At 35.5% G+C, this 288358-nt stretch overlaps 1 long non-coding RNA gene across 1 annotated transcript; it reads right to left on the reverse strand.

The window, feature by feature from the left end:
* Positions 1-88968: 88968 nt before the first annotated feature.
* Positions 88969-198107, reverse strand: LOC308356518. Its single transcript, XR_013968110.1, has 3 exons — positions 195918-198107; positions 141751-141796; positions 88969-89317 (listed from the first exon to the last, which is right to left on the reverse strand). It is a non-coding gene; the product is annotated as an uncharacterized lncRNA (long non-coding RNA).
* Positions 198108-288358: the final 90251 nt, after the last annotated feature.

Raw genomic sequence — 288358 nt, forward strand, 5'->3', positions numbered from 1 at the left:
GAGTCAGCTCTGCCCTCACCACACCAATAAACCAAAACGAGGCACAACAAGTAGGGGAGACAGGGGGTGGGGATTATGAGGAAGAGGCATTCCCAAAAGTATTAAATCCTAAAACCCAGGGAGTAAGTAATGTAACGATAAACAAATGTAGCAGAATGTAGAATGCAGGTCTCTAGTAAGTTAACGTGTACTTTTTTTTTTAATGCAGCATATCTGCCAAAAGTAAAAATAAATAAATAAATAAATAAATAAATAAATAAAGCATTTTATAAAATTTTTATGAAATGAAATGAAAAGTATATGTAAAAAGTTTAAAAACCTACACATGGGTGATCCGGGTGGATCAGTCGGTTGAGCGTCCTACACTTCATTTCAGCTCAGATCATGATCTTGGGGTCCTGGGATTGAGCCCCATATAAGGCTCCACACTCAGAGGGGAGTCTGCTTGGATTCTCTCTCTCCCTCTCCCTCTATCCCTCCCTCTGCTTGTTTCTCTCTCTCTCTCTAAAATAAATAAGTCTTTTTTAAAAACTACAAAAACAATGGAATACTGTGCAGCCATGAAAAGAAATGAAATCTTGCCATTTGCAATGATGCGGATGGAACTAGAGGGTATCATGCTAAGAAAAATAAGTCAATCAGAGAAAGACAATTATCATATGATCTCTCTGATATGAGGAACTTAAGAGGCAGGCCGGGGGATCATGGGGAGTAGGGAGGGAAAAAGTGAAACATGGTGGAATCAGGAGGGAGACATACTATAAGAGACTCTTAATTTCACGAAACAAACTGAGGGTTGTTGGGGGTTGGGGGAGGAGGTATAGGGTGGGTGGGTTATGGACATCGGGGAGGGTATGTGGTATGGTGAATGCTGTGAATTGTGAATTGTGTAAGACTGGTGAATCACAGACCTGTACCCCTTGGGCAAATAATACATTATATGTTAATTTTTAAAAAACTACAAAAAAACCTTATACACAATTTAATGATATTGATTTAAAAAATATGTTGATATTTTTAAATATCATATCCCTTAGCTGAACCAAAACTGGAATTCAGATTCTGCTAAGCAGCAGATTTGAATTTCTAATTGGCTTAAAATTCCCAGAAAATTATGACCAAAAGACTGAATATCTTCTAACACAGTAGATCAGAGTACATTTACAGAGATTGAAAACTATTCTTCTGACAAATTCTGGGTGTGGGAGAAAGACTAGAGTATGGGTACTATATTTTCTTTTTACATCCAAACTGTAGTATGTATGGATTTCTGTGACTTCTAATTCAGCAATAACTTCTAATTCGGCAATAACCACATAAAATGCAATGATTCATATTTGTACAAAAATATAAAATTGTAAGAAAAATACTTAAAACATATTTATGGGCCATATAAGAAAACTTGAATACATGGAGAGACATCGTGTTCTTATATGGTAAGGTCAAATACTAGATACTGGTCATTTAAATTATCTGCACATGGCTGAGATGGAAGTATCAGTATATTATGGGGTATTATTTTGATACTCCATATAAATTATATTTGTTAGTACAATAGACCCCCACTCATCTGCAGTTCCAGTTACCCACTATCCAGAAGCAATGGTCTGGCCCCACAGTGTCAGAAGGACAATAGTAACCTGTTATGTCACGATGCCCACATCATTCTCCTCACTTCAGCTCACCACTTAGACACATTATCATCTCACATTACTGCAAAAAGTTTAAGTATAATACAATAAGATATTTTAAGAGAGAGAGAGACCACATTCATGTAACTTTTAGTATAACATATTGATATAATTGTTCTATTTGATTATTAGTTATTGTTGTTCATCTCTTACAGTGCCTAATTTATAAATTGAACTTTATCACAGATATGTATGTGTAGGAAAAAAATATGGCAAACATAGGGTTTGGTACTATCTGTGGTTTCAGATGTCCACTGGGGGGTAGGTCTTGGAATGTATCCCCCTACAGACAAGAGCACTATGTATCTCATCAAGAAAATTGCAGTGACCTTAGTCAACAAGATCGCCCTATGTCTTTTCGTTTCCTATTTGTTGTAGTCCCTTTCTTGTTTCTAATTTTTTTTTGATCTTTACTCTTTACATAAAATTAAAGATACTTTGCTTAAAAATTGATTTAGTTCATGGAGCCCATGGGTGGCTCAGTTGGTTAAGCATCTGACTCTCGATTTCAACTAAGGTCATGATCTCAGGGTTGTGAAATCGAACCCCATTTTGGGCTCCATGCTGGGCGTGGAGCCTGCTAAGATTCTTTCTGTCCCTCTCCCTCTTCCTCTCCTTCTAACTCTCTCTCTACCAAAAGAAAAAAAAAATGATTTAGTCATGATTCATGTGTTGGTTTTACATTTCTTTAACCCAATTAAATTTATGTTACTTCTGTCTCTAAGTTTCTTCTCTTTGATTTATTGTCATCTACTTAGGTTCTTGAGATAAAGATTTGATTCATTTACATTTATTTTTTATATAGTAGAGGCTAGAGCCTATGAATTTGCTTCTGAGAGCAGCTTTGGTACTATACCTGTGCTGAAATGTGGTGCTGTGATGTTAGATTTCTAAATAGTATATGATTGTGGTTTTATTTTCCAATTTGTCCCAACAGCTATTTAGGCAAATTCTTTGTTTATTTAATGTTGCTTTGTTTCAATGTTTGTTTTTTAAAAAATATTTTGGGGGATATTTTCGTGAAAAAATTATTTTTAGTACCATTAGATTGTGACCATATGTGATTTCTGTAATTTCTATTATTTATCACTTAGTTGCTCTTGACTAATACTGATCTATTTTACTAAATAAACCAGAGATGCTTGAAAAAATATGTGTGGTGTCTCTTTGTAGGGTGTAAGTATTTATAGATATCAAGTATTAACTTTTTTTTTTTATTTCCTTGATTTTAGTTAACTTAAATGATTCTTCTCTAGTGATTTGGTGGTTACAGATCATATTTATAGTTTATATGTGTTTATTTCTCCCCTTATAATATCTCCACACATTCTTTTTACCTTATACTTGAGTCATTATCAAAGCCAAGAGTGAAGCTCCTCCCGGTTAAGATGAAAATCTTGGTACATTTTTCCTTTATAATCCTCCCACTCCTCCCTCCCCCTTCCATGTCCACATTCCTTTTCTAATTTCTGTCAACATAATCCATAATTTAATACCAACTGATGATGCTGCTTACTTTTTTAAAAAACATTCTTTATTTTGCCAATCGTTTTCACATTTGCATTCAGTTTTGTAAGCATATTTCCACTGATTATGTAAATTTACCTTTATGTTCATTCACAGTTGTGTTTCTGTTCCTGCATGATGACTGGCACGTCATCCGTCCTCAGGAATTCTGGTGCAGGAACCAATGCTGTAGAATGAAAGAGAGGATAACAACCTGACCAAGTGAACTTCTATAAGCTTTTATAAGTGCAAGTTTGCCACAAACACATTATCACCAGGATTATAATAAATCCATAAAGCAGATTTTACCTTGGTAGTCCCATCTCTGCCACAGTCGCAAACACACACACACACACAAATCCATTCTAATGGGAATAAACACTTTACTATTTCCCATGCGCTAATACTCTTGGAATGTGTGACACCTACACTGACTTCATTGTTATCAGCCTTTTTAATGGATTCACCTGTAAATAACTGTAAACATTGGTCTCAAACTCAGCTGCACATTGTAATCTCGTGGGAAGGTTCTTAAACGCTTCTAATGACCTAGCTACTCACCAGACCAATTAAGTTCAGATCACTCTGGTTGAGACCCAGGCTTCAGTACTTTCTAAAGCTCCTCAGGTGACTATAGAGCCCAGCCAGGAATAAGAACACAGGGGAGTCAGTGTAAGTCTGAATCCTCAGTCTAGCTGTGCCTGTAGATATGATGCAAAGTAAGAGCTTTGGGGGTCTTTAAAAAGAGATCCTGGGAAACAGAGCTTTCTTTAGGACCATGATAACCACATCAAAATGGAAAGCACTTCTATCACTGCAGTAACTGTTCCCTCATTTTTAACATGCTGATGAATGAAGCATCGAGCTCTGTTTTGGGGTGAGCATAGAGACAACAGGGCTCAGAGTCTGATGAACAGCTCAGCTAAAACCCACATGGAACAACAGAGTGTTACCCAGTTCTTTAAAACGAAGAACTGTTTCTTGAATTTGGTCAGGGATCTCTTCCACAAGAAAATTTGAAGTTACGTCCTGATATGGAGGTCTTAACAGTTTTTTTCTTTACTTTCAGACAGACTGCCACATAGACGTTTCCTTATTTTATGGAGACTCAGACATTTGAACTCAGAATATGGACAGGATTATCTAGTTTTGAAGACTATCTGAGTGGAATCAAGAAAACATTCTCTCTGGAAATGCTCTTTGAACATTGTTACCATAATAATTAAAATGCTTGACTTGAGGTAAGATACAGATTTAAAAAAAAAAGAAGAAAAACAAAAAACTCATTTACAAACTTTTGGTGGCATTTTGTCATACCCTTCTTTCTAAACACACTGTTAGGTAATAAATTAACAAACCATTCAAACTGTAGTTATTATTGCTATAATGAAAGGAGTCAACCAATTTTTTTATACATAATAACAATATTCATTCAATTGCTATTTTTTAATTTAAAACTTGTTTGAGGACGTCATTCAATTTATTTTTAACTTTCCTCTTCCAGATTTTTTGAGGTATAATTGAGAAATAAAATTTTATATATTTAAAGTGTACAATGTGATGATTTGATATACATACATATTATGAAATGATAACCACAGTCAGGTTAACACATCCATTACCTCACATATTTAATGTTCTGTGTATATGTGTGTGTGATGAGAACACTTAAGATCTACACTCTTAGTGAAGTTCGAGTGTATGAGCCAGTATTATTAACTGTGGTCACAATGCTGTACCTTAAAATCAATCAATTTAATAGTTAACGGGCTTCCCAGGAAAGAGATAATATCTACAGACAACAATGGGCTACGTTAGCATCACAGAGCTAAAACTTCTCATTATTTTTGGTCTCTTCCCTGCTAGGGAGTATCCATTTATTTATTGTGTGGTTGTTTTTAAATATGCTGTTAAAAATATGCCAATGCACTTGTCAGGCAGAGAACCTTAATTATATTTTAAAGATAGCTTTCTTTGTAATAGAATTTGGATTTCTGAAGATACAGAGCTTGACTGAAAAAATATTAATCATATAGAAAAATAATCCAGAAGTTAGTATGACTTAAGTTTCTTCTATAGTGATTTTCGCCTGGTCCTGTGATTCTGAAAGAGCACCTGGACCAGCAGCAACCAGGGCACTTGAGAATTTTAGAAATGTAAACTCTCAGGCTCCACCTAGCCCTACTGAGTCAGAAACTCTGAGGTTGGGGCCAGTGATCTCCTTCTCTGTGATTCTGTTACACTGTGAAATTTGAAGATCTTTGACATGATAAAAATGCCCCCAACAACAACAACAAAAAAAGCCCCCAACAGGTACTAAAACATACATAAAACAACAAAACCTCTGACCCTTCCACTGGCTTATTTTATTTTGTTTAGAAAATGACTTACCTGCATTAAAAGATAATATTTGCCCAGGAAGTTCATTTTTCCTTTCAGTGGAATTAATCAGGGTACCTATCGTTCTATGATGCTTTTCTGTTACATGTCAAAGATTCATGACTGGTTTTCAACATCTTTTAAAGTACACTTAAGTGATCATTAATTCCTCACATTTGCTTTCAAAAATTCTTTCAAGCAGCAGTGTTAGATTTCACGTGTGCTTTACTTACCTCATTGAGATAATGTTACCATAATGATCTCACTTATATGTTGCATAATTAGATCTAATATCTCTCTAATGAGATACACCATGTTATTTGGAACCAGCTGCTCTATCATGGATAGCAAAGGACACTCTACACGAAATTTTCCAAGATATTCAAGAATAATGTTAAGTGGTCATTTCACACAAATTATTTTTCCTCCTTTCTTTAAGAATCTATTTGTTTCTAGATGGATATTAACATTCACATTTCCTCAAGGACTAAAGGGGTCCGCTGACTTTGGCGTTAGACATAGTACATAACAACGATTTGCTGTGAGAATAAAAACTCTCTGTTATCAAGAAACAAACAGTTACCTGAAAATCTAGACCAGAGTGCTCTAACTTTTTTTTTACATTTGTACATTTACAGTATGTGTTAAATTCTTAAGATATTATAGTTTAAGAAAGAACATTCTTCATATGAAGAATATACTTATTAGGAAAGAGCTGCATGCAGGTTTAAGAATATGGTAGCCATTTTTTTTTCAGTAACTACTTATGTATGTTTAATAAATATGAGATGGAAATAAGTACATATATATCTTTGGGGCTTGCCTCACAGGTTACTCAGTCATATGAAAAAACCTATGTGCATATTTAATACAGACCAATGAATACACAATAGACATAGGTAGACACACAAAGTGGATGGCATGGAGCCTACCCACTAGTTTATATTCAATGGTATTCTCATCTTTCCGCTGAATGTAAATACATGACTATTTATCTAAATTGTATTTGCTTGTTAATGAAACCAGAACAGGCAGCATTTTATGAAAGTGTGGTGAATTAATGGCTAAGATTACTTCGCCTCCCTACTGCCTTCTGAGTCTCTACAGAAGAGGAAATTAAGGGAGACAAACTGAACTGTGATGCTCTGGGACTCCCTTGATTCTGCCTGTCACCGTTATAAGCCAGCTCAAGGCCTCGGGGGAGTCTGCCTGCTCAAGCCTTCCTCAGCCAGCCAGACGGTGACGGCCCACTGCTTTTATTCATTACCCTGAATGTAATGCACTAAATTTAACAAGTAACACACTCAGCGGGAATTTATTGGCCTTTTGCAGCATGATTGCAAGGTAGGATATGGATATGGATTCCAATTACTGTTGACACCCAGAAAAGAAGAACAAAGCCTATATATAATTATTAATCAAAGTTGATATTTTAAGGAAATGAAAATAAATAAATAAATAAATAACTCTATTTTATTTGAAGCGAATATTCCCAAGTCGAAAGAACTCTCCCTGGTTACACAATGCTAGCATTCCAATTAAATACAATCGCAATAATAAAATGGCAGCATAGTGGCAAAATGATCCTATAAAGCACCAATTGTCATATCAAAATAGCTGTGTGGAGCAGATGTACAGTAGAGAAAAGGCTAACAAAATCCAAACATGGACTTGCAATATGCGAATGAATGGTCAAATAGTGATCTTTAAGGATTTAGTGTTTTTAGTTAGAAAAAATCATCCATTTAATAGTGTTATTCCAGATGATAGGTATAAGTAGCTCTGTGTGAATAAGGTAGGAAGAGTGACTGTCGAAAAATATGGGGTCACACTTTCATATCTATAGCACTGGCGTTACCTGATCATGAAAATTAAGTATTGTTGGCATACACAGATATTTATGAGGAGACTCGAAGTCCTTGGGTCGCAATAAGAACATGAAGAAAGGAGCTAGAATTTTCACTCACTTTGGGCAAGGGTATGTTACAGTTATGGCTTGTTTTATTTATAAAGGGCAAAAGAACACAATACACGTAAAGGCATCAGAAAGAAAGAACAGGATTTTATTTTACCAGACTGTATGTGAATGAATAATATTAAAAATATAAGGCACATGAAAACAAAGGGAACATCACTTTCTCCATGATTAACCCAAATGGCCAACTTATTATTGAAATAAGAGGCAACATGCATCACTGGTAAAGGGTTGAACTCTCACGTTACAAAGAATCATATCCTGGCTTTAATAATTACTGGTACTCTGACCTTGAGCCACTAATTTAATCTCTCTTAGCCTGTTCCCTCAAGTGTAAAATAGAGATGATTATAGTAGCTACCTGTGTTGTTATATTGACAATACTGCATTATATACTTCAAAGTTGCTAAGAAACCAGATTAAATGTTCTCACCACAAAAAATAAATGATCATTACGGAACGTGACGGTGGTGGTAACTAATGTTATTGTGGTAATCATACTGCCATATACAAATGCATCAAATCAACATGTTATATGTTGTAAACTTACACAATGTTGTATGTCAATTATATCGCAAAAATATTTCTGATAAATTAATATGGTTCTGAGCACAAAGTAAAAACTCAATAACTCTTAGCAAATTTCATGTTACTTAATATTATTTAAATCTACTCGATATTAAAAATCATTAAACCAGGAAACAAATAGCATCATACTCTTTTACACCCACATAAGCTTCAGTATAAATCCGAACTCAAATACTTTTCAGCGGAAAGAAAGTGTATTTTATTTCTTTGATTAGTTTGGACCCCAGAGTCGTAATTTTATAGAAAAGTCTTATCATATAACTGTGTGGAGTTAAACCATGTGCATTTCTAGTATTCAGAATGCTAAGGTGTAATATAGGTCTAATGACACCTGCCTTTGAGGGTATACGGTAAATTTGGAGAAAACATGTGCATATGTCCATGAAACTCAGCACACAGCCTGACACCACCCAAAAATGGAGGTATTTTTTATTTAGGATCTATAGATGGACACTTGTATTTAGTTGTCATTGCAATTCCACTTAGAATTCATTATCATCCCCATTTCTTAGGAAATGTAATGAAGGATGAAATGTAAATTATCTGTTCAAGACCACAGAATTAATAGCAAGAGCTTCAACTCACTTTAGGTCAAAGAGAGCATAAGTAAGTGTTCTTTCTGCTACAGTCACCTCCTTTTGTAGGTAAGAAGATAAATGTGGATCTCTGACAGAATATGTTTGTGTGTGTGTTTGTGTGTATGAAACAGGCATGCACTCCTGATAACTGGTATACAGTTTGGGTTTTTAAAGAGAGTAGGTAGATAAAAATCGTGAGGCCATGGTTTTCTCTGACTTTCCTAACAATGTTATGGAGCTTACCTATTAAGGGTCCTACATAATTGGTATCCTGAAGTAAAATTATCTACAGAAGTATAAAAAAGTACTTCTATCCCAATGTGCCCTACTGACTGGGGATCAGTCTTCAAAAAGCCCATAATCCAAAGGAAGCAGTTAAGTGACATGATTTCCATCATAATAATAAAATGATTACTTAGACTGAAAAATTTAACTAAAACTGCCAAAGAACATTTTCTCTCCATATATACATACATATACCTTAATATTTTTACTATTGAATTCGATCACCTCTTTAGAACAATTTTTATTTCACAATAAATTGGATCCACATGTAAAAGCTATTCATAGAATGTACAGATAGTAACCTAGTCCTCTGAATCAAAGAAACATGATTAACATTGATTTTAAAAATTAAGGAAAAAGAAATTAAGTCAAATAATACTTTAAGTAAATCATGTGTAAATGCTGACATTGAATGAAATTCATCACTGATGAATGGATAAATAAGTTGTGATACACACACACACACACACACACACACACACACACACACACTGGAATATTACTCAGCCCTAAAAAATGAAAGTTTGCTATTTGCAAAGTAATAGGAGGAGTTCTTTATGGGGTATTATGCTAAGCGAAATCAGTCAGAGAAAGACAAATATATACTATTTCACTGATATGTGGAATTTAAGAAAAAGAAACAATCAATCATAGGGGAGAAAAAAGAGAGGTAAACCAAGGAACAGATTCTTAATTATGGAGAACAAACTGATGGTTACCAGCCGGAAGAGGGGTGGGGGGGATGGGTGAAATAGGTGATGGGGATTAAGGAGGGCACTTGTTTTGATGAGCACAAAGTGATATATGGAAGTGATGAATCACTATATTGTACATGTGAAACAAATATTACACTGTGTGGCAACTAACAGGAATTTAAATAAAAACTAAAAAAAAAGAACAAAAGATAAAAAAAAATATCATCCATTCACTCATGTTTTCAACAGTGGTATACTAACTGGCTCCTTTTTGCAAGGTCTATGCTAGTACTGAGGACATGGGACTCAATCAGCTAGACAAGCCACCGCCCATACAGGAGTGAAGAAAGATACAAAACAATCATATAATTGCAATTCTAATGAGGATGTTGACTACAGTGGGAGCCTATATAAGGATTTCAGTCTGCTCTTGGAGAGGGGTCAGAAAGATCTCATTAGGAAATAACTTCACCTGTGCGAACTTGATCCTCACACCAACCCAATGAGACCAGCACTGCTATCATCACCCCATTCACATAATTAAAAAAAAAAATGAGGGGAAAAAAGGCATTAAATATCCTAACAAACCAGACAGTTGGTAAGGGGTAGATCCAAGATCCAGACCTAGGCCATCTGGTTTTAGACTCTGCTTTTCACCCCTGTGCTATGGACGTTCATGTGCCTTTGTGAGGGGTAACAAACACTCCAGAGAGAAAGGTGTAAGACAAGAACCTGAGGTGGGCCAGAACCAGTGCTCTACGTAAGAGCTGCGCTGTTCAACAGAAATATGAGCCACATAGGTAATTTTAAATTTTCTAGTAGCCATGTTACAAAAAGTAAAAAGAAACAGGTGGTTACAACACTCGGGAAAGGTGATTTGGCATTTTCTCATGAAACTAAACATGCAGATACCATATGAAGCAGCAGTTGTACTCAAGCATTTATTCCCGATAAATGAAAATGTATATCCACATGAAAATCTGTACCAGAATGTTTATGGCAGTTGAATTCATAATTGCAAAAACTATAAGCAACCCAGGTGTCCTTCAGTGGGTGAGTAAACAGAGTGTGCTACATCCAGCTCATGGAATGCTCTTTGGTAATAAAAAGGAAGGGACTACTGATGCAGGCAGTGACTTGGGTCAATCTCGAGGGGATTGTGCTACGCAAACAAAGCCAATTCCCAAAGAATACACCCTGTGTGATTCCATCCACATCACCTTTTGGCATGACAAAATTATATAAACAGAGAACAGACTGGTGGTTGCTAAAAGCTGGGGCTGGGGGAGGGATGGAGCACAGATACGCTGTGGACGTGGTTATAAAAATGCAACACAAGCGATCTTTGTGGTGAAGGAACGGCTCTGAATCTTGACATGGTGGTACCTACATATGTGATAAAATTAAATAGAACAAAGCACATGTAGACCCACACGCGTGTACGATTGAAACTAGGGAAAGCGGAGTAGGATTTATCATTGTCAATATCCTGGTAGTCACACTGTGAGGATGGAGATTACCACTGGGCAAAACCTCAGGGAAAGGGAACCTGGGGTTTCTCTCCATTACGTCTTACAGTCACATGGGAATCTAGAATTACTTCAAAATAAAAAATGTTAATTAAAAGAAAGAGATTAAGTTTATTCTGTTCTACTTAACCAGTACATCTGAAATACTTCCATTTCAACATATTAAACAATATAATATTTCACTTTATTTCATACTGTCCAGTGAGACCAGCCACATTTCAAGCTCCTTAGTCAGTGACTAGCGGCTACCACACGGGTAGCACCAGTGGTGTGAATACAAAGATAAGATAAGAAGTGAAGACAGAGGTTTAAGAGGTAGGCATGGGTCAAGCTCTACAAATGGCAGAGTCATTGCAGTGGCCTATGGAACCTGGTAACGTAGCAACCTCCTGCCTTCTTTCTTCTTCATTCTCCTCAGGGACACCGGAGTCCTTGTTCTTCTTAGAAAATGACAAGCATGCTCCAACCTCAGAAACCTTGCTCTTGCTGTTTTCTCTGCCTAGAATCCTCATTTCAGAATATCTCTCTGACTTATTCCCACACCAAGAGTTGTCTCTGCTCAGACGTCTCTCAGAAGGTGTTTTCTGACCAACTTACATAAAAGAGCCAATTCCACTATTCCTCAACACTCTCTATCCACACATTATACTACTTTAATTTTCTTGATAGTACTTACACTCCTGGACCTTCCATATATTTACCTGTTTATTGTCAGTTTCCCACAGAGCCTGGAACAGTGCCTGGTGCACAGAATACATCCAGTGAGTATTTGCTGAATGAATTGTTTGATGAACAAATTAATTATGTTTAACTCCTTCACTAGTCTCAAATGAACTGCCTGCCTCAAATAAAATCTACATTTTCCTGGAATTCAAAAACTGACATAATAAATATCAGAAATTGAGTTAAGTCTCCTGGATTTTTATTTATTTTGTTTATTATTTTTATTTTTTAGTCTCCTGAATTCTTAAAATATAATGCACAGAAATAATTTCTTTATATTCCAATAAAACCAACTATATATATATATATATTTAATTTTATTTATTTATTATATATTTTAGAGAGAGAAAGGGGGAGGGAGAAACCACAGTGGGGGGAGGGACAAAAAAAGAGACAGAGAATCTCAAGCAAATTCCACACTGAGCTTGGAGCCCAATGTTATGCTCAGTCTCATGATCCCGAGATCATGACCTGAGCGGAAATCAAGAGTTGGATGCTTAATCAACTGAGCCACCCAGGCACCCCAATCAACAAGATATTTTTAATATAGAAATTTAAGATTTTGGCTAAAAGTGTTTTTTTTAACACTGCCTATTATTTTTAGAGAACTTGTTTTTGATATAAGACCATTTAATTTATATTTTTTTCTACAGTCATGATAAATTTCTGTACATCTTGTTGTAAAATTCACTTTTCACCAAGTAAATACATTTAGAAATTCTGAAAAATGGTATTCGTTATTCCTAAAGGTGTTATCAAAGTCCTCCTAGTACATTGGTCCTTTCTTGACATATCGCCTTCTGATGGAAGAATTCTCCAATAACGCCAATCAGAATTTCTTTCTCTCCTGCACTTCTGTCATTGCATCTAATATCTACCTTAACCCAATGACAATTCCATTCTACTTATATCAAAAATATTAATGAAAATATTCTCACTCCAGGAAGGCAGAAACTGTCTTTTTCTGTTATTAATATAATGATTTACACGTCTCAGTTGGACTGAGATAAATATTTGATGAATTGAATGAATTCTGTTTTGTTTTAATAATGTATGCTTATATCTAGTCTAGGAGACTTGATAGGCAAGTGTTGCATAAGATAACCTCTCAAGCACAAATTCATATCATCCAGTATTTTTCCCAGAAAAGAACTAATATTTATTAAGCTCCTAAGATACATTTAAGATTTTACATATGATCTCATTTAGTCCCCATAATATATGGACTATTATTAACTCCATCTATGAAGAAATGAAAGCTCAGAAAAAAGTATGTAGATTTTCAAGTGAGGAAATTAACCCTCACGTTTGCTAATTCACTAGAAAGACCCACAGAACTAACTGAAACCTACTATACTTACAGTTGCTGCAGGGAAATGATGCCAAACATCAGCCAAAGAAAGAGACATAGTGCAGAGTCTGGGAGGGATCCAAATATGAAACCTTCATTGTTCTCAGGACCTGTTTCTCTGCTGTATTGGTCTGTGACAATATGCATGTAGTAGTGCCAACAGGGAAGCTTACATGAGCTTCAGCATCCAGAGTATGTATGGGGGCTTTATTACATAAGCAGGATTGGTTGATTTACCAGGTTTTCCAGAGGGTCCACCATGAAAAACATAGACTCCTATCACTTGGGAAATTTCCGAGGGTTTAGAGGTACCTCCCAGGCACTAAGTACAACAAGGGCCAGACCTCTCTTGGGTGAGGCCAAATTCCTCACTATGCAGTATCACTTACTATTTTATTGGATAAAATTCTCCAGTTCCTTAATCTGACATGAAATATAGTTCTAGAAGCTCAGCATATCTTAGTTGCATTTTTGTAGGTTAAGCCCTGATTTATCAATATTCTCTTCTGAGGCTCAGAAACTTTGGGTAACTTTGGTGACAAAATAAATAACCGTATCACTTATTCTAGAGGCTATCTCTACTTTGAAGCATTACTACTGTAAAGTATGAAATAATACTTTAGATTTGGGGTTATAGACAGAATCCTGACATTCAACAGCCAATAGACCTTGAAAAGGGGCAAAGGCAGCAGGAAGAATAGAATAGGAAGAAGTGGGTCATAGACTCCCACATTTCATTTTGTAGATTTATGTAACTTCCTGGAAAAACCTTTCCAACTCCTGATATGATATTAAAATAGATCCAGGGAACCTTAGAAATTGAAGAGAACTCATTGAGATAACATAGTTATTGAAGCCTAAGTAAGATATTCTCAAACAGTTTTATGATAGCATATGGGTCTAATATTAGTGATACATTATTGGATCACTGGAGTATTTTATACATGATACCATAGCTTTGAATTAAAAGCACCCACACAAATGGAAAGCTAACTATAACTTATTTATCCTCAATAAATATATGTGGAAAGATATATCTTCTTCATATCTGACAAGGGATATGAGATTAGAGTTCTGTCATAATGAGATAACTGTAAATTAAAAGTCCCTAACTTTCCATTTTTTTAAAATAAGAGGAGTAAAAAAGGCAACTGGAAAACATTCCTGAAAGCCCATAAACAATCACATTCTTTTATTTCCATTGCTAAGAATACACATGCACTTATGTTTTTAAAAAACAGTTGAGGGGTGCCTGGGTGGCTCAGTCAGTTAGGGATCTGCCTTTGGCTCATGTCATGATCCCAGCATCCTGGGGGCAAACCCCACTCTGGGCTTTCCTGCTCAGCAAGGACTCTGCTTCTCCCTTTCCCTCTGCCCCTCCCCCAACTCATGTGCTCTCACTCTCTCTCAAATAAATGAATAAAATCTTTATAAAAAAATAAAAGTTGATGGGGCGTCTGGGTGGCTCAGTGGATTAAGCCGCTGCCTTCGGCTCAGGTCACGATCTCAGGGTCCTGGGATTGAGCCCCGCATCTGCCTCAGCATCCCTGCTGAGCAGAGAGCCTGCTTCCCCCTCTCTCTCTGCCTGACTCTCTGCCTACTTGTGATCTCTCTCTCTGTCAAGTAAATAAAATCTTTAAAATAAAATAAAATAAAATAAAATAAAAGTTGAGATTTCATACCAGGTCTTCATATTTTTATCTCAATAGTGCAAGGATGTACCATCTTCTTGGAGTAGGCTGAAATACTTCACATGCTCCACCAGAAGATAATTCTGATGCTTGGAATTGCCCCTGAAATTTAGTCCACATTAGTTGTCTCTGAAGTTCTTATAGAGCTAAGAGTCACCACAACAGTCTGGTTCTAATACAATCCTACTCATTCTTTTCTAAGAATGACTGAGGATTTTTTAGATTAGAGAAGTTCTACATATATGCTTTGTAGTTGTTTAAGGATACTTCTACTAGAATTTATCCTAGAATTTCTCCATAATTTAATCCAATTTCAGATATATAAGCGGAATAATCCATAGTTTGATAATCATTAGTGTAATGGTGCTCAAACTGGCTCAGTTGGTAGAATAACTGAAAATTAAGGTACTCTATTCAAAATATCACAAAATAATGTTGTATTAGGGCACCTGCATGGTTCAGCCCATTAAGTGTCTACCTTCAGCTCAGGTCACGAATTCAGAGTCGTGAGACTGAGCCGCACATCAGGCTCCTGATGTACAGTGTGGAGTACAGTGAGTTCACTGAGTATAGTGTGGAGTCTGCTTCTCCTTCCTTCTGCCTCTCCCCCACTTGTGCACACTCTCTGTCAAATAAATAAATAAAACCTTAAAAAAGTAACGGCATATTAAATTATGACATGAGTTTGTAATAGTTTATTCCTAGATGATGCAACCATAATGTATACTTGTAAAATCACAAATATCCTCCCACTTAGCCACAAGAAAGACAAACTTTCTATGTGTTTCCTGATAGAATGAACACAATATCATTTATGAATAAATCTTGCTACACAAAAACAAAAACAAACAAACAAAAATAACTTGAAGGAAAGATTTCAGTCTAGCTCTCAGTTTGCAGGAATTACCAGTAGAGAAGAACATGGTCAGTGACACTACAGGGAGGCAATCAGCAAAACCCAGAATGAGAAAGACATTGAAGGACAACTGATTCCATTTTACAACAAATACATTGCAAAGAACTAAAAGAAGAGGAAACTTAGAGATTGAGAGGGACTTTAGAAAGATATCAACCAGGGACACCTGGGTGGCTCAGTTGGTTAAGCATCTGACTTTTGATTTTGGCTCAGGTCATGATCTCAAGGTGGTGAGATTGAGACCCACATTGGACTCCATGCTCAGCAGGAAGGCTGCTTGAGATTTCTTCCTCTCCCTCTACTCTTCCCCCTCCCCCCACTCACATGTGTTCTGCCTCTTTCTTTCTCTCTAAAAAACCAAAATCTTAAAAAAGAAAGGAATGTGTTAACCAAATGCTGTGTGTGACCTGTTTTTGAATCCTCATTCAAACAAATTAAGTGTAAAAAAAAAAAAAGAGACAATCAGGAAAATGTATGGACTTATGGAATATTTGGTGATATTAGGGAACTACTATAAATGTTTGTGGGTATAATAGTGTCATCATAGTTTAAAAAATAGTGCTCTATTTTAGAGATATATACTGAACTATTTATCAATGCATGCATATTATATCATACATGGGCTTGTTTCTAAGTAATCCAGAAAGTTAGGAATGAGTGAATGGTAGGTACAGATGAAACCAGTTTGGTCATAAATTAAAGTTGAATAGTTGGGAATATATCTGAAGGAAATGAAATTACTATCTTAAAGATATATCTATACAAGTATGCTCATTACAACATCATTACAATAGCCAAGAAATGGAAATAACCTAAGTATCTGTTGACTAATGAAAATGTGATATATATATATATATATATATATATATATATATATATATATATTCAGCCATAAAAAAGAGGGAAATCCTTTCATTTGGAACAACATGGATGAACCTTGACTTCATTATGTTAAGTGAAATAAATCAAACAGAGAAAGATAAATACTATATGATCTTACAGATGGAGTCTAAAACAACCGAACTCACAAAAATAGATTGTAGGTGAGTGGCTGCTAGGGGCTGAGTAGTGGAGATAAATGAATGATGGTTGTCAAAGAGTACAAAATACCAGTTATAAAATGAATAAGTCTTGAGGATTTAACATACAGCATGGAGACTGTAATTAACGGTATTGTATCATATACACAAAAGTTGCTAAAAGAGTAGATCTTAACTCTTCCGGCCAGCAAAAAAAAAAAAAAAAAAAAGAAAAAAGAAAAAAAAAGTAACTACATAACTATCTAAGATGATGGATGTGTGTTGACTAACCTTATTGTGGCAATCATTTTGCAATATATTACATAATGTTATATGTCAAATATATATCAATATAGATGGAGGAAGAAGATATCAATTCTCCCCCTTCCCCTCCAAAAAAAAAGTTGAATAGTTAAACCTCTATGTATAATGGGCATGTAGAAGTTCATTATGCTACTCTAATTTGTGTATATTTAGAATTTGCCATAACAGAAATTTTTTTAAAAGAAAGCTGATTATCTATGTTTCCATTAATACTTGTATAATTGAGAAACCAAAAGAAAATACAGCAAAAAAATGGAAGCACTCATCAGAACAGAAAATTCAGCTCATTTAGTAATATTTGGGGGTTGGGAGGAATTCTGAACAGGGTTTGGTATGAGGTATTTCATTGTTAAAATGAATTTTCTCGAACAGAGAGCACTGAAGAAGCAGCACAGGAAAACCACAACAAAACCAGTATATTTGAATTATGTGCTAATAGAAGCAAAGAGAAAAAGATGAAGATTAGCTAGAAGGTTGAAAGGAATACTCTCCTTACCTTATTTCACAGACCAAACTCGAAATCATGCCTTTTACAGAAGTATTAAAAACTTTATAGGTTGAAGAGAATGAGTAGAGACTAGAGGGTAAATAATTCAAAAATCACTTTTATAGTATTCAAAACAGCATATATTAGTCTTTTCTCTGAAATTTTGAGTGTTTAGATCTAGGCTGTGTGTTAATCACTTTAAGGGTCCATATATATTTTTTCACCAACGCTTTCAGATTGATGTCTGTTTTGGCATCTGGTTATCCAACCCATTTGTCAATATTTTGCCTGTTATTTCACTTGTTTTCTCCAACTGGGACTGAACTCGGTTGTTCATGGTCAAATAATATAAGACATCCACGTTCCTAAGTCAATCTGAGTGTTTGCATCAAAACTTGAGTGAAACCTTTACCCTTTTGTTGGCGCATCCCTGGTCTTGAACTAATTGGAGTGTATTTGTCTGGATTATCGTCAAATTGAATCCACTACTCAATCGATAGTTGAACTATGCTCCTAAGATGCATTCTGTTTAAAATGGGAGGAAAATAACACAGCTTGACCCTTGTGAAGTGTTATGAAGAGCTGGAGTCAAGTGGAGACTTCTTTTATTCTGGTTGGAGTATTTTGTTGCTATCTTAACCTTATGCTGGGCAGACTCATGAATAGCTACATAAAAATTCCTTTATCTTTGTTGTTTCAATGTCAAGAGGTCTTATGAACACAAAGGCATTAAAACTGGATTGCGTCTGTAGCTGAACATTTAATTTTAATGCTTAAACTAACCTAAACTAAGAAAACAATAGCTGTCATTTACTGAGTAGGTATTTCAATCAAACATCAGGCAAAGGGCTTTATATACAATGTTAAATTGATAGACTTTTTCATCATTTATTGATTGGCATTCCAAGAGATCGGCCACCCGGTTGCTCCCATCAAACTCACCACTCTTTGCTCCAGACTTTGCAATGGCAGTGAGCAGAATTATTGCAGCTTTTATTTTTTTTTATTTTTTTAAAAGATTTTATTTATTTATTTGACAGACAGAGATCACAAGTAAGCAGAGAGGCAGGCAGAGAGAGAGGGGCAAGCAGGCTCCCTGCTGAGCAGAGAGCCAGATGCGGGGCTGGATCCCAGGACCCTGAGACCATGACTGGAGCCGAAGGCAAAGGCTTAACCCACTGAGCCTCCCAGGCACACCATTATTACAGCTTTTTAAATATGCATTCTGCTGTGGGCTGGAGCCAGCTCATACTGATTCAGGTGACTGTTCTGTACATCTTTCCCCAACTCCACATTAAGTGACATCATATGGTAGTTTAAATGGCCATGGAGGAGCATCTGCACTACAGAAATTAGAAAATGTCATTATTTTCCCCCAGCGGTCCAGTTGTTAGACATTTACTAATACGCCACTGTATGTATCCTTCTTTCATAAATGGAAATGTCATTGGGAGGATCTAAAAGAGCCCAGTTACTGTTACGGCAGTAACAGTTAAAGTTAGGACTAACTTTGAACAAATAAGGGGAGAAGGGAAGGAAACAAGCATCGACAGAGTTCCACAACCAGGCATTCCCCAATTCGTTTGATTTCTTGAAAGGACCACATAAGATACCCATGATCCCTTGTGTATTCTTTCAGTAACTTGGTGCGGGGAAGAACTGGGGGAACACTCTCCACATTGGGGTCAGCTAACTACAGCCTGTGGACTAAATGTAGCAGACTTCCTGTTTTCGTGAGTTTTACTGGAGCGCAGACACAGCCACTTGTTTCTGTGTTGTCTATGGCTGCCTTCACACCTTAACAGAAGTGCCGAGTAGTTACCACATGGCCTGTAAGGCCTGCAAAGCCAAAAATATTTACTATCTGGCCCTTATAGAAGAAGTCTTCCAAGATGACTGGGGTTGTGATATGTTTGGCAAATGGAAGATATCTTAGTTGCAATTTAATTCTTGCAAGGATGAGGTAGAAAAAAGCTGTTTCCTGGTTTTCCTTGTTTAATCTTCATCTAATGAAGGCAGTCCCAGGAATGTAAGATATGTCCCTAAATTTTATTGTATCTGCTCATTCAATTTCATCATGTAGGGGAAAGTTTCATTTATGATGTCAGGAACACTCATTATTGTTCTCACAATGATTGGGATACCCAGACCCTCTACCTGGATCTCTTTATTCAATGATTTATTCGTTTATTCATTCAACAACTATTTATTAAAGTTACTAGGATCCAGCCTACTAGATTCTAGGCGCTAGAGGTATACTCATGAATAATCAAATTTCCTGTCCCTATGGAGCTTCTATTTTAGTGGGAAAGGCATATAATGGTTTGCATGCTGTCTAATATCATAACAAGATGTGATAATCATTATGAAGAAAATTTAAATCAGAAAAGTTGCTGGGGAATCAATGAGATGCTTTTTAAAATGTTTGGGGGGAGGAAAGCATCTCTCAGGAGGTGACATTTGAACAGGGAGACCAGAATAAAGTGAAGGGGTGAGCTGTGCATTTCTGGCAGAGGGAACAACAGAGGCTAAGGCTCTCTAGTGGGTGTGCGCTCGGCTGTGAGAAAAAGAAAGAGAGAATGAGAAGAGGGGTTGGTGATGTCAGAAAGGTAGGCAGGGGCAAGGCCATATAGGACTTTGTAAGCACAGTGAAAGTTTTGTATTATATTTGATTATATGGAAAACCATTGGGAAGCTGTGAGGAGGGTGCTGACCTCAGGTGATTTGCCTTGTAGGTTACCATCCTCTCTATCGTGCACAGTAGAGACTACAGTGGGCAACAAGAGGGAAGTAGAGCAGTTACAAGGCTATTGCAATAATGCAGGCAAGAGATGACCTACGTGTGTAGGGTCTAGGGGTTCCTGGGAACCATGAGGAGGTAGTTAAAATGATTTTGGATTGAAAATGCTTGTAGACTTCTTAAGTCTTCTTTATAACTGAGTGCTAATTTAGTTCTCACTATGCAAAATAGAAGGTAGGGGAGAATTCACGCATTTATTCAACAAACACATTGATCATTAATAAGAGAATGATAGGTGATATGCACTTGAGATCAGAGGTCAAAAGAAGTTCAGTTGAGTGGACATTCATTGGCAACAACTGGGCTCCTCATCTGTCAACTCTCTCATTTAGTTCGTACAACTGAATCCCTCTGACTCTGACCCCGACACCCCCCCCACACTGGATTCACAGGATACTCTGGGCCCATGGCTGCTTGGACTCAGGATATTTGAGGCTCCTGCAGTTCAAGATACTCTTTTCATCTAGAGCTTGAGAATGGAAGAAATGGGTTTAAACAGAATGTAGTTTATGTGGTGCACACACACATGTACACAGACATACACACACATGTCCCAGTTCCAACGGACAACAGTTGAATCTTCTAAGTCTTGCCTTTTATAAATTTTGCTCATCTCTACTGACACATTTATGTCATTCATCAGACAATTAAGCTATGGAATTTCTTTAATTAACGTTTTAATTATGGTGGCCTCCGCTGTCCCTTGTTCCTTTCTTCCCCTTTCACTGTTAAGGTTTTAGGTGAAATGCACCAAAAGTTTAGAACATATTTTCTTGAAGGTCTTTGCTATTGTTTGACATACAGAGGCGTACGTTCTCATATTAACCCTAGAGCCCTCCATGTTGCAATGGGTACTGCGAATTCAGTATCTGTTGTGAAACACGCTTCTTTCTTTGTCCTGAAAGAAGGGCAGATCTTTGCTGGTTTCCCAAAGCAGCAAGACTCAAGCCCTGAGTGAACATTTGGGCATTTTAGTAGAGTGGTGGCATTTCTCTCTGTAACCTAGACCTGCCTGTGACTCCAAAGGAACCTTGCGGTGTCAGCTAAAATTTAGGGTTTACAAAAAGGAGGAGGGGCGTGAATCAATTGGCAGACAGTTCTGGAAGCCGCGAATTAGTGTACCAAGCTAATATTCCTGAGAATATGGGTTTTGAAATCTAAAAACTGTGGAATCCAAATTGCAACGCAAGGCACTTTGATGGGACTGAAAAATTATTTAAAAAGCAAGGAAATGGTAATGGCTATGGGAAGTTTTATATAATTGAGGCTATATGTAAGTGCATAAGTATATATGTCATATTGTTGATGTATTTTTAATTCTGAAAATGCCCTAAGTGTACAACCTTGGCCATATTTTCTTTAGTATTATCATGAAGAAAAATAAAATGGAGACATGGTAATCCTCCCCCAGGTGTCAGTGAGCTGCTCTGGACTTTCTCCACCTCACAAGCCAGGCTTCGGAGAGGGCCTCAGGAGCCCGGGAAGGGTTAAAGTTTTGTCTGTGACACTGAAATTGAGGCCAGCTGTAGGTCATATTCACGTCCCAGTCACAGGAAAATGAACCTGTGAGACAGAACCTAATTATCTGCTAAACCAAAAGCCAGTCTCAGTTCAATAACTTACGACAGAGCTAGCAGCCAGATATAGTGTTACCATGGCAACGCTGGAAAAAGCTCCACTGCGGTTGAGAATAAGGAGGAAAAGAAGGAGACTGTAACCCTAAATGTGCTGTAGCCGTTTGATCTCAGACAAGTGGTCTGTCTGGAAAACCAGGTTATTCTATACATGTCTACCATTGTCTATTCGCTTTAATATCTGCTACAATTACTGAAAAGGAAAACGCAATCACAGTGTCCTCTGGGCTTAAAAATAACCCATCAGCAAATGGCTAACTGGGAATTAATTTTAAAGAGAAATACATAAGCTTCTTCTTTCTATTCCTCTGTGCCATCCCTAAGTATAGAGAAAGCAGGACACAAAGGGTGGGGATTCTTGAATACCTCATCATTGTAATGAATGAGTTCTGTGTCCACAAAATGCACTGTCATCCTATTTTCTTCTTCCCAAATGCTGAGATAGTTTTGAGAGAAAACTTTGGGGAATTAAGCAATAATAGTTGCTTTTTGAAGGGGTGGGAGTAGAATTGGAGAGTACGGGAGAACTAATTTTTCCTTGTGAACTCCACCTAAACTTCCAAGTGAAATGATTTCCTGGAATATCGAGTTAGAAAGAATCAAACATTAGAGGGAGATAAGCCCTGGCAGGTTGGTCATTTTTCTTCTTGCCAGTTCATCTTTGCAGTTTCTGGAACAGCACTGGATTTCGGAATTTAAGAGATGATACAGCTTCCACACATTAAAAACTTCAGAAGCCCAGTTATCATGAATACTGTGCAAACACCATCTCACTAAAAATATTTGCAGAAGAAGAAGCAATAGCTTATCATACAGTCATACCTGGAGGAGAAATTCAGAAGTGCCTTCCTTCCTTCACTCCTTTCAATCTTTCCCAATGGAGACAAATCATGTTAAATCTTGTCAGTTACAATTATTGGATTTCACCATATTTGACAATTTTGATATGCCATTAATGATGTAATAAGACACATCTAGCACATTATCACTTGGGCTTGCTATCCAGTTGTAATGCCAACTTTGAATCACATAGATACGTATGTATAAATATACAGATACAACAGTGTTTCTTCATGTATAACTCATAAACATATTGGGTTTGGAATATGGACAGGAAGGAATATGGAGATGAATAATATCCTCTTCATATGCATGAATAACTTTGCAGTAATGCAAATGAGAAAACACAAAATGGAAAGTAGGTTTCTTCTAGCAGAAATACGACTAAGAACGTAGCCTGAAATTTGCCAATATATTAGAGTCACTTATAATGTCAGTGAATTTTCTTTGAGATGGCACTTCTTTTAAAAACTTTACCCTACTCTATTCCGTTTTCACTATATAATTACATAAGTCCACAATTTCAAATTTCTTAAAACTACCATGATGTGTGAAAAGGAACTTTAGGATTTAAAGAAGATAAAAAGGTGGTAGTGGTTGAGTGGTGGGGGTGGGGGGACAGAAAATCAACATCAAAGGGCAAAACGAATTTTCTGATTAATTTCCAGGTAGAAGTAACCTAACCTCTGCTCCTGACCCTAACTTAATTCCTTTTCAAGTAAATGGAAACCAGAAAGTGTACCCCTTTCTAAGACAGATGTTTCTGAGATCTGATTATTAAAAGGGTCTTATTAGTTGCAAAGATGCCAAGAATACAGTCCAATACACTGTTTGGATCCTATTACTCCTAATATAAATAAGTTTTTCTTTTAATCTTTCCACTTAGATGAATTAATTACTTAGGAAAGAAAATGAAGCAATTTTATCAGAAAAGCATCTGAAAGAGCTATTGATTTAAATGCTTTTACATTTTAGCCTTATCACACATGATTAGCTTGCAGATATGAGCTTAATAATGATGCAAAGCACCAGATTTCACTGGATTCTCTGTTCCACTTGAATTCCCAGAAAAGATACTGGAAGCACTAACAAAGAAATAATACTGTTTTTCTCACAATGTTCTTTTGGACAGTCTTTTTAAACTATTCCATTGCACATTTTCCTTAAAAGCATCAATCTTTTTTATATCTTTGTGAATAAGTGTGCTTGTGTTTTTATTTCTAAGTGTAATCCTAAAATCTATCCATAAGTAAGAATTGTGTGAAGCAGACACTCCATTCAGTATAAAGGCATTGATATGTTCACTTAACATTAACCAAATACAATAAAATAAATTGTAGCTGAAAGTAAGTTTACAAATTAAAACTGAGTTTATAGATTAAAATAATCTGCTTACCATATGGAAAATACTCTGCGTTTGTTGATTGAGTGAATAAAATAAATAAACTAGACTATCTGCTAAGGACTAAAATAGAAGGAGAAAAAGCAAAGTCTTTAAAGAAACTAAAAACAAAAAAAAAACAAAAAAAAAAACAACAGACTAACTCATATGCTACCCTTGGATAAAGAACTGTGAATGAAAGAGAGTCCAATTCTTAGATGTTCTAAATTCATTCGCTAGGAAGGAAAAAGAAAAGACAACCCAGAAATACAGTTATCAGTATTGGTTCTACCATTTTCAAATGGACTAGGACATTCTGGAATACGTAAGAATTGAGTATATAATAAAGGTGACATTTCACATCTCTGATTTCTACTTTCTCCCCAATTAAGGCTACCTACTGTTTTCTAGTCCTCACTAACTTCTTCCAATATGTCTCTTTGGGTGCTGGTCTTTCACCCTTGCAAAATTCATGAAATCCTTCCCTCCGCAGTAAAACCATATAATGCTGCTCTGAAAAAGTCCAGCCTGAGGATTAAACCTCTCCACATCGGTCTAGCTGGTGTTTTGGATCCTCTGAAATTCCACAACATCCTCCTGCTCTTGTCAGGAATCTCCTTGATGCCCCTGGCAAAAAAGGAAGATTCTCCAGATTTCGTCCATGCTTTGCTGAAGGACTCTCTTAGAAGATGGTGATGGCTAGAGGTTTAGAGGGGAACGGTGCAGGTTCAGACTCCCTCTAGGTTCTCCCCTGATGTCATTCCTACCAGCATGTACCAGCTGCCTCCCTAGAATTCCAAGTGGGCCGTGACCATAACCCCTCTGGTCTTTATGTCTTTAGATTGATCAAGCGGGAATCTGTTACCCACTTCCTTCCTATAGAATCTCCAACACCAGGAGCCAAATACGTGATGTTCTTCATCTACACCCATTTCTGTCCCTTTCTCTTGGACTCTAGGCTGGCTCCTCACTGCCCACAGCCTAGAACGTTTCATGTGGTCCTGTGTGATGGGAAACTACCTCTAGCTCATATCCTGAACCCTTTTCTCCTTTATCGTTAGCTTTTAAAAGTTCTATGATCCAGGTTCTAGCATCAGAATGATATTTCTGGCCATGTCTTTTAGGAATTAAAAATGAAGCCATTTCCCTTTCAAGAACTTAGTTCTTCCAAAAGCAGAGCAATTTGTTTTGCACTTATTGTATTTGCTGAGAAAGTTTTTTGAAAACATAATCTATTAGGCACTTTAGATCTTCTGTTGACTGTGTCTCTTCTTTTTTAAGATTTTATTTATTTATTTGACTGACAGAGATCACAAGTAGGCAGAGAGACAGACAGAGAGAGAGAGGGGGAAGCAGGCTCCATGCTGAGCAGAGAGCCTGATGCTGGGCTCGATCCCAGGACCCTGAGATCATGACCTGAGCCAAAGGCAGAGGCTTAACTCACTGAGCCACCCAGGTGCCCTTGACTGTGTTTCTTGATTGTGTCAGATGCCCTCCCTACAAAGCAATAAATGTCACTGATTAAATGGATAGAGAATATAAAGCAAAAAGCATGATTTAGGGAAGAAATCTCCCTGGTTGAAGTTTTCTAGATACCATTCCCACATACAATTAATAATGGATCCATCAATTCTATCTTCTACATATTCCTCTGATCCCTCCTTGTCTCTCCATTTCCACTGCCACCATTTTTGTTCGGACATTATCATCTATCCCCATTAATATCCTAAGGGAATCATCATATATAAATATATGTGTGCATTTATCATCAGAATACTATTTATATTAGAGAAAAAAGGATGGAAGGAAACCCAATTTATACTTTCAAATGGATTAGTTAAATAAATTATACTGAAGTAATAACATAATTAGCACATGCTAAAATGACAATATGTGGGAAAGTGTTCATTTGGTATTTAATAACTAAAAAGCAAATTAGAAATGATTATGAAAATATTGAGTGCATATGTGTATGTGAGAGAGAGACAAAGAGAGGGAAAGTATGAGTATATACTACATGATAATAGGATTTATCTTCTGAGTGATGAGATTAATATGTTTTTTGCTTTTTTATTTGTCTAGAATTTCAAATTTTATAATATGAACTCTTGTTATCACTGTGCAGGTAGAATTTAATTTATTTTGTAAACAAAGTAGCTGCCTTTAGAGTAATATGAAAATATTTTTATTGGCTTAAGATGGATTGAGATTACTAGGCTTAATAAATTTGAACTAGCAGGTTTAACTCCATTCACAAACAGTAATACTATTTTTCCAGTTGCACATAGAAGAATTCATTATTTTCAGGAAATGAATCACTTGAGGAGGACAGGAATTTGAAATAAGATATATTTTCATAAAATAATGTTATAAAGAAATTTCTACCTCTTTCCAATCAAAATATATTATTTAGGCTGAAGACTGAGCTATTATGATTTTATTTCATTAATTACTGAAAGCTGCAAGATTGCTTATGTTCACTATGACAGAGATTGCTAGTCTTCCTGCAATATCGGTTCTCCTCATTTTCCTCTAGTTTTCAGCTGGGTGAATGACTGCCCAGAATAAAGTCTACCTTTCCATGCAAGCAGTCCCCAAAAGCTTTAGTACCTGGTACCTAAGTTCTAAGGGTATAGTGGAATATGTGTATTTAAAAAAATCCAGAAATTATCTTTAAAAGGAAGTATAGTGTCCTTTTTCTCTTCTTTTTCCTACTGACTGAAAGTAAACAACTTGGTGGAGGTCCCGTGGTCATCCTGGGACTACCTGGGAAATGGAAGTCACTTAAAAAGAGCACCAAAATAGAAGAAGCATAGGTTCTTGACTTCAAAGTGCTCAACTAGGTTTCCAGGAGAATGACTCTTGAAGATAGGTAATCGCCTCCAAATTTTCCATGATTTGTTTTACATCTACCTCTGGATGTCACAATCACACTGTAAATCCAACATGTCTGATATCAAAGCTCTATTAACTGAAATGGGAACCAAGGAGGGGTCTGATGCTGGTTCACAAAAGGATTACCATGATTCTCATTCTTCTAGTGTCAAAAGGTAGAGAAATTTAGTGTCATCTTCGACTCCTTTCTTCCTTGCCACAATCTGTATCCCCATGCAATCTACTCAGTCATTAAATCCCTATATAGTCAAAAGATTTCTCACATTTACCTCCTCCCACTAACCATGGGTAGTGGTTCTTCATTTTGTCTCCATAGAGAATCTTATAAATACTATTCAATCATTTCCTCCAGACAAACATATATCCACTTGAAAGATCTCAGGCAATCTCATAAGAACATAAAACCTCAAAAGGCCAGGGATATGTGGACCCCAGGTTAGGAACCTCTGGTTTAGATATTTTTGTTTTGTTTCTTCTTGTGTCTAATTATCCCCAACATCTTCTCATTTCAACATTCTCTATCCAACTATGTCTCAGTTGGAGTGTTGGTCAATCATCTAGGACGTTTTACAGGATGCATCTGCGTAGACTCTATTCCAAACTTAATGAATTGGAATTTATAGGATAGCAAAAGCGGTGTATCTTCATAAGTAGTTCTGATATGTCCTTTGGGCTGAGATCTTAAGTTACACTGACCTCAGATTAATCTTGTGTCTTTCATCCTTGCTTCTCTCCCCCAAATTGTTAAAGGGTTCCCTGTGCCTACCACAATTACCAGAAGACCCCCTGTGAGCACTGTGGGGCCTCCTTCAGCTGATCCTAGCCAACCTTTTAATAGTCATTTTGTAAAAATAAACCCAACCTTAAAAAAAAAAAAAACAGAACTGAATGTCAAAGATAGCCTATCATTTCTGTTCCCGCTCATTTGTACATACTGCATATTCCTCCCGAAATCTGGCCCCTCTGTCACTTCTTCTAGAAACCCTTCCTCTCTGTCACAGAGCAGCTAAATAGAGCCTCTTCTAGGGATTTTTTTTTCTTGATTCTTAATAACTAAAGTAAATATTTCTCCCAAACATTTCAAATCCCAAAGCATTGTGTTTTCGTATTCTTTCAGGATCTATCACATTATGACTTGATATTTTTTTTCTTTAGTTTTTCTTATTTTATCATAAGAACATAACATCCTGTGAAGAAAGAATTCAAACTTCATTTTGTTGTTTCCCACACACCCGGGAGAGATTCTTATTCTGTAGAGATAATGAAAGAAAGGATGGATGAGTGGAAAGATGGATAAAAGATTGAAGGGTTAGAAGTCTCCTGTTCATAATAATCTATGACTCTACTTGTCTGTGGGGCATTGCCAAATAATGAATTTAGCAATCAAAGAGTATTCTTGCTTAGAAGTAAGGTTTGGGGGGGGGGGCTCGGTGGCTCAGTGGGTTAAAGCCTCTGCCTTCAGCTCAGGTCATGATCCCAGGGTCCGGGGATCGAGCCCCACATCAGGCTCTCTGCTCGGCAGGGAGCCTGCTTCCTCCTCTCTCTCTGCCTGCCTCTCTGCCTACTTGTGAGCTCTGTCTATCAAATAAATAAATAAAATCTTTAAAAAAAATAAGAAGTAAAATTTGGGACGAAGTCAAAGATTAATGATGAAGATGATAAGGAGAAATCACTACCAGGCATTCTGGTAATCTCTCTGTACCGGACAAGACCCAGAGAGGCGATGTCCAGATTTTCCATTAATAATTGTGTTTGTAAGATCTAAGGTTTCACTGAGTTTAGATCACTCTTGTGGAGGGAGCAAGCAAAAGCATAAGGAAGCATAAGTTTCTTTCCCTATATGGTTTTAAAGACACTGTAATGTTCTTCTAAAGGTGGGAGATTTCACACAGTCGGTTAATTTTTTTAAATCATTAAATTCCAAGCTCCTAAAATATCTAAAAATAACTTCTTTTCATACTAGTCGAGTGTGGAGTTATCTCTGTGTCACCTGGATTGAATGCTCAAAATCACTGAGGCAGGGTTTAATGCTTTATCCACCTAATACAGTTAAAAGCATGTTATTCCTTATTGACTCTAAAATATGTAAACCTAGTGTTTATGTGCAATAATATAAAAGTACAAATACTAGGCTTTGAAATCTGCTTGACTGAAGTTCAAAATCACTCCATAAGTGACATTATATATTATGAAATAATCAAAGGTTAATCTGTACATGCATGTACACAGCCTGTATTTTTAAATCACGGAACATTCTATAAAAATTTTGCAAAACTAAATAGTGTCTACTGTTACTGCTGATACTGCCATTTTTTTAAACTACCAGTATATCATGGTTAAAATAAACTCTGGCTTATTGGTGATTTTTTTTTCTTATATAAAATTTTAAAAAGCAACTTTTCCATTCTGAGATTGAAAAAGGAAATAAGACTCTGCCTTTATAGCTAAAAGGAGCAATAGTATGACTGAAATAATCCTCTGGTGATCATGAAACTCCCAAATAAGTCTACAGAAGACATAAGAAAAGGCTTGGAGTAGGAACCCAAGATTTGTGCAATGAAATTGATTTCCATTCAAATCAGGTCTTTTACTCTTCTTGAAAATGTCAAGGTGTCAGCCTTGGCCATTACAAGACTGTGATTTATAGTTGAGACAAAGCGATAGTACCAGCTGACTGTCTGGAGCCCCACTGCAGAGTCTGGAAAGGCTGCTGATGACAGCCTTTGCTTTTCTTAACCAATCAGCAAGCCTTAACGAAAACCCAGGTCTTTCCCCCTACATCTTGATAAGAAAATGCTACAACACAATCTGGAAAATTTACTTGGTGGGAAATAAACAAGCGTCGTAGGAGGAAGTAGGTATCGTACTTCCAGAGAATAAATAACCAACATTATTTATGGTAATCTATATTTCAGACATTTAGAAACACATATTCATAACAGGAGCATAAACAGATGTTCCCAATATGACAACTTATTTTAATATACTGGAAACCACAGCATAATTTTGTAATTTGATTAATTAAGAAGAATTGTATGTGTTAAAATCAATTTCCAAACTCTCTAAATTATATTTATAGCATAGCTCATCTGCATCACAAAAAAATCCCAAAATGTTTTGCATTAGAAACATTATTCATAGCAAATTAATCTTTTTCTCGTTGAGAAATATCCCTAAATAGCACTTCTTGATAGTAAAATGTTTAAAACTGTCCAGGTCATACCATGATAAACAACCAAGCTGAGATGAACAAGCATTTAACATCCTAATCATATAAAACCATATAATGGCTACAATTGTATACCGATATAATGATATATATAATTATATATACATATATAATACATATATATAATCATGTAGTAGACACAGTTATATACAGATATAATTATATGTCTCTATATAAATACAACCAAATAAGTTGTCCTATCTGTATATAATTACAGCCATTATATAATTTTATATGATTAGGATGTCAGCAACATAAAACTCCCTAATATCAGTATTGGAAGTGGAAGGGATATAAAATTCTCTCTAACAGAACAGCCTAAACATACGGTGGCCAAGGATAAACACTGGACTACAGAATATAATCACTATGGCTTCTTTACCAAACACCCCTTTCTAAGGATCCTACACAGTTTTTAAAATGTCAAATTCACAAATGAGTCCAAATACTGACTTTCCTGATGTATGCCATGTATTAAATGATCATGGAAAATGTTAATAAAATGTAATTAATCTCCAGGATACTCAAGGTCGCAATGTGTTGGTGCAGAGGTTGTATAGTTACAATGCTGTACAGAGCACATTTGGACTAAATAAGCTAATACTACTTGTATGTTCATAGGCTCCACTAAATTTACCAAGACCAATAGACATTAAAGAAGCCTATATCATGTCACTGTGCTAAGCAATTTAGAAATCTGTAGTGGTTGTTGGGAGCCCTGCTATAATTTGCCTGTCAGAACTTCCTTCAACTTCTGCCCTAGACATTAACCTTGCTATGTTAGTCTTGCTCTGCCTCCCTACACAGCCTGTCCAATCTGAGTAACTCTCATCTAGACAGAGAAGTGACTCCAAGACAGAACCAATCAGAGACTTTCTGAGAAATAAAACTAATGTTGGGGTAGAGAGAACATTTCATTTTTTCTTTCTGGAAGCCCCGGTTCTAGGAAGGATGTGTGATGCGGTAGCCATCTTTGCCACCGCAGAGAGAAAACGTGAGAACAAAGTCAACTGCCTGAGAGTGAGGTTAACACATTGGAGAAAGAAAGAGAGAGAAAGAGAGAGAGAGATGGAGTGCGAGAGGGAGTGGAAGAGAGGACCTGGATAGAAGAGGAGTAGAGGAAGAGCAAGAGAAGGCTCTGGAGGGAGAGGTCGGGGTCCAGAGGGCAGAGAGATGATAACGATATACATACAGTTTCTTAATTTGAGCTCTGTTTTTCTTTTTTTTTTTTTGTTTTTGTTTTTGTTTTTTACATTCAGCTTTATTTATTTTTTTTTAATTTTTAATTTTTTATAAACATATAATGTATTTGTAGCCCCAGGGTTACAGGTCTGTGAATCGCCAGGTTTACACACTTCACAGTTGAGCTCCGTTTTGAGACTTAGCTACCGAAAGAGTCTGATTAATGCTGTGATTTATGCTAAAGCTAGTCTTCTACCCTTTGACTCAAAAAGTCCCTTGTGGAATGGAATAGTACCCAACAGCCTAATCACATACTAATTTTTTTTTTTACCCAAAATTCACTTTAAAAGCATTTTCCTTCACATCTTTATTTGATAAATCAGTTGTTAATGAAGAAAGTGAAAAGAAGAGAGATTCAGTTCCATAAGATACTAGTGGTTGGACCAGTGCTAGAATTCTTGTCTTCTAGCTTCTACTCCACTCTTCAAATTCAATGGTGGCATTTATGATGCAGATATCAAAAACTCCAAGTTTATTTTGCATATTTTGTTAACTCCTAGAGAACAGCCCAATTAGAATGCTTTGACCCTTTGACTAAGTGATGTAATTGTCACTTCAAGAAACTTCATGATCGGGGTGCCTGAGTGGCTCAGTGGGTTAAAGCCTCTGCCTTCGGCTCAGGTCATGATCCCAGGGTCCTAGGATTGAGCCCCACATCGAGCCCCACATCGGGCTCTCTGCTCCGCGGGGAGCCTGCTTCCCCCCCCCCCCCCCGCCTGCCTCTCTGCCTACTTGTGATCTCTGAACTTCTTTTTTTTTTTTTAAAGAAATTAAATGATGGCATTTTTTAGAGGGATTGAAATCATATGTAAATATTGCATTTTACTACAATTATTCTGGAAATACCATTTTTATAAACCATGATTATTAACATTTTCGTAGTCTATGGTTTTAGGTCACCAGACCTTTGCCTAATATAGGAAATCATAAGACCAAAAAGTAGACACTGCAAAATTCTAACAAGAATCCATATCTTGCCCAAAGCAACTCAAAGTAGATAGGTAGGTTATTTTATCTACACCTAGAAAATAGGACAAACCACATAGAAGACTCATCCATAAAATATAAAAAAGAATAAACTGCCAAATTACAAGATTCATGAAATGCTAAGTCACACAAAAGGACAAAAAGTGTTAGATAAGTGAGAGCTATCTTTTGTAGACCATAAGCTATTTGACAGCAGAATTTCTCTTTGTCTTTCCTCTAGTGGGCACTCAGGAAACATCTGATAAAGACATTGATAGCACACAATTTTTGAGTGTTCCTGGATCTGAAATAATTTTCCAATGGTGTATGCTTCTCACCCTTGGGAAGGGTGTACACCCAATAGATTTTGGTGATAAAAACAATAGTCTGTTTAGCTAAAGCAAATACTGAGACCCAACCAGGAAGAAACAAACTAATATTCTTTGAGTGTTTTCTTGGTGCTAGAAACTAGGCTAAGAAGTCTACTTGGATTATTTCATTGATCAATCATTAAGTCTACTTAAAGCGTTGATATTAAAACATCATTAAAAATTTTCAAAAAATTTAAAAAGTCATTAAAACTTAAATGGAAATCAGTTTGGCTGTTTGGTAAATTATGACACAGGCTATATCTCAATGCATCAAGGGCAACAATTACTTTTTACCATTAATATCTAAAATCTATAACTAATATTCATACATCTGACATTTCATATTATTTTTTTAATTGAAGATTTTGTTTATTTACTTAACAGAGATCACAGATAGGCAGAGAGGCAGGCAGACAGAGAGAGGGGGAAGCAGGCTCCCTGCTGAGCAGAGAGCCTGATGCGGGGCTGGATCCCAGGACCCTGAGACCATGACCCGAGCCAAAGACAGAGGCTTAACCCACTGAGCCACCCAGGTGCCCTGATATTTCACTTTAAAGCCAATCACATTTTACTAAATAATTAAGTCTTAATTGGCCATAGTAGTCCCATGTGTTGATGCAACCTTAATACACTGAGTTGTTTTTTTTTTAAGCTAGATATACATTTACAAATAAATGGATACATTAATCAACAACTTATTTTGAGTTCACAAATTATATTTATGAACTGGCAAATTCCACCTGGTTTTCATTCTCAAGCAGGATCTTTCCACAACAGTAACAAAGATGCATTGCTCGTGAGTTGAAGTTTCTGTCCTCTTTACAACTTACAATCCCCGAGACAAAGAATGACAATCTTCTTCCAGAACCTGTATTAATTCTAAAGGAAGACGTTAGGAAAGAGGCTGCTAGAAATTTCACCCCTGAGTGGGCCATACTGGCCTTTAAATGGATTTTATAAGCAGTTCTTTGACTCAACATTAGGAGTAATAAATTATAAATTCTTACAGATGTGGGTACTCCTTATAGGTGCATGCCTTATAGATAAATAAAGGGTAAAGAGCATTCTCTAGAGTCAGTAACAGATATGGTAGGGATCATTTTTTTATCTTTCAAATTTGGCATCATACAGAGCTATTATTTATCAGCAATTTGCTCTTTCAGGATTACTTTATTACATTTATTTATAATATTATAAATCATAGAAGTGGATGGGAGGAAATGAGCTAGAAAGAACATGTAAGTTGTGTTATCGTTCTCCCAAAGTAGCCAACGCACTCCCTGTTGTGATACGTCTAATTGTCGAAAACACATTATCTCTTTGTTTCATGTATATACGTAAGTGATTTTAGACAGTGCACTAGGTAGCCCTCACTAGAGCACACCCTATGGAAAGAAAACACATTCTCTTTAAACATAAGATACAATTCCTTTGAGATCCATTAATCAATTTTCCTTTCTAATTGAAAAAGTCACCACAGAAATTAGAATACGAATTTCATTATTTTAGAAAGAACCTTAAAAGTTGACATGTCTTTGAACAATTGTATCAGAAATCCTTTTTTAAGTACATTTTCATTTTCTGGCATGGCTTGAATTGAATTCTAAACTTTCTGCTGCTTGTCCTCTAAGCCCCTCTGGTGAATTTAAATAGGCTTCCCTATATATTTAGTACATTCAAGAATTCTTTGTCGCAGTGCCTACTCTGCTTTATTATTAGAAGGCTGTCTCGGAAGTCCAGCAGCCAGTTTGTTTTCTGCCATTAATAAAGAGTCTACTTTTTTTCCTCACTTCTTTGAAGAAGTTGAAAAGACTCCATGTTGGGTGGGGGGAGGGGGCAGGAAGAGAGACAGAAGTGAAGTGAACCAACTGTGGTGTAATCCCCCAACAAAAAATATTGTCTAATGTAGAAACCTCCCCAAGGTTTACAAATGCACAGGCTGGGCTTCTAGTGTGATATATAAGGAGTGATAACCTAGCCACGGCCTGGTTTCCCTCTCCCCACTAAGAATACGAAGTCTACTATGAGAAAGATGTTCCACTTTTTAAACCCTACAGAACCAAATCCTTCCACTGGCTAGTGTCTCGCCACCACCCAAATCTCTTACTGAAGATGTCTGGAAACTGTAAAGATAATCACAATGCAAATCTATAATTTCTCACAATTCCCTTGTATGTCTAGGAAAATAAATAGAAGGGTTTCAAGAAAGACCTACCAATTTGGATGTACAAAAGATTGAGGTTGACTCATGGCCTAGGGAAAGCTAATTCAAAGGCAAGGAAAGATGATTCCACAGAATAGTCCCTTGGTGCTCACAAATCGTCAGACACCTACCAACAGAGAGGGAGAAATTTCTTAGGAAAAAAGGAATGGTTAAATCCACCTACACAGAAGACACCAAAATGCCTTACAAGGCTAGGATGAAACCTGGAAGTTATTCTTATGTGGTTGACCTAACAGAGAGACAGTCCATGATTATTAATACACTTGTTTAGGAATTAACTTTTAAGGTAACAAACTTAAAATCACATTACTTACATGAACAATGAAAGATTTAGTTCACATATGAGAATTTTTCACTTCTAATTTCCCTGTACAACATGCATGAAATTAGCTGATTATATAAAACTATTTAAATCTTAAATTCACTTAATATCATTACTTTTCAAGTTCCTCTTACTTTTAAACCTTCACAAGTAAAACATTATGTACGAGTTAATATTGTTGGCTAGTAATGCACTTCATGTGATAAAACTACATTGAACACAGAGAGATTTGGGGAAAAAAGGAATGAAAGTTGAAGCTTGAAGCTAGCTCATTGAAAAAATGCTGTGGTTGATTTTATGAAGATGTCTCAATTTTTATACTGATTTTACCGATGTTTTTTAAAAACTGAAGATACATATACATATATATGCATATATAATATATGTGTATATATGCTTCTGTGTATTTGGCCACTGATCATCGGAAAACTAAGTATGCAGATGACAGATAATAATAACATCTAAATTTCTGCGTACTAAATGTGCATTTGCAGAGCTACACTAAAAAGTCTTATTTTTGAAATGTTTACAAATGCCCAGGATTTTTAAAAACTTCTCTGTATGAGAAACTTTGTTTTCCTTTTTCAAATACAGTCACTAAGAGATCAGTGGGATTTGAGTACCGAGTTAAAGGTCTAGTAAGAAATTAAACAAAAGAATCCAAGTAATCAAAACGATGCCTGCATTTGCTCCTACCGAAATGTAGGCTGCACTGTGTGTGTAAATGGCAAGAAAATTTGGGCGTTAGCTAACCCTTTATGTACTGTTTTCTCCAAACTCATCCAAACATGACAGCTTGTAAAACCATTTACATATTTATCAGGTGAGTTCGACCAAGCCTAGGCAAGTCCATTTGAAGAAGAAGGTAAGGTAGTATACACCTTTTCTCATTTCATTAGTAATTAACTTATACTATAATTCCCCTGTGATACTTACACCTCTTCTAGGTATTATTAATATAGCCTAATGCTTAAGAATATCTGTATATAGCTCTCCTTCAGCTTCACTGGAACACTAAAGTGTTGCGGACTTTTACGCTAAGAAAATATTGATCCCATGAACCCTGAAATGAAAAATAATCATATTTAGATATGGCAAAATTCCAGAAGTGGCTTCCTTGATGGGTCCTAAAAGATTTAAAAGACAAACAAACAAACAAACACACAAAAACACTATTTTGGAAAATTGATGTGTTCCTTACAGAGATTAAAAGTTAAATGCACGAGTATCACAATAGTCACAGAGCAGTACAAAAGAGAGAGAATCAACTAATACTTCATTGGTCTTTGATCGATTTTAGCTGATAAGTTTAAAGTGAGTGATGATTGTAAAAAAAAGGAACTTGAAGTTCGTAGTACATTAACAAGCAATGTGAAAAAAGGAGAAAGAACCAAGCAGGCGTTAGTGTGTTTATGTAAAACAGTGATTTGCTATTTCCAAATTAAAATGTGAAAATAAGCTGGTGTCAGAGAGGAGGTGATTCCTCATTTCCACCGCATTGAGCAAGCTCACATCGGCAGCAGACAGCTCTTAATATATGCGTCTGGCTCAGGCTGGTCTCCCAACCAGGAAGCCATCGAATTGTTAATATCACTGCTTTTTTTGTATGCAACACACATCATTTTCTCGCTCTTTGTCGTAGACCTCTCCTTTTATTTTAAGCTTAGTATGATCTGATTTTCCAAATCATATTTTATAGCTCCAAGTAATATTATTCTGTGACAGCTTGGATAGAAATGGAGAAAAAAGTGGCACCGACCTATCCATATACAGCATAAAGTAGTTTATATAAACAAAGTCACCCACTTAAATCTCTACCACCTTTAAGGAGTAAGAGAAAAGCTTTATCAATGATAGTCTCAGAAAAGATAGTTTACATGCAGGAAGGTTACACAGGGAGGGTTCAAAGAATGCACGATGATTAGTAAAAAATAAACATCACTGCATTCTAAATTCAGCTTTGGTACCTTTCCTCTACGAAAAAGAAGTTAACATATAGTCTAATTCATAGATATAATAACACAAAAAATACTGCATTTGGAATAGATTATATCTGATATCAGTATAACCAATAAACAACCACCCCTTATAATATTTTAGATCTAAATTTATGAAACATCATTTACATATTATTTATGATTATGATAAATCAGGTGTCTGTAGACATATACCTGTGTGTGATATTGTTTTATATACGAGGTAGTTTCTGATCTGTTGGATAAACATTGCTATTAAATATAATCAAGTTTCTTGCACTTGTAGATACACACACATATAGGGTTCTTTGTATTGAGAAACTTGGGCTTTTAGAAGTGTTTAAAGATAATGAAAATGTGGTTCAAAGAAGTAAAAGATAAACACTATCAAAAGTCTTTACTGTTTATATTACCTCCTTTCAGCTGGAGTTTTAAGACGAATGTTTATACACACACATACATGCACTTAAAATTTCAGAGATTCTCTGTAAATAAAATAGGTGATATAAGGAATCTGAATAGGCACAATGTGGATACATGCTTAAACATATTTTACGTGGCTTGTATAGAGGAAGAACATGTTTACAATATGGCAGTATCAAATTTTTTAGGAAATATAACTCATGGGTGATTTGTAGCCTATGATAGTTCAAACATGAGTAATTGTAACAAATCCAGTGAAAAGGTGAACAAAGACTCCATACAGTGTTCTAAAGTACATTCATAAATTTATTTTAACAATGCAGAAGGTACATATAATTTATAGCACCCATATAAAGCATTAGAGTTAAAAGAATGAAATCATTTTGGTTCTTCTGTTATGGGCAGTCTCTCATCTCCATTGTGTATCTTGGTATCTGCAATATTATTGTAAAATTTGTAAATAGATTTAATATATTGATTCTACTTGCAAGAAATCAATATCTGATGTGGCAGTGTCTAACAATGTTCAAATATGACACGTTACTTCTAGTTGGAATAGTTTATAAAACTAAAATTCTCATCAAACTCAAACTATGCAGCTCAGGTTCCGTTGACAGATGAACCAGAGCAGTCTGACTTCAGAGGTGGTGTTTACTGATTTATCTCCCATAGGTCCATGATACATACGAAGTAAAATATAAAGGCTAAAAGGCACCATATTTTTGCTAATTATTGATAACTCTTACGACAAGAGAATGTCTTGTTATAATAGGACATACAAAGTATTTTGTCTGGTTAAAAGACTAAGGGAAACTCTGGCAATAAATACCAAGTATAAAATAACATTCTTCTTAAATCAGTAGTAAAATCTAATAGGGTCAGTAAAGAAGATTGTAAATGATTTATTTCTAGGCCTCGAGCATGATTATAGCTACACATTACATATTCTGAGCCACAGTTACATAGAGACATATAGGACTTATTTAAGAAGCTAATGTATATATTTCTATGCAAATGACCAAAGTTATAAATATAAGCCACTCTCTTCAGTATTAACTGAAGAGGTATATTCTCTTAGACTAATCACCTTAAAATACACCCAAAGAAGCGTTTTAAAAACACCTGTCTTTTAACTTTGCTTCTTACACAGTTATCTTACACTGCTTTTATAGGGTTGTTTTAATATCATACAAATGCTATTCAGTGCAACTCAGTAATCACTTTTGAGTACAGTTTCTGAAAATAGTATTTTTGGGGGTGGGTCATGATGAAAACATTGCTGATTTATAAAGAAGAGCATTGTTCTTTTCTCCTAGGCAGAATCTATGTATGTTCTTTTGTTCTGGTGGTAACTGCAGACAATCAATAAGATCCAAAGCTGCTGGTTCCCCTCCGCCTAGGTCCCAAGAGCCTGACTTGTGATGTTCCTAAAATACCTCACAAGTTAGGGTCTCAGGGACTAGGAAAAGTCTGGTTTGATGCGGTAGAATTCTTCTTCCAGTAATAAGGCTAGCTTAGAAATCACAGTTGGGTTCAGTTAAACTTTTTCCTCTAAATACTAATTAAAACACATATGTAGAAATAGATATGATATATAAAAGTTAGGATTAGCTGAATATTCACGACAACCACTTATAGACTAATTCCAGACCTTAAAATAATGAAGAATATGAGAAACAATGCAGACAATGAACAGTTAAGAGTCATTCCATCAGCTCCAAAGAAAGAGACTAAAAATGGGTTAAAATCGGTTTCCAGCAGATTTGTACAGCAACACCATAGCCTCTATTACATTAAAGAAGGATTATATGCCAGTTAATGGGACCCTAATTGAAATTTTGCTTCCCATTACACTTCTATACAGTACAACTGTTAAGGTGGGCCAAGGACACATAACACTTTAAATCTGATTTCAATATATACTGCTGCAGTTAAGAATAAAACAAAAACTTTTTTGCATGTCATAATTTAATACCTCCGAAGCTTGATTTTTCTCCCTGAATCTCCAAACTATTCAGACAGCAAATATTTCCATGCATACTCTGTAGCTACTTGAGCAATGCCACTCAATAAACATGTAACTTAAAATGCTGGCAAAATGAGAAGAAAAAAAAAAGATTCTATTTCTTAAATAATTGCATTATAAAGCTCAATACTTTTGAAAATACACAATCCCAATCCTGTATATTCACTGAATTTCCTCCGCTCTTTTAGCCTTGTTTGTGGTTCAAGAACAGAATTGGTACTTTAGGAATGATCCAAGGTTTAGTAGCACAGAACGCAGGGTATAACAATCGGACCAGCCATAACATAACAGTCCTGGCCACAGAAGTAGATTCTGGTTCTTCTGAAGTGGTTGATCTTAAAAGGGAAAAGAGGAGGAAAAAAAAATGGAAAGAATTAGAATGTTTTCCTGCAGAACAGGTGAATCATCCATTTCCAAGTAAGCTGCAAGGAAAGCTAGGCTGAACAAAATATTTGCTAACTGGCCCCCCTCCTCCACCCTAGTACCACACCCCTTTCCAACCACCACCCCCCACCCCCTGTCCAGATCTTTACTTTGCCTTGTAAGACTTTAAATATTCTGCTCCATGATGTAATGCATCATTATATAAGATCTCTTTCTGTTTATCATTTGATTTTCCATACTGAATCCGTTATGGCTTAAAATAGTAAATAGTTAAAAAAAATAAAATAAAAAAGCAGCACTCACAAAAAGCAAAAAATAAAACAGTCCTTAGATATAAGTCCATGCTTTTCCTTAAAACTGAATATGGCTTTACAATTTTTGACCATAGCATTCAACCAATTATTAGAATGAAAAATCTCACCCCTCCATAAATATGACATTAACATAATTATACCACCCCCATCACGGAGACCCATCCTCCTTAGGGAATACATCTGATGCTCCAAAGATGGAAATCAGTCAGATTTTAGTTGCTCTCCAACGTACCTTTGCTTCTCACTGACTGACTGGCTTTTACCCTCCACGCACTCACACGCCACCCCCTCCCCTCGGCTAGACACGGATGCCCGAGCGAGCACGCGCGCGCACAGGCATACAGACACCCAGCGAGTGGCGAGGCAAAGCATCTGATGCTGACTCAGAGCGCTTCTGTGTGCAGGGGGTGGCCGCGGCTGGTATTTTCACTGCGTTCATCATTAACATTAACTCACAGTCTAGCATCCACCCTCTCCCAGACCTGCGGGACTGCAGCATTTGCATGACGCTGTCACTCTAGCCTTTGCAGGTCAGATGATGGGGGTGGGAGGGGGGGTGGAAGAAAAGGAAAGGAAAGAAAGAAAAGGACTGGAAAGAAAAAGCCTCAAGACTCTTGTAAGAAATGCATTCGTTTCTTCCAGGGTCTCCTGATTTTTCTACCTTTCTACTTCCTCTGTGGCTAGGTCTCAGTTGTTTGACATCTTTCCGGAAGAAAATGTCTTGTGTTTCAATGAGCCAGTAGCCAGTTGGCCCTCCCCTCCCCTCACACTCAGATCCCCACCCCTTTCTCCCCCTAATCAATAAGACGGATCTCCAAATGCAGCTGTGGAAACAGGCTCTGACACAGTCTCACCCTGGATCCACTACCTCAGAGAGCAGGCAGCCAGGCTCACATGTGTGAGAGAGAGAGAGAGGGAGACAAAATGCCAACAATTCTTTAACAGTCCCAGACTTCATTCTACGCCTTCTTTTTTTTGCCCGCCCCCCCCCCAGCTGAAGAAAGAGCAAAAGCAGTGTTTCCACTTCTATATGGAGATCCAAATATCCCAAGGGACACACGAGTGAGACCGATCTGTATAGATCAATCATCTTTATTTAATAATAAGCAAAACTACAATTTTAATAAAAATAATTGCTTAATATTTTTATTAGCTGTGCTCTCAGTTCACAGGAATTATAAGATCTGCCAGGATCTGAATCATCAATATGATTTAAACTGTGTTGAAATCCTAATTTGCTGGAAGGAAATCAACCAACAGGATACTAATATAGTTTTTATTTTTATTTTTTGATTTAAGAACTTATAAAAATAATAGCAAATAGCCGCATGTTGGTGAACATGTAAAAGCTTTTGAGATTAAGACAGGCTTGCAGGCGATAACTATTAAAGATTGAATATATGCTCACATGAAATATGGATCTGTGTACATATATGGAACAATCTACTATATGCATTGTTCCAAAAGGAGCTAAAATGTTTGGCTGAACACATCGTGTTTGTACTACAGTATTTCACGACAGAAAAGACAGTATATAGGTAGTTAGGCACTTCCTTTGTTCTTCAATTGTTCTTTTTAATGACAGAATGTGGTAAGCTGCCTACCTTTCCTTTCTACATGAGCAGTATTTCTGAGCTGCTTGCCAGCCAGACCTAGCCATCGGTGACTCTGCAGCATGCAAGAAACACATACAAAGGAAAGAAAAGTACGGCAATTCTCAAGCCCACTGTAATGCTGCCTGGTGCTGTAGAAATTTCAGTTTCCTCACACAGACAGATCCCAGCATGCACTGCAGCACCGCAGCACCAACTAAGGTAGCAGTTTGGCCACAGATGAGTGGCAACAAACGTGAAGGACAACCATTTGCAGAGGTTCCAAAGAAAACATCACACAACCCATAAAGAGAGAGACGCATCTGCAGGAGGAGAGGTATCTCTCAAATCAGCTCCTACGGGCTCCTGATTTAAAAGAAAAAAGCAAAGAAGAAAAGGAAACCTTAAGCACGAAAACAAACCCCAAATCCCCACAAATGAAAGAAGTGAGCACCCAAAGAAAACATGGAGTTAAGTTACACACTCTCTCACGTGAGAGAACGGCAGGAAAGAAAAGCTTAAGAGAGGGAGAAAGAAGAGGAAATGGGAAGAGGGAGGGGGGGGAGGAGAGAGGGGGAGAAAGAAATTTACAGGAAGTAAAAGAGCACAGAACCCCTGGGCCATGAAGCAACAAATAACACGAAATTAGACTTCAGAAACTCGAGATTCAGGAATCGTGTCCAAGCTTAGAACTTAATGAAAAACTACAACAGAAATTAACACATATCCAGCATAGCTTAAGATACTTATTTTCGGGTAACAGATGCCCGCTGACTTCTTCCTCCCTGTTCTACGCGTAGAAAACTGGTCATCTCTTAAAGTCCCTTTGCTCTTTGCTCAAACCCATCTTTTTTTGTTTTTTTCTTAAGCTCTCTAGCATCTGTCTCCTTTATGCTATTTCTTTTCTAGACAGTCCCCACAATACTCTGGATAAATTAATGTCATGACCTTGCTATGGCTATCAGACATAAAATGTCGACTATTTTAATAATTGAACATGCGCTTACAGCAAACTGCCTATTGATATCTTAGCTCTGTGCACTATCTGCACGAGCACCTCTCTCTTGGCTCTACGAATCAGAAACAACAGATGCAAATACAACTTTTCCCACCCCGGCCGAATCCATGACATCTCTTTTTCTTACATTCAGAGACAGACACACACACCACTCAACTTTACAGGAGGCATAAAAATATTAACGAAGGAGGTTAAAAAATCAGGGGGGAATAAATGTTGGGAGACAAATAATGATTATAACTGAGTGGCCATGCATTTAAAATATTTATATCCAAACAGGAGTTAGCCAGTTTTGAGTGTCCAGGCTTCTGTCAAGACCACCATTAGGACCAATGGGAATGCAGACTTGATTAAATCAATATTTATTTGAAAGAAGATGTTGTAATCAATCAGTTCAATTGCCGCTGTCATAGATATGGGTTTAAGGTCTCCTCTGATTCTAATTTCTAATCATCAATACGAAGATATCCCTGAGTGAGGCTTTGACTATGGCTGAAGTGTTTATAAAGTAAAAATTTCACCCTGCTTTTTATTTCATTTAAGCAATGTTAATGTAAGTATGGTCTCGCTAGAGCAATTATTTTTATATGTTATTTTCTATGTTTTCCTTCTTAAAACTATAACCAAGATAGATCTAACTGTATATCTAATGACATATTAAGCTAGAGGAAGCAATGACTATTCTGCAATACTTTAATACAACCTGTCCTCCACCTTACTGCTAAGGCAGTGAGGGATCTTTTATTTCTTATAAAGGTCACAGTGTAATTATGGGAATCGTATTTAAAAACACTGGTAGGGTCTGGGGTAAGAGAGACAGAGGACAAGAAAAAGATTTACAGTTCAAACTTGGATTCAAAATTCATGGCTATGCAGAATATATATATATATATATATATATACACATATATATTTATTTATTTATTTTACTAGCTGCATAGTATTTTCTTTGTTATACTTAACCCACACTCTCTAAGAAGGTACATGTAGGTATTAAAGGTAAGTAAAAGTAAAAATTGATTTCCTAGGTTGCCTTAGCCATATTTCAGTGTATAATAGCACACATGGTTGGTGGTTACCACTTTGGACAATGCAGCTATAGAACATTTCTACCCTTGCAGAAAGTTTTATTGGACAGTGCTGACTTAAACTGTCCTTGTGAAAAGTTTGTAGCATAACTGATCATTGGGTCCTGATGCTTTCATTCCAGTCTATTCTGGAAGAATCAATTTATATTGATTTATTTGAACATCAAAAAGAAGACAATTTCTTCTAACTGAAGAGCATCAAGTGCTTTAGTTTACTAATAGTTTTGACATATGCAAGATTACTTAAAGGGAGGGGTTATAAAGAAAATAACTTTAAGGTAGTTGGTAACAAAACCATCAGAAGACACACGCAAAATAAAACACTCCTGCTAAAGTCTCTGGATAAATCTGACAAATGCTTATTCGTCTAACTTTTCCAGAAACGAGAGCCATGTTCTTTCTCGTGTTCAACAACATAGATTGCATCTTTCGTTTTCAATATTTCAAAATATTTTCATTTTCAATAAAGAAGGGATGTAATAGGGGCGCCTGGGTGGCTCACTCAGTTAAGCATCTGACTTGGGCTCAGGTCATGATCTCAGGGTCCTGAGATAGAGCTCAGGAGGGAGTCTGCTTGTCCCTCTCCCTCTCCCTCTGTCCCTCTTCTAACACATGCTTTGTCTCTCTCTTTTTTTTTTTTTTAGATTTTTATTTATTTATTTATTTATTTATTTGAAAGACAGAAATCACAAATAGGCAGAGAGGCAGGCAGAGAGAGAGAGGAGGAAGCAGGCTCTCCGCTGAGCAGAAAGCCCGATATGGGGCTCGATCCCAGGACCCTGGGATCATGACCTGAGCCGAAGGCAGAGGCTTTAACCACTGAGCCACCCAGGTGCTCCTCTGTCTCTCTTTTATTTTTATTTTTTTTTAAAGACTTTATTTATTTATTTGTCAGAGAGAGAGCGAGCGAGCACAGGCAGACAGAGTGGCAGAGGGAGAAGCAGGCTCCCTGCGGAGCAAGGAGCCCGATGTGGGACTCGATCCCAGGATGCTGGGATCATGACCTGAGCCGAAGGCAGCCGCTTAACCAACTGAGCTACCCAGGCGTCCCATCTGTCTCTCTTTTAAATAAATGAATAAAATCTTAAAAGAAAAAAAGAAGGGATATAATAGTAGTGAGTAGCAAAAATCCAGGGGAAAAAAACAGTTTTTAAAAAACTTACCCATGTAAGGAAAGAGCAGCAGTTAAGAGCAGCAACAGCTATGGTTAGACTTTTTTTTTTTTTTTTAAGATTTTATTTGTTTATTTGATGGACAGAGATCACAAGTAGGCAGAGAGGCATGCAGAGAAAGAGGGGAAGGTAAGCAGACTTCCTGCTGAGCAGAAAGCCCAATGCAGGACTCGATCCCAGGACCCTGGGACGATGACCTGAGCCGAAGGCAGAGGCTTAACCCACTGAGCCACCCAGGTGCCCCGTATGGTTAAACATTTTTTAAAGAGAAAATAGTAATTAAAGGGTAAGAGAGCTAAGAATCAGGTGCCAACAAACAAGGTTGATTTGGTTGGGAACTTTCTATTGAATAAGACATTGGCAAAAAAACAAAACAGCTGTGTGTGTATATGTGTGTGTGTGTGTGTGTGTGTGTGTGTACCTTGTTAAGGTAATTTTAAGTTACCAATGAGATTCTGGAACCAATTATATATATATATTTTTAAAGATTTTATTTGTTTATTTGACAGATCACAAGTAGGCAGAGAGGCAGGCAGAGAGAGAAGGGAGGAAGCAGGCTCCCTGCTGAGCAGAGAGCCCGATGCTGGGCTCGATCCCAGGACGCTGGGATCCTGACCTGAGCCGAAGGCAGCCGCTTTAACCCACTGAGCCACCCAGGTGCCCCTGGAACCAATTATCTTAAACAAAATAAAAATAATGTATAATACAGATTTGAGTTACTATTCAAGAAATTTTATGGTGAAGGAGACAGTTTTTAACCAGGGAAAAACCTGACCTACATTTTCCTCTCAAAGTTTAGTATTTGGACTAGAGGGTGATTCAGTGTTTAACTCAGACACTTTTTGACTGGGATGCAAAAGGTTTATTTGTCAACCTGGATTTTTTTTTTTTTTAATCTCTCTCTTGATCAGTACAGAGCATCACAACTGAGATGGAAAAATAATCACATAGGTTTCTCTTCCTTTCAGGGATTATCCTTTAGACCCTGGTACATGAAATCTAATGTTCATTCCTCTCTCAAGGAAATGCATATGATAGTAACTCTCAATGGGACTCTCTCTCCCTCTCTTTTTCTTGCCCTCTTCCCCTCCCTGCCTCTGCTTTCCCCAAGTGTGCAACCCCTTGTCAATCCAGCCTGTCATCAATATCCACCAAGGGACCCCATTCAACGCCACACCAGTGAGATGAGACATGAGGAGAGCTTGTCTGAGGCAGGGTAATTAGAGCAAGAACATGAACTTGAGGGAGGTCTTGAGGGGAAAGTGATAGTAACAGCCACACATTGGAAAAAACTGGTCTTGAGGATGCTGGTGGAATATTCCAGGAAATCAAGAAAAAAAGAAAAGAAAAAAAAAAGAAAAAAAAAGAAAAAGGCAGGGTATGATAATGAGAGGCAATTTAGAGACCATGAAAAATTATGCCATATCAAATTATATGTAAATCTGGAAGAGTATTTTCTGATAGTTAGCAGGATTATGCACACCAATAATAAAAGGACATTTCTGCTTGTTGATGTGCAGGTGAATGAGAAAAGAATTATTCTTGACTTTTTAAGACGGGACGTAAATAGAAAGGATTTAAATGATATCAACTGACTTCAGAATTATTGTCATGTTTAGAGCTTGAATATTATGGCAAAGGGGCAATAATAATGTCTATTTTAGCTACTATGATTCTAGAAAAATACCATCTTTTTTACGTTCTGTATACAACACTTTTAAACAAAGTTGGAAGTGGGAAAGAAGCTAATCTATTAGTCAGAAAACTGGATCTAGTGCCAATTCAGTAAATAATAGTTTATGGGGTTGGAAAAGTCACTTAACTCTCAGAACTTTGGTTCCTGTCCCTTTAAAATTGGGAGGGATGACTAGGTTGATCATTAAGGCCTAATTCAGCTCTCAAGAATTGTGCAATGGAAGAGGAGTAAAATTAGAAACACGTGTTGGTCATTACTACTTACTAGTTAGATATTTGTACACATGATTGTCTCATTTGGTCATCATAGTACTGTTAGTAACATCTATCTCCAGAAAGATCAATGATAACCTTTCCCATGTCCCAGTGATATCTCATGTAATAACTAAATCTCAAAAATTTCATTTCATATTATTTTCAGACTATGCTAATATTAAAATCTCTATTAGATATTTTATGTGGTTTACCCTATTTACATTTAAATTTTCACTAACTTGAAATAATATATAAAATATTTTCATTTTAGAACTAAGGACATAACAACTTTTAAGATTTAGAGAAATGTATATATACTGTTATGGTACATGCACTAAGGGGAGGAAGTCATTGTTTCCTTAGATAACTCACTTGTGAAAATTAGCCTATATGGATAAAAAAAAATTTAGAATTAATTGGTTGAATAGACCTATTTCAGCTTTAATAACGCATTCAAAATGTCAAGCTAAAATATGTCAGGTTATAAAACCTCCTTAAGTAGCTCTTTGAAATTTTAAATGAAAAAAATCAGAAAATCAGGTGAATCATAGGTTTGAAAATTTCTGTCAACTACCAAAAACTTTTAAAACATCTTTTTTGCCTTTTAAAAATACTCATTTTGAATGCTGCTTAATTTGGGTGGAATAAAGTTATTAATGGATAGTTATTATCCTGATTGCTCATAATCATTCTTATTCTAGATTTTTTAGTTTCCTTCAATATGAAAAAATATGCTAATTTCATAGGGGTTTTTCCCTCATAAAGAGAAAAGTATTTTATATTTTTATATATTAATATTTTTATATTTTATCCACTGATCATGATAGGTAAGAAGGGAGCACAAATGATTAAGTTATCTTAAATAAAAGTATTCTCTCTATAATACTTATATTTCCTTCTTGATTTTTTCCTATTAAAAATGCTTAGCTTTGAAACCTAATATCATTCAATCTTATGTGTTCAAGGCTGAATTTTCACTTTGTTATCTCTATGCTCAGTGATAGAAACTGTTTCCTGATTAATACATTTTTAGAAGTATAAACACTGGGAGACAGATGTAACTCTTCAAAACATATTTTTTTCATTAGAAAAGAATGCATGTAACGTAACAGTATACACATATTTTTCTAAATCTTAAAAAATTGCTACCTCCGTTAGTTCTAAAATGAAAATATTTTATATATTATCTCAAGACATATTCTGCCACTATACTGTACTCTCAAACATTATTACATAGGTTTTCCATCCGATTTCATAGGATGAAGAAGATTCCATTACATGGGAGTACAGGGGAATGCTTCTAAGCATATAAATCTCATTTAAATATATCTGAACACTAAAGGTTCAAGTGTATCCTGCACTCTCATGCTTTGTTCCCATCCTTTCCAATCAATTGTATTGATTTGTTAAGGGTTAGAGGGTATAATTTCATTGATCAAGGAAACAGCCTGACACAGCAAACCTTCTGAGAAGTCAAGGCAGATCAATCCCACCTTTGCTTCCTTTAGGATACATTTATGGTTATTCATTCTGCATCCCCTAAATTCCATAATACATATCTTAGTTTAAGAAAGGAAATGGATAAAGAATCACCCATTTTCTCAGAAAAAAAAAAAAATGATACATTTCTGGATCTTCCCTACCCTGAAATGCTTTTGAACTTGTTGGATATTCTATCACCCGATCAAGAGATTGGCCTCCTTTTCTAGTTCACTCAAGAATCCTGCCCCTTTTCAGGATTTTACAAAGCCTTGGGGGAGGGGGAACTTAAAAAAATGTTGAATCTGTTTACAAAATGAGTGTCTGTTTGAGAAAATAAAAATGAAAACACATCATTGTAGCCTTCTTTTCCAGGGCCACCTACCCATTCATTTGTTTAATGCCTTGGTGGAAAGGGCCAAGCTGCTCCCCATCCACAGGTCCTGACAGCTTCATCACTTCAAGAAACTCAAGGACCCCAATTACCTTGGAAAATAATTCTTAAAAAACCTTCATACAGTGTCATATTGGTATATTAATTCTCTCATGAGGGTATTTTGTAAGGCCCTGTACTCGAAACCTCTAGGAGTTACTAGTATTTTGATTTTCATTGTCTTGAAAAGTTACATGCTGTTTAACACCCTTCTTACCCTGTAAATTTTACTTTGGTAACAAAGTAAGTATTCATAAAAATTCAAAAGCCTCATAACTCAAATGGCCCAGGGGCCCATCAGGGTTTTTTTTTTTTTCTTATATTATTATTTTTTTAATTTTTTAATTTTTTTACAGTCATGCTTGATTATATTTCTTTATTTAGCAATTTAATTAATTTATTTTCTCTTACATGCCACAAGCCATAACTCATTTGAGAAGGTTCAAGTTTATGTTCAGACACTCTGCCATTATAAAGCTTTGAATTTAGGAGAAACATATTTCCATTCCTGTGCCTGACAAAGACATGTTTTAAAGTACACATTAAACAAAAGAGAACAGCTTTTCCATTACTAAATGCAGTGCTCAGTAAGACAGAAAACTTACTGGTTCTCTTAAATGCTAAACCTTTAAAACATTTGCTGGATGACAGCATTATAGAAAAAAAATAGTTTCTTTAGCAAAGAATTAAAGCTGAATATGCAACATTTCTTAGGAGCATTGAATAAGTCTATTTGTCCAGCTTACTTTGCAAAGACTGCGTAGAAAACAGCACCATAAACACTTTCAGTCCCCACACAAGGGCTAAACAAAGAGTCCTCTTTCTAGCCATCTAATCGGGTAATTTATTTTTTCAACCATCACATAAATCGAAACACAGCTGTAACCAATGACTTGCAGATCCAGTTCCCAGCCAGCTGGAATCAGTTCTGCTGAAACAGCAAGATTTTTACATTGTTCACTTCTGTACATCTGGAGAAATCATTGAGGTTCAAAGGTGACCAGAAAAGCTCTTTAAATAAATTCAACCGACAGTGAAGATTTGCCTAAGGATCTATAAACTCCGCATTCACTTTTGCAAAATGTTCATTTCATGAAATTAATTCTTATAAAGGCTATTTGCAACCTCCTCTGTGTAGACTTTATGAGTTGCTAATTGAATTAAGCACTTAAATGCCTGTTTCTTTCAAACAACTTGCTTAGGGTTCTTCCCAACTTTTCATAGGAGTTGTAGCTATATAAAGATGGTTACATTAAAACATTATGTTACAAGCAGAAAGGGACGATAAGGACCTCTAACAAAAGCAGATACGAGAAATGTACCCACTCATATCTCAAGTTTAATCTTGTTGAACTAATATAATCCTCTATTTAGATAAAATAAAGGAGAAACACTATCCGAAAGAAGGCAGAGCTGGAACACCTCCATCAAGCCAGGCAGGCAAATCCCTAAGGAGCCAGAGTCCTGGAGAGACAAACTCTGATTGGGAATGTTCCACATGCAGTATTACAGGGAGGTGATTCTGGCACTAGAAAAGAATCTTCCCCACCCCCAATAAGAAACGAAAAGCAAGAGCAACAGCCCTTTTTGCTCTACCCTAGAAGCATATACGTGCATACAGAGCAGAAGTTAAGAATCCACCCCCCCCACCACCACAACAAAAACTGACACAGTTTTCTTGATGTAGAAAGCTTTCCACAAAAGTTGGATCAACTTAGAGCAAACAAACCCAGAAGAAGCAATGTAGCTTGGCATTTAAATTACACACCATATATCAATTGAAAGACATCATTTTCTTTACTAAAGCCATCACAGAGATATTCATCTTGGGGAGAATGAATGTATATGTCTGGCAAACTTCTCAATACAGTTTGTATTGTGTCAAAAAAACCATTCACAGACTAATCACATATGTTTTATTTTTTCCTCCTTTGGTTAAGTCAATACCCAAGTAAACAAATTATCTTCAATAGTTAGCCATCTTATTCAAATATGCGGCTATTTCAATCAGGACTTCCTTATGAATTATACCTCTTGTTTAAAAAAAAAAAGTGAAAAAACAAGCAGTCATAAAGTATACTTTTGGTGTTTACTGAATGACAGGTGGTGACCACAGACCGGGGAGCAATTCCCCACTAGATATTAAATTCAAATGCAAGTGTACAGGTTCGTTCACTTGGTAAACAAACATGTGGCTGATTTTTATGTCAGTCGCTGGGTACAAAGGCTATAGAAAAATACTCTGGAGCAGAGAGAAATCTGATTTAATAAATAATAAAATGTTCAGTGTCATGAGGATGAAGTTTAAGAATTTCAGGATCCTAGAAAATTGAATCTAACCAAAAGGCAGGAGGTCTGCCCTCTTGTCCGCTACTGGTCTCGACAGGCTGGGGGGTCTAGAGGAAGGCAGCCCAATGGATCCCCGTGAAAGATGAATCTAATGTCCTTTCCAGCTCCATGTCCACATTCTTTGAAATCCCAATATATGTCTGCTTCTCCTGTTGTTCTTCTTGAAAGGTAAAATCCCAGATTCTCTTTTTTAATGTCATCACTTTGGGAATGAACACCATTTTAAAAAACAACAGATAATCTGTCTTTTTTTAAGAAATGAACCAACTAACCCAGAGATAACCAGAATCCACCATACCCTGTTCTTGATGAGTCGAGGGAAAGTTAACTTTATGGGAAAAATTCTCGAACGGACGTGGCTTAATTTTATGAATATGTCATTAAATGTTAAGCAACCAGTTAAACCTCTCATTGTCTTAAAACAGGACTAAAATTGGGCAGCTCCCATACTCTGCTCTCTACTGCAGTATTAAAGGTGCTTTATGAAGAAAGTCACAGGACTGGAGTTCCTGTGCTATTTATAAAACTTTTAGTTCTTTGGATTCACATGTGTCTCGGAATCCTGTGATCCCTGATGTCTAAATGTTCATTCAAATGTGCGATATTTCTAAAACATTTGTAACATATGACATACATACCACATATCTACACATTTATACTAGTAAACATTATGTTTATAAAAATATCCACAAATCTTCATAATCCATCATAGAAAATCACCGGTACCAACAGCATGAAAAATTGTTATGTTCCACAGACACTTGTTCAAAACAAGACAAAGAAAATAGACTTTCCACAATAATTTCAGCTGGGAGGAAAACAGGAGGGTAGGTTCTTATTAGAAAGTAATTTGACTTCAGTATTTCCTAACCGATAATATGTTGTAATATCCCCAGCTTAGAAGTCAATTTAATAAATAATGAATTGCTCAGTCATGAGGATTACCTTTAAGAATTTCAGAGGAATCGAAATATGCTTAAAAAAGGATTTCAAATACATATTTAATATGGGATCCATGTAACATAGGCTAGGAAAACCTCATAGAAAAATGCCCTGTCTGTGTCACTATGAGTCGTTAAAATCTAAAAATGTTGTCAGTCCTCACTTGTCTTCAAGAAACTAAGAATAGGTTTCTCATTAAATTTTGAGCTGGTAGACTAAAGGTCTAAAATAGGCAAAAGTTCGGGGCGCCTGGGTGGCTCAGTGGGTTAAGCCTCTGCCTTCGGCCCAGGTCATGATCTCAGGGTCCTGGGATCCAGCCCCGCATCGGGCTCTCTGCTCAGCGGGGAGCCTGCCTCCCCCTCTCTCTCTGCCTGCCTCTCTGCCTACTTGTCATCTCTTTCTCTCAAATAAATAAATAAAATTTAAAAAAATAAATTAATTAAAAAAAAGAAAAGAAATCCAAGTCTGTAGGTTGCATTTCTAAAATAAATAATAATAATAAAATAGGCAAAAGTTCTATGTTCATTTCTGAACTTTGCTCTTATCGTGCTAAGAGATTATTTTGTCCATTAATATTAGCCTGACTCTTTTTAAGTCCTGGTAAGACATGGTATTTCATCAATATTCCAAATCCTTTGTTAAGCATGTTACATATAATCTTGTGTGATAATAATAGTTTCAATTTCTTTGGGCTAGCTCTTCAGAGAGAACATAAATTTTAAAAGTATGTATTTAAATATAATTACCATTAAACTAGCTTAAAGAATTATAGTTGTTATTTAACAAAGGCCTTTAAATCCTAATAATTGATTTTTTTAACCATCAAGGTAATATTTATTTATATGCTTAGATGTATACTTCATTAGTAATGGTACTCAACTATCACTCTCTATGGGAAAATGGTAGAATTTTACGTATTTAAAGTGGTTTGAAACGTGGCAAGGTAGAAAGTACTAAAAATCCATATTCAGGGAGGGGTGAGAATCCCGTTTTGTTACATAAAGATGGGCATGAGGAGAATGCAGGGAGGTGGGACTGGAGAGGCACCATGTGGTGAAACAAAGAATTCATAAGACAAGATGGTTCTTTGCATGTATTCTAGAACCTTCTTGAATTAAACAATACTTCCAAGTTAGGATTATCCATGAAATAATTTGTCTCTTTTCTATTTGAAGAAAAATGTGTAACATTTAAACAATTTCTTCTCTATGTCTGATAAAAGAGAACCAGATCTTACATTGACTTGCAAAATCCTGCAGATTTATCTTTAAAATTTTAGCTCACCACTGCATATAATCAGGAATAAAGATTTTCCAAAGTCTGCTCTGACCTTGGAATTTTAAATTTTGATGGATTTTCTCTGTCAAACTCTGGCAGGTCCAGTCACCTCTCTACCCAGGGTTGGATCTTGGTAATACTCATTCCATTGGAAATAACACAAGAAAGTAATCAGGAATTAAAGATCATAAGATTATGATCAAACACTTTGATACTTTGACTGAATTATCAAATATACTGAGTCCTTATCACAAAGCTGGGTATCATGAACCATTTTAGAATGTTTTTACACAAGGGTTTAGCCAAAATCTAGAGGCCAGGAAGGAAGAGACCATTAATTCCTATATAAATTCTTTGGGAAAGAAAAAGACTATAGGTATATATAATGTATACATATAAACATACTTTTTAAAATAAAAAAATATATATATATACATGTATGTGTATGCTTATGTATATGTATAATTATATATATATAATTTTGTAGTTTAATCCCTTCACTCAGAGATTTAGTTCCTGTAAAAATGGCTTGTAGATTTGTGGAGATACGAAGAAGTAAAAAATCTACAGGGGGAGTTTTTGTCTTTGGAGGATTGATTGATCTATCAATGGGTGGTTACAGAACAGGCTGCTAAAAAAAAATATTTTTATTTGTTTATTTATTTATTTAGAGAGCATGCGCAAGTTGTAGGGGAGGAATAGAGGGAGAGGAAGAAAGAGAATCTCATACTAACTCCATGCTCGGCTCAGAGCCTGATTCATGCTCAGTCTCAGGACCCCAAGATCATGACCTGAGCCAAAATTAAGTGTTGAACACTTAACTGACTGAGCCACCCAGGTGCCCCTAAAAAAACTCTTTCAATTAGGTTAAAACTAGGAACTCTTTGAAAATCTGCTGATATTCATGATAGGGTCAGATTTCTTTTTTTTTTTCCTCTTTCTTTTTTTTTTCTTTTTTCTTTTTTTTTCTTCTTTTTTTTTTTTTCTTTTTCTCTTACTACCCTTATTACACCCTTATTTTAAGGAATAAAAATTTCTTCCTTTCCAGAGAAAGAATTGTAAAACATTAGGTTTGAAATCTTGAGTTTATTTTCTTTCAACAGGATCTGTAAGTCTTGCAAATACACCGTGCTAATAAATGCATTTACCTTGTCATTTCTTTAAGTAGTAAACGTTTTCCAAAATATCATAGGCCCTGGCATAAGCAAGCCAGGGATAGAGCTCAGGATTTACATAAAGGCTATGTCCATGAGCAAGCCTAGACAAAAAGAACACTATGCCTATAAGCCTTATATCTGTGCCATAAATGAAAATGAGTTAGGGGGAAAAGTGATTTGGGGTCAAGTATCTCAATATTTTTTGTCTTTGTTAGAACCAATCTCATATAAATGAAAAGTTGATATGTAAAAAATTGGAAAAATCACATTCAGTTGGACCCTTCGAATAGTACACACCTGTCAAGAGGAGTTACATGCGGTTCTTTCTAAGCTTTCACTCACTCCTGAATTTAATTTGACACATATTTTGTGAGTGTCCACTATCCATGAGTGACTAAGTTGCTAACAGCATTAATAAAATAAGGGGAGAAAGGGCACCTGTCTGCAAACACGTTAATATGTAGGGGAAGTGTCAGACACAAACAAAATGATAAGGCGTGGACATGTGAATCATGCTATTTTATACAAAGTGATATGAAAACAAAGGGGAGAGAGACAATAAGTACTGAGAGCTGCCGAGAAGGCGCCAATCAGGAAACTCCACTTGAGTGGAATCTTGAAGGAGAAGGACTGCCAGAAGAGGCAAAGTTAGAGAAGAAACAAACAAACAAACAAACAAAATGATATCTAGTCTGTGGGCAGAGAAAGAGGAAAGGCTCAAAGGTGGGGATTCACGCAGTGTTTGGGAAATGGCCAGGCAAGGGTGACAGAATATTGGCTTCTGCAAGGAATGTTACTAGGAAAAATGGCGAAGTAGGTGGACGGGATCACAGTTAGAGTGCGTCTTTAATGTTATGCTGAGGATTATTCAGACAAAAATAAACAACTAAAATCATCTTGAGGAGGTATTTTGTTTTTGTTTTTTTTTTTTCAATTAGTACAATGACTCCACAACAAGAATACCAATAATTCCCATGGATTCCAACACCGAATCCCTAGCTAGCCCTGTGCTGATATACGTCATGCCATTTTATCATACCAGTGACTCCATGAAATAAGTGGTATTCCTTATTGGCAATCTATTGACTGAGCTTCAAAGAAAGTTAAGCAGTGTGCTCAATGTCATATCACCAGTAAATGGCTAGAATTTGATCCTGGCCTATGTGATTCTGAAGTCTGTCATACCACCTCTCAAAATGAAATTGGTCTATCTGAGAAAACACTTTTGAATCTGGGTCTCACTACCCAAGAACATGGGCAGTCTATCATGCTAGGAAGATCCTACAAAGAACTTCTAAGATGGTACACAGGTTCCAGGAATCCCTTTGAATATTCTGAACATTTTGGAAGTGACAAGGATTCAAACATAGGTCCATCCAGTCCCAAAGCTCGTGTTCTTTCCTTCATAGCATGCTTCTCTTTGTCTAATTGATAATTAAGCAGCTGTATAAAATTTCATCTTGGGAATGTACCATAATTTGCTTAACTGCTTCCCGACTGTTGAAAATCTCTAGGGGTTCCAATTTGGGTGTATTGTAAATAGTGCTGAAATCAATGCTTTTCTCTACATCTTGTGTTCTCTATCCAAATCTCCTCCTTTGTGTAATATTGCAGAAGTGGGAAGGTTATGATTTAAAACAGCCGAGGAACTTTGGTATAACTGAGTAACAGGTGGCCTAGAGAGGTTTTCCATTTTTATTTGAAAGTTACAATATCTCAAACAGAACCACAACATCTAATATGATTTCTTTAAAGTCTTTGCTTCTAAGTTTCATTCATGCATTCAATTTTTTATTGGTTCATTACTCAATCACTTTGTTGTTCATCTATTTCTAATCTGACCACACATTATATGACTGAAAGATGGGGTAAAGATAAGAACTTTTCTTTATCTGGTAGACTTTGAGAGTAGCCACTGAATATTTCAATGTTCAAAGAACATACCAACAAAATATTCTATTTTCCCTCATGTGGCAAAATCTCAAGTGACACAATAAAAGAACATTGAGCAATACACCATTATGTCTATTCCAAAGAATAAGATCGGTCAGTAGAACATCAAAGTTTGTACCAAATTTCCCACGAGGATTTTATCAAAACAAGAAATCTACCAGAATTTGGAAGGTTTTAATGGCATTCTATTTCATTCACATTTCAAATATTTTTAACCTTTTGAAAATAAGCACTTGAAGTCACAGAGAAGTAAGCACAAGTGTATCATAAGACAAATGTTTTTTGAGAGGTCTTAATTAATTTTGAAAGCACGCAGCACTTCTCATTTGAGAATTAAATATATAAAAGGAAAGCAGATAAAAAATGCGCTAAAACTTAGAAACTCTGAGTTCTAATTTTGTCTCTGCCATGTTCATTGTGCAATGACAGACAAGCTAGTTAGCACTGCAAAGTTCTGGTTTCACTATCTGAAAAAGCATTAAGCTACCACAGTGGATTGGAATGTCAGTTTTGCAACTCTCAGCCCAATGAAAACAAAAAGTGCCGTATAAATGCAAAATAACATTTCCATGTAACAGATTGATACAGGGTTATTTTAGCTGCTGCATTAAAATCAAGTTTTGCTAAATGAAGAAAGGAAGGAAAAAAAAACCCAATTCATCTGTTTCTTAAACCAGGCTTTACCCACCTGGATGTTAAGAGTTACTGGGTTTTAAAAATGTGAAGCAGAGCAAAGAGTCAAGGAAAAAGCCTGAACTTTTCCCTTTGATTGAGGTACCTCTGGTGTAGTAAGGTAAAAAGAAACAACTAGTGGAATTTTCAGGATCCGAGGGCACTATTATCCTGAGATGAAAAATCAAATAAAATTCCCAAACTATAACAATGCCATCCCAGTTCACATATCCCTTCCCCAAAACTTTTACATTTACAAACCAAAGAAAGATATGAAAGATATTCTAGACTCCTTTAAAAAAGATGACCTTATGATAATTTTTAAAAGAACAACTTGCGGGGGCACCTGGGTGGCTCAATCGGTTAAGCATTTGCCTTCGGCTCAGGGCATGATCCCAAGGTCCTGCTCCTTGAGCTCCCTGCTCAGGGGGCTCCCTGCTCAGCAGGGAGTCTGCTTCTTCCTCTCCCTGTGCCCCTCTCCCCTACTCATGTTCTCTCACACTCGCTCTGCTCTCTCAAAAAAATAAATAAAAAATCTTTTGTTTTTAAATTTTATATATATTTTTTTCTCTTTTTAAAATTTTATATTTTAAAGATTTTATTTATTGGGGCGCCTGGGTGGCTCAGTGGTTTAGGCCTCTGCCTTCGGCTCAGGTCATGATCCCAGGGTCCTGGGATCGAGCCCTGCATCGGGCTCTCTGCTCAGCGGGAGCCTGCTTCCCCCTCTCTCTGTCTGCCTCTCTGCCTAGCTCTGATTTCTCTCTGTCAAATAAATTAAAAAAAAAAAAATTAAAGATTTTATTTATTTATTTGACAGAAAGAGAGAGAGAGAGAGCGAGAGCGCGCACAAGCAGGGGAGCTGCAGAAGGAAAGGGAGAAGCAGGCTCTCTGCTGAGCAGGGAGCCTGTTGTGGGACTCAATCCCAGGATCCTGGGCTCATGACCTGAGCCCAAGGCAGACACTTAACCGACTGGCCATCAAGGTGCCCAATAAAAAATTGTTAAAAAATAAATAAATAAAATGACAACTTGCACACAGATCCTAAAAAACACATCTACTGCTTGTGGGAAGGAAGAAGTGGTGAGTGAACAAATCAGGGACACTAATATATATGGGTCCTTTCACTGGTTTCTTCTACGCACCCTGCTCTTTTTCTCTAGGGTACGAGGGGATCTGTTGGGTAGATTCTCAAATAACCCCAACCAGCTTTAAAAGACACTGACTTGTGACTGTGATAATTTATCCAAACCTCAGACATCCAACTTTAAAATTATAAAGTGAGTCGTACATGCCCATGGAGCTTGGATAATTTGTATAGTTTCCTCTCGCCTTTATTCATTATTAGAAAAAAAAATCAATAAATAATGTGGGGGAATAGAAGGCATATTTTCACTCTGATACTCCTCATCTCCTGTTTGGGTAGGAAAGGTTTTTACCAATAGTCTAGACGACATCTCCACACAGATCCGCGATGACTAAAAGAACATCTATGTTTCTATATATCACATTGTTTAGAAGTGGAAGTATTTCACTAAAGGTTACTTCTTAAAGAGAAGGAAAACATGTCGGGTAGGGCATGAATTGGAAGCATACAGTACGACAACAAAAGACAGCAGCAGTAAAACAAAGTAGAGCTTGTTTAATAAAAAATGCTTATTCACTCATTCAATTCTTATAGTCAAAACTCTTTTCACAAAGAGGATATGTTGAACAAATTACAGAAGTAGAATTTCGAAACAAAGAGGCAAAATTTGACTTCCCCAGCTTTCAGCACAGCTACCTAAACTATGTCTCAATTTCTTTAGGTGCCAGGGATTTCAGAATTTTGTGTACCTCACACACGCCTGGAATTTTCTGTTCCTTGCTTCAGAACGGTTTGCCCCATCTTGAAAAACACTGAGTTAAGAATTTAAAGAAACCCTGTCAATTTTCCTTGAGATTAAGTACAAAATGTGTTAGATACTATTTTTGAAAAACAGGAAGACAGGAAAGAAAAAAATCACAGAACAGCCTGTTCTTGAAGAGAAATAACAATGGTACATAATAATAATAATAATAATAATAATAATAGATGAAATTACTAAGGACTTTGAAATTTAACAACACGTGAGGTTCAAACATGTTTCTCTCACATCCTCACTCTCCCGTTTCACCGGCTTCTATCCTTTCCCACTTGGGATTTATCAGACAACCTCCCCATCACCCGCTACTCATCCACTGAGCAGATGCGTCGACACAATGTGAAAACCATGCCTTCTGGTGCACATTTGATCACTAATGCAAACACAGGACAACAGAAATCCTACTACACTTGACCAGGTGAGTATCCTCCCATTTCTACCTATATTCAGGATGCTTTTTGCTGTCTTTCATGCAATTTCCATCAGCTTTTAACCAACTACGAAATGGTTCATTCACCAGGCCTAGTGAATTTTGTGATTGCCTCTTTTTCCTTTGAGGCTGTTATGATGACTTCAGAAAACATTCTATTAATTTTACTTAATTGTCTCCATTTGAAGTTTAGATGTAGTTTAGCATGTTTTGTTAACAAATGTCGATCCTATTCATTGACCTTGACCTTGTTTTCAAACAAGAATATACTGCGCACTTCTCCCTCTTTCTAGATGCAAAAATTATTTCATGAATTCTTATTTTACATTCCTACATGTGACTGGAGCAAAGAAAATCTTTTAAGTCTTCCCCAAAGTGCAACAGTAACACAGCTCTAAGGGAAGATAACTTGAATAAGAAAGAGTATCCAGGGAATTAAATGTCATAAATGTAATAACAACTTGAAGCTTTAGGTCACTCTAACCACGTTGCTGGTAATGAAAGAAAAATTTTATACCCTGAGGCCTGGTAATCAGAGAACATTGCTTAGTCCTAGGTTAAGAGTCTATGCCAAGGGGATCATTACCTATTAGCCTTACCTGATACTAAAAATAATTTATTTTTAGAAAAATTATTAAGAAAGCACATACTGCTTTTAAAGTTTTCATTGAAGGATGGATCTAACTCATGTATGATTTAAGTAAAATGTACAAACATATTACATGTAAGAGAATACAACAAGGCTTGTATCACAAGGTCTCTCTCCTTTGGGCAAAATAATATATGGAAAAGAAAATGCTAGCAACAATGAAAGAGGTAATATATGCATCAAGAGGAAGTCCAGCTGCCCGTATTTCAAAAAAGAATAACCTTCGCTATGTTGGAACAACCTGTGAATTCGAACAAGGGTCTAAGGGTCTAAGACCTGATATAGACCACCTAACCACCTGATATAGACTCGTTGACCAGACTACTGTCAAGTCCATCACTATTTTTCCTGTGTGAGCCTGGACTGACTTTTGCTTCTACCACCTAATTGGCAGCTCAGAGGAGGTGGGATAATGTTTAACTGGAAGAAATCATGTAGGCAGCACTGGACAAGGCTTAAAAACTTCAGAGAACTATTTAACTGCTTGAATATCAGCATTCTAAGCAGGCCTATGAAACTGAATTTAACATAAAGAAAAATATAATTCAAGATAAAGATATCAGAAAAGAAGACTTCATGAAATAGATTCACTAATAAAATATGCCAAAAATAAGCCCTTCTATGAAAGCTTGGTTATCTGGTGTTTGGGGTTTGTATACCGCTGATGTGCTGTGAATTTTGGCTGCCCTAAGAACTATGAATACTCCTGAAAAAAAGGGGGGGCCACATTTAAGCCATCCTTTGGGTAAGCATCTTTTTTCTTCAGAATATGTGTAAATATACAATAAATATAAAGAACAGAACCATTATAATTACTTGAACATAAACCTTTTTTGAAGAATGACACATAAGGCTATTCATAGCAATTAATATGTGTATTTAAGTAAGTAGAACTAATCGGAAGGAGCGTGTATTTTTTTTTTTTTTCTCAAAGATGAGTAGTACAGACAAAGTAAGGCAAGAGTAAATCTTTCAGTAGCCAAAGGAACAAGTGGGTAACACAATCTTCATCTTGAATATCCATCATTCCCCTGCAAATAGATAATGGGGATCAAAATGCCTATTCAAAAACCTCACAATAAAATAATTTTTCCTCCCCCAAAACTATGACTAAAAACATCCTGACCGGAAACTTTTCACAAATGAGTATCCTAATTATGGAATTCAAAATCAGGACTGTATTTTCCAATACAAAGCGTTTCTTACAAGGCTCTTTTCCGTGGGGCCTCCTCTAACGCCTGTTTATAGGACATAGCTCAGTTCATCAGGAAAGACCCTCCATTTTGCATTCACTAGGTTTCAGTTTAGCTTATTAGACAGATTCAAGGAGGAAAATGTGCCTGTAATCAGACCTTCACCCCTAGATCCACCAGAAGGAGAATCTACACAGGCAACAGTTTTTGAGGCATTAAAAGTAGCAGCCTCAGGATGGTAAACACAGACTATGAACATTCACACTACATATTGTAAAGCGTTAATTGAAGAATGTTTATTTGGCACAGGAGCCTTTCCTTTTTTTTGTACATTCCATAAGATGCTGGTGTCATGTTTACATGGCTATGCCACCTTCCAGCACCGCATTCTTCAAAACAGTTGCTAAATGCTTATAATTACCTTTCTTTCAATACCAGATTCATACCCTTAACTTGATCTATGAGTTGGAACCCTCCATGCAGACAACATATTATCAAGTAGATTAGATGTCTTTTATGATGTTGAAAGACAGGAGTCATATAGAAACTGGTTCCACTGTGGAAGGTTGCCACGGGGCACACGAGTGAGTCAACGGTTCAGAGGAAGTAAGTAGGGTACCTTTGACATTTTCTCATGTGGGATACTCACTTTTTCTTAGTTTTCAAGAAATACAAAGCTTGAAGTCATTCTTTCCTCTGACTGAACAAGATAATTAACAGAGAGATTGATCTTAGCCAAATATGGAATCAAAAGATGTATATAAACACAGAGGGGAGGCTTTCTTTATGGGAAAAATATTAGTGAGCATGTTGAAGATATAATAATTACTCACTATAAAGCAGACCTTCTGGTATAGATGCGTGATGTGGTGGTGTTAATAGGCAGTGAGAAAATAAAAACACCAAAAATGTTAAAGTTTGATGAGGTGGTCTCAGAGTAAACCCTAAGGACTCTCAAAGACCAGGCAAACATGAAAAATGCAGGAGTCTTAATTTCAGTAATTCAAAGTAAGCCTTTATTAAATTTGATTTAAACTTAGTATACATTAAACTAATGTATGAAAGTCACTAGGTTAAAAAAAAAAAGCCCTTGTAATTGACTGCTTTACCATAGGGATCTACAATTTTCCATTTCTTAAATATCAAAGGTAGTTCTTACAAAGAAATCTGTTACTAAGGGAAGGAGGAGGGCACGGTGGGCCCACTTGAGGCTGGTCCACTTAAGGTTGTAAAAATCTGAATTCTCTCCTTAAAGCTTTTTTTTAACAAAAAGAAAAATCACAAGGGGCTCCTGGGTGGCTTATGTCAGTGGAACCTCCTACTCTTGATTTCGGCTCATGTCATGATCTCAGAATCCTGGGATCCAGCTTGATACTGGGCTCTGTGCTCAGCCCAGAGTTTGCTTGGGATTCTCTCTCTCCCTCTGCCCCTCTCCCTGCTTGTGATCTCTCCAGCTCTCTAAAATAAATAAATAGGGGCGCCTGGGTGGCTCAGTGGGTTAAGCCTCTGCCTTCAGCCCAGGTCATGATCTCAGGGTCCTGGGATCGAGCCCCGCATCAGGCTCTCTGCTCAGCGGGAAGCCTGCTTCCCCCTCTCTCTCTGCCTGCCTCTCTGCCTACTTGTAATCTCTATCAAATAAATAAATAAAATCTTTAAAAAAAATAAAAATAATAAATAAATAAATCTTAAAAGAAAAGAAAGAAAAACAATAAGCCTGCATTTTGGGACATATGATATTATAGTGCTATAAAGTTGTAGACTTAAAAGGATCTAACAGGAGCAAAAGCTCAGAATCATCACAAAAATCCTAAACACTTGTTCATCTGTATCTTTTTAAGAATTTCCAAATAAAAAATTTACTGATAAGGATGAAAAAATAACTGTGTGGGATCCATACTCAAATTAAGGGCAACTCCTTCTATTTGAGGGAAGTTACCAATATTTTTGAGATACACATCTCATGAATTTAGGTTACAAAATATTTAGCCAGAAACATCAGAGTCTGACCATGCAGAATGCAGTCCACTACTCGATGTAACTTTTTCCTGACCAATTATATTTAATGTATTATGCACCTTTTGTCAATAGGCATAGCTTTAAGATAAAGTAGTTACTACTTAAAATTTTATATTTACTTTTTAATTTTCAATTTTGAGCATACACAATAACTGTTTTGAACTTGAAATTATGGTGTTTAGAACATTCAAAGTATGGTTATCATTCTACTTACTCTCCAACTTACCTCTTCTCACTACACTATTTTTCAAAAAGGCATTATGTTACACACACATAGACACACACACACATGAGGAATTTGAGGGCAGACTATCAAGCGAAGAGGGGAAAACGAGATTGTAGGAAGGACAAAGGACAAAGGACTAAGGACAAAGTCCTACCTAGAGTGTCATATATGAGACATTAGACTAACAGGTCACACTGGTTTCAACTCCAAAATGTTATTCAGAATTTTACAGATATATTCTCTCCTGATTCTTGATGCCTCTCAACTAACCAACAGGAAGTAGATAAATCCTCATTGGAGGACTTGAACTATAACTTATTATAATTTCTTTAGATAATTAGTAAAGGTAAGACACTGAAGAACTGATTTATTCTATTTGACGATGATAAGAAGCACATATGCCAAGAGTTTGAAATATATACACAAAAATTCAGAATGATGTAGCTGGAGTGTTAGGAAAATACCAGGCAGGTAAACCCTTAGGACATAGTTTGCCTACTTGGCAGAAAGGCATGAAGAAATACAGCTATTTTAGGAAAAGTTTATTTTTAGCTTTTAGTTCCATAAAAAGAACCTATCATATTAACTATTTTTCATATGAAAGAAGAACTGGAAAGTATTACCTTAAAAATCAGAGTCAACTAGAATTAGTATAAAATTCGCTTTCCATAGCCAATAGCATGACAAGCAGTGATAAATGTCATTTATTTTAGAATACTTTATAATGTTTACATAAAAGCAAGACTGAAATATGTCCAGGATTTTTTCAAAGGCAGACACACACTTCCATTCTCCCATGTCTATAATTTAGAAAAGAGAGGAATTTTTTTTTTGAAAAGAGAGCAATTAATCAAAAGCAGATTATAATCTCAAGTTAATATATGGTCATAATGAAAATTAAATGTTAAATTAGGTTTCCCCCAAGAATATGAACCTAGACTATAAAGATTTTTCTTAAAAAAAAATTCAAGCATGATGTCTCTCTGGTAAAAAAGTGATGAAATATATTTTATGACAGGTGTTAATACATAAGGACAAGGTAAAAAAAAAGTATGATTTACATTGAAGTCATACTAAATACAGATAATTACTAGACCTCACTAAAGTTATCTTGCTTTATTACAGTAGAAATTTTAGTTGTGTGCAACTCATTTTTTAATTTTAGAATCTTGCTAAAGTTTTATGAGTTTATTAAGAAAAAATAGATGGTATTGATAGAAAGCAAAGGAATTGGGAGTAGGTCACCTAGATGCATATGAAGTTCCAGGGTCTCTTGAGGGATATCTGGAAGCCATCTACACAGCAGTAAAAACTAGTGAAGTAGCACAACGAATGCGCTGTGCTGATTTACTTCTTCTGGTTATCAAGGATGTAACAAGTTTCCTGATATTCTTGCTTTGCATGTAGCAATCAGAGTGTTTCTCAACACTGGTAAAAGCAGGGATTTTTGACTACGGGAAGTCATTCACAGGACTCAACCACAGGTGAAATGGTCCTAAGACAGTTCAACAATCCCCTCCTCCATTCCTTCACTGGGAAAATAAGTGCATCATTTGAGGGTGGTCAGATGGGGATTTAACCAAAGATTTATAAAGAGGAAAAAAAAATATCTAGCAAATTCTGTGTGGGCTACTGTGTTTATCCCTGTAGACCTTTTCACTTCTGTCACCAGAAACTTTTGGGTCCACCTTTCCCTCTTCTCACAATTGGGATTGTGACTTTTGTAATTATTAATTACGAGGGAGCAGGTTACCAATATGGACAATTCCAGAAAAGCGTCTCTCTTCTTTCCACCCTATTAATTTTTGCACAAGGCAGTTTGAGGTGGATAACCACTGAGCAAAGTCACCAGCGGGGGAGGTGCTCTTGGAATGTGTAGAATGTGCATTCTTTTGATGCTTGGGAGAGGTGGCTGCTCTCTTCTTGGCTTCTACCCATTTTCACTGGTTTGGCACTTCAGTAGGAAACAGGTATTACTTTCAAACACTCAGTGGGTTCCCTAACTCTTAATCACTGACAACTGATAGTCTCAGGGTTCTGGAATCAGGCTTTAAAGCAGAACTACAGGTTATCCACATACGGTTTGGGTCTTCTCAATTTTTGTTGCATTTATTCTATTTCAAAATTAAAGAATGAAGTTGAGAGAGTTATCAGGTCTTGGTTGGTCTTCTCTGCGATGAGCACTGGAAACAGATTAATAAGGCAAGACCCCTTTCAAGGAACTGATATGTTCACGGCTTGTCCTTCATGAGCTTTTCATTTTGAGGGGCTTGGTGATAAATAAATATTGCATATAGACTCAGGCTATAATTGGCATTTTCCTGTAGTTTTCATCTATTCAGTAAAATATTTTAATTGCCATTATAAAATACCTTTCCCATGGCTACTTCCTCTTTTCAGAAGAAGAATTTAAAAACTCTGAAAACTGAAGTAAATCTTTTTATCCAGTCAACTGGTTTTTCTTTAAGAGAGTTTTAAAAACAGCAGATGAACTTCTGATCAACTCATGCACACAGCTGTTTTCTAGAACAGTCTCGCGAGTCCCTGACTCACCCTAAGCCATCTTCATGCCATATTGCACTCCTACCCTCGTTCTTCCACTCATCCATTCTTGTTAATGTGCTTAGGATAATTCTCTTGAGAATTATCTTAGGTTTCCAACTTGTGTAGATGACAACGACGGCAATTTGGCCTAAGCAAGCCATCTGAAAATGTCACAGATAAGGCTCTATGCAGACTGCTGTTTGATACTCAGATTAATTTATAATATGAGCAATAATGAAAACTAGTTGGTCTAGCAATACTATTGCAACACTTAAAATTTCATTAGTTTGCATAAGCCTTTGCCTACCTTTGTCTGAATCAGAGTGGTTGTATACTACACATTCAGAAGTAAAAGACTATTTAAAGAATATTAAATATTACGGGGCACCTGGGTGACTCAGTGGGTTAAAGCCTCAGCCTTAGGCTCAGGTCATGATCCCAGGGTCCTGGGATCTAGCCCTGCCTGGGGCTCTCTGCTCAGCAGGGAGCCTGCTTCTCCCCCTCCCCTCTCTCTGCCTGCCTCTCTGCCTACTTGTGATCTCTGTCTGTCAAATAAATAAATACAATCTTTAAAAAAAAAAAGAAAGAAAATTAAAAATTAAAATAGTGCCAATGAATATGCACAATTTTTATTTATAAAAATATAAATATTTATTATTTCTTTGGAAATCTTTATTTCTTTGGAAATAAAAATATAAATATTTGTTATTTCTTTGGAAATCCCATGACACAAGAATACATTGTTCTGTCAAGGCCCTTATCACAGTATATTATAATTACTGTTTATCGTCTATTTTTCTGACTAGGCAGGGAGCTTCAGGAGGTCTTAACCTATTTATCTTTGGATCTCCAGCTCTGACTTAATGTCTGGCATGTAGAGGAAGCTCAGCACAGATCCGCTGAATGAAAGAATAAGTGAGGAAAGAGAATGCACTGGATTTCCCTACTCTGCCCATTTACGGTGCCTGACCTCCTCTAGTTCTTAGTCTGCAGGAGTCTCAGCTTCCTCATCTGTGATATGGGTGAAATAAGGGGATGTAAAGAGTTGCCCAAGATACCCTGTGTATGTAAGCTCTAAAGAATTACACAGGGCTTGGTTAACTTTTTTTTTTTTTCTTCAAGATTTTATTTATTTATGTGAGAGAGAAATGAGCGTGAGATTGTGCACGAGTGGAGGAGGGGCAGAGGGAGAAGCAGGCTTCCCGCTGAGCAGAGAATCAGATGTGGGGCTCAATCCCAGGACCCTGGGCTGGGAGCCAAAAGCAGACCCTTAACCAACTGAGCCACCCAGGCACCCAAGGGCTTGCTTAACTTTAGCATATTTTAGTTCCATCGGAGCTGATCAACTTACTGTATATGAAACTCTGGGCCAGTGGAGAGTCTAGTAGGACATAATGCCACGTGAATGAACAACTGTTGGGCAAATTACATGACACTGAGTAGCACACTGGAGGTCTCTACCACAGTCTTGGGAGTCTGGGAAGGATTCTTGGAGAATGTGGCATTTAAGACTATGTATGACAGGTAAATATTTCAGACAATGGAGGAGAAGGTGCAGAGACCTGGAAGGAAGAGAGAGTATGATGTCACATGCATAACTAATCCTCAGACACCAATGTTTAAAACGGACTGTAACAACCTCAATAAAGGAAGACATTTAAAAAAAATAATTTGATGGATCCTGAAATCCAACACAGTTGATAGAAATAAGAGAGAGGATTTTGATGTTTTGACAAGTTGAGAACCTTAGGTATCTCTCTAGAAATTTTGTGCAAGGAGGACTTCTTAAACTCCTCATGTCCTAGTGTTCTTCCAAAGATCATGTGACAATGCTTTCATACTCTTTTACGGCCCATCTGTTTCTAAATTATACAGAAAAACATCTAAGTTAAATTATATTTTTTTCTTCCATCACATAGGAAGTTTTCTCTTTGGAACTACATTTCCAAAAGTCTCTTAACTCACATAACCTTATTTATCACTTCGGTGATTTAGCAAATGTTTCTGTCAAAAAAAAAAAAAAAATCAGAATCCCATCTCCATGAGGGAAAAAAAAAAATCTTGTTAATAATGTTCCTGAATAATTGCATATGACTAAATTAGTTTTAAAAATCTGAAAGCATTTCATCATTGAGTGGTTTCACTTCTCATTAATTACTGATATTATTTGGCTTCCTTAAGGTAAAAAGAAAACTCTTCACAGAAATATTTATATTGACAGAATTAGCAATTTAATGAATGTTTGTCACATTATATTGCTACTTATGATTAATTATCACGTATCAGATGTCATATTAACATTTATATTTTGTATGTTTCATGCCAATATAATAGTGTGAAGTCTATTTCACACTAACAAGTAAAGATTAACCCGTGTATTAAGGTCAGTCATCTTAAAACTGACTAAAGAAGCAGTGAAAAGAACACGAGCAAATCAGAAAATCTAGGTTTGATTCTTTATGTAGCCATAAACTAGTTCTGTGGCTTCCAGTGGGTCACTTAACTTCTATTTTATTTAATAATTGTTTTCTTTATCCTTCTCATTTATGTTTTAAACAATGTGGAGACAACATTTAAGAGGTCTTTGCATAGAGACTAGTTATAAAATAGATACTTAAAGTTTATTTAAAAAGTATGGCTAAATCCTAGAAATTCCAGTTAAAACAAAACAACACAGAAAGACTTCTAACACATTATCAGCATCTATTTCAGTACATGAATGCTAGACTCACAGCCATATCCTTGAGTACTATTTTAAGTACAAATGTAAATGATACATTTTACTGAATCATTGTTTACATTATAACTAATTCTCAGATATCAGTGTTTGAAATGGAAGGTAGCAACATCAATAAAGGAAGACATTTAAAAAATAATTTGATGAATCCAGAGAGCCAACATAGTCAGTAAAAATAAGATAGAAGGAATTATGATGTTATGACAAGATGAGAACCTTAGATATCTCTCTAGAAATTTTGACTATAAATATGTTTAAAAGAACAATTTTATGGGCTGAGGGAAAGAAATATGCTACAGAATGATTCCCATAGTATTCACCCCATACGTGAAATAATTCACTTTGCTCAGTTTGACCTACCTAAAATTACACATACAACTCTCCCTGAAAAGAGCATATAGTAGAAAAATCTGGTGCCTTCATCATTGCTGAAAGATGGAGGACAAACGTGGCTTCAAATTATATATTTATTATATGAGTTCTTAATTTTTCCATATCCAAATTTCCTAATGATAAGAAACAGCCTATTTTAATCAAATTGCCTTCCATGATGCTCTTAAGTGCAAGAGACACCCATATGGGCCTGGACATAATGATGCCATGAGATGACAACCGAAGTTTTAGGCCACTGTTGTCAGGGCAGTCTTCTAAAAATAAGTAGCCATTTAAATGCTACCATATCTTGTTTTGCAAATCTATCCTCACACAGAAAATCATCGTTTTTGGTGCAAAAGTTAGTCATAAAATTCTCCATTAGTGGTTGGTAATGGACCATAATATTACATGTTTGTAAAAAGTGCATTTGGAAAATGAAATGCTGGAAGTAATGGCCATATAAGGAATATTAATATTTATATGAGATAACTTCGTAGGAAGAGATTTCCTTTTTACTGTCAACTGCCCTCACAGACTATTTTCCATTTTCTGGAGGAGAAAGCTTTGAAATTCTATCATTTGTCAAGCTGTATTAGTCGTCTGCTTTGTTGTGTCCTAGCTGCTTTAATAGAAAAATGGGAGTGATTATAATTGTTAGCTTTACGATGGATGTGATAAAATAAATCAGAAAGGAGTCTTGGAATGTTAAATATATTACAGGCAAACAATATTAACCTGTGTCTAAATCAAACTGACTGCTTACAGCAGATTTCCACCCTTCATTATTAACACACAAACCCTAAAGGGATGAATTTCAGGCAAGTTCTCAAGAGAAGATCTGGCACGTGTAACCGCACCTTCAACTTCAACATGAGGTTATTTACTTTCCCAATTGGTGCCAGTCACGCGAGAGATGTGTGCCATCTCCACCACGGTCAAAAACGACAAAGATGCTTCCACTGAAAATGAAGTGAACTAAAAATCACCTAATTATACACAAAGAAATTCATCCCAAACCATTTTCGCTCTTGTTTTAAAAGCAGTTTGTCTACGTAAAGAAAAATGTGATCATACTTTTGATGACCAGCTCGGATCGGATGCATGTTGCTTTCAGGCTTCACCAAGTCATGAATAATAATAATAACAATAATAACAATAATAACAATACTAATGACTAGGAGTAGCATCGATTGAGCACTCACTCACAAGCCCCATTCTACTATCTCGGTTACTTCATTTGCCCCTTTCCACAACCTTGCGGTTGGCATCGCTTTACAACATAAAGAATCTGAGAGGCACAGAGAAGTTAAAGAACCTGTTTAGGGCCATACATCTCACGAGTGTCTCCAGCTCTGACAAACGGATACTGGAGCACACTCTGTCTCTGTTTGTTGATCCCCCTCTCCCTGAGCAGGGAAATGAAAGACTCATTGAAGGTTATTGCTCAGTTCAAGTGCTAATTACCAAACGCTGCTTTGCATTCTTAAACCACAGTCTGAAGCGGCCAGCTGTTTATTTTCAGGAACTGAAGAGGCCTTGAACATGAAGACTCAATGGGTGTAGAGCCCATGGCTGTTCTTGGAACTTTGCTAGAACTTACACAGAAGAATATGAGGTTTCTCCCACTCGTGTGGAATAAGTATAGAATATGGTCTTAAGGCACACCCAACCCAGCAGTGAGAAGCAAAATTATGCAATGTAAACTCTAAGATCGGAGAAAGGAAATCTTAATTCTTAACCTTAGTTTCCTCATCTATAAGATAATGGACGCTCATAACTTCCTTACTTGCCCTTCGGTTATTACAGAGTAGAAACAACGTTAACAAGCATGAAAGTTGGACACAGACAGCCATGAACAACACAAAACAGTCATTATTATGAAGTAAATTTGAAACTATCAGTTATTAGACAAACGAAAGGACCAGTGGGTTTGATATCAAGGGTAGAAGAGCCACATGTCCGGGAACTTGGCCAGGAAAAAATAAAACTGTTTCAGCTTCAATTCTCTCTGGGCCTGCCTCTCAGAGGAGGCATCATTACAACTCCAAAGCAAGTTACATGACTGCATTGTGGAACCAGAAAGTTCCTGACTCTTACAAGGATCAAAACTTTGATCAGGACGATCAAAAACTTTCAAGAAAGATTTTCAGTACGTGAATCTATAGAAAAAGATGAAGTTTGAATGAGAGTAAGTAGAAAAGAGCACAAAAGCACTAACCTAGAATTCAGAACTCTGCCCAGAAGTAGTTTCACGGCTTACAGTTATTCCAGAAATATCCATCCTGTAGGTCTACCCTGAGCCATTCACTGTGGATAAGAACTAAACCGATCAGACAGACATCGCTTTTCAACTTGGAAATTCACAGGCCACTGGGGAGGCACATACTATACAATTAATTGTAAAAATTATGTCATTAAGGGATTTGACTTCAGTTTTCTTAGTTTTTAAATGAGGATGTTGGAGCAAATGGTTGTCAGAGCCCCCTTCACTCTTACTACCTATGACTAATTGTTTTAAAAAGTGACAAACTAAACAGAAAATGAGAAATGCCAATGAAGACATGAGAGTAGAAATGCAAAAGGGTGTGCAACTTAAACGTTGTCAATGACATATCCATGTGAACAGAAGGGATAAGCAGATCTTGAAGAATAAATGCAATTTTGCCACACATATAAGTAATTTAAGTGCTTTTAGGCAGAAGGAACAAAATAAGCAAAGACTTCTGAGTTCATCTTTACCACATCACAATAGCTGCCACATATTGCCTTCTATGTGACAAGCAATTTATAACGTAATTTAAATCATGCTATTTTTTTTAAATCCTATAGGAGCCTTACTACCCTAGCTTTAGATAAAGCTAGTGAAGCTTAAAGCGACAGCCCCCACAACTACAAAACGAGATTGTACATTTCTCTCTGCTTATGTATCTTACTGCCTTCTATTCTACAACATGGTTCATGAGCAACTTTTGGGCATGGAGCCCCAGTGTGGGTGGATACAGAGTAGTGGTGTCTGGGTATGACCTGGAAAGACATGTGGCCAGGACATTGGTGGGGTAGTGGGACACGGTTTACGCTGGTTCAGTGAAAACACACGGTTAAGTTCCTTAACGTCCTGTAGAGAAATACAAACTTTATTTAGTGTATGCAAGGCAATAATGTTTTACAAAATATGCACTAGTCTTTGAGTAGGGACTTTGAGTAGAGAAGGAAAGGAGCTTTGGGAGATGAAAGAAAGCCAGAGACTTCAGTGAGGGTCAATGTGAAATACTGTGAAACTGAGTAAAAGATCACACTCGGATAGTGGGACAGTTTTTAAAAGAATCCAATTACCTTAAAATATCCCATAGTCTACTTTAAAATATCCACAGAAACCATATAATGCCTCTATTAGTTTCAAATGTGTCATTAAACAGCCAGAAAATGATTACAATATTGGACACTACGCTATTTACTCATGTGTTTATTAATTCAAAGAAATTTACTGAGTTACCACTATGGGCTAACAATGAATCAAACTCTGAAATAGAAAAATTGTAGAATCATATAAGCACACAACATTATTATATGGCTAAGAACTATGTTCAGGAATAGAAAGATTAAGCAATTTGTCAGGGTCAAAAAACAGGTTGGGCAGAGAGCAGGGAATGAATGCAATTCTTAGCAGCCAAAGCCCAGTCTCTTAATAGATTTTATTAATAAATTCTAGGAAGTTGTTTCTCAGTTTGGTGGAAATGGGGAAAGGAAACAAACATTTTCTGAAAGCCCCCAAAAAGCAGTTCAGCGAGATACTCTAAGTTCTCATTTACTTTTCACAAAAACACCATTCTGTGGCCATATGATCCCATAAGACAGAGAAAATCTTAAGTCTCTGAAAAGACTGATTTAATGAAGGTATCAGGGTCCCAGCCTTGACTCCTAAGTGACTATGTGACTTTGAAAACAATCTCCTGATCTTTACGTGCTCATGTCCTTCTGTATAAAATAAAGGAAATGGGGCCAAGTTGACAGAACAAATTGCCTCATTAAACGAAAAGATTCATTGTGTGTGAACACGTGGACAAGCATATGTGTGCCTGGTGTGACTTGATGGGTGACACTGAAAGTCTCCAGGTCTGTGATTCTCAGCCCAAAGCTGCAAGAATAGGAAGGAACTGGGCACTGATGAGCGTGGGGAGAAGACCCAGCTGGGAAGCTTGGCTCCGGCAGGGGTCTGAGCAAAACTGGAAACTGTGGGGGCAGTTGGGATGCTCGGGAAGGAACAGGTCCGGCCGTGAGAAATGGTGACATGACACATGTGAACACAGTGAGGGAGTTGCTATCACCGATTGCTAGGCGCCATGTAAAATTTTCACCGAGTCTAAGGCAAACACAGACCCAGTGTAGGTTTTGCATGTGAGATTTACCTAGTGATAACAACTGTGCTAGAAAAGCTAACAAAGACGAAAGGAACTGACATGACAGATCATGTACAAAGCAAGGGATGATTTTCATTAACTCAGAAGTGAAACTGCTAGAACCAGGGTATTCATCTTTTGGGGAAACTTTCCCTCTAGAACTCTCCAAAACCCTCAAACTTTTGTCATTATTAATGCGAAGAATGCTTAGAACATCAGAGAATGTGGTAATGTGGCTTTGATATTTTAGCACATTTTTTTAGTCCACTGAGTTTTATGCTGATCTTATCAACTGGCTTCTACTTATTAACTGCCATTTGCTAAACTGCTTTGTTTAATCACGTGAGGTGATACAACCTCATACTTATCTTACTTGACCCTAACATTTAGGGGAAAAAATTTTTTTTCCAACTTTCTATTATTCCAATAGAAGTTGTTATATTAATTTTGCATGCTTTTCCCTGGTATTTCGTATCATAAATCTTACTCTGGTTTCTTTATTAGTTTGTACTACTCCCTTATTTAATAAGAGTGCAGTACACATGAAGACATGGGATAAGACACTTTATTATAGAAAATGCCACCACAAAAGAGTTGCCAAATAAAAATAGAACGTTTTCTCAGATAAACAACGAAAACAATTAACTATCAGATGCAGAGATATTTAAAAAAATTATTCCTTGGGGCGCCTGGGTGGCTCAGTGGGTTAGGCCTCTGCCTTCGGCTCAGGTCATGATCTCTGGGTCCTGGGATTGAGCCCCGCATCGGGCTCTCCGCTCGGCGGGGAGCCTGCTTCCCTCTCTTTCTCTGCCTGCCTCTCCGCCTACTTGTGACCTCTCTCTGCCAAATAAATAAAATCCTTTAAAAAAAAATATTCCTTGTGAACTTAAAATTTAAATTTAATTGAGCACCGCAAAGTTTTGTTTGTTCTCTATCTCTAAAACCCATGCTTTATAATGAAGCTAAGCAAAGAAGGTCTACTTTCCCTAATCCCAAGAACCATACACCAAATCTGTGAAGATCTACTCTGAAGGCTACAGTACTTTCAAAGCCAGCAGCAAAATAATCAGTATTTGAAAATGGGCAAGTTCACTATCTCAGCTCCCGAAATGTCTGACACCACCATAAAAGGAATAATAAATAGGTGCTTAGGGCCAAGCAGATAAAGATGCTGTTTCCTGGAGGGTGTTCAGGTTCTCATCCAGGACCCAGGCATGTGGTGTGGCCTTTCCATAGATTTGCGGGACAGGGTCAGAGCCCTGGTTAATGGGTATGAGGCCCCAGATGCACTGTGCCATTGAACTTTAAATGCCTATGCTGCTTCCTCTCTGGAAGTTACCCTGCTTTAAGAAACTATCTAATACCCTGACAAAGAACTGTATCCCGCCTGCAGAAAAGAGGGAAAGAGAATCAAGTTCAAAACGTCACCAACTTTTGAACTCAATTCAGATACCTCCTATCTAGAAGATTTTTTAAAAAATATTTTACTTATTTATTTGATAGAGAGAGAGATCACAAGCAGGCAGAGAGGCAGGCAGAGAGGGGAAGGCAGGCTTCCTGCTGAGCAGAGAGCCCGACACAGGGCTCGATCCAGGACCCTGGGACCATGACCTGAGCCGAAGGCAGAGGTTTAACCCACTGAGCCACCCAGGTGCCCCTAGAAGATGGTTTTTGAGAACCATATTCCCAGGTTGCCGGCTTCCTGAATAAAGTAACTTCTCCCTCCCCACCAAAAAATTAAAAAATAAAAAATAAACTCCTTCTATTACTTAGAATGAAAATAAATTACAATAAAACTACTGAATATGCTTTCACCAGACTGGAGTGGCAGACTGAATTTAGTTTCTACAGATTAAAAAATAAAAATAACTTAAGCATGAGACAGAGACCCACCCAATTTTCTGGGAGAAACAAATGTAATGTCATCAATCTAATCCCTCAGGCACGGTGCCTATGCACTCACTCAGACTGAAATGATTAGCTTTATAAGAAAGGAATGTGTTAGGAAGAAATTATAGGACTGACCTAGCCTCCAGTGGCATCACCTGACCAAGATGATGACCAAGATAGGCCAACAATGAGTATTTTAATTACACTGTAGCTAATACCTTCCAGTTTCACACGAGCTAAAGTCTGCATTTCTCTAACTGCTCTCATCGATTTAATTAATTCAATAATTCATTTATCTAGTAAATATAATGTTCTTGCTTTTGGCATTTGGCTAGATATTAAAAAAGTGATTTATGTGCAGTAGTGGAGACAGATATTATGCAGAGAATTAAGCAATAAAAATATAAGCAGGATCTACCTACACAAAAGGGAGAAGGGCAGAGAGAGGAGGGAGGGAGAGAGACAGTCACAGCAAGAGAGACAGAGGTACTAAAGAGAAATGCAACAAGAAGGGATGGTTACCCCCATTTTACAGATGGGAAAACCAATAAGAGTCTTAAGCATTCTCATTTCATTTATATATACACAGTAGTGATACATTGCTTATGTTTACAAACCATGAAAAGAACTAATTTCAGACATATGTAGAGGGACTATAATGCCAGAAGGAAAAGGTGAGACTTCCTGTCTACCATGATCTGACAAGGAGAATATTTGAAATGTGACATATTCAGAATAAATGCAGGCAGCAAAGCCACAATGATCAGGAATCTAGGGAGAGGTCTCAGAGAAAATAACACCTTCCAGTGTTTCTTCTGCCCATGTAAATTCCACAGCTCTGGACATATAGACGTTTAATAAGTGAACAGTACACTGCACCATTTCATATAGCAATCATGGTCATAATAATCATGTTCTTTCAACTCCTATTATCTGCTAGGTATCATGCTGGCTAAATGTTATATGCATATAATCTTTTCATCTTCACAAAAATTTTGCAATACTGGTATCATAATTTTTACCTTAAAGATGGAGATCAGAGAGCCCTGGTGAAAAGGTCAGTTTTTGTAGTAGTCGTTGACTCAAGACTTGCTATAAATTCAGGTGTGTCTCACTCCAGGGCTGGAGTTCAACTCCTTTATTACTGGGGAGGGGGAACAGTCCATCTGTGTTACAAGTTTAATGCACAGTGAAAGACCAAGGTATTTTGGGCACAGGTGACCTTTCTGATAATGGATGCCTATAGGAATGGGTGCCCATACAGATGGAAAATCTGAATAACATTGAGAACTTTTTCAAACTACACCCACCTCCTATCCCATATTCCCCACCATCCTCCCCCAACACCCCCCACCCCACTCTGTAGGTCCCTGAGTGATTAGCTTGAGAACCACTGTTCTAAGAGGTCTTAAAACTAAAGGTAGGGAATAATAAGCAAGTGTCAAGCTAATATTTTTAGAGGAGGGTGAAGGAAAAACGAGGTCTTCTCTGAGTCTCTAGATTATGTAAGGAATGATAGATCCTTTCCAAATATTAATCAGTTAATCTCAAGTAGTCTGCATTGTTTATTATACTTCCATTTTTGAAATACTTTAAAAACAGAAGTAATCTTTTACGTAATAGAGAGATGCTGCTCAGTGTTTCTCTTAATCATTAAATAAACATTTTACCACACGGAGCTGATAAATTCCCATTAGAAGTAAATATATTAGCTGTTTTTATGGCAACCTTACAGTATTCAATGTTTTAAAAAATTAAACAGAAAAGAACCCACTGAACTTTTGTCATGTGAATCTCTAAACTAAAGAAACACGGGTCCAGGAAATTTCTGGAAGAAACAAAAAGGACTGGTCAGTTCAACAAGTGGGGCTGAAGTTTCATTCTAGACGGAGAGGAGCAAGACTTACTCTCCAACTTTGAAATGTGGGTACCTACAGCTTGCAGATTGCCAAGCCCCTGTCATGGAAGGCATTATAACAAAGTAGCTGAAATCAGTGCCTTTGGTATAAGACGCATGTAAGTCCTAGGATTTACTATTTAATGTGGTTGTAGAAAATAACAGAAACCTCTGATGCATTCTCTCACTTTAAAATAAGGACTAAGACTATGACTGTAGAGTCCATCCTACCTGATGTGTGTGGACCAGTGGTTGATGCATTAAACAAAAATACTGGTCAGAAAGGGAAACACATTAAAACATATTAAAACATAAATACCTTAATTTTTCTTAAAACATATAAAAGTTTGATTTTCTAATTTTCCCCATATTTTCATGTCCTTTTATTGGATATGGGACTGGTGACAGTCTTTTTGTGTTTCCTAAGTTGTACCATAATGCATCACTTTAATGGACCTGGTCATTCATAAGCAAGAACATTTGCAAATGCACTGATATAATAAACTGAGAGATGGTTTAATCTATATTTTTATGATTTTTCCTAAAATTTACAGCAGAATGTTCACAGTTAATATGGCAGTGATTTTAGCCATCTAATTTTATTGAATCCCTCCAAGAAATTACGCTATTCTCTCTCTTTTCTCAAATATATTCCCCAGGTTTAACCAATTAATTAAATTATACATATAATCTTAATTAAAATGCATATAATTACATATTAAGCAATGTTTATTTAAAATTGTACATATTTCATTACACATGTGAACTATATGATTTGAAATACATATGTGGAGGGATGGACAGAAAGATTTACAATGTTTGTAAGAAAAGGTTTCAATTCTATGAGATTACTACTTAATTAACTTCTGCATTAATTAAAAAATAAAGCATTTTTAATGCTTAAAAAGCATTAAGCAGGAACCCAATGAAGTTATTCTTAACTTTTTCAGGAAATGATGGCTTACTATGATACGCTGAGAAGAGCTGGGACTTCTTCCTCAGAAAAACAAGCACAACCAGATACCTTTAGAGTATACACATTTTTTTCAAAGGGCCCAGAGACTCAACAGGTTCATCCTATGCCTCCTATGGATCCATGATCCTAAATTAAGAACACATTTTTGTTTCTGTTTTGACACTGCGACAAGGAATGTTGTTTACTTTCCAATTAGGTTTGTGTTGGTTGAATGCTCCAGAAAGAGTTGCAGGTCTCTGTAGTTTCTAATGTTTTGGCTTCCTTCTGTATAAATTTTTAAGATCCCTTCAAATTAAATCTATACTCAAATAGGAGCAAAATAAGCAAACAAATAAGAAACAATAAAATAAAAATGAATTCCAAATCAATTTGAGTTTCCCAAGCCATTCTTCCCTTAAAACTTAATTTGGCTACAGAGGAAGTACTCTTAACCATTTACCACTTCCTAGATTATCTGACATTTTCCACAGATGCTCCAGCATGCTAAATGCAAGTGTGTTACTTTCCAGAACTACACTGTCCCATACACTAGCTACTAGCACATGTAGTTATTTACATCTTAATTAACTAAAATTAACTAACCTTAAAATTCTTCAGGGGTACCTGGGTGACTCAGTGGGTTAAGCCTCTGCCTTCGGCTCGGGTCATGATCTCAGGGTGCTGGGATCAAGGCCCACATCAGGCTCTCTGCTCAGCAGGGAGCCTGCTTCCGCCCCTCCCCCACCACCGCCTGCCTCTCTGCCTCCTTGTGATCTCTCTCTCTCTCTGTCAAATAAATAAAATTTAAAAAAAAAAATTTCTTCAGTCACACTAGCCACATTTCATATGCTCAATGGCCGCATATGGCTAGTGGTTACTGTTTTGGTCTTTGTAAAGAACATTTCCATCACCTCAGAAAGTTCTAGAACACTCAAATATTTCTACTTCCATCAAGTGATTTGTATGCTTGCAGGAAGTCCATTATGTTTGTTCCCAAATCAGTTTATGCCATTAGGTTAATATGAAATTGTACAATTTAGTTAAATATTACATAAAGCAATTTAAATATGAGTATAAAAAGAAGAGAGGTGTCTTAAGCCTTAACATTTTGGAAAGACTTTATAAAATTCAGTCACTTTAAAAAATGCTGAGAGTTGGACATAAGACAACTTTAAAAGATTAGAAACAATCATAAAAAAAGTAGGATTCTGCTCTCAGATTTCTTTGTAATAGATTTGCACTCTAAGACATTTGTGAAACAACTGAAATTAAAAATCAAGGTGATGCATTGGGGGATTTAAAAAAAAAGAAAAAATACTAAGATCTAATCAGCAATCCAAACTCAAAAATAGTTCTTGGATTACATGACAGTACTGGCAAATATATAATCAAGTTTTAAAATTTAAACAAAATGTGTTTGTATCATATGTAAATTTTTAAGATCCAGTTCTTTAAAAAATCTGTGTAGTATCAACTGCTGATCCCAACTGTATTAAATAGGAAGGTTACTACTTCATACAGCAACATTGCAAACATGAGTCTTTTTCATTACTCTAAACTCAGTGTTTTCATAATTGGTCATGTCATTTCTATTTGCCACATTTAAGTTCATTGGATTAAATTATATTGAAAAATTTATGGACAGGAACCTGATCTAATTCCAGATATATGCATAACTGCTCTTTTAATTATCACATAATAAAATATAATTAACAACAATACTAGTTACTTTATTCTTGAGCTCTACCCAGTGGCCCAAGTCTAAGACATTATATAGAGATGAGGACCCTTGAACTTTTATTGCATTCATTCTATTTAACCTTTTGATTTTCTCTGACTTCAAAATGTTATCTATCCATCTATTTATAGCATCAATTACTTGAGAAATAAGAAGTATGAGGATTTGATTGTTTCACACGTTGAGATTCAGATACAAATGGAAACCTAAAACTACATAGTACTACCGGACTACTACAGTAGTACTGTAGTAGACTACTACTTTTCTTTTCTTTTTTTAAGATTTGAGAGAGAGAGAGAATGGACAAGCAGGGGAAGGGGCAGACCCCAATGCAGGGGCTGGATCCCATGACCCCTGAGATCATGACCTCACCCAAAATCAAGAGTCAGATGCTTAACCAACTAAGCCATGGGGGCCCCCCGCTGCTACTACACTTCTTTCGTTAAAATAATGTCAAACAAACATTGCAATTGGTAGTTATTGCTTGATCAGTACATATTTTTCATTAGTCAACTAAATTCAAGGAAATATTTAGACTGTCATGGATCATATGTGTCTATCTGACTAATAACATCAACATAGAAGTGTGTAAGAATCTATCTTTTTTATACACCTTAGAATTACTTAAAAGTATCATACTACCAATTATCCAGGTCAACTGTAAGAAAAGATGCTGTTAGGTTCATTAAAAGAGCAGATTTCTTGTAATTTGCTTTGATATGTGATGCCTTCATATCAAAGATGGAAAACTGATTGCCCTTGGGAGCCAAATTTAGGTTGACTGATGAAGTCATTTTAAAATATCTTGAAAGTGAGTACGCCTTCTTTGGTCTACCACAGTCCCTATTACTTCCTCTTGTCTTCCGTCTGGCTCACTATGCTGCTTAGACCCTGACACTATTTAAGTTCATGGCCCCTGGTAACAGTATTTTACATAATTATATCTTGCATATCTTATGGGGGATAAAGGCAGTTGACCTCTGAAGTTGGACTTACTTATGGTTACTATTTCATATTAACTTTTATTCTTCCAGGCTACATAATGCTAACAGGTTAACCAATTCACAGGTCTTTCCTTTGTACTTGAGAGACACCCCTAACAGCTAGGCTATAGTCCTCTCCCATTGAGAAAGGTTCTGAAGGAGGGGAAATGCCATAGTGAATCTAGACCATAGATAAATTTTTCTCTAGGCCTAGAAAAATAAGACTGCACTTCTACTTGAAAAGAAAAAATAAAATGAATACGGAGTTCATTTTAAATGATACTAATTATATATCTATCATATTTGAGTCTGCAGATAAGTTACTGTGTTTTTTGTACTCTTTCAAAAATAAAACCTTATTATCCTATTTCAATTTATTAAAATTTGTTTTATGATGCTACCTAAAAATCTATGGATAGCAAACATAATATATATCTTCTTGCATAGATCATTGATCTGGATAGAAATCTAGGCCATATCCATTACTGGTAGACTGGCTTTGACAAACATCTTTAAGCATTCTGGGCCTCATTTTGGTCATCTGGAAAATGGGCTATTGATTTCTAAGGTTCTTACCATGTATAAATCTAGATTTTATGTTTAATTTCAATCAAGTACTATGTAAGTTCCTACTAGGTAAAAGTACATATGAATTACACGACTTACAAAGTAACTTCACTATGTACTACTAAACATATAATAAGTAAAGGGATACATAAGGCTGAATATGACTGGGGTCAAGTAAGTATTCCAGCTGTTCAAAGGGCAGAGAAACAGAATTAGGATTTAAGAGGGATCAGATACAGGAGAGAAACGTGGGTAGTTTATTTAACTCACACATGCCATATAGAGCAGAGAGAAGTTAAAAATGAAGGTATACACAACACAATGACAATTTAAAAATCAAGAACTACCATCGAACTTGCCCAAAGTTAAAAGTGATATGCCTAATTTCTCTTAAATTCTAAATTTCTAAACTTTAAAAGCTTGAAGAAGTCCATCTAAATTAAGAATTGCCCCACTGTATCACATAATGTTTTTGCTTCATTTTTTTGTTCATTCACCAAAGATTTCATCCTATATGCAGGCCCTAGGGTAGGGAATTTGTGAATTTTGAAAAGACAGATACTTCTGTGCATAAGGGGCTTAAACTTGTAAATAATCCAGAGTAGCTAGTTTCATAAGTCACCCTCAGATGGTATATCACAGGCTCAGTTAGACCCCATAGACAGTGTTAAAAAACAAACAAACAAACCAACAAACAAAAACCTCGTTAGCCCATAATGATATATTCTGAATCTCAGATAACACAGGAATTTACTGCCAAAGCACAATTTTTTCTAAGGTGTGCATAGGTTCTCACCATTGCTTGTAAATGATCTGAAGTTCTACTCAAGTTAAGAAAAAGGCACATACACTGCAGGAGGTACAAAAGTAAGTCACTGACCCCTTGGGCACTTGGAGTTACTACTAATGGAAGTTAGAGAAAACTCTGCGGGAATGAAAGTTACAATGACTATGAGGATTCAAAATTGATAAGGTCCTTAGACAAAGAGTAAAGAGTATAGGCTTTGGGGATGAAGTGATATACATAAATCCCAAAGACCATGATATTAACAAGTAGCAGGTTTGTTTGGAAGGAGTAGTGGACGGTGGCAATAAGCAAGCAAGTAAGAGACAAATGCTCTTTTGGTGTGTCTGAACCTTCACCTAATGGTCTTTCATAGGCATTCCCTATAGGTCTTTTAGGGAGCTCCCATGAATACAGTCAAGATCAGTGACCTCCATAATTATCCCTATATTTTGTGGAAGAGAAGGTAGGCGTAGGTATGAAATAATGTTCAGGGTGGCAGAATACTGTATCACATCATTTGGGGAATCTTGGGGAATCACCTATGCTCGTGAGTCAGCATTTGATAACAGGGAATAAGAGAAACAAAATGATTATTTACAGAAAGTGACTCATTTATTCTAATAGCATAGTCCATGTATTGCTGGACTGTTTCCAAGAAGGCTCAGTCCAACTGCCAAATAACTTATCTGATTTCCTCATAGTTCATTGAACTAATATGAATAAGAACCAATATGAGAACATTAACATGAACCAGTATGATGAACTAAATTAGACTTCCCTAATATGATCCAATCAATTGCTTTGCAGTTGGTTTTCCTTTCCCTTTCTCTCTCCCTCCCTGCTTCTGTGCTTCTAACTCCTTCCTGCCTCATTCCACAAAGCATTTAAAGGAAATCAGCTACTATGAACATAAAGATATATATGCAAGTCTCAAAACATCAAGAGAAATATTGGTAAAGCATAATTCACTGATACTTGTTTCCTGAATTTTCATACTTCTTTTGTTACCAAATGTGGGAGCCTTGCTATAGAGTAAAAATTGACACTTAAATTCTTACAGGAATTATGCAATCTTCACAGTGGCTCCCTTACTGAATGCTAACTCTCTAAATGTACATTATTTCCCCAAGGTTTGTTTCTAGATATTGATACCAGCAGTGGTCCTGAATCTTGGTTTCTTTAAGATTATCCTATCAATTTGTGTATTTGTCACCTGCCATTTTTTTTCATAAAATATAGTAAGTTAAATAACTCCCATGCAGTATTCTCACCCTCCAGAGGAGTTTTTATTTTCTGCATTGATGCTAATTATATCCTTGCCTTTCAGAATTATTATGACTTTGCATGACTAACGCTTTTGATCATAGCTACATCTTTGTGATTTTTCAGCTATTTTTCTACAATACCAGCTCCCTTTAGATAGGGTAGATAAGAGACCATGATTTTATGTGTTTGTGATAGCATTTTCTTAAGCTTATCCTTAAACTGCACCCCACAGTTGATTTCTGTGATATACTTAACTCTATTGTACTACATGGAAACAGGTATTTTTTGAAAATAGTATCCTATTTGGCCCATCAGTGACACTGACTTGGTCTCCAAATCTGTACACAAGAGTATTAGAATACACACACACACACACACACACACACACACACACAGGAAAGGGACTGCAGGCTCTCAAAAGCTGAACAACTGAAAAAGATGTAATTACTTATCACTCAGTTGTTAGTTTCTTCCACATGTATGTAGAACTGTTGCCATTATAATTGTTTCTCTTTTCTTTTTTTTTAATAATTATTATTATTTTTTAAGATTTTATCCATTTATTTGATAGACAGAGATCACAAATAGGCAGAGAGGCAGGCAGAGAGAGAGGAGGAAGCCGGCTTCTTGCTGAGCAGAGAGCCCAATGCGGGGCTTGATCCCAGGACCCTGGGATCATGACCTGAGCCAAAGGCAGAGGCTTTAACCCACTGAGCCACCTAGGTGCCCCTGTTTCTCTTTTCTAAGAGTACTTTCCTTCTGAACTCTTCATTTTCTCTGTCTCTTACTCTCTTGTCTACGTCTCCTGCCTGATCTTCATTATCTCTTGATCAGTCCTTGAAAAGATCTTTCTTTCTTAGAGACTACTAGTCTTTAACCTCTGCTTATGAATCAAATAATTTTGCTTGAAATCATTGGTATTCAGCTTTCTAAGCCTCCCGTGTTCTTTCTATGGGTGATACAAAAGTTCCTTCTTCACCATTGCCGGTAAATTATAGATTCTGAGATATTCTGGGTGCCAGAGTGTTCTATAGGAAACTTATCACCACACTGGCAGGATCTTATGGTTCTTAACATATTTATATCTAAAAATCTTTTCTAATGTATTCAATGTTTCATACTCAATAGTTTAAAGTTCCAATGTCTATAACTAATTCTGTGATGGAAAGATGTTCTATATAAACTAGCCACTGAAACTGATGGCAAGTTAACATTCTACAAAGAGACGTTGTTTGCTTTGTATAGACAGAAAATTGTAGGGGCCTTCCCTTCAAACAAAAATGTGATCCAATCCTCAATTATACTTCATATATTTATTACTAATTTCTTGATATGTTTCTGGTTGAGTTGTTTCTAGTACACATGTGACTGTACAAAAATAAAGGGCAGAAGAAAAGGGAGGTACACAAAATACCAAAAGTTGATTTATAAAGGTGATGTTGAAAGAAAAACCATTCATCTGGAATTCAAAAGAAATACATATAATCTAAATTGAGGGTTATAAACTATAATGAACTTATTAATAAAAATGAGTTTGCCTTATTCTTTTTATTCTAGAGAAAAAGCAATCCTAAGTTTTAAACTGTTTGTCTAGGATGAATGGACACACTCAACACAGTAAAAACAAAACAAAACAGGTGATGCAGAGCAGTGTGGGAATTAAATTTAGGCAAATTTTAGGACCAACAAACAATACTCAAATTTTTGACTACTGTTGTAATTCATTCAAATAGTCAATAGAAACTCATCACAGGGTGAGATCTTATATTCCATTCATTCATCCAATAAATCTTATGTGTAAAGCACTTTAGGGGATACAATGAAAGATAAGGCATGGACTTTGCCCTCAAGGGGCTTACAGTCTAGTATATACCGGAAAAAAAATAAACAAGCACATAGATAACCATAACATAAGGGAGAAAGTGATGTGTCATAAGAAAGACTCAGATAATGTACTATGAAGTCATAGAAGACTTTTTTTTTAAATTCCATTGTCTAAGTAGCCAATAAAAATTTTAAAAAGACCAATGATCAGTTTGTAAAATTGAGAGCCAAATTTTGTGAATCTGTGACTGAAAAATTCAAATATCAATGTGGTTTAAGTCACTACTCACCCATTCTTAAAAATATTTTCTCATGGAGTAACAACCTATTAGAAGTACCAACTTGCCAGTATTTATAAGTACATGTAAATGGAATAATCTAGTATTTACGGATAAAAGGCTCATTTTAATGTAAGAAAGGCTCAAACTGATTATCCAAAATACTCATGACACATTACCTTCTTGCACAGAAATTGGCTCAATCAGATAAAAGTGGTGAAGTATTCCTCGATGGCTCAAGTGTGCTCCAAGGAAAGCTAGAAGGTTGTACAGTTAACTCCCAGGGTGTAACTCTAAACCATACAACCTACTACCTCAACCCGGATGCACACAGCTTCCAATGTTGCTTCAAACTCCTTATCATATCTTCAGTCAGCTCCTCCAAATATGGCGGCCATACACCTAAGGGCTTGGCAAGGATGTAGATATAATATTCTAACATTTCACCAATAGACTTAATATGTGTCTACTAGGATTATCCTAACCTCTTGGGTTTCCAGCACAGGTCATACAAAATGTCCTCTGACATCTCTCCTGACATATAGTTCTACTAGCAATTAATAATATTAAAAGCCAATAGCATTCAACTTCATTTAAGAGAAATCAGCTCAATAGTAATACATAAATCCATTTACAGCTTTTAATTTTCTTATTGAAGTTGATGAGGTGTACTAACCACTACAATGTGAACTTAAGTTTCTGAATCGGTTCTATTCAGCTCTTGTTTCAAACTTTGCTATAAAAAATTCAAGTTTCTTAAGTAATTTACTATACTTGGATTCCAACTTTGAAAGGCTATGCTATAAACCCTTCCTAGAGGTCAACAATTGGAGGTTGCCTCTAAAGACCAATGATGGTTAATGTACACTTGAGAAACAAAGGAAAATATAAATACTTAAAAAGAAATCGACTAAAGTTTAACAGGAGTTTGGCTGAGATATTATTTAACAGCATTTGGCTATAGCTTTTTGTTAGATTACCACACTGACACAGACCCATAGAAGCGAGCTTGCGCAGTCCATTTCACCACAAGATCGGATCTACGGGTTTATGCCAATGGGCAACATCTCACTTGGGCTCTCTATTAATGCAGGATTTGTTGTAAATATCTGACAAAATCAGATGAAAATATTAATATTGATCCTTCACCATAAATAATTTTAATGCTAAAATAATCTTAGTGTGCATATTCCCAGTTAAAGGCCTTCATGAATATTCTGCACTAAATACAGGTTTATATACATGAGAATTTAAAGAATCGTATACTGAAATATTTTTCACAGATTACTTTTGTTTTAATGGGGAATATTTTGGATTTGGACTATTCTAATTAATAATGAGTTTCAAAAGAAAAAAAGGATCTATACATGCATGTATGAATTATGTAATTGTGAAGCATGAATGTAGTATTACCAGCCTATAATTAAGACCAAATTAACTATTAAGCTAATTGTGTAAGAGTCAGACTGTGCTTGTTTTAACTCTTTTATAAAACCTCAGTTAGTGGTTTTAAGGAATGGGTAACATTGTAACTTTCTCATAAAACAAGTAAGATCTTGTTGACTAGGCAGAGAACACAGGAAGTCACTAAAAAGTCTTAAATATATACATATGTGTCTATAGTTGGAATAATACTGAAATTAACAATATTTGGATAAATATTATCAGAAAACTAAAATTAATGACATTAACAACATTATTAATATTAACAGTGTTACTACTACTACTATAATTTATACTTCAGATCTACTGTATGGAAGAAGATCTAGCTTGCCTCTTAAACACAATAAATTTATTTTTTAAAAAAGATATTCTTAAAACATAACACATAGCTACTCACAACTCTTACCTGGTCAACGGGTTGGGGCAAAAATAAATTGTTATTTAAAAAAAAATTAAACCACCACACAATAAGCAAACACACAAAGAATAAACATAAAGCCAGCCACATACACGTTTTTTTCAGATTTTTAAGCTCAACAGAAACAAAACTGTAAGTTGTACAATCATTAATCGTTTCACTCATATCCACTATATTTAGCATTTCTAAACTATATCTTCATTGTGAAAAATAATAATACTACATAAAAATTACTTTGTGTTTTTGCATGTTTTGAAATAAAATAAAATGTGTTTTATAGACATTATATAGATAATGTGGTCTATGTAAGTTTTTACCATTATTTATTTTCTAATTATTCCCATACTTGCTAAAAACTATAGTAAAAAATCAACAGTCATAATTGCATTCAATTATAGTAAAAATATCTTAACATGTATTCACAAACTCAGATGTGAAATAAAAAGCAACATTTGTTTTGGTTTTATCATAACTATAAGAATGTATATTTTGGTTTCATTTTCTTACTAGGTCATATTTTTTAAAAAGCACAACTTTATTGCCTCCCTCCAGATTTCACTACCTTTTATATGGTATGACAAGTGAAAAAATATATTTTTTTCTTTTTCTAAATTCCTTTCTAGTCAACCGTTACATGAATGGATATATAGATATATGAATGGATATACAGATACATAATTCCAAGGGACTCAGACTGCACATTGATCATAAACTCAGACAAAAATTTGTCACAAAGGTAGGTAATAGTACAAATTCTCAAGCCATCAATGAAAATCCCAACAGCTAGATCCATAAAGACTATGAAACGAATTCTTAGAACTAAACACAGTCAACACTGTTTTTTTTTTCTTTAAAAATATTAAACAGCAATTGCTCTTTTGTTTTTTGTTTTTACCTGAGATGATTTTCTCCTATGATCACCTTCTTCACTTCTCATATCCATTTTAAGTTTTTCCCTAAAACAACCACAAAAGGAGAAATATCAGACAATTGCTTGTCTAGGAGGATCATCTGGCTGGATGGTGGGAATGAAGGTAGATGATCGAGAAGAAAACACAATATCAAAATGGGCAAAACCTTTTAAAGTATTTTTTTAAAGGCTTGGAAGACTCCTAGAGCCCCACCCAAGGCTACTCATATGACATATAATGTGGTTTCATAGTTTGCTTTTACGCGTTCCTTTTGGTTGGTGTTGTTTTCACAGTCACAGTTTTGAAAGTGAAAGGAGGCATAGCTGTTAAAGAAGCGACTAGGTTTTGCACAATGAACTAGTGAAAGCTGAAAAGAGATTTGGATTTGGCATGGAGCTTAATAAGATAATTAAGAGTGAAGAGATTAATGACTCCTAAAAATAACATTTAAAATAATGTTTTTCAACTAAAGGATCTTGAAACATGAAAACAGGTTTATAAATGTTAATTAAGCCTGTGAAAGTTGACGTTCCATTAGCTGAGGTAGCATAAAGGAACAAGAGCTATTTCTTAAATAATTAGTGAACAATAACCGATAAACTTAATAAAACGTTTTATTTGAATGTTATCATATATAGGGCAATTGTAATTTCCCATAATTCTTCACAGAGCAACAAAAAAAGGAGGTAGAAATCATCAGTTCTATAATATTTTCTTTCTGTTTCCCCTACATACTTCCAATATGATAAAATATGATTTTAAAAGCACAACAGTTTGCTCAAAGTTTATTCTTTTCATGGAGAATAGTATATAGCATCAATTCTTAATATGCAAATTATAGTCTTCATTTATACATGCTGGATTTTTAAGAAGCACTTTCTCTTTTTAACAATTTTTAAATATGTTTAGAAAGAGTTTTAATCAAAATTAAAATAGGTGGAATACATCTGCTAATCCTTTCCCATTGAACCAGGCAAAACTGATTTTGTTATAAAATGCTTAATTTGCTTAGCAATTTACTCCTACAAATAGACAAAATAATTAAAATGCAATGCATTTATCTGCTGAGCCAATCATTGCTTTAAACTTAAAACAAGCTTGTATGTACTTTTTCCACTGAATTACTTAATGGATATTTCCAATGCTCTCTGCAACTGCCCTAAGACAAATGCTTCTTTTAAAATATATTTTAAAAGAGAGTATTATTGTGGAACAAGCTTCTTTTCTACTTAGCAACTGAGAACATGATCTTTTCATCCTTACTTCGGTTATACTGAAATCCTGGTAAATAATTCAAATACAACTTCCCCCAAACTAATTTTATTTCTCCCCAGTTTACTGTATCTCCTAATATGACCCTTTTTTAGAAGTTCAAAAAGTTTCTTCTTTCACATTTCAAATTATGAGTCACAGCAAATAAAAGATTTAGTTTCTTTAAACAACTAGGATTAAATGTTCACTTTTCTTAGATAGCAAAAACTAATACTGTACACGAAAAGCACAGATAACATATTAATGTCTCTCCAGAATTCGACGTATAACCAAAATAAAACATGTACCGTCTTTTCCATAGACATTTTTCTATTTTTACGTAAGTTTCTATTCTAGTCAGGATTAGAGCAAGAGAGCAAAAGGAAGAAGTTAATAAGAGTAAAGTGGGTGATGAGCTGAATAAGAGTACATTGAAAGTTCAAGGATCCCCTTTTATCTAAGAGTAGGCTTAAAAAGAAACAACAAAAAAAGTTATACCTGATATGAAAGGTGCGATTTCACCAAGTGCAATACATTGCTAATTATGCCATAGTTTTGAAATAATAAAAATAAGGAAGACTCATTTGGTTATGTTGCCTTACAAAGCTGCTTTACAAAGCCCGATGTCTCTGTAGGTATACAAGCCAATGTTTGCTTTTTTTTGGTTTGTTTTGGTTTGGATTTTTGTTTGTTTGTTTTTGTTTTTGTTTTTGAGCAGGAGCGTCTCATTTTTTTTCAGCACTCTTGCATGGAGTAGGACAAACTCAGATTTTTTTTTTCTCTTCGGGGCTCCTGTTATTTCTTGGAAAAAAGGATCAGGGTGCTTGTCTTCTTTTTCTTCCTTCTCGGTATTCCAGGCACAAAGCACTGCGCAGAAGCTGCACCAATCCTTGCTGTCCCTGGCAGCGGAATGGTAGAAGGTGGGAGAGACCAGGAATCCTTCCAGGCTGAGCTGACTTTAGAAATGAGGATTGCACACGTTTGTCTCCTGAACCAAAAGGGTGAGAAGGCAGGGTGCCAGTTTGCTACACGGCTGCAATGATCTCATGCTCAGTGCTGCGGCCGTCCTGTTTGCCCTGTTCAATGCCTGTTCATTATAAACCAAAAAAAAAAAAAAAAAAAGTACTTGGATTCTTCAGCAAGCAGAAAGGGTATTAACATTAAAAAAAAAAAATCAGCAGTAAGAAAAGCCAAAAAACAAAAAGCACATACAATTTTAGGATTCACTTGTTATGCCTCAATATTCTGTTTATATTTTTCTTTTTTTTTTTTTTTTCCTATTTAGAGATAAGCAGCAGAATTTATCAGGCGTGAAAGGGACAGCCTCCTGGTGGCCTGCCAAAAACCCAGAATAAAGGCGAAGTTGTGCTTCAAAGCTCAGTCGCTTGCTGAGTCTGGCTAAAGTCAAGTATTAAGATCCACCATTTTCTGAGCCATGCTAGAAAAGAAGAAAAAAGTCAGGACGGTTGCTGCTTTCCAAGTCTCCGTTGGCACCATCACAAAATCTCAGTCGTAAGGTCACATGATTCTCTGCCAAATGTAGAGTGCATTCCCATCAACCATTCTGCTGATACTGCGAAGGCAGCTATTGTCTCGTTTAGACCCAAAGTTCAGCCCACTCTTCATTGAATTAGCTGAAAAACGCATCACCTTTGGGGGCTGGGAGTCATGGAAACGTCTACCTGGCAAGCTGCCCACTTTTTCTGCCCATCAACCAGAGATGGAATTGTGCTGCCTAATGCAATGATGACTTGGAATGTGAAGACTCGTCCAAAGTGAATCTGATTCTTGCAACGCCTGTTTCAGTTTGCACAGAAAACTCTGGCTTCTTTTATTTAAGGTGTGGGGGGGGGATCTTTCCTACTAACTGTAGCAAATAGAGGTCTGAACATGCCTACTCTGCAACTTGATTTCACAACACACCCAAATGGTTCTCAAATGAAAAGACCGAAGCCCTGCAAGTTTTCTGAGTTAAACGCATCCCTTCCTCTGTCTCCTTTTTCCTAACTAGTAAATGCAACAAGCTCAGGACATTTGTTGTAGTCTCTCACATTAAGGTTTAAAATCTGTGAGATTCTTCTCGCTTTCTCTTACTTTCTGATTTTATCTGGCACTGATTTTGTACTCCCTGGCCACAAAATCCACTCGCAACAGTAGGGATGCATTATAGCCACCCCCTTCAAAGTGGTCCCCGGAGAGAGGCAGTCGTCTCCTCGACCACACAAAATCTTGCAACTGGGTTCTGTGGTAATCCTCATCAGTACCTAGCACGGCTGCTGTGTAAGTTTGCTGAGAGTGACTCATGTAAGAAGTGTTCTTTCTGTTCCTTCGCTAGCTACAGTTTGTCTGTTTGGCATGAGAGATGCCTTGGAATGATGTAGGGCATGTTATCAACACCTCTTAGGCAATAAAATGAAACGGTCCCCCCACCCCAGTGAATTTCCATTCCAGCAGGCGACGAAAGTGTCGGTGGACGAACATTTCCAGACTTTCTAACCAAAGTATAGTGAATTCGATCTTTCACCATTACTTTAAGCAGACTCTAAAGCCAAGTGGGAAAGCAAGTATTATGATTAGTATTTAAACCAAACATACTCAGGGGTACTAAGAAGAATCATGTTCTATTACCTGCATTTAAAAACGGTTCAAGGACGGGAGATCTTTATCTCAAGTATCGTTACTTGCAAAAAATTTAAAATTATGTTCAGGACTTTACAAAATGATGGACTAACATTACCCCTCCTCCATGTATGGATGCCCACACATTGCACATCACAAGACAAAGATTTTAAAAGATCATCAAACCATGATTAGCTTAAAAACTCATCATCCCCCACTCCCCAACACACACATATAAAGATTCCGGGATCTAGGAAACAGACTGTAAAAACAGTCTGTGGTCTTTTTTGTGTCATGTTCTTTGGGTCACTTCCTTTAGAAGTGACAGGAGCGAATGTGCACGGGAGCACACACATACACACACGGGAACCATTCTGGTGTCCTCCCCATTTGTAATTCAAAATTCAAACAACACTACACCATAAAGCAAAAACTGACACACATGCTGATATTAAAATTGCTTTATTCTAGATTGCGGAATTCTGGGCAAATTTTGCTAAAGCCCTAATAAGCACATGCTTAGGGTGCCCGGTGGGAATCAAGCACAGGCGGCACACACATGTGTCCATGCTTCAGCACAGCAAGAATAAAGGAGATAAGCTCTCATAGAATGAAAAATTTAAATTTTCAGTTCTCATTCCCTTATTCAGCAGATATTTATTAAGAACTCATATGTGGGTTGGCCTTGTGACAGGCACAGGGGAACAGCAATGAATCACGTGAACATGCCCCCATGCAGAAGTCCTTCAATGAGAATTTTCTAGTGAAAAAAGCTTACTTCTAAATGTAAGTGTTGCCATAAAACACTAAAGGAGCATTTATTGGTGATAAAGTAGTCAAGAAACAAACTAGTAGAAATTGGAAAGTAGAAATGAAATGAATATTGAAAAGTACATTGAAGATAGACATGGGTTCTTTGTCTCAAATTTTCTTCTTTTTTTTAACTTTTTTTTTTTTTTTTTTAGATTTTGTTTATTTATTTGACAGAGAGAGAGAGAGTTCACAAGTAGGCAGAAAGGCAGACCGAGAGAGAGGGGGAAACAGGCTCCCTGCTGAGCAGAGAGCCCAATGCGGGGCTCGATCCCAGGACCCTGAGACCATGACCTGAGCCGAAAGCAGAGGCTCTGACCCACTGAGCCACCCAGGCGCCCCTCATATTTTCTTCTTAATGGAAAATTTATTAGTTACTTTTTCTTAATTCTGTTTAAGTTTCCTATAGAAACCAGGGAAAAATTGTATGCTTTCCTGCCAATAAAGAATAAAGAAAAAAAAAAGAAAAGAAAAAAAGAAAGGAAATGGGAGGATTCACTTCCAGGAAAATGTAGTAGACAGTTTTTCCTAATCTTCCTGCTAGGTGCAACTAAAAACTCTGGACATCGTACATAAAACAAACATCAGGAGATTCTGAACAATGGAGAGAAGAGGACAGAACAGCCAGGGACCTCAGAACCCAAGGAGCAACACTGCAGTGAGTTCCCTGGATTTTATTTTTACATCATCTATCCAAAAACTTGGAGTGGAAGAAACCAGCAACCCAGAGACACCAATTGGTGCAGACCAGAGAAGCCTCAGGAAAAGCCTGTTCTTTGCAGCCAAAGGACCAGGAAAGGAGCATCCTAGAAAGACAGAAAGCACTGGGGCAATACTACTTTGCTCTAGTCAGATACCACACAAACAGCCACCCCCATACCTGCAAAGGCCCATTGAGAAGTCTCCTACAGACACTTGGTAGCCTAGAACAAAGCATCCCAGCTTCCTCTCCCCAACCCTAGAATGGTGTAAGGAAGTCTGAGTAGGAAATTGGGACTTTAGTCCCTGTCAAGGGATAATAAGTTCCCTACCCTAGCCCAATGTAATGGCAGTGGGGCCTACATAGGGATCCTGGACTTCAACCTGAACCCAACAATACTGAGGTGACTTTCTCCTTCCTTACCATGGCTGCATTAGACAGAGGAAGCCTAGTGGAGGTCCATGACATTAGAAACTGTCCAACCCTACAATTTCCCAACCTGTAAGGTGACAGCAGAGGCCATGATGGGGTCAGTAACAAACCACTGATATCTCTCCTAGCTAGGAAAGTATCAGTGGAGGCCTCCTGGGGAATAGAAACTCTCACCCCCACCCAACAGGAAAAGAGAGCCTTCCCACTCAGGTGTCAGTGCTATACCTGGCAATGACAAGGTGTGCCCCCTTTCTCTGCTGGAGTAGTGTCAGAGGAAGCTAGCTAAAATAGAAGGTTTAAATAATATCCAGAGTCTCATAATACACAAAATGTCCAGGTTTCAACTGAAAATCATTTGTCATAAAAAGAAGCAGAAACACCTCAAATTGAATATAAAGAGACATCAATACTTGTGAACACCAAGATAAGAAAAATATTAGAATTATCTCACAAAGATTTTAAAGCAGCTATCATGAAAATGCTTTGATGAGAAATTATGAACATTGTTGAAACAAACAAAAAACCTTACCAAAGAAATAAAAGCTCTCTAGAATAAGCAGATAGAATTTTTAGAACTGATAAGTATGATAACTATGATAAATAAAATAATGAAAGAGACAAAGGAAAGAGCCAGTTAACAAGGAGAGAGAACAATAAAAATGATCCAGTCTGAACCACACAGTATTTTTTTCATACTTAAAAAAAAAAAAAAAAGTAAGCAGAGACTCAGGCAACTGTGGAACTATAATAATAGATAAAATATTTGTGCCATTGGAGTCCCAGAAAGAGAAAGGAGAGAGGGCAAGTCATAAAACATGCTAAAAAAAATAATGGCCCCAAACTCCCCAAATTTAGTAAAAGGCATGCAGATTTAAGAGGCTGAGCAAACCACAAGCAAGGGGGAAAAAAGGCATTCATAACCAAAACATATCTTGGTCAAACTTCTGAAAACTAAAGACAAAGAAAAAATCTTGAAAGCAGCAAGAGAAAAATATAATCTTTTTTTAGAGGAAAACAATTTTCGTAAGTAAATTTCTCATCAGAAACAGGGAGGCCAGAAGTAAGGAGTACAACATTTTTAATGGGTGAGAGAAAAGAACTGTCAATCCAGAATCCTATGTCCATGGAAAATATCCTTTAGGAATGAAGTGGAAATCAAGACATTATCAGATGAAGGATGAGTATTAGAACTCTTCAATAGTAGACCCACCTTGAAAGAATAGTTAAGGAAGTTGTCTAAACAGAAAGGAGATGATAAAAGAAGAATCTTGGACCTTTAGAAAAGAATAAAGAATTAGGTAAAAAAATATGAGTAAAAATAATAGACTTTCCTTCTCTGAGGTTTTCTAAATTATGTTTGATGGCAGATACAAAAATTTAACAACGTCTGATGTGGTTCTAAGTGTATGTAGAGGAAACACTTAAGCCCATTATAAATGGGTATGGATAAAGGTAAAAAAGAGGAGGTAAAGTTTCTGTACTTCACTTGAACAAGTAAAATGAAGACACCAGCACACTGTGATGTTATGTATATAAAATCTAATACATAAAGCAACCTCTAAAAAACTACACAAAGAAATACACTTAAAAATACTAGGAAGACAAAATTCTAAAAATTCTAAAAAGTATTTAAATAACACACAGGAAGGCAGGTGATATGAAAAACAAAGAGGAAAAAAACATAAACTCAACTGGCAGGCTTAAGCCATAACATATCAATAATTAAATTGAGGGACACCTGGATGGCTCAGTTGGTTAAGCCTCTGACTCTTGATTCAGCTCAGGTCATGATCTCAGGGTCATGAGATTGGGCCCACATGGGGCTCTTAGCTGGGCGTGGAGCCAGTTTAAGTTTCTTTCTCTCTCTGCCCCCACCTCCACTCTCTCTCTCTCTCTCTCTCTTAAAAAAAAAATAATAATTGAATGTAAATTGTCTGGATACACAAATTAAATAACAGCGATATGCTTAGTGCATTTAAAAAAAAATGTGGCTTAATTATCTACTGTCCAAAAGGAATATAATTCAAATACAATGATATACACAGATTTAAAGTAAAAGCATGGAAACAACACATGTTTTTACATATATGTACACATACATACATATATGAATATGTTATATATACTTATATACATATATATGTATTACATGTAATTCATACACATTATATCTATGTCTTATGCAAACATTGATCAAATAAAACAGGAATAAAAACATTAGTATCAAATAAAAGAACATCAAAGCAAAAAATTTACCAGAGACAGAAATACACATCATTAAATGATAAGAAGGAATATCCAAGAAGGAAACATAACCAACGCTGAATGTGTATACACAAAAGAGCTACAAAACATGTGGAATAAAAACTGGTAAAATAGAAAAAAAAAATAGACAAATCCATGGTTATAGTTGTAAACTTCAACATACCTAGAACAACTGATAGAAAATTAGCAAGCATATAGAACTTAATATCATCAACAAACAGGATCTAATTGATATTTTTAGACCATACACCCCACAATAAAAGAACATACATTCTTTTCCAGTGCCCACAAATATATTCCAAGATAAGCCATATCCTGGTCCATAAAGCAATTAACAAATCTGAAATCCTAGAGTGTGTTTTCTGACCAAAATGGAATCAAACCAGAAACCAATAATAGAAATATAAAGGGAAAATCTCTAAACACTTGGAAGCTAATTAACACACTTCTAAATAGCCATAAATCAAAGAGGAAATCAAAGAAAAATGCACTGGAGAGAATTAAAATGAAAATAGAACATAGCAAAATTTGTGGGACACAGCTATAGCAGTACTCAGAGGGAAATTGATAGTACTAATTGAATACATCAGAAAACAGAAAAGTCTCAAAGCTATAATCCATACTCCAATCTCAAGAATCAAGAAAAAGAAGTGTAAAATCAACCTGAGGCAAAATAATAACAATAACAAAATAATAATAATAATAGCACAAATAAATGAAATTGAAAAACAGAAAAACAGTAGAGAAAATCAATGAAGCCATGAGTTTGTTCTTTGAAAAGAAAGTAAACTTCTTGCCAAGCTTCCAGCATGACTGACAAATAAAAAAGAAAAGACACAAATTGCCAATCAGGAATGAAACAGGCATATCACTACAGACATCTAAAGACAATAATGGAAAACTACAAGCCCTAAACACAGAACTTAGAGAACTTAGATGGAGTGGACCAATTCTTCAATAATACAAATTACCCCAACTCACCAAATATGAATTAGATTATTTGCATAACCATGTATCTATTAAGGAAATTGAATTTGTAATTTAAAAACTCTCTCAAAAAGAAAACTCCAAGCCTAGATGGTTTTGTTGGATAATTCTAACAAATATTTAAAGAAGACTCAGCACACACATATTCTACACAATTTATTATTTTTTTTTAGAAAATACTCGAGGGGACAATTTCCAATTTATTTATGAGATGAATATTATCCTGATACTGAACACAAACAGCAGAAAAAGAGAAACACATAGACCAATATCCCTCACAAACACTGACTTAAAATCTTTAATATTGTACCCCATAAATAGCATTCAGCAATATATAAAAAGAATTATATACCATGACCAGTTGAATGCTATTCCATGGATGCAAGTCTGGTTCAATATTCTGAAAATCAATCAATATAATCCACCATAAATAGGCTAAAGAAGAATTATCATATGATGATATTGATAGATGAAGAAAAATTCAGCACCCATTCATGATTGAATTCTCTGACAATTAGGAATAGAGGGAAACGTCTCAATTTGACAAAGATCTTCTATTTTGAAAAAATAAAATGCTATAGTGAGCATTCTACTTAATGGTAAAAAACTAATGCTGTCCCCATAAGATCAGCAATAAGTCAAGGACGTTCACTTTTACCATCTATTCAATTTAATGCTTTGAGTTTTAGTCTAGCTGGTGCAATAAGGTGAAAAGAAAAAGGAAATAAAACATAGAAACATAAATACAACATTAATTTAAAATAATTCAAAATTTAAACACTTAGGTATAGGTCTAAAAAATGTATAGAGCTTGTATGCTGAAAACTATAAAATGCTGATGAAAGAAACCTAAGAGATTTGGAAAGACATACCATGTTCATGGATTGCAAGTCTCAACATAGTAAAGATGTCAATTCTTCTCAAATGGATATAAAGGAAAATTTTTGGTAGAAATACATAAAATGATTCTAAACTTTATATTGAAATGCAAAGGAAGGAACTAGAATAGCTAAAACAATTTCAGAAAAAATATATTGGCAGGAATTGTCATATTTCAAGATGTATTATGTAATAGTACATTATTTAATATACTAATAATAGGTTTAATATTATATATCTATATAATAGTGTGTTATTAGTAATAAATATAACAATAGATCACCATTTGATTGTAATCAAGACTTAGGTATTTCAGTGAAATAAGCATGTCGATCAATGAAACAGAACAGGGAAGCTAGAAATAGACCCAAACAAATATGACCACCTGATTTTTGACAAAGATGCAAAACCAATTCAATGGAGGAAAGGTAGTCTTTTCAATAAATGGTACTGGAGTGATTGATCATCCACAGGCACAAAAAGAAATTTGACTTATATCTATACAAAATTTATACATCCTAAACAAAAATGGACTCAGAGTGGATTACAGACTTACATGTAAACATAAAAGTATAAAACTTTGAGGTAATAACCTCAAAGAGAATCTTTGGGATCTAGGGCTAGGTCAAATGTTCGTACAATTGACACAAAAATCACAACCCATAAAAACTAATAAATTGTCTTCGTCAAAATTAAAAACTTTTGCTCCATAAAAAAGTCCATTAAAAGGGTGAAAAGACAAGTTGCAGATTGGAAGAAAATATTTTCAAACCACATACCTGACAAAGGACAAATATCTAAACAATATAAAGAACTCTCACAACTCAACAATAAAAAAAAATCAAATAATCCAAATGGAAAATGGGCAAGCAATAAGAAGAGATATTTCATCCAAGAGGATATACAGATGGCAAGTAAACACATTAAAAGATGTTGGACATCATTAGCCATTAGAAAAATGTAGATTAAAACCATGTGATAGCACTACACCCCTATTAGAAGAGCTAAAATGAAACAAAGCAAAATAGTGACAACCCCAAACATTGGTGAGGGTATTGGATCACTCATGTTATTGATGATGAGAATGTAATATGGTACAGCAACTCTGGAAAACAATCTGTCATTCTCTTTTAAAAACTAAGCATACGCTGGGATGCCTGGGTGGTTCAGTTGGTTAAGTGTCTGACTCCTGATTTTGGGTCAGGTCATGGTCTCAGGGTGGTTAGACTGAGCCCCTTGTCAGGCTCCATACTGGATGTGGAGCCCACTTAAGATTCTTGCCCTCTCTCACCTTCTCCTCCTCCCCCTACTCTCTCCCCCAAACCTCCTCCCACCCCCCAGAAAAAAAAAAAAAAAAAAAAAAAAAACAACTAAACATGTGCTTACCATACGACCCAGCAATTTGGCTCTTGGGCATGTATCCCAAAGAAATGAAAATTTATATTCATGTAAAAACCTGTACATGAATATTTACAGCAACTCTTTTCTTAATAGCTCTAAACTGGAAACAGCCCAGATGTCCTTCAACTGATGAGTAGTCACAAACAAACTATGGTACATCCATAGGATGTGATACTACTCAGCAAAAAAGAAGAACCAAGTGTTGATACGCTCAGCAACCTGGATGATTTCAAGAGAATTATGCTGAGTGACCCCAGATTATGCTGTAACCCCAAAGGTTACATTCTATATAATTAATTTCCAAATTCTTGAAATAATAAAATTATAGAAATGAAAAACAGGTTAGTGTTTAAGGTTGTTAGGGCAGGGGTGGGAGAAGGACAGAAGGGGCGTGACATTAGAAGGGCAGCATGAGGAATCCTCATGGTGATGGAAATATCTTGGATGTTGAGTGTATTCATGTCAGTATCTAAGTTGTGATACTCTACTATAGTTTTCAAGATATTACCACTGGAGAAGACCCAGTAAATAATACATGGTATCTCTCTGTTTAATGTCTCACAACATAAGATGTGAGTTATCTCAAAATAACAAAATAGGGGCGCCTGGGTGGCTCAGTGGGTTAAAGCCTCTGCCTTCGGCTCAGGTCATGATCCCAGGGTCCTGGGATCGAGCCCCGCATCAGGCTCTCCGCTCCATGGAGAACCTGCTTTCTCCTCTCTCTCTGCCTGCCTCTCTGCCTACTTGTGATCTCTGTCTGTCAAATAAATAAATAAATAATCTTAAAAAAAATGCTTAAAAAAAAGACAACCAAAATAAACAGTTTAACTTTTTTTTTCTTTAAAAAGAACAAATACACCAAGGCATCTACTTTTACTGACTGTGAACACTGTTCTTGTGTGATTGTCAAGAAAACACTCCTGGAAAAATCTGAATGTACCAGCTGATTATTGGTTTATTTAAACTAGAAATCCCAGAGTGTCAGTCAATGCACACTGATTTGATCAGCTAGGAAAGATTAGCTTGGGGAAACGTTCTAAATCAGGGGTCAGCAGGCTTTTCTGTAGAGGGCTAGATAAGAAATGTTTTAGGTGCTGTATGTCATAAGCTCTTTATTGCAACTGCTTGACTCTGCTATTAGAGCATGAAAAGAGTCACCAACAATGCATGAAATGAAGGAATATGGTAGCGTTCCAGTATACTTTATTTCTGGACAACAAAATTGTAATTCATCAATTTTTACATACAAGTAAGTTTGCTTGCTTTTCCAAACATATATAAATACATAAAAATCATTCTTAGCAAGTAGACTACAAAAACAGGTCCTGGATTTATCCCAGGGGTTACAGTTTGCTGACCTCCCAGCCAAATTACTTTTTTGGACTCATCTATTGTCTCATTTTTCTTTACTTGAATGTCTTCTACATTTCAGAAGCTGCTAACTGCTCCCATTTAGGAATTCCCCCATCAAGTTCTTTCCATCTATGTTTTCCTTGCTCACCATATCAAGGGATATAAACACAAGTTTTATTGTTAAAATGTGGAGCATGGGACAAAGTAGGAAATTGAATAAACATCACCTTTTGTTTAAATTTCTTCATAATTTTAGTGAGAAATAATGCTGCCTTTTACTGTGCCTCTTTAGTGATACATGCTCTGAGAAACTTTAAAAGAGGAAATTGCATGAGCAAACTACTTGAAAGATTGGAACTTATTTGAACCAGAAGTTGGAAAGTTGGAAAAAAAAAAAAAAGGACAGAAACAGGGTGGGTGCTGTAGCATGGATAGCAAGTTGTTCAGAGAAAATCCTAAGAGTTCTCATCACAAGCACAAACCCCCACCCCCTTCTCTTTCTTTTCTTTTTATTGCACCTCTATGAGAAGATAAATATTAGCGGAACCAATTGTGGTAACCATTTTATAATATATGTAAATCAAACTATCATGCTAGATGCCTTTGACTTAAAGAGCTGAGGTATGCCAATTGTTCCTCAATAAGAGCGGGAGGAAAAGAAACTGGTATGCTGTAGTTGCAGGTGTCACTTGCACAGTTGTGGTTGGGTAGTGGGGTGGTAAGGAGAGATGGCATTAAAAAGCAGAAAAGGAAAGGAGCTCATGACAATAAAAAAACAGACTGAAATTGTTAAATTATTTAAACAAGGAAGCCATTAAACTGAGGTGGCTTAATGTCTTAGTAGCCTTCATAAGCAATTTCAAACCTAAGCATGTAATGCTTCAAGTTACCCAAGAATGACCAATCACAAGCCAACAACTAGGCTTTTCCAAATACAGCAACTACTTAAGCAATAGCCAATCAAATAATTTCTTGCTTTATTTCCGTGTCTTCTCTATAAAAGTCTTTCCTCTAGTTCCTATTGGTGAAGCGCTTTTTAGAGTTTCAAACCACTTTTGGTTTGGTCCTTCCTGATTTGAAACAATTTTTGCCCAAGTAAATGATTAAAATTTTTTCATATGCCTCAGTTTATGTTTTTACAAAATAAAGCTTAAGCCTGAGGAAAATAAAACCACATCAAGCACAAAGTGAAATTTAAAAGCAAAGCCTAGGTGGGAGTAAGGATAATATACAATAACTTGTATATTCTTGTAATCAAAATACTTCATTGAGGCTGTGTGGGTGAAGGGGTAGGCTTCTAATAGAATTATTATTTTCATAAAAAATAAGATTTTTTTCCACAAATTATTCTTAGAAACACTATGGAATGTAGTCATTAAATCATATAAATGAATAACATTTTGGAGTCCTTAGATAATATTGCCTAGAATAAAGAACAAAGCCTTTTTTGGAATTAAATAACTTCAAATAATTACTAAAGCAATTTAAATTGATTATTATTTTTACCCTCACAGTAACTAAAAACCAAGGCACATTAAGAACTCAGGACCATTCATTATCTTTTTTTATCAAATGGGAGCTGATGAAAACATTTCAATTGGAATGAGAGGTTTTAAATAAATATAATTCCTTAAAGTACTGACCATAAAGTAAGATGAGGTTTTACCATACTGATATATAGAGTTAATATGTATACTTAAAAATCATGTTAAAACCCTTTAATGGGAGTGCCTGGGTGGCTCAGTGGGTTAAAGCCTCTGCCTTCGGCTCGGGTCATGGTCTCGGGGTCCTGGGATCGAGCCCCGCATCGGGCTCTCTTCTCAGCAGGAAGCCTGCTTCTCCCCTCTCTCTCTCTTTCTCTGCTCTCCTCTCTGCCTACTTGTGATCTCTGTCTGTCAAATAAATAAATAAAATCTTAAAAAAAAAAACCCTTTAATAGATAGATATGAATAGAGAAGTATTAGTATTTACTGAGCAGTCTCAAATTATAAGTCTGGTGCTAAGCAATTTATGTGGTTCAGTTGATAACTCTAAGATTAGCTTCTCTAATCCAACATTTATGAGCATGAAGAAGATAATACATGTCTAGTTATCTTTGCTGGTACAATGCTACCCATCACGCGTTGGGGAGAAGAATGCAGTTTTTAAGTGTGTAGCAACACTGGTATTTTAAGTGGCTTAGGGTTTTAACCATTACTTTTGGAGTAACTATGGAATTATATATTTCAATTTTTATTTTTCCAAAATAGAGAATTTGAGTAACATGCAATTTTCCTATTGCATACTACCTAAGTAATTTTAAATGTCTTTTTTGCTGCTTTTGGATATCTGGGCCTCTTCGGACCTAGAAATTTGGCCCACGAGTAATTAACAGATTCTTTTAGGCTTTGGCTAATTTATAATTTAGGGTGCCAAGATTGTCTCCCAAAGGGAGGGCCCAAGATAAATTAATACAAGATTTAAAAAAAAAATCAAATTCAAAAAGTACGTTATAAATGCTCTACTTTCTTGGATCTTTAATAGGTTCTAGTAATATATTAAGAGATTGAAAAGGTGAATAACACAAGTTTAAATTAGTAAATTTGGGAAGTTAAAATGTTACAGACTGGGGTGCCTGGGTGGCTCAGTTCGTTAAACATCTGCCTTCAGCTCAGGTCATGATCCCAGGGTCCTGAGATCCAGTCCAGCATTGGGCTCTCTGCTCCACAGGTAGTCTGCTTCTATCCCATGTTTATGCTCTCTCTCTCTCTCTCTTACATGCTCTCTCAAATAAATAAATACAACCTTAAAAAAAAAGTTACAGCCTGGTAAAACTGTTGGTTATGTTATTAATCTTTGTTTAAGAAGAGCATTTATCTTAGGGGTGCCTGAGTCACTCAGTTAAACTTCTGACTCTTGATTTCGGTTCAGGTCATGATCTTGTGGTCCTGAGATGCAGTCCTGCATCAGGCTCTACACTCATCTCGAGTCTGCTTAGGATTCTCTCTCTCCCTCTCCCTTTCTCTCTCACTCTCCCACTAGAGCTTGCTCTCTCTCTCTCTCACCCCCCCACCAAAATATATATATATATATATATTTTTTTTTTTTTTTAAAGAAGAAGAGCATTTATCTTAAGTATGTATGATACTTTACTTCTGGACTTACATATAAGTGCGGCTCACATACGAAGCAGTCTTGTAAGTCTAGCATCTTTCTTGAACACTTAATAGCTATGCCTTATATATCAACTAATTTTAGCTTTCATGGGAAGGAAGAGCTATAAGAACTTCTGCTTAGCAAAATGTGAGCTTTTATTAGAGCTAAGCAACAAAGTCATAAAGCCAAGGCATTCGTTTCTACTTAATGGGGGGCACATGAGGGTTTCCTTGACTTCATATTAAATATTCATATAACTTCACCAACTGCATCACCAGAAGTAAGGGGTAAAGCTTTTGGAAACAAGCAGAGTGTAAGCCAATGGTGTCCAGTTAAGACCAAGTCCCAGATCTAAGGCGATACTGACAGTATAGTAGGGAAGGGCATGACTTCATTATTCCCTTTTGGCCACTGGATTATTTGACAGGACTGCCTCTCTGCAGTCAGGTGAGTATGCCCAGCATAATGTAAGGATGCTTGGTGAATCAAAAACAGAGTAATTATTAATTAATGCCATCCCAGGAGGGTAGAGGTACTTCATTCTACAATATACAAAAGTGTCTCCACCTCAGTTTTCTGTTCACCACATCTCTCCAGACCGTTTTCCAGTGTCTGTTCTCAATTACAGATAGCAAATTCTACTTTAGAAGTTACATATAACCTGATTTTACCCTCACACATGTACTGCCTATTACTGATACTTTAAAATAATTTTGATTTCAGATAAAATTGCCCTCCACCTTCCCACTAACTTGTAGTTGTGCTGGTGTAGTACCATTCTTCAGGTCTGGATATCTTCTGTATGTGTGATGACAGATTCTCCTTAAAAGGGGTGTGGCTGAACCAAGAGTGGGCAGAATTAGCAAAACATGGATTATTCATATGCTGCCATCTGTAGTCAATTGTGTCAAATTTACTCCAGATCCATAATGGGAATTCTCCAGATTATTCCCATATTGGTGGTCTGACTACAATCAGTCTTTACATCTCTCCAGGAGAACCAAATGAAAATTCCATGGGATGCTTACATTTGGAACCATGTCAGGGGCTCCAGAAGGAACTTACTGTTCATATTTTGCAAGCAATCTTTTTTCTATTATGATGTTAATATGAGTGACAACATTGGGTTTTTTTGTTTTGTTTATCAACAACCTTCATTTTGTGAGTAAAGCAAAGATAATTTTATTCATATTACCTTCATGAATAAAGAGCTTTTTTATTTCCCAAAACCCTATGTGTAACTAAAAAAAATAGAGTGGAAGTGATTTGTACATGAATTGAACACACTTTAATCAGTTCTTTTTTCTATTGTTCCCCACTTCTTTGGCTATAAGAAAGTTCTTAGAGAACTATGGATTTTATATGACATTATCAGAGAAGGGAATATTCCACATATTATTTTCACAATTGAAACTTTATTCCATTAACAAAACACAAATATATATATATAGATATATCTCTCTCTATATATCTATATATATATATATATATATCATTGCATATTTTGACTTACTAAACAGAACATATTGTTACAAGTTTTGTTTTATAGGTAGATTTAGTTTTCTAGGTGTCATTAATATGAATTGGTTATTGAACTTCAGTTAAACATAGTGTCCCAGTTCTATACTGGAGCAAAGATTGTTTTTCACAAAGAAGAGGGTGCCTCAAGAGAATGGAAAGACAAGCCACTTACTGGGAGAAAATATTTGCAAAAGACCTATCTGACAGGTATGTATGTGTGTGTGTGTGTGTGTGTGTGTGTTATCCAATATATATAAAGAACTTTAAAATTCAACAACAAGAAAACAGCCAACCTAATTAAACAATGGGCAAAAGACCTTAACAGAAGCCTTATCAAAGAAGATGTAGAGATGGTGTATATAAGCATATAAAAAGATGTTCTGCATCATAAGTTGTCAGAGAAAAGCAAATTAAAACAACACTGAGGCACAACTTACACACTAATTAGAGGGCCAAAATTTGAAACACTGACACCACCAAGTGCTGTCAAGGATGTGGAGCAACAGGAAAGCTCATTCACTGCTGGGGGGAACGCAAAATGGTAGAGCCACTTTGGAAGACATTTTCTTACAACTAAACATGCTCTTGTGCTCGTTGGTATTCACTCAAAGGAGTTAAAAACATACGTCCACACAAAAACCTACACACATATGTTTACAGCAGCAGGTTAGAAGGAAGGACGTGATGATGAGCACACAGCACGGCGAAGCTACTCTGTATAATATAATGGTGATAGATGTCATTACATATGTGTCCAAACCCAGAGAAAGTACAACAGCAAGAGTGAATCCTGATGTAAACTTCACGGACTTTGGGGGATAATGATGTATCAATTTGGTTCATCAACTGAACAAATGCACAGCTCTGCTGGGGGATGTTGGTAATGAGGGAGGCCATGCATATGTTGGTGGGCAGGTGGTTTTTGGCAAATCTCCATATCTTCCTCTCCATGTTGCTCTGAACTGAAAGCTGCTCTTTAAAAAATCTATTAAAAAAAAAAAAATGTGCTTCCTTAAGTTGCCATAGCATCAAGTGTCTACGTAGCCTATTGTGTACATAGCATAAGGTCAACACAAGTTTTTGAACATAGACTTTGGTTATTTGTCTATAAGCTACGTGGTTTTTATATATTTATATTGTATTACATATTGTATCATACATATTTCATAATTTGGGTTTCAACAACTTCATTTGTTTTTCTTTCTTTGTCAGGTTGTCAGGATGTAAATCTTTTCCTATCTGTCAGGGTCTATGCCAACTCCTTATTTACTGGATTTATTCCGCTGTGGTTCAGAAAAAAATAACCAGAACGTTATAACAGTGTCAAGGTTTCCGTCATTCCTTTAATAGTTAATAAATAATGAGTACTGCATATGTGTAAGGTGCTATGCAAGAAATAGGCCCATATCTTCAGAAACCTTAAAATCTTGCAGAAATGATAAAGCATGCCAAAAGTTCTTATTTTTAAAGATTTATTTATTTATTTATTTATTTAAGAGACAGAGGGAGAGAGTGGCGGAGGGAGAGGAAGAGAGAGAATTCTGAAGCAGATGCCCTGCTTGATCCCAGCACCCTGAGATCATGACCTGAGTGGAAATCAAGAGTCAGATGCTCAATTGACTGAGCCCCCCAGGTGTCTCACAAAAAGTTCTCTAACATAAGGCCGGAAGTTTACCTTCAAGCAAGTTATGACAGTTAAGACATGGGTACCTTTAAAAGTGGGATGTGATTGAGAATAAGTGTAGAGAATGTTGGGGAGGAAGGGGTGAAAACAAAACTTAGACGAGCTTTATGTGGACCTACACACTGATGGTAAAGTTAAAATCTGTAAAGTAAGAAGAATTCTGTGACATATTTCAAAATTCACTCTGTGCTTTCAGTATTACAAAAAATCGTGCACTTGATGGGATGTGTGCTGCAAACTTTGTCTGACAGTGTGATGTTATCTAGAAGGCACCAAAAGAAGTAAGTGTCTGGTGTAGTATCTGCTCTAGCCAATCACATACCAAACTTCAGGCCAAAGATAGGAAAGATAAAGATGAAGTTCAGATGTGATGCATGTACATGAATAAAATTATTATTGCATATTTCATTTGATTAAGTAGTTCAAGTGTGACACAAGGTAGACCTGCAACCCTTAACTGTTTTCAAAATAATTTTGAAGTTGATTTCTAACACACTCCATGCATTGTTTGTCCAAATGTATGCTTTCTTATTATTTAAAAACAGAATATGGTATGAAAAGAGAAGAATATGTATGTATGTGTAGTATTATTTGCTTACAGCTAAATGATTAAAAGTATTCCTTATGACGCTTTCAATTTTAAAGAAAAGGAACATCTTATTATTTGTTTTTTCATTTTAACATAGAAAGAGAAGAAACTAGATCGGCAAAACTTAAAAGTAGTATTTACATATGTTAAATACATACTTCGGTTAAAATAATCTAACAACTTAACATAGAATCTATTTTAGAAAAAAGCTCACAGTGTAGTCAGAATTGGGGTCAGATTTGACTATTTAATTTCACTTGCTTTATTCACTTCACAAACAGAGCATCAGTGCTCACTGTGCTTAACTGCACATATTTGATTTTGATAATGGTAGTTCCTGAAAGATAAATTTCCAGGGTGCAGAGAATAGATCTACTTAACTATTCAGCCTGAGCTTCTGAAATGTTAACATGTGCATGTGTATATACAAAAGTTTCCTACATATGTTGATCAAGCATGGTCAATATGTTTTATTTCAAAAGGTTTATTGCTTAGATTATACTACAAAACTGTTTTTCCCATATACATAATAAGCATCTAAGAATACATTTATACAGTTCTATCACTATATTTAAGAACTGATTTCATACTCGACCCTTCCTACTCCCTTCACTACCATTTGTCCAAATCATAGTAAAATTCCTTTCTTCAATGCGGGTGTTGAATTGTGGAAGTATTTTTCTTTCTACAGTTGTAGGTATTCACGCTTGCTAGTAATAGGGAACTAAATATCAACTTAGGTCAAGGAAGTGCTTTTCATTTTTATTTTTTTTTAAGACTTTTAAGATTTCTTTGAGAGAGAGAGAGAAAAAAAACTCAAGCAGACTCCACGCTTACTGTGGAGCCCGATGTGAAGCTCACTCTCACAGCCCTGAGATCACGACCTGAGCGGGAATCAAGAATTGGAAGCTCAACTGACTACACCACCCAGGCACCCCAAGAAAGTGCTTTTTAAAGACTGGGGACTCACTACAGAAGGAAGTCTCACTACCAGGAGCACACCCACATGTCCCTCTCATTTACTTAGATAGGTTTCAACAGAGGCAGGACAACTGTGTGGAAGGATCCTATAGAAGAGATTGTCCTGCTGACACAGAGTTGACCAGATATTCTGATGTCCTTTTTGCACTGTGACCCTGGGTAAGTCATTTCATCAGTGCATACTGACTTTTCTCTCCTTTGCAACAGGAATAAAAATAATTACCCCATTTGGTTAATGAAATAATTAATTAAACTAAAAGGGTTAGAACAAGTCTAGTACATAGTAAACATTAAATAGTTAGCTACTATATCATTTTTTAAGCCTCAGAACTTTATGTCCAACTTAAAAAAAAATAACAAAAATCTAACAGTATTTCCCAGCGACATTTCTTATGAACATCAATGGTACAACCATGATTGTACATTTATATGAAGCTATATTTTACATCTACCATTTGATAATGATCACATCTTTAAAAATTAAGCAGAGCAGGTGCTATTATTCTCATCTACAAATCAGTGAACTAAAAGTCAAAGTGATTAACATACGCCCTTAAAGTAATATGTCTGGAATAGAAAACCCAGCAACCCCGGGCATCTAATTCTTAGCGAAGAGCTAGTTTTCTTTCATTGGGCATGCTGTTTTTTGTTTTTGTTTTTTTTTTAATAAATCTTTTAGGTCACTGTATTTTTCCCCTTCTGTTTCGCTCTCTCTCTGTCTCTCCTTCTCTTTCCTTCCCTCCTACTCTTACCACTTATGGGGTAATGGCACTAGGTGGAGGCAAAGACACAGACTATTGTTTCTTCTGCATAATTGTGTTAAATATTTCTTAGTATTGTTTAGACAACTAGATGGTGGGTTGTTTTTGCCTTTTATTTATTTATTTTTTTTGGAGGAGGAAGGATAAAATTCACTGAAAATAAGTAAAAAGGGGCACCTGGGTGGCTTAGTCTGTTAAGTGTTGGATTCTTGTTTTCAGCTCAGGTCATGATCTCAGAGTCCTGAGACTGAACCCCACGTGGGGCTCTGCACTCAGGGGTGGGGGAGTCTGTTTGAGATTCTTTCCATCTGCGTCCCACCCCCCTACTCGTGTTTTCTCTCTCTTTCTCAAATAAATAAATAATTTTTTTCTAAAAAGTAAGAGTAAATAATTTTGAGTTTGGTGAATTCTGATTCTCTGGACTGTTTTCCTTCTGCAGAGAAGAACGTGAGGAATGTGAGGAATGTTCAGAGTTCTGTTTTGAGATAACTGCTGAAAAAGCATTCAGTTAAGAATCCAAGTTGAATTCTACTGTCATCTGGTTTTATCAACATAATAAATAAACATATTAAAAGATGTACTTGGTGATTATTTTCATAAAATAAGGTCTACTTCTGTAAAAGGCATTTTTCTTATAGATTTTCCTACATAATCTTGAATCTTTGCAGTTAAATTTTATTCCTTTTAAATATAGTTAAAACATTTTTGTTAACAACTTTTCCAAAGATCAAATTATAAGAATAATAGGATCACATGTATTATTAAAGAAATTGAACTAATTTTAATGTCTGTGAATCTTAGATTTTACAAAACTCCATGTATCATTCTTAAATGGAAACTTGAGGTTGAAACCTAAATCTAACCAATATTTATATATAAATTCAGGTTAAACTTTCTTGTAAACCACAATAACAGGTAGGATTCTTAGAGATTTTCAAACAAAACATCCATTTTATCATAATTAAATAATATTTTATTTAAAGTATATTGTCTGGTACTTCATTTTTAAAAATATTCATTAATATATAATACAGGTTCACTTAAGGCAAGTCAGAAATCCAGAAACTCCATAAGAAAACATATAATTATCTTATTAAACTAAATGCATATATTTAAAGAGTAATTACAATCTAGAAGAGTGACAGAGAATCATCAATCTGGGATTATTACCAAATTTTTTCTTTACTAGGGGAATAACGTATTTTCTGTTTTAATCTATATTAAATCAGGGTAGTAGAAAAAGTCTTGAGTTTAGACAGAAAGTGTAGGTTTGCACTTGATAGTTATCATGAAGACTCATATTTGGGCAATATGTCATGTGTATTAAAAATGAAGTTATTATAACAAGCAAAGGAGTTGGAGTTTGAATCATGAAATTTGGCATCATTACTTTAGTCTGTTGTTTTAATGACTGAAAATTCAGTTATATTCAGTCATACGATGCAGATGAATTAGATAAGAAAAGTTGATAAGACACATTGGTTACTACAAGTTTCCTCGAGATAGGGAAGAGAACAGAAGAGAAAAAAGTTCTAAGAAGGATCAAGAATAATATTTAATTGCTTGTTTTCACAAGGAGAGGTTCCTGCAGGTTCTAAAATACATAAAATGTACTGGTATAATCTTATCATTGCCTCTCTGAAGAAGAGTACACAAACATGTTCATCCAACCCAAATCCTACCTCTTTGTTTTTACTCAGTTTAGAAACCCATCCAAGGGCTTTTAATCCTACAATGACAAATATTTTTATTTATTTAAATTTGAAGGAGATTTACTTCAAAATGTTTGAGAAGTAGAGGAGGGATGAGCTTCTCCCATTGGCATGTAAATTCCATGAGGGCAGAAAGATCTGTCTGTTTTGTTGACTGCTCTATCCCAGGTGCCTTGAGGAGTGTAGGCACAAAAGAGATGCTTGAAAGATTTGTCAAACCAATGAATACTGAGTTATTCTCACTTATATAGCCAAATTAAGATTCCAAGGTGGTTTTTCTCCTTAGGAAAAAAAAAAAATTACTGCTTTATGTCAAGGTTTAAGTTGAATGTCTTTGTTGACCAAAGTAATATTCTGAAAAAAAATAACAAATGTGGAGTCAGCTTTACAAAAATCTTGTGAGTGTGTGTGTGTGTGTGTGTGTAGTCACTCATGCTTAAAGTAACAGTTGCAGTAATACGAACATATTCCTAGCATCTTTCTCCATAGATTGCAACAGAGTATAAATGCAAAACAGTTTTTATTACTTCTACAACATGAAAAAATGCTCTTTTCCATATGGTATGCCTTGCATTTTTTTAACAGACATAATTGGAGAATAAATTCTCTCTTTGGCAATAATAGACTAGACAGTATAAATTTTACTACAAAAATTTTGGCTAATACTCATTTTGATGAGTATTTCCTAATCTTAAAATTACCAAACACCAGCTCCTTATTAAAAGTATGGGAAACACTATGATAAAGCCAAACACTCAACAGCTGAAATGCATCATTGTATTGCGAATCCTCAAGAGTGAACATGGCACACAGTGAAAAGATACATTTTCATAGGGATATTTCATTAGATTAAAATTACATTGTGGTTTTTACTAGTGATAACAAACCAGTAAAATGAATTATTTCACCAAAATATTTGCCTTGCATATGACTTTTCCATCATGGTATGTAGATATTTCCTATTCAAGCATTTCTTTATGACCATGTTTATGGTCACAATGTGGTAGATATAATGTGAATCATCCACCCTCAGAAATTTGGGAGATCAGAGGAAGCACCATCCCACTACAAGCTACACTGAGTCTCTCAAATTTTAAGAGTATTTGTGTACTACAATGTACATAGAACATTGTACTTTCTGGCATTTTCCCCCTTGTTCATCTTACACTGGCCATTTATTCAGTTGAAAACATTTTGTGTAGGTGAGGTTGGGGGTGGCAGGAATTCTTTTCCATTCCTGATGTTCTCTTCATATAGAACAATCAAGCCTCTCTCCCTCTTTTAGTCAATCTTCCCAGTGACCCCATCTGATTGACAGGTCTGCAAGAAAAAACTGTCCATGCATAAGTCAACCCTCCTTGCTGCCCTATTTTCTTGGGGGATGACCATCCTTCAAAAAGAGCTATCAGGCAACAAAATGGAGCCTGTCCTACAGGGGAGACCTGGTTTTTCTAGTCTGAATAGCTGAGGAGGTTCTGATTCACCTACAGAGATAAGCTACATTCTCTAATGTAGTCTTTGCCCACAATAAATATGATATTTTCACCTTCTGTCTGCTTCTTCTTTCCCATTCTTTGTCTTACTTCATGGTTGGTTCAGAACTCAAGGGAGGCCAGCCTGTAGGGTATGTTTTTTATCAGATCTTTTAAATTAAGACACTTAGCTGTTGAAGAAAAAAAAATCAACATGTGGAATTTTGCTTCACTTGCAATTTGAAGTAGATTCAATTGGCAGTTATGAATTAGTCTCTTTTCCATATGTTCTCTTTACATAATTCTTAGTATTGCTTATTCCTTAATGTGTCCTTAGGCCACAGAAAATTTCCTGTGAATTCTTTGTAGCAATACTGAGTACATAATTGATGCTTCATGAATATTACTGCTAAATCATTAGCAAGCAGATAACGGTGTCTAGTTGGGGATTTTTCCAGGCATGTTGTTGGATGTCCAATGTCCTTATGGTCAGTAGCATGCAGCCATGGGCTGGTTGGCCTGAGTCTGAACTGTAGTCTGTAGCTCAGGAAGAGAGCAAAACTTACCAGCTCACATGGGGATCAAACCCAGGCTTTCGCCTCATTAGCTCCGTAATTCAACCAACTGAGTTAATCAACCACAGATGCATAATTATTATCAACTGGTGATTCTACTTCTTGAGGACTACAGGTTGACAAATTGTATCAAAATGTATGTAAGATAAACTCGGACGTGTTGTATGAAACATATTTGCAAAAGTAAGATATATTTGGGCGCCTGGGTGGCTCAGTGGGTTAAAGCCTCTGCCTTCAGCTCAGGTCATGATCTCGGGATCTTGGGATTGAGCCCCGCATCGGGCTCTCTGCTCAGCGGGGAGCCTGCTTCCTCCTCTCTCTCTGCCTGCCTCTCTGCCTACTTGTGATCTCTGTCTGTCAAATAAATAAATAAAATCTTTAAAAAAAAAAGTAAAATATATTTGCAAAAGTCTTTTCCTTTTCTTAAAAAATCTTAACAATTGTGGTAACTGTATCCAATAGGAAATTGATCCAGAATAAAAAAATATACCAATGCCTCCCTTCCCTTCATTCCCCCATTCTACACACACTCACACACACACACACAAATGTTCATGAACGTCCAGTGGCACTTAGAAGCTCTCCTGTGGATATCCAGTATTCTATGGCTATATCAACAAAATGGTTTTGGCATTTCTCTTGATCTCTACTACCCATTTCTTCTCCTTTATGAAGCAGTTCCCTAATCTTTTGCAAAGATCTACCCCTCCTTGGTTCACGTACTTATTCCCCGTCTTTTATTTCTCTTCTTTGCTTTCTCTCTTCCTACAATATTCGACTGATGGGAAAAGTTCTTTTACGATGGACTATACAATTTCTTGGGGAAAAAAAAGCAGCACACCTAAATAAGTCTAGCAAAACATTTTTCCAACTAAAAATGATTACTGATAGTGTCCTGAGAATACACATCCTGTCATTAACAAATAAATTTTAGTATTAATTATATTATTAATCTATCTTAACAAATAAACAAATGAAAAACCGTAACTGCCTGCTTCATGATGATTAAGCTAGTTGCAATGTCCACACTGCATCTTAAGTGGTTAATCACAGGCAAAAATGCCATGTACCCCCAGAAGTTCCTTTTTCCTATTTTGTTCTCCACTGGTAAGACAATGAAATATTTGTGCATTTTAGAGCTTAAGAAACACATAAGATTCTTTTTTTCTGGCATTCTCCAAATGAAAACTGAATTATAATACAAAAAGTCCCAACTTGCCTAATTTAAGTATAGTTTCTCGTACTGACTTTTTTATTTATATGAACTTTTCTTATGGAAATATATTATTTATCTAAGCAATTTTTAGATAAACTTCATGCTCATGTATTTCACAGTATGAATTTTAAGTCCCTGGTTTGAATCTACCCCAACTTAACTTGTACTAATTCAGGGTAGTAATGATTTTTAAAAATAGATCTACTTTAAGGCTTTATCTAAAATAGCTACTTCATTTTTTTTTTCCTTTTAATATGGTGCAATCTGGTGCAATCAATGCTTGGTCTTTGCATTTTAATTTAATATCTTAAGTAGCTTTATACTTGTCTACTCAATAGTGTTCCTTTCCTGAAGTAGTCATCAAAAATATCAAAACACTTATTAAATATTGTCATACATTTTTTTCATCATTCGCTATTTTTGGTATCATCGTAAGCTTGCAATACCTTTCTGCTCCATGATCCTGGCACAATTTCCGTTTTGCCATCTTTATGTTACTATCAAAACTATTTACAACTTCTCTTTGTCATAAACAAGGAAGTCCTGTCTTTTCCACATTGATATTTTAATTATCACTGGATCTCACTATAGCTGCAAAAAAATTTAGATGAATGGGCCCCAAACAGTGAACTACAGTAATTTAAATCTGTTTTTCCCCTTAAGTTTTTTAGGCATTTTAGGGCCAAGGATAATTAGGCTTTCCGTCAGGATCCTACCAAAGCTCTAATGCAGACAAGTACAGCTTAGAAAGCTAAATGTTATCCTCTCCCTTTAAAAGTGAAAGGTTTGCATTTTCCTGAGCAAATTCTTGGAGATTTTCAAACATGGGTCACCAACGTCCAAAACAGAAGTTGCAACCACAGGGTTCAAAGAGCCCTAAAAAATACTGACTTAAGTAAATAAAATTCACACCATATTTTACTTACATCTCTATAATTCTTCCATGACTGACAATGTAGAAATAATATGTAGCAATATACATAGGTCATGAGCTATGCTCATGCATTTAAATTAATTTTAAATTAAATTAAATTAAATTTACATTTAAATTAATTTGCTACAATTTAAACTATAAATATCTGTTCTGTAAATAACATCCTTTTAGGGAGGTACAAATGGCAAAAATAGATGAATAGATACACAGAGACTTGGTATTAACGTCTACAAATATCCAAGGGGAAAAGCATATTTAAAAATGATCTTTTGAGGGGCGCCTGGGTGGCTCAGTGGGTTAAGCCTCTGCCTTTGGCTCAGGTCGTGATCTCAGGGTCCTGGGATCGAGCCCCACATCGGGCTCTCTGCTCAGCTGGGAGCCTGCTTCTCCCTCTCTCTCTGCCTGCGTCTCTGCCTACTTGTGATCTCTCTCTCTGTCCAATAAATAAATAAAATCTTCAAAAAAAAAAGATCTTTTGAGAAATCCAAACAGCTTATTTGGATCACTTAATTGTCAATTTATTAATATGAGAAAATCAATTGTTGAAGCCACAAGACAAATGGGACTGACTAGGCCATTGCTGATAATATATATATACATGTAACATCCATAGGTCAAAACCATCTTATATTGACCGCCTTCTTCAGGTTAGAGCCTACATGAGAAAAGCTAGTGTACATGGTCAAGGCTCTTCTGTCCGCTTGTAAAATAAAAACAACAGCAGCAGCAATGACAATGGAAAAACACTATTTGTAGTGTTTATCCTCTAATTACAAAATGGACCTTATTCTTCCAATGGGCAGGAAAGAAAATGTCCCATTTTGTGGAAAGAAAACTCATGCTTGTTTTGCTGAACTCTATCTTATAAGTGACCTCTAAAATGGCATTCTAATTGACAAGTGCCGTATAAGTTACTAGTTTAAAATGGGAAATATATTCCTTTGTCACTCGTTATATTCATATAAGCCTCAAACTCATGTCTTCATCAAATACGCTATTAGTTGAATTTGGAGCATGCATTCTGGTGATTTACAGAATTAGTGAAAAGGACTTCTTAGCTCAAAAAGAAATTCTGTTAGTTTAACTTTTTACCATCTTTCTGGCAGCCAGCTTACCTTCCCGGATAGACTGGTTCAGCTACTTAGTAGATGGCATTTATGATACCACAAGCATTGATACCCATTAGGTACCTGCTAGCTTTTATTCCGTAGATAGTCTCCTGTCCTGAGCCATCAAACGGGTCACTGACCCTTGCCAACAATCTCAAGGGTACTGGCTGTTGTTCAAACATACTGGCTCTATACAGCATATGCCTGTTCAGCAAATTCTACTGCCACTCTTGGAAAATAATTCAAAGTGCGTGCTCTCAGTGGATTTGCGATACCGTGTAGTACTATCTTTGCATAGACAGGACAATGTGGATTTTTAATAATGCCTTTAACTGAGAGAGATAAGGAATGCATTAAAGAAGCCATATTTTGCTCACAAAACTAAACCAACCACCTTCAAACCAAACATACGAGGGTAGTTACAAGATCAAAACAGAGATCTATAGTAAATTGAATGCCTCAGGTATCCTCTTTGTCTCACGCAGTTCTCACTGCCACCACCTGAAGCTAAAAGCTTATCACTCATTCCACACCTGCATTACTGTAACTTCTGACTCTGGGTTGCCTCTTGTCTTTCTTCCCACCCTTCAACTCCCACCCGTATATTGAGCGCTCTTTCCAGACTCATCCATTTTAAACACTACTCTCATATTATGACCCTGCTTAAATACCAATTGTGGAATGCCCTGTCAAACCACACCTAAACAAAGGCTTTTCTATCTAGAAGTAAACACGATACATAAACTGTGTCCATCATCCTAATCTAAATTTATTTACTGTGACTCCACCAACAAATACTTCCAAATACCTCTCATTAAAAGGCCTTTCCTAATGTGCCCTTAAAGACTGCATCAACTAGAAAGTGCATTCTCTCGGTAAGATTCCCCTCACACAAAATGCCTTCTGCTGTTAACCTGTTTCACTAACAAAGCTCAGCATGGCCTTCAACATTATAATCCTGGCGTTTCCAAGGGGCGCTCTCTTACTACTGCCACAATCATGAGGCCCCATCTCCTCTCAACTCCTATATCCTGAATAACACCTCCTGGTAAAATGACTTTGTATTATTCAAAATTCTTTTGTGTGTTTTAGACATATTGGCATAATTATATCAAACACATTTGAGAAGAGTTACTATGTTAATTACTTTGTTATCTTTCACTATGACAAAAACCATACAAAAGTATTGTGAGCACTTAAAAATTATTGATCAATTATAGTGCATTTCCACAATAATAAAAAATTATAGCACTGTATTCTTTTTTTTATTTTATTTTTTTAGTGTTCTAAGGTTCACTGTTTATGCCCCACACCCAGTGCTCCATGCAATATGTGCCCTCCATAATACCCACCACCAGGCTCACCCAACCTCCAACGCCCCTCCCCTCCAAAACTCTCAGTTTGTTTCTCAGAGTCCGCAGTCTCTCATGGTTTGTCTCCCCCTCTGATTTCCCCGAATTCACTTTTCCTTTCCTTCTCCTAATGTCCTCCATGCTATTCCTTATGTTCCACAAGTAAGTGAAAACATATGATAACTGACTCTCTCAGCTTGACTTATTTCACTCAGCATAATCTCCTCCAGTCTCATCCATGTTGATACAATAGTTGGGTATTAATCCTTTCTGATGGAGGAGTAATATTCCATTGTATATATGGACCATATCTTCTTTATCCATTCATCTGTTGAAGGGCACCTTGGTTCTTTCCAGTTTGGCAACTGTGGCCATTGCTGCTACGAACATTGGAATACAGATGGCCCTTCTTTTCACTACATCTGTATCTTTGGGGTAAATACCCAGTAGTGCGATTGCAGAGTCATAGGGTACAGAGCATTATATTCTTTTTTTTTTTTAAAGATTTTATTTATCAGATAGAGATCACAAGTAGGCAGACAGGCAGGCAGAGAGGGAGAGAGGAAGGGAAGCAGGCTCGCCGCCGAGCAGAGAGCCTGATACGGGGCTCGATCCCAGGACCCTGAGACCATGACCTGAGCCGAAGGCAGAGGCTTTAACCCACTGAGCCACCCAGGCGCCCCGAGCACTATATTCTTGCCCACTTTTGAATTCATAAAGCATTTTCTCTTTTCTCTTGCTTTTCCAGTAATGGAAATGGTTTTTAAGGTATAATGACATTTCTTTTTGCTACGAAAGTTAAAATGTGTAACATGGCACTGACATTAAAAGATAAAAACTCTTGTATATAGTAACATGAATTTCCATACATATATGTAGTATAGTATTTCAGCACCATGAGAAGACATGTAAATAAATTTCTGTGTACTTAATTTCTGCTCAAAAATGTAGAAACTAGCTGCCAAGTACTGCATATCATTTTCCACTTCCTCAAAAATCAGTACAACTATATTAATGGTATAAGCAAGCTTGGCAAAAAATATCCCTTTAATAATTCTTTATTAAAGTATTATTTTTGGATTTCCAAAGGAATTTCATTTTCTTTATGATTCTTTTCCTTCTTCTAAACTAAATAAGCTAGCAATTAAAGTTTTTTAAGCTTTGTGATCAGCAACAATGACACACCTCAGGGGTGATCAATTTTTGTTAAACTGCACTAATGAGTATTGGATAGATTTAACCATTTTGAAAGCTTTTAGTCCTTTCATAAAAAATTCCAGTTTATTATTTTGTCTATGCATTCCATTAAATGCCACTTATAATTCTAAAAGTAAGCTCCCATTGTAATACTTGCAGAATTTTTAAAAAAAGATTTTATTTATTTGACAGAAAGAGACACAGTGGGAGAGAGAACACAAACAGGGGCAGGTGGGAGAGGAAGAAGCAGTCTTCCATCCCCAGCAGGGAGCTCTCCAGAAGTGGGGCTTGATCCCAGGACCCCAGGATCATGACCTGAGCTGAAGGCAGACACTTAACAATTGAGCCCTCAGGCGTCCCTACTTGTAGAATTTGTACAGACTTATAAAGAGGTGACTTTCTAAAGTCAAAAACTATGGCAATTCTTTTTTTCTTAATTCTTTTTTTTATTATTATGTTCATTTAGCCAACATATAGTACAACATTAATTTTTGGTGTAGTGTTCAATGATTCATTAGTTGCATATAACACCCAGTGTTCATCATATCACATGCCCTTCTTAATACCCATCACACAGTTACCCCTCCCCCAGCCCCTCCTTTCTGTAAACTTCAGTTTGTTTCCTGGAGTCGAGAGTCTCTCATGGTTTGTCTCCCCCTCTGATTTCTTCCCCTTCAGTTTTCGCTCCCTTCCCCTTTGGCTCCCGCAAAGATACAGATGTAATGAAAAGAAGGGGAACATGCCCCCCAATGTTCATAACAGCAATGTCCACAATAGCCAAACTGTGGAAGGAACTGAGATGTCTTTCAACAGATGAATGGATAAAGAAGTGGTACATATGTACAATGGAATATTACTCAGCCATCAGAAAGGATGAATACCTACCATTTGCATCAACGTGGATGGGACTGGAGGGGAGTAAGCTACGGCAATTTTATTTTGTAGTTACTACTTTAAAATGCAGGGATCACTGGTCAATATCCCAACCAACCCAAATAGCAACAGTGGGTCCAGTAAGAGCTGTCCTAGATGGGGTTTCTAATTTCTCTGAACCTCATTATTTCCTGGTAGTCCCACAGCTCTATTCTGTCCTTTCTTGCTTAATGATCCAATCTGTCTACCCTAACACTTTTGCATATATATTATCTTGAAGAGTGGGACATAATGAATATTGCTATTATATTGATAATACTAATATTGATATTATTTTGATTTAATACTGAAATAGATGGTTTATTAATATCACAAATATTAATATGATAGATGCCTAGTGTTCTGGAAAGTACTGCAGCTTAAGAGATTGTTCAAAACACATAGATGGGGACTAAACAATGTGACAGTCTGTATGAAATACAATGGAAAGGTCAAAGTCATGGGATGGTCTGGAGAAGCTAGTGTGTATTTGGTTTTGCTTTGTTTTTTGCTGCATGTAACATATATGTGCAAAGTAAGGAGGAGAGCTTTGATAACCCATTTATTTCCATGTATGTATTCATTTTAGCATTGTAGGACTATTCCCAGAAATATGATATTTTCTTACTTCAAATTCAAATAAAGCAGTTTCAAAAAAACAACAATCCACAAAAGATGTGTTGCCTGCTTCTTTGCAGAATACACAGGTTACTGTTTGTCTTTTATACCACTTAACTGCATAGGAAAGATGCAGAAAACAGAAATAAATCAAGAAACCTCCATAATCTAAAATACATCTTCCTTTTGCTTCTTCAAATTGCTTTATCGTTAAATTTAAAATTATATTTCTATTTTTCCTGCTCTTAATTTTCTAAAATAGCTGCCATTTCTATGTCAACATTAAAAAAAGAAGTTATACCAATACTTCTTTGTTTCATCTGCCTTGAGAAAAACAATCTCAATTAATGAGGCAATACCTCTCAGTCCCCTTTCTTAACCCGTGTCCTGCTCAGTGGCTTTTAATGAAAACCTAAGTTGAGTAAGATGAAGGCATCCATTTTTCTGGAATTGACTACACCCAAATTATCCCTTTAATGAGCTGAATATACTGGTGCCTGAAACTCAAATCGTTTAGTACAGTAATGAGTCTGTTTTTTCCCGCAACAACATTGCACATAATTATATTCATGAAATTCATTTCATGAGCTCCATTTCATAGTCTCCTAACATTAAGAAGGGCTACATTTCTTTTTGTCTCAGGAACTCGGGTACCATTTCCAAGTGTCAAAGCAGAGAGGATAGCGGCATCGGCCAGAAGACACTGTGCTTTGAGATGAGTAAGCGCTGGCCTCTCTGCCCCTGAATCTGCATGAATGCCCTGTTCAGCTTGAGAATTTTTTTAAGTTTGATGTGCTCTAGTTAGTTGGCATCCTCTATCCCTCTATAAGAAAGACATTTCTATGATTAAAGCGTGAGCCAGATGCCAAAACTACCAACCCAGAACTGAAAAATTAAAAAAAAAAAAACTGGTGGGTTATGTTTTCATTTGTTTTTGCTATAGGATATTAAAAAAAAAAATGGCCAGTTTCACTGACGGTTTGATGAAGTACATTGTGTGGTCCCAAAGACTGTGGTTTGGTGCCCGCTAGCCAGATGACTCCCCAGGACACTCAGGCTCTCAGAGGTCTCTATACTCCATGACTCTGGAGATCATTTCCTACATAATGTCTCTTCTCTTAATAAAGCAAAAGTAATTCATAGTCATATGGGATGAAAGCACTGGAAACATACAATTTAAAGATGGAAACTATTACTTTTGTGAGAAATAGGAAAGGATTCCAATAAGGAACATTTGTCAAAGGTAAGGTTATAGATTAACAACACTCCCGATTAGTACTGTGAGTGACAAGAGATGGAATTTATATGGTGAACATTTACTCAAATTTCATCTATTAGAGCTTCATAAATTAGGAAAAGAGTGGAAGTGGGACGAAGGTACAGAGAAACTTTCGCAGTTTTGTCTATGCATGCTTATTTCAAGCAAAGTTTCAGACTGCTATGAGGTCTAATTATTAGATGCAAGTGTGAGATTTTAGAGGAGGGTGAAGGAAAAGGGTGATGGGAAAAACAGATCACACAGAAAAAGAGGAAAATTAAAAGAGAACAGAGATCAAAGAAAATAATAAAAGCAAGAGACAGGCTGATTAAAAAGGGAAATGCTGTTATACAAAAACCAAAAAAGCTAGCAACACGTAGCACTTAGGTTTGGCAAATTTCATTTTGTTTCAAATGGGAGCGAAAGCAAAAAACTGAGGTTTGAACTGTTGAAAAGCCAGCTTATGAAGCTTAGGATTTAATTTCAAACTCAGCTTTTCCTCATTTTTCTAGCATGGAGGTTTTCTTCTTTTCTTTTTAAAAAAGAGTCTTTGATCTTTTGCCTTAACAAGTCTGGTCAATATGTAAAGAATCAAAATTGTGAGTGTTGATGCCTCTATTTTGTTAAATCAAGTATTAAACATTGCACTATTTGTGTGGTCTGAAGACTATTGGAACTGTACTTTGTTTGAGGTGTTTAAAGATTCTGGAAACAGACTCCCTAACCAGTAAAGCAAAGTAAACTTTTTTTTTTTCCCCCCGGAAGGACATTTTATCTATTTTGATGATTTAGCAGAATAATATAAATATATAAATATAATATAAAAATATATGAATATATAATCAATTCTCTATATCAGAGTTAATCAGTAATTGCATCTGATAAGTCAAAGTCATTAATAAATGCGGATCCTGGTAACCCAGTGTACAATGTAAGAATCTGTACTATTTTTCCCTCTAAATTCAACTAAACCAATAATTATACTTTCTTTTAGTCCACTATCATTAACTAACACTTAAAAAAATTCAAACTCTACCTAGGTTAGAGAAATAGCAAGTCTACTCCAGAGACTTACTTAAAAAAAAAACAAAAACAAAAACAAAAAAACCTAAGCAATTTAAACATTACTGATTGATTTCCTATATATGGTTTTTATAATTGGACCTACCACTGATTATTAAAAGGACTACCACAGTTTACTGATCACTAGCTGTAAATACTATGCTAAATAAGATATAAATATACATATAAATGCAAATGTAAATATAAATACATACCCAAATGAGACAGGTGATATTAACAGATGGAATAAAAAACTCTTGATTTATTTGCTAGGTTTTGAAGTTACAGCTTTAAATGCAAGCCAATAGAATTGATTATCAAATCAGTTGGTCTATTTTTCTAACAATAATTGACTTGTAAACTGAGGGCATATCTTGATTATTATGTTCTTAATTTTTTCTTTGGGAAGAAACATGTGTTTGGCTGAATGGAAGGCAGATTATCAAAAATGAGTCACACGTATCCCAAGAAAGCTACAAAAATAAATAGAGTTTAATAACTACCATTTGGTGACAGTTACACAAAGTTACTTTACATAATTTTTTAATTAAACTCAAATGTACACTCATACAATATAGAACATAACCACCATATGCAAATTATTTTAAATTACCTTAACTGCTTCAAATATATATTATTTATATATCTTAAGACTCTTTTTAAAAGACTCAGCAACCAGGGCACCTGGGTGGCTCAGTTGTTAAGCATCTGCCTTTGGCTCAGGTCATGATCCCAGGGTCCTGGGATTTAGCCCTGCATTGGGCTCCTTCTGCTTCTCCCTCTCCCACTCCCCTGCTTGTGTTCCTTTCTTATTGTGTCTCTCTCTGTCAAATAAATAATTAAAAAAAAAAAAGGAATAAAGACTCAGCAACCAAATGAGATAAACATTACTGAGAAGTTCTGGATAGGTAGATCTGAGGTTATTATTTTTGTTAGTTTTTGTTTTTGTTTTGACCTGAGGTTATTTTGAAATGAAGATTTACAAAGCGTCTACTGTTTCGTATTAAATCTTACAGCAGTAGGACGTGTTCTCAACATCTATTTAAATGCCTGTATTAGACTTTTCAGGCAAAACTGAATTCTGAGAGGGGCGCCTGGGTGGCTCAGTGGGTTAAGTGTCTGCCTTCAGCTCGGGTCATGATCCCGGTGTCCCGGGATCGAGCCCCGCATCAGGCTCTCTGCTCAGCAGGGAGCCTGCTTCCCCCTCTCTCTCTGCCTACTTGTGATCTCTCTCTCTCCATCAAATAAATAAAATCTTTAAAAAAAAAAAAAACCTGAATTCTGAGAACAAGAAACAGAATGAAATGTAAGATGAAACAGACAGGGATCTCAGATACATGTTAGAACATATTTATCAAATGTTAAACCACAGGTAGGATTTTAGTTGTTAGAAACGGGGAAAGGTTTTATGGGGAAAAGGAAGGGAATAAACCAGTTTGACACAATTACAGGGTATATGAAGCAAAGTTAAGAAGTTTCGTGAGGAAAGAAGTTGAGACTGGATGGTAAAGGTGATTGTCATGTGGACCACAAGTGTGGAGTTTATTTTGTGGAATGACTGGGACTCATTGATATTCCCCACACAGCGTGCTCAGTATGTGCTATGGGTATGGGTAGCATGTTGGTAGCAATAGATTAAAGGCAGTTAAGTGGGAAGACTGTAAACTAGAAGACTCCTAAGGAATGGTGTTAAACATTTAAAAACTTCATCCACTAATTAGTATAAATGAAAAAATCTAGTTTAGAATGACAAACTGTGAATTTTTATGCTTATCTAATTAGCAAACATTAAACATGATAAGACTTTCCAATATTGGCAAGACAGAGGTGAATTTGGAAGTCTTGCAAATGTCTTATGGTAATATAATTTGGTACAATCTTTCTGGAAAGAAATTTGGCACAATGTATCAAAAGTCCTACATTGCAGGATTATAGTAATTCCATTTCTAGAAATATATCTAGAGGAAAAATTGAAATGCAGATAAGTATTCCCATAAAATAGGAGTCAGATACATATGTGAAATAAGAGACTGAGCTGCTATAAAACTGTTACATACAAAGAAATTTTATTTCATGAGAAAGTACTTACCGAATTCATATTAAAACAGTGATAAGAAGCAGGTAAAATGTGTTTAAATATTAACTAAAAATACATATATTTCATAAAAACTAAATAGCATCTGAAGGAAATAGCATAAAATTGAGAATAACTCTTTTTTTCTGGATGAGGGAATTGTTGATTTATTCATACAGTAAGCAGTTGCTGAGCATCTAGAACATCCCTGTCATCATATAGTATGGTTCTGGGAATACAAAAACAATTCAGCTTATAAAACATTAGGGAGAGTCAGATGCCAAAGAAGTGCAGTGAATCCTTCTGCTTAAGGTCTAATCATAGAATGGGGTTTGCATAAAAGAGTGTAGATGTGCTCGACCAGGAAATACCCTGAGACAAGAGTAGGAGCACGCAGAGTGGGGAGAGCAGACAGAGGGTAGGAGGAAGACTGACAAAAAGAGGCTACATTGGAGAAGCTGGTGAGGCCAATTTTTGTAAGTTGTAGAGGGAAGGATAACGGGGGGGGGGGGGGGAAATGAAGGATATCTTTTAATTAAAATAGTGGAAATCTCACAAGAGTAAGGAGAAGCTAGCCAGAAATCTGGGAAAGACTGAGTTAGATCAAGCTGAGTGGAATGAAAGTGTCAAAAAAGAAAGATGTGTATATAAGTTGATATATGAGAAAATAAACACCTCAAAAATGCTTCCTTCAAAAAAGTCAAGATCAGATTCATGTAGCTATAAGATGAAAGATCTAGTTTCTACAGAGAAAATAGTTTTTTCCTTAATGCAACTTATTGTCAAAAGTGTTTTTAAAAAATTTCATCTCCTTTTATGAATACATGAATTTTGTATTTTAAACCAAAACCGACAAAATATTTTATATTCTAATGGATTATTGATGCTAAAAACACAAACTTTTTTTTTTTTTTTTTACTCATGAAATTCTAAACTGGAAAAATATCTTAGTAGTTAAACTTAAGAAGTGATTTATTTTTGGATACTAAATTAAAGATAAATTCCATAAAATTGGACACAAGCTTCTTGCTAAAAGTAGATTGGAGCAATATTGAAATAAGCAAACACTTACTTTAATTATATATTGCATCAAGAAACTCATGAAAATACCAGTCTTGGATGACATAACTCAACATTCATTCAAATAACCATACAGTCCCACTTCTGCCTCACCCCACTTTGCCCTCACTCCATTTTTCCCTCACTTCTACCCTGTCCTCTTGCAACCTTCAAAGTCACACTCCTGCAAACAACCTATGATAACTTTAGAACCTAGGAAGGGAGTGTTTTTGTTTTGTTTTTAATCTCCGCCTTTAGAAAGTTAAAAAAAAAAAAAGTTCTCTCTGAAAGCACTCCAAATTTTCTTGATATTTACTGACCATACACAGGACAGAGCTATATGTGACTATGTGGTCAAGGAAAATTCTACCAAAGAAAGAAGAAGGATGGGCAGGAAAGAGAAAGAGAGATGAGAATTTTAGAGGATCAAACCATCTAATGTATTCATGAGTAATGACTGATCTTCAAATTATCTCAAATGATAATATACAGTTTTTTGTTTGCAATGCAAATTTCTAAAAAAATCATTTTTATATGCCTGCAAATGACTATTATAAAAGATAGGTTTTATCTGTATATGACTTGAACATGGCTCAATATATACATTTTTAAATGGCAATTAAGATAACATAATGAAAATAATGATATAAATAGTCTGACAACATAAATTAGAAAACTCCATTATCAAATTAAGTAAGTTTTATCTCTAGTTTTGATAAAAGTTTATTGATTCACTTGAATCATATCTTGATGATGATGAAATATAGTAAAATCTGAGTAATAACAAATCCTACAAAACTCCAAGACTATGGAATTGATTCAGTTATATGGCATGCCTACTTACAGCATCTTGCTAATATTGATCCCACAGAAATCACACTAATATGTTAGGTCTAATTAACAGTTGAATATAGTTTGACTGAAATGTTTGCCTAAAATATATTTTATATGATTTAATAGCCACCTAAAACCCATTTAATTCTCAATGAAAAAAATGTCTTCTCAAACCATGTTTCTTTCTGTGGTTACTTAAGCTTTCTATAACTCTGTTTTACAGTGTTAGAAAATGAAATCATTTTTCTTGGTTATGCTAATTCATATGAAGGTGACATTAGACAAAATAGGAGCTGAGTAATACATTATTAAGATAAAATATTTAATTTATTTTTACTCCCATTTATTTTTATGTTATTGGCTTTCTTTCTGATGAGCTAATGCAGGAAAATATTGCCATGGTTAAGTGAGTTAGATTACAGAAAACTTCACACTTGGAGAAGCTTGTTCTTAAAGTGAATTGGGCACCATTAAATTAAATTTTAAAAACTCTGACATGAAAAGTAGAATCCTGAATGCTGAGTAAACTTTGGTCATGTTTTTGTGCTCATATTTGAACGAGGCAGGTTTGAAAATTTATAAATCAAAATATAAAGTAGACAGTTGAAAAATAGAATTTGTAGAACTAGAACAAATACCAAGATTTGGTTGTTCTTCCTTTTATTTTGGAAAGACTTTTCCTAGACTTTAGATCCTTGTCTTTCAAAATGTGAGGCATCTATTAAATAAGTCATCCCACATTAATATTCAAAGACATTAAGCTTATCGGTGAGACTTCTGTCTTATCTAGTCCTACATTTATACTGTCATGTAATTCACTAGCTCACCATGGTTTCAAGTTCTGTTCACTTCTTGCCATAAATATATGGCACAACTACTCTATTTACATCAATGAATTAACTTGCACTTACATCTTTATACTGATTATACTCAAATCACTATCTTTATTCTAGGTTTTCCTCTTAAGGGCCAGATTTATATATTCAATAATCTACTTACATAACTAACTGAATGTACTCGAAACACATCAACCTCAACATGTTCATAATTGACCTCATCTTTCCCCCAACCTGCTTTTTGTACTTAGTTAATGGCATCTTCATTTCCCAATCTTTCTCTCAAAAGTTGGGAGTTCTCTAGGAGTTACAGGTTATGACAACCTTCCACACATGAATGGTGAAGTCTTGTCAATTTGATAGCAAAAATATTTCCTGAATAACTTACACAACTATACCTTCTCTCATTGTTCTTTTTTTTGATCACTCTTCTTTCTTGACCTTTTTTACTTGATCAATTTACTTAGCTTACATGGCTGCCAAACTTCCAGATACCTTACTAGAATGTAAATTCATGCCCAAATTTAAATGTATTCATTTGTTCTCTGTGGTCTAGCCCACACTGGCTTGTTCTGCCCCTTCCCAACCTACCCTCTGCATTCTTAAGACCATATCATTATTCTTTAAGCATGTTATCCTGGTCATTGGTATTTGTTTATGGTACCTGAACTCCCTTTTCCATCTTTTCAGTCTGTCTAACTGTTCCAATTTCCTTCGATATCCCTCTTCTGGGAAACTGTACTTGAGGTTTTTGGTTCCAATTATGGCTCAAAGCCTATCCTCTGCGCTCTTAGGTCTGTGGTACATCCCTCTGAGGACAGGTGATCTCACTTTTGCCTGTGAGTCTAGAACACAGTATATGATATGCTCAGTACTCATTGATAAAATCCACAAATGAAAAAACACTTAAACAGATGAAAATAAATGATGGGAAACCACCTGTGTGCTTTATAAGTTTGGACTGTTAAATACTTCTGAATTTTAAAACACTCTACTTACATTCACACATTTTGGGTCCTATGTAGTTTATAGAGTTCAGTGAAATTGACTACTAAAACTTAACATCTGTGTTAATCGTGTGCAGAGGAGAAGGAGTGGCATCACATAAATTTTGTCTACCTCTTTCATAAAAGATAACCCAAAAGGGTAATTTGAGAAAAATCATAATTTATTCATCCCCTACTTTCCCATTCTGGCTTTTCCATCAACTGGGATGAAAAAAAAATTACTGAGTAGGTATTATGGTTGAAGTTTTAGGGACATAATGACAGCTGTGTTGTTAATGTCTCCATTTAGTTGAAATCCTTTGGTTTTTGGACTGCTATATGGAAAAACTGAGTTTGTGGCTGGGAGACTGAAGGATAAGTATTGCCTTCCAACTGACTACCCACTTTGAGTTTCACTGCAGGTGTTTGAGTTGACTGGAGATCTAACCTTCACAACAATGATTTGACTATATGGAGAGCTCAAGAATCTTATTTGGTTTCTCTGGGCATCTTAAAGCAGAAGATGCTGGAAGGGCAGTGCTGATAAGACTAAGTTCCTGAGGTTTGTTGTGAAAAGGAGTAAGAGGTAATAGAACTATCACAGGATGACAATGAGGTAAATACTGGTTAAAGTTTTCCCTTTTCTCAGTATATTACTCTCTAAACACACAGGCTTACAAAATGCTAGTTGAATGGTAAAGTATATTTTATACATTTTCTCTGAACCCACCAGAACAGGAAGTGAGTTTTTCCTTTCTAATAATAGTAGAACATGAAGATATACCCACAAGCAAGGCAAAGCAAAAACGAAGGCGATTATAAGGGTAAATTAGGCACCAGGTTGTTTCTGCCTCAATGATCCAGGAACTGAAACTGAAACAAGTTCAGGCCTGCGACTGGCACAGTTTTCCTCTCAGCTCTGACGGTAGAGACCCAGGACATTTTTACCAGTCTGGAACCAGGTTTAAGCTACAACGTGTTTCTCTGTCTGCGGTACATTTTGAAATACGGAATGAATTACTAGAGTTTCAAATGATATATTCAAGCAATAAGTTAATTTGACAGCAATAAGTTAATGAGAAAATAAAGCTTCCACATGATTCTGTGCAGACAGAATAGACACACAGATCTCTTGCTGTATACGCATAACTGTAATACAAATACATAAATACACGCGAAAGTAGATACATACTTTTCTCCAGTTTTGACCTTCTCTCTTTCTCAGTGGGCACCTCAACTTCGATGTCTAAAACTGGATTCTTTTGAGGTCTCTCCTGCTTTCCAAATACTCACTTGTCCTCGGATATACCTTCGCTTAATTTAGGATATCACTGTCCACCCAGGAACCCAAGTCATGAATGGGGAATTTCCCAAGTTTTCATCCTTTCTCTTCACACTGGGATTACCCCTCCCCCTCCCACTGCCCATTAACTGAGAAGTTCCACTGATTCAGTTTCTCAAGGAACTTCTGACTCTGCACCAACGGCCTCCATCCCTTCCTTTATTGCTTTCCGTTAGGTCTTTGTCTTTTCTTGCTTACGCTAGTGAAACGGACACCTGATTAGTATCACTGTGTCTTGTCCTTCTCCCCTGCACTCAGTCATCTATAACCATGCTACCATACAGTCTCACAATGTCATGTTCCTATTACCCAAAGATAAAGCCTGGGGCCTTAGTATTTCAGAGAAATGTCTCCATCACCTGGCTTCTACTTAATGTTTCCATTCTCCCCACACATGCCTCTGCTGTATCCTTTATATTTCACTGCAGAAGACCGCAAATCTTCCCCTTCCCCCTACTAAGGACTGCTATTTTATGTTTCCATAATTTTGCCTAGTTCCTCTTCCTAGAGCTGTGTTTATCTCTGGTTGGTCAGCTAGTTCAAATTAATTAGATTTTTCATTCACTCCACAAATATTTAGTAAGCACCGACAATGTACCAGCTACTGAATTAAATTCCAAGTACCTGATTGTCTTTCTTCCCTATCCTGCTTTTAAAATTTAGTATAGCTTTCCTCAAGACTCTTCACGAGCATCATCTCCCCCAAGACACCTGAGCGGCTGGTCTATCGCGTCTTCTGTACCCATGAATTTTCCGAGGAATGTCCAATCACTACATTGGAAACATGCTTGCTTATCGGTCTTACCCAAAACACTGTGGTCATTTTAGTGCAAGTTCTTGTCTCTTCTTTTCATTTCCTGAGTCCACTGTCTGGTCGATGACTATTCCTTAATACGTATGTTTTAAACTGAGCTGAATGTTACTAAGATTGAAGATTGCCAATGTAAATTAAACTTAATACAGTTCTTTCAGGTCCCTCTCACCATCATCATTTTTTATTCCTGTGCTATTCTTTTTCTCATTGTTTTTCCTCTGCTATCTACATCTCCTCTCTCTTTGCTTAAATATTTGGAAAACTGGGTATAGGCTCTGTCATCTAGAGGTGGTATTAACATTGCCTGCTTTGGGGGTCAGAGTTGCTTATTTATGTTTTGCAAACAATGGGAATTCTAGGTTTCAGGTGACCTAGAGAGAAGATGAGTTCGGAAAGGAAAGGGAGAACAAGAAAATGTTCTTTAGAGGGGAATGCTACTGGAACCAGTGCTCAGGATGCAATGAAATCAGATGTGGGAGGAGTTCCTATCATCCAGTATTGGAATCATGGGCTGTTACTGTCTTTTGATACCCATTCAACACACACGAGCATGCACACAAGCACACACATATACACAAGCATACTTTTGCACTTCATTATGTCTGAATGGCCCATTTCTCTACTTTACAAACTAGAAATATCCTACTCATTCTACAGGTTCCAGGTCAAAATCCATTATATCCTTTATATCCTAGCTCACATTTATCCCACACCATTCTGATGAGAACTACAAAAACTGTTGTAAATGACCATATTTAAATATATATATATATATATATATATATATATATATATATATATATTTGAGAGGGAGAAAGAGAGAGAGCAAGAGTGAATGGGAGTACAAAAGTGCCATGAGTGGGGGGAGGGGCAAAGGGAGAGCATTTCAAGCAGACTCCCCTCTGAGTGTGGAGTCCGAGGAAGGGCTTCATCTTAGGACCCTGAGATCATGACCTGAGCCAAAATCAAGAGTCAGAAGCTTAGCCAACTGAGCCACCCAGGTACTCCAAATGACCACATTTTTAATTTCTAACCCATTGTGAATAAAAGATTATGGTAAATACAATGTAAATTAGTGACTAGATAAGTGAAATAAGAAAGGTGGATAAAATATATCCAATATTTTGCTTTAGAATTATTAGATTAAGCAGAAATAGAATTACTTTGTCAAAATGCTAAAAAGGTTTCTAAATGTTTATTCCCAATTTCTCTATGTATATTTCATTAACCAGAAACAGCATGTAAACTGGAAACAGTTCACTGACCATGCTTTGAAAAACACTGCTCTAGGGAAACTAATATTAATTTACATAGTAGCCTGTATATGCATACTCACCAAGAACAGAGGAAGACACCAGAACTTGGCGGGGTGTGTTTTGCTTGTTTATTTGTTTTCTTATTTTGGACATGTTTAACATTTTTCTCTTTAAGTTTTGAAATATTTACTATTAGCATTACCCAAGTGATTCAAAGTCAGTTTCCCAGTAAAAGTTTTCATACACTAATTCATTTCTTACTAGCACTTATTAAACATAGGCTAGATACCAGACACTGTTCAAGATGCTAAGATCCCAATTTATGTAAGCTATGGTCCCTGCATCAGACAAATCAAAAATAAAGGTCATTCTAGAAAATAATTAGAATGTAATCTTCAAAAATATCAGGGCCATGAAAGTTAAGGGAAGTCCATAGAACTTTTCTACACTTATGGAGACGAATAAAACATGATTATGGAATGAGGCACATCATTCAGAAACAAATTCTTACATTCTAAAGGATAGTAGTTGAAATTTATTTGAACAACCAATAAAACTTGAATGGAATCTGAGGATTCAATGACAGTGATATATCAATGTTAATTTCCTGATGTATTAGTCAGCTCAGGCTTCCATAACAAAATATCATAGACTGGGTGGCTTAAGCAACAGGAATTTACTCCTCATAGGTCTGGAGGGTAGGAAGTCTAAGATTAAAGTGCTAGCTAATTCCTATCTTTGGTGAGAACTCTTCCTTGCTTGTGCCCTCACATGGCAGAAAAAGGGAAAGCAAGCAAGGCCTTTGGTGTCTCTTCTTATAAGGGCACTAATCCTATCATGAGGGTCCCACCTTCATGATCTCCTCTAAACCTACTTAGCTCCCAAAGGCTTCTTCTTCTTCTTTTAATACCATTGCAATTGGATTAGGGCTTCAACATTTGAATCTGGTGGTGGGGGTGGGGATAACTGAGTCCTTAGCATATGAGATTGATGACTTTTATGTGGTTAGGTGAAAAATGTCTTTGTTTATGAGCAGACACAGCCTAAAGTAATTTAGGGTAATGGGACAGTAGGTTGGAAATTTACTTTCAGATGGTTTTCTGTGCTGTACTTACAAATTTCCTATAAGTTCATGATTGTTTCCAAAAAAAGTTTGAAAGATATTGTTTCTGGTCTCAGAATTCTTAATTCCATTTGGGAAGAGAGATAGGTAAGCACTGTAATTAGATACCACTAACTGCAGGTGAAATGTGTGGTAGTATAAGAAAGTATTGAATTAGCAGAGAGAAGGGTGAGTTTGTCCGGAAGGAAAGCAGAGAGACCTCAAAAACAAAGTAAATCTTAAATAGGTCAGATTGGAAAACAAACCAGGGTCCATTGGATCCATGGTTACTTTGTAATAATTATGTGACAGGATTTGTATGTTTGACATGTATTTTTGCCATGAATTTGACTTCCTTTTGATCTATCATCTCTTTTCATCATTTGCTTTTTAAGATTCATAAAAGACAAAGGTTTTTAAAAAAAATTTGAAATAAAGGAAAGATAGTAATAAATTAGCAATAGAAGGTAAATTGGGGGTCAGATAAAAGAGTCCAAAAAATGATGTTTCATAACCATCATCCTTTAACATATCATAATATATTTTAACACCTTCTGAGCTTCCTTGCTTCACTCTTGCTCCCCCTCTTCTGGTCTTTCTGGCTTCTGGAATGCAGAGATAGATTGGAAAATACTTATCTGGTAGGTCTCCATATTGGTACTATGACTATGTCCCTCCTTAAAATATTATATTAAATTTCTAATAGACAAGGGAGAACAGGGTTGGAGTGTTCTTTAATTTCTCTATTTCTTATAGAGGTCTATGGCTCATTTATTCGTTGGTCAATTATTTACACTTTATTTAAGCAAAGGTAACAAATTGCCTACCTAAGGCACATCTTGACTCCTTGTATGATTTCCTTTTTATTTTTTCCAATTAAAAATTTTTGATCTAACACTCAAAAACCATAAGATTTTACATAAAAATTCCAGTGTTCAACTCTTTATACCTTTAGAAGTTATGGCCCCTAGAACGAACAATTGACTAGAAAATTTGACTACAATGAGTAGAAATAGCCCTTGTATGTTGAGCTTATGATCATCTCTTCCCCCGTTCATACCACTCCTTATTGTCTGATACTGGTTTGTTATATTCACTTTTGTTGTATGTGTGAGTCCTGAAAGTTCTTGCATATTCAACCCTGGCCAAACAGATAACAATGACTGGGAGACCTTTGACAGCAAGGAGAGCAAAATTATGCATTTGAAATACTAAGTTTCAAGCTCCAGATTTAAAAAGGTCAGCAATGAGCTCAAAAGCATTTTTTTGTAGAAAAGACTGACCATGATCCTTTCCTCCTTCCTAACTTGCCCAGTAAAAATATATGTGAAATCAAAGTTGGTGCTATTCAGATGAGGAGAAAAACTATTGTGCACTTGGCATTACAATCAGTTTCAAAAGAGATTTTTAAACCCACTAATTCTTAATTTTTCTGTAGTGGAAATTGTTCCTGGTAAGTCTGTTCAGATATTTGAAATTTATATTACCATTGAGTTCAAACTAATATGAAACCGGAGATTCCTTCAAACATAGTTCCAATTATAAATAACTCTATTTTTCCTGGTTGAGACCATGTTAAAGATTCATTTAAATGGCATGAGTAACAACTTGCATTATACAAAGTACTGAAAACAATACTCCCTTTCTTCTAACAGACTTCACATAAAGAATTCTTCTACATATTATTTGGATTTTGCAAATAACCATCCATATTAGTCATCCAGAGTCAACTTTATTACTATCTTAATGATAATAAACTTTTACATATGTATAATGTTTTAAACCTGACAAGCTGTTTTTAAGCTCATATGAGGTAATGTATAATTTCACAGTGCAAATTTTTTTTCATATATTCATAAATATATTTCTTAAATATTTGGCTTACAGGTATGTTTTTGAGAATAAATACCACAAGAAAAAAAAACATTAAAATTTGATTTAAAATAATTTTCATTATATCTCAAAACCCATGTGTTTATATTATTTCATCTCATCCACCAGAAGCACTGATGATTATTAATTACAGAGATAATAAAAAGGCAGATAGTGGTACCTTATAAAATTTTGGTAACATTAAACATTTCTGCCTGATTCCTCCCCTTTCTCACACTTCAATACAATTTAACCGAAAGACCGTTTATTCAGCAACTACTCAGTTCAGAGACAAATAATACACAGTCATTACCTTCTATGAGTTAACAGCTTCGTAGGGGAAAAAGATACACGCAAGATGAATTTTTATATATGACATAATGTGATGGTTTCTCTTTCTTGCCAGTTTTATGGAGATGTAAAATAAGGGGTAAGAACGAGGATGAAGGGAGGAGTCTTTTTGAATGCATACGAAAGAGGTGTCATTTGGGGTGAACCTTGAAAACCCGAATAGAATTTTAGTTTTACATACCTATGACACAGTTGCATGAACATTGCTATCATTAGCTTTCCTTTCCCCTGAACTTTTATGTCCACTTACCTAATAATATTTTTATGCTTCTTTACTGTAATACTTTTTCTTCACTCATTAATTTCCTAATTCAGTGTACAAATGGGAATTATTCTTTTGTATGCCTGCCAAAAGTGTTATTTAGAATGGCTTTCCCACGTTCTATTTTAAAGCTCTACTTAAAAAAAAAAAAAAATTAAATAAGATACCTAGGAACAAACCATGGACCTAACGAAAGCTGTGAAAGACGCTTCCTCTGAAAACTATAAAACACTGATGAAAGAAATTAAAGACGACACAAAGAAATGAAAAGACACTCCATGCTTATGGATTGGAAGAACAAATATTAAAATATGTATACTACCCGCAGCAATCTACACATGTAATGCAATCCCTATCAAAATATCACCAGCATTTTTCACAGAGCTAGAACAAATGATTCTAAAATTTGTGTGGAAACACAAAAGACTCCCAGTAGTCAAAGCAACCTTGAAAATGAAAAGCAAAGCTGGAGGCATTACAATACTGGACTTCAAGTTACATTACAAAGCTATTACAATCAAAATAGTATGGTACTGGCACAAAAAAATAGAAACATAGATCAATAGAAAGGAAAGAAAACCCGGAAAAGAACCCATGACTACATGGTCAATTATCTTTGACAAAACAAGAAAGAATATCCAATGGGGAAAAAGGCAGTCTCTCTAACAAACGCTGTTGGGAAAACTGCATAGCAACATGCAAAAGAATGAAACTGGACCACTTTCTTATACTGTGCACAAAAATAAATTCAACATGGCTTAAAGATCTAAACGTGAGACCTGAAATCATAAAAATCCTAGAAGAGAGCACAGGCAGTAACTGTTCTGGTATCAGCCATAGCAACATTTTTCTAGTTATGTTCTAGAGGAAGGGAAACAAAAGCAAAAAGAAACTACTGGGATTACAGCAAAGTAAAAAGCTTCTGCACAGTGAAGGAAAAAAAAATCAATAAAACTGAAAGACAACATATGGAATGGGAAAAGATATTTGCAAATGACATACCTGATAAAGCATTAGCACCCAAAATATATAAAGAACTTCTAAAACTCAACACCTCAAAAATGAATAATCCATTTTAAAAATGGGCAGAAGACAGGGAAGCCTGAGTGGCTCAGTCAATTAAGCATCAGCCTTTGGCTGAGGTCATGATCCCAGGGTCCTGGGATCGAATCCTGCAGCAGGCCCCATGCTCAGGAGGGAGCCCGCTTCTTCCTCTGCCTCTGCCTGCCACTCCCCCTGCTTGTGCACTTTCTCTCTCCCTCTCTCTCTCTCTCTCCGACAAATACATAAATGAAATTTTAAAAATAAATAAATAAAAATTAAAAATGGACAGAAGACATGAATAGACATTTTTCCAAAGAAGACATATGAATGGCTAACAGGTGCATAAAAAGATGCTCATCATCACTTATCATCAGGGAAACGCAAATCTAAACTACAAGGAGATCACCTCACACCTGTCAGAATGGCTAAAACCAACAACACAAGAAACAACAGGTGTTGGCAAGAATGTGGAGAGAAAGGAATCTTCTTACACTGTTGGTGGGAAGGCAAACTGGTGTAGCCACTGTGGAAAACAGTATGGAGACTCCTCAAAGAGTTAGAACTACCCTATGATCCAGGAATTGTACTAGTGGTTATTTACCCAAAGAATACAAAAACAGTAATTCAAAGGGATACATGCACCCCTACATTTATAGCAGCATTATTTATAATAGCTAAGATATAGAAGCAGCCCAAGTGTCCATTGATAGATGAATGGATAAAGAAGACATAGTATATACAATGGAATATTATTCAGCCACTAAAAGAATGAAATCTTGCCATTTAGAGAGATGGATCAAGCTCTAGAGTATAAAGCTAAGTGAAATAGGTCAGTCAGAGAAAGACAAATACCATATGATTTCCCACATATATGGAATCTAAGAAACAAAACAAATGAGCAAAGGGAAAAAGAGAGAGACTGAGAGAGACACAGACCAAGAAACAGAATATTAACTATAAAGAACACACTGATGGTTACCAGAAGGGAGGTAGGGTAGAGGATTAAGGAAAGCACTTTGCTGAGTACCAGGTGATTAAAATAAACTCTTAAAAAAAAAAAAAGGTTAGAGGGTCTATTAAATAAATCGTGATGCATCAGAAAAAGTGTTAACACAAGGCCATTAAGAAGGATGAAATGGACAACATACAGTGACTTAAAAGTATGTCTACCACAAAAATGTTAAAGACAGAATCATGTATATAGTATGAAAGTGAGATAGTGAAGCTGAAGGGGTTCCATTGTAGAAAGTCTCCATCTCTGCTGTTTCTCTGCAAGGCGCCATTTACTCATATTCCATATTTCGCCTCTGAATAAGCCAAAGAACCTCTGTTCCCACTTCAAGGGGAAGGCAAGAAGGGTAATCATTCTCTGAGTTTTGTCTTAGGCCCCAAAGACCCAACAACACTTAAGAAGGACCAGATCCCAAACACGTTCCAGGATATTAGCGTCAAACAAACCTTGGCTGATGTTGGCATCAATACCTTTACCTTCGGTAATTTATGGAATAACACCCACTGTTCACCTGACACTTCCTCTGATTGGACCAATCCTGCATTCTTGGAGGAACATACCCCCTATACCCTTTTCCAATATAAACCCCTAGTCCCAAGCAATGATAAAGCTTATCCTACTTTCCCTTCCGAATCTTCTAGACAGTCCATTTGCTATTCTCTACCTCTACACTGTTCAATAAACTCTGTTTCTACTTTCTCTGCCTCACATTTGATTTCTATCCTGTGTTCAGCCAAGGAGACCCTTAACTAGTCCTGTGGGATGATTCTCTGGGTCCTCAGACCCAGCCCGTCTTCATCAAAAGCATTATGCACTCATGGTAATATTGATGTTTATATATAGAGAGAAGAATGTTATCTACATAAAAAAAGAATTTGGTGGATGCAATTTTCCACCAAAACTTTTAGCACTAGCCGACTTTGAGGGAAATAGCACTTTCTATTTAGTGTCATTCTTAATTGTTTGATTTTAAATAACTCAAACAAAAATATTTACATTGAAAGAAGTACAAAGTATACACTATCCTTTTTTCCCATTTTGTAAATAGAAAAAATGCTGACACTTTTTAACTCAGTAGTTTAAATCGATAATTCTTCAATAATTTCATGAATGAATAATTTAATTCAGAATAAACTACAGAAAATGTTAAAATGATAACTTCCATAAAGATGTAAATTCAAATTATTGAACAATCAATTCCAGTGAAGAATGATAATTCTAAAAATTATTTTTATGTTAAGGCAGAATTCTAATTTTATTAGAATTAAAGCAAAAATAGTTTTTCATCAATAACCAGCAAGGCTCACTATTTTCTGTCAATATATCAAAACACTGGCAATAATTGCCTAAAGATAAAAACAACAAATGTAACAAATTCATGAATCTGCTTTATAACTTTTCAATGCTTTAGTAACTGGAAATCATTTTTTTTTCTTTGAATGTAAAGTAGACAACATATGAAAATTAAATAGAATCATAAAACCTCGACCACTTACATAAAATGATACAATGCTCCATCACAAAGGCAACTACAGATTAGAACATAATTTAACCACTGGAAAAATAAAGAATTTCTTTAGCTATGACAAAGGCAGTATATCTCAGTTGGTTTCACCCAGAACTACACAAGATATTCTTTTCCATCAATGAGGCCTGCCACTCTTCACTCAACCATACCACCAAAAATAACACGCTCTTTCCACGTGGAAAATGAGCAGACACACATTTTACATTCCTTATTCTACTGCATTCTCATTTCAGTTCAGTAAGTGGACAGGAAAGATATTATTACATGTATTTACGGGTAAGGCATCTTAGTATCCTAGACGCACCATGCTTTGCCAGCCACAAATCACATGAGCAGTGAGCAAACAATTGTGTACAAACACACACAGCAAGCTAAGAGATCATTAACTAAGGTATAAATAAATGCAACCTGCCTTGCCATTTTTAGGAGAACTTTCTGACTCCTGGCCCACTGTTGGTTTTTATGTTATTGTTGTTTTGGTTTTTGTCTTATGTCTTTAATCTGTACTGTTCTGTCTCTTTTAGACATTGAGCAATTTGTCCTGAATTTAGAAAAGAGGTACTAGAATGAGGGAGTGGGAGGTTGACCTACATCTGAACAATTTGCATATGATTCACCACAATTAAACAATTTGGTTTGAAATAGCTACAATTAAGCTATTATCAGAGAAGTATTTACTAGTGGAGAAATTCTAAATTTATCTTCACATAGGTCCTAGCCAAGAAAGGGGCCACATTTTCTGGCACTCTTATTAAGTAAAGCGAGTAATGAAGTAAATTCTTCCAAATTAATATTTATATTACTAAATCACTGATGGCTAATTATACTTATGCTTACTTTGGTTGTTTCTTTAAAAATTACAGTTTTAAAATACCAAAAAAATGTGAAATTAGGGTAGATAAGACAATTTCAATTGCTAACAATATTTTACATGTATTAATACACATAAATATACACATTAAAAACTGCCTTCTTGATATATGGAAATCGCATATGGTATGTCTAACCACTCTAAAATTATGGAGAGGGTATTATAAAAATGTAAAAGAAAGGGTTAATTCCATTTATTGTAAACATAAAATATGATAACATACAACAAACTGTAGCAGTATATAATAGTATGGAAGAAAAATTCAAACTGATGATTAAATATTATGTGTTGGATGATATCAATTTGGTAAGTAAGCAATGTAATAAACTTTTCAGTTATTTAGAATAAGCAACCTCAATTCTAGCTATGTCTGAATTGATGAATACATTATTGCAACAAAGCTAAAACAAACACAACATATTTTATAACCAGAAAGCTTCTTTTTCCTACCTTTATAGGTGCCTGAATCGGTCTCTTATTAATCTTCAAGGATACCCTAAAAAAGAAATGGGAAATTGATGAGATAGAAAGTTCCGACATTATTACCAACACTGAGTGTCAGTAGTCTCTTTGCTGGGGGGCAGTCTATTTACTGTGGCAAGGCATTGGCTGTTTGTTCCACAATATACATGAGTCTAGCAGTGCTGAAGGTGACACAGGACACACAAACATTAGAATAAAAACATTATGTGTGGACTGAGCATTTTTGCTGTCTGTAGAGTAGGGTTGTAAGTGGGACTTCTTCACAACTATTAGCCTCTTCAGTAATTTTACTACTGACAGTTGGTAAAGGTGACAAGGAAAAACTAAAATTACACCATGTTGCTAAAGACAACAACTATATAACAACAAAAAAAAAATTACAAAGACTTCTGGATTTAATAATATCTTTTTTATGTCATTAAAAGTATAGGTACTGGGGTACCTGGTTGGCTCAATCAGTTGAGCATCCAACTCTTGATTTTGGTGCAGGTCATAACCTCAGGGTCATGGGTTGGAGCATTCCTCACCCCCCCACCCCCTCCCACCCCCCTGCTCAAAGGGCTCTGTACCTAGCAAGGGGTCTTCGCTTGAGATTCTTTCTCTCCTTCTCCCTCTCCCCCTGCTTGTGCTCCCCTTCTCTCCCCCCCATATGAATACACACACACACACACACACACACACACACACACATATGCATATATATATATATATATATATATTCCATTTTGTGGATATGATCACAACACTTCAGCCTGGAGTAAAATCAAGTCCTACATTTTAGAGATTTTGGAGAGATATTACCTGGCATAGGAAATTGCTGTAAGGAAATTCTGGTGCACGTCATTAAAACAGAATTGGTCTTAGAACTAGAGGGCAATTTAAAAATCAAAATACAACTGACAGAATGGAAGAAGATATTTGCAAATGACATATCAGATAAAGGGCAAGATTCCAAAATCTATAAAGAACTTACCAAACTCAACACCCAAAGAACAAATAATCCAATCAAGAAATGGGCAGAAGACATGAACAGACATTTCACCAAAGAAAATATCCAAATGACCAACAAACACATAAAAATGCTTTACATCAGTTGGCATCAGTCAAATCAAATCAAAACCATAATGCGATACCACCTCACACCAGTCAGAATGGCTAAAATTAACAACTCAGGAAACAACAGATGTTGGTGAAGATCTGGAGAAAAAGGAGCCCTCCCACACTCTTGGTGGAAATGCAAGCTGGTGCAGCCACTCTAGAAAACAGTATGGAGGTTCCCCAAAAAGTTGAAAATAGAGCTACACTATGACCTAGCAATTGCACTACTGGGTATTTACCCCAAAGATACAAATGTAGTGATCTGAAGGGGCACGTGCACCCAAATGTTTAAAGCAGCAATGTCCACAATAGTCAAACTATGGAAAGAACCCACATGTCCATTGACAGATGAATGGATAAAGAAAATGTGGCATATATATATATATATATATCTTTTGTATATTGTCTTCTGAAAGACTTTTTTGTAGAGTACTGATCTGTACTAATATAAGTAGTAATGAAATCATTCTCTTTTGCTTTCTGGCTAGACATTTTTTTTTTTAAATATACAATCACATGTGATTCTTAATTAATAAAATGCAATTTTGGTAACAACAACAAGGGCTTTTAAATGTTTTCAAAAGACAATAACCTGTGTCCCAGATTGTTTTGGTGTTAACAGAAACCTCTGTATTTTCAGAAAGTGCAATAACAGAATCAACATTACACGTGCATAGAATCTACTTCTCTTCTTAGGACCTAGAATTTTAAGAGACTGGGGACTGAGCAAGCAGGAATGAATTTGTAGTGGGGATGTTTTCTTGTACTGTAATTGCAGAAACAGCTTGCGCGTGCCACAATGGAAGCTCACAGTATTGGTAGGATACCTCTCCCCTTGCTGGACATACTCAGTGATTAATTCATGTTCCCTTTGCAAAATGTCAAAGGATAAGTGTCATAACTTTGGAAGGTACACCAGCTATAAGAAAAAATTTTTGCTAGGACATGTTTCCAAAATGAGAGATTGAAATTACTTGAGAGTTTGCAGTAGATCAGCTAAAGTAGCTAGTTACTCTAAGAAGACAAAGCATTGTTTAGTAATAAGATGTATTTACTGGATTTTATTATGCCAAGTTTTCGATATGGCTTTAATCATGAAGAAGGAATGCTGAGACAATTTTTTTTATGTGCCAAAGTTTGAGCAACTAAATCCAACCATATTTAAGACAAATAAAATCACAGAATGAATTACCGAGAAATAAGTTCTTTGAAATTTCAGTCATCAGTCAATTATAAAGTGGTTCTACATTTTTCTACAAGAAGCCATATGACTATAGTTCAGCATTCTTATTTTATAGATCTATAAACACACACACACACACACACACACACACACACACACACACACAAACACACCCCATAGTGGGTGGGCACAATTATGTTGTATATAAGCAAATATGGTTAAATACTGAAATATACACTTCTACCCATTATGTATTTTATGTTCTCAGATATGCTTGACTAGGGACTAGAGTTTTGGCTTTTTAATATCTCTAAAATCAGGTAATTATGGTAAATAAACATGTCTACAAGTTTCAAAGTGACATACACGGTACAAATGACTGCCAATTTAAGGCAAATTACCATAATGTAGAAGGCAAGATTTTGTAGACATTTGGAGAAGGACAAAGAAGTAAATGCCAAGCTACTATTTTTAATATAAAATTAATTAGAAACTCTTCTTGCTCTCTATTCTCCTTCTCTTCCACTGAAGAGACTATTTCTTATTAAGATGCTAACAAAAACACTAAAAAGATCTCCTGTTTTAGAAAAATGTAGTTTAATCAACCAAGAGAATTTAAAATATTGTATAAATGTAGTTAAACTTTCATTGTTAAAGGCTTTCGTTCTTCCATCAAAATAGGGGGTCACAGCAAGGGTATATTCTGCAAAGAGACCAAGTTACTCAATGCATTTGAAGAAGTAGAGCAAAATTAGACCTTGACATTTCTACAGAAGTATATAGGAGATACCAACTTTATAATGTCTACACTATACACCTCTAACATAAAATAAGAGTGATCTTTATAATGAACATTAGCACATTATATTTAACATTTATTAAATAAAATTTAAAAATATAGTTAAAAGCTTTGAGAGAGAGAGAGAAAGGGTATGCATGTGTTAGTGGGTGGGTGGGAGCAGAGGGAGAGAGAGAATCTCACGCAGACTCCCTGCTGGGCATGGAGCCCAGAACCCTGAGATCACGACCAGAGCCGAAACCAAGTGTTGGGAGCTTAACCAATTGGCCACCCAGGTTCCCTAGTTAAAAGCTTTTTGATGGTCTAGAAAAGTCCTCTTATTTTGTGGACCTATAAATGAATTAAAGTATGTACTATAATATAGTATTTGTGAGTGAAGTCTGTTTTATTATCATAGCATGTTTTATTATGATTTCATTAAGCTTAGTACAGCCATTCAAGGAAGAGTGAGCATTAAAAATGTCACATTTTAGCTCTGAGGTTCCTTTACTGTTATTCTACAGGACTCACATTAACTATATTTAATGTATATTCTACTAGTATATTTTTACTTGAAAACCTATATTCTTCTATTTAGTCAATGGAGAAAAATAAATCCAAATCAGAATATAAAGCTGAATTCTTTATATTAATTTTTTTACATTAATTATTAGCCAAGCATATGTATTTGTTCATGGGAAATCAATGTATTATTTGCCTTTTACACACTCCATTTTCTCTTCTATACCCACAATCTGAATGATCTGGTTCTACACTTTGAATCTAAGTTCGGGGTAGGGTGAGGGTTGTGTTAGTCTCTCAGTTTTGGTCAGTTTAATAATTACACCAGGAAGTTGTGGTTTAGTTAACAGCATATAGATTATTCTCACAAAGGGGCATTTAAGACCCAAATCTGTTATAGTATTATAACCCTCTTCACTTCCGAACAATCATAAGATGATTTAAATCATTATAAGCCACTCCTGACCTTTTAAAGCCAAACTTCCTTGCATGGTGCTACATAGCATGATTTGAGAATAGTTCCAATGGTAACTTCATGTCCAAGGAATTTGATAAGGCCTTTTTCCCCACAAAGGCTCAATTGGAGAGAATGATATGACTGGTTTTCTGCCAGAAGACCCGCTATAGAGATTGATCTCTAGTGATCTTTTTTTTTTTTTTCCAAGTGACAGTTGGAACATGCCCATTAGATTGTTCTAGAAGTGTTCTTAAGCAACTTGCAGAGGCCCAGATGAGGTCTTGTCAGTTGATCTGAGAAAAGCAGTGACGGCATCCCAATGACAGATTGTCAGATTGTCATGTTTGATACCTTTCTGGAATAAAAATCTCCATGCAAGTAAAATGTGCTGTACTTTCAAATCTCACAGATCTAGGAAGTGAAATTTTTAGCTATGTTTATAATATACATGACAAAGTAAGTTTCATGTCATTTATTAAAAACACACATGCCCATACCCTCTTTAAATGTACTTTCTCTTGGAATAAATGAAATTTGCAGTACTTTATTCCTAAAAATATCTCAACATTTTTTGTGGAAAATACAAAAGAACTGATACTTTTCATTAAGGGAAGTTTACTTCTAAAACTCTTGTTCTTACAGTCTGTTTACCACAAAAAGTAATTAATTTATAAATAAATACATACCATGACAAATGGTGGTAAGTGCTATGAAGAGAAATAAAGCAGGGAAGGGGGGAAATGAGGAGTTGGTGTTAAGATTTTAGATGAGGTGGGAAGATTAAGAAACACAGGAAGGAAAAGAACACAAAAGATCACACCGATTCTTGGAGGCTATCATCAATCACCTTGGTTCTGCCATTATGGATGTTTGAGCCTGAGATTCTCATTCATGTCACGTGTGATCTTTCTGAAAAACGGGAATAACAACCTACACTTTGCAAATTTTTGTAACGCACAATTGACTGCAAAAATATAGGTAAATATCTGCAAAGAAAACACAGTGGTTTAAGAGAATGCACCAGAATGGAACTTGATGCATTTCCTATAAGACACCATCCTAGGCCACTTCCGTATAGGAATGAAAAAAAAAATAGTATTTCCCTTTTATAGATAAGAAACAGATACTGAACTTCCTAATGTCAGAAAGCCCATAGGGACACAGACAGGGTTTTGACCTGGGTCTCTGTCGCTCTGAAACCCAGTTCCTGCAGTGCCACCTGAATGACCCTCTGAAGGCCAAAATACAAGGTTCCTTCTGCCCTCATGTCAATGCTCTCCGTTTGTAATATCTTATGTAATAACTGCAATACTTTCTGCTTCTACCATATCTTAAAAGTCTTCAAAGCATGTTCCTTAATTAGTTATTGTCACTGTTGGGGCACCTGGGTGGCTCAGTGGGTTAAAGCCTCTCCCTCCGGCTCAGGTCATGATCTCAGGGTCCTGGGATCGAGCCCCGCATGGGCTCTCTGCCCAGCGGGGAGCCTGCTTCCTCCTCTCTCTCTGCCTGCCTCTCTGCCTGCTTGTGATCTCTGTCTGTCAAATAAATAAATAGATAATCTTTAAAATATTACTTATTGTCGCTCTTATAAAAGTTCTTAAGTAGGTATTGTTCAATAAAGTGAAGGAAAAGATGGCTATATGATCATTATGTAATTTCGTCTAATTGTTAGTGAGGAAGGTGCCACTAAATCTTAAGTGAGCATACTATGAATCATTTGTTTTTCTACTGTATGGCACTACTTTAAATTTGAACTAGAGAAGTAAGACAAAAGCTCTCCAAATCAGAAATGCAATTCTCTTTTTCCTTTGGGGATGAACCCATGTGGTAACAAATAAAAGCATTAGAAATCAAATTCCCCCACTTTTGATATTAGCATCCTTATAATTTATCTTTCATAAACTTGTTCTATTCATCATTTTGTTCCCTGGCCCCAAACATATTAATTTAATCAATTGTACTTTGGGGACATATGAGTTTATACTCAATCAGACTTGACAAATTCCACCAATGTTTTGAACTTACATAAAAATATATATGATTCAGTTCATTGTTTATGTTATCCATGATTATTTTAAAAGCCAACATCAATATTAGCTATACATTTTTTCTCTCTCAGAATTCATCTATAGGTGTTACAGTCTAGGCACAATAATTTGTTTTCATAGTATGATGACAGAGCTTCAGATGCTCCAAAGATTAAGATTAAAGAGCCTACCATGAGCCAGGAGGATAATTGCTCTTGTTTTATGATGAATATAAGGTGGTTTATTGTATGTGGTATCAACTTGAGTTACTTAAATTAAATCTAAGTTCCTCTGAAATTTACATCTAGGTCAATAAATCACATTAGACACCGAGGGAGGCTGGTATCTCCATTTTCTAAAACTAAAGAGAATGGGTCAATAACTACATTTGACTAAACCCACACTCTCTATCTGACAAACAATGAACCTCATTAGTGTAAGAGGTAGATCAATTAAGTTTTGTGGAAGATGATAAAACACCAGGGGAATAATATCAAATCAATGAAAAACTTCCAAGTCAGAAAAAAATGTTCAAAAGAAGATTCTAAACCAGTCTGTCTTTTCAATTGCTTGGCATCCCTTTATATACTCATACACTCTCATCAAGAGTTTATCTTTACCACTTTCCCAGTCCTCCACAGTAGCAAATCACTTAGAATATGTTTCCTGGACAGAAGATACACAGTACCTCCAAAATCTTATGTTTACTTACCCCTGATATTTGATTTTTAAATCCCCTTTTTGGCAAATGTATAAACTTCCAATTCTCAAATGACACTCCAAAGAGGTATTTTTATTTTGCTTTGCTTTGTTTCATTAATGAACATGTCCTCATCCTCACCTTGTTCTTCTGCCCTTTGCCTAGGACTTCTTGACCTTGAAGTATTAGAAGCCTCAAAGTTGGAGAAAAATAATAAATATTGAGTGGAAACAATAGGAAACTGGACAATGACATATAAGAAGCTACTCACTTACACAAAAACCCATTTATCTCCCCAGTCAATGAACTGGTGAGTTACCAAAATTTTCAAAGCCATTAAAATCAAAGTGATTGCCCAATCTTCACCAAAGATACGTGAAGGTTGCTAGAGGTGCAGCACAAACGATGACAGAGAGATCTCAAAATCTCTAGCCAGAGAGCTTTCATTTGTAGATGACTGCAAAAATTTCTCCCACCTCTTGATTTCAAGCTCTCCATGCATAAAGACCTGTCACTCCCATGTCTCCCAGTACCTAGCATAGAGTCTGGCAAATGGCAGATGCTAGTTTAAAATTTCTTAAATATAAATTCTTAAATTCTTCAAAATGCAGACTCAATCCTATACTCCTACTCATGCTTAAAATCCTTCAACGCCTTCCCATTACTGTTAGAATAAAGACTAAAATCCTTCACAGAGTCTACAAGCACCTGCTGGTTTAGCACCTTCCCACTTCCCCAGGCTTGTCTCACATGAAACTCCTACCTTACTGTTGGTGCTAACCTAGATTTTTCTAAGACTTTGTAGACACCAGCCTTTTTCCCACTGACTAAAGACATATGCTTCATATAATTATTTTTAAAATGCTTCAAAATACAAATGTATAGAAGGATCAAAACTTATAAAACAGGCTGTAGGGGAGCCTGGGTGGCTCAGTTGTTAAGCGTCTGCCTTCGGATCAGGTCACGATCCTGAGGTCCTGGGATCTGGCCCTGCCTCTGGCTAGAAGACTGCTTCTCCCTCTCCCACTCCCCCTGTTTGGGATCCCTCTCTTGAAGTCTCTCTATCAAGTAAATAAATAAAATCTTTAAAAAAAAAAATAAAGCAGGCTGTAAATATCCAACCCAGATTAAACAGACATTACCATTTTGCTATGCTTGCTTCTGTTATCTTTTTCCCCTATTTCTTAAAAAAATAAAACAGAACATAGCCCACTACCTCATTTTATTCAAGTGTCTTCCCAGAACAGGACATCTCTTGCTACCAAACCTGAAATGACATCCCTTCCTAACATTTACATCTTGTTTTGCTTTATTTTTCAGAGCAGTAATGACCACCTAAGATGTAATATATTTTTTGCTCAAATGTTTATTATATGTCTCCCTTTCTAGAATGTGACCCTCACGCTAAATAAATACCTTACTATTGCCCAGTTCAACCCAACACATTCCCTTTCCCTTCTCCCCCATATACCCATAACTGTCTTAGGCTGGCATGTGTGTTTGCTATTGGTGGTTTTACCCTTCCTAAGAGCACGTGTCTCCATAACAAAAATACTGCGCAGGTCCCTTCCCTTTCTTTTTTGCCTGGTTAACGTCTATCCATCTTCCAAATTTTAACGGTTGTGCTCCTTCTTCAGAAAAGCTTTCCTCTACTAGCTTACTTATTCCTTCACACTCCTTCTTTTCAGCAATTGTGATAATTAACATTTTCCTTTTGTTTGGGTACATATTGAATAATCGAACTCTCTTTGCCACTAGACTGTAAGCTCTGTGAAGGTGGGGTCAATTCTGTGTTTATCAGTCCTGGCACGGTGTAAGTACACAGGAGGCACTAGGGAATACATGAATTGAGCTGCAACATGATTCAGAAGATGTGGTTCCTTACCTACTAAGGCCAGAAGTCAGTCATTTCCTTGGCCAGATTTTCCTTCTGCATTTTCCTACAAATGAAATTGTTGGCCTAACATGAAACAAGGATAACAGGGTACCATTTTTCTTTGTGATACAGACATTTTCTCCCCCACAATATTTTATTATGCTTCTGGAGAGCCTGCCATTTGTCTCTATGAATTGGTCAGTGCACATACTGTTTCATATTTTAAGATAGACAACTTTATTTCAACACATTCCAAATCTAGAAGTCACCAAATTATATTTAGGCACCAAAGAGAGAGCTACTTTGTGGTATTTACTGATGTTTCAGTGACTCAAGTAGAAATATTTCAAATTGTTGTTTCATGATTCTCAAAAACATTCCATGTAAAATATGAGATCTTGTTCACCTAAGTTCCTGCTCAAAAACTCATGTAGTATTGGATCAAATTACACAGCATTTGTATTTTGAAACTGAGCCCTTTTTCCTCTGGTCTTTTTTTTCCCCCTCACATCCTTTGTAAACAATGTATATAAGCACACACACACACATACACACACTCCTTAAGAATTAAGACTCAAGACAATATAGAAATATCTATATTAGCATATAATCCTTTCTGTTAGTTTTATAGAAACCAAAGTAAAAGTTCAAGAAAACTTTAAAAAATTCTTTTTTGATTGAGTGCTCTAAATATGTATTTATATAAATAAAAAAGTATTACATGTATTTATATAAAAAGAATTATATATGTTATATATATAAAAAGAATATATATATGTATATATGTACATATGGCTTTTAATGGCAAATTTCTCGAGGCTCCAAGAACTCTTATATCTACTTTCACATCTGCAAAGTTATTTCTTCAGTTTATGGCTAAGAAGAACAGAGAAGTAGCATGAATTATAGTATGAAAATATCTTGAAACACTTTTATTAGATATCCTGCAACCATATAAAAGCAAAGCATGTCTCTGGGGAAGTCATACTTATGGTGCACAAGCAATCAATTCAATATGTATTCTTTTCAACATGGGCAATGACAAGTAAATATAAATACATATATATTTATTTATATATATATTTATTTTCATGTAAATACAGATTTATTTTATTTATAAATTTATTGTATATACAAATATATATTTATTTTATTTATATATATTTATATTATTTATATATACGACTTTGAGGTATGATGGATATTAATAATTCCTGACATCTTCCCCCCACCCTCAAATTTCATATTTAGGAGCAATTAACAAAAAACAAGTTTGCTTTCTCTGAAGTCATCAACTTAGTCATTATTTAAAAACTACATGTTTTTTTCAGAAAAGGTATTTAGTGTTTCTATTATTTACACAGATGTCTGAAACTCAAATTCCTACAGCAAGTTGGCAACATAGATTAATTACATGAACTGGGGTGAACTGTATTTGGCTGCAGAGTTTGTGGTAGGAATTTGTGACCTTTTGCTTTAAAGAAAGATGAAAACCTCTCCTACATATACCTAGTTTCCCCCATATGCAGCAATACTCAAATTAATTAATTCATCTTACATAGTGCTTGCTTATATGCAAGTTATTTAAGTTGTCCCCCAAATTGCCATAAATAGTAAACATGTGTTCCTGTTTCAAGGTGCCTATGGTCTATTGTGTTAGAGAAACCCATAACTGTTAAAATGGTAAATGTGTGTAGTCACAGCAGTGGTAGAAATCGAGAGAGATATGCACAGGGTATTGTGGGAACATGGATTAGGGACATCATTTTTCACTGGAGTCAGAAAGAGGGTGAGATCAAGCCGATTTTATAAGGACAGGTAAGAATTCCTGCAAGTGGAATTGGCAAAAATTTGGAAGTATGAAAAGAAAGTATCCAGGCAAAGAGATCAGCATATACAAAATCCCAGAGAGAAGAAACAGCATGCTGTAAGAATGAAACTTCTATCACTGAAGTATTACATAGGATATGAGGCAGGGAGTGGCTAGAGATGAACTGGAGAATGTGACAAAGGCCACATCATGGATGACCTTATGTAGTACTAAGGAGCTTATCATAATCACTATGACAAATGAATTTACTCTTATTGCCAAATCTTACATGATGTGACTGGGTAGCTTAGTTTCTGTTTTGAGAAGGATCGAGAGGAAATATTAGGACTTATTAGAATAGAATATCTTAGTTGGTCACTAAATTTTCCATGGGTTTAAGAATGGGAAGTCATGACACAGATGCTGCGCAGTTGGTGATACACGGTTGATGTCTTTCAATGTATGTGTGGGGTAATATATTAAGATTTCTCTTTAATTGTAGGCTACTCAGGAAAGACTTAGAATGGAGAGACAATTAAGGGGGTTTTGTGGTTTTTCTACACAGAACTCTGGGTAGATGAGACTTCAGAAGAGAGATGATGAGAGTTCTAAACCAGGACAGTAGGAATACACAAGGAGGAGGAAAGTTTCAAGAACTATCTAGGAAGCCATATTGGAAGGAGTCAAATGTGGGTGAAGATGTTGAAGCAGGAAAACTCCAATTTCAGCTTGGAAAACTGGTTCATTCTGATGCCACCACCTAGGATAGAAGGTAAAAGGGTAAAAATAATTTTGAAGAGAAAAATGCTGAAATGTGACTTTGAGATTTGAGATACAGGTAGAGCCACCCAGAGAGTACTGAATATGTGGCTCAGGTAAGAGTTGTTCTATTGGAGATAAAAATTGGGGGAACTACCAGCATACTAGTAAGAGTTGAAATTATGGGAATCAATTTGCTCACGTAGAAACAGTGTTCAGATTTTAGGGAGAAGAATCCAAGAATGATATGGGGCACCTGGGTGGCTCAGTTGGTTAAGTGTCTGCTTTTGGCTCAGGTCATGATCCCAGGGTCTGGGATCGAGCCCCATGTCCAGCTCTCTGCTCAGTGGGGAGCAGGCTACTGCCTCTCCCTTTGCCTGCCTCTCCCCTGCTTGTGGCTCTCTATCTCTCAAATAAATAAAATCTTTAAAAAAAAACCAAGAATGATAACTAATAGTGTTTGAATGAGAAAGGAGCCTCTGAAGGAGACAGAGAGGAGAAATGGTGAGATTAGGAAAGAAAAGAATGAGAGTCACAGAAATCAGCAGAATCTCAAACAGGGTGGTTGACCAAGTCAAATGCGTCAGAGAAACCTAATGAAGTAAAGACTATATATGACCCTTGCATTTGGCAATTAAGAGCTATTAGGTGATCATGGGATAATAGAGTAGTTTTAATAGCTTTATAAGGGCATAAATGATATTTAAAAATCACCTGATAAAGTTTTTATGTTTGTTGAATAAATAAAAGCAAGGCTACGATTTATTCCTTGTACATATAAAGTACAAATAAAATACTGATTTGAAAATAGACCATTCTATACTATTCTAAATATACAGAAAGATGAATCACATTCTACTTAAAATACGTATAAGTTTCAAGGTGCTTAGAGTTTAATGGGTTAGACCTAGATTTATATAAAGTTGCTCTATCAAGACTAACTATAATTATTATGCATTTATTTATTACTTACTTATTTATACCTATTGTTATTCACTTCATTATCATTGCCTTTTGTACATATTTATCTAAATTATTATTATTTCTTAAAGAAGCATACAGGATATATTATTTTATAACACTTAAGCATCTTTTAAAATAAATTAATAGTTGGAGATATTTTACACTATAAGAAATCTTATTTATTATAAATATTATAAATATTATATATTATATATAATATGTTATATAATATATATAAAATATGTTATAAATAATATATATTGTATATATTATTATATACTAGTATAAATATTATTTATAAGAAATAAATAAAATTTATGTATTTATTTGAGAGAGAGAAAAAGACAGAAGGGGCAGAGGGAGAGGGAGAGAAGCAGACTCTGCTGGGTGGGGAGCCTGATGCCAGGCTTCATCTCAGGACCATGACATCATGACCTGAGTCAAAATCAAGAGTACGACACTTAACCAACTGAGCCAAACAGGCATCCCTGAAATGCTATTTAAACATGGGCAAAAAAACCCTGAGGGCTTTGATTTTGTATAAGGTGTAAATCGTAGGTAAAAATGTGGGAAGAAAGGCAGGGCAAGTTAGGTTAGTCTACATTCAAAGCTCATAGGGTTGCAGGTGACTGTTCTAAGTAATGGAGTCCCTTTACATGGTGTCCCACAGTGAACTCTCCAAATCTTAGGGACCGTCACAGTATGACCATGAGAAGAAAATCCTAGATCAGCGATTTCTAATCTAGAAAGCAGTCTGGGCTTACCCAAGAGTCTTCAAAACATGCATGTCAAGGGCCCACTCTAGACCTACTGAAGCAAGAACATCCAGGAATGGGTCCAAAGCATGCGCATTCTGAAAAGGCCCCCGAGATGATGCTGACTGATGTTCATATGTAGAAAAGAATCACTGTCCTACATGGGAGGGAGGCCAGATAATGGCCTCTATTTACAATTTAGCCTGCTTCAATCAAATGTCATGATGAACATAGAATTATTCGGAAAGGTCCTTCATCAACCAGAAGGATAAAACTTTTCACCTGTACCAGAAAAGCTACAAGGTGGGCAAAAGATTGATAGGGGTTTTCCATTTCTCTATTAGGAAACAGAAAGAGATCCTAGGAGTATCTCTGTTAGGTTTCAGCTATTTTTCTAAAATTTCAGTTTGTGATCCTCCAGGTTTTCCAATTAAACAAGGGGTAAAGGGGAGATCCAACTCGTTTGGACCCTTATCTGAGTGTACAAATGTGGTCACCTACTACTGTGTTCTTAAGAGCAATGACAGGCAAAATATCTATGCGTGTGTGTGTGTGTGTGTGTGCGCGCGCGCGTGCACATGCATGTGTTCATCTGTGTGCGTGTGCACGGTGGAGCACATTCCCCTTCCTGATACAGGAAAGCTGCAGTTTCCATAGTCACAGACAGAGTAAACTGTTTACAATATATTATTAAAGGGAAGGAGGGAAGGAGGGCAGGGAAGGAAGCAGGGGAAGAGAAAGAGGGAGAGAGAATTTCTAATACATTGGTGTCTTCACTGATCTATAACTGGTTTTAAGATTTTCACAAATGTAGTAACTAGTGGTACTATTTTTACCATGTTTAATTCACAAACTGTGTAATTCTTCGCCCGCTGGCGAGGGAGAATGGAAAACAGAATGCGGGCATCACTGAGAAAGGATAAAGGGAGAACCGAGAGAACTGGTAAAGAGGAGACATCGCCTAATCTAGGAAGACAGACCACAACGCCTGAGAAAGTAATGCTCCACGTTTTGCTTGGATGCAAATGGCAGGGACAGACAGTTGCATTGCTTTTTTGAAATAGCATCCTTTTTCTGCTCCAGCTTTCCACCCACATCGTCAAGAACTACTGCTCTAAGGATTCCAAGTCCTCCCAGAATTATCTGTTCTTACACACAAATTTTATCTAAGTCATTTAATGATTCTTCCCTAGTGCTTCTGATCTAGACCACAATTCTGAGAACTTGGAAAACAAAAATCAGCAAAGACAAAAATGATAGTCTGAGTAAAATTTAGATTTCTTGGACCAGAAAAAGAAAAGGGTTGGATTTACTTAAACATGTATAACGTGTTCCCCAATGAGAACAGAATAAAAAGAAGCTATGAAATTTTTGAAGGAAAAATTTAGGTCTTACAGATACAGTGATTGAGACTTGCAAATTGACTTTAAATATCTACAAGCCCATTCTCATTGGTTTTTCTGAATGGAACCATTCTCTTGCTCATTTTGATTCCAGACTACTAGCCTCCTTTCAGCTCTTTCACATAACTTACTTCCTCTAAGCCCAGACCTTTGAATATGCTATTCTCTCACTCACAAACAAGTCACTCACAAACAAGTCACTCACAAACAATTCATTCACCCTGCATGTATTTTTCTGAGCACCTATTATGTGACAGGCACACTTCTAGGCATTGGGGATATGTCAGTGAAACAAGAGAGGTACCCCTACCATCATGGACTTATTTACCACAACTAGTGGTAGAATTCTTTCAGGATTTCTCAACTTCAGCTCTGTGGACATTTTTATCTAGATAATTCTTTGTCATGAGCTCCTATCCTGTGCAATATAGGTTGTTGAACAGTACCTCTAACCTCTACTCCTAAGACGCCCGCAACACTCCTCCAGTTGTGGCAACTCAGAATGTCTCCAGACATTGCCAATGGTCTCCTGGGAGGAGCAAAATTGCCCCCAGTTGTGAAGCACTGGGTAACTTACTAGCAACTGTTACATGGTGATTTTATATTTATTGTAGTAATTATTAGAAGACTGTCTCCTCCAACAAGATATACCTGCTCCCAAAGAACACATAATACATGTTTCTCTTCTCCTCTTAATATTCCCCTAGTATACAGTAGATGCTAAATAAATACATTTTAAGGGATGGGAAGATTAAATCAATTGGTAAACAGCTTCCTTCTCTCAAACCTGTTAGATGTTTTTATGTGCTCCATTAGCTCTTCCTGCTTACCCTTCCATATAATTATTATCCTGGATTGTAATTGTCCACTGTTTGGTCTGTCTCATCCCTCTCTCATCCACCGGACTGAACATCCCTTGAGGGCAAAGAAGGTGTAAGGTCCATCTTCATGGTCTCACTTCCTAGCACAGTACCTGACAGATAAACACCTAATGAATGGATCAATAAGCAACAACACTAATAATCACTAAGCATTACGCAGGGGGCAGGCAATCAAGCTAGCTGATTTGTGCTACACATATCCCATTTCATTTTTACAAGAAATTTGGAAGGAAATTATGTAATCTCCACTTTCACAGAGCTGAGGCCTGAAACTTAGATATTAAGAAACATGCCGCAGGCATCACAAGGTACAGTTAGAATCTGAACTTTTTGAGGTCTGATGCATAAACCCGAAGCTTTACTCTGACTGCGTGGGTGGAAGTTTCTTGGCCATGTCTATGAGAACCAGTAAGTGAGTGAGTCAGGAAATGGCACATGGAAAGCAACTTGTTCTTATTTTTTTTTTTTTAATTCAGATCAAGATTGGAATAGCATTTCAAATTACTATCTGGACCCAAGTAGTTTCAGAAGAAACAAGTCAACATGTGAATGAGATGGTTTTCTGTTATCTAAGTTTTTTGGGTGTGCAAAATTTTACTTGAAAACTAAATATACAGCTAATTACCACTGACCATAGAACTCCAATTTGATCAAAATTAAATTTTTGTAAGTCAAATTTCTGTTTCTTTAGCTAATAATATTTCTGGCATGCGGCACTTTATTACAGAATCAACAGTAAGTTTTAAATATAAAAGTAGTTTTTAAATTTTAAAACATTTGTTCTTCAAGCACGTTGACAATCTTAAATTTTAAGAAATGACATGGTTTTGAAATCTAGTGCTTAATAAACCATTAAAAAGCTCACACATTACATTTTAATAATTAATTTATGTTATTTTCTCATTATCTTTTCCACAATCCCATTTTTTCTAGTGACTGATTTTAAAATTATTTTTAATATGCCTTCACATCTCTTCCAGACACAGATTAAAATGATACATGTATATAACGGACATGATTTTTTTCAATTTTATAGGAGAACTAAAGACTAAAGTAAGAAAATCATTTTTTTCTACAGAAAATTTATTGAAAGGTAGAACTGAAAACATACTCTTGTTTTTTTGAATAGTACAGCAAAATATCATAACATAAAGCAGGTAATATAATAACAATGACAATGTCTCAAGTATGGGCTTCACTAATTTTAGAGTATACTTATTTTAGAGCATACTCAAGGATACTTACAGTATCCTTACAGTTCTGAAAGGCAGGTTTGGTAACAATTATTATTTTACATGTTATTGCTGAGAAATCTGAGATTTATATGATGTGAAACACATTTCCAAGTTCACTGGGAGGGTAAATGGACTAACTTGAAGCAGTTCACATCTCTGAGTGTTGGTTCCCACCTAAAGTTTAATTACACTTGCTGCTTATTCAAATGGATGATTACATAGACAGTACCTAAGAAAAATGGGAAGAATCAAGGGCCAATCGTTTAATATTCTAACCAAGTTCCAGTCTGAAGATGCTGTACTTTCTTGGTATTTATTCATTTTCCCCTTTCTTAAAATATAAGCATTCAATTCTCTGACTGGTTTTGCAATTATCAAATAACGCTAGTTTTTAATTTTTACATGGTGTAAGTTTACCAATTTTGTTTCACAAAAAACGATGACCCAATTTAAAAGTAACTCAAGCTTCCCACCAGAAGTGCCTCTGCAAACCTAAAGTTCTCCTAACTTAAGATCAGATCTATAAGTACCTGTTACCTTCTGAAGGGAGGCCTTTTTGGGTAGTTAAATTTATTGCAATCTATCCATTGCTCCTGTTTTATCTTCTTTTTATTAAGTGATTATCTGCACAAATTGTTTCAATTACTTTCATCGCCTGGAGCAGTGGTTTTCAACTTGTAGCCGCTCAGAATGCACCCGAGGGCAAATTCATCTTCAGAGTCTTCTCCCATTAAAGCAAGTGATGCTCACACTGCCTGCCCAGTTACAAAGCCAGGACTTATGTAAATTCCTGGTCTCTGAACTTCCACAGGACTTTGTACACCTTATCACTCATTCAGCATTTACGTAGGTAAGACCTTACATTCATTAACTTTTTGAAAATTTGATATTATTTCTCCACACACATATAAACCACCAAGGTTAGAAACCTCGTTATACTTCCTTTTGTCTTAACAACACTCAGCATTAATGAATATGGCTGGTGCTCAGTAAATATTTGTTAAGATTAGCTAATTTGACCATAAACCGATCTAACCAAAATGAGCTTAAACTCTCCCCACTGAAGCTCAGAATCAGAATTAAAATGATCAAAGCATCACATTGTTTGCAATAAGTGAGGTTGAGTTTCATTCAAATGATTAAAACAAACCTAATAAATTCAGCTCAATTCCAAATAGACTAGAATCCAAATATGCGTTAACCAAAACATACGATTTTAGGCCATACGAGAAAGTGTAAGATGCAAAATAAAAAAGCCTGGGACTCATAACATCCAGTTACCCCTGAATGTACTTGGCAGCAACAATGGCAGGATGGAATTCCATCCAGGGCAATTCTATTCAAGGAAGAGCTCCCCACTCATATCCCTTTAGTAGCCTTTGCAAAAATTATGAGAAAAACGATGTTTGATTTTCTTCTCACCCTAAATTCAAACAAAATACTTCTTTCTCTTTGTTCTTTTTTCATGTTTGGGAAAAAAAAAATAGGGGGGGAAATGTTGACAGGAAAAAAAAAAAGATTTGAAGTCAGGAAAAAATAAGTACTGTATCATTCTTTTAAGTTCTCATGTTCCCTCAACTTGTTTACAAGCATGAATGTGTGTGTACATAGACACTACATATTCGTTTCATATATATATATATATATATCACTGCTACATGTTTAATGAACATTGCCAAAATCTGGCTTTCAATTCTATCTGAGTTATATGTAGGTTAGAAAGGTGGAAAATATGTGAATCTACTCAAAAGTATTTGAATACCACAAAAAAAAGCCTTTGTATTGATGAGTTGATATCTAATATTCTATCTTTACATCTTCTTCAATAGTTGAAATACAGCAACAGCTACAATAAGAATGCATCATTCCTAAAACTTGTATTTACCACATGCTTAATACATGTTGATTAAATTATTATAAAAATTAGTTTGATTCAAACACTAATGGGAAGCAAAATGTGGAAAAACATGGCAAAAAAAATGAGAGTTTGAGCTCAGATTAGCCATTCAAATGCAAATAAGTAGTTTATATATAGACATAGACATCTAGATATAGATATGTAAATACCTAGATATGCTTTGTGTTCTGAGAATGCTTACTTACACACAGGTTATATAACTGCTATACACTGAATCAGTTACTTCTAGGTTTTTTTTTTTAAAGACTTTATTTATTTGACATACAGAGATCACAAGTAGGCAGAGAGGCAGGCAGAGAGAGGGAAGCAGACTCCCCGCTGAGCAGAGAGCCCGATGGATGGATGTGGGGCTTGATCCCAGGACCCTGAGATCGTGACCTGAGCTGAAGGCAGAGGTTTAACCCACTGAGCCACCCAGGCGCCGCCTAGGTTTTTTTTGTTTGTTTGTTTATTTCTTTTTTAATATTCTGAAAAAAATGAAAATGAAAGCACTGTAAAACAGACTCCTTAGAAGAGTCTCCATTGGTTATTTGGCTCAAGCCCTTACTTTAAAAATGAAGAAACTCTGATCCAAAACAGCTTAACTGACTTTCATTTGAAACCTGAAATACAAATCCATTTGTGGATTCCATTTCTAATAAGTGAGGAGTCTGGTTGGCAATTCTTTAAATAGTGGTGTTATTTACAGCATCCATTTCACTGAAAGAGATGTCCTTCAACTGCCTGGCAACTTGCTTGCCAGAGTCATAAGGTTTCACCAATGCTAACTCCTGTCTGTAGTTTTTGCTTTGTTCCTGTGCCCATTCTTCAAAGGCTTGCTCAAATGCTACTCCTTCTTAATGATGTCTTCTTTGGTCATCCCAGCTGGAAGTGATCTTTCCTTCCTCTGATCCGCTAGAGCAATTATCACATTCTGTCTTGTAATTCAACATGGCTTAGGAGGAGTGAATGGACGGACTCTGAAGTTAAGCAGATAGGGGTTCAAATTTTGGTTTTGCTGCTCACAAGCAAATAAAAGTTAGGCATGTTAGCTTCTCTATAGAGAATAACTATAGAGCTATAGTTATGCAAATTATAACTACTTTCTTTGTTTTTGCCCTGCCTGCAATATGTAACAAAACATATTAAACTGCTAGAGAAATTTTAAATCGATATGTCACATACACTTATGAACTATTTCCTATGTATCTTCAACAGACCACATCCTGGACTAGACTTTTTCAAAATATGAAAGTCACATGGTCACTTACATAACTGTATTTCCTATCTCCCCCACTAGAAGATTCACATCTTCCAAAACAGGGACTATAGACATTATCACATTTTATGTTCCATAGTGCTACTGCAGGTACTTGACAAATACTAAAAGAATGAATGAATGAAACAATGAATGGGAAATCAAATTAATTGTTAGTCTTATTGGAAACTTGATCAGCAAGTTGTCAGAAATCATACCAACTGTTTACCAGCTAAGCATTCATTCTACATAAGAATGAACTATTTTTGTTGCTAATGTTAAACTATCCCAAATGAAACATAGACTTGCTCTATAGACATAATGAGTTAAGATCTTTTCACCAAGGGACATACATTTGATTCACTAATAATTTCATATGGAAGTTTTTAAATGAAAGTAAGCTTTTATTAAAATTTCTACATAGACTGAATGTTTGAATTTATAAATATAAATATCCCTGCAAAATTTTCCAATCAATGGGAGTAAAGAAGATTTCTACTATTAAATACATTTATGATTTATTTTTCTCATACCAGCATAGCATAACTCTTCAGTATCTAAAGCCATCTAATAACTATGGATAGCTTACAAATGTCTGCCACTGCATGACACGATGCTTTGCATATTTAAATGCTTCAGCACTCAAACCCTACAACCATAAAGGATTATAGTCAACATAGGCAGATTCATCTTTATGATGGGTTTTTATCCTCTAAAAGGGTTAATGCTCAAAGAATCCTTTGTTTTGTGACAAGTATAATGTGAGGACCCTCAAAACCCTGATTTATCATTGCTCCTTTTTTTCCCCCTCTTTCTCTCCTGGTATTATTTTTTAAGTGCTCGCGATCCATGTTGGATAAAAAAAGACATTTGAGGTCGAGAGCTGTGGAGGTTCAGGGTGGGAGGGGGGTGGCTATTTTGAATCTTGTGACAGTGAGGTTTCGTTCACTAAGGAGCTCTCTGTGGGTTTCTGGCATTGTAAGTGTTTTGTCTGCTTGCAAGCGAGCAGCTGATGGATGGGGAAAATGTTCATTGATTTGTAGTGCCTGCACTGCAGCCAACCAGCACTAGAATGAGGTGGCACCATCATGAATCTCTCAACTATGCATATTTATATGCAGCTGCTGTACTTCTAAACCTCCAGTGAATACAAAGTACTTGTGTGGCCACCAGTTCACACAATGCCGTCCTGCCGCATGCTCTGATTTAACTACTGTATGGAAGAATAGACTTGGGGGGCTCGGTGGGATAGAGAAAGGAGAGGTAAGCATGGAGGGAGAAAAGACTCTTGCACAATTCCTTTTTCTCAGATAGTCAAGAGAATGAAATGAATGTGGGAACAAGGAGGGAACATTCTAATCAATGCTTTACGTGCTTAAATCTCAAGTTCTAAAATTGATTAATGGAAACGAAATCCTTTTAAAGATGGTGTTTTCAGGGAGCAAAGCTTTGGGACTACATGATAATGATGTGGTTAAAATATGCTGGCACCATTGAAATCATCATAGCGCTGAGCTGTGTGTATGAGAAAGTCCCTCCCCTGGGTAAACCACAGCTTCAGTATAGAGACATAAATGAGATGCTATACTTGACCGGGGGTGGGGTGGATGTGGCTAGGACGAGAGAGGGAAGGAGAAATAAAGAATCTTTAATAGCACTGGAAAGAAAATTTAAGTGAGGTGAAAATATGAAGTTATTTAAAAAAATATGCAGATGAAAGAGAATTCATTTTAGAATGGAAAACAGAGTAGGAGGGGTGGTTTGGAAATATGAAAGCTATAGGGCAAGGTTTGAGAGCTGAAAGCTTAGAAGAAACGAAGGGATATGCCGTGAGCAGGGAAATGAAATTCAAGGGGTACAAGAAACAAAGAGAAAAGAATAATCAAAATGAGAATCCACTCGAACAGCACAAAAATACTTCCTTGAGATATATAGATATAGAGTCTACGTGGTTTTCTAAAAATACAGTTTTACTGGGTTGTAACGTTAGTTACAAAAAATCTGTAAGGTGGGAGATTTTAGGCTTGATCAGTAAATTTCATTTTCCCAGTATTTAAGGAGAAGGAATTAAAGAGACAAGAAAGAAATTGGGGAAAATTGAAAAATCACATAAAACTAACAGCTACTATGAAATTTTTCTCGTTCATAAAGTTCTGGAGGCCAAATTCAGGTAAAAGCTATTGACAACAATAGTCCCACAGTGCATCTGACAGAAGTTCATTTTATTATAAGATTAGGGCTCAGCTCCAATATAAGCTGTATCAAAGCAACAGCAAATGAAAAGTCAAATTCAATATCTGGGTATAGTGTGATTCCATTATCAAAAATAAGCTTTATGCTTTTCCATGTAGAGCTAAAGCACTAATTCAACCCAAATTGCAGCTGCTCTTTTGACCAGAACATAAAATGGCCTTTTTCTGAATAATTCTCTCTGAGTTTTCCAGGCAGGGTGTCAAACCTTATCTCCCATGGGTCTAGAGAAGACGGATTGAATCTTGAAAGTTGTAATGCCAGACCATATTCAATGTTGGTATTATATTCTAGTCATTTGGCCTTCATTAAACATGTTCATATTTTTAAAACAATACACAAAACCTCAAAATTGATTAGGAGTTTCTCTCTTCTGGCACAGAAACACCCTTATAATACAGTAATATTAGACACTGGGCTAGCAATGTACTCCACCCAGTGGTGTGTCAGAGTAAAAATGCCTTTTATAAAAGCTAACCCTGACCTAATTTCTTTCTACTTTTCAGCCCCCAGAGTGGTAAAATGTTAGATAAACATGTGAGATGTAACGTAAACTTTACTTCCTATGACAAAATAGGAAAAGCACATTACCATTTTTGGAAAAATCATGTCTTCCAATTTTCCAATTACAAATAAGTAAAATCTTTACTACAGCTCTCATTAAGGATTACAAATAACCTAATCATCTACACATATATATGTGCATAAATACACACACACAAGTATGTTGGTAAAAGTGACAGTTTCTGAGGTCACTAAGTTACTGTCATTTAAACTGATGCATGATAAACACCATTTTCCTGATAGAGAAACCAAACTTGAAGGCTAAGCAAATAAACAAACAAATAAAAAGACAAGCCAAACCCCTGACGACTACTAGAATGCTTGAGAATGAGCTCCTCCCTTTAACTACACTACCTGGTTTACTGGTCTAACCAGAACATCTTGCCCAATCCTGTTGAAAAAGCTCAAGTTCTGTTTGTTTATGCACTTGTTGCAGTTGGCAGAGAATAGAGGAAATACAATGAAATCTTTCTTTTGTGGTTTATCTTTATGACGATCAAAGACCATTAGACATCAAAGATACCATGACTTGGATAAACAGTGTTCTGAGATTGGGTCTCCCCCAACCCCCGCCCCCAGGAAAGTACATTTTAAAAATTCTGGTTATCAGTTGCTTCTTACAAAAATTGAACAAAAATAAAAACTGAATGAGTTTGGACATCTAATGCTGGATTGGAGTTTTCCCATTTTAAACATGGGAGGTATATAAAAACCCATGTTTCCATTTAACAGACAAAGAGAATGTAGTTTGAACAAAAATTGAGATGATATTAATGAGATAAATATATGGTAGAAAGCAATTTTGGACTATATCAAATGGTAACTCATTATTCTTATTCTAAATCTGCCATTGAACAGATATTGGTATTAGGCTAGTGACAATATTTTTGAACTAAATTTTTTTTAATCTTAAAAAATGTACTGTTAAAACCAACTTATTTCCACTCAAGGAAGAAGAGAATTAGTAATTAGTAATTCCTAATTCTGTTTGTATTACGAACTTCTGGAGAATCTGATGAAACCGAGGAACTCCTTTCCTAGCAAAATGTTCATATCCATAGACCCACAATGATTCACATATAATTCTAGGATTTTTAAGAATCCCTGCCACCGACTCATGTACTTATATAAAGACCATGACCTTCATGTAATGAAGCTCTGGATAATCATTTATTAATTTGTGTAACTCAGCCAATAGACTAAATGACTTATTTCTGTCCTCAAGTCTCAAGCAAGGTGTTTGGCCCAGAGTTGGTAGTCAATAAGTTTGGGGCTTATAAAATTGTTTTAAACGAAAGCTTTGAGCTAGGGACTTTAAAATTGTAATCTGTTCTGAAAAACTTGAGTTAGCATGAAAAGTAGAAACCAGGAACCACATTAACACATACTTAGTTCAATGAATATTCAGACTTTCCTGTGGTGTGATTTGACAAAAAGAGAATATTGGACAAAAATATTCATGTATATGGAAATGCAGAGTAGGTGGTATTTTTATTGAATTTTATGTTGTTTTTATATAAAGTGAATGTCTCATAAGTTCCCATTAGGAAAAAATACTGTACTCCATATACTCCCCATCACCACTTCATGGAATACAAAAGTTTTTCTTATGAAACACTTTAAATAAAAAGCGATGTGGAATGCTTACCATCACTGTTCCTCAACTAATTGACTCATGTGTTACATATGACATCATCTGTAATATTACATATATAGACATACCACTGTAAGTCTTGTCAACTATACAGTCCTGTTCAATGCAACAAAGTAGAAACACCAGATACAATCTAAGTCCATTACAAAGTGGCTCATAGTTACACTGGACCCAGTTACAACCAAGGTCAAATGATGCCACCAATAGAGCATAACATCCCCACCATTACTCAGAGAGCCCAAAGAATAAAGTTAGTATTACTCTCATTTGTTACATGATATCATGATTGCATTGCCCGATCAAGGCAGTTTTTCAAAGATTGAGCTTAGCCAAGGAGAGAAGACATTTGTAGAAATGAGTACAAATTATGGACTAATTTAACATTGGAAGAGTACATGGTAGCTGTTACATTATTATTCCTAGCATTAGTACACTCATTGAACTAATTAAGTATGATCACAGCAGAACTTAAACTCACTCAAATTTTCCTGTGCCCTTCCAGTAGAAAACAAAACAAAACCCTGAAACTATCTCCCTAATCAACACTACTTACTATAAATTCGGAACATCTATTCACCAAATGAATGTTTCAAAAATAATTCTTAAACGGCCAAATTTAGTTCCAAAGTTGCTTAAGATCTTATTTAGTATCTTCCTGCCTCCAATGTTTGTTTCTAAAGGGATACCAGGCATACAAGTTACCATGGCCCGGCCTTTGCACCAAGTACAATGCTCAAAACAATCTGTCCTTTAAATATTGTTAAAAATGTATATAGTATTATATAACTGCAGTGTCTATTTCCTTTGAATCAGGATCTGATAACAATGATCTCGCCTCAAATCAATACTTATGCAAATAATGGTTCACTGGTTAAAACTACTGAGCAATATACCAGGGCATTTTTGACACATTCAAAACTCTGAAATACATTCCTTTTTTGTTTGCATATATCTCTGTCACTGTTGCATATGTCACTGTTGAACAGGCATCTGTTGAATAGCAAAACATCTGTACTTCAATTTGATACTTAAATATTTATGGAGATGCATGATTACCTCTTAAGTGAAATAATTTTATTGATTCTCCTTTAGTTTTATTTATAGAAAGGAACTGTAATAAAATAGTGGTTGGACATTTCATTTTATTTCAAAAGATGGAAAGATCTTATAGTGGTTCCTTTGTTTAATATTGACATCTGTTATGCATGAATCTCTTTGGATTTTTTTTTTAATCTTCTGATTTGGAGTAGAAACTGACAAAGTTTGCTTTATCTTCAATGAATTAAGGTGTCACCATTCAATAAGAACAATTTTGTCCATAATTCTTCTAGAAAGTTCATTTGGAAGATATAAGCATATTATCAGAGGATAGACTTAAGAGATAGAAACATTATCAAGGCTATAAAATGATTCACTGATAAACTCCAACTGTGCCCTGCTCCAGGGCAATAATAATTTGGTCATTTTTCAAATTAGTCTAATTCTCCTGACTTTCGCTTTGCCTCCAATGGCAGAAGGTGAGAAACTCTGAAATCAGGACAAAGGAGGCTCTATGTGTTCATACACATTATGAAGGGAAATCAAAGGTTATATTTGTATCTAAATTGAAAATTAGTTTTGTAGAGAAATCTTGGCCTGCAAAATGAAGACAGATTTGAATATCTTTTCCAGCCTCTAGTCATCTCAGAGATTCACAATGATAGCCTGAGGCAGAACATTCCCTAACTCTCTGTCTCTATTTCACCACTGAAAAAATAAGACCAACACTTTCAGCCTTCTACCTTAGCTACACCAGAATAATTTTGCAAAAATGAATGTCAATGTGCAATGTGCAAACACACAGTATCAATCTTAAAGGATACACGAATAACCTCTGAATTACTACACTGCATCTAGTTTGCAATCGAAGAAGATGATAAATAATTCACCTACCAGCTCAACAGAGAAACTACCAGCCAAATGCAATACACACAGTAATATTACCTATTCTTTTCCTTTGTAATTTGTGGAGAATTGTGGGGATGGGAAACTTTTCATTTGTCAGTTTGGATGAGACTTTGGCCTAACAATTTTGTCACCTAGGCTGGGTAGAAACTGAGCTTGAGGCTTTAACAAAACAACTAAAAACTCAGAACAAAGATTTTTCAGGGTACTTGATAGAATGAGCACTGGGTGTTCTATGCAACTGATGAATCACTGAACCCTACCTCTGAAACTAATAATACATTATATGTTAATTAATTGAATTTAAATTAAAAAAAAAGAAACCAAAAAGAAGGAGGAGGAGGAGGAAGGGGGGGAGAAAGGGGAGGAGGAGGAGGAGGAGAAGATGAGTTTTCTGCATATTGCCCCACCTGACATGAAGTGATGTCAGTTGTTTTGAAGTTTAGGGAAACTCCAAACAATTAGAGCTTGACTTGTAATTAATATTTCTGTAGCCTGAATGGGCTCAATGATTATAGTTCTGTTGTCCAATTTTCCAAACAATCTCTTTTCATGTTTCTTCTTTGCATTTTTCCTATCACTGTCTTTACTAAGTGCCCAGATACTTACAGTATATAAAGTTTTTTTTTTTTACTATCGTGAACAAATCTGTTAAACAATCACATCCTTCAGCTTTATTTATAGCTGTTAGTGTAGATGCTAATAGAAGATAAGAGTGATAGATTTGAAGAGATTTTGGTATTTTTCCTCTGATTTTTTATTGCCTATTTTCTTTTTTTTTATTTAAAGACTCTATTCATTTATTTGACAGACAGAGATCACAAGTAGGCAGAGAGACAGGCAGAGAGGGGTGGGGGAAGCAGGCTCCCTGCTGAGCAGAGAGCCCGATGTGGGGCTCGATCCCAGGACCCCGAGATCATGACCTGAGCTGAAGGCAGAGACTTTAACCCACTGAGCCACCCAGGCACTCCTATTGCCTATTTTCTAAGTATGTTTTTAATGGTTGACTATTTATCATGATCATCAAGTCAAAATACCAAAGGTCCAGAAGTGGGACATTACCCAGCAAAGCACTATTAATAGATTGGAGCAAATCTGAACTTCAAAGTGATTAGGTGAGGAATTAGACATTGATTAACAGAACACTTGTAAAAGTAGAAGACTATATCAGTGGTTTCCCTATGTAGTTCCAGATTTTCTACTTGAGGGTTCTTAGGCCACATCCAGATATACTGAACCAAAATTTTAGTGCTAAGTCCTAGGCATCTGCATGGCAAGCTCTTAATATGACCCATAGCCAGGACTGGGAACCACTGAGCTAACTTACAAAAAAAAAAAAAAAAAAAAACCTATTTTTGAGACAAAGTGTTTCATAATAATATACACAGACAATTATTCTATTACTCCCCAGTACAGAATTGGTATAGAATTCATTTTGAGGTAGAATAGATCTGTTTTGAATTCTGTCAAGGGGATTTATGTACTAAAGAATCGATAGCATTTAACATTTTTTTGCAAAACAATAAGGTAACTCCAATGCATCCTACCCTTTTATTAAATCAGAAAGATTTATGAGTCATCCATGGAGTCAGATAGCTGGAAAGAGCATAATGAAATAATAACACTGCATTTATGAAGCAAAATCCACAAGACATGTGAGAAGAGAAAAAAAAAATGTTACTCTTAAAAATAGCTAGAATAGGGGCACCTGGGTGGCTCAGTGGGTTAAGCCTCTGCCTTCGGCTCAGGTCATGATCTCTGGGTCCTGGGATGGAGCCCTGCATCAGGCTCTCTGCTCAGTGGGGAGCCTGCTTCCTCCCGCCCCTCTCTCTGTGCCTGCCTCTCTGCCTACTTGTGACCTCTGTCAAATAAATGAATAAAATCTTAAAAAAAAAAAAAAGTAGCCAGAATAAGTGAACACAAATAAGGAAGAAGATAGAGTAACTAGCCAACATAACCAAGAGAGTATATCTAATGACTATACATTGAAATCTACTCCTAAGAACAGAGAATACATTTTTTCCTCAGGTACCTATAGAATGTTCACCAAAATTTTTCACATATTAAATTGCAAAGAAAATATCAGTTACTTCCATAAAGTAGAATATTATTAATAATATTCCATAATTGTAAGGCAATAAAATAAGAAATTATATATATTTAAAAAACAAGAAAGACCTTTCTACTTAGATATTTAAAAAATGTTTTTATTAAATAACTTCAGTTAAAGAGGAATTTATAAATTAAAATGATATAATTAAAAATGAAGTATCGTAAGGATGTAAATGATAAAAGAAGAAAATTATCAGAGAATAAGATAATAGAAAACAGTAGGTCTAATTAAAATCATATTATTATTTAACAAAAGAAAAAAAGCACTGGCTAACCTGATCAAGAAAAAGCATTATGAGAAATTATAGTAAGAAAAGGATGCAAAATAAAAAAATAACAAAAGGGAGAAAAACTACTGAAATCAAAGAAGTTAAAACATGCACACTTGCGCATGCACACACATACACACACACATAACCGCTTTGCAGAACTCTAAACGAATTTGAAAAACTAAATAGATATTGCCAAATTGACTCTATTTGAATTATAAATCTTAAACAGGCCAGTTTCCATAGAAGAAAACCCTACAAAGCTATCTAGGAATTTTTCCACAAAAAGCACCAGGCCCTGATGGTTTCACAGGGGATATCTATCTATCTATATACATATAGATAGATAGATAAAATATAGATATATAGATATATATTTATATTTAATATATATTTATAAATATATTCATATATTTATATATAATATATAAAGTATACACATATATTTGTCTACTTTCTATGACAACATAATCTAAACTCTCCAGAAATTATTCCAGTACATTGAAAAGGAATTAAAAATTCATATTTCCTTTTATTAAATGAGTGAAAAAATATCATCTAATGAAATAAGGACACTACAAAAGAACAAAAAAAATAGCACTCATAATTCAAGAACATAAACAAAATATTAACAAACAGGATCCAATGCCATATTAAGAAAATAATACACTATGACCAAATAGGCTTTGTTCCAGGGATATGTAATCATTTCAATATATAGAAATTTATTACTATCACATATTATGCTATACTAAGGCGGAAAAATCATGATTGCCTCCATAGATGCTGAAAAAGCCTTTGAAAAAATTAAATGCCCTTTCATTATTAAGTAATCAACAAGAAATTAGGAATTGAGGGATACTTTACATATATATATCTCGAAAAGCCAACATCTTCTTTAATGAGGACAGTAGAAGCATCTCTAGTAAAACTGGGAACAAAGTAAGCAGGCCCACTATTTATGCTGCTACTCAACAATGTATTAAAGATATTATCCAATGCAATTAGATGACAGAAATCAACTAGTGGCACAAGAATGAAGAGGAAGCAAAACTACATTTGTAGATAATATGATAGCATACCAAGAAAACCTCAGAGAATCAATGATAAAGCTACCTCAAAGAATCCAGTAAATATAGTTTAACATTAACATACAAAAATGCCCTAAGATGCCAAAAGCAAAAACCCATTTACAATAACAATGAAGGAGATTAAATACTTAGGACTTGATTAAATGAGAAATGTGAAATACTTAAATTTTTTTTAAAAGATTTTATTTATTTGTTTGACAGGCTGAGATCACAAGTAGGCAGAGAGGCAGGCAGAGAGAGAGGAAGGGAAGCAGGCTCCCTGCTGAGCAGAGAGCCTGATGCAGGGCTGGATCATAGGACCCTGGGATCATGACCTGAGCAGAAGACAGAGGCTTTAACCCACTGAGCCACCCAGGTGCCCCGAAATATTTAAATTTTTTAAAAGTTCTTTTTAAAGATATAAAAACAGACTTGGACAAATGGAAAGACATATCCTGTTCTTGACTCAGACAACTCAACATTATAAAGATGTAGCTCTCCCTAACTTAAATTATAAACTCAGGGACACCTGGGTGGCTCAGTTGGTTAAGCAGCTGCCTTCAGCTCAGGTCCTGATCCCAGCATCCTGGGATAGAGTCCCACATCGGGCTCCTTGCTTGGCAGGAAGCCTGCTTCTCCCTCTGCCTCCATCTGCCAGTGCTCTCTCTCTCTCTCTCTCTCTCTCTCTCTCTCTCTATGACAAATAAATAAATAAAATCTTTAAAAAAAAAACAAGAATTAAAAAAAATAAAAAAAAATTATAAACTCAATGAAATCCTAATAAAAACATGCACAAGCTATTTTATGGAGTTAGATAAGTGGACACTAAAATTCATTTTAAAAGCAAACATAAAACAATAGCCAGGAAAACGAATAGGGACTAGCCATACTAAAAATTAAAATATGCTAAGAAGCCTCTATAACTGAAACAGGTAGTGGCACTTGAATACTTAAATAAATAAATAATCCAGAAAAATGAAATGCAACAGTCCACAATTTGGAACATGTTAAAAGTGGTATTTCAAATCACTGGAGTATAAACTTCTAATAAATGGTCCTGGAACAACTAAGTAGCCATTTGGAAATAGTTAAAATTAGATTCACATCTCATTGTATACATCAAAATAAAAGCTAAACAAATTAGAGACCTAAATTTAAAAGTGGAACTACTAGAGGAAAACATGAATGAATGTCTGTTTTAGTTGTAGATTAGGAAGAGGTTTTCTAAATATGAATCAAAATCCAGAAACAATAAAAGGAAGGATCCTAAAGGTTCTCATCACAAGGAAAAAAATTTTTTGTAACTATGGATGTTAATTAAACTTACTGTGGTAAACATTTCACAATATATGTATGTTAAGTCATGTATCATTTTAAACTTACAAAGTCTTATACATCAGTTATATTCCAATAAAACTAGAAGAAAAGATTGATAAATATGGACAAATAAAAAAAGTCTAAAAATATGCAGAGAAAATCTGCAAAGTCAAAAGATAACTGAAACAAAAAAAAAAACAAAAGAAAATATGATAGAAACCACAAAGGACAAATATCCACAATATATCAAGAATTCCTAAATACTGAGGAACAAACACCAAAAACATAAAAGGTAGAAAAAAATTTGAATCAACAATTTTCACACAAAAATTAAAAAAAAATCCCTAAATACATGAAAATATTTGAAGTTAGTCATAATCATTGAAGTGCAAATTAAAACACTTAAGGCATCATTTCTTAGCTCTCAGATGAGCAAAAATTGGCGACATCACATTCTGTTCATGAGGATGCAGGGAAACAGGGACTCCCATTTATTCCTCGTTTAAGAGTGAAAATTGGCCCAACCCTTGGGAGATAAAATGGGCAATAACTAAACAAGACTACATATGGAATTACTTCCTGATTCAGAATCCAATTTCTAGGGCTCTACCCTGATCACAGCTCCAACAATGGGAAAATAAAAATACATAATATCGGGGCGCCTGGGTGGCTCAGTGGGTTAAAGTCTCTGCCTTCGGCTCAGGTCATGATCCCAGGTTCCTGGGATCGAGCCCCACATCGGGCTCTCTGCTCTGTGGAGAGCCTGCTTTCTCTTCTCTCTCTGCCTGCCTCTCTGCCTACTTGTGATCTCTGTCAAGTAAATAAATAAAATCTTTAAAAAAAATAAAAAAATACATAATGTTATTCATTGCAGCCTTGTTTTTAACTGCAAAAATTGGAAACAACCTAATGCTCATGCACAAGAAAGTTGTTGAAAATATTATGTTAGAGCGATACAGCAGAGTACTATGCAGTCCTATAAAAGAACAAGGATGCTCTCTGTGAACTGAGTTTGGACTACAGTAATTTTCACATTCTCCCACCCAAATTAATGAAAAATAAAACTTTTAAAAATTAATGAAAAATTAAAATAATCCAGGATAGGAGGTGAACATGACTAACAAATAAACCTAGTTAAGTCATAAATGAATAACATAACCATATTGAGTAAGATGGAGAACAAAATAATGAAATGACAAAACTTTGTGAAAAACCACTGTGAAATACTATGAGGTGAAAAGAATGGTACTCAATTATTTCACCGTGAGTAATCAGTTTCTCATTGGGTTAAGGTTTGTCAACTTTGTAGCTACTTGATGTGTGTACCAGAACTGAACATATAAGTAAATGTATTTCAGATAACATGAGGCAAATTTTTCACTGTTGGAGAAAAATGTTACAAACAAGGGAAAGCTGGAGGCAGGAATGTACTGTTGTATTAGGTTAAAATCAGAGATATCTGTAAATTCGTAATTGTTCATACATTTATACAGACACAGAAATAAATATGGATGAATATCCACACACAGATTAGTGTACTTACATACATTCCCCAGCAATAAAGCCCCATTAGCAACAAGCATATCTAGCACCCAGATCCTGAGTTCTAAATACCATTCTCCAATCAAAGTAACAAGAACTCCTTGGACTCATAGCTTATTTCAGGGATGAGCAGGAAAAACAAGGCAATCTAGATTATCTTGTATGATCAAAAAAATAAGAAAGCATCCAAAAAAGAAATGGGGCATGTCAAAAAGACATCGAAGCCAGCCTGAAAAAAATTCCCAATAGTCAAAGCTGGAAGAATTTGAGCAAAATATGTAATGATATCATTGAATTATAACCCCTAAAATAAATCAATACCCCTATGTCCACACTAATATAAATATGTAACTGAATAAGCAAACAAAGGGGATAAGAGACATATCTTGTTCAAAAGAATTCCAATTAATAATTGTGGGAGGAATGAGGGACATGCAAAATCTCATTAGGCAAACACAATAGTAAGAATTTTTACCAGCAAGATCTACCAATAAATAGTAAGATCAGTGGGCAAAAGATTGAAGAAAAACTGGGTATCTGCTTAGTCTAAAAGTATCTTTTCCAAGGTATATATTAATTATGAAAGGAAAGACAAAAAACTTATATTGGAAAAACCTGAGCCACGGCACCTTCTTCAAAAGATGAAGGTTAAAACCATCAATAAAAAGATACATGATTATCATCTATTCCTGACATGATGTGTATCACTGAAGCATACCAATTATTCTTGCCCTAAATGTACAACCTCATGAGAAAACATCAGACAAACTCAGATTGAAGGACAGTCTATAAAATAACTGACCAGTCCTCCTGGAAATATGGAACTCATAAAAGAAAAGTTAAGACTCAGAAACTATAAAATAGAGACCCAACAATAAAAGGTAATGCGGAATCTTGAATTTGATTCTAATTTCCTAGGTTTGATAGTTATATTAAGTTGTGGAGGTTATTACCATTAGGGGAAACGGAGTGAAGGGTATATATACGTATTCTCCGTGTCATTTCTGTAAGTCTAAAAATTATTTGAAAATAAAAAATATTTTTAAAAATCATACCCTTTTAAAAGTGAGGATTTTACTTTTAACTTGACATTGTGATCTGGGCTCTAGTCCTAGCATTGATACTAAGAGATGTGACTTGAGTATGTCACTTAATGTCTCTGGGCTTCATCCATTCATTAATTTATTCAATGTACATTTATAATGTAATGATTGTTCTACTTTAATATTGTGCTATCTAGAAAAAAACTGACAAACTATGGAAAACATTATTTATAACCTCAATTTCTCTTACTACAACATTCATACTACTCTAGATATTTTATTCAAGTTTTTCAAATTCGTACTTTTCAAGCAAATCTTGTTTCCTTCCTAAGTTTCCTGCTCTACTGTTGTTTTTTCCTTTTTTTTTTTTTCTTTATCATTTACTTTTAGGGCAAAAACAAGGCCCAGAGAACATAAACTACTGCTTGAGATCATATATCATCTCATTGTATATTATTCCAAAAGTCTGGTTTAATTCTTAGATCTATTAGCCTTTCATCAAATGTAACTAGGAAAGGCATAATGCGGGGAGGAGGGGGGATACAGAAATGAGTCAGCTATAGTCCAGGCTGTAAGGACCTGAGAGTTTAGTCTGAGAGCACACCTAGACATAAATGAATGTTTGTAAGGCAATGTGAAAGCATTGTGATGGAGATATGTCCCATCCAAGAAAAGAACCATCAACTAACTGCCTGGGGGAGTGAGAGAAGAATGTTCAAAAGAGATGTCAGGGTGTTGGGAGACCAGCAGACATTTTTCAGGTAGAAAAGAAGGGAAGGATTTTTCATGATATACACAGTATATGCAAATTTATAATTCTAAGAAAAATTGGTGAGTTTCACACTAACTGAATCATATGCTAAGGAGTGTGGCAAGGACTTAACCACTAAGCTGAAAAGGAAGCGATGGACGAACATACCAGCTTTTCTCTAATTCCTGTCCTCCTTACCTTTGCTCTCTTGTTTGCCCCCTTGTTGTTTTTCCACTATACCACAATTCATCCAAAAAACCAAACACCAACCAACAAACGAACGAAAACTAAAACCAAAAATAAAACAAGACTTATCCCATGAGCTTTACCTTAACTCTACAGGCAACAAGGACCAAAAGGCTCCTTCTCTCTCTAAATGTCAAATTGTCTTCTATAAACATTGATGAGGAAAACACCTTTTACATAGAAGATTCTGGATAGACAGAAATAAGCAATAATCTTTACCTTGGAGATACTTAAGCGGGGGGAAGCATAGTCAAAAAAAATTTTTTTTATTAAAAAATCACAGCTTCGGAAATGACTTTTCCCTATGTAAATCCCAAACCAATCCACTTCCCTTTCTGCAACACATTAATGTAGATCTATGAGATGATTTGTCATTTAGGGCAAAGCATTGGGCAGCTAGGTGGGTATCTTAAGGCAGCTCTCTGAAGTCATTTACCAAACTTAAATAAAGAAATTCATCAGAATTCATTAGAAAGCCGGAAACCTGGCTGAATATTGGGCAATTTTCCCATTGCCACCTGTGGGGCAAAGAATAGACTGTGTTTGGCCAATTCCCAGTCCTTCCAAGTATGTATTTTCATCATTCTTTTCTTTTTTAAAGATTTATTTGTTTATTTGACAGACAGAGATCACAAGTAGGCAGAGAGACAGGCAGAGAGGGGGAAGCAGGCTCCCTGCTGAGCAGAAAGCCCGATGTGGGGCTCGATCCCAGGACCCTGGGATCATGACCTGAGCCAAAGGCAGAGGCTTTAACCCACTGAGCCACCCAGGCGCCCCTATTTCTATCATTCTTTTGCTCAATTAATACTTAGTGTGAAAGCAGATTTTGGATTTTTTTTAAAAAAGAAGCTATATATTGGTGCATATGCTTAACTTCCACAGTAAAATATATGTAACCACTAAACTACATCTACTATTAGCCCAGCTCAAGGTCTGATACTTAATTAAACTAATATTTGCTTTGGTATACGAAGTTGTGGTGACATTTAAAAATAGACATCCTAGGGGTGCCTGGGTGGCTCAGTGGGTTAAAGCCTCTGCCTTCAGCTCAGGTCATGATCTCAGGGTCCCGGGATCGAGCCCCACATCTGGCTCTCTGCTTGGTGGGGAGCCTGCTTCCTCCTTTCTCTCTGCCTGCCTCTCTGCCTACTTGTGATCTCTGTCTGTCAAATAAATAAATAAAATCTTTAAAAATAAAAATAAAAATAGGCATCCTAAAGAGTTCTTGTTTTTGAATGACACAGATAAACTATCATCAAAGCAGATAAGAAAAATATCACCTCTAGGTTCAAGTGACAATGCTTAAAATACTAAAATCTCCATTTTCAGATGACATTTTACCAAGATGAAATTGATCATATCATTAAATACAGTTTTTAGGTCTAACATAGAACTTTCAAATTATCCTGTTTTCACATATCACTTCAACTGCATTTGGACAGAAGGAGCTTTCAACAGCCAAAGGTAGATAAAACAATTTGTATGGTTCTCAAAAAAAATCACATGCAACCAACAGGTAGGAGGAAATGGCATCATTTTGACAATGATATAGAAATTTGGCATTAAACAAACTAGTTCTTACTGAAATTATTATTATGATTTTTGTTTGAAGCAAGTATAATTTCTGAGGAAAAATATTTTTCCCCTAATAGCCTAAAAACTATATTGAACATTTTAATATACAAACATTATAGTCCAGGATGGTAAGGCAGCAAGAAAGTTAAGATAGTGATTTTTATAGGTGTTTAATACTGTGGACATTCCTTTCTCTGTTTTCTTCATTTTACATTTTCATTTTAAATTCATTATCATCAATATTTCATCAAGGATATCTGCAAAAGTACTTTCAAAGCAAATTCAATTTATTTGTTAAAATTTCTTTAAAAAGATTCTGGGTGTTATTTAAATAGTGAGTTCAAATAATAAATATCATTACATGGTAGTTATTGATACTAAGACAATTTAGTAATGAGAATTTCTTCACAGAGTAGGTGATTTCTAGAAAACAGTTATTGAAGCAAAAATTTTATCTCCTTATTTAGGCCCTTCTTCAAAAGATAAATATACCTTCAAAACCACGACATATATTTTGTATGTTTCGGTAAGTAAACGAAATTAGTCTGTCATTCTTTTCCATCTTTAGGTACACATTTCTAAGCTTACAGAGGTTGACTCTGAAGAGAATTTCTGAAATTTTAAAAGCTACATTTTTAGTTAAGGGATGAGTGACCATGGAGGCCTTATTCATGATTTATACATAGAGCTCTTATTGGAGATTGAATGTTGTTTTCTTTATTGAATGTTGTTTTCTCTCAAATTTCTATTTTGAATCTATTGAATGATGTTTTCTGTTAATTGTGGTAATCATATTTTTTAAAAATTAAAATTAAAATTTTTAATTTAAAATTAAAAATTAAAAAAATATTTAATTGTGGTAATCATACTTTAAAAGACAGAATTTTTTCCAAAATCTAGATAAATATTCACTAAGGTCAGTTAGGAAACATTAAATTCTACATAATGGGTCTGCTCTGTGGAAGGTCAACTCTTTCCTCTCTCAAATTTATTCCTCACCTATTTCTCCATATCTCCTGAGATCTTCCAGAATCTTTCTGCAAACTTTCTGTGGAGCCGTCTTAGGTGCCTCATCTATTTACTATAACTTACAAAACAACACCAAGCAATATTTCCTCACAGAAAGTTCCTTTCCAGGATCAATTTAGTATTCATAATCTGCTAATGGCATTCTATTTGCAAGTTGTTTGGGAGCAAACAAACTTCAGGCAACAGGGTCATTATAAGACTCCTAGAAAGGTAGAGATGCAATCTTAATTTTTGAAAGAAACTTCAAACAAAAGGGAAAGAGTACATAATATAATTGAAGGAATAAAAATTTGGAGATCAGTTGGAAAATTGCTGCACTATTCCAGCTCTGATGTGCAGGATGGACTAGCACAGTGGAAGTCTGTCTGGGAAACGACCTTGTATCTGTGTGACCAGAAATTGAATTTCCTTAGGAGTAATAGTTCAATATTGTTATGAGAAGGAAATGGAGGGGAAAGTGACAGATGATTTCGATCCCTTATTACTTTGGATGGAGAACATACAGCTTCTTTCAGGAATCACTAGATGAGCTGATGGATATTTTTCTTTCTTTTTCTTTTTTTAAAATCAGGCAACACCCAGACCACATGCAAGCCCCTCTGCCCTATGTTTGTTTTACTGCATTCAAGATTCTGGACATCCTTTGTTGTAATTCAACAACCTTCTAGTTTCTGAAACCTGGTTGCATTAATCTAAACTACCACCACCAAATCAATCTTTTCCCAAAGTATCCACTCTTTTTTTTTTAACTTTTACTTTCAGTCAATTTGTTTCTGATTTGTGTCTTTAGCTAGAACTTGGAGGCAAAAACAAAAAGTACCACACCATCAGTGCCGATATTTTTGTCAAAATTTGAGAGAACAGAAGCATGGGGGCTTGAGTCTCTGCAATACAAGAGATCGCGCTATGGAAAAATTTAGATGAGATCAGCATAGATTAGATACTGCGCTCCCCCCTAATCACTACTCATCTGGAAAAGGTCTATTCCACTATTAAAATTGACCTTTTGGACTATGTATAAAGAGAGTGGATTACAGGCAATAAGATTTTCCACACTGGAAACATTAAATTTTTAAAACATTAAACATATGAAAACATATAGTATAAAATATTTTTAAGCAGGGCAAGATACACTGACACTAACATATCTTAATGAAAAGTTGTTTAACTTGACTTGGAACTCTACTTCATGTCTAAACAGCTGAATTAAGCTCAAGGGTTGTTCCAAATGTAAATATTCAGCCCTAGACATAAAAGACAATAATTAAGCTAAATACTGATTTCCTTTCCAAACTTCAAAAATTATACCAGGTTTCATCTGGTGTTCCTTTCCCTTAATTTACTAAACAATAGAATTAGCATCAGAAGGAGAAAGAAGATAGTTGTGTACACCATCCAGCCTTTTGACAGTAATCAAAATAACAAGTTACTTCAGAAAAAAAGACCAAGAGAAAGTGACAATTGATTCCATAAAGAAATAGAGGAGTTGAGAATGTATATTTCATCACCTCTCAACTGGAAAGCTGGGAATATCTGAAACTTGGATTTTAAATTAATTGCTTTTCCTTATGTGTACTTATACTATGAGAAGTGAAATGGGTCCTTTGAAGTTTTACCCTGGTTTAATTAATGTGCTTATGGTTCCTTGAAGAAATATTTCAAAAGAAAACATAAATGGAAGATAAGGCTGGCATACCCTCCAGTTAATGTTGATTAAAAAAATGAAGCAGGAAACCGTTACTATTTTCCAATATTGTTAGAAACTTGCCACTCTGTTCTGTTTTGACCTCCACGATGACAAGACATTGGATACTTTGATGCCTCTTTCAATGACCTTATATTACCAAAGAGTAACATCTCAAAAGAACATGCTTCTTCTCCCATTTCACTCATAGCCAGTCCCACATGCACATTAACTTCTAAAGATCTTCATTTGATTGGAAGTGAGGATGTTACTTTTTATTAAACAAATACTACTAAACCAGTTTTGTTATTCCCACCAATTTTCAGGTAAGAAGAGTAAAGTGAAAAAGGCACTTTTTATAACTAGCAAATTGCAGAGGTGGGATTTGAACCTAAGCAATCTGACTGTGATATCCACACTTTAAATAATCTACTGTTCCAGAAGCCCGTATAGACCCCAGGGGAGGGGTAGTCTAGGTAGCTGCTAGTATTATTTTCTAAAAAGACTGTTTTCCCCAATTCTTTTCAATTTCTGTCTTTTGGGGGGAGGAGAGAGAAGGAGTCATGGGTTTTATATCTGTGTTACTAATATACACAGTGAAATACTTCAATCATCATACACTTGACTTCTTCTATACCCCTAAATCTTCCTTGTCTTATGATAGAGTTATATCCCAGTAATATCATAAATTGAAAATGCATTTAATACACTTAAACCACCAAACATCAAGGCTTAGCCTAGCCTATCTTATTCGTACTCAGAATGCTCATGTTAGCCTAAAGTTGGGCAAAATCATTTAACAAAATGATATTTTGTTTTAACTATGATACAGTATAATAGGCCACAAATAGGATGGCACAGTCTTTACGTCTCAGTTATTGACTGATTATTTTGAAGATTTTTTGTTTTGTTTTGTTTTTTACTTTTTAAAGTTTTTATTTTAATTGCAGCATAGCACATAGTGTTAAACTCGGTTCAGGTACACAGTACAGGGAGCAGTTCAACAATTCTGTACATTACTCAGTGCTCATGGTGGTAAGGGTGCTCTTTAATCCCATCATCTATTTCTCCCCTTCTCCCCCACCCAGCTCCACTCTGGTGACCATCAGTTGCTCTGTATAGTTAAGAGTTTGTTTCTTGGTTTGTTGCTCTCTATCTCTTTTTTTGAGAGAGAAAGAGAGTGAGAAAAGGGAGAAGTAGAAGTGGGGAGGGACAGGTAGACTCCACGCCAATCATGGAACCTGACACAGTGCTCAATCCCAGGACTTTGCGATCATGACCTGAGCCAAAAACCAAGAGTTGGACACTTAACTGACCAGCCCACCCAGGCATCCCTATTAATTGATTTTTAAATTGGATTATAATCTAAATTTTTAAATCGTTGGTGACAGTCTTCCTTCTTTTGTGGAACCAGATATAGCTACAAGGATTCTAAGTTCCTACACAAATAGATCCTCAGAAATTGTCAATTTCATTGGCTGGTATTACAAAATGAGAATCAGAGTGATTTTTCAGAATATTTAAGCTTCACCCAGATGTTATTCCTTTGCAAAGTAACTGAATCATCAAAAGATAAGAACTCCACACACAACTTTTAGAATCTTCTAGTCTTTAAGGAAATGAGCAGTGTTGAGAAGGGGAAACTCAGTTTGAGATACAAATATTCATTTTATTAGGATCACTCATTTACAGGTTCAACATGTATTTATTAAGCATTTATTATATGTCAGTTCTGCAGCAGGTAGAGAAATGGTGCCAGATACATTATCAGGGTAGGTTTCACACAGAACACCATTTAATGCCTTTGTTGAATTCAATTACCTTTTTCAGCAGGCTCATATGGCAATTAAATGTTCATTTTTCATAGAAAGTTGCTCAAAGAAATTTTTGTTGGCTTTGATTTATTTTTTTCTTTTAAGTACAGCAAAGGATAAAAACAAAACAAAAGAAACCTACTAGCTCAGTTAACCTACCTTAGCCTTTTCTTTTATTTTTCACAGTCTAGCTCATTACTGTTTAATATGCCCAACCAAGTTTATAATCTTCATGGAGATGGAAACACACAAAGGTGTTCTAAATAAGGGTATGGATATGTGTATTCATTGCAGGAAGGTTGTCAGCTGATAACTACTCTGATTACAGATTGATTTTTATTAATCCAGGGAAAAGGTAGGTATTAACATAGTCTACGGATATCACATGTTCTTTGTTCATCTTCTCTTCGCCTGAATCACTTGCCCAGTAACTAGCACCCATTAGAGATTGGAGGAACAGAGGGTAAAAGGCCTAACAATTAATTTGCAACATTTCCTTTTAAAAGACTATTTGGTTTTATTTTGTAATCAAAACAATTAATGTAATAGGATGGGATAATCTATATCTCTTTTATCCTTTCTAGCTTGAATTTCATCTAATTTTTAACACAACTCCAATGACAAATTAGTCATGCATCACAATGGAATATTCTTTCCTATCAGTAGACATCAGGGCCTACAGAGAATACAGAATAAATAATTCTGAGAGGGCAAGAGAATAATCTTCCACATATGGTAATTTTCTTACTGGGTTTCGATATCACTGTGGCCCATATTGGCCAGAATTGCCATTTAGTTTCCTGTAGGCTAGCATTTCTTATAAACAAGGAAAAATTTAAAGAAATATCATATACCACCCAATCCTCCCTTCAAAAGAAAACTTATTGATAAATTATTTTCATAACTATGATTATAGCAAAACAGCTACTATAGACAGTAAATTCTGTACATCAGAAACATGTTATAATTGGTTAGAAATTTTGTACTTCATCATTTCACATAAAGTCTAAACAAAATAAAAACATATTTAGCTCATTTAGCTCTTTCTGTTGTGCATCATAGTTAAATATAAATTCATGTTCCCTTAACAAAAAAAAAATGATAATACTGGGAAAAAATGCTTACCTATTAATATGCTGCTTCTTGTCTTATATCAAACTAACAAATGAAAAAGTGTTTTCAGAATATATCAGTTTCAAAATGAATTACTATTAATAAAAAGTAATATTTATTATTGTTTTCTCCAGATCTTTGTATACCCACCAAAAATAACCTGAGATTTGGACTATCCCAGATAGAAATTCCAAAGCATAAAATAATTTCCAGGAATTAACTTTTCTTAGTAAATACCTATATGTAGGTAGGTGTGGGTATAAGTACGTGTATATATGTGTGTGTGTATATATATATATATATATGCATATATATATATACACACACACATATCTATTTATATTGTATTAATATGTAACACTACACTAATAAATACATGTATTATATTCTACTACTTTTTACCTGTATCTCTGCAAGTCGTGCTAGTCTTGCCTAACTAGTGAATTATAATACTTATTTCTGATGACCATATTATAGCAGCTATATTAAAAGAAAGAGAATTGTAAGAAAACAGAAATAAGGATTGATGAACTAAGTACTATATAATCTTCAAGATAAAACGACTTTAATATCACAGCAAGAAAACCAGGTATGTGTTAACTGAGGAGTGAAAAAAAAACTCAGAACTTCTCGTGAGAAGTTCCCTGCATTCTTCATGAGGAAATGGCCATGAAGTTAACATATTTAGACAAAGATACCTAAGTGGAGACACTTTAAAAATATCCTGAAGTAATTCTGTAGTTGTTTCCTTCCTGATCTCTACCTATATCTGATGAACTCAATGTAAATAAACATTTGCTTTTTCCAAAATCAGCTTCTTCCTCTAAGGTAATTCCTTCTGTGTTCTCAAATCCAAGCTGTGAACCTGACCTTCTCCATAGTGAGATCAGAATAACTCCATCCATTTTCACGGGTCAGGAAAGGCCAATTGCTACAAGGTGGCATCCTGAGTTAAAGGGAACAATACTTTGAAGTCACCCAAAGATATATAGCATGGTAGTCTGACAAGCTAGTATTTTTTTTAATGTCCACATTAGTTTGCTTACTTGGGGGCCTATGGACATTTTATACATTAAAAAAAAAAAAAAATCACATTTAAAACCTCAGATAAAACGATGGGGAAAAAAGCCTTGGAGAAAGTTGGTTTACTCTTCCTATTAGATGCAAATACATCGAATTAAGCAGAAGCCCAGCAGTGGAATTTTGTAGTGTCCGTTACACATTTGAATTGTGAACAGGCCATTTATGAATTCATCTGAGAGGGAAGCTTACTGCCAGCTGGTTTCAGAAATGGGATCATTATCAGGCATTGTATAGTTGTCAAAAATAATAACAAGCACCATTGACCTTGGCCAAATTTGAACTAGTTATTTAAAAACAAAAATACTAGAAAGTGACATTACTGTTTTTAGGGGCTATAATGTCTTTAAAATATAACCCCCAGGAAACCTGTAAAACAAATTGTTTGTGATTTATTGTTAGTGAATTTCTGGATTATAAGGGAATTTCGTAGTGCAGTAAATTCAAATAAAATCAGTTCTCTTAAAAAAAAAAAAAAAGATTTTGGAAAACTGTAGTAAGCTACTTGCTCACCCTGGACCTCTCATAGAGGGTTCCATTATATACAGAAATGTCATTTCTTATAATAAAGACAAAAGATTTAGAGTGGAAAAAAAATCCTGTACAAGTCATAGATCAGTCTTTACTAGCTAGAGGATACTATTATTTCACTATTTGAGGTGGGGGAGTATGAGATCTTCTCCTTCCCATAGTTAACATGTGTATCACGTGATAGGGCTTTACAAACTACATTTTAATATACTACTTCAATGTTATTTATTTTATTTAAAGCAGTTGCTTATTAGTAAGCTTAAATAATACCCAGATGACAACCTCAGACTGTCTATCAGTATAACCAATGTAATAAATATATTAATTAGAACTTGGGGATGCACTCAATAAAAACGTATAAATAACTCAATAGGTGAATTGGATAATAACATCTAAACAACTAAATCTTATTTTTTTCTACAATAAAAACCTTTTAAATTTTTATTAGTAATGTTTATATTTTCCTAGTGGAGTAGGTCTTCTTAAATTTGAATACAGTCAAAGGAACTGTGGACCTATCAAATAACATAAAAATGGTAAGAAAAATCTGTCTAAAAATATCTTTACCTTTATTGTCAAAATATTAGATCTTATTTTGCTTGTATATGAAATTATGAGGTTAAATATGTTCAGAATTGTTTCAAGTTATTCTTTGGCAAAGATAATTTATCTTGTTTTACACCAGAACATTTCAGCAATCTATGAAAACTTAAGAAAAAAGAACTGATAATTGAGTCTTTAAAAACATATATTTGGGCAACCTATAATTATAGTTACATATGTGTAATAAATAATAAAAACAAAGGAATAGAAGTCAAAAGTTTAAATATTTTAGAGATATTTCTTTAGTATCTACTCAGAATGAAACATACTAAATCTCATTTTCAGAAAATATTTCCATGAATATCTCAGTAATATTGAGTCCTTGCTTCCTATGGTTCAAACCTGCATGAGTCTGTCATCACCTAAAACAAGTACTGCTTTTAATGGTTTATTTAAAATGCTTCTATTTTCATATTTCATCTGTTAGTGAGAAAAACTGACTACTACCTTTTTGGTACCAGACATACATTTTAAAAATTATGTAAAAAAAAAAACAAAACACAAAAACACAACTGGAAACAGCCTCAAAGTACAGAATGGAGAAATAAATGGTGCCATATTCACATAAATGTATTAAACCACAATAAAAATGAACAACCTACTGATACATGAAAATGGGAAATCACATGGACAAAATGTTGAGTAACATAAGCCAGAGAAAAATGTATACGTGGTGTGGGATTCTATTTATATAAAATTAAAAAAAAAAACTGGCAAATCTAATCTATGGTGAGAGATATCAATAGGGCATGAAATATTCTTCTGGAGTGTTGGAAATGTCTATATCCTGGTCTGTGAAAGGGTTACATGTATATATGCATATGAGTACATATATATAAACCGTTCATCCAGTTGTAGGCATAAGAATTGTACGTGTTGTAAATCTCCATTAAAAAAAACTTCTGGGGCACCTGGGTGGCTCAGTGTGTTAAAACCTCTGCCTTCAGCTCAGGTCATGATCCCAGGGTCCTGGGATAGAGCCCCACATCGGGATCTCTGCTCAGCGGGGAGCCTGCTTCCCCCCCCACCCCTCTCTGCCTGCCTCTCTGCCTACTTGTGATCTCTGTCTGTCAAATAAATAAATAAATCTTTAAAAAAAATAAAAAAATAAATAAATCCTTTTAATCTCGTAAAGAAAGAAAAATCCAAAGGACTATCTTCAACAGAGTCTTTTCAGAAAAGATGCTAAGTGAACGTTTCAACAAAACTCATTAAAGGATTAGAGTGCCCTAGAATATATATCATAGACAAAACTATAAACTAAAAACTTTTAATAATATAGCTTTACAGAAACAATAACTCATGGGGAAGTTTATATTCAATTATATTACTTTTATTAGCCTTTTCTATACTTAACAATGAAGCTAAATCCTCCTTCATGGTTTCCATGTCACTGAAGTTGGTTTTTTTTTTTTTAAATAAGAAAAACATAATATTTGCGAGCTGGGTATAAATGACTTTATAGGCTCAGACATCATTACGTAGAGGAAGGAATACAAAACTAGAAGGAAGAGCTGTATTCAAAGCCAACCCTCTGGGAACTAGTGATATTACCATGAGCAAAAACGGCCATTTTTTTCCCAAGACCATTTCCTCCTGCAAAAAAAACAAGGGAGTTAAATATCATTCAATGATCACAGCTCTGAAAGCCAAGGAATCAAATAGCTGAGTGTTGGAAAAGTGATTTTGAACCTAATTTTTCAGGGTTCATCAAGATATTTTGAACCACGATAACAGCATTACATGAAACTTAATTGAAATAAAACGGACAATTTGATAAAAGTATATCACATGCCCGTATGTATCCCCATTTCTTTTAAGTTTTAGTCCTATCAACAGAGGTTAGAAATCTACTGTTTAAAACAGTTACCAACAACTGGTCTATATTTCAAGTTTCTTTCTGCACAGCATGTGACATAGACAAATTATGAGTTTTAAAGAAACACGTTGGTTGTCCAGTAAGAAACACCTACTTCGGAGCAGTGAAGTACTTTGGGAAGGAGTCTGAGTCTTTGCTTCCGTGGGATGCCTTAATAGCGCACTGCTTGGGAGCAGTAGATGGTTACTAGGGGCCAGCGGGAAGAACCACAGTGCCTCTTTAAGTCTCGTCCCTCTTTGTTTTAATAACATGCATGTTAACAAAGCAAGCTCATGGAATTTCTTGACTGAGATATTTCCGCCTCCTGTGTTATTCCACAGGTCTTAATATTTTAAGCCACGGATGTGCCAAAGAGCCTCACAGTAGAAACTCAGCTGTTGCCCATACATATCATCAAGTTTTCTTTTTTTCCCTGGAGAAAAGCTGCTGATGACTAAATGCGGTTCAGTGGTCACTGGCTATTGCTTAACTTAGAACAATATTAAAAGTACTTCATATATTAAAAGTACTGGGGCGCCTGGGTGGCTCAGTCAGTTAAGTGTCTGCCTTTGGCTCAGGTCATGATCTTAGGGTCCTGGGATCGAGCCCCGTGTCAGGTGTCAGGCTCTCTGTTCAGTGGGGACTCTGCTCCTCCCTCTCCCTCTGTGTGCTCATGCTTGTATGCTCTCTCTCTCCAATAAATAAGTTAAATCTTTAAAAAGTATGTTAGAAGTACTCCCTGTATTAAAAAAAAAAAAAAAAAGTGTTTCCCATTACTCTCCACCAAATGGCTGATTTTAATTTTTTTTGTTTAAAAGAGAACATTTAAGTCAAAAGGTTATAGTTAATGTTCCTAAAACTCTCAAGGTCAAGAACATTAAATATGTAATACAGTGGGTAACAGCATGGTGTAGAATCTAGAAGCACCACTAACACGGGTTCAAATTCAGACATCAATACTTAGTAGGTCTGAAACTGGGAGAATGCCTTAAGTACTCTGAGTCTCCCACTGTACAATAGGGATAATATTTCTATAATGGTGGGGATAATATCCCCACCTTTGATAGTTAAAGGATTAAGTGAGATGAGGCATTATGGGGAACTGCACAGCAACTGAATTGCCTCAATGACTGGGTATGTATAATATTTTCAGCAGCAGGGTTCAGTCACTTGAAAAAATGTTGTAGACAGGATAAAGGGTTCCATCAGCAGACTAGTAACAAATGAGTCAGTTTTCTAATTACCTCCAAGGTCAAATTTTTGAAATTCTTTTAGTAATACTCTTAGGAAAGCAAACTATTGTTGAAATAGTAATGGGTTGATTATAATAAATCTCTGAGCTTACACAGGGTAAAAGCTCTTTTGTTCCCTGGTGCAGTGTAATCCCTCACCTTCCACTTCCCCTTCCTCCTCCAACCATCAACATGCCTTCCCAAAGAGTTTTAGAAAAACTTGGCTATCCCTAGCTCCAAAGAAAAGAAGTCTATTTCGAGACCAGGAGAACATGGTAAATAACAGGTCTCTACCTGACGGAATAACATTAACAGCAGTAGGTTTATCACTATTGAGTATGTAAGCAGCTCCAAGTAAAATACACCCATTAAAAGAAGTTGATTTCCCAGAAATGTAGGTTGATAGTCATTGCTTAGAACACAATACACAAAAACAGTTTCCCGGTATTCCCCATTTTTACCAATGTACTTATATCTTACCCTTGATATTTTCCTTATCGTTAAGCAAAGAAAATATAAGATTTCTTACACACACATACACACACACACACACACACTTGCACACCATCTCATGAACACGCATATACACATACACACACTTCATCCAGCTATAGCGGAATAATTTTGCACATCATCAGGGATAATATAATACAAATAGTATAAAGACATAGAGTACATACAGTGGGTCTACACACTGAATAATCAATTTTCACAAACCTGCCGTAAGTTTTGGTCTGCTTATAATTTCCAGTCCTTCAGTGGTTCTGCCACCTAAATAGAAATGGTCCTAGGTATTCATAAGTATTAATTTCCTCCATATAGTAAACCTAGTAATGATGCTTCCAATCCAATTTAAAAACCATTAAAATGTGTGACTTTTAAACCCATTATAATTTAGCTCATTTCTGTGAAATTTAGTTCGAAGAAAGCAGCTGTGCATTTGCACATCTGTAAATTACTTTTAATTGCACTTTTCTCAAGTGAGAAAGAGAAGCTTACCCTACAATGCAATTTGTATATCTGACCACACAAATGCTAGTAAACACCTGTGCTTTATGTATAATTTTATTTTGGACAACATAATCTCATCTCACTATTAATCCAGACTTATATGTGATTTAGCTACACCACATTTGATCTTGAGAAGACTTTAAGATGGAAAATGGAGAGTGTATAATATATGATCACCTTGTTATTTACTCATCTAAGAGGAGAGAACAAATTTCAGAGGTAGACATGGCTAGTTCTGAAGGCAAAAAATGTGCAATTACTATTACATTCATTCTTAATGACTTGGATATTAAAAATTAAAGCAAATTCCAGATATGAGGTAGCTTGATAACTTACATTTTATCTAAGACCTATTCATTCAATAAATCAGCCCTTTGTCTTAAATCAGGCATTCTGAACTACTGATTAGCAAAGTCAATTACTGCCTTCTAATAACAAATAGCAGTTTCCAAATGAAACTTGTTGGCACAAAAATATGTCAATAGAAAAATGTTATCATTCCATAAATATTCTGAACTGATTATTGCTGTGTTTCATCTGCCAAAATCACAAATCATTCTGTTTCTACATTTCTTGTTGATTCATTTCCTGACAATCGAAGATGTATTAGAAATAGCTAAATCACACTTGAGTAGGAATTTTCTGTGCATCAATGTTTTTGAACATCCCACCTTGACTGTATTTAAAACTGACTGTTAACCAACACCCCCCCCCCAAAAAAAAGTAGAGAGTATCTATGAATGGTGGACTCTAGGAATGGAGAGAAAAGAACATGTGATCAGGTTAGAATCCACCAGAACAAGCAATGGCAACATACATATAATTTTCAAAAATTGCTTCACTCATGGAAAATGCACATCTAAATCATCACACCTCATGAAAAATGTAATGGAGAAATTTTTAAAGAAATGCTTTTAAACAGTAATTTGCAGATGACATCTCAAATAGAATTAAAGTTTATCCCTCAAGTTTAATTTCAGGACCATAGCGTCTATCATTTAATTATTTTGGACCCACAATATATATTGATAAATACTCCTTTGAGCACAAAACAATTTACAAACTCACACAATCGAATATGCACGTCGTACAGTTTTGAGCAACTCAACCTTTCACACACAACTGTCTGCATTCTTCAGAAAAGTGCCCAGGTTTAGGGAAGAACGAAAAACTAATTATGCTTGCTAAGGCTGACTTCGCTTGGTTATTACACCGATTTGGTCATCTGATTGAGCTGACCTCCTCAAACGGTGATTAAAAAAAAAAAAAAATCACCACCCACAGAACACAGCCTCTGCTAAAGAAACCCCAACCACACACCTTCCCCTGAACAATAAGAACAAATGAGTTCTGCTGCAACCCCTGTCTCTCAAAAATGTCTGAGAAGGGTGACGCATAGCTCTGAAAGAAGACTAGGGGATTTAAAATGGGAAATGACCGCATGGACCTTTGAGCATACAGACGGGGCCACAACCATCCCTCTGCTGCCTCTTTCTCAGCTGTTCCTAGGTGAAGAGTCAATGAAGTTTGCTCTTGGGGCCCACGGTTTCCAGTTTGTTGTTTATGCGTGAATAAAAGTTGTGATTAGTTGCTATAAAAAATACATCATGTCATTAATCTCAATCTTATTTTCTATTTTAGTTTTTGAACTGAGGTCCACAGAGAGCCCGGTGTATTCCTCACGTTTCGATAAACATTCAAAAATACAATCACTCCTTTCAAAATCTCCACAAATAGTGACATAGTTACTAATCACAGGAGGGAATTTTTTTTTTTTTTTTTTTAAATATTTCAAGCATTCCCTTCCCCCCACACAAAGTTGACCTCTTCTGTTACTGGGAGAAATAGAAAGTTAAGGCACTACTAGTCTCATGGCCTTTTTAAAGAGAACTATTATGCAGCATTTCAATAACAGCGAAGAGGAGGCAATTATACAATTAGTCAATATTAATAGTTTTTGAAGCAAATGATGGAATTCCAGGCTTTCTATCAATCTGTAATTATGTAAAGTCAATAATAATCAAGTATTTAGAATCACCACCCAAACATGTAAATGACCACTAACTTAAGCTGAATATTCAGTGCTTTAAGTGATCCTAATCATCAGATCTGATGTGATTGTCTGCTATGCTAGGTCAAACACAGACTAAGTTTCACAAGAAATTCAAACTTTTTGGTTATTGAGAGCAATACAGAATAAGAATAAACTTAGAGCTTCCTACTACACTTTCTAGCCTAATGTTCACCAGACAGATACCTCAGGAGATGGGCAGATATTAAGATCAACAAACCTGAACACATAAGCAAGAGAAAATTCAGTTTTTTCCAAAAAAATTTTGACCACCAAAAAAAAAGTTCCCTTTGCTGATCTTGACTTTGAGAGAAGAATAGACAGACAGGCATAAGTCATCATTGTTCAAATATATAAAGGTCAAGTTGCTGGTAAAATAAGCCCTATCATGTTTAAAAACTGTATCACATAGCAATATTTACTTTATGATAATTTAAAAATTAAGCCAATATTAAGTGAAAAAATTTAACAAGTGTAAACCAACCATTCTTTTATATGAAAAGGACTTCAACTCAGAGAACATTATTTATGCACTATTAACTACATTTAAATCAAAGCACAACGTTTAAAAATTACTTGGTTACCTAATTCACAGTTACATGTTGGGCATTTGGAAATATGATAGTTAAAATACTGCACTTAATTCTAGGGAGAAAGTCTTACAAATACATTACAAATTATAATTAATTTTTTAATGTTCAAGATGTATTGCATTAACGAAATGACAAAATATTCCTATCGGCCGTTTACATGAAAAGTATCTCCTTTTATTTTGCACATACTTTCTCCAAAACAACAAAGGTTGGTGTCTCACGTGCTTCACGTATTTACTTTTGTTATTGCAAATCCAAGATCATCTCACATATACTAATCTTTTATGGCAGAGGTCAGTGAAGCTGTGCCAAAATTCAATAATGATGTTCTATCTAGTATAGCAATACATTTATCTCATTGCTGGAATTTAGACCATGTAGAACAAAACATTTCATTTAAATGATGAAACACTCAGCAAGAATGCCTTCTTGCAAACCCTTCTCACATTTTAAAAATTGTGGGTAAAATACTGCTGTTGTAAAGCCTTCTTTCAATACAAAATTAAAGTTAACACTTAACCCAATATCTCTTTTACTTACGGGACAAGAAGCATTTTATGTGCCTGTTGCATAATTGAAACAAACAAAAACTCTGTCACACTTAAAACAGTAAAGGCCCGTAATCTCCATTGACAAATACAAATGAATTCCACTTTTTCTGAAGAGTGAAGAAGTTTTTACTTGTAACGTGGAATAGGTTTTAATACTCCCAAAAGGATGGAAAAAAGTGACAAATGAAACAAATTATTCAAGCTGTTCTTCACAGATTAAACAAAAATATTACATTATTTTTATTTTTTAAAGTAATTTGGATTCTGAATATTGTTTTTAAAATGTCAGTTCTCTAAAGAAAATGTAATCAGTATTTTGCATTTATGGTCCCAAGTAAAATTAGCTAATAATTCTGCCAAAAAGCCTACACCATTGAAATGCTCAATTACAATTCATAGCTATAGCAAAAGAAAGTAAATTCCTTAGCCTTTTTCATAAAGAGTATGACAAATTCTTCTCAGTACTTACTTTTTCTACTTCAACTCAAAAATATTTTTCGGTTAATCATGTACAATTAAGTTTTTTTCTGAACTCACAAACTAACATATCTTTGTACTTTAACTTTTATTCTGTATTTTATGGCATTTGCTTTGCCATCACCTCTAATTAACCGAGAAAAAAAAAAAAGAAAGAAAAGAACCTTACATTTTCAGTAGAAAAATTATTGGTACATTTTAGAGGACTACCTGCTATTTTCAAATTAGTAAAATTGATTTAAAATAATAGAAAATGAAAACAGAAAATAATGTTATATGTATGAGAGCTAAGATTACAATAAAAATAGAATTCAAAAGTAATATTTAAGCCAGAATTATGCTGAATAAGACAAGCGGTCTTATTGTTCTTGCACCTGTTTGATGATAATGGTAACATGTTTTTGTTTTTACCTAAATTTTGAAATGTTAGGTATTATTTTCTTTTTAAAAATATCAGAGGTTGCATTAAATGAGAATTCCACTGTGAAGTCACATAGAAGTATAGAACTTATACAGGTATATTTCTATAAATAGCAGATACGTATTACCTTTTCCCAATTTATATCATCTGTATATTTTAATGTTGACTGATATAATTTCAAACACTCCTTGCCTCAAAGCAACTGGTAGTAAGGTATATACAGGATCTTAATTCAACCCACAATAATACAAGACATTTTTTATATAAACACAAATTATATATAAACCTAAATAGATCTGAAGGAAATCAAGATGCACTTCCTAATGCTTTAAAATTTACTTACAGTTAATTTTCACTTTTTTCTATGACCCAAATTTGCAACATTTTACACTGTGTAATAATAAGGGGATGACAAATATAGTGACAAATATATAAAAAACATACCCAATAAGACAGCTTTAAATCATACTTCTTTAAAGGGGGCATACATCTACTTCTCATTAATATTAAAGAGAAATATGATTATTTTAAAGTAAAAAGAAGTTTCACTCTAGATTACTTTAGACTAACATATGAAGAAAAATAATATTTAGGACAGTGATAACATGATTTCTTAAAAAGAAACAAAGCAAACGAAATCCTTCCGAATTTTCTACTTTTAAATACTCTGCAGTGTATCTATTTTAATGTTTAAAGGAATTGCTGAAAATGGCTACAGAAAATCTGAAGTTGTTAATATCTGATTACTGTAGTATTTCATCGCAACTTAAGAATTTAACTCTTAAAATACTGGAGTATAAAACAACGTATCGGCTTCCAAGACCAAATCCAGTACAGTAAAATCAAAATCAACAACTCCAAAAATTGAGTGTAAGGTGCCTTTCAGCTTCAGAATTTCTTTTATGAAAAATCATTTTTAGTGCCAAAAAACAATTGAATACAATTATCTAAAGTTATCCAGTCATGTATACATACCAAACATTTCTTTACAACTTCTGTTAGAAACACTATCAAGGTGTTAATAAATTTTTAAAATTATAAGAAATGTTAACATTTTTTAGAATCCTAAACACCATGGCATTTAAAATAGAATACCCAGTTAAAAGATGTGAAGTTTAATTGTGCATACAATGAAACTTCTAGAAAACTTCCTTACTGTTCACTGAGTATTACTTACAGAGATTAACAGTTTTAAGAATTCATCTGTTATTTATCCTGAAGTGTTTTGAATAACCCTTTCGTACTGTATACATCTCAACGAGATGACCACCCCTACCCTGTTCTGCTGAGAAAAACAACAACAACAAAAAATCGGTAAATTTTCTTTCAGATTGTTCTTGTCCTAACCTATTTTAGGTGGCCACAGCAGGAATTCATAATGATAAAAAGAAACAATATCAGGAAATTTTTTTACGTGCTTGTTTCATATTTACTGTATAAAGTCATTTTCACATGCCTACACAACTGGTTGTGGCAGCTTTCAGACATGATTTTCAATCAAAAAAAAAAAAAAATAGAAAGAAAGAAAGAAAAAAAAATTGCTCCAGGTTCTTTACAGAAAGCTTGCCGCTGGGAAGTTGATTTTGGCCAAGTGCCAAAATCATGTGCAAAGGGGCCTCATTAGGGATTCATGGCAGCCTTCAACGCTAACAAAAAATGTGACCCAACAGGCTAAATCAGCGACTAAAATTAAAAAGTAAGAGACAAAGACAACTTACTTAATATTCCTTCCAAAGCAACATTAAACTTTTTTTGGTAATTAAACCCTTGTTAGTCTAATGCAGCGTTCCTCTGTCCTCAAATGATTGTACAATTACTCTTTAAAACTTGTCAATTTCCCTTCTAAATACACTTTCTTTCTGTGGCAGTTTACAAAGATTTTGCTATATAGTAAAACTCTATATCCACTATAATCAGTTCAACAGCAGACAACAAAATCGTAAAAACGCAGAGCCCAGTAGTCCCTGACGATTTAAACAAACAAACAGAAAATAAGCAGACAATAGGCAGTACCTTTTAAACTTCTACCAAAGTGAACGTGCGCCGTCCAAAGTCACGTCGGTGGTGAGGAATCCTCCTCACTGCCCAACTTTTCCCCCCAAAAGTAGATTTGATATGTAGCCTTACCTAGATGTCTTCTGGCTTTTCTGCAGATCAAAAAGTTTCCTGCCTAAGCACACAGATATTCTTTCACAAACCATAAAGGCCCTTTTATGAATCCAGCACTGTAACAGGCTGCTTTCCACACCACGTTGAGAGCCCAGTGCGTCAGCTCTCAAGATAAAATACATTGCTAATACACAATTAGTGGGAGAGGTTGTCTATTGGAGAATTTATCTTAACGAAAGAAGGAAAAGGTTTTTTTTTTCTTTTTTTCCCCTTTTTTTTCTTTTTCTTTTTCTTTCTTTCTTTTTTCTTTTTTTTTTTTTTTTTTTTTGGAAAAAGCAAAGAGGGTGCGGTCAGATGTTAGCGTTTGCCTGAGAAAAGGGCCCTACACTGCACTAGTACCTAAATACTAGCAGAAGCTGCCTGGGAAGAGAGCCAATGGAAGGACTTTGTTTGACCCAGCTGCCAATCTCCCCTGAAACCGTGCGCCAGACTAAACACTCACACTATTTTAACTCAAATCAGGCTACAGCAGCTGTTTGCTTTCCGGCTCTGAGCTCTGCACCCACCATGGCCTCTGCAGTTCACCCCGCGCGCTCTGCTAGCTGCCTGGCTGAAATCTGTTCCGGGTTGGGATTTGTCACTGGAGAGCGAATTTTAACCCTATTCCTCGTGGTAACTATGGACTGTGTTGTTCAGCATTGGGCTCTGGCGATTCGGGATAATTTTATGATCTTTTAAAAGAAGAGGCTATTTCTTTCAGACCATAGAGGAGAATTGAGATTGGAAGGATTCATCCATTTCTTTGAAATTCTAACTTAAACTCTTCTGATACATTCAAATTAACACTAAAATCGCCCTTGCATGTAACAATAACAAGGCCCCTACCAGTCATCTCTAAGAACAAAGGTGGTACCTATTCACACCCTAATCCGAACTTCTTCAGGCCTGGCAAGATATCACGTTGACATCACAGGACTGGAGAGACTCGCATCATTCTAAAAGTTAGTATCGACTGCTTTGTGCTCTGGAAAGTTCCTCCAGAAGCAACACCAAGGCACCCAAGTCGTTTGCTTTCCTTACAAGAGAAAGGACCAAGTGGCCCAATTCACCTTTCCTAAATTTCTAAGCTCATCTAGCTATTAGGCTGAGCGTAAAGATTATATCCTGCATTGTAAAACATTAAAATTTGTCCCCTGGTAGTCGAAAGTGGAAAGGAAAGAGAAGTTAGCCAGGGGAAGTACAATTTAAGTAGTCATCAAAGTTATCTGAAATAGCGGGAAGAAGATATGATACCAAAGACCTATTGCACACGAGACAGAAGCCAACCATTGTATATGTGGAGAAAATAAATCAGTAAGTTATTCAATGTGTGCAAGAGAGAGAAGTCAAGAGGAGTCTGATAACATGGGCGTCACTGAGTTATCCTTACTTGTGACCAAATTCCTAACTAGGGACCATAGTGATAAGAGAAGATGACATCTTTTCATTTAGGGATTTTAGTTTTGCTGTTGCTTTGGGGTGGAAAGATGTCTCTTCGTTTAGGGCAAATAGCCAGTAAGACTTTTTTTTATTTTTAACTTACATAATTTGGTTCACTGTGTAGTCAGAAGATGAGCAAAAAAGATGTTTTTCAAGTACTATGAAAGTATGTCCAGGAATGTTTTCAAAAAGTTGTTTCTTCTGTTTACTTTGTTTCTATTCTTGCCCCCAAATGACATGTCTGTTTTCTTATCTTGGAAACTAGAGCTCTAAATTAACAAAAATTGTAATTTTATAATAAAATGTTATTTCCTCTGATGGGAAGTGGTGAATATGGCTATGGAGAGGTTGAACTGTTAGGTTTTATGGGTGCACATAAACTGAAAGACCCAATTCATTAAGAATGCATGTTAAGATAATATTGTATAACAGGCGGATTACTATCCTTATTCTGACAATAATACATGTATCAACCCAAAAGATTCCCACTGGATCTTGCTTTCCACATAGCAGAGTATAGTTTGATGCTCCAAATTCTTACGGAATCAGATAAAATGCTGGAAATGGTTTCTTTTGCATCTTTTTCATTCAAGTCAAGGAAATATTCAACACGTTTCTATGAATGGTCTATTACAATCTACCAAGTATGTGTCGACTTCTTCCTGCTCTGGAAGGTTCCTCCAGAAACAATGCTGAGCACAGCTATAAAATGGGGATGTGTAGTAGCTTTTGTTTATCTCAGTAATTGCTTCTCTTATACTGCATTCTGCATTTAGGTCTTCTCCTTAGATGCCTGTACACAAAGTGTTGAGTTCACATTATGAGTGTTATGGGCTGAATTGTGTTCTCCTTCCCACATTTCATATGTTGAGGTCCTCACAGCCAGGACCTCAGAATGTGACTGTATTTGGAGATAGGAACTTGAAAGAGATAATTTTGTTAAATGAGGTCATTAGGGTGGGCCCTGATCCAATATGACTAGTGAGTATCCTTATAAGAAGAGATTAGGACACAGATACACGCAGAGGGAAGATCATGTGAAGACACAGGAAGAAATGTATCCACAGCCAAGGAGAGGGGTTCAGAGGAAACCAAGCCTATAGGCTCTTGATCTCGGACTTCTAGCTGGGTTTGTGAAAAAAGAAAAAGCCATCTGGTTTGTGGTATTTGTTATGGCAGCCAGAGGAAACTAATACAATGTCTAAGTAAAAAGGAGAGAGAAATTATCTTATCGTTGGAATACAATTTGTATCTATACTTAGGTGTTTGATTTTGTCCAAGAGATGAAGTGTATATTATTCCTATCTTCCAGGGAAGATAAAAGTTATACGTATGTTGAAGTTTTAGATAAAAGCTATACATGATGTTAAGAATGAAGGAAAATATAACACAATTACCTGTCTTTTGTGGTACTTCTCATTCTGTATTTTGAACAGGAATGTTGTGCTTAAGTCCTTGTCTGGTACATAGTAAAACAGTATGTGCACAATTAATATGCACAGACTTTACAAAGAATTGCAGAATTCTTTGTAATTCCATAATTAAATGCTAGGTGCCTAGCCTTTCCTTTAGGACAATAAAAATGGTGTATAAACTTTTGATTTTGCGGGCAATTTTGAGCCAGGAGCAATTATAATCCAGCACTGACAGTATATAAAAATTTTATATCAAGAGTTGGAAACATAAAAGGTTAGTCTTTGTAAGGGGAGAGTTCAAATAACTTTTTTTAAAAGATTTTATTTATTTATTTGACAGGCAGAGATCACAAGTAAGCAGAGAGACAGGCAGAGAGAGAGCGGGGGAAGCAGGCTCCCTGTTGAGTGGAGAGCCTGATGCAGAGCTTGATCCCAGGAACACTGAGATCATGACCTGAGCCAAAGGCAGAGACCTGAGCCACACAGGGGGGGCCCTCAAATAACTTTCATAAAGGGAAGAGACCCAAAGGAAGAAGAAAGAGAAATGTGGATGACTTGCGAGAAAGCCTGGAGAAAGGTAAATGAAATGAGACTGCAGGTAATCAAAGATAAAACAAGTCAAGGGTTTATCAGAACATCCCCAAGGGAAAACATATTTGCCCTGATAATGAAAGGATGGACATTCTCGTTACATGAAATTGGAAACAACGAGATTACAATGAGAAATGGATTAGTGTGGGAATTCTTTTGCCATTGTGGTAGGCAGAATTTTGAGATGGCCCCCCAGGATTCCCACTCCTTGGTGTACATTTGTATCATGCTTCCACAGAGGCTGGGCAGAGTCTGTGACTATAATGTGAATATGATGAGATGGTTGCTCTTGGTTAGGTTACCAATCTCTACACAAGTTAGTGAGATCTCCACGTAAAGTTTGTAGAGGGAGAAAGAAGCAGCCAATACTACGCTAACACACTTGACCCAGAAAGGGAAGGTAAAGGTGATTGGAATTACCACTGTGATGAGACACTGTTTTACCTCTCACAATTACCACTAACTGACACGTGGATGCGACCATTCACTCATTTTTGGACTCACTCATCCTCTCAAAAATTCTACTTAATGCCTACTTTGGGTGGGGCACTGGTGCTAAGTGTTGTGTACGATAAAAAACAGCCCAGATGTCATGTTTTGGATGGTCTAATAAGCAAACCAAAAGGCAAACAGCCAATTTTAAAGAGAATGGCACTGTGTTTGTTGAGCACTTCAGAATGCTGGAGTGGTAATGTCCAGTAGTTTTGTGAATGGGATAGAATGTTACAAAAATACTGATAATTATCACATATTCAAGTATGTAAAATAAAGGAGTTACTGTGAAAGACAATATCATGAAAAATGATATATTTTTTGTCCCCCTACAGCATCAATGATGTCATTGCCTAAAAGTGCCTCTATATGTCAGTGCCTGTGTGAAATTATGACTGTTAGTTTCTCTCAACTTTTTTGGTAAACATTTTCTTTATTATTTCCCATGCTAGTTGAGACCAGAAGGACCATGTACCTTTTCAAATGCTAACACTTAAAAATAAAATCCAAGATATAATCATTGTCTACAAAAGTCCATTATTATTCCAAAGTAAATTCCAAACTATACTATAATGGCTTTCTTTTTAAGCAAGATATACTACTATTAATAAGACAGTACTTTGAACACCTGTTTCCTAATGAGATTACCCACAAAACACTGAGAAACAATTTCAAATAAACTTTAAATGTAAATTGAATGTGATCGTAGAAAACTCAATTTGTTATAAGGATAATCATCTTAAATGACCATACAAATATTTTCCATGAAGACCACTAGCAAATATTTAAAATAAAATATAATACAACATACAATTCTTAAAATAGAATATTAGAAAAAAAAAAAAACCTTCCTACCTAGGGTAGCAAATAGAGGTGCACACAGACACATAGTACAGATACGAACACACAGATGTGGTGCAGTTAACAAATGTGGAAAGCTGATAACCCATTCTTATTAATCCGATTAAAATTTCAAAATGACTTCACATTTCCACTGTAAGTTTTTTTTTTAAATCATTTGCTTCTTCATTACGTCTTCTAAATATATAAATCTCGTTTTGAGTGAATCTCTGTAGGCATGTCTTTATTTTATCAAGTATATTTTATAGTTTCAGGAGATTTAAGAACAATGTAAATATATACAAGAAGACATAGATAACATGACTAGCCTTATATCTAGAATAAATTAAATTAATAATTTTCTCCTGAAGAATTCACCAGACCCAAATAATTTTACCAAGTGATTTCTACCAAACATTTAAGGAAGAAATGATATCAGTTCTCCACAATTTCTTCCTAAAGATAAAATTAGAGGAATGCTACTCAGCTCATTCAACAAGACCAGCATTACTATAATGCCAAAATTAAATTAAAAGCAAAAATTAAAGACCTGAATTTCTCACGAACATAAAAACAAAAAACCTCCATAAAATATTAACAGGACAAATTTGGCAATGTACCGAAAGAATTACACACTTTGACCAAGTAGTATTTATTCCATGCATGCAAGGCTGGTTTAACATTTGTAGAATCAATCGGTGTAATTCACCACATCAAAAGACTAAGTAAGGAAAATCATATGACCATATTAATTGACACATAAGACACAGCATTTGACAAAATCCAACACCTACATGGTAAAAATCCTTACCAAACTAGGAATAGAGGAGAACTTCCCCTGACTGATGAAGAACACTAAACACTAATAAAGCCTACAGAGAATATACTAGACGCTTTCTCCCTAAGATTAGAAACAGGGCAAAGGTCTTCTCTGCCATCACTCTTCTGCATCATTATATAAAAAGTCATAGCTAGTGCCATAAGACAAGAAATGGAGGGTGCCTGGGTGGCTCAGTGGGTTAAAGCCTCTGCTTTTGGCTCAAGTCATGATCCCAGGGTCCTGGGATCAAGTCCCACATTGGGCTCTCTGTCTCAGCAGGGAGCCTGCTTCCTCCTCTCTCTCTCTCTCTGCCTGTCTCTCTGCCTACTTGTGATCTCTGTCTGTCAAATAAATAAATAAAATCTTAAAAAAAAAGACAAGAAATGGAAATAAAAGTATAAACATTGGAAAAGAATAAATAAAATTGTCTTTATTCATAGACATTAGGATTGTTTATATAGAAACATCCCAAAGAATTAAAAAAAAAAACCCTCAAGCAGCTATAGCAAGTTTTCAGAATACAATGTTAATAAGCAAAAGCTAATTGCCAGTCAGAAAATGTATAAGTTCTGAGGATTTAATGCACAACATTGTGCTTATAGTTAAGAGTACTATACTATACATGTAAAGATTGCTAAGAGAGTAGATCTCAAATGTTCTCACCACAAAAAGGAAATAATTATGGGATGTGATGGAGGTATTAGCAAACACTACCATGATAATCATATTGTAATATACAAGTGTATCAAATCAATATCTTGTTCACCTTAAATTTATAATGTTCTGTATCAGTTATATCTCAATAAAGCTGGTTAAGAATACATTAATTTCTTTAAAAGCCAACTGTTTTCCTCTTCACCAGCAATATAAAATTAAAATTTGAAAATTTAAAAATACCATTTACAATAATATCCAAAATGAAATTCTTTGGTATAAATATACCAAAATATGTATAATACATATATATGGAAACTGTTGATAGAAAAAAATAGATGATATAAATACATGTACACTTTTGCTCTGTTAGGTAGGAGGGCCCAGGATGCAGGGGTTCCAGTGTAAATGGACACATCTAGCACCCAGATCTTGGTTTCTAAGACCATTCTCCAATAACAAACAAACCTAGCATTCCAATGGAGAAATGCCTGATTCCAGGACTTGGCAGGAAATATCCAAAATGGGCCCAGAACATCTTACAGTGCCCACAAGTAGGTAAGTGCCAAAAAATAAAAAGATAAATAGTGATGAAGACATATCAAAGGGATATAAGGGGCACCTGAAAGAGGTCCCAATGATTAAAATCTGAATAACTTGGATTATAACCTAAAGCACAAAATGAATATTCATGAGGTACATACTGATATAAACTAATGACTTTATCTATAAATAACTTGGAAAGAGTAGACAGATATCTCATGCCGAAGAATTCCAAATAATTAACTAATCTTTCTTTCTTCCTTTCTTTCCTTTCTTTCTTTTTTTTTCTTTCTTTTAAAGACTATTTATTTTACAGAGGGAAAGAGAGAGGGAGAGAGAGCACAAACGGGAAGAGCAGGAGAGGGAGAAGCAGGCTCCCCGCTGAGCAGAGAGCCTGATGTGGGGCTCGATCCCAGGACCCTGAGATCATGACTTGAGCTGAAGGCAGGTGTTTAACTGACTGAGCTACACAGGTGCCCCTCTAGCTATCATTCTTAAGGAGGTAGAGCATAACTGCCTACTCTTTAACTATAAGTCGAACATAGTGACTTCCTTCCAAAGAGCACAATGTTGAAAAAGAGAGAAAAAAAGGTAAATTTATAGTTGAGAAAACTGACAAACACTTCCACAAGCCCACTGATCAAGGTTAACATTTGTAATGATAAGTCATTTTGATAGTGCTCAATTTTGATATTAGGTGATGGGTATTGCAATACCTTTGTGGTCTTCCTACCAAAAAAGCACTACACCAGTAAAAGCATAAAAAAAAAAAAAATCACCCTAATTTCAACTGAGAGATGTTTTATGGAATAATTGGCTAGTAAACCTCAAAATTGTCAAGTTCATTAGAACAAGGGGTCTATGAAACTGTCCCAACCAAGAACAGCCCAAAGAGAAATGACTATTAATATAATGTGGTACCCTGGATGGCATTCTGAAACAACCACCAAAAAAGAAGGCATTAGGGAAAACCTAAGGAAACCTAAATAAAGCATGTACTTTAGTTTGTAATAATGTACCCAATTGTGTTTGACAGATTATGACAAATATATCAAACTAATGTCATGAGAAACTGGGTGTGTGGTATACCAGAAATCTTTGTACCATCTTTGTAATAATTCTATAGATACAAAATTATTCTAAAATTAAAAGTTTCTTAAAATGTATACTAGAAAATTATTTTAAATTAAAACAATAATTAAACATTTCAGGGATATGTTATGCAATATTTTCTGAAGTGTGGAAGTAATGCCCAGAAAGCAATTCCTGAGAAATATTTATTAAAGGAAAAAAATTACTCCTTTGTTTCCATGACACTCTTTCCCCTAGTTTTTTTTTTTTTTTTCTTCTCATATATCTGATTTTGTTTTCAATCCTTTAAATGTAGGTGCTACTTAGAAACAAAAACAGAAACAAACAAACAAAAATGTATGTGTTACTCAAGATTCCCTCCTTAGATTTTTTTTTCCTTTTCTTTCTCTACTAGGAAATCTAACGGACCTTTACAAATAGGTTGATAACTTCTAAATCTTCAGTACAGACACCTCTATAGTGCTCCAGATTCTATTTTCTTTCTTTCTTTTTTAAGACTTATTTGTTTTAGAGAGAGAGCATGTACACATGAGCAGAAGTAGAAGAGAGGCAAAAGGACGGAATCTTCCAACAGACTCCCCACTGAGAGTGGAGCCCCATGAGTGGCTGGATCCCACAACCCATGAGATCATGACCTGAGCCAAAACCAAGAGTCGGATGCTTAACCAACTGAGCCTCCAAGAGCTCCCTCCAGATTCCATGTTTATAAATGCCCATAGGCACTTCATCTCCATTCCTAAAATCAAATGTATTCTTCTGCTTCTAACCTGCTTCTCCTCCAAGAGCCAACCATTCTTGCAGGCCACGTAACTGGAGTCAGAAGAGAGCTCACGAGATCTCAAGAGTTTCCAAGTAACATATTGGGCCAAGTGAGAAAACATAGAATACAAACCTATAATTAAGAGGAAGTTCTCAACAACAAAAAATCAATAAATAAAAGACTTTAGTGGGTAGATCAAAAATATTTCTTTCTTTCCTGGACAGAAGAAGAAGGGGAAGAAGAAGAGGAGGAAGAGGAGGGAGGGGAGAGGAGAAGAAATCATGAAGGGCGAATTGATCAACAGAACCAATTAAAAATGGGAAGATCATTCATGGATAATTAATGGTCCTGAAGTAGCACAGCAAATAAAAAAGTTACAGATAGCAAAGACAGAAGAGAATTTTCTCAAGCCTAATGCCAAATTAAATCACTGTGTTCAGGGCACCTGGGTGGTTCAGTCTGTTGAGTGACAGACTCGTGATTTTGGCTCGGGTCAGGCTCTCATGGGCGGTGGGACTGGCACTGCATCACACTCCCCTATTCACAGGGAATCTGCTTGGGAATCTCTCCCTCTGCCCCTCCTCCCACTCCCACTTGTTCTCCCTCTCTCTCTCTCTCTCCCTCTTTAAAATAAATACATAAATCTATAAATCTTATAAATCAATCAATCACTGTTTGGTTGGCAAAACTGATGGAGGAAGATCCAGACCTAGGACACTCTAGCAAGAAAAAAAAAGGTTTAATTATAATTTTGAAGGACAATTCTTCCACTACCAAAATAGAAAAAGAATGTTTGTGTGTGTGTGTGTGTGTTTGTGTGTGGTTATCTGCATAGGAATAAAATTGGGTCATTCACATTATTTCTCTACAATATGAAAAATTAACAGTATCCATATAATATTAGGGTGCATTCGTTTTTGAATAAAAGGATTCCAATGATAGAGATCAGAGGTGAACTACACTTGCCTTAAGCCATTAGAATTAGGTAAAAACCAGACACAAGCCAATCAATGCACTGCATTCTTTCAAACACAGATACTGTTTCAGAGTGTCTGGACCACCTAATCATAGCTGATCTAGTCTCTCATTTAAAAAGGAGGCATGAGTATCTGGGAGTTACCTTTTAGTAACTCTGACTGAACCAAGCTTTGGGGATAAAACTGATATCACAGAATACAGAAAGGAGAGAGAAGATAACTAGCACTTTGATATTATTAGTTAAAACTCAGATTTAATCCTGCATTACTTATGACTGGTTTTGGTTATGTAAATCATAACATTTCTTTATTGCATAAACCAGTTTGAGTTTATTTTTCCTTTACAAGAGATAGAAGGTATTATAGCTGATAAACTAGATAAATTTTGTTTTATTTGTAAAGGCAATATAAAGACATCTTAAATGTTCAAAAACTAAGATTATATTATTTTTGAGAAAATCATATAAAACATGCTACTTATAAAAGCTGAAACAAAATTAAGTTCCTTGATAGATGAATGGATACAGAAATATATACATAATGGACTATTATTCAACCTTAAAAAAGAAGGAAATCCTGCTATTTGTAACAATGTATATGAATTTGGAAGACATTATGCTAAGTGAAATTAACCAGTTACAGAAAGAAAAATATTATGTGCTCTCACTTTTATCTGTAACCTAAAAATATCAAACTTAGTTTATTTTCTGTGACAAGAGAGTTGTTGGAGGGGAGGAAAATGAAGCGATGGGGTTACTAGGTCATGGACATTAAGGAGGGCATGTGATGTAAAAAAACCACTAGATATTATATAAGACTGATGAATCACCGACCTCTATCTCTGAAACTAATAAAACATTATATGTTAATTAATTGAATTTAAATAAAAATATTTTTAAAATTAAAAAAATAAAATGCTTAAAAATAAATAAATAAAAACAAAAATGTTAAACTTAGAAAAACAGAGGGAAGAATAATGGTTGTCAGGTGTTGATGGGGAGATGTTGGCCAAAGGGTGAAAACTTTCAGTTATAACATGAATAAGTTTGAGAGAGCTAACGTACAGTATAGTAACAATAAATATTAATGCACTGTATACCTGAAATTTGCTAGGAGAGTAGATCTTAAGTATTCTTGCCATACACACAGAAAGACAACCATATGAGGTAATGGATATGTTAATTAGCTTGACTGAGTATTGTAATCATTAGAAAGGTATACTCATATCAAATACCACATACTGTACCCCTTAAGTATATACAATTTTAAATTTGCCATATCTCAATAAAGCTGGACAAAAATAAAAATAAATTTAAAAAAAGACTCCATATAGAGCCTTTCCTACTCAAGCTCAATGCCAAACTCTACATTTGAATTCGGAAATCTTCCCGAAGATACTATACTTCTTTGCCTCCTTCCCCCATACTTAGAAATAGATTTATTATGCTACATTCTTTATAACACAATGTCGGATAACCACCTAAAGCTGTCATGATACCTTCTACCCTAACTCCTGCCATAACAACTATTAGGGTACTAATTCCTGTACCCCTGTGCTCCTCCCACTTGCACTGTAACAATGGCTAAATTATTTATTAATCTGTGATCTTGTGCCACCATTACTAGACATAAAATTCTTTTACTTAATTTTCTTTTCCATAGGGAAAAATGTGTAAAGCACTATCATGATAAGTGAGATCTAATGGAAAGTTCGCAGATGCAGATACTTTCTGAGAAAACTCCAATTTATACCCTTTAATGGCAAGTACCTATGAATGTGCCTCTTATACCAGAAGCTAGCCGAAAGGCATGGAAGAAAGCATTCAGCGGAAACGTGGCTTGCTGACACCTTCATTTTGGACTTCTACCCTCCAGAATTGTAAGGGAATAAATTTCTGTTGTTTAAAGCCACCCAGACTGTGATACTTTCCTATGGCAGCCTTAGCACATTCATATATGTGTCTTTATCTTGAAATGTAATCACACTGGCTTTTATTCTGAGTTCTCTACTTTCTGTCTAAGTTACTCACTTTCAGCTCGCAGAACTTGAACTTCTTAAATGTGTACAGTTATTATAATTTTTTCAAGAATCTAAAACAAAGTAATCAAAATGATAAAAACTGGATTTGATGTCTTAACACTTCCTATGTATTTTAACATTAAGTTTTCTTGTGTTAAAGTTTGAGGACAGAGATAACATTTATTGAAATGGAATGCAGGTCTCTGGGGGGAAAAGGCATTGATGGCAAACAGACTCGCACTCCCATCTGGCCAGCCCCCAGCCTTTTCACCACAGCAGCCGCACACATAAACCATATTATAGTTCGTATTTAGAGCCTTTAGAAGAATTCTGAAATGTTCCATTGTGGGCACGAAAAGCCCGTGATAGTCCTGATGGATCTAGTCCATACTCCACAAAGCCCACGTGAGACATAATGTATGGAATGCTGATGAGGTTTTAGGGTTAAAATCTCAAGTCAGGCCCAGAACATGATTCCTATGAGCCCTTTTGGAGCAAAGGTCTAAAATATAATACATCTTATTCTGTAAATGAAACAAGTGGGACATAAAACAGAGCAGATACGCAGGTACAAGCCCATAACCTTCAGTCGTCCTCGCAGAGAATGTGGTACCTCTAATCTCACAAATAATATTACTGTAATTAAATGTAATAAGAGCAGATATCAAGAATGTGCTCTGCCACTAGGGACTTTAGCCAAAGTGCAAAGTATGCTATTTGTCTTGGGAAACTTCTCACCTCTCTGTAAACTCTGTTACTCAGCCCTCAGGCCTCCTGTGCCCTCATGCTGCCCTCTGGCTGTCCCAGGCTCCCTTGGCCCAGGGTATGCCATCGTCCCCTCCTCCTGGAGCAGCAGCCTTGTGCCTTGAAATCAAACTTTCTATCAGTTCCACTTTTCAATCAAAACTCCAGATTGTCCTCAGGCTGGCTGATTCCTGGCAGGCTCTACGCAGAATCCTAATCTGATAATCTGACTTAATTGATTCAAAGTAAGTTGTGAATGGCTAATAGCCTAAATTTCTGAGAAGCCAAGTTCTTGACAATCTAATCTGTGAATACACAAAGGAGATGTATGGAACTGGAAACTTTCTGAGTGTCTTTGTTTATACTCAAATTTCCTCCTTTGCCTGCCTGCCTTCCTTTCCTATCAAACAATCCCTTTCTCTTTCCTACCTTTCATTCCTTCCATTCTTTCTCTTTCTGTCCTCTCTCTTTTTCTCTCTCCCACCCCATTTCCCCACATCCTTGCCACCATTACTGGGTCAGTAATATGGCACTTGTTTTTTGCATGTTAATTTATCCATAAATTGGCTTCCAGAAAGGAATGAAACCAAGACAATCACTGTCTTTCCCAAGGAAAATGCAACTTCCTCATTCACCAATGTTGGCAGTACTTATATTCGGTATTTGCCTCTGCTGGTAACTGTTTAAGTCTGTAATAAGAAAAAGAAATTATTCAACTAAGACTCAGGATTTTATTTTCCACTGCTATAATAATCTGTCACCTATTTAAACTGTGAATAGTTGGTGCACCGGGGTGGCTCAGATGGCTAAGCATCTGCCTTTGACTCAGTTCATGATCTCCAGGTGCTGGGATCCAGCCCTGTGTCAGGATCCCTGCTCAGCAGGGAGTCTGCTTCTCTGTCTCCCTCTGCACCTCTCCCTGCTTGTGCGCTCTCTCTCTCTCTCTCTCAAATGAATAAAATATTTAAAAATAATTTTAAAAATGTGAATAGTGCATTTGGAAGTATCACAATGAGCCACTTCTATTATTATTATTACTACTATTATTATTATTTTACTATTATTAATATTATTAAAGTGCTTATCCCATCACAGCTACTATTGATCAGAATGTCTTTTCCAGAAATATTAGGCATCTTTTATCAGTAGCTATCGATAGTTGCATCAGGCCATCAATGCAAAGCATATATATATCATATGTTTATTATTATTAATTTTTCTTTAAAATATTCATTAATAAAGAATACCATGGCTTATATTATGATATAAACAATCAAAATAGATTATACTTATTTCATGCTTTTCTTTACCAGATGCTATTCTAAATACTTTGCATACAGCAACTCCTTTAATCCTCAAAACTTTCTTTCAACAGATATGGCAAACTAAGGCTTGATATATTTAAGAACTTTCTCAGGATCACACAGTAGGTAAACTGTATTTAAAAATTACTGCATGAGCCTGGGTGGCTCAGCTGGTTGAGCATCAGACTCTTGGTTTCGGCTCAGGTCATGATCTTAGGGTCACGGGATCGATCCCCAAGCTGGGCTCCACACTCAGCAAGGGGTCTGCTTGAGATTCTTTCCCTCCATCTCCCCTTCCCCACGCAGCTCATGTACTTGCACTCTCTTTCTCTCTCATGCTAAAACAAATAAGTCTTTTTTAAAAATCACTGCACAAGTACATAAAAGAACAAGCACCATCTACTCCTCCAGAAAACACACACACACACACATACACACACACGTTCTTCTTTTAAAAAAGTAAATTATTGACAAATATTGATACTATTTCAAGCTCAGTCCCCAATGGAAGGTGAGGGACCAGTAAGGGGGTGTTGGACTGGTGTTTAAAGTTTGCATCCCAAGGAAAATAAAACAATTTCTGAGGGTATCTTATATTAACCTGTAGGAAGGCTGGTGAAGGGAGAGCAGGAAGAATTACTGTTACCTCCAGATCAGTTCCTCTAAGGGGTGGTCCAGAGTAGTGGAAAGGCCATTCAAGCCAGGCTTTAGCAAGGTTACAAAGGACATCTGTGGTATGGCAAAATGGTAAACAGAATAGATAAAGACTCAGGAGAAACAATGTCTCCAAGAGTCTAACAAGTTGGTGAGAGAGAAAATGAGTCACCTTGATTGCTATGAAATTGAAAGAGAAAAATATAACATAGATTCTTAGCAGATTAAAGCTTTATGTTATCTAATAATGTAGCTCCAACCCAGTATTATTTCATTTGTTTCTATTGAATAAATTGTTTGGGACTTTCCAAAATATGTTGCTAAGCAGAATACTATTAGTGGGCCAGACAAATGAGACATTTAAACAATTGTTCAATAAATATCATAGTCCTTGACTGTTTTAAATTATAAAAGTAAAACCTTCTTGAGGTTGAAGAAATCTAATAATATAGATGTATATAAAGAAGAAAATAAAGAGGACATTCTTTCCCTTCTCTTATCATTCCATTCCTCTGTTATCTGTAACTAGTAACCTGGGAGTTTTCAAGACATTTCACTGTATGAACAAATACATACTCATTTGTCTTTATGTAAAACAAATGGACCAAAATTATAGTTCTTTTTCTACATGTACATGTAGCTATAATGTAAGATTGATAGTTTTTTTCTTCTGTCAGAAAAGTGATCTCATCATACATATGCTATAATTTATCTCATTTACCCCCAAAATATATCATGGAAAACTTTTCAAGCCAGAACATATAGTCCTAGCATAGTCTTTCTTAAAATTTACTCAATATTCCATAGTATGGTATCTTATAAGTCATCTAACTACTCCATAATTTTGGGTTTTTTTCTCAAGCTAGATTTTCACACATTAATATATATTACCTTATGTATTTAGACCTAAGTCCCAACTCATTACCACTTCTGTTTAATTTTCCTAGAAATGCAAGCTTATAAACTAGTGTGTTTCCTCATATATATATATATACACACACACATAGATATATAAATATGCAGCATTTTATATATATATATAGAGAGAGAGAGAAATAAGCAGCATTTTATATATATGTATATATAAAATGCTGCATATTTTTCTCTATTATCTGGAATAAATAAGATACAGAGGATTTGGGAAAAGCACTTTTTCAATAACTTCTCATACATTTCATACTACATGGCAGGGGGCAAGAAAGTAGATGTAAAGCCAAATGGTTGAGTTTATAATACCCTGTAGACCATAGTTAAGTATGTAAAAATTTAATAAACTCAAAATTCCAGCTACTCTGGCCAAAAGCTTATGTTCAAGAAATATTAACTGACCATCTTAAAAATAAATCCTAAATATTGGGATAGGTGGTTAAGCAAAGCATTCCCCCAACGATTCTGAAGGAATCGGTGCACATGGGCTCTTTCATGCAGCAGCAGCTATATTTTCTTCTCCTTTTTGCTGATCCCCCCTTGGCATTAAAAAGACCCCTGTGTACAAAGAAATTTTGCAGCTGGGCAGAAGAGACAAGCATCTGGCTGAGAAACAACATTACAACTCAGAGCAACTTTTGGCTTTCTACATTGATCTTACTAAATTTCAACTTTTTCTTCTGGAAAAAAGATTCGCTAAGAGAGGAAAAAAATATTACAAGAATACTTCTGTGCAATGACTAAAGCCAATAGGTTTCAGGTACCTTCTAGGTGGGGAGCCCATTCACAATCAAATGGGGACCTGGGCTGGCATGGGAAGTCTTCTTGGGCTCATCGAAAGCCAAGATAACCTCCCCTCTCCCACCACCAAAAAAATTACCAAACTATCTGGGCTACTCCGTTTTATCTGGCATATTTAATGAAAAGGATAATACTAATTATCAACTGGCACAGACACAGACCGAGAATCTTTGTTAATAGAGTTTAGTGAGAACAAAATATTTTGCTGGGATATCAAAGAATCAATATTTTCATTAGTGTAAGTGGAAGTGGGAGGCAATGTCCACATTTTCAGGGAGAGGGACATTATGCAGGAGGCAGAACAAATAATTTCCCAAGTCTCAAGCTAAGATGAAGAAAAATTATGACTGGGTCGGAGCTGGTTTTTCTATTTATAACTGCAAGCAAAAACAAACAAATAAAGCAAAGAAACAAAAACAAAAGTCTGGAGGAAATAGAGATCAACATTCATGTAATAGATGCCAGTATTAGCAGAATATTTAAAAAATAATAGATGAAAAAAATAATAGATGGCTTTTAAAAATATACATTTAGTCATAGGGTAGCTAAAAATTTATGTAAGAGTTTGTAAAGTAACTATAAAACAAATCTGAATGGAGCTTTATATATTTTTTCTTTATAAGAATAATTATTCAAATTTGGTTCAGAGTTTAGAGAATGATGAATGGGAACATACCAATAAAACTTTTTGAGTAGTTTTTATTCCACTAAAAGCATTTATAATTAAAAGAAGTCATGAGGTTACAAATTTTATAGCCAGTATCACCTGGAATATTTTGTGTGTGTGTGTGTATATATATATATATTTCTTTAAAATGTTCATTTTTATCACCTCTGTTCTAAATTAGTAGAACCATGTTAGATAAAAAATTCTTTTCTGTCATAAGGACCTTTGGAAAATTAATAAAACCTACTGTCTGCTTCCACAGGGGAAAAAAAAAAGATATACATATACTACATTGCATAGAATTTCAGAGGGATTACTGATTATTCTATATAAAGCTTATTCTTTGATCCTAACTTAAGGAGTTCTAGTCTAAAAGAATCACACTAACCAAATAAAGTTGGACCTCTGAATGGTTTCTGAAATTTGACTAGTGGAAAAATCTAGTTTGAGCCAGCAGGTCACCCTAGACCTGCACTTTCTTGGGCGCTGGACGGGGTAGGATGACAGTGGGGCTAGGCAGAGACCAAAGCCAGCAGCATGCCTATACTAGAGCTCCAGAAATGACTCTGGAACTCTCTTCTCTTATCCTCCTTATGCTCTTTCAACCCTCTATCACTCATTCTCTGGGAGACTCTAGAGAAGTTCTTCTGAATGGAATAAGAAGAAAAAAGGAATCTTATGCAATATGTTTCTAATATCCACTAGAGAAAACACAGCAAGAAAAGAAAACAACCTAAGGCACAAGTGATTCTTATAAACTAAGTAAAAATAACTTGCTTTTGTAAACTAATAAAAAGCCCTTTAAGTATAAAGATATATTTATGTAACCGTTGCATGTTTATGTTGAATAGTTTGAATAACCTAAAACAATAACTGAATTTTAAGAAATTGTAGTCTCTGCCTGCTATTTTGTAAACCAGTGCTATGGTCCTAAATGTCACCTTAAAAAATTCCATGGTAATTAAGAGAGCAAATATGTGTGTCCTAGGCATACAAGCAATCTTGAATTCTCCCTGATTAAAAGTCAAAGTTAAAATCAGGTGTCTGGGTGGTTCAATTGGGTAAGCGTCTGCCTTCTGCTCAGGTCATGATCCCAGGGGCCTAGGATAGAGTCCCACATCAAGGTTCCTGATCAGCTGGGAGTCTGCTTCTCTTTCTACCTCTTCCCCTGCTCATGCTTTCTCTCTATCTCACTCTCTTTCTCCTTCGTATAAATAAATAAATAAAATCTTAAAAAAAAAATCAAGTGTCTTTTATACAAGTTTATCAAAAGAAGTTTATAGGAGTGGACGAAATTCAACTCAAATGTCATTATTTCATAATGGCCTGCAATAGTGACTAACAGAAGCCTATATTTTATTTATAATTTTTATTTATTTACATTTTAATTGAAGCACAGTATAACTTAATTAACATATAGTATTATACTAGTTTCAGGTGTACAACATAGTGATTTGACAATTATATACATTATGGAACACCGTGATAAATGTAGTTACTATCCGTTACTATAATACTATTATTACGATATCATTGAATATATTCCTTATGCTGTACTTTTCAGCCCCAAGGCTTACTTTTTTTATACCAGAAAGTTTGTGCCTCTTCCCTTCATCTATTTTGCCTTTCCCACCCCCGCCCCCATCCTCTCTGGCAGCCACTAGTTTGTTCTCTATGAATCTGTTTCTCTTTCTGTTATTTGTTTCATTTTCTTAAATGCCACATATAAGTGAAATCATATGATATTAGTCTTTCTCATTTGACTTATTTCACTTAGCATAATAGCTTCAAAGTCCACCCATGTTGTGAATAGCAAGAATTCATTGTTTTTTTAATGGCTGAGTAATAATCCATTGTGCATGTATACCACAACTTCTTTATCCATTCATCCTATCAATAGACATTTAGGTTGCTTCCATATCTTTACCACTATAAATAACACTTCAATAAATACAGGGGTGCATGTATCTTTATGAATCACTATTTTCATTTTCTTCAGGTAAGTACCCAGAAGTAGAATTAACTGGATCCGTATGTTATTTCCATTTTTAGTTTTTTGAGGAAACTCCACAGCAAATCATATATCTGATAAGGGGTTAATATCCAAAATATAGAAAGAACTCATACAACTCTAGTCCGAGCAAACAAATAATCTGATTAAAAATGAATGGAGGCCCTGAATAGACATTTTTCTAAAGAAGATACACAGATGACCAATGGATACATGAAGAGATGTTCAGCATCACTAATCATCAGGAAAATGCAAGTCAAACCCACAACAAAGTATCTCACGCAAGTCAGAACAGCTTGTATCAAAAAAGACAAGAAACAGTGTTGGCAAGGATGTGGGGAGAAGGGCACCTTTATGCCCTGTTGTGGGAATGTAAGTGGGCGCAGTCAGTCTGGAAAACAGTACAGAGATTCCTCAAAAAACTTAAAAAAGAAAGTATGTATTTTGTATGCGTGCAGCTTACAAATGGTAAGTACACAATGGTGCATTAGAAAATTGGCTGCTCTGGTCTATTTGCAAGTCACTTACCATTTTGCGTATTTCATTCTCTTCTATGTTTCAATCTTGACATCGAGAATTTTCTTTATCTCAGAAGCAGCAACAAGCTCCTGAAAGGTATTTTTATATTATAAAAGATTGGACTTATGCATAAACATATGTATTTCCCCCAGAAAATGGTCAATTTTTAAAAACTACTTTTCATATTTATTAAGTGATTTGGGTCCAGAAACAATCAGGAAATTCGTAGCTTATGTCTAAGAACACTTGAATTTTATTGAATGCTGTCAAGACATCAAAATGTGCGGATTCACCTTTGAAAAGTGCTAAATTTGCATTTATTCTTTTGTCCCTAGGCTAACAGCTGGGTGATTTTTTTTTTTTTTTAAACACCCATTTGAGGTGCTAAGAGGTCCTAATTAGATGAATTAAACAAACACAACAGTAAGTTTCAGAAATGAAGTGTCGGAACAGATACCTTTTGATCTGCAGATCACTTAGGGAGCTACAGTAAATTGCAAATAATGTGATTATGTTTTCTGCCTCAGCATATTGGGTTTGATAAAAAGTTTTACCTTCGCAACTGCCCGAGATATCTCCCTGAGTAACTGAGAGGGAGTAAATTATGTCTTAGAGACTGTCAGCGGCTTTCATTCTTATTTTTCCTGCCCATCTTATGAAGAAAGGGAGGAAGGGAGGAGGAAAGGAAGGAGGGAGGAAAGAGAATGTCTTCTGTGTTACTGTGTAGCATTATTATCCTTGAGAGGAGCATGCTGTTTGCAAGGCCACTAAGCAAAATAAAACAGAACAAATAAACATAGCAACAACAGCAGCAAACCAGGGGTGATTCATTTTAAGTCAATTCAACAAATCAATATGTAAGTAGGCACTGGGCTGGTTTATGAGGGCCACCAGCATCACTTGAGGGATTTACAATCCAAAGAGGAAAGCAATGCAGATATGTCTACAACTAATGATAAAACATGAAATAATGAAATTAATTATAAACATGAGAGTCTTTTAACTAATTTTGAGTTGGTCAGGGTAGGCATCACCAAGGTACAATTTCAACTGTACTGAAATGAAAAAAAAGCACGTAAAACATGGGAAGAGAGAAGGAGAACGATCCAGATCAAGAGAGTAGCATGGGTTAGGAAGCAGAGGATGAAGTATGATGGGAGAATCTAATGAGGGATTTCACCCTCCCCCTCCCCCACCCCCCACCCCCGCCCAAGTCCAGGGGAGGGAGTAGGAGAAAAAAGAAGTTCAAGGGGGAGTTAGTGATTTCAGCTTGATGGCTAACTGAGTTTGAAGTATCTATGGGAAATTCAGATCTAAATCTCAGAATGGGTATCTAAATCTGAGGTAAAGACTGAGTCATCGCACAAAGATGGGAACTGAAGCTCTGGGAGCCTAGAGTTAGCCCAGAGCACATGCCTTGGTGTGGCTAGAGAACAGCCTCACGGAATGCCTATATTTAAGCACAAGTAAAAGAAGATGGAAATAAGAAAACAAAAACAAAAACAAAAACAAAACAAAACAAACAAAAAAACCTTCTGGGAAGCAGCAAGAGAACCGATAGAGTGTACCTCTGCTATTGTAAAAAGGTAAGTATTTCATAAAAGAAGAGAGTGACCAACATAGTCAGATGATGCACAAAGCAGCAAATTCAACTATTAGAAAGTCATGTGCACTCTTGGAAGGCACAGATTCAATGAAGTGGTGGGGAGAGAAACTAGACGGCAGACTGACTTGGGTAAATTGGTCCATCAAGGCAGGAAATGGTCAAAATGAGTGGAGTTAGCAAAAAAAAAAAGCAGGACAGGGCAGTTTTCCAGAGGAAAAGGCATACTTGAGAAGAACCATATTTTAAATGTGGTTTCTGTGTGATTATCTGTTGAAGAGGTGTGTCGATCAGCCCCAAGATTTCCCAGTCAGGTCAAAGAATAGATCACTTCGAACAATTAAATTTCAGTGTCTCAAGCTGTCTGATACTACCTACCTACTGATTACTAAGAGAAAAAAAATGTAATGTGTGTGATTAAAAAATGTGCTTCATATTTAAAAAATATTTTTTATAAAAGACGCATATTCATATCAACAGAAACGTACAGAGCTCTGGAATACAATCTCATTATAAATCTTTCAAAGGCCTAACACAAGTCAAAACATCTGCAAAGAAGAAAAATAAGACTTTCTGTCTTATTGTGACTCCACTGAGCACTTGCATTCAGCTCCTTCATTTACAAAATGGATGAAACTTACATCAATTCCCCTGGCCCCGAAAAGCTATGACAATGCGCCTCCCATAAAAAACCACAGATCAGGGCCAGCAGGTTTCCTTATCATCTTATCAAAGGCAGAAAGAATCATCCTGGTGTCGTAAATGAATTGGCTACTTGTCCCTTCAGTGCTCACCACGAGGTTCCTCCCGCAGAAAACAGTCATCCTATCTCCAGCTGTGATGATCAAAGTTGTATTGAGCAGGTTGTTGTCAACCAAACCAGGAATCCTGGACAAGAGACTCTGGCTGAGAGCACATGGCAGTGCCCACCTTGTGATGAAGATCGATAGGAACAGACCAGCACCCCATTTGTCTAGGGCACAGCACAGCCAACTCCTGTGGCAACAGCCACCCTTCAAGCAAATTATGGCTCCCACGTGTGTTCCCAAGTCTTCGCCATATGTTCCGTCATGGAAAAGTTACGCAAACACATAGTAACTGAACATCTATCTCAAACGCTAGACCCTAAAACACTCTTGCTTCTTCCTGCTACCAGTAAGTTCTTCATTTTTTTTTCCCTCCTCATCTAATTATAGAAAGGTAAACTGTCTGTGACCTTCAAACTGGGAGCAGGGGGCAGGGGGAGAAAAATATACTAAAAATACCTGGGTCTGAGAGAAAGAAATTTCTTGTCTACATGTGAACTAGTCTGTGTATTTTTCAGTAAGTAAACTAATAAATAGAAACTCAAAATGGGATTTTCAATGTGGTTTCTATGTGAGTTTCCTAATCTGAAGACGATGATAAAGGCCAATTTTGAAGTGGCCATGCCATTTAATTTTGAGTATGTACTCTGTGAAAGACACTATTTATCATAAGCAAAACAGGGTCTCTGATTACAGGAGTGCCTCATCAATGTTGGTAGACTATTATACACGTTTCCCAACAGCAGTATTTCGTAGAGTGTGTTAAAACAAAGAGGCGAGCTCCGTCCTGTTAAGACATAAGGAAAGGAGGGAACATTTGGATTACTTTGCAGAGGCCTGGACAAGTAGCTGTCCACATTGGAGAAAATAAGGAGAGGTTCTAGGGAGACAGGATCATTTGAAGGCAGCAGATGATTCTAATATGTAGTGACTGAGACATAAAGGGAAAAAAAAAAGCATTTTGGGAAGAGAAAAGGCCTAAGCAAAGTCATGAAATAGCATATTACAGGGTTGTGGTGCCTGGGTGGTTTAGCTGGTTAAGCATCTGCCTGCCTTTGGCTCAGGTCATAATCCCAGGGTCCTGGGATCGAGTCCCACATTGGACTCCCTGCTCCACGGGGAGGCTGATTCTCTCTCTCCTGCTCTCCTCTGCTGTGCTCTCTCTCTCTCTCTCTTTTTCAAATAAATTTTTAAAAAATCTTAAAGAAAATTACAGCGTTATTTTGATTATCTAATTCAAATAAGAAGAGGAAGAGCTCCTGCAGTGGAACTTCATCGAGTGATAAAGAGTGAACACGATAGTTTGGGCCTTAATGAGCCCTGGGGCTCCCAGAAAATTACATTTTGCAAGTAAATGCTGACCCCTATCATGTTTAGGACCAGTACCATTAAATACTCCTCAATACCTTTCTGTCCCTAAATTCAACATATTTTCATAGTAACCAAAGTATGAAATACACCGTTTAGTTGTCCACTCTACAGTGGTACTAGCAAATTCCAAAGATGCTGGATCTTAAAGTATGTTCCAGGTGCATTGTTTTGTAAGTAGACACTTACTCTTCACTGCCCACCTCTAAAGGTCAGTAATTCAGATCGGGTGCAAGATCCAACATCAAGTTGCCCACTGGGGTTTTACAAACCTGAAAACTTCTTTGTTGATTGGATAGGGATTTAATTCTAGCAGGAACTGCTATGGTATTTTAAAAGCAACTTTCCTCTATAAAACATTAGTCCCAGAACATGTTAATTGGTGTGATGTAAATAAATGTTCCCTCAGTATGTAAGTTTGGTAAATACTGGGTTAAGGAAGATAAATCAGATATCTTTGCCACAGGAATTATCAGAACCTTGATCATGCTAATGAGGAGCACAGCACTTATTGAAGAGGAAGATAACACAAATTGTTACACAAACCCAACAGAAATCTAGTGATACAAGTGTTCCAGAGAACACATATTTGAAAACAACACCAGATGGCATCTCTGTTTCCCCTCATTTTAAGTCTATCACACATAAGATGGAATGACTTTAAATGCCAATGTATAGTTATCAGATTGTTTCACAGAGATGTTTATATTTTGTGATTGTAATAGGGATCGAGGTTAAAGCTATTTAACTATCTGTCACTGTATTTCCTTTTTTTAAAGATTTTATTTATTTATTTGAGAGAGAGAGAGAGAGAGAGAGTGGAGAGAGCATGAGAGGGGAGGAGGAGACTCCCAGACTCCCTGTGGAGCTGGGAGCCTGATGCAGGACTTGATCCCGGGACTCAGGGATCATGACCTGAGCCAAAGGCAGTTGCTTAACCAACTGAGCCACACAGGCGCCCTGTCATTATATTTCTTAATCATACTATGTTAGCTAAGACTTTTTGGGACTTTCATCAGGCTAGTTACATAGTCATAATTATTTTTGCTTCACAGTCCCCTCAATTAAACATTAAGATTATCCTTTCTCATGTATATGATCAGAACTGCCAAACATAAGGCAGGCATTTTATACCCTTCAAAAAAGGCATAGGGTATTTTTTTTTAAAGATTTTATTTATTTATTTGACAGACAGAAAGCACAAGTAGGCAGAGAGGCAGGCAGAGAGGGAGGGGGAGGCAGGCTCCCCGCCGAGCAGAAAGCCCTATGTGGGGCGCGATTCCAGGACTCTGGGATCATGACCCTAGCCGAAGGCAGAGGATTTAACCCGCTGAGCCACCCAAGTGCCCCTAGGGTATGTTTTAATACTTTTGTTTTAGGGGTTTATCAGTAGTAAAACAAAAATAGAAACAAAAACAAAAACCTCAACAGCCTTATGCTAACAGATTTCTATAATCAGGTCCTCCCACACAAATAGTAATTTACTTAACTGGGAGAGGCTCATCTATCTAGAAAGTGAAATGTTTTCAGAATGTCTGAGTCCTAGAGATAAATGATGGATTTCCTTGTTCTTGTTCCTAATAAGTGACATTAGATCATCTCACTCCAACTCTTTCCAGGTTGCTTTTACACATTTTTTTCTCATCATTTTAGTTAATTTTTGCTTTTACGATATGAAGCAAACTCACATGGAAGAAATATTATTGTCATAGTCTCTAGAAAAAGCTCTCAGTGTAAGTTTGATGGTTGGAATGGAACAGCATTTAATTCAAAATACTAGAATTTTTAGATATGAGACCATATAATTTAGAATACAAAAATAAGAGGTTTGCTAAGCAAAGTTAGGCCTTCTTTCTTCTCCAGGCAATGAGTGTTTGCTTCTTGCTCCCTACTCTCCACTTTGAAAGGTGAATGCAAAACTTTTGTGGGCTGCCACTTGCAGTATAGCAAAGGCCTTCTGTTCCTCTTTCCTGGAATGTTCTCTCAGATACAAATGACTAGCCCTTCACATTTTCCAGATTTCTACTCAAGAGTCATCTCCTCAGTGAGGCCCTCACTGGCCAACCTATCTACAATTTTTATCCTCCCCCTAACAGTTCTTTTTTTCCACCCAGTGGTTTTTTGTTTTTTTGTTTTTGTTTTTTTAGTTTTTATTTAACATTCAGTGTAACGTTCACTTCAGATACACAATATTTGATTCAACACTTCCATACAGGACCTAGTGCTCATCATGACAGGTGCATTCCTAAATCCCCATCATCTGTTTCACCCATTCCCCCTGCCCGCCCCTTCTGGTAACCATCAGTTTGTTCTTATAGTTAAGAGTCTGTTTCTTGGTTTCTCTCTCTCTCTCTCCCCTCCCTTTGCTCAACTGTTTGTTTCTTAAATTCCACATATGCGTGAAATCACATGGTATTTGTCTTTCTCTGACTTATTTCACTTAGCATAATATTCTCTAGCTCCATCCACATTGTTGCAAATGGCAAGAGGTCATTCTTTTTTATGGCTGAGTAATATTTCATTATATATGTACGTGTGTGTGTGTGTGTGTGTGTGTGTGTGTGTGTGTGTACACCATTTATTCTTTATCCATTCATCAGTCAATGGACACTTGGGCAGTTTCCATAGTTTAGCTATTGTAGATAAGGCTGTTATAAATATTTGGGTGCATGTATCCCTCTGAGTTAGTGTTTTTGTATTCTTTGTGTAAATATCTATTTGTGCAATTGCTGGATTGTAGGGGAGTTTGATTTTAAAATTTTTGAGGAAACTCCATACTATTTTCCACAGTGGCTACACCAGTTTGCATCACCACCAACAGTGGAAGAGGGTTTCCCTTTGTCCACATCCTCACCAACACCTGTTGTTTCTTGTGTTGTTGATTTTAGCCATTCTGACAGGTGTGAGGTGATATCTCATTGCAGTTTTGATTTGTATTTCCCTGATGAAGAGTGATATTGAGCATCTTTTCATGGGTCTGTTGGCCATCTGGATGTCTTCTTTGGAAAAAATTTCTATTCATGTCTTCTGCCCATTTTTAAACTGGATTATTTATTTTGAGGGTGTTGAGTTTTATAAGTTCTTTATATATTTTGGGTATTAACCCTTTTAACAGATATGTCATTTGCAAATATCTTCTCCAATTCTATACATTGCCTTTTAGTTTCGTTGATTGTTTCCTTTGTTGTGAAGAAGCTTTTTATTTTGATAAAGTCCCAATAGTTTATTTTTGCTTTTGTTTCCCTTGCCTCTGGAGACATAACCAAAAACAAGTTGCTATGGCTGATGTCAAAGAGGTTATTGACTATGCTCTCATTTAGGATTTTAATGGTTTTAAGTCTTACATATAGGTCTTTAATCCATTTTGAATTTATTTTTGTGTATGGTGTAAGAGAGTGATCCAGTTTCATTCTTTTGCATGTAACTGTCCTGTTTTCCCAACACTATTTGTTGAAGAGATTGTCTTTTTCCCATTGGGTATTCTTTCCTGCTTTGTTGAAGATTAATTGACCATATAATTGTGGATCCATTTCTGGGTTTTCTATTCTTTCTATTATCTCTGTGTCTATTTTAGCGCCCGTACTATACTGTTTTGATTGCTACAGTTTTATAATATGACTTGAAATCCAGAATTGTGATGCCTCCACCTTTGCTTTTCTTTTTCAAGATTGCTTTGACTATACAGGGTCTTTTGTGGTTCCATACAGATTTTAGGATCCTTTGTTCTAGTTCTGTGAAAAATGCTATTGGTATTTTGCTATGGATTGCTTTGAATGTGTAGACTGCTTTGGGTTATATACAGATTTTAACAATTTCTGTTTTCCTGATCCAAGAGCATGAAATGTCTTTCCATTACTTTGTGTTATGTTCAATTTCTTTCATCAGTGTTTTATAGTTTTCAGAGTAAGAGTCTTTCACCTCTTTGGTTAGGTTATTCTTAGCTTTTTTGGGGTGCAATTATAAATGGTATTGAATCCTTAACTTCTCTTTCTGCTGCTTCATTAGATTTCTATATGTTGATTTTGTATCCTGTGACTTTACTGAATTTGTATCATTTCTAGCAAATTTTTGGTGGAGTCTTTCAGGTTTTCTATATAGAGTATCATGTTATCTGCCAATAGTGGAAGTTTTACTTCTTCCTTACCAATTTGGATGCTTTTACTTCTTTTTGTTGTCTAATTGCTGTGGCTAGACTCCCCCTAACATTTCTATGCCCCCCCCTCCTGCTTTTATTTTTTTTCTTTTTATTATTTTTTATTACTTAATGTGCAGTTATACTTTACTTACTTGTATTGTTTATTACTAACTCAGATCACTAAGATGTAGACTCCACTGCACAATGGCAGGGAGTTTTATTTTTTTCTTCAATTCTTTATTGCCAGCACCCAGGACAGTACCTGGCATATAATAAGTGCTCAATAAATTGAATGAATGAATCTCCACCGTCATACAAAATCTCCTCTATGCCCACAGATAATTCTGCTAATTAGTGAAGTTTGTTAAATAACTATCTTCTCAAAGCCCTTTAATAGTTCAGTGACATTGAATAAAAGCTGACAAAACAGATGATGAAACTCTGGGCAATCAATAAAGTCTTATAAAGTGATGATCATGTAAAAACAACTAAAAAAAACCCTTAAAACCAATATTAAAAGAACATGGATACTGGATGGAATTAAGAGTCTATATCTTATTTTTACTTTTCTAAATTTTATAAAATGGACTCACTATGGAGCACCTGGGTGACTCAGTTGGTTGAGTGTCCAACTCTTGGTTTCAGCTCAGGTCATGATCTCAGGGGTGTAAGAAAGAGCCCCACATTGGGCTCCATGCTCAGTGGGGAGTCTGCTCCAGATTCTCTCTCCCTCTGCCCCTTCCCCAACTCACACATGCTTGCTCTCTCACTCTCTCTCAAATAAATAAATCAATCTTAAAAAAAAAAAGAGAGAGAGAGAGAAAAGAGCAGATTCATTTTTTCCCCCAACCTTACTTCTTTATAAACCTCTATGAACACACTCAAAACTGGTCTGGTCTAATCATGTTATTGTTTATCCAGATTATATATTAACTTGCTATCATTTTATAACTCTTGTCTTCCCGATTTCGTTGTAAACCCCAGAAGGCAAGATCATGTTTTAAACAATAGTGATCCCACAGCATCTAACTCAGTAAGAAACATATGGCCAACCCTTATTACATATATGTGTACTGACTGGTTGGTTGACTCACATATGGAATTGTATGTGGTTATCCACAGATATAAGAATAGGTCTCTGCCATCTTAAGGTCAGTTGGCTCTTTAGGATGACACTAAGGTAATGAGCAAAAGAGATGAGCATAGTAAGCACTAATCTACATTCATAAGTCATTTAGGGTATCACGAATAACTCTAATTTAAAAGTTGTAAGAAGAGTTACATTTATACAAGAGATGCATATCTATGAGATGAAATGCACTACCCTTTGAAGTAATTTTCAAAGGCATTTAAGTTTTTTATATATCAAATATCAGAAACTGTGAAAAGTGATAGTCAACATTATTAATATTTGTTCAGTACTGCAATTTATTTAAGGACTTCAATGTCCAACATTTTGGTTATTTTTTATTATAATTAGGCCTGTAAAAATATATTCTAAGCTAAATTTCTGATTGCCATATCAGAATTCAGATATATTTACTTAATAAGCCTTTAAAGAAAGATGATCAGTAATACCCTGTCTCAATTCATACTTGTTCAATATTTGGAACTGAAACTTACAGACTAAAGATTATGCTTGTTCAAGGGATTTTCATGATAGTGCCAAATGTGTGCATTTTCATTTACATATATATTTTTTCTATTTATTAAGTGCCTTCCATTTTCAGGCTTGGACTTTCAGAAGGCCAATGAGTCAGCACTTGGGAAGTCTGTGGTACAGTTTAAACATGATTATATTAGAATCCTAAGGGCATCTTGATTTTTTTACTGGGAATAAACATTCCTGCAGTGATTAAAGTACATGAAATATGATGCACTTTTTTCCACTAAGTGATAAATAACCATTACCAGAGACACACCTTTTTTCTTATAAGAGAATTTGTGGTGAAGTTGAATCCTCAAATGGCAAGAACATAGTTTTTTGAAATAATGATATTTAATGTGGTTGTGTGTAGATTGGCATTATAATGATCATAAAATGGCTGCCTCTTTTCCCTTTCATACCAAAACAGTCTCTACCAATTAAGTTCAAAATTTGAAGGAATTAAGCTTCCAAAAATCATCTACCCAGAAAAAAACTTTTGAGAAAAATCTGAATATTATCCAGGGCTACAATATTGTGACAGTCAAAGAGAGGAATCAAACTAAAATGGTAAGGATATCTATCAGTAGTGAGGATTTCATACCAAAGTATAAAAGAGCAACTAGAATAAAGGCTACTTTAAAGCCATGACTAATTTAAGAATTAGAGTTATGACAATTTAAAATATGTGAACCATCTTGAATGTTATTCAAGCAATAAGTGCCAAGTATTTAGACATTTTAAGATTTTCAGATGCTCAGCATTTTTATTGGTGTGTTTTAAGTGTTCTCTTTTTAATCAGGAATGCATTTTTAAAGCTACTAGGATGAGTGGAGCTATATTAAGTTTTATGGCATTTAAAAAATGTAATGCCCACATATACAATTTTTAATGCAATTTTAATTTTATATTTTAATAGCTCATATTAAGGTCAACTTTCAACATAAAAAATTTCAAGTCAAACAGCAAAAACGTTAGCGTATCTAAAAAAGACTTATTGAGAAACCAAGCAAGGGGCAAAAAAAGCCATAATAATTTCGCATAAGTAAAATTCCTTGGGATTCTTCTTGAAAAGTCAACAACTAAAACCTAAAAAGAAGGGAAAGTAAGAAGGAAGGAAGGGAAAAAGGAAGAAAGGGAAAAAAGAAAAGTAAGAAGATAAAGAAAGAATTAAAATACATGCCTCCACATATCACTAATCCATATTATTAAAAGTGTATCCCAGTCAAAAAGTTTAGAAGAGGCTTGATATATAAATAAACTGTGAGCTGGTAAGGTACTTTATAAAATCCTCATGGAGAACTGATCACACAGAAGCAACTTGTGTCATAAACAGGAGAGGGTAGTTGAGGGGAGGAAAGCGAAGTTAAAAGGGATAACGTCAAATTTGAGATCGTCTGTTCATATTCCAGAGAGAACAATAAACCTGTCCCAGATAAATCTGTTCTAATTCTAGGTAGAACACAATTTAGAGAAACTTGTTTTGATACCAAAAGTCCCTGTTTTTGTCCTATCAGAAAGGTAGCATTTGTAAGATTATATTTTAAAACAACTCGATCAAAGCAACTCTTAGCTACTACCAAACACTCGTTGGAACAGAGGAGATAGTTCTCTTCAGTGTGTGTGATCCATCTTTCGGCAGAGAAGGAAAGCAGTTTAAGAAGTAAATTCTCTACCATTTGACATTTCTGTTTTTATTATGGAAGGGGTGTCCTTTACTTAAAAATATGTACTTGCATTTCTTCATTTAAATATTAAAATTAATTAAATTAAAATTAATATAGTTCCAATAACTGGAAAACCTGTGGTGAAACACTATTCCCAAGACAAATAGATTTAGTAAATATAAATTATAAATTTATCTTAAAAGATACTTTTAAGTATGAGTACACATTACTATTAGTAACTTTTCCCTAACCAGATGTTTTAAATTCTATGTCGCCAAGGTCTTGATTTGGGCCGGGATGAATAAAAAGAACTTTCCCATTCACCACCGTTATACTATTCAGAGGTATTATCCTCAAAACATATTAAATTTTAATTTGCAATTATAAAAAAAAGATTATTTCAATGTGAGAGAATTCTTGATAATTAGGGACAATGGGTATTTGGGAAAGAGGTCAGCATTTGCAAACAATAAAATTGAGGATTTTCTCATGTTGAAACAACATCAAAGCAACCAGCCTTTTGTTATGCTGGGTGCCAAAGGTTCATGAGCATAAATCAAAACGTCCTCTTGAGATCACCTGGAATTTATTTCTTTAACATCTCTTGTTTAAGACAAGGCAGCAATCAGGCACAAAGGTCCACAATATCCTCTACTTTATAAAGACCTCATGTTGTAGTAATTGTTCTTGCTTAAGAGAAGGGTCCTTAGTTACATCAATGAGCATGATTTTGAAACATAAAAGCCTAACCACAAAGGATAGCCATGTCCTCTGGACTGACACAGATTTCAAAGTGTTTAGTAACTAGATGCTAATTGAAATACTTTTTCATCAATTAATAGTTACTCTTCAAATCAGTTTTAAGATGAAAACTTTGCTTAAAATAATAGTTTTAATTCATCAAATTTCTTGTCACATTATTTAGTAAAATATACTTATTATAATTCAGTAGATACCATCTCAGTTCTGTATTATGTCCTTAGAAACAAGAATATGAATCAAGGTTTCGTATAGACATAGAAAATAGTGCCTTGATTTTTTTTTTCTTAGCAGCTCCTGGCTAAATGTTTCATCGATACCCTACATGGGAGAATTCATAGTAGACACCAGGACCACACAGTAGTTATGTAGCTTTAAATTAATTGCAGTTAAAGAATTTTCACATATACTTAAATTAACTGTTTAGAAAACTTTAAATAAATTAGTCTATAGAAGGCATTTTCCTCAATTAATTTTTTTCTGTTTATACAAAAACTCATTTGTGATGTTTTTGTACCATGGTTCAGAATGTTCAAAGTAAAAAAAAAAAAAAAAAAAAAAAAAGAATTCTCTTACAGATGCTGATGGAACAAATCATATTCCTAGGTATAGGTATACCACATGTTCTACCAAAACTTTAATTCATCAATACTTCAATACATGTCTTTATGGTCTTCATCAAACAATATTACCAAAAGCTGTTTTCATTAATAGAGTATAGAGTGGGGGAATTACAGTACATGATTCTCTAGCATCAGAAGCTTGATAAATGTAATCACCCTAAAAACAAATAGACACCACAAATGTGGGCTTCAGTTTGGTGCTTGGCAGTCATCCTGATGTTGGGAACAGAGGTGGGCTCTTGCCACCATTTGTCCAGGGACACAGAGCACGGTTAGAGGGCCTGCCTGCCTCGCCTTCCTTGGGCTGAGAGTGAGCCGAACCAAAACTCCCACTTAAGGCCCAGAAGAGGGTGGTATTCAGAATTTGGGTCACTCATTTAGACCAAAACAAAACAAAACAAAACAAAAACAGTGTTAACCAAGTGTGAAAGTAGCATGGTGTTGAGATAATCCAGAAACCTTTGGATTTATTTTTAAAGATTTTATTTATTTACTTGAGAGAGATAAAAAGAGACAGCTAGAGAGAGAGTACTAGCAGGGGAGAAGCAGGCTCCCTGCTTCTCCATGTTGGTCTCCCTGCTAAGCAGGGAGCTCGATCCCAGGACCCTAGAATCACAACCTGAGCCAAAGGGAGATGCTTAACCAACTGAGTCACCCAGGTGCCCCAACTTTGGATTTTTTGAAGTAAATTCTTAATGTTTCATCCTGTTAATATCTTGAAAATTTGTTAAATGTTGAAAGCCTTATTACTATTTTCAGATCTTTTCAATAAATTGACTTGTATAGATAGATAGATAGATAGATACAAACACACACACAATATAAAGACAGAAAACATACACAGAACTATCAAAATCTCTGACGAAGTGTTCTGTGAAAATTAGTTATTATTAAATAAGCTATTACTTTGTGCTTGTAGTGGGTAGACAAAGCAGAAATGGGAGAGAAGCCAAAAAGAAACAATATAAAAGTCATAGCTGAAGGGAAAAAATGATGTACCAGGAAAAGTATTTAAAATTAGTAGCAATCAGGAGTTGGAGGCAGGAGCACAGACGGCAGCTCTGAGCTAGCTGCATTCGTGAGGAAAGAATCTGGTGAAGAGACACATCTAATGGTAGAGCCTACAGGAAGGAATGTCTTTTTCAGGGTGCTGCCCCACCTCCTCTTCTCACACATAGGAAGATTAAATATAACTCCTTTCTGGAAAAAAATCCAACAACTTTCCCAAGAGAGTTAATGGCTCTGGTTCAACATTTTTAAGAATTTGGGTCATGTGTCTGGATTGTAATTATTTATTTCTCTTTCTCCCAAACCAGAATGTGAGCTTTCTCAGGGTCAGGACAGTATTTTAGTCAATTTGGTATTTCTCAAGCCTAATAGCAGGTCTTAGAGTACCCATTCGGATCTTCCCCCCCCCCCCTTTTTTTTTTTTGCTCAGAAAGACATACATTTATTGTCTGTCCTTCAGTATTTTTTTAGGATTATATTCTTTTTTTCAGATTTATTCCTACTATATTAAGCTGCATATGAATTACATAGAATAACCATGTTCAAGGGTCCTTTACTCCTGAGCTCTCCTTACTAGCCAGAAGAACCCAGGATTTACCTCTCAATTTCATTCCATTATTTCTAGATGAGCTGATTGGCTCCTTGTTATAAGGTCTTCCCACAACTGGAATTCACTTACGCATGCATCTAGAAATAGTTATCATAGTTTCTATTGGCTCTTGGCCTTCTAAACCTTACAGTTTCTAGCTCTGAGGTGATGCAAAATCAGTGTGGCAGAGTCATTGTTAAACCTTCAAATCACCAGAGTAAAGTCATAATAATGCCATTCTCTCAGTAACTGGGATGGACACTGAACTAAGTGGGCAGGCTGTAATGGGCCACTCTGTCATTGAATCAAAGATGTTACCAAAGGGGAGGGCTTTTGGAAAGGGAAGCTAAAAAGAGATGTTAATCTAACAAAATGGAAGATGAATATATACTTGTGTCTCTGTATGTACAGTGTGTGTGTGTTCACGCACACGTACTTGTATGAATTTTTGTGATGTATATACACACATGTATACATACATCGTGCATATTTATATAATAATCAAAAAGAATGCTAACTAGTTACCATTATGTTAACTCGTGGTTTTCTTTCTAAAGTAAAGGAAGACAGTGCTAGAGCAAAGAAGGGACTTGAGAGGGTGTATTACCCATAGTGTTGGATCAGGACTTGAAGGGACGCAAGTAAGTCTAGGGCAGGCTTAAAATAAGGAAAATGGGATAAGACCAGGGAATGTTTTCTCTAAAACGTTAACACCACAAAAAAGTCAAACGCTTGGTCAGGGCTTGGTCTAGTGGAAGAACTTTTTTCTTTTTTTTTTTTTTTAAGTTCCGTATTCTTGACTCACAGATTGAGGGTAGCCTGAAGGGAAAGTGGTGAGAGGCTGTGGAGGTCCCTGACTGTTGATGCTGGACCGCTTCCTTCTTTTGGACACTGTGGCTTTCTCAGAGGTGGTGAAGGAGGAAACCCATAAAGAGCAGGAATGGAAAGCAGTTGGGTCCTGCAAACCCTGGGCACCTCAGATGTGGCACTGGCAGGCCGTCATCTGTGGGTCCCGTGGTTATGGCGTTCAAGTGCCAATCTTCATCTGAGAGCAGGCTCAGAAAGCTCATCTGGTGGGGCCGTGACAAGGTGGTGGGGACATTCAAATGGCAACATCCTGAGGCTTCACCATGGGCATTAAATAAAGAGGGAAAAGTTCTTTGTCTCGTCTGTGTACCAAATTTTGCAGACTTAAAATAACCGGTCTTTTCATCCTCAGAGCTAATGACTTAAGACAGTTATAAACAAAGTAGCTGTTTGAAATTCAGAGTTTAGTCTGAATGACTAGGGGGCAACCTTATTTAGCAGCACAAATTATGTCTAAATATGGAAAAATACAGGTGGTCAGGATAGAAAATTACACTGAAAGATCTTTTGCCTTGGGCTGACAGAGCTGCTCTTTGCAAGTGAGAGGGAACTGGTCCCTTATCAAGAAAAGATTGTCTGAGGAGATGACGGGGATGGTGGAATGTTCTTTAGAGCCAGGGAAAGGGTCAAGTCTTCACTTCGTTAAGTTCTATTTTGAGATTTTTGTTATTTTATACTTTGCAGATGTTCCAATAAAATGAAAAATTTCAAGGTGAATATAAACCTTGATGCTAGATTTGTGACATTTGGTTACTCAGTAGAGGCAGCCCTAATAAATTTGCCTAGCTATTATTTCTTATCAGAGAAACACCGGACAAGTCATCTAAACTCCCTGGGTACTTTTTGCCTCACTATAAAACGTGGATGATGATGCCAGCCACTGACAGCTGTTAGAAGACTTTGATAAGAACATGCAAAGGTAAAGATAAAATATTATTTAGGGGAGAATTTTATTCTGATTAAAGCATTTGGAATGCCTAGTGAATAACGACTTTATTATATGTACTTGGAAAAGAAAAGGGGAAGATGAAAATTTTGATTCTACCATTAAGCAGAGGCAACATACAGCCTAAGGTGTGTATGATTTAGTAATGTCCGATGTGGTGTGTACTATTGGTCATAAAACTCTCAAGAAAGTGAAGGTTACATAGTCTATACAATATGGGCTTCAAGCCTCCGTCTATTTTAGAGATTAAAAAAACACCAGTTTTCAGATATCAATGTATACCTGACATTATGTTGTCATGGAAAGGTCTTAGGATATGATTGATTTATTTGCCTGGAACGTAGGCTCAGTACAACCGACAAAGAAGTGGGCTAGGCGGTGGTGGGACTAGTGAGGACACATGTTGAAATCAGAGGCTGGGGTTTATGGAAGGTGTTCACTCTCTTAGTTACAATTAAGCTAGAAACTGCGGACAAAACTGAGGACAGAAGAACGAGGCCAGAGTTCAGAGGAAATTCTACTCCCAGGGAAGGGCTGGAAAGCAAACGGCCATCCAAGACAAAGCTTCAAATGCTCCTTGTGTTATGGCCCACTCACCTGGCCCATAAAAGACCCGTAAACCCCATTTAAGAATTAGGACGCCTTAAACCATACTTAGCTGCAAAAATTATTCGGGAGGTGGAAAAGTCCTTTGGTGCTCATCAAATAACAAAAGATATTTTTCAGATACATCCAACCCATTATCTAGTGTCCTGCTTATTGATCAGAGTATTGGCTCTTTTGGTGTCCATATTGAATCAATAGAGCAATGGCCCCCAAACAGCAGCTCAGAAGGGCCCCCCTCAAGTACCATTTTCCCCCAGCAGATTCTCCTCTCCACTGCCTACAACCAAAAGAGCACAGGCCTGTGACACATTTTGACATTTCTACCGCAACTGTGTCCGTTCATTTAGTAATTCCTTCACACAATGTTTGTGAAACCTCTACTGTGTGTCACGCACACTCGGTAAACAAGGGACACAGATCCCAACTTCATGTTCGTGCCAGTCACCTGCCTTACGAAGATAAGACTGTGAAAATGTTAAACTGCCAAGGTTTATAAATACCCACCCCCTAGACTCTCTGAGCTCAAGAGGAAGGGCAAGGCCATTGACTACCACTCGTAGCTCGAGGAGAGAGCCTGGCCATGAGGAAAGACAGGCTTCTAGAGGTTTTCTGAGATGTGCCCAAGGGCGCACAACTTTGCCTGGGAAAGCTGGTCAGACCAGATTCCAGGTGAGGCACTACTGCCTACCTCTTTTCCCAGGATACCTATAGTTTTCAAATGTTTGTTTCTTTTTGCCTGATTAGACTCTACACTTAAATTATATATTACTGGTAATCCCAGTATAAAATGGATAAAAGCAAAAGTTTTCCATTAGAATCAGTCTTGGAGGCTGCTGGGTGTTCCTGTCCTCACCCCTTCAGTGGTCAGTCACCAGGTCACTCAGTGACAGAATCCTCAGGTTCTTCAGGACAAGGTTCTGCCCTATAAACATCAAACTGGATGAAAGATGTAAAACACTCAGAAAACTTTAAATATGTGCCTGGTTCTTGCTCTGGCTGAATGTTTGCCCTCGTCCTCCCTTTCCCCTTCATTTGTTGAAGCCCTAATTTCCAACGTAATGGAAGGTGGAGGTGGAGCCTTGGGGAAGTAATTTGGTTTTGATAATGTCATTAGGGTGGAGTCTCTGGGCACTTGGGATGTAGTTAGTGTCCTTATGAAAAGAGGAAGAGACCGGTGTCCTCTTTCTCTTCCCGCTGTGAGGTTATAGCAAGAGGGCATTCATTTCATGCTATTAAAACTTGCATAATCATTTTTTTCTCCAAAACAAATTTTATAAAGGGATTTTAAATATTTTCAAAAGAGTTCCATCCTTAGCAGACTGATCATCACGTGTCTACAATCACCGTATTAATATAGCAAAAGACTTAGAAGCCCCAAATTAAATTTTAAATCATAACTATATACTCTTGGGGGAAAAAAAACACAAATATAAACCCAAAGTGAAGGACCAAATAACAAATTGATACAACAGAGTCAATTGGGAAAACAAAAAAAATTTTTTTTTAATCTTTAATTAAAGTGGTAGTCCAAAGGGATGATTTCAAATTATTAGTGGTCCTCATTTGTTTTAAACTTAAAGAGATTTTTTTGATGTCTCTAATCCATTTAGTTCTTTTGTGTGAGAATTTAAACTGAGTGTTAAAATAAATGTTGCACATAGTATAAATTTATATTGGACACTGCTCATTAGAGAACATGTGGACACTCATTTTCAAGAAATTTCTTTATACTTAATAAATATATCCCAAAGCCCCTTGCTCTTGTAATAGAGTTCTTCATGCATCCTATTTTTTTCCCTTAAAAGAAATGGAAGAATGTCCTATTTTGAGTCCTTTGTTATTTTATGGTCCACAGGTGTTCCAATAAAATTTTTAAAATTGCAAATATAAACAATGATGCTGATTTTTTAATATTTATTACATAGTGTAGGTGGCCACTAGCAACTTCCCATAGTCAGTACTGGTTATCAGAACTGTTTATTATTCCTCACAAAGATTTTTAAAAAGGCAAAGTTACTTTAGTTTGATATATTCACCTGAATCAATGTTAGTATTTCTCTGTCTCCACTGTGAATAACATGCTCATTAGGTTTATTGTATATAGAACACCTGGTATATGGTAAAACTTAAAATCACCTAGTAAAGAAGTTTTGAAACTGCTGCTTTATGTTTTACTGAAATTTTAGATGGGAAATGGCACTCTTTAAAAAAATATTTGAATGCTGGCTTAAATTTGGGGAATTCCTTATTTTATATATGCATATACATATGTATATGTATATGTATATGTATATGTGTATATATACATCTATATACATATGTGTGTATATATAAATACACATATGTGTGTGTGTGTATATATATATATATGTGTGTGTGTGTGTGTATATATCCCTCTGAATATGTTACAGGTCTTAACTCTAAATCAATTATCTATGATCTCAGGCATGTCACTACCTCATTGGATCTGAGTTCATGTGAAATAAAAAGATTGGACCCGACTGCCTATGAGAATATCCTTCAATTACTCTGTCAGGGAGGGCAAGATGTAGGACATGGTCCTTAAACTGGGCTCCAATGAACCAGAAGGATTTTGATATGTCAAGGATTATTTTTCTAATTTTCATCATGTTGATTTCTAGATGATCTCCACTTTTCAAATAATATCACTTGTTAGAAGACAATTCCAGGGCACCTGGGTGGCTCAGTCAGTTAAGCATCTGCCTTCAGCTCAGGTCATGATTCCGGAGTCCTGGGATCGAGTCCCGCATCAGGCTCCCTGCTCAGCGGGGAACCTGCTTCTCCCTCTCCCTCTGCCCCTACCACCCCCACCTATATTCTTGCACACTCTGCTCTCTCTCAAATACATAAATAAAGAAATATTTCTTTAAAAAAATACAATTCCAAATCACACTGCCACACAGAATGGCACATTGCGATTCTTCTTGACCATTTCAATGTTTCTATCACAACTAGCTTTAAAAAAAAAAAAAAAAAAACTTAAAAAAAAAAAAACCTTCTGCAGAAGATAACCTCATCTACTCCCTCACTATATTCTGAACCCACATTATCCTTACAGCATCATTGACTATCCTGTCATTCTAGAAATCTAATAGGAATGTACCCCTCCCCCCTTTCAAATTCCACCTGCTCTTCAAGGGCTAATTCAGATACTTTTTCCCTGTACAGTTTTCTTAAATGTATATGCCAATCTTCTACTTACTATCTGCTGGCTTCTCTTGCCTTTGAGATACAATTCCATCTCTACAACATGCATACAAGGTTCTTTGGGATATAGCTCCTACCTCTAGCCTCATTTATGAATACATGTTAGCAGATAATTAATAATAATAAATAATATACCGGGCAGGGGGCTAAAACGATAAATCAGAAAGGAAAGGTCTCTAACATTGTAGAACTTCTGTTCTTTTTTTTTTTTAAGATTTATTTTTAAGTAATCTCTACATCCAATGTAGGTCTTGAACCCACAACCCTGAGATCGAGTCACATGCTCTGCTGACTGAGCTAGCCAGGCGTCGCGTGGATCTTGCATTTTAATGGGAAAGACAGATGATAATAAACAAATACGTCAAGCAGATAAGTTCAGATAATGACATGAAGAAAATAAAGCAGGAGTACAGAACAGAGTTGAAGGGGAGGGGTGGATCAAGAAAGATGTCTTTTAAGAAAAGGATGTTTCAACAGAGCCTGAATGATTTTGGCCAAATTTGGATCCAAAGGAATAGTAATACAAAGAGGAACAGCAAATGAATGGCAGGAATGAGCTAGGTAAGATATATGGTTCCAAACAAGCTCCGAGAGATAGGGCCAAGTCAAGCCGGGTCTTTCTGGCTAGGCTATGTGGAATTTGGAGTTTCTTCTTAGTGTATTAGGAAGCTACAGAATGGTTTTAAGCAGAAGAAATCATGGTTGGGCATATTTTTACATGATTATTTTGGCTGCTGTGAGAAGAATGGATTTTAATGTTATAAAAATAGAAGCTGGGAGAGGAAACCATTGCAGTAGTAACTTCATCTCCAGCCACTCCCACGTATCTTCTCTTTTCCCTGGGTGTAATTTTGCAGAAGGTTTTTTCCACTGACTACCACAGAGGAGCTGGAAATGGAATTGTGTTTTATGGTTAAAGATGATATTTTAAACAGTGAAGTTTTAGTGATGTGCGAGTCAAAAGATAAATGTTTTTTAAAATGTAGGAATAAAAAAAATAAAAATAAAATGTAGGTATATCAGTTGTGTTAAGTGTGGCATTGATTAGTTTGTTTCAACCATTCACCTGCAAAATATTGGTTGAAAGTTAGTATGTGTCAGGCACAATGCTAATTTCTGGGATTAGAGAGGTGGCAAAAATACTAGCTAAGTAATACGAACAGTAACTGAAATATATAGGACATTTACTATTTGTTAAGCTCTTCCTCAATCTAGACATATATCAATTTACTGTTCCTCACAACAGCCCTGTGAACGATATTATTATTTGCCATTTTATAACTGAGGCAACAAGAGCAGGGAAGTTAGAAATGTCCCCATGGTCACTCAGGTACTACATGGAAATATAGGGTTTGAACTTAGGGAGTTGAGCTCCAGAGTGCACACTCTTATCATCTACTTCATAATGCCTCTTTGAAAAGTAAAACAGATATAGTTCTTATTTTCATGGAACCTACTATCTGGTCAGGAGATAAATGTTAAATAAGATTATAAGGAAACATGTAATAGCTAAAGGTCATAGGTTTTGCAAGAGTAAATTTTTTGATAATTTGAAATACTGACATTCCTTTAATAATTTCAGTGAGTTAAGAAAGAAAAGATAGTAGGACATACAAGCAACAGATTCAGCATTTGAGAAATTGGCCAGTTAAAGGGAGAATATCATATATAGGAGCAAGAACTTGAAAAAAAATGCTCTTTACAAATGAAAGGCTCTGGAAAATTTGGAGGAAGAGCAAAAGTGTCATTCAGAAAGTAAGAATAAACAGTTTAAAAATAGGAAGGGATACTATATACAGAAGTCCTTCCAGGTAGGATGATCTAATTTTAGCTAAAGGAATAGGAGAGAAAATTTTGTCATCTGTGTTTGAAGCAAAGAAGAAGAAGGGTGACCAGAAAAAAATGAAGTAAAAATTAAAGACAGAGTAAGTAAGTCACATTATATGGCCATATTAATAGAAACATCTAGTTAATATGGCCATATAATGTGACATGATAATATAACAAATATCATTAAATGGTACTGAATCTCTGCATAGCTACAGCATCATATGCTCCTTGCTGATCAATATTAGAAGATAATATCAGAACTATATTGCTTATTATTTTCAAAGAAATATTCATACTTGCCTAAGTATTTTGTATATGGATTATAGAACACACCATCACACTTCCAACTATTCTTATTTTGTTTCTTGACGGTCTTTATAAAACACGACTTCAAAACCCCTTCAGCCATTCTCAATTCGTCAATCTAGTTGAGAGGTCTGATAATTTCATTCAACATCAGACTTAAGTAAGATGACCATGGTATTTTAGACAGGATTATTCTGGTATGGAAGTACACTTGCTAGTCACATCAGACTTGGGGTAACCTAATATTGTCCCATGCGACTAATACATAGCCACATACATAGGCCACTTACATCTAAATATACGTAACTCAGAACCAATTGTGAAGTTATGAATGAATGCACAAATACAGAAGTAATCAGAAGATTAAGAGAGAGAATGCTACCAGAACTCTTGCACGAACCACTTAATCGGTGAGATGTGCACCAATGTGTCTGAACGCTTATTGCTCCGCTGGGGTTGGGTGTCACGCGTCATCGTCAAGAACAGGTGTTGGCATCATTTACAGCTCATTCATCATCAGGCTGCAGCAGTGTTAACATATGCTGCTTTACTGCTAATCGTGTTTGCTTTTACAATCAACGTTGATCTGCCCTCCATCATGCCGGAGAGATAAATGTTAGCTGAGGAGAAACAAACCTGGAGCATCGCGTTATTTACTTACCCAGGTTCATGCTCTCCCTCCCCCCGCCAACCAGACAAAATTCCCATGCCTGACACCCATAGAATCTCTTGCAGATTTCAAATTCAAGATTTTGAGACAATTTGAAAGTAGAGAGAAAGCATCTTTTTAAGAATTATACCTGACATGAGCTTATTGGAGAACTACTGGTTAAACCCTTAAATTCTGATATTGATTGTACGTCACTGATTTAACTATAGATCACTGGATCAATGGCATTCTATTTAACAGAGACTATTTAGAGATTAGGATTTAAAGACAATTAAATTTGAATTATAGACAGCCAGTCTTGCTATTCGATTATTAAAGTGTAAGATCAAAATGAAATGTTTAGGGTTTTAGCAAAACCAGGAAGCATAAAATCAGATCTATAGAGCGATATGTTACACATATTTGTTGATTAGGTTCTGTCTGGTTTCGTGAAAAGACTCAAATACAGACTTTACCCCTCCAGTATAGCTATGGTTTTCATTAAACTTCCCACTCGACTTCAGTTTAACTAGAATCTGTTAATTAAGTAGTTCGTTCAAGATCTCTAATTTGCAATTTACATACCAACTGCTAGTTCTTAAATAGATTTCCCAAAATGTTTAGAGAAAGTTTCTTTGGAAATATTTATCTTACTTTTTTTCTTATGTCTATAAAAGTTTTGCTAGGTAAATTTCAATGCAAGCTCATCACAAATATGTTAATTTCTAAATTGAGACTAAAAAATTTAGACTGTAAAACCAGATAATTTTAGCAGCTAGATAATTTGTTACTGTTGTTTTAAGGGTTTTGTTTTTGTTTTTGTTTTGGTGTGTATGTGTGTGTTATGACTAGGGCTGGGTTACGGCTGCATCTCCTTTCTCATTTAGTTTTTTGCCAAGTCTTTCTCATTGTGTTATTTTTTCCTTCTGGTTCTGGCTTGGATTCCGCTTTCTGTGGCTTTTGCATTTGACTTCAGGTCTTTGATCGTAGCCAATTTAGTATCTGTTACTCTTTTTGTCTTTCCTATGCACTGGTATAATTTGTTTTTGAGATAGAGAATTGTTTATTTGATGAACTTCTAGTATCTTACACTTTCCCTTTTCTGGTAACTTTTTCTCAATGATTTCCTTCTTTGAGGTCTAATTTTATTACAATCTTTTTTCTTAAATGTAGTTATTTTTATTTTACTTACTTTACTTTCTAAGACCTTGAATCTTATAGTTATGTCCATAAAATTTTGTGGATATTAATAATATTTTTCATTTTCATTCAGACAGTATGTAAATCATTTAAGCAGAATATTTGCTTAGATTATTCAACCCCTTATTATAAAGAGTCATATTTTACTATGAGGTTGAACTGTCAGACAGCTTGGAGTAGCGATTAAGGACACAGACTCTGGAGTCAGATTAATCAGGTTCAAGTTCTGGCTCTTCCGTTAGTCATACCAAAAGACAAACTGAGACAAATTAAACATTTTAAGTTTATTTGGGTAAAAACTGATTCAGTTGAACCAGGCAGCGCCAAACAGGAAGACGTTAGGAGTACTCCCCAGTCATTAGCTAGGGAAAGATTTTTATAGAGGAGATGAAGAAGCAAAGAAAGGGAATTATTTGATTGGTTGTAGTTCAAGAATTTGCCTTAGTTGGGAGAGCCTAGCTTGTGATTGCCGTTCTTGGTTTTGATTTCTTAACCTGGAGGCATTTCAGGATTAAGCTTTGGTTTGCTTTCACCAATTACTAAGGCTTTAAAGCCACGTCAGTCTCTGGGCCTCCTTGTTTAATTTACACCAGTCATGTCTTCTTCAGCATATTACTTAATCTCCCTGTTTCTTAGATTTCCTCAACTGTAGATGGAGATGATGCTATCATCTAACACAAAGGTGTTGTGAAGATACAGTTAAAATATGTAAAACACTGAAAATAGTGCCTGAAACACTTTAAGTTTATTTTTGAAAGTACTTAGGTTTGAGTTTTCTGACTTAGCAGTATTATTGAACTATTATTATTATTTCAAAGATGGAATACTTATCTTTATATAACGTGTGTGTGTGTGTGTGTGTGTGTGTGTGTATGCACTGCTACTCACAGGTCTTAGAGGTTACCATTTAGGAATCCAAAATGGTCTCTTAAGTTCCAGAAGTGCTCTCTGTCCATAACCCAACACTTGACCTCCTTTATCCTGTGTGTCCTTTATTTACAGTCCCAGGGACCTGATTTTTGCTCAGTGAGCCTCTGTGTTTTCTGAAAAGATTATTTATGCTAACAGAGATGAGAAGTATAGAATAGTGGGGAGTAGACCCCATATATCATTTCTCTGGACCCCTATTAGTCCTTCATAGGACTCAGTAAGAGAATTCCAGTATCCAGAAAGGAACATTTCCAAATCACTAGCAGTGTGGACGGGAAGAGTGAATGATGATATATTGATAAACACGTGTTCACTCACACTTCCCACACATTCAGATAACAAAAGATTCAGGCTGACTAAGGTATATGTAACTCTTAGCCTGTTTTTCTATGAAATTTCAAATTTTAGAACATATGAACACGTATTATTATTCTTTATATAAGTGTTAATATACTGCTGTAATTGATAGCCACCTGTATCTCTGCAGCACAATCATACTCAAATTAAACCTGAATAATGCACTGTCTATGGCTCATACTGTTTCTAATTACCATTGTGGGAGAAAAGTTATATTTGAATGAAATGAAAAAATAAGCCGTGTCACTAGGTTGAGAGAAAGGCATTCTCTCCCACAGTTCTTTAAATACAATTCCTCACCTTTAATACAAATCACATTATATGATAATAACATTGGCTCCTTCACCTTGCATATACTAGTAATTAATAACAGAATAATTTTATTTCATTTTGCATTATTTTGCAAATACATTTAGCATTATAAAATTGTAGTTTCCCAGAAAGCATGAAACCATGACCAGTCAGTCCCCATAATCTAGAATGATACATATTCAGTAAGTATTTACTGATCAGGTAAATGAGAGAATAAAAGCATACAAGTTTGCAGAAAGATCTCAGTTGTCGCTAACTTCTTATTAAGGACCAGGTATTGCCATAGTAATGTCTACTATTGTGCTTCATATTTTACTTTTGTATTTGCTTTTCTTGTTGTAGTCAACTTTGCTTTTATGAACCCCATTTCATATTTTCTCATTATTTCATTATTCTCAGAGCATGCATCTATGAGGTGTGGGTGTGACTTGTGAGAAGTAATCTAGTATTAAAATGCTCATTGTACATTTAAGATTTGTGAACTTAATGGATCTGAGTCAATGGAAGTTTTACTCTATGAATCGTTTGGAAGCCTGCCCATGCCTTTCATCTGAAATACGCTTGATATTACTGCTTTCCTAGCTTGTATCTGAGAGTCTTCATATTTCATAGTAGGTTAGAGAAAGAGGTCTGAGTAGTATGAGAGTGACATAACATCTTGGTAAAAAGTAAGATTTGACAGAAACAGAGTCACTTGTCAGGTCAGTGTTTTCCATCCAATAAAGCTGACATTGCTGACAATAGCCTTTAGGCATTGTATCATTGTGCTAAAAACAGCTATAAATTTTTTCTCATTTTTATTTCCTCCTTTTTTTTAAGAATACAAAACAGTTTATAAAATAAATATGGTTTATTTTTGCTTTACCCGACATCATTTTTTACTCTTTTAGATGTTTTATAGTTAGAATTTGTATTACCCACTTCTGCATGCTTCCCTCTTGGCTCAAAGTCACGGCTTTATGGAAACAGCTAATCCCTCCAATATATGTAATAAGAAATAGAGATAGAAATATTGACTTCCTTTAAAATCTATGCCATCTTTGATATTTTACTGCAAATTTCTATGAATCGTGGTAGCACAGTTTTTCCAAAGATGGAGGAAAGAGAGGGTTGTGACTATTATATATTCATATTTTAGGTATCAAAGACTATAGTGTGTGATGTCACATCTCACCAAGGCAAAATGAACATGATTAAAAAGGAGAGATTTGGCTTTGTTTAAAAAAATGGGATTACATTTTCTGAGAATTTTGCTAGTCTTACTGTCTTTCACAAATATGTATTCTATACGGATAACACTTATAAAATCTTAAAATCTTTACTAACTGACAAATATCAGAAACTATGCCTTCAAAATATGATATAAACACCAATATGTTATGGAAAGCAAAGCAATATGTGTAGAATTATTTAATATGGCACTGTGTATATGCAATGCTATAGACAGTTTTGATTTGGAGACATAAGGTCAACAAGCATCACAGAAAACTTAAGTAAAAGGAAAAAGTTAGACTGATTTAGAAGGATTAAGCGAGATCTCAAAGATAAGGGGGATAAGAGATATCTGGAAAAAAAACAGGTTAAATGAAAATAAGCACAAGATAATAGAGAATGTAAAAAGGTAAATAAAACAAGATTACTTTTTTTAAACAATTATTTTTGAACTCTCTTAGGAGGTCTATCTTCTCATCTTATTTTATCTCATCTCCAAAGGCAAAAAATTACCTTTGAACATCTAATTATCAACCTATTAAATAGCAGAAAAAGGAATACTGTGTCTTTAAAAAAATCTTTTATGTATATAGTATTTCTGAAATTGAAAGACCTACAAATATCTTGGAGGAATTTTGCCTTGCAAATACTCAAATAAAATTGGATTGTTAGTAATTATATTGCTTGCATAATTTATCTCCTCATTTATCTTCAGCATGGGAAAAATATTCATGGATGAACATTTTCTTTAAATACTTTCTTCCACTCTGCCTTAATAAAATGCAACTTATTGAAGTAAATCTTAGTGGTCAGAAAAATGCTAATTTGGTTGCAGTTAGTGGGACATTGTTAGACTCCAGGGAATGTATATATCATGTTGTGTGGATGAGAAAATAGAGGTCCACGGGACAATCTTTGGTGCATACTACAAATACACTCCAAGAAAAAGAAGAGGGAAAGATTCAGAAGGTAAGAGAAGAGGAGGAGAGAAAGAAAAGGAGGGAACAAAACCAAAACTGTTTTTCAAATAGCCATTTTTGTCAAGTCCCATTTCCCCATTACATGTTTGGAATAGTTGGAAGTTCACAGAATCAATTACTTGCTACTTTCATCTGTAGCATCTTAAATATTAAAGGTTACTACCTATAGAGATTCTATTTTGCATGGCAAGTAAACAATTTTAAAAGTGACTTTCAATAAAATATATGTTGAAAGTTCAAAACTTCTTGGAACACACATTAAAAATACAGAGATTTAGAATTATGAGTGTTAAAAAATTTTGGTAATTCATACTTTCTTCATTTTCCCAAATACTAACGGACATATTAAATATTAAAATAGAAATATTAAATTAAATATAGAAATTCCCACTCTCATTTAGGAAACAGCTCAAAATTCATCTTTCTCATTTACTCCTTGATTCTACTATTCTTATGGTTTAAAAATTATTTATGGTGAATTGCAGACTTTATTTTGTCCCTCTTCTATTATTACGTTATAATATCTGATGTCTCTGAAACTATAAAACCACAATTTCTTTGATGCTGCTGTTAATCTCTTTTCCTAAAGCTTTTGTTTAGATAGGATGGAAGAGCCAAATTGAAATTAATCTCAAGAAAAAAATTAAAAGCAAAAACCAGGGTAGAGCCAAAAATAACGTAAGCGGGTCCTCCTGCACTCAATCTTCCTTAAGTGTTCTGCCAGTGCACTCTCAATGTGTATATTCAATTACTATCAAGGGACTGTAAATTATGTGACACATTTTGAGTGGTCTAATGTCCACTAGGGAAATGAGATAGATGCTGCAATGATTTCCATTTGCTCACTGACTTTGAACTCGAACTACCAATGGATCTCACTTGACTGAATTTTCTGCTTGAAAGATTTGAATGTATATGTCATAAATTAAAAAAAAAGATACTATCTGTAAGTATATAAAATTTTTTCATATAGCTTTTGGGTTCGGTGAATAAGAGTTTTGCTATATCCCTGGTACCTTAGTTATGACCAGTTAATGGCTTTACAACTCTTGTATTTTTCTGTATAAAGCTTACAAAGGCTTCTCCAGCCCTCTCTCTGCACAAGGAGTACATTCAGGGCTTTGGGGAATTGTACTGTGGAAAGCCTTGAAGTGGAGGGAGGTAAAGAGAAGCTGCCAATCAGACCCAAGGGTTTTGTTCATTCCAAAGATAATGTAAAAGGCAACCATCAGCCCTGTTGATGAGACTTCTGATTTGTCTCTTAGAAGACTATTAGGACCCAGCTGTTTGATTGCCTCTTCCATCCAGAGACTACAGGGAACACTTCTGCAGTTACCAGTTGGTACAAAACATTACTTTAGTTCTAAATTTGACAATCCATGAGTCACATGTCCACACTTCTGGGACATACAAGCTTTGAGTCTCAAGATTCAGCACAGACTTTTGAGTTATATTTTGTGTGTATGTTCAATGCCTGCTTTGAGCTCAATTGAGAGCTTTTGTGGGAGACATTCTAATTTCTTTGTTTTATATGCCAATAATTTTTTAAACAAAATAACCATTTCCCAAAATGATTATAAAAGAACTGAAATGAAGCTGAATGATTATGAGGTTCAACACTATCATTTTATAATTGAGGGCATTCAAAGTTGTGAATTGATTCACTCAAAGTTGCGTTATGCTACATTGTTTCTACGCCAGATTTACCCTGATAAATGACTACTTTCTACCTTCCTATCCACTAACCAACTCATCAGCAGCATTAAGAGTAGTCAAGAATATCTCGAGTAGATTAGTCTATTTTTTTTTTTTGGATGGGGGAAGGAATATTATTAAATTATTCCTACCTGAAATTCAAGGTATAATTTGAATGAATTGGATTTTTTTCTCAAAGTAGTCATAAAACAAGCTGCCAGGAAGCTCAAGATTAAGAACCCAACATAAATTTGATCAACCTGGACAAGAATTTTTCACTCTTTAATTGAAGATGCAGGAATGGCTAATTTTACAAGTTGTGTTAGGAAAGTTTTTTTAATTTGTAATATAGTGATATTTTATATTCAGCACACAGTATGACAATCACTATTATCAGTGATAAAACCCTCCTTTAATCTATATAGCATATAAATAAGGAGGGCAGACCCTCCCAGAATCAATCTTCCTAAGTCTTGTAAATAGGTTAAGACACATTCAATTCATAGAGTAATACGACTATGGCAAAATTATGCTACTATTTATTATGCTCATGTATTTTAATTCATCTGAAACAGATCTTTTATTTTTCTGATACTGTATGACATATACCACTCCTACATTTTATTTTTGTTTCCAAATGATGGTTATCTAATTTGTTTTATAACAGAGGAAAAACAAAACTATTATATACACAGGAAAACTATTTTGGGGCAATGTAAAATTCTCATTTAAGAAGACACAGTTGAACTTTTTTCTTTTTTTTGTATGTGAACATAGTTTAGGTATCTAAACTTTATTATTTTTAGCCTCCATTAAAATGATAGCTGTATACATTATAATCCTTGGATTAAAGGTAAGTCTTGTACTTTAACTACCTTCCTCTATAAAACTTGGCATAATAATGATATATCATGAACTCTTGTAATTATAGAATTAAGAATGCAAAATAAAAGTTATAGGGGCACCTGGGTGGCTATGTCAGTTAAGTATCTGACTCTTGATCTCAGCTCAGGTCTTGATATTGGGGTTGTGTGTAGTGTGGAGCCTACTTAAAAAAGCAAAGCAAAACAAAACAAAACAAAAGTTATAAAATAATTTTAAAGTGGTGTGTTCATTACTTATATGTCAAATATTTCACATTTATATCTTAGTCATTTCATATTGAAGAAATGTTTTATTTAATTTTTCTTTTGAAATTGAACATTGAAAAAAATTAAAAGACCTGGAAAATATTGAGTGCCTTTTAAACCAGAAATTTCACATATTCAAAATTTCACTTATAAGTTTATACCAAATTTGATCCACAAAACATACATTTGGATTCTAAAAACATAATCTTTCTAAATACATTATTTTAAAGTTTGGGTCTCTTTCTTAGTTTAGACTAGGTTTAGATCAGAAAGTATAGTTAACTAGAAAATAAAAGATACTCAAAAGTAGCCATTCTAATTAATGGATTCAATTTCATGGAACATACAAATATATGTGGTGAAATGAATCTTTCAAACATGAACATTTCATGAAATTATGGCAGAGAAGATCATTGAAAATGATCAAATATATTTAGCACTTTGATGTAAAATATATCACAATAACAGGCCCTGTAATATTAAACACATCATTAAAGGATAGAACTCTGGGTCCCTTCCAATGTTCTAATTGGCACTGTTCCTGTCTTCTTCATTTATTTCAGCCACCTGACAGTTCTCAGCCACAACCCAAAGTTCAAGTGTCTGGGATTTAGGATCAATCTAGATATGAAAATCTATTTCCTTTAGTTTATGATGTTAATTGGGTTCTTAATTTTCCAAATTCTACTTCTCTACATAAAGAGGTGCTAAGATATAATGATTTAAGAAAATCTGAAAGAAAATACCTTGTTTTAAGCTTATTTCCAGCTCCCTCACCAGGGATTAACGGGGTGGGGTGGGTCGGAACACCACTTTCCTCAAGTTACTCATTCATGCAAACATTATGACTATAACTTCAAACAAATATCAAAGATATCACGAATTCTCATCTCTCTGTCAGGGTTTGAGTCTTTGCTTATATTCCCTGAGGTAAGAGAAGGACAAAGAACTAGTCCCTCAACAAACTTAATAAGAAACAAGAAGAGAAGGATGATTCAGAGCCTTTCCTTTATTCAAGAAAAGCTCTGATTCTTTAAATTCTCATTAAATTCTCAAGAGGTAATTCTAAGGCTCCTTCAGATCCACATCCTAATATTATTCAGTGTCAACTGGATGGAAAAATAACACATCTTAATCGCAATGTGTCTTTACGTTCTTGTATCCTTCCCTTTTACAACACTCATTGACTATCGGTGCATACTCCCACGTACATCCTCCAGACTGGGAACTCAAGGGACAGTTTCTTGCTTCCTTAAAATCAAGATCCTACAAAAAACTGTGTACACTTTAGTGAGTTTGCCATTTACACACCTGGGAGATGACTCCATTGCTAGGCATGATCTTTACACGAGAAAGCAACAAGGGAGGGAGCACTGATTCCATTGTAGACAATGACTGCTTTACAAGATTAATAGGATGTGATCTGTCTATGGTTTATCCGGAACTATTATCTAAGTCAAGGTACTCTTTTATTTATTTATAAGTAAAATTTATAAATTACTAATTAGAGTGTAGTCTTCCCTTTGACTTTTATTACATCTCAAATCTTCCACCAAATCAACCAATGACTATCACATTCCTCTGCAATGAAAAGGGTATTGTCATCACCTCCAAACGATATGAATAAACATTAATCATATGGTCTCAAGATTTAATGTTTTATTCATATTTCACAAATGAAACAGCACAGTAAAATCCCCATAAAATGAAATAGTATGGGATTGGGAGGGACCTGGTGCCCAAGCTAGAAATCTAATGTTTGAATTTGATGAGCACCAATGTGTTTTTGAAATAACAGACTTATAAAACTACACAAGAGGAAGATGTTTTTACAGGAGAATTTTCAAGCTTTACAAGAATTCTTTCCTTCCTCCTATACTCAGGCTTCTATTGAATGCATATGGAGTGTCAGGCGTGAAGCTGGCATAAGTTCACTTATAGATACAATAAATAAAATGGTACTAAGCATTTTAAAATTCCTTGACAAGGCTATAGGCCAAGTGACAGCCAAGCACAGTTCAAAACATCAAGCTCAATGTTTTGGGGAAAATATTATTAAAACACATGAAGAAATAGACATCTGTGAAATATTTTAAGACATTGCAGTCTGTAGCAGCAAGTTATATTAAAATATATATTTATAAGCAAAATTCCTCTGATGTCCTTGAGATGCACATGTAAAAACACATTCCCAGTGGATTCCATATGCTGCTCGACACTAATTACATACGTAGTTATATTTACACAAAACTAAATAAGAAGTCTCATTAGCATTAGATTAAATTTGTAGAGCCAATCTTAGACTTTCCTTTTTTCAGCTATGTAAGACACTGACATTCTTCAAAGATAGTAGATTCATTCACAACATAAAAGAACCCTTAAAAGAAAATACTACTACTGCCTATCTCAAAACTAAAAATGGCCCCAAAAGTCAGTTGATTGTGGAAGGCATATATCAACTCTTAAACCAAGTGGCAATTTTCAACAAAAGAGATTCTGAAAAAGATAGTTTGATAAAAACATACATTTTGAGCTTTAATTCAATGTGAATGAAATTTAAATTAAGGTTGAACTTTACTCTAGAATTATCAAATAAGAAGTTCAAGTGAATGGCCACGTGTCATAGGTCACTAGAAAGGCTGGATTTATTTGTAGTTATAGATGATATCTATCACCTTTTAAACACACATCTGTAAACTCGATCTTTAAGTAAGTACTTTAATAAAACCTTCCATAATTGGTTATTTTACAAATTCTGTATCTTCTCAATAATAATTTTAAATTTAATGATGGGTATGCTTACCAATGTAAAATTCTTATGTAATATAAAGTAACAGTTAAGCTTTTAAAATGTAAGTAAAATTCATCCTCTAACACAATCTTGAGTTGTTTAAATGCTAAATAAAGCCATTGACAATTTCTTTCTTTACGTACAGTTGTAGTTGTTTTAATACTATTTTTATTTGTTCTTATATAAATAGATACTGTATATAATTTTTTGTTTTATCTCCAAATTTTACTTATCATTTCTCAGTGTCTCGACTACTAACTACCTGGGTCAATGTGCTATCATCTTACATGTTTCTTGAAGTGGCTTTCCAACAGGGTATACCATTTCTACCCTTGCTTCCTTTCCTACTTCTTACTCAACTCAGCAGCTAAAGTAGTGCTATTAAAAATGTAAATGGTGGGCGCCTGGGTGGCTCAGTGGTTTAAGCCGCTGCCTTCGGCTCAGGTCATGATCTCAGGGTCCTGGGATCGAGTCCCACATCGGGCTCTCTGCTTGGCAGGGAGCCTGCTTCCCTCTCTCACTCTCTCTGCCTGCCTCTCTGCCTGCTTGTGATCTCTCTCTCTCTGTCAAATAAAATAAATAAAATCTTAAAAAAAAAAAAAAAATGTAAATGGTATGGGGCGCCTGGGTGTCTCAGAGGGTTAAAGCCTCTGCCTTCAGCTCAGGTCATGATCTCAGGATCCTGGGATCGAGCCCCACATCGGGCTCTCTGCTCAGTGGGGAGCCTGCTTCCTCCTCTCTCTCTGCCTACTTGTGATCTCTATCTGTCAAATAAATAAATAAAAATCTTTAAATAAATAAATAAATAAATAAATAAAATGTAAATGGTATCATGTTAATTCTCTGCTCAAAACTTCTAATGATGTGCAATTCATTCAGAGTAAAAGGCCAAATCCTTAAAATAGCCAAGACCTCTAAAGACTTTACCCTACCACCTCTCTCATCATTTTCCCTGCTAGTCTTCCTTTTGCTTCTTCCTCTTCTTCCGCCATACCTACCTTCTGGTATACTTGTATGCCTACCAGGATCCCTCATTCAATCACAGGACACAGGTATTATAGAATGTACACCACGGTGAAACTAATTCATTTTTAAAATAACCATAACTATCGTCTAGAAAAATGGGTGGGTTCTACCAGGCTTGATTAACAGTTAGAAATCCCTGGCCTGTAGTCAAACCAACTCTTAAATGGAAATGCTAATAATTCCAATTCTGGAAGCTGAATTTCTGGATCCTTGCCTTATTTCCAAATATAGAACTTGTAATGTGCTAAACTAACAGATTGTTTCCTCTTTTATTAAGTGATGTCATCAAAATTCATCTGATCCTTAAAAACAAATGTGTATTCGTCACGTCGTTAAAATATTTTTACTTAAGCTTATTTACATAAGTATTCTCCTTAGTGGAGATACAATAGAATCTTGTTTTTAAAAAGTAATAGAGATAATCTGAAAAATTCTAGAATTAAGTGAAGCTAATCCTTTATGTAGACTTTGGAAGCACACTTTAACCATTTAACTGAATGTGATCCATATAAGCTCTGATCTAATCAGTTATCTTAATTCAAGGATGTCATTATACCAACAATAGAGCTTTGTACTTGTATAGTGCCTACATAATAACTAAAATCTGCTTATATGACAGAAGAAATGAATATAAATGGAAAAGTAAAATGTTAATATATCATATCACTTGTACTAGGGTAACAATTCAAGCCTCCCTCACTATATATGCTTAGTGTTTTCCAGAAGCTAAGATAGAACTCAACCTACAAAACGGTAATTTCCCTTTCAGGCATTACTAATCTATGTTAAAATAAAAATGTAGACATTATATGCACATGTTTATTAAAGTGTTGTTTGTAATAGTGCAAACTGGAAATAAACAGTATGTTTAACAATTGAAGAAGAATAAAAATAAATGGTGATAGACCAGTAAGAATTCACTTACATAGCCATTAAAATAAAATTTTAAATAATGTTCAAAAATATTCATATAACTGTGTGAGGTACAAAAGGGTAATGTATGCCTCATTTTTTCCCATTAGGTATGTAAATATTTACTTGTAAAGGGACTAGAATGATTGAAATAAAAAATTAATAGTTTTTTTTTTTTACTTGAAGATAAAATGATGAGAACTTCCAATTTTCCTTGTTTTTTAATTCTTTACAATAACTATATTTCATTTTATAATAATTCAACACCTTGCATTTGGGTTATTTTTGTCAGATACATAGGAAAAAAAATCATTGGTATTGCAATATATTCTGAAGAAAGGAAACTTTCATAATAACATTATCATTATCATTAACATTAACATTAATAACATTATCATAATAACAATAACATTGTAAATTTTCTTTTTTTGGTTTTCCTTTCTTTCTTCTTCAAAATATTTCATGATATAAATTTTGAAATAGACCTGATTGGTTTATTTTATTTTTTTATTCTAAAAAAATTTATTCTATCTCAAATAAAACTGATTGCATCAGAAAAAATATAATACCTTTTGTTAGATTTGACAGACTGTTAATAGTTCATTTCTTGGTCACTGAAAGCTTTAAAATACTAGCCAACTGTCATTAGAGATGGGTTACAACGTTTCTAAGCAATGAAGCTGAAAGGGTAAAGAGTGATCTGTACATGGAGTTAGGAAAATCTTGCGCTGCGAAGTGTTTATACACCATCACCAGATACAGACACAATAGTGAAGCCAAGTGAGCACAGAGTGTGTTTTATACATATATAATTTGCAGCTGTGTTTAGTCATCAACTTTGATTATCCAAGGAAACCACAAAGTTTCAGAGGAGATGCATATTTTCTATATTTACATTTAAAGTGTGATTAGCCATACAAGAACCAGAGGAACTGCAGACCAGAAGGGATTACTAGTGATCAGCAAGAAAGCTCATTATTCAGAAACTTTACAAAAAAATAGAATTGAGTCTGATGTTCAATATATACAGATCGTACTATTAACATTCCTACTTCAGGAAATGAATGGACTATTCTACATTATTAAAACTTCTTTTTGGCCATGTATCTCCACAGACCAACCTTGATAGCGGCTGCATATATGACAAGAAAACAAAAATAGCATGAATACTAATGGATAACTACTTATTTGGAAACATTATTCCTGGAAAGTCTTATATCACAAAGTGGTAATTAATATTAAAAATGAAAAGAAATAGAAGTAAATCCTAGAACTTCTCAGCTATAATAAAAGGGGATGGCCAATAGAAGAAGTAATTTTAACCAAACCCAAATTGTATATTCATTTTATGGCCATATACTATATATATATATATATCCTTTCAGAGGGAAGATGAAGTTTCTATTTTATACCAGGTAATGTAGTGATATGGAAATTAATCAATGCATTTAAATATGGGAAAGATGTATTTTATAATAACATCTTATCATGTAGCAATCATGTAGCAATTATATTACAAGATATAAATGTACCAAACCAACATGTTGTACACCTCAAAATTGCACAATGTTATATGCCAATTATATATCAATAAAAATAAATATAAGAGTCTTATTAACCCTTATGTATTCACTACATGTTTGTTTATTAAGATGTTACTATTTGCATAATATTGAGGAGATTTTTAGTCAGAATTTCCTATGGAATCAAGATAAGAAGAACTAACATCCGAATCAATATTAACACTATTTGGATTACAACCTGAAAGAATTCAGGTTATAACACTTGGAGACATAAACAAGAACAAAGGGTTTAGATGCCCAAGTCAAGAAATGACGTTTCACACTAAGTGCAATGGAGCCATTGAACAGTTTTCAGCATGATGGCGATTCCCCTGGAGAAAGATCACTGTGTGTTGAAAGATGGAGAATAGATCAGAGAAGGCAAGGCTGAAAGCAAGAAAACCAGTAAAATGTTTCAGTAACTCAGTAGAGAGATGGTAGCCGAATTTAGGAGAGGGAAAGTAACAATATAAATAAGTAGATAGAATTAAGAACTGTTTAGGAGTTAGATGTGATTGATTGATGAAGTATGGAATAGAGAGTTGAGAAAGAGGTCACAGGTGACCTATAGGCTGCAAACCTGGGCAACTACTGGTTTAGAAATGACAGGAGGAAGAGCAAGTTTGAGGATAGGTGAGCGCTCGTCTGAATATAGACAATAACTTCAGAACTTATATAATGTAGGAAAAGGAGGCATTCTTAGCAAGCATAGAGCAGAAGAACTGTGAAAGAGTGAAACCAGTTGCATAGTGAGCAAGAACTTGAAGTAGGTGTCAATTTAGGATAATTACATTGTTAAATATACAGTTCCTTTTCTTGGAAGTGCAGTTTTAATTTCTCCAAATCAACTCTTTAATTCAACAGTTCTATAATTAAATCTCACCAGAAATTTTTACAGATCAGTGGTTTGCAAAGTATCATCCAGAAACCAGAGGTGCTAGAGGGCAAATATTATATTCAAATTTCAAGCTTTGAAAATTACACATTTGAATGACTTTAAAATAGTTTAACAATATGAATGCTTACTCAGATGTGATACAGGGATGCTACCTTGATGACAGATCAACAGCAAAGCCACTAATACAGTTAGGTTTATAAACTCATTTGTGCAATTATCAGAGGGAAGCTTTTGTTTTTTTTCTTAATACAACACATGAATGTCTGGTAAATGTGTCATTAATTACATGGCTGCGTATCTGCACTGATCTGTTTCTGAAATCAGACTATTACCAGCTTGTTTGTTGATAGACAATTCTGCAAGCAAATATATTTCCCTATAATCAGATGACAGGCAAGGCTAAGAGGCCTCTGCCCAAGGATGCCTGGGAGGCACAGTGGGTTAAGTACCTGATTCTTAGTTTTGGCTTAGGTCATGATCTCAGTATCATGAGATCTGGAGATCCATGAGGAGCTCCACGTTCAGTGGGAAGTCTGCTTGAGATTCTCTCTTTCCCTCTACCCCCTCCACCCTCTCTCAAATAAGTAAATAAATAAATAAATAAATCTATCTATCTTGAAAAAAAAAAAAAAAGGCCTCTGCCTGGTGCTAGCCAGCATGATGGTATGATAACCATCTAAAGTAAAAAGGGGACCTGATGAAAACCTTAAGAGAGCATATTTATTGTTTAATGTAAGTTTTAAGATTTTTTCTGATTTATTTATTTTTTTGATCTTTAAAATGTCAAATATAATGCATTGTTTCATATCTTTGTTTTTGTTTTCTTTTCCTGCTCAGCACATTTTCCCATTAAATGGCTTTTGAACAAAGCAATCCCCTAGACACACAGATGAACATAGGACCCAGGCATCTCCATTTCTCCCAGCAATACTGGTAGGAAGAAAAAATGGGGGAGGGGCACAAATGTTAAGCATCTTTTCCCTGTGATTGACATGGTCAAAGCCTTTCTACCGCAGAAGAGAATAAGGCACCCCCTTCAGGTGAAGCAGAAATGAGAAATGGATGGAAACACAGACTGGTAAAGAACTGAGTAGGTCCATTTCATCTGAGATTCAGGTCTTCCTTTGAATCAGTGAGTTACTTACTAGAGCAACATTCCCAACACAATGTTCCAATAATTCACTTTTGTTTTTGTTTAAACTACTTTAAGCCAGACAACTCTCAGTAAAGCCAAGAGAGTTATATCTAGTACATTAAATAACTGCAATTTGGAATTTGAGGGTGAATTGGTAATCAACAGTGATCAACAGATATTTACTGGTATCCAATGAAAGCATATCAGGTATAGTCACAGCATTTTTCAGGTGCCAACTCATTTACTCATCACAACAACCCTATAAGAAAGTATCTCTATTATCTTCATGTAATTGATTAAGGAAATTGAGACAAAGAGAGATTTTTTTTTAATTGCTCAGAGCATACACTAGTAAAAAGAAGATTCTTAATTTGAACTCAGACCTTCTGTCTCCAATGTCCCAACTCTTCACCTTGACTGTATACTACCTTTCTGCACCTGAAATGAGTTCTGATTCAGCCATCTAATAGCTGAGTGCCTTAATCTTTACGAAACTTAATTTTTTTTCATCTATAGAAGACAGTTACTGTTTCCTATGTGAAGATTATTCTAGGAATCAAAAGAGATAATGCTTACAAAAGCATATTGGAAACTGCCTAGCACTAGAGAAATGTCAGTTCATATTATAAAATTATAAACTACATTAAAGTTTTATCAGCTATGAATCTTGTAATTGAGTTACTACAAAATTTAATCAACATGTTTCAGCCAATATTATCTCAAAAAAGTAGATACAAGAGTCAATTCATGTCAGGAAGCAGCTTTTAATCTAAACTAAGATAAATAATTCTGGTGTATAAAATCCTTTTTCAATAACGATGATGATGATGACTAAGATATAATTAACTTACATTTCAATATCACTTTAAACTTTCAAAATTATTTTACATTTTTTACTTTGTTAGCATATTTCGATGCCTTGGAAAATGGATTACATTTATTTTTTTCCCTGTTAATGTCAATCCATTGCTACTGGGCAAGTTTTAGTAATAAGTCCTCTGGATGACAAAGCTTTATGTAGTTCAGCATGGAGCTCTCAAAAATGGTAAATAGGGAGTATTTATTCAGATCTGTTTTTGAATGTCTTTCTTTTACCTCTCTTGACAACTGACTAACATCTTAGAATTTCCCAATATTACATGCAAATGAAATTAAAACAAAATATTCACTATAAATATCGACTTACACATTTGCACCCAATTTTTTATTGCTAATATGAAATAAAATTCCCCAAGTCCTTATGGTTCATATAAAATAAAATTTCTCTGATGTATGTTCATTCATGCATTTACTCATTTCTTCTAAGTTTAGCACTTTCAGGTGAATTTTATGTATTTAGATGTTTTAATTCATGTTTATTTTTATTTATATTGGTGTATACTTTACAACTGGGCTATGCTAATTAATCATACAATAAGGAAGAAGGTCTTTAATATTGCTAAATGTTATGATTTAGTTTGCCAACTCTAAATCTTATATTCGTAATTAATATTTCTAACTATCCAAATATCACACAATTCTGTATAGCCCTACATGATTTAGAAAAGATTTGGGGTTGAAGAAAAATTTTTTGGTCTGAATCATATACTGGATAATTTACTTTACTAATGTAATGTCTTTATGGAATTTGTAAAAATATTCTAATGAGGTCACTACCACAAAGTACATTCAATTTATGTAAATCTTAGAGGAAGTCAAGAGAAGGGAATCAGAAAACTGGAGAATGTGAGCAAAGAATATATTAGGATGTATATACCCAGGCAACAACAATACCAAAACTAGAAATTAAATGTATATGTTCTGAATTTACACGGTGATAAATTTGATCTCCATAGATACCCTTAGCAATTCCAAAGTAGTTTACCTAAGCCAATTTCTTATTGCCAATATTATTCCTCAGAAGTAACCTCTTTTCACATTTATACAAGTCACAGAGGTTTATTTTATGAGAACACATAATCAGGCAATATAAAATGTTACATAAAATGTAAAAAAATATCATTTGTTTTTTAGTAGTGTGTTAATAAGCCGCAGCAGAGCAATTCTTTTATCATATTTTAAAATTAAACAGATACAAGTATAGCTGCTGATTTATATTTCCCTTATTTGACTTTTTATACATATGCAATATTATTTTTAAGCTCATTTGTATTCACGTGAATAGGATTGCAATTTAAAGTCTGGAAGGTTTGATTTCATTAAACATTTTTGCCTCAATCAAAAAGTCTGTATACACATGAATGTTTTAAAACTGGTATTCATTTCTTTTAAGACCTTCAATGCTGCATTCTTAACTACAATGGCAAGGAAAATATACAATGGGGTCTAACATAAAATTTTGTGAAAAGGTTTATTGAATAATCTGAACTTAGTAGGAACCAGAGTCCAGAATAAAACAAGTTTATTTTCTTATTTTTACTACTGTCTTTAATTCATGCTATTCTGAATCTACATCCATTCTTCCTGGAAAAAAACTTGGGAATATTTTGTGGATAATTTGCATTACGATTTGCAGTTGAGTCTAGTACTTTCATCTCTTCTAGCTGGGCTTGCCTCAGGCTCAAAATATGCAATGGTAGAGAAAGAGTAAAAATACTTAGTCACTTCTTTCCACAATTCATACCTTGAGTTCCTTTTCCCCAGTTACTATGCTGGCTCATGAATACAGAAGAAAAATGGAGAGCTTAGGGTGTGGAGAGGATCTTTCTTACTTAGGTCAGCTGTAACTTACGTTGGTGACATTTCTCATGAGATCCTTTTGTGAGCCCTTACGGTCAATGACTGTTCCGTTCAAAACGAAACACCCAGGTTACTATCTCTAGTGTCCAATCTGGGGGTTCAGAATATTGGCACATTTACCAATGTGGGCACATTTACCATGGTTTTCAGATATGAGACCTCATTCAAAATTCTAGATCACCAGGAAAAGTCACAATTGACATCCTGTTATATATACTATTATATAAGTTTCCATTTGAATAAACTATATTTGGGATGCCCCCAAAAAAGTCACTTTTAAAGAAAACACTTAGAGATTTCATTCTAGCAGAAAGAGAATTCGAGTCAAGATGGCCCAGGATTCATACTTACATATATTTCTAACACTTCGAATACATAGCAAGGTAAAGAAAGTACAGGAAGAAAAATATCCAGCAGACAAAGATAGGCTTAAATGGGATGAAATCTCAATGAACGAAAGCCAGAAGAGGAACACACATCAGCAAATTGTGGTTAAAGGGTTGGGTCCATAGTTTGAAAGTGATCAGAGTGATCCTATAGTCAGCCCCTGATGGCAGAAAAAATCATCCACATGAGTTGGAGGACCAAAGACAGTCACGCCCTTTGTTTGAAATCAGGGAATAAGGTAAATAAAGCTCACTTGTTGAATGAGAGGTTGAACGAGAACATGTAACAACAACAAAACAAGGCAATCACAGCTGAAGCTGTCAGGGAGTTAGCTTTACAGACAGATTGGACTGAAGTTAAAGGGAATACAGAGAGTTTTTCAATCAGAAATTAAACCAAACTGTCAATGGTTATATGGCTAAGATAATGGGTTTCCAACCTCAATGCAGAAATGGGATAAGGGAGGCAACTGCAAAAATGTGACAGGAAGTTGACAAGAAAGAGAGAATGGGAGACAAGAGGAGGAAAATCCCATAACTTGGTTATCACTCAGAATGAGTTTGCAAAACTAAATACCTAAACAGATGGACAAGTATAAAAGAGAAAAGACAACAACCTCAAAATTGGTATTTTAATTCATTCACTGGTGATTTAATCGATCTTACACAGCAACCTAACAAAGACTAATAATAAGTATGCTCAGTAATAATGTCCACTTAAAAAGAGCGTATCATAGCAGATATATACAAAAATAGGCTTACATGAAAAATAATTAAAATCATAGTAATTAAATTCTACAATCAGTAAAATGGAAACCTCAAAAGATAGGAAATATTCTAGGTTAAAGAAAGACATAGTAAACTGGATAATACCCAACAAGTCACCCAGTTTTACAGGTAGATTTTACTATCTCTTCCAAAGAACACATGTCCTCTAATGTTCACAAAATGCTTCATAGAGAAAAAAAATAGAAAGCTATCCACTTCTCCTTATAAAGTTAATATAATTTTGATAATAAGATTAATAAGAATAGTATAATTAAAATTGTAGTCTTGTCTCATAAGCATAGGTGAAGCATCTTAAAATATCAATAATCAAAATAAAAACACATTAATATGTTTTTGAAATATAATCAATGTATTAAAAAGTAAATTACCCTATAAATAAAAGACTACTTCTGTATCAGATAGTCTAATCTTGTAATTTATAAATGAGCAGATCGCAGGAGTTAAACTTACCCAATTACCACAAGAGAGGGGTGATTAGATATTCATTTATTGAAAAACAAACAAAAACCCAAAAAATGTTAAACTGGGAATCATAAGACATGCCCTTAAATTTCTTTTCTTGCAACCCCCCAAAATGCTCTCCTTGTCCTTTTTGTCAGCTTAAATTTCTCTATGGAACTTACAGCCATACAATGTACTATATATTTTACTTCATGTACATCTGCCTTTTCTAGTACAATGTAAACTTCAGGGTGGCAGAATCTTTGTTCTGTTCATTGTTGTGTATTTAACATCCAGAAGTTCTCTAGGATCTACTAGTTCTCTCTTCCTGAGCCAGCTGTCACTCATATTTACATTCAATAAGATAGTGAAACTTCCAAGAGTGATTTGAGGGTCCCTGCTTCTTGTCATTCTTTTTCGTTACCTTTCTGAGACAAAGTGAAGGTATAAAAATTAAATAAGAATTTAGAAACGTTAGAACAAAATAAATTTTAAATCTGTGAAATAAAACAGTAAGTGGGGGATTGAATCTTAAACATCTTATTTTATTTTCTCTAGAAATGTAATTTTATTATGTTTTCTAAAAATGTTAGTGTGCAAAAATTAAATTTTTTTTTAAAAGTCTCCTTCACCACCAGTAATTTAAGAAGTACTACAATAGAGAACTTACCAGATTGCCTTATCTTTCTTTTCTTGACTTCCCAACAAGACTCCTAGTTCTTTTAGCAAAAGTAGTATCTTTTGTTTTCTGTAGTATGTAATACATATTTGTGAAAGCATGAATGGGGTTGATTTCCAGTTTCTTTTATTTCCACATTATTAATATAAAGTATAATATATCCATCTCACGGACTTTTATCTAAAATATATAGATGTGGGGCACCTGGGTGGCTCCGTGGGTTAAAGCCCCTGCCTCCGGCTCAGGTCATGATCCCAGAGTTCTGGGATCGAGCCGCACATCAGGCTCTCTGCTCAGCAGGGAACCTGCTTCCTCCTCTCTCTCTGCCTGCCTCTCTGCCTACTTGCGATCTCTATCTGTCAAATAAATAAATAAAATCTTTAAAAAAAATAAAAAATAAAATATATAGATGTGAAACACTTCGGTATGGTTTGGATTCTATTGTGCTTCATTATATGACCAAGAGGAAGCTGGTGTCATGATTAGGATTAGGAGCAATAGTATTTTACAGGGAAATATGATTAATGGACTTTATAATGTCATTGAAATAATATACTACCTTAAAAGTAGAGATTGAGAGGGTTGTGAAGAATCTGGAAAATTTATCATATAAAGCATGACTAAAGTAAATACTGGAGTCTTCACACATGAAAATGTAAGGCACAGTAACATAACTATTTTTAGATCTGAAGAAGGTTTTGTTTAACTATAGGAACGGATTTTAGGTCATCATACAAATTACATTTCAAAAGTTACAAGGGTTGCCTTGTGAAGTAGAGAGTTCTCAGTATTAGTAATACCAAACATAATCTGGAAGACGGTCTGCCTTGTGGTAAAAGATCAGACTAGAAGTTATTTAAGGTACTTCAAGTCTAAGCTGTTAGGATTCTATGAATGAGACAGGAACTGACTGAATGCCCATGGATGAGTTGGATGACAGTTGAAATTTGGTATCTGTTTACATTAAAAATCAACATGGTGCCAACAATTTGGAATAAGGTGGAGATAAGAGGAGGCAGCTAAAATTTATTAAGATTCTACTCTACCACTTATTGTGATAGTTTTCTAGAATCTTCTCATTTGAGACTTTTAGTAGTACAACAACGTAGCCTTTCTATTTTCTACTTGATGAAACCAAGGCTCAGAGAAGTTGAATTACTTGGGTGTCCATAGCTGGTAAATGGAAGGGTTAAAACTGAATCTGTCTATCCACAGCCAATTTGAATGCTAAATTGAAGTTCTTTTCAAAAAACCAAGCAGTCCCCATACTCAAGATTTCTCTAGATCCATAAAAATTATATTTTTACCCCCAAATGATTTAAACTAAAGGTCACAATAATACTATGACCAAAACCACCCAATATTTAATGGTGTTAATAGCCACTGTAAAAATCCCAAACCAGATTACTATAGCAACATTCAGGAAAATGTTTAAAATTTGTAAAAGTGTCTTGTCTTATAAAGAAAATCCAACAATATCTTTACATGTACCTCATGTGTTCTAAATTAAGGATTACTTTTTTTTTTTTAAGATTTTATTCATTTATTTGACAGAGATCACAAGTAGGCAGAGAGGCAGAGAGAGAGAGAGGAAAGGAAGCAGGCCCTCTGCCGGGCAGAGAGCCCGATGCGGGGCTCGATCCCAGGACCCTGGGATCATGACCTGAGCGGAAGGCAGAGGCTTTAACCCACCGAGCCACCCAGGTGCCCCAAGGATTACGTTTTTAACATCAAGCACCTCGAACTGAATTTGTCTGATATGGAAGCCACAAAAAGAGAACACAAGTGGAGGCAACACAACGCATGGGGAGCCTGGGTTTGGACAAACTATTGAATTAATCATATGATAACCGAGGGAAGATGTGGGATAGAAGAAAAATTTCAACTGTGCAGCAAAGCTACTCCATGTTCTTACGAAAATGTGTAATTAAGCAAATTGACACAAAGGGCCAAGACGGTCATATAAGAGAGGAATTCATCTTACAATACAATTTAAAATATAAAATTTCAAACTATCCAAATAGATAATCCACTTCTAATTTAGGAAAACTAAAATCTAAGCTTGAGCTTCAGGCTCCTGAATGTAACCACCACTGGACTCTGCATACCAACTTGAGTTCATTGGATGTGTATGAAGTGACCTCCAATGATGCCTTCAGGAAATTCATGTCAATAATGAAACTTCTTTCTAAGCATTATTTATAGAGAAATAACTGAAAAATCAGCAAACCATTTATGGAATAAGAAAATTAATAACTTCTTAAGAGAAGAGGAATCTCAATGGCGTTCTAGCTTTCTTTGGGGTTCTAGAATTAGATACTTCCTCCTGAGCTGTAGCTTGTTTTCTTTCTATTACAGAAAATCCATACTGCAACTATTAAATTATCCTATTTGTTTTTTTCTTATTCCTTAGCTAAGTCATACAAATAAACATTAGTGAATTTATTCCTATGCTTTAGTTGAAAATACAATTTTATTAAAATACTTGTTATAATTTTCTGTAACTTTTTAAAGAAAGAGCAATAAGAAATAAAGTGATTTTACCATGATTATTACCTTCTATAAGGTACAATTTAGTTCTATTTACTATAAAGTGCTCTCCAAGCAGAATTTACCTTATATTTAATGTCAGTATAAATATTAAAGGCAAACTCAATTTCCCAGCTTTTTCTGCATGAGACTGAAAGTCAAAATTTCTGTGGGAAGATAAATGGCCTGGTGTCTTTGATAAACAGAGACAGGAAAAAATAAGGCATTTATGGTATACCATATTTGGAAATACTTGACTAAGGAAAACCAAAAACCATATGGTACACACACACACAAGCCTTTCTCTTTTCTCTGAAATGATGCAAATTAAAAATGATGTCCATGTCTATGTAAAAACTGCCTTACTACTGTGTATTTCCAGATTCCTAAAAGTGCATGCAAAAACATTTTTTGGCCTTCATATTAAACAAAAAATTCACTAGCAAAAATTATAGAGACCATCAAGTAACTTGTCAAGGAATAATATTTTGCTACCATTTCGTGTATTTTTAAAACTAAGCACCAATTTTCTGCAGATGGCATGCCTTTGATGCAACACTAATAGCGAACATCATAGTTGTTACAGTGAGAAACCTCTCATGGTATTAATCAAAATAATTTTTAAAATGTCATTTTGACAAGCTGAATTTATTCCTCTTCAATAAACATCAATATTTATTAAATAGGAATGAAGCATATTTATCTTATAGAAGTTCCAGTTAATATCTACATGAAATGTTTTCTTCTATTTTCAAATGGAGTCAAAATAGTAATTATATAATCCAAATTTGGAATTGTTTACTTAATAATTCATAAAGAAAAATTTTTATGTTCCTTTAGTCAATTTATTGCTGAGATATTAATTAGCTTTTAAATATAATTTCTATATCACCCTGATAGACTGATCAAGTTATTGGTAGGTGATCATCTTGTCAGGAAGACTTTTTTCATAGTTAAAATTTTATGTAAGAAATGAGTGAGATTGAGTGAGATAAAGATTTTTTTGATCATAGAGGACAAGAATCATTAGTAAAACGGGATGTGAAGAAAAAAATGTGTTTTCCCTGGTTATTGTTTATTATTGCTATTCATTTGGGTTGAAAAGCTCTAAAATCTCTAGTCTTGTGACTGCCAGACTTTTAAAAAAATCACAGAAATCTTAAGACATATGCTATCTAAGGCAACACTGTCCAATAGAACTTTCTGGGCTGGCGAAAATATTCTACAGTTTTTTAACATCTAATAAGACAGTCAAAAGCCCTATGTGTCTTTTTAACATTTGAGATGTGGGGAATACAACTAAGAAACTGAATTTTACACTTTCTTTAAATTTAGTGAATTTAAAAGTGAATAGTCACAAGAGCCTAGTATTATAGAGTGTAGGTTATAAAGCCCTCTGTCCATGTCCTTTTGGTTCCAGATTTCTAGTATTTCCAAGAAACTGGTCAGAAAGAGTGAATCTGGTAGCTCTAGAACACTTTTCTATCTTAGAAACCTGATGAAACTGACCCTCCCATTACAATTCCAGATGACACTGATACAGCTCACGATCCTGACAGAAAAATACATTACAGACTGGGATGGACCAAAATAAAATGGAACCTTGGTAAGTTTGAGTTGCTCTAAAAATAGTACTCTCCCCACCTTACTTCTACCTAATCCCTCCCCCCCCCAACAAAATCCCCACAAAACCAAAAGCCAAAACATTGCCAGACTCATCAATATCTCTAAGGCTTGTACCTCATGAACAATTTCAAGATCAACAGACCGGAACTGCCTTTCCTCCCTACCCACCAGGTTGGGAGGTTCCACTCTATTCTCACAGAAATTCTTGGACTCACTTTTCCGTGCTAACTGGCTATCAGTGTCTCCAGCTGGACTCTCAACTTTACCTCTGAATCCTTTTTGTAATGTCTCTTCCCCATGCTCAATAAGAGGATGACTTCTGACTTTGGCCTTCTTTTTAAAAATTTTTTTGCTTTTAAAATATCTGCCTGCCCATCTTGTCTACTCTCACAGCCTTCATTGCTAAGTTTACATAGGTATATCTCCCTAATGTCCACTCCTACTCTTTCCTAAGTTCCAGTCCAGGATTTCTAGCTAACAGTTACATATTTCACCCTGAACGCCTTGGCACCACTTCCAATTCAAGACATTTTAAATTAAACCTTTCTTCCTTCAAAAAACAATAATAGCAACCAAACCAAACCAAACCAAACAAAACAAAACAAAACAAAAAAAGAAAAAAAAAACCAGTCCAACCATACCAAAAAAAACAAAAAACAAAACAAACAAAAAAAACCAAAAACCAAACCATCTTTTCAGTCTCTACCCTATTTTGCTAATGATTCTAGTTATCCTTGATCAAAATCCTTGTCTTTGACTATTTGTTTCATGCTTACAGTTTGAAGAATCAAAGTGGTTAAATTCAGACCTCAGATTCACCAGAGAGGGAAGCTGGATTTGACCCCTTGTCCTACCTTTTACGGCTTGCATAAACTCGGATATATTATCCCAATTGTCTAAACCTTTACCACAAACAATGAAACTAGGAATAACTGACATTTGTAGAGTTAGTTCAAAGTACCTTATGTCCATTAATACATTAAGCCTTTACAACTCCATGAGGTAGATCTTATCATTATTTCTTTCCTATAGATGTGAAAACTGAAACACAGAGAGTTAAATAAGTTTCCAAAAGCCATAAAAGTAAGTGGCTGGGATGCTCTCCCAGACATTGTGGCTCCAAGACTGTAACCACCATACACACTGTCTTCCTGATAATAACAGCTTATCTCATAGTATTGCTGTGAGGATAAAATTGAATGAAGTCTATAAAATACTTGTCAATATCAGTTGCTATTATCATTGTAAATTCTAGATGGCCAAAGTCAGAAGTAACCTTTCCACTTTATGAATTCCTATAGCACTTCCTCTTGGATCACATGACTTATATACTGCCTTGTACAACATGCTTCACAATTATGTCTTCTTACACCATATAGATTATAAAAGTGCTTGAAGCTAGAGTATAAAATTATCACATGCTCAGTAGCTATGAAAAGAATTAATGGATGTGAAGGACTTTTACAATTTGTTATTATGACCAGTATCTATTCCAGAGTCTCTTAGATCCTAGACCTTGGTTGTCCTCAATTTATAGACGGATGGACTGCTCACTTCTCCAATTTGCTCAATTCTCCAATTTGCCTGAGCTCATCCTCCCTCTATCGAAGTGCTTCCCAGCTCCTGTTCACTCGCTTCTGAAGCAGGCTTATTCCTGTATTCTACGTGCTGTATGTACCTCAGCATGGTCTCAGCTCAGTCTCAGCTCCCCAGCATGCCCAATCTCTCCTTACCGGCTCCAGAATGTGCTCAAGGACCTAGAGCTTAAACACAGATGTTAGGCTCAGAGGTTACACTCCCAATCACCTAGACTACAAAGAACATGTGTGGATTGACCAGGAAAACACTAACTTGGAATGTACTTTCCTATTCTTCCCAAATAGTCTGTGAAAATCAACAGGGAGGGGCTACATTCTTAAGTGTTAATTAGGCTGCTCATTAATACATAATATTCAAAATTCTCAAAAACTATAGACATAAAAAGTTATCTCCGGTATAGGTTAAAAAATGCTAATTATGAAAGAATGCATACGACATGGGCCAACCGATATATGCAAAGATGTATATGTGCAGAGAAAAATGTATGAAATTTTGTATACCAAAATGAGCATGATTGACAGAAATTATGAATCATTTCTCTATTTCTTGTTCAGCTGCATCTTCTATTTTTTTATCATAAACATTTACCATTCATACAACAAATACAGCATTTAACAATCTATCAAGCAACAACGTTTTCATTAATTCTTGCTATTGTTTCCAGCGCCATAAAATTAGCAAACTACCTAGCAGTATTTTACATCAGTAATCTGCAGCAACAAATTTTGCTATACTTTTTTTTTTTCCCTTTAGGATCTTACATAACATCCATATTTCAGGCAATTTTTAATTGTTTTTTTTCTTCCTGGCATCAGCTACATGGATCACTGATAATTTATAAGCTATTTTAAATGTATTCTACATTTCAAGGACATTTTTCCTCAATCTTTAACTATACATCTTTCTTAGGCAGCCAATTTTGCTGGTCCTTCGAGTTGTTGCTTAAAACAAGATTTGCTGCCCACAAGTTTTTTATACCATGTATTCAGAAAACAGAGTACTCTCAAAGCTGGGTAAGTCATTTGGATTTTACATAGGTCCTTTTAAAGAACAAATTTGCCATTTCCTTTGAAGGAATAATCAAGTTTAAGTGGCATGTAGCAATTAATAAATCAATATGACATGCCTTCCATATGTCCATACCAAAAAAAATTCCTAACCCTATAAAGAAGTACAAAAACAAAATACATAAATTTTTAGACAATAAATGTGGTCTTTAAACCACTGCTTACCAGCATATTGTATAAACACAGCAATCCAGTTATACAATGTTCCTACCTAAAACCAAACATGTCTGTCTTCTAAAGTGAAGTAATACTGATGACCAGAGTTTCAGCCCAGAGCACTGATCATCCACGAATACTTCTAGATGAGCTGTGAGAGCAAAAATCTGCCCGCACCTCCATAAAGCAAAACCTCAGTGAACAGAACCAAAAAAAAGCAATCCAGCATAAGCATGCAGGCAATGAGTATACTGCACAGACAACTTTGTGTGAGGGAAAAGATATATATGCATACGAAAAACATTTTAAATGAGATATTCAAAATTGTGCAAATACTGTTATGTCTCTTGGTGGCGGCATTGTAAGAGGTTTGCAAGTCAACTCTTGCTCTCAGCTTCAGAACTGACTCTTTCAGATTTAGGGCTAAAAATTATTCTATCTAAGTATCTGCAGAAGTTTCGAGTTTCTGCCCCTTAGGATTGTCGTAATGGAAGCTGCTCCAGAGAAGGATGACCTTCCACTGATTGGAGCACCTGTGTCCAACAGGTTCTACCTAAAGAAACTTCTGTACAATATGCAGCAGGGAACGAGGAAGAGGTTAGACTTGGAATTAGAAGTCCTGATGTTCAGTCCTCACTGTGTGACTTAGTTACCTTGTGACTTTGCCGGTCACGGCTCTGCTTTATTTTGGGAATGTGTTTTTTTAAAGATGTGTTTATTTATTTGAAAGATAGAGAGTGAGCAAGCAAGCATGGTGGGGAGGGGCGGAGGGAGAGAGAGAGAGAATCTTAAGCAGGCTCCACACCCAGTGTGGACCTGGACGCAGGGCTTGATCGTACCACCTTGAGATAATGACCTGAGCCAATATTGAGAGCCAGAACGTTAACCAGCTGAGCCACCCAGTTGCCCCTATTTGGGAATTTTTAAAATAATATTTTGGAGGGGTTGATGTGATGGTCAAGTGAAGTTACATACGAAATTGTGCAGTAGGCTGAAAATGCCATAAGGAAATATTTGGTGATATTGTTATTAACTCTATCTCTCTGATAACAGGTATGGAGTGTGAAGGGTGGGAATGAAACTTCTGGCTTTTATACTTGTGTTTAATCTCTTATGGCATTTATGTATCTTGGTCCTGAAGCTCATTTTCATGACTCTATATTTCATATATTTATAGAACAGAGTTTTGAGTTGAATTTGTTACTCATATCAAATTTATATCTCTGTATCTTGAAAGCTCAAACAGAAACAATTACAATAGCAGGAAAAAAAATGATAAACACTCATCATTCAGAACTTACTATGTGTCTGAGATGATGGTGGGAACCTTTAATTCTCCTGTAATTCCTCACAATGACCAGATTTATAAAGAGGAAACTGAGATATACTGAGAGCTAATTAATGTTGCCCAAGGGGATTCAAGTAAGTGCTTTCCTGCCTTACTTTCTACATTCTTTGGGTGTGATCATATTCACTCTTACTCTTTATCATATCAGACTGGTGTTGAACTTTGCAGATAAAGCTAACAGTACCTTCACCAAATCACTTTCTGGCTTTTTTTTTTTTCTTTATATATCTTAACATGTGGCAAACATAAATTCAAACTCAAATTGAGAAGTCCAGGTATGAGAATAGACAATTTTTTTGATGAATTGTATGGTATCCAAAATACACTTTATGTTGTATTATATCTGGGGGTTCATCATTTTTATAATTTTTAATGTGCTCAAATATACATAACATCATAGAATTTATCACTTTAGCCAATTTTAGTGTACAGTTTTGTGACATTAAGCACATTTACACTGTTGTGCACCCATCACTACTACATCCAGAACACTTTCATCATCCCAAACTGAAAATCTGCACCCTTTGAATAATAACTCCTCATCTCCCCCCTCCTTGAGGCCATGGTAACCACTGTTCTACTTTCTGTCTTTATTATTTGACTATTCTAGTTACCTCATAGAATCATACAATATCTATTCTTGTTTGTCTGGTTTATTTCACTCAGCATAATGTCTTCAAGGATCATCCATGCTCTAGCATGTATCAAAATTCCATTCCTGTCATTCCTGTCTAAGGCTAAATAATATTCTGGGACGCCTGGGTGGCTCAGTGGGTTAAAGCCTCCACCTTCAGCTCAGGTCATGATCTCAGGGTCCTGGGATCGAGCCCCGCATCGGGCTCTCTGCTCAGCGGGGAGCCTGCTTCCTCCTCCTCTCTCTCTCTGCCTACTTGTGATCTCTATCTGTCAAATAAATAAATAAAAATCTTTTTAAAAAAGGCTGAATAATATTCTAGCATTTATATATACCACATTTTGCTTTTCCATTCATTCATTCATCACTGAACATCTGAGGGGCTTTCACCACAAAAACGGCTCTCACAAAGAATGCTGCAATCAACTTAGGTAAGTAACTACCTGTTCCAGCTCCTGTTTTCCAGTTCTTACTCATGCATCCAGAATGTTAGCCTTCTTTTGATACAACAGATTGCATTATTATATCTTTGGGGACTAGAATTCAGTAATTCCTTGATTCTTTTATATAATATCAGCTTGAATTTCATCAGCCAATAAATACAGTTTAACAACTTAACTGCTTTCTGCTGCCCGTGCTGAATAATTACATTTTTCTTGCCACCATCCTTGTGACCTAGAACATTAAACTTTAAACTACATGGTAATAAAAATTACTTTTCTTATAAAACTAGTTTAAAACTCATCTTTTATATACGTGAAATGGTTGGAAAAATTTCAAATTCTCGAATTTTAGAGAAAGAATTTTCAGAGTTAAAATATGTTATTTCTTGCTTAATAGCATGTATAAATACTCATTAACTTTAATTTAAGCTAATCATATCTGACCCTGACTCTAATCCATAATTTAAAAATATAAATTTTTGAAATTTTTTATACACTTCTCTGCAGTTTACCAACAATACTTTATAAAAGCAAAAATAAGTATACTTCAGGCAAAGCTTAAAACCTTAGGGTCAAAATTAAGAGATTCTTATTCACATAAGCAAAGGTAGTAACTTTACTCAAAAGAAAACAGAAATGATTTCATCCAAGTGGATTAAAGTTATCATCCTTTCATCCAATTATAATGCTAAAATTTTATTTATTGGAGCAAAACTATAAAAATATGAATCATTTATCACATATTTTTATAATTCAGCATACAACTAAGGAATGTAGCATAGCTTATAAAATCATGTAAAAACAAAGCATAAGAAAGACAGGACAGAAAATTCAACTACAGAAAATATGATTTGCTTTAATAACTTAGATAATAATCTATATTTTTATGGCCTATTTTCCCCACAACAGGCTTGTAACAGTATTAAATCTATCTAGAATCTATGCTTTTTTATGTCCTCACTCTTCATATGTGCTGCTATGTGATATGGATTTGGTGCTGAATAAAAAGACATTTCCCAGATAAATAAACTATGGCACACCCAGACAATGGAATATTATTCAACACTAAAAAAGAAATGAGCTATTAAGCCATAAAAAGACATGGAGGAAACTTAAATGTAAATAACTATGAAAGAAGCCAGTCTGAAAAGGCAACATACTGTATGACCCCAGCTGAATGACATTTGGGAAGAGGCAGAACTCTGGAAACAGCAGTAAGACCAGGGGTTGCTACGGGTGAGAAGAGAAGGGAGGATGAAAAGGCAAAACACAGAGAATTTTTAGGGCAGTGAAACTATTCTGTATGATACTCTAATGGTGCATTCATGTAATTATACATTTGTCCACATTCACAGAACATGGGGTGCCTGGGTGGCTCAGTCATTAAGCATCTGCCTTCGGTTCAGGTCATGATCCTGGGGCCCTGGGATCGAGCCCCACATCGGGCTCTCTGCTCAGCGGGGAGCCTGCTTCTCCCTCTCCCTCTCCCCCTGCTTGTGTTCCCTCTTTTGCTTGGTGTCTCTCTGTTCAAATAAATAAATAAAATCTTAAAAAACAAACAAACAAACAAACAAATTTACAGAACATAGTCAAGTGTAAGCCCTAACGTAGACTGTGGATTTGGGTTTAAAATGATGTGTCAGTGCAGGTTCCTCAGCTGTAACAAATGTACCACTCTGATGGGACTATGAGGCGTCTATGAGTGTGTGTGGGGGGGGAAGGGGGCATATGGGAAATCTCCATACCTTCCTTTCAGTTTTTCTCTGCACCTGAAACTGCACTAAAAAATAAATTCATTCTGCCTCCATTCCAGACTTGGTTCCAGGTCATATAAAAAGGTAAAAGTAAATAATCCCATAATTTCTTTATTGAGGGTGTTTCTTTCTATTCCCCACACCTAACTAGATTTCTTTACAGAATAATCCACAAATTTCTTATTTGTTTTATCCTGCCATGAAACCTCAAGGTAACACCCTTCACAGATTTACATCAAGCTTTTTTTATGGAAGTTTCAAAATTCTCTCTTCTTCGAAGAGAATTTTCTACAGTGTGAGTATATTCATATGTCCATAAATTCACTCTGCGACACTTAGTGGTGATACTAACGTGTATTGGCCACTACCTGCTGAACATTATGCTGCATAATTTAAACATTTAGCTTTAACTACATAAAATTTTAGAAGTTTGTTTTTAATCTATAGAAAGGGAATTTCCTATGGCTCATTATGAGATTTTTTTTTAGCTCATTTATTCCTCATGAAAACCATGGAATGCTGGTACGACTGCTATTTTATTTTACAGATTGTGAAATTGAGGCCTAGAGATGTGAACTGTGTATCTTGCCTGGGGTTACAGACACAGTAAGCAACAAAGCTAAGAAATGAGTGTAGCAATCTGACTCCGCAGGTCATTGGAAGAAATCCTCTGCTGCGCTATAGCAAGATGACATACAGTGAAGAATATTTTGTGGGCGTTTTTCTTCATTTCTGAACTCCTTCCCTAGGATAATCTAGGAAATCAGAAATCTTCATTTCTGAACTCCTTCCCTAGGATAATCTACTCGGAGGAGATCGCTACACAAAGGAGGACCACATCACAAACAGCTACCCAAAGGTCACCTGTGAGCTTTTAGAAGTGCCAAATCTCAGGCATCCTAACACTGAGTCTTCATCTGCAATGTAATGAGATTTCCAGGTGACTCTTATGTCCCTTGAAGTTTGAGAAGAACTGACCTAAGTGATCTTAATTATTAAGACAACAAGAGCATGCAAAACCCTTAATTCTACAGTCCGAAGGGTATAAAAACATAAATAAATAAAGTGTACAAGTAATACAAATGTTCTGTAACCCCACTATGTCCAGTGGAAAATAACATTTTTATATGTAATTTGGTTCTACACAAAATGAATCTTAAACAAACGCGTGCATCCCCTCCACCCTTTTTTCTCCCCACAAATCTCTTTAACTTATTCAGGGACTAGATATCTCTTATATTCCAATATCCACAAGAGCGTGTCTTTGTTTACTGTTTCACTTCCTGTAATACACGCAAAAGGTGGCCTTTCCTTTACTCCTAGAACAGGAGGGCTTTGGATAGAATCCTTGACATGGTGACACGGAATATTTTCTCCCACTAGATGGCAGTAACAGCAATTTAATAATACATTTTCTAAAGCAATTGCCAGCTTGCCACAGGCAGACAATGACTCTTTGTGAGGTTTTCATGAATTGCTGGTTTTAATATAGGGAGCAAGGACTTAGTGACAAATTAGAGAACACTTTTCTCTATTGATGTCTATGTTTAAATTTCATTTTGCTTGCTTTCCAAAATTAAAAGCAGTCTTGTTTGCCCATCTCTTAACCCTCAGCTATAAGAATCAGCTATTAAGAATAATTTTCACTCGTAAGAGTTTGAAAAAAACACACAAGTGTTGGCTAAAATAAGATACTTTGTTAACATAACTGTCAATAAATTATTTCATTATTCCAATTTGTGAAGAGATTTTGTCAATGTCTTCTCTATCAAAGACCATACATGTATGATTTCTAAGTGCAGAAATTCAAGATTTTCATGAGAAATCACAAAAACTCATATTTTATTAATTTTTTCTAATAAATTTTTAGAGATCACCACTATATACTATAGAAATTAAGCATTAACAGCGAGGAGAAACTGGGTTTATAGTAAACTAATATCCGGATTTTATAAATGCAGTTCTATTGACATTCTATTTAGTGTTTAAATATGACTTCTTGCATGCAGAATGTTTTCACATAAATATTTAAATATTTCTTAGAGAAAGGAAGAAGTGTATTAATCAAATATAAGTTCCTTTGGGGATATAATTAAGCAACTTCATTGTAATCTTGATGCTTCCAGGGAGTAGAAAAACAATACACTTCACTATTGATCAGGCTTGTCTTGTAATGATCTATGTTAAAACTGTAAAAGCCTTAGCCCAGTGCTTCTCATACTAACTATGGTGAAGAGCCAGACTATAATTTTTTTCCCAAATAATGGTGAACTGATACTTCCAAATTCACAATGACAATAAATAACTAGAAAAATTAAATTAAAAAAACTAACAACCCCATTTTATAGAGTCAACAGGTACAAAATAACTCTGCTAATGTTTTATAAAAATTTGTAGATGCTTACTCTTAATTTTTATACTTATGTTTTCTAATTGGTGTCACAGCATTCTCAGAAGGATCTGCCAGCCAATCACACGTCATGTAATCCTGCTCTAGACTGCCTCCTAGCAAGTGAGCTCCATCTACTGGGAGCTTAGTAAGATTTTAAGTAACCAAATGTAGTAAAAACCAAGACTAGTCGGAATCCACCATTGAAAATTTCTAGGGAAGGGGCCCATTTGAAGACCAATCCGGGTGTCTTGTTTCGTCCAACAAAGGTAGACTATTTTACTTTTCTTTTCAAATTTGATTCCTTGGTTCTGCGGCATACTACAGTAATTTTACATTGAGGTACTAGGTCGTAGGAAGAATACTTCTATGTCACCACTGGATTTACGCGCAGCCCGAGATGGGGGCTCACAATCTGATAATCCCTGACACAGGTGGATTCTTTCCTCCAAGCTGGGGTTCACTTGAGGCTTCACCTAACCCCTCTCCAACCCCCAACTCTTGTCCTTTTTTCCCTCCCAGGTGAGTACTCATGACCATATTCTCTTCCAGGGCCAGATCTAGACATTAAACAACAGCAAGTTCTACTGTGAGCAAGAAAAGCAGAACCCTCGTCTCTGCTTGCACAATGTGACAGCTTCTAGAAGTCAGCTGAACTGTGTACACTCATTTGGTAGCAGGATGAAAAGCCAAACAGTTCTCTATGGCAACATCTTTCAGAAGGCACTTTTGTGCTAGGCTGATGGCAAATGGGCTTGAATGCATGTTTTTATTTGTGAGGTTTCAATTCTGTCGGGACATTGTCATATTAACTGTCTAAAGACTGGTAATTTAATTTTAAGATCATTCCACAAAGATTTATGAAAGCATATCTATATCAATATCGATACAGTTTGGAGGTGCTTGATGTATGTGAAATTAACTTTTGTGACATAGGTTTTACATTTAAAATCCAAAATGAGTTTGATGTCAGCTTTTATTAATCCCATATATGTTAGCTGAGACTAGACTGAATTTCAGCATTAGAAGATTTCAAAGTTGTTCTTAGATATGCAAATTCATTTATCATTAAATTGGAAATATTTACTAAAAGACAAGCATTCATAAGGTGAGAGTCTTCCAAAATATTACTAATATCTTTTATGATTTTAAACACTTTATTCTTCTGCTTTAGTATACAAAATATGGGATATGTTGAAATTATCCAGTTCATTTACACACAAGACTGATGAAATTTCCAAGGTATATAAATTGGGTTGTCTGACCTAGATCTGAAAACCGGGACATTTTGTGTATACTACTTCTTCATTCACTTAATAGTCTGCTTTTGTTTATTTTGTTACTACATTAATCGTGTATGTTATAAATATCAATCAGTATTTGAAACTCAAGTTAAAATTAGCACCATTTGTCATTCTGTCAGGCTACAAAGAAAACAACATCCCCCCCGCAAAAAAAACACAAAATACACACACACTCACAAAATTTAAAAACCCATGTAAAACTGATTTGTGTACCAAATAAGCCCTTTGTTATAGAGCAGTCCTCAGGAAACTAAAGAAGCAATAAGTCGAAAATCAACCTACAAAAGAACAGTTTTCAATAATATGCCCCTCTCTCTGTACCAAGCCATGGATTTCAAAGAGTGCAGTTACTGTGATGCATGGTTGTGTAGACAGACATATGTACCATTCCTAGCAACTGAGACTGAAGCACTGAAAAAAATTCATTCAAAATAATAATACACAGAAAAATCACATCTAAGGATTAGCTAGAGCTTTAAAAAGTCAACCTAAAATGAATATATACATATTTGAGGATCAGATTTTCATAGAAACGGGGGGAGCTTGATTAGACCTCAATTTTAAAAATGTAAATAGAGGGGCACCTGGGTGGCTCAGTGGGTTAAACATCTGCCTTCAGCTCAGGTCATGATCTCAGCATCCTGGGATCAAGCCCCGCATGGGGTTCTTGGCAGGGACCCTGCTTCCCTCTCTCTCTGCCTGCTCTCTGCCTACTTGTGATCCCTCTCTCTGTCAAATAAATAAATAAAATCTTTAAAAAAATGTAAATAGAAATGTAAAAATAGGTTTATTTTAGTTGCTAGTTTTCTTTAAATTATGTTATAATTATAACTTATGCCGCAACTTTAGAATGAATAAAGCAGTGGATGTTACACATATTTTTCTTAAATGATTCTATGTAGTACTGCACACCCCCAAATCCTTAATGTTTGATTTTAGCAAGGGAAGAGGGTTATATTTGTAAAAGCGTTTGAGAGGACCATCATTCTTCCTAAGGGTATCGTTTTTCCTTACATCTTTTGATAATGTTAATGATGATGATGATGAATATGATGACAAAGAGGATGAAGATAATAGTATTTACAGGAAACTCACTATGTGCCAGTATTGTTTGAAAGATCCTACACACAGACTATTCTGTTGTGAAGATTAAATAGATTATAAATAAAACATCATATATTCAAATCATTCTATTTAAAAGCACCTACTGGAGGGGCATCTGGGTGGCTCAGTCAGTCGAGTGTCTGCCTCTGTCTCAGGTCATGATCCCAAGACTATGATCCCAGGATCCTGGGATCAAGCCCCATGTCAGGCTCCCTGTACAGCGGGGAGCCTACTTCTCCCTTTCCTCCCTGCTCAAGCTCTCTCTCGCTCTCTCTATTGCCATCTCTGTCTCTCTCGCTTTCTTAAATAAATAAAATCTTTTAACAAAAGTAAATAAGGGCACCTATTGGATACAAGTCCAGTCTTCTGAAGTACTACTGTAAGTATTGTATTGTAAGTACTGTAAGTATTGTATTATATTGTAAGTACTATAAGTATTGTAAGTATTGTATTGTAAGTACTGTAAGTATTGTAAGTATTCAACTGATCTTCCACTTTTCTCTAAGGCTGCTCTTTACATAACAAAGTGAACTCTTAAAAATCAAAATCAGTTCATATCTCGGATCAATAGCCTGTGATGGATGGCTTCCCATTTGACTTAGAAAAAAAAAAAAAAAGTCTAATATTCTGAACATGGCCAAGAAGAGCTTATATGGCCTCGCCCCACCCTATTGGCCACTTCAGTATTCCCAAATATGCCAGGTACCCTCTCCTTAGAAACTCAACTCGGATTCTTCACTCTGCCGGCATGTGCCTTCCTAGATATTAGTGCATAGCGAGTCACTTCTCAGATGCTACTAACTCAGAAAAGCCTTTCCCAAACTAAGATGGATGATACTCTTCCCCCAATTTCCCACTTGATTTTATTTTACTCCACACTATTCATCACTATCAAAAATAGTATGACTTTTTTTATTTATTTGGTTGTTGGTTCATGTCTACCCTTCCTCTGCCCCATCACCACCACAAGAATGTAAAAGCCTCACTTTTACTTGTTCACTATGTACATAGTGAACATAGCAAATGTTTAATAAATAGTGGTAGATATTAAGTAATTCTTGAATTGGATCACTGAATCATTCCTGTCAATTTTTTCTTCACACATTAAGTAGGCTAAAACTGCCTGGTCCCCAATGTTAACTCCCAACGTAGGCTCAATGCTAAAAATACATACCCTCACACAGAGACTTCAAACTTGTGAACTTGAAAACCTTTTTAAAAGCAAGGGCAGAAGATATGAACAGACACTACTCCAAAGAAGACATACAAATGGCTAAAAGACACATGAAAAAATGTTCATCATCATTAGCCATCAGGGAGATTCAAATCAAAACTACATTGAGATACCACTTTACACCAGTTAGAATGGCCAAAAGGAACAAGACAGTAAACAACAAGTGTTGGAGAGGATGTGGAGAAAAGAGAACCCTTTTACACTGTTGGTGGGCATGCAAGATGGTGCAGCCACTTTGGAAAACAGTGTGGAGATTCCTTAAGTAATTAAAAATAGAGCTTCCCTATGACCCTGCGATTGCACAACTGGGTATTTACCCCCAAGATACAGATGTAGTGAAAAGAAGAGCCACCTGTACCCCAATGTTCATAACAAGAATGGCCACAGTTGCCAAACTGTGGAAAGAACCAAGATGCCCTTCAACGGATGAATGGATAAAGAAGATATGGTCCATATACCCTATGGAGTATTATGCTTCCATCAGAAAGGATGAATACCCAACTTTTATATCAACATGTATGGGACTGGAAAAGATTATGCTGAGTGAAATAAGTCAAGCAGAGAAAGTCAATTGTACGTTTTCACTTACTTGCGGAGCATGAGGAATAACATGGAAGACATTGGGAGATGGAGAGGAGAAGTGAGATGGGGGAATCAGAGGGGGAGATAAACCATGAGAGACTGTGGACTCTGAGAAACAAACAGGGTTTTGGAGGGAAGGGGGCTGGGGGTTGGGTGAGGTTGGTGGTGGGTATTAAGGAGGGCACGTATTGCATGGAGCACTGGGTGTGGTGCATAAACAATGAATTTTGGGACACTGAAAAAAATAAAATTAAATTAAATTAAAAAAAAAAAAAAGACATTTGCAGTACATAAAGGTGGGAAAGATTAGTGACCAGATTATATAATGAGGTTTAAAACTAATGATTTTAAAAATCCACTTTTTAAAAATGGTGAAAGATGCAATTTAGACAGATGGAAAACTGCATGTTCAGTAAAGATAGAAAAGAAGTACTCAAGGGGCGCCTGGGTGGCTCAGTGGGTTAAAGCCTCTGCCTTCGGCTCAGGTCATGATCTCAGGGTTCTGGGATCGAGCCCCGCATCGGGCTCTCTGCTCAGTGGGGAGCCTGCTTCCTCCTCTCTCTCTGCCTGCCTCTCTGCCTGTGATCTCTCTCTCTGTCAAATAAATAAATAAAAAAAAAGAAGTACTCAAGCTGAATAGAAATAGGAAAATTAAGGCCATGATGGGGTTCATTCTCAGGCACAACAGATTGGAAAATTTTTGAAAGTCTGGTAATACTGAGTATCGGTGATGATGTGGGCCAAAGAAAATTTTCATAATTGTTTCATTAAAAGCGGAACCTGGTACAAAAAAATAAAAATAAAAAATAAGAAAATAAAAGCATGATCTAGCTTTGTCATACTGTTGTGTTAAAATTTACATTTTATAAAATAAAAGGATTGTATAGTCAAAAGTCAGATGCACCTATCAGTATGGAAGATATATCAGTATAATATATAGAATATATAAATATATAATAGATATATCAGTATATATGAGATATATTTAAATAATGAATATTACATTATAACACTTTATATAATACATATGTATAGCTTTCTGATGACCAATACCATTGTAAACAAATTGCTTAATGTTGTCATTAATGAATGTTATTTACCCTCAAATATGATTTTACTATGTTTATTTTCCTCGAATTATGTTCATTTGTAAAAGTCTATGGTTTAATTTATGTTTGCTCTTTTCATGCTGCCTAATCTTAAAAGAGAATCCTGAATACTTTCACCACTAAAGATAGTAAAACAGCAAATCCATCCTCTAACTCCTTCTTTTCTACTGAAACACAATTTTATAATGTGATTCTTCTTTCATCAAACACAGTGTCGGAAGAATGCAACCGTTACCTTGTAGCAAAGCAGCATGTATTCTACTGTAAGGATCAGATATCGTTGGGGATGGATGACAACACACCACAGATAGATGAGTAAGAGAACTCATGTTTACTGAATTATTATCCACTTCATAAATCTTGATATCTGTTCTAACATAGGACTCAGAGTCCTTTTCATGACTATCAGAGCTGGAATGAAAATATGCCTGAGATGTGCCATTCATGGCAATGTGGGTACTTTCTAATTTATGGCTGTGATAGACAAAGGACAGTGAACAACCAGGTTTTTATTTTCTTTAATTAAAAGTTAGTGTGGCAAAGTATGGAATACTGTGCATATTAACCTGAAGGGATAGTTATAAAAAACAAACTGAAGAGTTATGTTCTTGGTATTTTATTTATAAAGACAAATGTCAAAAGCAAAAATACCCCTTTCTGACAAAGGAGATGTAAAAATATGCATCTGTGCTTTCTGAGGTGGGATAAACTCATGTGAGTGAGGTAGAGCGGCTCCTGGCTTACCTGTACATGGTCTACCTCAGGGAAGGGGATGGACACCAAGAGGAGGAAAAGGTTAGGAACTTTCTCTTTATAGGAGTCTATTGTGAGTCTTACAACATATTGCTTTTATAAATGACATATCAATATAATTACATATATTTGAATATTTGTATATACTTATATAATTTACTTGTATGTACTTACATAATTTATTTAAATATATTACATATTATTATATACTCATATGGTACATTATTACATATTTCTAAAACCTGTAATGATATATTACTATCTAACCACTTAATCTCTATGTATGTATGTATTGGTGGGTTGCACACACACACACGTATGTATTTTTAAATTCACCAGTTGTTTTGAATTTAACATTGTTTTTTGTGTTTTATGACTGAGGCTTTGTTAAGTGCATTTTTGTACCAGCTGTCTTTGGGTAGAACTCTTATAAACAGAACAGTCTATTTTCATGTCAGAAGAGGAAGTAAATCTGCTGCATTAAAACAATATTTTATTAAAGTGTTGGCTAATAATTTAGCCAGAGCAGATATTTTAAATTATTCTAATGAAAAATGACCAAAGGTAAAATACTCTTCCAGTCTTTTGTGTAGGATGTATGTCCATTTCAGAAGAAAACATGTGGATGATCAAAATAGCTTATTATAAATACAAAATGTAGTAAGATTCATGGTTTAAAAGAGCAATGGCAAGGGCGTCTGGGTGGCTCAGTGGGTTAAGCCTCTGCCTTCGGCTCAGGTCATGATCTCAGGGTCCTGGGATCGAGCCCCACATGGGGCTATCTGCTCAGCGGGGAGCCTGCTTCCCCCTCTCTCTCTCTGCCTGCCTCTCTGCCTACTTGTGATCTCTCTCTCTCTGTCAAATAAATAAATAAAAATCTTAAAAAAAATAAAAAAATAAAAGAGCAATGGCAATATTTAAATATGAAATGTAAGTGTATGATGTTGGATCATCTAACTCTAGTAAGAAAAGAAGGCTATCTCATTTGGTGTAATATGTAGATGTTCTGACTGACAAAAGTTTAAATCCAACATAAACATTAATTATTTTCAGCACAGCAAAAGATATTATTGTTGCTCTCAAAACAGTTAAGTTCATAAGCCTTTGCTCCAAAAGGAAAGATTGTTTCGGGGCGGGGGGGAAGGATATTGAATTAGAAGGGAAATACTCTGTTGACTTTTCTCAAAAATAGGACTGGACTACAGCCTGCCAAATCCAAAAATTATTGACTAGCAGAGTTTAGTTAAAAATATTTTGGCTTCATATAAAAATATACTTTGAGGTCTACGGGTTTTTGCTCACATTCTATGGCCAACACTAGTGTACAAAATTAGAAGGGGAAAAAATTACCAAATACGCTGTCATACATTTTAGTACAACATTAAAATGATAAGTCTTTCAAATGATTAAGACTTACTGTTATGTCTGCGTCATCTCTCTACAGTGCCATTGCAATGCTCGACAGTCTGAAAGGAAAAGAAATTAATCAAGACGTGGTCATCATTAAAAATGTCCATACTTTGCTAAGAGTAGAACTTCAATGTTCTTACAAGAAGAAAAAGATAAGTAGTGAGGTAATAGATGTATTAATTAACTCTGTGGGGGGACTCCTTCTCTACTTGGTATGTATGTCGAATCACCACAATGTACACTTTAAATCTCTCACAATTTCATATGTAGTTATACTTCAATAAAGCTGAAATGTAAAAAGAGAGTCCTGAACTAACACACATCCAAAATGTTCATTTTACATTTACTCAAAGAGAGATCTTAAAATAAAGCATCCTCATTAAAATGAGATGTCTAAAGAATTTACATATTTCACTATAAATTCTGTCAGCTGGAACCACTTTTCCTATAATAAAAATAGTCATTCTCTTGGGACCCCTAAAAAGTATTGCATCATAATAGGATCATTAATATCAATAAATTACTTTGCTTGAAATAATCAATCCAACTCACTGTATGTGTGCTTTCTAAGTTTGGAAATATATGACTTCCAAAAATAAAAATTCACAGGGATCAAAATTAATAAAAATATTAAAACAGGTCCAGCCAAACTTAAGTTTACATATATTAACTATGAAGGCAAATTGTCCTCTTATTGTTATTGTTATTTTTTATAAAATATCATAAATTAGCATTAGAGACAAAAGGTTGTCACATGGGTAAACACATGAAATACCGTCAATTAATTTTTAAATGTGTAAGTTTATAAATATAATTTTTTGAATCATAGGGATTATTAATGGAATTATTTTTTAAAACAGTTTTATTTTAAAGTGTTAATATTAAAATACATCATCATAAATTACATCTAATATCTCAAATTTTAATATTAAAGACACTACTCCAGGTTTTTAAGAAATACTTTTAAATCAGTCTTTTTATATGCTTTACACACAATGAATTTCCTTACCAATCTTATTTGCTGTCAAAGGCATTCAGAAATTAATTTATATATAAAAGTAACTAAGAGAATTTGAAATGAGGTGAGGATTTGGAGAAACATATACTGACTGATGAGGTTTTACAAGTCATACTCCAACTCTGTGAGAGAGATTCTACAAATATTAACAAAATGATTGATGGGCTGGTCCAGTTTTTCAAACAGCAGAATATTCATGTAGGCTGTGGAAAGAATGTTTTCCTTCATTGACCTAGTTCATTCACAGTTGGCAAAATGTTTGGAAACTAAACCATTGAGGAAGGCTAGTATCCTTTCCATGAAAATGCAGAAAGAGGACAACAGAATCTAAGTTTCTAACCCAAATTTTCAAGATTTTCATTTTAAGCTGACATAGTCTCTCTCTCTCCCTCCCTCTCTTTCTCTCTCTTTTTTAAAAATTTTTTTTGGCTTTAAAAAACCCTACACAGTATATAAACAGTTCAATAATATTTTTTTTTTTATTTAAGAAGAACAGCTAGTTATTTATCTATTTAATACTAAAGTGAGTACAGAAATATGGAGAACTTTATGAAGTCCAATGTAAACTATTAAAAATCATGTACTATTATATTTATATTTGTGAAGTAAAATAATGTATGACCGGTTTTATGGTTTTTACACTCCTTGTAGAACATAAAGGTAAGTAAACAAAGATCTATAATTAATTCTGTTAGTGCCTATAATTTAGTTTAAAATACTCCAGTAGGTACAGTATGAAGTACATTAGTTTACCTTTAACTTACAAACTAGAAAAAAAAAATTAAGATTTGAAGAATGCTAGTCAAGGACTTACTCTCTAGGTTATGTAGGATTTCAAGTTTCTTTATCAATAGTTTGAACTCCAGGGGCAACAGTGACGAATGTTTTGAATTTGCAGATATTGCTCTGTGAAATTATACATGGGATAGGGTGGTTGATAATTTACAAAGAATGTGACACTTTTTCATTGGTGAGACAAGTGGGCTCCAAGATATGTGATTGGCTAGAAACACAGGGCAATCGTCTCTTCATTCCAGGGACACATGTACAAATCCTAGTAGAAGGCCAAGAGACTAACATCTTTGACACCTGAGATTTGGAATTCTTTAATTTGTCACCCACTCCCCAATTAAGATGGCGCCTCCTATGCCTCGTGCTGCTAGATGGCTTATTGCTCCTGTCACCGGAATACTGTTGTGTTTGCTCTGCAGTGTGCCTGTTTTACATGTAGCATGCTGAAAAGGACAGAGAACAGAGACTACCCTAGATTATTGAATGGGCTGTTTGGTGGATTTTATAACTGATTGTTAGTAACAGTTTGTATGTTCACAGAAATTGGTCTGTAACTTATCTGGGGTTTTTTTGTTGGTTTGTTTGTTTTTTGAACAAACTACCTGGTAGGAAAGTTGTAAGAGAAGAGACATATAGTGTCTACCTATCTTTTTATTGTCAAGATGAAAAGATGGACAGAAATCCCTGAAAACTGTTGAAAAAAAATTATCTTCAGTCAGATCACAATATTTGTCCATGGACTGGAAAATAACTCAGGTCCAGTTTTGCTAGAGAAAATAGGTTGTGCTACAATAATAACCAATCTCCATTCTAGTGGCTTAAAATTACAAAGGTGTATTTGTCACTCATGCTAAATGTGTATTACAGATTGGCAGAGGAGCTCTGCTAATCATAGTAACTCAGGTAAATAGAAAAACAGGGTAGCCTCCATCTCAATTACAGAGAAAGACACAGGGAAGGGGAAGGAACACTGGAGATTAAATGTTCTGACCCCAAGTATAATACTTATCGGCCTCAACTCCCTTACTGGCACACTTGAATCACAAGAAGACTAAGAAATGCGTTACAATTCTATCATGTGCCCAGAACAGAGGAGAATCAGAAATATTTAGCCAACTTTGTAAGTATCATGGCAATTCAGTGTCTAAAACTGAAACTGAGTTTTTCTGTTTGAATATATCCTAAAGCTGCAGTATATCCTAAAATGGAACATTTTGGGGAAAAAGAAAAGATGATTAAATTTGACTTTCCTATTGAGTTCCTTAATTAAAGACCAAAATGTTTATGACCGAAATAAATTCTGTTCTAATAAAAGTAATCTAGAATATGAGTGGGCAGGTTTAACTATGTACATGATATAAACAATCATTAAAAATTTTTGCAAAGGGAGATTCTTAAAAAGGATAAAAAGACTATACATTGTACTGACACACTATAGCAGGAGTGGCCAAATCTTTATGTGCATGCTGGTAACAAGGAGTATTTGTTATAACGTGGATTCTTGAAACTTGGGCCAATATTATTATTTAATAGAACTAGTATTTAAGTTCAGGATTCTACATTTTAAAATACACCCATTTATTTCTGATGCAGACAGTTCTGGGTCCTGGAACCAGATTTTGAGAAGTGATGGTTAGAGCTAAGTGGTTCCAAGAGGCAAAAAACATAAGCATGGAATTGAATTGGGGGAAGAGTGAGTAGGGCTTTAATCAATTCATGGCATGTGAATTTACTTAGTTGCCTAAATTATATTATAAAACAATGGAAGAAGAGAACATCTGACTCAGCAGTCTCAAGATGAAATAGCCATGCATTGATATTTCTTCTCTGATTTGCATGAACCTTTGAATAACTAATATGTGATTAATCTCCATTTAAATTATGAAGAACAGGAGCATGCCATTTTCTTTACAGACAATTCCCAAATTGATATTTCTAGCCCAGACTCCTCTCCTGAGTGCCAAACTCAAATACCCAACTTTGGACATGAAATCTCTATTTGGACAGACCTAAGAGACATCTCAATCTTCACATCCACAAAACCAGATTCCTGACACTTGCCTCCCAAACTGCTCCTCCCAAGGCCATTTCCAACTCAATCAGTAACAACTGTTCTTTCAGTTACTCAGCTCAAGAACCAGGAAGCCAACGCCTCCCCCCCCCCCCAAAAGAACCAGGAAGCCATCTTTGATGCATCATTTTCTCAACCATTTTTCAATCAGTCAGCAAAGCCCCTCAGTGATTTCTTCAGAGATGCCTTCCAGAATCCTACAACTTCTTGTTGTCTCCTGCACAACCAGCCTTATTTAATCGAAGCCACCACCACCTCTACCTTGAACTGTTATAATAACCTCCTAGTGTTCTCCTCTGAGATGTGCTGACAAATGTTTATTGGTAACTTTATTTAGAAGTAATAAATATTGATAATGCTATGAAAGAAAGAAAAGGAAGGAGGGAAAGAAAACAAAGAAGGGATAGAAGAAGGGGAGGAGAGTTGAGGGAAGGAAGGAATGAAGGAGAGTAAGCAAGGACAAAATGAAAAGGGGCAGAGAGAGAGAGAGAAGAAATCTGGTTGACAGTTTTGCAACTTGCATGGTCTGAAGGCTCCCACCGTGACTAACTGAAAGTGACATGACTACGTTTCCTAGAAGAGATGAGCACAGTGACTTTTTGGGAGCCAGAGGGAATACGTTCCAGTGTGTCACAGGTTCTCCCTTTCACACTTCCCAGTGGATCTTCTTCACCGTAAGGCTGCAAGAGTGACCTGAGTCTGATGACATCACTCCTCAGCCCAAAGCCTTCCAGAGACTTGCCGTTTCATTCAGAGTAAAGTCTCAGATCTTAACACAACTCTGAAGCCTGCTGCACTAGATAGGACCCAGGACCCCTGTGCTCTGTGGTCCCCAGCATCTCCTATTCTTGCCTGGCCCATTGCCCTCCAGGCACCAAAGGCTCTTCCTCACTTGACCTTAAAAATACCAAGCACGCCCCCACTTTAGGGCCTGTGCACTTTCAGTTCTCTCTGCTCAAAATACTTTTTCCTGAGATATGTCCTTCCCTTATTTCCTTCTGGTCTTTGAATAAATAGCCCCTAATCAGGGGCCCCTGCCCTGAATATCTGACATAAAATGGCATAACCATCTTCCCTCTTTAGTCATTCAGTTTGCTTTATTCTTTTTTTTTTTTTTTTAATTTGACAGATAGAGATCACAAAGAGGCAGAGAGGCAGGCAGAGAGAGGGAGAGGAGGAAGCAGGCGCCCCACTGAGCAGAGAGCCCGATGCGGGGCTCGATCCCAGGACCCTGAGATCATGACCTGAGCCGAAGGCAGAGGCTTTAACCCACTGAGCCACTCAGGCGCCCCTGCTTTATTGATTATAGCACCTTTTACCACCTGATGTTTATACATATAGATAGATATTATTATCAATATTTATTACTGTCTGTTTCCTTAAGGACACACATATCAGTTTAGTTCCTGTTTTCCTATCTCTAGTTCCAATGGCACTGTCTGTCCCATAATGAACTAATAAAATTGTATTGACTAAAGAGACATACAACATATAAGCAAATAAATGAAGGAGGTAATTTTAGTCTTGAAAAGTGCCATAAGATAAATAAAGGAGGATGGCGAGGGATCCCATGGGGGGCGCAGTAGCCAGTGGGTGGCAGCAAACTCAAGAGAAGATATTTAAGACAAAGGTAGAATGACAGTGCAATTAGTACAGCCCCAGGTGCCCCAAACGGGAGTTCTTATAATTGGAAAGAATTTTATACTTTCAAGGTTTATGATTTTCAGATTTATTTACTACTTTATGTCTCACAATGACTCAAAAATAGGCAGAGTTTATTATTATTATTAATCCCATCATTATTCTCATCATTAAGAAAAAGTGCCTAAGACTCACAGAGATGAATGACTTCTCTAAGGTCAACAGACCAGCAAGTTACTGAACAAGGATTACCTAGCAGCCAGGTGTCCTCACAGGGACCATTATACTGTACCCAGTATGCTATGCCACCTTGATAAAAAAAAAAAAAAAAAAAAAAAAAAAAAAAAAAGTTTAAATTCCAATTGACTTGAATTAAAGGTTGACTTTGAATGGATGGCAGAAAGGCCAAGAGTAACATTAACCTTCAAAGATTCCTCGTGTCCCCTCTACTGAGCAGAGACTCCTGAAGCTGTTATCCAAGGCCATCATTGTGACTCCAGTGGGAATTTCCACCTTTTCCTCACACATACTTTAAGAAAAATTTTAAAACCTTCTTGCTCATGCCAGATCACTTGCCCAAGTCACTCACCATGAATAAAAGAGAGGAAAACATATGACTTATCCCACCTACAACTTCCATCCTTTCCTTCCTCTCCTCTCTTTCTGTCCAGTTTAGCCATCTTTAAGAAGTCTCCGCAAAGCCCTCAAATCAGCTGTGTTTTGTTTTTTTTTTCCACTTTTCAAGCATTACACCAGTAATAGCCTGCCTTATACTACAGTTACTGGAAAAATTATGAAATACCCCATTCCTTAAGTAGAATAAAACTGAGGTGACAAAAGGGACTGTCCTTTCTGTCACTTCTTCAATTTTATATCCCTTTTGCAGGAAATCTGCCATATAGTGGCGAACCAGTGAATATTTGTAGAACTGGATAAAACCGATTTTAAAAATGTAGCCTTCAAATGAATGATTTCAACACTCTTGAAGGCAGAAGGAAAGATATGAGAGGTACAGAGCACAGAGTGAAATCAATGGAAGAGATTATATGAGAGAATGAAGAAAAGTAGAAGTGAGTAAAAGAAGTTAATCATATTTTCAGAAGCTGGCACAATGCATAGGGCACAGAAGCTTACTCAGTAAATACTTGCTGAATGAATGAATGAATGAATGAATGAACAAAAAGAGGGTAAATGAGAACAAAAAACTATTGAAAGATAACCTTAAAATTGGGTCCATCATTTCAAGCGAAATGGGCAAACACCAACGGAAATTGGGGCATCAAATACACTATTGAAAGGATAAGAGGAAATATCTGTATTACCTCCTCTCATGCCCTTTTGTTAGAAAGCATTTTTCTAATTAATTTAATTTGAAACACAGAAAAGTTCCATGAAGAGGCAGGAGAAATATGATTCCACCCATTTTATAGATAAAGAACAAGGTTGAAAGGAAAAAGTCTGTAGCTCAAGATCAGAACTGAGGACAAAGTCAAAACCTGAACCCCTTAGTTATCTAACTCTTTGGCATTCTGTGCTCCACAGACCAGCTGCATTTGTCACCCCTGAGGTCTCACCAGAAATGCAAAATCTCAGACTCCACCGGAGATGCCTGAGTTAGAATCAGAATATTAACATCTCTAGATTATTTTAAGTATCCAATTAACTGTTTGCCTGATACAAAACTGGAAAATCTGTCTGCTTTCATAGACAGATGGGTAGATAGAGCATGGTATATGATTTATACCATGATATGATACCATATATGATATCACATATATGCCATAGATAAGATTTATAGGTATATATGTACACACATGTATTGCTATATATATATATATATATATAAAACAATTGAAGAAACATCACATAGATCTATTACTTTAATAATATTTAATATTATTATAAATATATTATGACAAATATTCAATATGATTAAATGATAATATTATGTATGTAAGATATATGATAATAAATATAAATTAGAAAGAAACAGTTTGGGTCCATGGATCCAGCTCTAAAAGAAAAGAAATATTTAAAGGAATGAGCCTCTTTTTAATTAAAGCAAGGATTCAATCATGTCTTTGAGAAAAAAAGAATGCAAAAAGGAACACAAATATAGCAATATATTTGCAACATAGCAAGCACAATAGTTGACATCCATCTATAAAAACAAAATACTGAGAGATGCTAACATCAGAAAGTTCTTACACACACACACACACACTCATACACACTCATACACACACACACACAAAATGGTTGAGTAGAATGGATTTGATGTTCAACCAAAATAACAAGATTGTGGCATGCAAATTAAGGGATATTGCTTTTGGTGATCTTTTGTTAGTAATAACAAACAATAATTTTTGGAAAGCAAGGCAATAATGGAGTCTAAACATGGCTTATTATAAACACATGTACACCTCCTGCTTTAGATAAAAGAAAGAGCTGCAGTGGGAAGTTCATTTCCCCTTTCAGAAGGGTTAGAGATTATTTTTACTCTGCATTTTTTTTTAAGGTTGAGACAAAACATTTCTTAAAAAGTGGTTGAAAGTTCAGAGCTAAGTTTCATATTCAGTCACTAGAGCTTTTAGTGTGAAGATTTCTGCATATATTTTTCAATTTGTCCATTGCCATCTATTTTATTATTTTACCTTGGTAAAAATGTAAACAGAACAGATGGGTAGAGAAAATGAGTGGGTAAGGTGGACAAAAAGGCAGGAAACAAAGCTGTTCCTGAGAGAAGGGAAATACTTACAAAAGAGAGGATAGTTGAG

The sequence above is a fragment of the Martes martes genome (assembly GCF_963455335.1).
Source record: "Martes martes genome assembly, chromosome: 1".
Lineage (NCBI taxonomy): Eukaryota > Metazoa > Chordata > Mammalia > Carnivora > Mustelidae > Martes > Martes martes.